The 288,358-nt window shown below is 45.3% G+C and overlaps 6 protein-coding genes and 1 long non-coding RNA gene across 21 annotated transcripts; 5 read left to right on the top strand and 2 right to left on the bottom strand.

Annotated features, from left to right (window-relative positions):
• The first annotated feature begins 5,727 nt into the window (after positions 1-5,727).
• LOC128825031 (uncharacterized) lies at positions 5,728-15,507 on the top strand. The gene is made up of 3 exons (XR_008442576.1): positions 5,728-6,218; positions 8,632-8,907; positions 15,241-15,507. It is a non-coding gene; the product is annotated as an uncharacterized LOC128825031 (long non-coding RNA).
• A 774-nt stretch (positions 15,508-16,281) lies between these two features.
• Positions 16,282-16,813, top strand: LOC128825030 (40S ribosomal protein S11-like). The gene has a single exon (XM_054007035.1). The coding sequence runs from the start codon at positions 16,311-16,313 to the stop codon at positions 16,785-16,787; it is 477 nt and encodes a 158-aa protein (XP_053863010.1). The 5' UTR covers positions 16,282-16,310; the 3' UTR covers positions 16,788-16,813.
• Positions 16,814-30,804: 13,991 nt separating this feature from the next.
• PRRC2B (proline rich coiled-coil 2B) lies at positions 30,805-100,270 on the top strand. 5 transcript variants are annotated; one of them, XM_054007732.1, is made up of 32 exons: positions 30,805-30,950; positions 49,188-49,351; positions 51,277-51,454; positions 51,862-51,964; positions 52,836-52,908; positions 56,088-56,231; positions 56,937-57,178; positions 57,677-57,798; positions 58,322-58,464; positions 59,127-59,217; positions 59,763-59,955; positions 60,621-60,936; positions 63,241-63,434; positions 70,049-70,256; positions 71,390-71,612; positions 72,363-74,426; positions 76,482-76,681; positions 77,691-77,836; positions 80,593-80,734; positions 81,423-81,505; positions 82,221-82,412; positions 82,562-82,756; positions 83,186-83,272; positions 84,297-84,401; positions 84,937-85,129; positions 85,999-86,096; positions 86,876-87,003; positions 89,217-89,457; positions 91,385-91,561; positions 92,261-92,352; positions 92,994-93,075; positions 95,538-100,270. In XM_054007732.1, exons 2-32 carry the CDS (start codon positions 49,237-49,239, stop codon positions 95,676-95,678), a joined length of 6,711 nt encoding a protein of 2,236 aa, XP_053863707.1. In that variant the 5' UTR covers positions 30,805-30,950; positions 49,188-49,236; the 3' UTR covers positions 95,679-100,270. The 5 variants fall into 5 exon arrangements, with proteins under 5 accessions (XP_053863707.1, XP_053863708.1, XP_053863706.1 ...); XM_054007733.1 differs by having other exon boundaries at positions 49,184-49,351; positions 82,224-82,412; XM_054007731.1 differs by having other exon boundaries at positions 49,184-49,351.
• Positions 100,271-101,218: 948 nt separating this feature from the next.
• POMT1 (protein O-mannosyltransferase 1) lies at positions 101,219-121,985 on the top strand. 5 transcript variants are annotated; one of them, XM_054007162.1, is made up of 19 exons: positions 101,219-101,490; positions 102,382-102,528; positions 102,878-102,984; positions 104,499-104,549; positions 105,326-105,472; positions 106,204-106,315; positions 108,104-108,169; positions 108,994-109,087; positions 109,885-110,040; positions 111,343-111,473; positions 114,293-114,388; positions 116,013-116,105; positions 117,154-117,250; positions 117,329-117,439; positions 117,975-118,095; positions 118,495-118,592; positions 119,219-119,332; positions 119,983-120,109; positions 121,205-121,322. In XM_054007162.1, exons 2-19 carry the CDS (start codon positions 102,407-102,409, stop codon positions 121,237-121,239), a joined length of 1,878 nt encoding a protein of 625 aa, XP_053863137.1. In that variant the 5' UTR covers positions 101,219-101,490; positions 102,382-102,406; the 3' UTR covers positions 121,240-121,322. The 5 variants fall into 5 exon arrangements, with proteins under 5 accessions (XP_053863137.1, XP_053863136.1, XP_053863135.1 ...); XM_054007161.1 differs by lacking the exon at positions 121,205-121,322 and adding an exon at positions 120,651-121,198 and having other exon boundaries at positions 101,220-101,490; positions 117,347-117,400; XM_054007160.1 differs by lacking the exon at positions 121,205-121,322 and adding an exon at positions 120,651-121,198 and having other exon boundaries at positions 101,220-101,490; positions 117,329-117,400.
• A 2-nt stretch (positions 121,986-121,987) lies between these two features.
• On the bottom strand, positions 121,988-131,081 carry UCK1 (uridine-cytidine kinase 1). Its single transcript, XM_054007163.1, has 7 exons — positions 130,973-131,081; positions 127,331-127,490; positions 125,449-125,545; positions 125,073-125,215; positions 124,870-124,964; positions 123,515-123,563; positions 121,988-123,183 (listed from the first exon to the last, which is right to left on the bottom strand). The coding sequence occupies exons 1-7, from the start codon at positions 131,069-131,071 to the stop codon at positions 122,996-122,998; spliced, it is 831 nt and encodes a 276-aa protein (XP_053863138.1). The 5' UTR covers positions 131,072-131,081; the 3' UTR covers positions 121,988-122,995.
• A 10,457-nt stretch (positions 131,082-141,538) lies between these two features.
• PRRT1B (proline rich transmembrane protein 1B) lies at positions 141,539-152,064 on the top strand. The gene is made up of 4 exons (XM_054007971.1): positions 141,539-141,736; positions 147,585-148,015; positions 148,694-148,834; positions 149,830-152,064. Exons 1-4 carry the CDS (start codon positions 141,697-141,699, stop codon positions 149,974-149,976), a joined length of 759 nt encoding a protein of 252 aa, XP_053863946.1. The 5' UTR covers positions 141,539-141,696; the 3' UTR covers positions 149,977-152,064.
• A 4,785-nt stretch (positions 152,065-156,849) lies between these two features.
• RAPGEF1 (Rap guanine nucleotide exchange factor 1) lies at positions 156,850-282,879 on the bottom strand. 7 transcript variants are annotated; one of them, XM_054007438.1, is made up of 26 exons: positions 282,684-282,879; positions 230,909-231,048; positions 224,469-224,647; positions 220,558-220,714; positions 213,847-213,935; positions 213,293-213,445; positions 210,930-211,053; positions 209,172-209,355; positions 208,032-208,538; positions 198,720-198,922; positions 195,688-195,846; positions 180,819-181,094; positions 179,021-179,113; positions 177,096-177,184; positions 175,690-175,798; positions 173,437-173,512; positions 169,554-169,638; positions 167,638-167,730; positions 166,454-166,639; positions 165,277-165,361; positions 164,965-165,059; positions 163,842-163,920; positions 163,590-163,691; positions 163,351-163,448; positions 161,762-161,890; positions 156,850-161,164 (listed from the first exon to the last, which is right to left on the bottom strand). In XM_054007438.1, the coding sequence occupies exons 1-26, from the start codon at positions 282,706-282,708 to the stop codon at positions 161,014-161,016; spliced, it is 3,666 nt and encodes a 1,221-aa protein (XP_053863413.1). In that variant the 5' UTR covers positions 282,709-282,879; the 3' UTR covers positions 156,850-161,013. The 7 variants fall into 7 exon arrangements, with proteins under 7 accessions (XP_053863413.1, XP_053863409.1, XP_053863410.1 ...); XM_054007434.1 differs by having other exon boundaries at positions 195,688-195,843; positions 282,684-282,720; XM_054007435.1 differs by lacking the exon at positions 180,819-181,094 and having other exon boundaries at positions 282,684-282,720.
• Positions 282,880-288,358: the final 5,479 nt, after the last annotated feature.

Here is a 288,358-nt window from a genome sequence, read left to right as displayed (position 1 = left end):
AGCAAATCTGGATTATAACCTCAGGCATATGGGGGAATCATAGCTGGGCTGTTTGTCTCTATTCCCCTCCCGCACCCCCTAAGCTTGTGTTTTATTTGAACAAGCTGTTTGGTTTATTTTTGGCCTCTGATGATTGGAACTGTGGGGAAGAAAGCGGGAGACACATCCCTTCTCAGTAGGGCTGTGTGGAGTCTCGCCCCTGGTCTGTGCTTTGCTCCCACTGGCCTCTTTCATCATGTGTCCGTTTCTGTTCTCCCCCAAGGCAGAAGAGGAGAGGAGGAGGGACTGGGACCCCCCACACACACACCAAGACCAGAGAAGGGCATGAGATGGTTTGAGTTTGGTGAGGAGAAGGTCAGGTGTGCAGAATGCTGGAGTGAAATGGCTAAAGCTCACCCCTCTGGAGGGGGCAAAGACCCAGCAGGTGGGTGGGGAGAGGAGGGAAGGTCATTTTCCTTTCGCATGTTGTTAGAGCTGGGTGAAGAACAGACTTTTTTGGTTCACTGGCGGTAGTTCTGAAAAACCAGGGAAAAAACTGTTGGCTTGTATGAGCCGTTTCCTTTCGATTTTGAGCGTTGACTCGCGCGTCTCATTCTTCCAAATAAAATTCAAGGCCATTTCAAAATGAAAAGTCCCTTCAAATCAGAAAATCAAAATGTTTCCTTTCGAAATAGTCCGAACAAAATATTTTGATTTATTTGGGTTTTTTTTGGTTACCAAACCAATTTGGCAAAATCAGCCCCAAGTCGTGAAACATTTCGGTGTGGTCAAATCTGCATTGATCGCCGAAAAAAATGTTTAGGTTGAAAAATGTCACCCAGCACTATCTGCAATGGCCACAGAGGCTTGGAGTGAGCGAAGAGCTGGCAGAGCAATGGGGGTCTTGGTACTCAGAAGTGCGGCACACAACCTCCTACCGCAACTGCTTGTGCTGCAGCCAATTGGGCTTTTGTATCTCAACAGTCACAAAACAGCTTCAGACAAGTGAGGGTGCATGTCATGGGGGTATGTGGGGTTTGAGTGTGGCCTGAACACATGTGCCAAGAGTGTGTGGTGTGTATGCATAAATTGCGTGTCTGTGTGGTGTTTGCATGTGTGTGGCATGTATGCATAAGGGGGAGGGGCTTGTTTTGTGTGTGCGTGCGTGTGTGTTCAAATGGCAGACATCTGATTATACTGTTGAACTGGAGTGTAATTCTGCCTCCCACAGAGACGCCATAATCCCATAGAGCTGTTCTGCGGATTTGAGGACTGGGGGGCGGGGGCGGGGTGTTATTAACACTGTTATGCAAGACTTCATTTTGATAGAGCTTAAGGAAAGGCACCTTTCGGTGCCCCTTTCCCCCGCTGTGTTCAGCTGGAGCTGGTCTCTCTCCGCTATGGAAGGACCAGCTGGCAGGAACGCCAGCAGCAGGAGAGCAGCTACACAGGTCTAGTTCTCGGCGGGATGGCCAGCAATTCCCTTAAATGCCTGTCTCCTAGAGGCAATAAGTGATCTTGGAAGAGTCTTTCCTGGAATGCCGCGATGTGGCTCTAGCCTCTTGTGTATTGGATATCCTTGGAAAAATGCTTCCCCTTTATTAACTCAAGAGGAAGTTTCTAACAAATAAGAAATCCATAGACCAGTTTAAACAGCTTTCAGCAGCTCTCTGAGTCTGGAAGAATCTGTCAAGTGTAGCTGTGTTAAACTACTTAAAACTAAAACTACTTAAACTTAAAACTTAATCTACAGGAGTGTGCTAGAACATCTGTTGCAACAATACACATAATCTTTTTCTATGCTCAGAGACTTCTAGCCCACATGGACAATAGTAGTTCATGTGAACTCCAGTTTAGCCTATGTACATAAATTAGGTGGCGATTAAGCCTTTAGTTAGTGGATTGAAAAAAAGATATATCCGCACAGCACATATATCTAAGATGGCACATCCCCTCTCAGAGACTAGACCAGTTACTGACAACTTGGTGGCAGAGGGAGGCTTGAAATAGGAGATAAATGACCCTTTCCCCTGGACACACAGACCACAATAACTTGGTGTTGCTGGACTGTCAGGGTCACCCAAGAGTGAATGCAATAGATAGTCCTTTGTCCTAAGACCTGCTACTTTGTGGGTGTCAGTATGTCTGGGAGTGTGTCTCTATTCTGCACTAGGCCTGCATCCTTGTCTTAGCTTTGAGGGGAACCAGAAAGTCAGGAGAGTGAGCCTTGACTGACGTCTCTGATATTGCGCTTTCATGCTGAAGGACCGGGGAGGTGTTTTTCCTCCCATGCTGACCTTAGTTACCCAGGAGTCCCCCTTTGACACCCTTTGTCAGAGGTAGGGCTGGCCCACGGATATTTCTCATTAGTGCTATAGGGCAATATTAGGGTATGGGGCATTATTTAACTTGGCATTTCCTCAGCTTTCATCTGAGGATTTCGGAGCACTCTATGAACATACTGATTCCCCCTCTCAACACCCCATCTTTTTAAATGGGTGGGAAACTGAGGCACGCCCCTTTCTCCAAGGTGAATCCGTGGCAGAGCTGGCCATAGAACCCAGGTGTCTTGACTCCCTTTTCACTGATCCAGCCATCAGAATACACTTCCCCTCTGCAGGTTTGAGCATGTTAACCTGGCACTTGGTGGGCCTGGGCCCTCTGCTGGATGGGCTCCTGCCATTGGCTGATCAGAACTCCGAGAGATCTTTGTTGCTTCTGAGTTCATTCCCCAGGATGCAGGAATCAAGTCGGATTAAGAATCCCTTAGCTGATCACATTTATTTCATTATTTGAGTGAAATCCCTCGGTAAATACCTTCTTTCCCCGCTCCTATCCCCTTCGTCAGAATAGAAGACAAAGAAGAATGGCTGAATTAGGAGAAGTTAATCACGAGAGTGGCATTAAAATTACCTAGATGCATCATTAACCTCTCCTGTCCCCGCTGCACAGAGCGGGGAAGGAGGCTTGGCTGTTGCTGGGAGATGCTAAACAGGGACAGGATACCAGCAGATTCTGCCTGCCCGCACGGTCCTCCTGCTTAGTGGGAGAGAGACATCCCAGCAATTCACGAGGGATTTCCCAGCAGCCACTAAGTGGAGCTGCAGCTACTTCCTTTGCAGCAGCATTGCAGCAATGAACCTTTCATGGGGGTGGTCTGACAAATTGGCCCACATGCCATAGCAATTAACAGCAAAGGCCGTGGGTTAGGGCAGCCCCTAGGGCCCTCGGCATTCTGACATGTGTCATATGCCCAGGGCCTGAATAGGAGGCGTTTCCATCCAAAGTTGGGAGTCGAATGCAATTAGAAATGTCATTGCCCCTCGATTTACAATAAGGTCTTGGATCTGCCCTGTGCTCTAGAGAGCATGAACACGAAGGCATTGCTAATACACCTGGTGCTTGGACAGGAACCTCCCTATGGACCTTTGAGATATACAGAGTGGCTTGGCTGCGGGTAGGACTGTGTGCCTTCATTGGGGCATTCTCCCCGGGCCACTTCCAGGCCCCTATATGGCACTGGAGTGAGGGAGGGACAGAAATTGCTCCAGTACATCCACTGGTGCACTGGCTTGCAGTTCGTTCCCGAGGGCAGTTTCAGGCATTGGTTTTCACCGGTACAGCCCCTTATGGTTTAGGCCCTGGCTCCCTTAGAGATGTCCCTCTGCATTTGCGCTGAGGTCTGCGGGTGCACCTGAGCTCACAGCCCACACCCAGGCTTCCTCACTGAAAGGCAGGCCCTGTGCTATGCCCAGCAGCTCCCCACCCCAGCCTGCAGCCCGTGAAGGCAAGCTGCCATGCCCTGCATTGAGAGACGCCTGCCCATGAAAGGAGAGTTGGGGTTGGCAGAGACCCTTTCAGGCCTGGGGATTTTTATAGGGGGTTGACTGAGCTATTTAACTGATGGGGTGTTGCTCTGAGATCCTGTTTAGCGAGATTTAGAAGCAATTTCAGATTAGATGCCCTGATTCACAGAAACTCCCTTGTTCCTCCGGACACCCCCCCCCACACACCCTTCCACACACACAGACAGCACTTGATGGGGGGAGCAGACATGGAGAAACTCCCTCTTTTCATCCTGTTTATCCTCTTCATTAGGTCCTAGTCTGCATTCCTTGCACAACCAAAGAGCCCACTGAAATCAGCAGTGGACAAGGGCTGCAGGGTCAGACCCACAGAGATTAAATCAAATAAAATTGCGGGGAAGAGAAGCTGACATCATTGCAAATAGATGATGGCCGTAAACTAAACGTTCCCCTTGAGACACGGGTGCACTGTCCTTGCTCTGCCTCCACATCCCTGCCTGGCAGAGCAACAGTGAAAGCCTTTCCCTTGACAGTTTGTTTAGGAATTAGCTTCATGCACATCTGGCTGCAGAGGTCAGTTGCAAAGAGACGTGATCCGGTTAGTGCTGATTCCCCAGCCTTGCTGAGATTTTGACCTTGAAGCTCCCAGGCTTGTTATTTTTAAAAGGGGTTTTGCTGTGTGTGTTTTTGTTTTAACTCGATTGCTAAAGACATACAACAGCAGCACATTACCACGTCGGTTTTGTGTCCGGCACACATGGGGGGGTTACATAAAGCAGATTAATGGGATAGCAGGAACAGAAAGAAATACATGGGACCATGTGAGGAGAGCTGCTTAGGAAGGGATGTGGCAGGAGGAGCTGTCAGGTACCAGATCAAAAATAAGGCTGGTCTGATGGTTTGGATGATCTGAGTTGAGCCAGCGCAGTTCCTGGAAGTATTCAGCTACTGCTCTGTATTCCTTGTTTCAGAATGTTTCATATATTCTTTTGTCTTGCTCCTAAATCAGTGTGAGGTCATGTGTGCGTAGCTGATTTCTCTAAGGCCCTGTTCAGAGCTGAATCAGAACCAGGCTAGATGTGAACAGAGAATTTCAGACTGCAGGGACTTCGGCCCAGGAGCATCGAATAGTTCGTTTATTATATACACCTCTACCCCGATATAACGCAATCCGTTAGAACACGAATTTGGATATAACGCGGTAAAGCAGCGCTCCGGGGGGGCGGGGCTGCGCGCTCTGGCAGATCAAAGCAAGTTCGCTATAACGCGGTTTCACCCATAATGCGGTAAGATTTTTTGGCGCCCGAGGACAGCGTTCTATCGGGGTAGAGGCATACTTCAAAAAAGAGAAATAATATGAACGCTTCCATTTGCAACTTCCCTGAGTTTGGTTGGTGGGTGGGGGCAGAATGGGAGGCACAAGCTAGAGAGCGGGCAGGGGAACTTTATATTTTGGATACTGGTGACCCAATCTTTCTACCTCCTATTTCCGCCCTCCCGCTACAACAAGTCACTACAATATGTCTGCCACTCAGAGAGCTCAGCAGCTGTCACCTGGGGTGGTGCCTCTCTACCGCTTTGGGAAGGCACGGCTGGAGCCTGACCCAGAAGTCTCTAGATCAGAAGAGTAATTCGGAGGGGAAAGATTTGTACGGTTCCCAAGATTTCCGGTGTTTGTTTGGGTTTTTTCAGTCTCCTGCAACAACAACGGCAGCCGCTCAGCTTCCTTTCTAGATAACCTTCTTCCTGTTACCCAGCATGCTTATTATCTGCTACAGACAGACTGGCAAGAGTCACCGGAAACCTGATACCTTATCTCTACCTTCAAGGAGCATGTTTAGGAGTTGGAATGTGTTGCAATGGTAATTGACTGTATAAATACAAGTGATATATAGGGACATGAGGCTACTCCTTTGAGAGAGACAGCACCTGCTAGACAGGAACCAGGCTATAGGCACCGGGCTTGTGCCTGCAAAAAAAACCCTCTTTTTACATTTAAAATGTGAGTCAGAAAAGCCGTGGCTCGGGCTCAGCCGCTGATTGGGGGTTGGGAGTCGTGGGTTCTACTCCCAGCTCTGCCACGGCCTTGCTGGGTTGTTAGCCAAGTCATGACCCCTTTGGGCCTGGGTTTCCCCCTCTGCGGGAAAGGGCTCACCCTACATACCTGCCTTGCAAAGAATGTTAGGAGGATGAATCAGTTTGTTTGTGTGGGGGTTTGCCACAAAATGTCCGGAGTCCTTACTTTTTAGTCTGGGCTTGGATTTAGAACCAGGTAATAGGCAAACACAACAATAGGAGTAAATAGGATTTGCAAGTAATAGACTAATTGCAATGAATGGACTCAGCAGTGAAGACAAGCTGAGAGCGCTGAACCAGAACTGATGAGTGACGGGAGTCAAGCAGTGCTGCGGCACTTCACTCATTTCCCTCTCGGTAAGTTACAGACATGCGTGTAGCAATCGCAGTAACCCTGTCTTGGTGGTGATGAAAGAGGAGGGAACAGAACAAGCCAGCTTGGCAGGGGAATGAGGGTAACAGCTGCTGGAGAGGGGCGGGGGTGTGGGTGTCTATTTTGGGCCAGTTCTGGTTGGGGAAAATAGACGAGGCACTTGTGAAATGTCGGCTCTTGGGGCCAGCCTTGAGGAGGAGCCTGATAAATAATCAGCACTTCCACTTGCCTGCAATTTAGGGAGCTGGGGCAGGGGCAGAGACGTAGCCGGGTGAGCCTGGATGCCAGGCAGGGTAATTCCCAATGGTCGAGGGAGCAAGAAGCCCTTTTGCCCTGGTCACTTTCTAGGGCCGTCATTCAGTTGAGCTGCCCAGCTGCAGCTGTTAGGACTGCATTGTCTCTGACCGTACCTGGACCAACTAGTAAGGGGACCTGGACATTGACTGTAACGGTGCTGTCTGACTGTACCTGCTACTGCGTCCCTACCTGTACTAGTAAGTCACCCTGCCTACATTTGCAATATATCAGCACTTGAGACTTCCACCATACTGACTCTAGACTAAGGCCCAGATCTTCAAAGGTCTTTAGGCTCTTAACTTTCACTGGGAGATTAAATGCCTTTGAGGATCTGGATATGTGTCTAGAACTGCTCTTCTGCCTATACTTGCACTCTCGCTGTCGTTGCCAGAGTAACGGTACCTTGAAAAGACACTGCTACTACTGATGACTGGCTCTGCAAAATAATCTATTCCACGGCATTGACAGTACATAGGAATTGCCAAACCAGATCGACTCCGGCTCATATAGTTCAGTAACGTGTCTCTGACAGTGGCCAGCACCAGCAGCTTCAGAGGGAGGTGCAAGAAACCTTGCAGTAAACTGATAGGGGATAATCTACCGCACATGAAGGTCTCATCCTACTGCCTAACAGGGACTGTTTTAAACCCTGAAGCTTGAGGCTTTTTATCTTTTCCAACACTCTTGTTTTGCATTAACAATTAAAACCGTGGATATTCCTGCTATCTCTATGAACATCTAAACCATCTCTGAATCATGCTAAATTCTTGGCCTCAGTGACATCTTGTGGCAATGAGTTCCACAGTCTAATTACATGAGTACTAGACTCCTGACCACTTCTGATGGTGTGTGTGTCACCACAGGGGGATTATGGTCATATGGACCAGGCCTGACAGCTGCTAACACAAACACCTAAAGCCAGCAGCACTTATTTCTGCCCGCCGCTGTAATCTGATCACTCCTGGGATGGGGTTGGAGGATGAAGGTGTTGAGTAGGGGCTAGCTGCCACCAATGATCTCGACCTTGTTGACAGCCTCAGTGGAGTCTAATGATTGAATGGGCCATGGAGGCTGAATTCCTCTTTCCCCCGGAAGAAGATAGAAGCACATTGGCAGGGCAGTGTGCCATACATTGATACCTGTGGATAAAGAGAAGGCTACAGTCTGCAGGGCTGTCCATCCTGCTGCATTTGCCAGCTCTATATTCACTTAAGAGTTGGAAGGGAAAGCAATGCGTTACAGTAATCAATTCGGCAAGCCAGCTTGCCTGTCCCTGGCCCAGCTGTAGCTATATTTGCTTAGCAGTTTTGTTCCTTTATTGGCTATTGTTTTTGGAGGCCTTCCAGTCCACTGGCGATTGGGATAAACCCTTGTGCTGTTTCCAACACTTGTGTTCCCTTAAGCAGACGTCGCTCCCTGGATCAGGACAGAGCAACCTCTGCGCCTGGCTGGCTGGGGAAGGGCACCGTGCCGCCCGGCTCTGGCCAGAGCTCTGGCACAGCATCACAGTTCTCCCCGTCAGTGTTTTAAGAAAAAAAAATGTGAAGGAGTGTAAAAAAAAAAAAAAAAAAAAAAAATCCAACCAATCCACTCGGCATCTGCATCTTGTGATCCTGAAACCCAAGAGCTCCCCTGACTCAGCAGGTTATTAATAACCCCCTGGCTGTCTTCCCAGGGCAGTGACTGCCAGACCCAGCTTCTCCTTCCTCTCCTCTGGGACAAGGCAATGCATACTCCAGGCAAGGTAGAGGTTCCTGCCCACCTCCAGGACCCTGGAGCATTGTAGTGTAGCCAGCAGGCTGCTGGCTTTCCAGCGCTGCACTGGCCGAGCCCTAGGGGATCCGTGTGGTGGCACTAGTTATTGGAGGCTTTGCTAGTCAGGGCTCCAAGAAGATTTGAGGGTCCATCTGTGTCCAGGAGCCCTAATGATGAGTCACTCTTGAAATTCGTAGCACCAGGATCTGTGCTTGTGAGAACACTGTGCAGCCCAGCCCACTGCGTTGGGACCCAAGGGGTTTTGGCTAGTGAGGTCACAGGAGCAGAACAGGGTTCTTAGGCACCTGGGTCTCCCCTCCTCTGTCTCTGTTCATCCTCTTGCAGGGCCTTGCTGTGTTCGTGCCCCTCACGCCCTCCCTTCGTACCTGCAACCAGGAGAACAAGACAGGCAAACCTTAGGCCCTGGTGCAGACGTGACCCTGCTGTTACCCGTATGAACCTGACAGGACGGAGGTTCTTAACAAGACCAACGCAACAAAGACCGAAAAGCCCTGCCTCTGCCTCCCCCGGGCTGTGGGGAGAGGACGTAACCTGGGCTTGGGATAGTCTGGGTCTAACCCTCAGGTGAACACAGTCTACTGAGGCACCTGTATTCCCCAGGTAAGCATTGTACTGGGGGTTGTCACGAACAGCCTCACCAATGTCTTGGCTTATAGACAATATGGCTATATCTTAGGGAAGCCCATTGCCAGCCTGTGCCTCCAATTTGCACCCACACTTTGCCCATTGCCAGGTGACGTGGACTCCACTGAATCAGGTCCCACATACAGAATGGGAAGAGACTGCCTAGGAAGGAGTACGGCAGAAAGGGATCTAGGGGTTATAGTGGACCACAAGCTAAATATGAGTCAACAGTGTGATGCTGTTGCAAAAAAAGCAAACATGATTCTGGGATGTATTAACAGGTATGTTGTGAGCAAGACACGAGAAGTCATTCTTCCGCTCCACTCTGCACTGGTTAGGCCTCAACTGGAGTATTGTGTCCAGTTCTGGGCACCGCATTTCAAGAAAGATGTGGAGAAATTGGAGAGGGTCCAGAGAAGAGCAACAAGAATGATTAAAAGTCTTGAGAACATGACCTATGAAGGAAGGCTGAAAGAATTGGGTTTGTTTAGTTTGGAAAAGAGAAGACTGAGAGGGGACATAGCAGTTTTCAGGTATCTAAAAGGGTGTCATAAGGAGGAGGGAGAAAACTTGTTCATCTTAGCCTCTAAGGATAGAACAAGAAGCAATGGGCTTAAACTGCAGCAAGGGAGATTTAGGTTGGACATTAGGAAAAAGTTCTTAACTGTCAGGGTGGTTAAACACTGGAATAAATTGCCTAGGGAGGTTGTGGAATCTCCATCTCTGGAGATATTTAAGAGTAGGTTAGATAAATGTCTATCAGAAATGGTCTAGACAGTATTTGGTCCTGCCATGAGGGCAGGGGACTGGACTTGATGACCTCTTGAGGTCCCTTCCAGTCCTAGAATCTATGAATCTACAGGGCATAGAGACCCAGTTACCCCATCATCGCATTCATGGGCGGACAGCACCGTTCAGCCTGGCAGTGAAGAGCACATTGTGATCAGGCCCCAGCCCTGTGTTAAGGTCTTCGGCTTTGAAGGACTACAGCATGATTTGATACCGTGGGTCAGGCTGGTCCAGGCCGCAGGAGTGCCCATCCTGTCGGTCCCCAGCTTCCTCGACCCATTGGATTTGAACAGCAAAGAGGAAGCCTGGCTTGCTGGTTACACAACCATCCAGCAGCTAGAGCTCTGATTTCTTTTCTTCCCCTTTTCTGTTTTGCCCTCCCCCCCGGGTTCCTCTTTTCCGCTCTCCCTCTAAGTATTTTACAACATGAGGGCAGGAGAGGGGGGCCAGGAGCTTAGGCTGCAAACCACAAACAGGAAAGGAACAGTAACCTCCACTAAGCCCTTATGCAATGGAGATGAGGTCTGCGCCATCTCCAGTACCTGACGGAGGGCATTATTAATCACACGCGGCTAAGAATAGAGCCCAAATCTCTTCACGCTCTCCCCTCACAGACACAATGTCCTTTCCAGCCCAGCGAGCCCGTGCAGGCTGCTGTACCACTCTGCAATGTTCCGGCGGTTTGCAAGGGGACCTCTTGGCCACAGCAGACGTTCCCAGCAGCCATTGCTCATGGGGATTGTTCAGACTCTCGGTGAGCCTCATGCCCCCTTCTGTTTCCTGACCCTCCCCTGTTCCTTTCCTTTAATTTCTTGAACATTGGGCCTGATTCTCAGTCTGTCCCCCCCATACACACACTTCCCTGTGGTTGGGGCAGGTGCAGGGGAAGAAGGCAAAAGTGGTTTTATGTCCCCTTTGTGCTCTCTGTATTCTGTGGCCTGACCAGCCCCCAATGAAGTTAGAGCAGCTCCAGGGCTGCTCCAACTTATTTCCTGCCTCTGCCCCATAGGCTTGTGAGCAGAGCAGATCCCAAACACAGTGTGTTCTGGCCTCACCCCGACATGGCTGGAGCAGGGCTTACACCAGCTTTACGTTGCCTGTACTGAGGTCATTTCTTCCCCTATAGGGCCTCTTTACAGTAGCAGAGTGGTGTAAGGGGGCCTTACAATAACAGAGAATCAGACCCGATAGCTTAGTCCTTCCCTTCTGCTCCCCTGCTTCTCTTCTGCCTCCCTGTCTTGCCATTCCTGCCACATCTTCTCCAGTCTCTCTCAGCTTCCCTTCCTTTTCCCTCTCGCATCTGTCTGCTCCCAGTTTCCCTTTCCTCCTCCTCCTCCTCCCTACCCCTTGGGCACTGCCCCCGCGCTCTGCCTCGCTGTTCTGCTTTTCTCTCCTTCTCCTGGGCCTCTCTCCTTCTCCTGGGCCTCTCCAGGACAGGATTTCCCAGAATGCTGACTCAGTCCTAAGGTGAACAAAGGGTCTTTGGTCCCCTCACACTTCAACAGCTCCCTCCTCCAAGCCAGAAATCCCTGGAGATACAACTTCACTGATTCATGGGGTATCCCCTCAGGCACTCTGGTATTTGAAGCTGTGGCCAGGTACCTGAGGCTAGCTGAGGTAGGTGCTTTTCAGCAGTGTCTGCTGCTTCCATGCACTGCTGCAGGCCTCCCACAAATGCCCCCGTGCTGATGTTGTTATAGGGAAGCTTCCTCTCAGAAAGGAAGGGCAGGAGGCTGTGCGGCACCATGATGTGAACGTAAAAACCCCCAAGGCAGGCAAGCCCCATAAGGGGCTAGTAGCTGCAGACCAAGGAAAATAGCATGTTGGCTACATTTAGATGATAATGCAACCCCCAGAATGCTCTACAGAGAATGAAGCAGCGGGGGAGGGGGTTACAGTCCAGAGCACCTGCCCCTCCCTTTGAATTTGGCTAGACTTCTGGAAAAACAGGTGCAAGGCATCTCCCAAACCCAGTGGCACTTTGAGAAACACGGTCTTCATTGGCTGTGCTACTGGGTAGTTTTTAACTATGGAGCTGGACATAAAAGCCTTCCCTTCACAGCCACCCTCTGGAAAATCAACGCCCCAGACCAATAGTTTTCAAGCTTTTTTAATTTGCGGACCCCTAACATATTTTGAATGGAGGAGTGGACCCCTTTGGAAATCTTAGACATAGTCTGCAGACCCCCTGGGGTCTGCAGACCCTGGGTTGAAAACGACTGTTCTGTGGTAACGACAACCTTTCACAGATTCCCTAGACGTAGTCCGCGGATGACCACAGGTTGAAAAAAACACTGTGCTAGATCCAACCCTGATGGCTACTGATGCACGCTGAACTGCTAACTTCCTGGGTTTTTTGGTGTGCTCTTAGGATGTGATCCCATCCACCGCTTTACGGATGGTTTTTGTCACACAGTACCCTCTGGTGGGGAAAGTGTGCACATGTCATATAAATAGACACTACGGTAGCCAAATCCCACATCCGTTGATGTGACATCTCTTGGAAACGGTGAGGCCAAATTAAGGTGTATTTATTGATTACTTTAATAATAATAATGTGTACATCATATTGTCTCTTATATACACACATAAATTATATGTATTTGACCGCATCCTCGACCCCCATCTTTCAGACATCACTTGTCCTCATAGAGGGGGGATTCATCCCTGCATTGTTGTCAGAACGTGGCCAGCAGGGAGCCATTGCATCTCTCCACTTCCAAGGCTGGCAGGGGCTAGGTCAGCCTCACGCTCAATTTAAGGCAGTCCTGAACGTTACCCTAAATTGCACTCCGGCTGCAGAGTGCAGAATAGCTAGGGCATAAGCATGCTCTGGCTATTCCACCTAGGGCCCTTATGGCAGAAGAGGGGGTAGAGTTGGCTCTGCAGCTCCTACAGAAGCCCTTTTGTGCCAAAATTATTCCTTGTTGGTCCTAGGCCAGTGCCAAAGGGGCTGCAGGGCAATAGTGAATCGGACCCTTAGATTGTAAGCTCCTTGGGGCAGAGACTGTCTTCGTGGCCATATACAACTGGGAGTTATCAGCAGGCACGATCTTTAGGGATTGCATTAATTAAGGAAACACTGAGTTTGGAACAGAAGCTTACTTCTCACTTTATTAAAAGTCAACAGGTTGTGTGTCATGGTACAAAACTACTCCTTCAAGCATTCCTTTTTAAAACATGGGTACAAAGAATGACTTACAAATCTGAAAGTTCCAAACAAAGATCTTTGCCTTGGGTTTCCTGAAGTGAGTTCTTCTGTACATCAGTCTTGTCCTTGTGTACATGGAAAATCACATGCTGTCTGAGCTGTGATTGCCTACTTGAGGCCATGATTTACTATGATGTAAAACACTGAAATGATGCTCAGCTTCACCTCTTTGGAAAGCAGCCAGCGTTCACGCTGGCTGAGTGAACTGAGATATTTCTGAATGGACTTCAGTGATCTTTCTGTAAGCTGACAACTGGCTCGCAAGAGATGAGGCTGAGTAATCAGTTGATCATGGTTGAACTTGAAAGCCTACACCTGAAGGAAGTCTTGAACTTTTGTTTCTGTTGCATTTGGAGTTATGAGAGTTTCAAGATTTTGAATAATTTTGTAGCCTTTTTGTTCATATCTTGATTGAATACTGGACATTGTAAAATCAATTACTTATAAAATTCCTTTGCTGAATTTGGGAAACTGGGTTCATGTGTCCTTATTTACATTTTCTTGGGAACTTTTCCCTGGAAGCTCAGGCATTCCATCTATCTCCAACTTTACTGGTGGATTTGCTCCCAGAATAAGTCATCGCTTTTATCTGATTGGATGGATTGAACTGAACTAAGTGTTGTTTTCATATTAGATTGGCCTTCTGGTGATTAAATGTCTGACCTTTGCAGAGTTTCAGACAGCTTGTCTATCATGTTTAGGACTTTCTGACCTAGTTCAAATACCAAACAGGTAGCTAAACTTTTCCATTTGAGCTGCTATGCCAATGATTTGAGATCTTATTAAAGTATCTTTTTCGTTGCATCCTTCACAACTTCCCAAGTTGCACACAATCAAGGTAGGTCTCAGAAATTGAAGCCAATGCTTCTTCATGGAGAGCCCATCTTCTTGGATAGAGGACACAGATACCTAAGTGGTGTATTTCAGGGCACCAACTCCGTGGGTGCTCCGGGGGCCGGGGCTGGAGCACCCATGGGGAAAAATTAGTGGGTGGTCTGCACCTACCGGCAGCCAAGCTCCCCTCATCCCCCACCTCCTCCTCCCCCCTTGAGCACACCACGTCCCTGCTCCTTCGCCTACCTCCCAGCCACCGCCACAGCTGTTTGGCAGTGTAGCAAGCTCTGGGAGGGATGGGGAACGTGGTGCACTCAGGAGAGGAGGCGGGGATTTGGGGAAGGAGTTGGAATAGGGGCAGGGAGGGGACTTTGGGGAAGGGGTTGGAATGAAGGCAGGGCAGGGTTTGGAAGAGGTGGGGCAGGGGTGGGGCCTCATGAAAGGGGTGGAGTGGGGGCAGGGACGGGGGCAGAGGGTGGGTCAAGCACCCAGGGAAAAGCGGGAAAGTCGGCGCCTATGGTGTATTTAACACTTCATATTTTGTCCTGAACTATTCCAACTGTTTGGATGATTTTATATTTTTTGTCAGCAGTTCCAAGACTCTCTCTCAGAATAGCATTTTGAATAGTGTCCTGGCATGCCAAATTCAAAGCGTGTCCATAGCAATGAGATATGTAGCTTGTAGCACTCTGCTTGCTACCCTCGATACTCAGCTAAGCTTCGCATCATAGCATTGCCTGTGACAGTTGGTGTTCCCCAGAGTTAGACACAATGATATATAGCAGGGGTGGCCAACCTGTGGCTCCGGAACCACATGCGGCTCTTCAGAAGTTAATATGCGGCTCCCTGTATAGACACCGACTCCGGGGCTGGAGCTACAGGCACCAACTTTCCAATGTGCCGGGGGGTGCTCCCTGCTCAACCCCTGCCCTGCCCCTTCCCCTGAACCTGCCACGCTCTTGCTTTTCCCCCCCCACCCCACCCTCCTGCATGCCATGAAACAGCTGATCGGGAAGTGTGGGGAGGAAGGGGGAGGCACTGATTGGCGGGGCTGCTGGTGGGTGGGAGGCTCTGGGTACGGAGCAGGGGTGCTGATGGGGGGCTGCTGACGTATTCCTGTGGCTCTTTGGAAATGTACATTGGTAAATTCTAGCTCCTTCTCAGGCTCAGGTTGGCCACCGCTGATGTATAGCTAATTACTGGTATGATTACCTCAGTGGATGTACAGGCCATATTGTTTGTGAAGAGTTGATTGTACAAGCCATTCATGTCATCACCCACATAACACAGGCAATTGCAATTGCTTTTTGTTGGAGAAAAATGTTATTTCATTTACCATAATTGTATAGCCTTGATCATTGTATACCACTTCCCAGAAACTCCCTCAGAAATCCCCCTCAGTGCCATTGAGACACAATTTCCATTGTTTCATTTTGAATAACTGGACTTGTGAATTTGTCTTCACTCTTTTTCAGCCTCTTTGAAGTATTGATCGTATTCTGCAGCAAACAAAGCAGATGAATAAAGTTGCAGTCAACCTCTCCACTTACGGGTATATTTTCAGCTTGTTTAGTATAATGGCCTCTCAGTGCAAGACCTTGGCTGGCAAGACATGTACTACTAGAATTTTCATTAGGATCTTCCTGTGCCCTTCTGAGAGAACTGAAAACTTAGCAGGTTACCAGCTTTCTTTGTGGTCATTTGAAGCATTTCAGCTGCTTTGTGGTGACACGAAGAAGCTTGGTGCCTCTCAAATTTGTCTCGAGCCTTTTTCCAATTAGGGAATTCAGACTCTGTGAAAGTTTCACCTGTGCACTTAGTCAAAAGTATTTTGCATCTAAAAGGCTGTACAACAGAAGCAACGAAGTGCTCTGTCACTAACTTCAAAATAATGGAGCCATTGATAGTCATCAACTAGGATGAGCAGGAAGAACAGCCCTTTTTTCTAAAGCAACACAGGAGGAAAGACTTATGTCATGAAGTGGTTGACCAGGTGTCTCAGAAGTACCGACAGTATCAGGTAACTGGCATTTGGTTCTTGTTGAGGGGACGACAGAGAGAGGTCAGTGCTATAACTCCAGGAGTAAATCCAATTGTTGGAAGCCTAGTAGCTTCCTCTTATTTAATCATGTTATTTCATGTTAGCATCTTGAAAATGGACACTTGGGTTTTGTGCTTTGCTCAGTCACTGCTCGCTTAGGAAGAATGATGTGGGGTTTCAGAATTCAAAAACATACTCTGGCAACCTCAAACATTGAGCTGACTTCTTGGTTTTATACAGTCACTACTTTCTTTGTAGGGCAGTCTAGAATGTGGTAGAGTGAAGAAAGGGAACAGCCAACACTTGATCTGTGGATTACACTGGGAAATAATTGCTTTTATGTCTTGCTTTTGTAACTGTAACATGCTGCAGGGGATACGCAGTGTTGGGAACCACTGTGTTACTCTTCTACCTTAGCAAGCATGTGCTTTGCTGGAGATTAGACTGGGTGTTAGCTCCCTGCTATGCCAGTCTGTCTGTCTTGTTGCCTTCCCGCAGTGCAAGATGGCGGACAAGCAGACTGAGAGGGCTTATCAGAAACAGCCTACCATCTTCCAGAACAAGAAGCGTGTGCTTCTGAGAGAGGGAGGCAAGGAGAAACTCCCCCGTTACTACAAGAACATTGGCCTGGGCTTCAAGATCCCCAAAGAGGCCATTGAGGGCACTTACATTGACAAGACATGCCCGTTCACTGGTAATGTCTCTATTCGTGGTTGTATTCTGTCAGGTGTGGTTACCAAGATGAAGATGCAGCGTACCATCGTCATCCGCAGAGATAACTTGCACTATATCCGCAAGTACAACCGTTTTGAGAAACACCCCAAGAATATGTCCGTACATCTCTCCCCCTGCTTCAGGGATGTCCAGATTGGGGATATTGTGACTGTGGGGGAATGCCGTCCCCTCAGCAAGACAGTCCAATTCAACGTCTTCAGGGTCACAAAGGCTGCTGGCACCAAGAAGCAGCTCCAGAAGTTTTAAAGGCGACAAATGGATGATCAGGATGAATAAAACCTTTTGTAAAAATAAAAAAAAAACCCAGACTCCTCAAGCCTCTCACAGCCCAAACCTTGCCTAGCAGATAACAGTTGTGAACTCCAGCCCTGAGCTCCTCAGAGACATTTCTCTGCAATGCACGGCCCCTGTCACTGGTCATTCACAGGCGGTATGGAGTTTGCTGCTCTTTTAAAGAGTCAGTACGTTGCAGCTCATTAACTTAACTGGGGCAAATACACGCTTCTCTTCAAGCACAGCACTGAGTTGGTTTATAGTAAAAAATAAAACAAGTTTATTAACAAAAGGACATAGGCTAAGGCAGTGGTTCTCACCCTTTTTTCATTTGCAGACCCCTAAACATTTTTGAATGGAGGTGCAGACCCCTTTACAAATCTTAGACATAATCTGTGAACCTCCCAGTGGTCTGTGGACCACATCTTGAGAACCACTGGGCTAAGGGATACCAAGTAGCAGGAGTAAAGGTAGAAATAGTTACAAACAAATACAAGTGAAAACACACATCTCACAGACTAAAACAACCTCACAAGATGCAATCTTTGATTAAGTTGGTTTCTCTCCTTTCTCCCAGTCTCCTTTCCAGCCTGTCCAGGATCCATCAAAGATCAGATCACTTGGTTCCTTTGTTTCCTAAGATGAAGCATCAAGATGGAGTCTCTCTCTGTTCCTGATATCCCCAAAGGGAGTGTCTTTGTCTTACAAGTCAGGAAGCCCTCTTGGGTGCTCAGGTTGGCTCTGCATGCTGTGCCCCCAGCGAGCTGATCCCATGTCAATTTTGTATCTCCTGTGATATTACAGTGCGCATGTCCTTCCTACAACCGCCAATACAAATGAATAGTTCATTGTCCATGTCTCTGGTCACATCTGGCTCAGTTAGCCTCCAAGCCAGAGACGTTTGCCTTCCCCTTTGTCTTGGAAAAAAATGATATGCCTCCTTTGTCTGTTTACAGTCTCCAAAACATAATATCAGTGAGTATTAATAATTTCACCTACAGTGTTGTTACAAACATTTCACAAGGATATTAATGACCAGTGTGGTGCTGGTTTTCCAGTGATGTGTTACATGACACCTTTCAGATATAAATTATAACAGGGAGTTGGGGTACACTGAGCTGGTCAGGCCAGCTGAAACTCACTGCTACATACGAGGGAGCCCCTTGCCTTCTGGCATAGGGATGCTCTTCAGGTCACAGTGATCCCCCCCCCCCCCCCCCCAGTTCACCTCTCACCCAGTGGCTTCAGCAAAGAGAAGATTACTAATAAGGTGTCAGCTGGAGGTCCTTTGACTCCCAGACATGATGGGATTGGGGTCAGAGTTTGCCAAAGGACAGCCAAAGAACGCCACTAGCTGTCACCTTCAGCCCCCAACTAAAACTAAAACCTCTCCAGCGCATTGTCATCCAGGATCTACAACCTATCCTGAAGGACGATCCCTCACTCTCACAGATCTTGGGAGACAATCCAGTCCTCGCTTACAGACAGCTCCCCAACCTGAAGCAAATACTCACCAGCAACCACACAACAAAAACACTAACCCAGGAACCTATCCTTGCAACAAAGCCCATTGCCAACTCTGTCCACATATCTATTCAGGGGATACCATCATAAGATCTAACCACATCAGCCACGCCATCAGGAGCTCGTTCACCTGCACATCTACCAATGTGATATATGCCATCATGTGCCAGCAATGCCCCTCTGCCATGTACAATGGCCAAACTGGACAGTCTTTACGCAAAAGAATAAATGGACACAAATCAGACATCAAGAATTATAACATTCAAAAACCAGTTGGAGAACACTTCAACCTCCCTGGACACTCAATTACAGACCTAAAAGTCACAATTCTTCAACAAAAAAAAAATTCAAAAACAGACTCCAATGAGAAACTGCAGAACTGGAATTAATTTGCAAACTGGACACCATTAAATTAGGCTTGAATAAAGACTGGGAGTGGATGGGTCATTACACAAACTAAAAACTATTTTCCCATGCTAATTTTTCCCTACTGTTACTCACACCTTCTTGTCAACTGTTTGAAATGGGCCATCCTGATTATCACTACAATTTTTTTTTCTCCTGCTGATAATAGCCCACCTTAATTGACTAGTCTTGTTACAGTTGGTATGGCAACCCCCATTTTTTCATGTTCTCTGTATATATATACCTACTGTATTTTCCACTGCATGCATCTGATGAAGTGGGTTTTAGCCCACAAAAGCTTATGCCCAAATAAATGTGTTAGTCTCTAAGGTGCCACAAGTTCTCCTCGTTCTTTTTGCTGATACAGACGAACACGGCTACCCCTCTGAAACTAAAGAATTCTGTACTCCATGATGCCTAGCCTCCCCCTCCCCCATGTGAAAAGAGCATATAGAACTTGGGCTCTTTTCTCTTCCCATCCCCTGGCACATCAGAACACCCTGGGAGTCAGCCCCAGAGGAGTGCCAGCTGGCTGGACTCCTCCCAGGTCTCTCTACAGACATGGGATCAGAAGGCCTCCTGCACAGAAAGTGAGAAGGTGGGAAACAACCAGTCTGGCTAAAGAAAGAGCAGGAGAGGCACAGACAGCCGGGCCTCACCCAGGCATGCAGAATTCCCCTTCACGAGAAGAGGAGACCTTGCTTGATGAGTCATTTCCCAGCTAGGGAAGAAAGGAGGCAGAGCCTACTGCAGGGGAGACCTTCAACCCGACACTGGTTACCAAGAGCAGCAGCATGCCATCTATGTATGTAATACATGCACTGCATGCCCCAGAATTCAAAAATGTGGTCTACCTAGTGGCCAATATGCTGGAGCTGGCCCACAGGACAGCGGCATGCGAAAATTTTCAAGTTGCTTGATGTGTCTGCAATAAACTGACCCACACCCATATAAAAGGGATGGTATCACTGCTGCATTGTGTATCATCAGTTTCATTGGTGGTTTGATGGTATGCAGGTTGAGTATCCTATGGTGAAATCACCAAAAGCCTGGGTTGCCTTTCATAATCTGTTTGATATTTTTTGATCCAGGAAACCGTCACTTGAGATGGTACTGTCATGATATGTTAAGTGATTGTTGATCTTTAGTTTATACCATCGATGGTGATGTTGGCTCAGTGGTAATAGTTGATGGGGCTGGTTGGAGGAGGACTTCATTTCCCACCCGCCCCAGGCTGATGGTGAGTCCATTTCTTTCTTTTTGTCTCCATCCATCTTCCTCTCCCTGGGATGGCAAAGTAAACACACTCTCACTCACTTGCCTCTGAGAACCCATGAAGGGTAAGCTCACTTTTACTGAGTAAACAGAGCACAGTCATCTGCAAAAACAGTTTCATGTATGAATTCCTCAAAGACTTTTGTCTTTGCAGCAAGCCTCTTGGACTGAAGAGTTTTTCATCAGTTCTATACCTCGTGTAGCTGCCCCTTTGAAGGTGGTCAGTTGCATTATTCAGAATGGGTGTGCAGAAGAGACCAAAGAGGATCAGTGCCAGCCCGCAGCCTTGTTTCACCCTATTAAATATGGGAGTTGGTTTAGGGAGGCTACCATCTGAGAGTACTTGACCAGTCAAGTCTTTGTGGAATTGATGTATGTGGTGTAGAAGCAGAGGTAGTACCTCTGAAAGTCATGACTGTTGCACTCTTTCGAGTGGTTCTTCCAGTCCTCACTTCACACCCAGCTCTCATCTCACCAATACCACACTGTCTCTGACCACTACATGATAAGAATTAATGGATGAGCAATGAGTTTAAGTGCTGTGGCAGAGCGGGGGACACTATATAAATGAATGTATTATTATCTTTTGCTTGTTTATTTCATCTTCTTGAACTCTACGCTGGGGTTTATTAATTGGCACTTATATTCCCTGGCCTTTAAATGTTTCCTTGGAGATTAACAGTAGACCTTTGGAGAACTGCTTATTATAGCACCAGGTGTGCATGAAACTGAGTGCATTCTAGTGCAGCCCAAGTAAGTCACTCTCCTAAAGTTTGGGTGCTGGTGACTACACTAGTGATCACAGAGTGATGGATCTAAGAGGGACACTGCAGCATCTGATGTTACAAAGTGCAGAGTTGTGGGCTTTGCTTATTTTTTATAATGTGACATCGATATGTTATGACATTTAATAACATGAGATGTTTCATTCCCCTCTTCCTCATCAATCAGCTGATGTTGGCCTTGATTCTGCAAAAGTCCTTGCTCTGTGCACAGCAGGGCATGCAAATGTGAGCAGATGCTACATGTGCCCACACTAAGGCTAAGCACTCTGTACTGAGCATTCGTGAATCTCAAGACCTGACCCTTCCACTCTCTTATTCATAAGAGTCCAGGGTAAAAAGGGCAGGGAACAGATATGGATTTAAGAACAATCCTCATCATATTAAAGAGGTATTTAGTAGAGTTGTTGATTAATCACAGTTAACTCACGCGATTAACTAAAAACAATTAATCACAATTAATCACACTGTTAATAGAATACCAATTGAAATGTATTAAATGTTTTTGGATGTTTTTCTGCATTTTCAAATATATTGATTTCTATTACAACACAGAATACAAAGTGTACAGTGCTCACTTTATATTATTTTTTATTACAAATATTTGCACTGTAATAATGATAAACAAAAGAAATAGCATTTTCAATTCACCTCATACAAGTACTGTAGTGCAATCTCTATCTTGAAAGTGTAACTTACAAATGTAGATTTTTTTGTTACATAACTGCACTCAAAACCAAAACAATGTAAAACTTTAGAGCCTATAAGTCCTACTTCTTGTTCAGCCAATTGCTAAGAAAAACAAGTTTATTTACATTTATGGGAGATAATGCTGCCGGCTTCTTATTCACGTCACCTGAAAGTGAGAACAGGTGTTCACATGGCACTGTTGTAGCCGGCATTGCAAGGTATTTATGTGCTAGATATGCTAAACATCCGTATGCCCCTTCATGCTTCAGCCACCATTCCAGAGGACATGCTTCCATGTTGATGACGCTCGTTAAAATATAATATCTTAATTACATTTGTGATTGAACTCCTTGGGGGAGAATTGTATGTCTCCTGTTCTGTTTTACACGCATTCTGCAATATATATATTTCATGTTATAGCAGTCTCTGATGATGGGCCAGCACATGTTCGTTTTAAGAACACTTTCACAGCAGATTTGACAAAATGCAAAGAAGGTACCAATGTGAGATTTCTAAAAATAGCTATAGCACTTGACCCAAGATTGAAGAATCTGAAGTGCCGTCCAAAATCTGAGAGGAACAAGGTATGGAGCATACTTTCAGAAGTCTTAAAAGAGCAACACTCAGATGCGGAAACTACAGAACCCGAACCACCAAAAAAGAAAATCAGCCTTCTGCTGGTGGCATCTGACTCAGATGATGAAAATGAACATGTCAGTCCACTCTGCTTTGGATCATTATCGAGAAGCATGGGTGCATGTTCTCTGGAATGGTGTATTTTTTAATGCAGTTATTTTTTGTACAGAATTCTACATTTGTAAGTTCAACTTTCATGATAAAGAGATTGCACTACAGTACTTGTATTAGGTGAATTGAAAAATACTATTTCTTTTGTTTTTTACAGTGCAAGTATTTGCAATAAAAATAAATATAAAGCGATCACAGTACACTTTACGTTCTGTGTTAACAGTGCAATTAATCATGATTATTTTTTTAAATCATGGGATTAATCGCGATTCATTTTTTAAAATCACTTTACAGCCCTAGTATTTAGCCTTGTGCTGCTAACAAGGCTGGAGCAACCAGGGGGCAACATGCCCATATATGCTCTCTGCCCTGCTTGGACCTGTACAATATTCTATACCAGTGCTCAGAAGGATCAAGTTCTTTGGGGAAACAAGATAGAAAATATATTCATGTGCAAGTGAGAGAGAGTTTACTTTGCCTGCCCAGGAGGAGGAAAATGTATAGAGACAGACAGAAAGAAAAGCAAATGTACCAGACTGATGCCCAGATTCTCTGAATGAGACTGTGTGAGTGAGAGTGTGCTGACGTCCAGAGGAGGATGAGTTGTTCCACCTGAGCGGCTGTAAGATGAGGAACAGAGAGAATGGCCAACGTTCTCCAGAGAGAAGAGATGAGATCCAGTGACAATGAGACAAGAGAGATACAAGTGGAATATTTTGACTCCAGTAATGGACGGACGCTGACATACAGAATGATTATGGGTTGTTTGTTTTTTGCAGTACTGCTGACTCTCTGGATAATAGGCTCGCAGCACCACTTAGGAACATGGCACATGGACCAAGCATCTGCTCAGGCCTTCCCTCCCGCGGCATACTCCTGGTGACTGGATCTTAGAGTAAACACCTCCAATCTGCAGAAATCCAGGTGATTGGGCCTAGCTGTTTTCTCGTAGCCTAGGGGCTACTACTACTTCTCAGGCATTGATCACTCTCTGAGGAACACTTTTCTATGGGAAAAGCCCAATGGCAATAACAGCACCTTCCACTGGGAGGGAGGGACGGGCATTGAGTGCTCTGATACCTTGTAAACTCTGCTGATCAGCCTGCAACAAGGGGCTGTTCTTCTTTCTGCTACAGAATAGTAAGATCGCTCCTTTTTTATAAAAAAAACAAATTGAGTCCTATTTTTTTCCAATCAGATTATTAAGAACTGGTAGAATTTAGAAACTTCACAGTGGAGCCTTTAGTAAGGAAATTGAGTTTTGCCAAGTGTGACGAACTGGGCCTGTTCTCACGGTGGTCTGTGAATGCTGACAGGGGAGTGTTCTGGGATAGTCTGCATTGCAGGATGGGATCTGCCCGAGGGCGCATACCTGAGTGTGTAACATGAGAACCCAGGAAGGGGTTGAAGGGGAGGCGACTCCTTAGCCCGGGAAACTGAACAAAGGCTGTGGGAGGGGTCGCTGAAGGCAGAGTGCTGGAAGCAGGCAGGGAGAGAGGGCTGGGGGGCATAGATGGCTCTGACCTCCCAAGGGGGGCTGGGCTTGGATGCCCGGGGACCCCAAGATGGACCTAACTGAGGGGGTCCCTGTTGTCTGTGCCTGCAAGACCTGTCTTGGACTGTATTCCTGTCATCCAAATAAACCTTCTGCTTTACTGGCTGGCTGAGAGTCATGGTGAATCGCAGGAAGCCGGGGGTGCAGGGCCCTGAGTCCCCCAATACTCCGTGACAACTGGTGGCAGCGCTGGGATCTACTGCACCCCGTGGACGGCGCTTCCTCGGCGCTTCCTGCAGTAAGTGACTGGGGAGCAGTAAAACGAAGGGGGATTGACGGGGACCAGGCGTGCTGAAGAGTGAGAGAGAGACGGTTATTACCCCTGGGAGTGTGTGACCAGCGAGAAGGACTTTTGCAGTAACAGGGTCCCCCGAGGGGATCGCAGCGAGTGGTCCCAGGGGCGGAGGAGTCTGCAGCTCGACCCTGGCAGAGAGGCGGTGACCTCGAGAAGGGCTGGCACACTAGGGGTCCCCCTGGGAACTGTGGGGAGCTGTGAGCACACAGGCCGGTGAGTGGGCAGCAGGAAGATGTATGCCAAGCGGCTTAAGAGCGACCTGGTGGAGCTGTGCAAGCAGAGGCGGCTGCGCATTGGGAGGCTCACCAAAGAACAGCTCATTGCCCAGCTGGAGGCGGAAGATCGCGCGAATGAACTGATCCCTGTGTCTCAGGGAAGCAGCCTGGCAAATGCAGCGCAGGCACCAGTGTCTGTCCCAGCTGGGAGTGGTCAGCCGGCTGCTGAGGGCTTCCCGAGACCCCTCCTTCCTATGCCTAGGGGAAGGGTGGGGAGGAGCCCAGCAAATACCGAGGGCGCCGTGACCCCCCCGGCCAGCAGGGGATCCCCCCGGCGAAGCCCGCCGGCCAGCAGAGGATCCTCCCGGCGACGTTCGGCATCCGGGGAGCGGAATTGGCTGGAATGGGAGAAAGAGCTAAAACTGAGAGAGCTGGAGGATCGTGAACAACAGAGACAGCATGAACGGGAGGAGAAAGAGAGACAGCATCAGCGTGAACGGGAGGAGAAAGAGAGACAGCGTCAGCGTGAACGGGAGGAGAAAGAGAGACAGCATCAGCGTGAAGAGAGACAGAGACAGCATGAACGGGAGGAGAATGAGAGACAGCGTCAGCATGACCTGGAACTGGCGAGATTGAAGGGCAGCGAACCCCCGGCTGCGGTGAGTGAGGGGGGACCCAGGACTGCACGGAGCTTTGATAAGTGCATCATGGCCCCATACAAGGAGGGGGAGGACATGGATGACTTCCTGGAGGCCTTTGAGACGGCCTGCGAGCTGCACCGTGTGGACCCCGCGGACAGACTCCGGGTCCTTACCCCCTTACTGGACCCCAAATCCGTGGCATTGTACCGCCAACTGGGAGAGGCAGAGAAAGGGGACTACGAACTATTCAAAAGGGCCCTGCTACGAGAGTTTGGGCTGACTCCTGAGATGTACCGGGAAAGGTTCCGGAGTCAGGATAAAACCCCTGAGATCTCATATCTGCAACTAGCCGCCCGCATGGAGAGATACGCCAGCAAGTGGGCTGGTGGGGCCCAGACGAAGGAGGACCTGATTAAACTGCTGGTACTGGAGCAACTGTATGACCGGTGCCCATCCGACCTGAGGCTGTGGTTGGTGGACAGAAAGCCAGAGAACCCGCGACACGCCGGGCAGCTGGCTGATGAGTTTGTAAAGAGCCGGTCAGGAGATAAAAGGGAGGAGTCCCAAAGGAACAGTCCCACCACAACGCAGAGAGAGAGTCACCATGGGACCTCCCCATGGGAAAATACAGAAAAAACCCATCAGAGGGGAGCATCCGGCATCAGGACCATCCGACCTACTCAAGGGGACCCATGGGACATGGGCTGCTACCACTGTGGCCAAAAGGGCCACATACGGGCCCAGTGCCCTAGGCTCAGGGACAGACTGAGCAGACCGAACCCACAGAGGGTTAACTGGGTAGAGACCCAGCCCGGCGAAAGGCAGCATTCCCAGGGAAGAGGGGCTGGCAGAGTACCACCTGCTAAGGAGGGAGGAGAGCTCCAGGCCAGCTCCTCTAGGGGGCTGGATGCTCCAGACTCAGGGTTTTTGGTTTATATGGTAGGCGCGGGGCTGTCCCTCCGGAGAGAGTACCTTGTTCCCCTGGAGGTGGATGGGAGGAAGGTCAGTGGATACTGGGATACGGGCGCAGAGGTGACGCTGGCCCGGCCCGAGGTGGTGGCCCCAGATCAGGTGGTGCCCAACACCTACCTGACCCTGACGGGGGTGGGCGGAACACCAGTCAAAGTACCCGTGGCAAGGGTACACCTGAAGTGGGGGGCCAAGGAGGGCCCCAAGGATGTGGGGGTACACCCGTATTTGCCCACTGAGGTATTGATGGGGGGGGACCTGGAGAACTGGCCAAGCAACCCCCAAAAGGCACTGGTTGTGACCCGCAGTCAGAGCCGGCGAGGGGCACTGGGCCCTGGCCTTGGGGGGGGTGCCTTGCCTGAGGCGCAGGACCCTAACCTGGTGGGGAGGGAACGCCCAGGGACACGGCTCAGGGAGGCTGCAGCTTCAGGCCCAGCGGGCGAGGAAGAGCAGGTGGCCATCCCTGTCCCAGCTGCTGAGTTCCAGGCCGAGTTACAGAGAGACCCCTCCTTGCGGAAGATAAGGGACCTAGCCGACCTCAAGGCGGTACAGACCATGGGACGAGGTGGCCGGAAAAGGTTCCTGTGGGAGAAGGGGTTCCTGTACCGAGAATGGGCTCCCCCAGGGGAAATGGAGTCGGGGGGATCAGGAGGCAGCTGGTGGTACCCCAGAAGTATCGCCGCCAGCTGCTGTGCCGGGCCCATGATATTCCCCTCTCAGGGCACCAGGGAACCTGGCGTACCCAGCAGAGGCTGCTACGGAGCTTTTACTGGCCTGGGGTCTTTGTTACTGTCCGACAGTACTGCGGATCCTGTGACCCCTGTCAGAGGGGGAGGAAGGCCTGGGACAAGGGGAAAACAGCTTTAGGACCCTTGCCCAGCATAAAGGATCCTTTCCAGAGGGTGGCCAAGGTTAAAAGGGCGGCTCTAAACCAAGAGAGCCCAAAGCACAGACCTCCAGACTGGAGCGCTGGGAGAAGACCACAGCCCAGTTGGAACCCCAGAGGTATGGGGGTGGGAAAAGGGCACAGGCCGCATAAACCTTCCCACATGCGAACTGCGAGTGCCATCAAGCACCCCGACCTAAGGGGGGGCGTGAAACTGAAGGGGCCTGGTGTAATTCCCACCAAGGAACTGGAGGGATGCGGGGGCATCCATGGGAACGGGGGTAGGTTCGAACTTCCCCGGGTCACTGGCTAAAGTGACCCTGCTCAGTTCGGTCTCGAAGGGGGGAGAGATGTGACGAACTGGGCCTGTTCTCACGGTGGTCTGTGAATGCTGACAGGGGAGTGTTCTGGGATAGTCTGCATTGCAGGATGGGATCTGCCCGAGGGCGCATACCTGAGTGTGTAACATGAGAACCCAGGAAGGGGTTGAAGGGGAGGCGACTCCTTAGCCCGGGAAACTGAACAAAGGCTGTGGGAGGGGTCGCTGAAGGCAGAGTGCTGGAAGCAGGCAGGGAGAGAGGGCTGGGGGGCATAGATGGCTCTGACCTCCCAAGGGGGGCTGGGCTTGGATGCCCGGGGACCCCAAGATGGACCTAACTGAGGGGGTCCCTGTTGTCTGTGCCTGCAAGACCTGTCTTGGACTGTATTCCTGTCATCCAAATAAACCTTCTGCTTTACTGGCTGGCTGAGAGTCATGGTGAATCGCAGGAAGCCGGGGGTGCAGGGCCCTGAGTCCCCCAATACTCCGTGACACCAAGTCTGAAAAATAAAGAATCAATTATAATAAAATTTTAAGCAATTGAAACACATAACTTCTGAGTGTATGCAGAGATTTCTACCTTACTGGAGCCTTGGTCCTCTTTCCTCTCATGGTGCAACAAAGTTCTCCTTGACTAAGGGTCCTGGTAAGTACAGAGGTTGCTACAGTCAGACTGCCCCTGGGATAACTGGTGGTAGAACCAGGCTGCCAGACCTCACACCCTTTGTTTTTTTTGTCTTTCATTTTTGGCAGCTATGGAGAGGAAGGATGGAGGATATTGTCTGTCCCCTGGCAGAACAGTCACAGACCCAGCCACTCCTTCTGCAGTTAACAGAAGTGGCAAAAATTTCAGTTTGCCATTCAACGGCATGAGGCCCAACCCCAGCACCAAGGGCAAATGTTGAAATGCCTGGAGAACTCCTGGGAGTCTTGCTGGATCTGGAGAGGGCAGCTGAGGCATGCCTGGCCCTGGGTTTGCAAAGCTGTGGCTGGAAGATGACTTTTAAGGCCTTTGAGTGGCCAGTGCTGTCAGCTGGAAAGAGTTGATGTGATTGGCACCATTTCTAATGGGAGAGGGTCAGGCAGGGTACAGAACCTTGAGTGTTGAGCAGTCTGGCTCATAGCCAGAGGTCAAAGCTGACATTTTAAACAGACAGAGACGGACTCTGGAGGCATATTGCCACTGGTTCTGGGTCCAACCATTTCATGGGGAGCACACCAGAATGTAGTGGCCCAGCAGCTACAGGACCTTACTACCCACTGGTTTTATCTTGGCCCAGCTATATAAGGAGGGATTGGACCCAAAGACCGGGACAGCTGGGAAGGTAATGTAACTTAGCAGGGAAGGCTGCAACCCCCAAAGCTTTCTACGAGGCTGCCCTAAGGCTGGAGGGGAGAGATCTAAGGGAAGGAGTTTCCATGGCTGATGAGATGAGATGGAGGTCTCTGCCCACGCTAGCAGTTGACCCTTTCCGATAGCAGAGTCCTTATAGGAGCTGAAAGCGATGTGCTCCTCAAGGGAGAAGGTTTTGATGCTGGAGGAGGAGGTGATGAAGATCTATACTGAAACCTCCTACAACAGCAGTGCATGGCACAGTGATGGGCACCAAATATGAATGTCATAATAAAGGAGAATTAAATAAATTTTCTATTGCCATCATATCATGTATCCCAATGGAAACAGGAGTATGCTAGGCAGAGGGAATTCTCTGCTGGCTGTAGGGATTCCTTGATTGTAAAATTAAAGAAGAATCATAAGTGAGACTTTAAATACAATTGAGATATGAAGAAAAAAGGCTTAGCATTTGACCGGTAGCTGAGAGCCACTGTGAAATGGTCTCAGACAGGTATCCATGCCACAAAACTGCTACTTCAGTGGTTCTTAAACTTTTGTACTGCTGACCCCCTTCACACAGCAAGTCTCTGAGTGCGACCTCCCTCCCCCCCCATTATAAATGAAAAACACTTTTTATATATTTAACACTGTTGTAAATGCTGGAGGCAAAGCAAGGTTTAGGGTGGAGGCTGACACCTCATGACCAGGGCCGGCTCCAGGCACCAGCTTAACAAGCAGGTGCTTGGGGCAGCCAAGGGAAGGGGGCGGCAGGTCCCTCACTCCCTCTAGGAGCGAAGGACCTGCCGCTGAACTGCTGCCGCCGATCGCGGCTTTTTTTTTTTTTTCTTGGGACAGCAGAAATGCTGGAGCCGACCCTGCTCATGACCCCCCATGTAATAACCTTGTGACCCCCTAAGGAATCATAACCCCCAGTTTGAGAACCCCTGTGCTACCACATCTGTCATTAACTGGGCCTCTTTCTGGCAGCCTTAATAAAGAGGTGAACTAACTGGGCTATGGAAAATGATCTCCCATCTCAGTGTTAAAGGTGGTCACTCCTTGGCAGGGCTGCAACACATGTCAGGCAGTCTGTATAGGTAGGTGAAACTTTAATTGATGCTACTTGTGCCATATCTTGTGTGTGACAAAATCTCTTTCCTCCCTGGCCATATCTGTCTCTTGATTTGCTTCTCCCTTTTGTTGTTATTCCAGGGCTGATCCTGCAAGCCCTCTGAATACAGAACTCACAATAACACGGTGGAAGCCCCAGGGCATGGCCCAAATGGTGTCACTTTTGGGGAGATACAGGTTGCTATAGAAAATAAAGCTGTTGGGAGATGGTGGCTCCAGCGATTTGTGGCATTCTTGGGAGGGTCTGAAGCCACATCAAGGTCAGGGAGCTATAGACAAGGATATGACTCCCACAGACACATAGATGAGGCATTTATGGGGGGTTGTATCATTGCTAGATTGGGAACTGATTTAATGTTTAGAGAGAGGGGTGAACGAGAAATTCCCTGGCTTCTCACCTTACTGAGAAACTGCTTCATCCTTTGCACACTCTGGGCCTGATCTAAAGCCCTTGAAGGCAATGGGAAGACTCCTCCTCAACTTTCATCCCATACCTGCCTAAAATGAGAAATGGGAAAGTCTGATATTTCCCTCTTGACTGCTCCTTGACCAAACCTCCTCCTGTTCAGCTCAGGTTTCTCTCTCTGCCGTTTGCATGTACATCTAATCAGCTTGGGTTTATTTTTATTGAAAGCAGGAGAATAATTGCTGCCTGACCATAAAGTAATCCTGACAATGCCAAGGCTCAAAGATCCCACAGCTGTCGCTGCTGGAGCCTGTCTTGGCAGGACCAAGCTCACACTTTCCTCCTGCAATCACTTTCATGTCCCGTTTCATGGCCTGTAACCATGGTGGCACGGACTGTTCTGTCCTCCCCAAAATCCCTGAGGTTTTGGAATCCAACTATAGAGAGCTCCCCAGAGCAGATCCTGGGGTTAGACAGTTGGGTGGGCCCCTCCCCATTTCTCCTCTTTCTCAATTATTCTTTCCCCTTTTTTCTTGTCTTTGACTCTTTAATTCTCTCTTTCTTTCTCAATCTCCTTCTTTCTTCTCCTCCCTGGCACGCTCCCTCCTTTCTTTCCCGCTTTCTCTCCTCTCCTTTTGCTTTCTCCCTCTGTCATGAACCCCTCTGTGCAGCGGAGCGCCTGCCTTTCCCCCGGGGTCCCTGCAGGTGTCGCTGTCCGGTTTGTAGGCCGCTGGCTGCGGGCTGAGTTGCTCACTCCAGGCCGGGGATTGACAGGCCGGGCGGGCAGGACTGGAGGAGGAGGGGCCGCCAGACACAGAGAGGCAGCCAGCGCGAGAGAACCCGCAATCCAGCCAGCGCCGCCTCTGCCTTTTCAATCCGCAGCCATCCGGCTCCCCGAGCCCCCATCTCCCCTCCTGACTCGGCTCCCCAGGCAGACCCGGCTCCCGACAACCACAACCGGTGGGTATTGGGGCCGGCTGGCGGGGCTGGGGGGGTTTATTCGGGGGGGCTGGTGCGGCGGGGGGATGGGACAAGGCTGCCCTAAAATGGAGCCTGAGCCAGAGGCTGCCCGGAGGCAACCAGCCCCCCCCCCCCCCCCCGCTCCTGAACACTGTTCCGTCTCCCCCCAGCCCGGAGCGGGGCCCCCCTGCCCCGAGCCCCGCACCCCAAAGGCCGCTTGGCCGAGGCGGTCAGTGCCCGCTGTTGGCCCAGCCCCGGAACAAAGAATGGGGCTGAGCCCCCTGGGGCTGGGGGGCAGGTCGGGGGGGGGGCGGGCGATTTGCCGCTCGTCTGCCCCGGCCGAGGGGGCTGTTGGATTCTGGCACTAGCCCCCGTGACGGTGGTTCGGCGTCTGCAAAAACCAGTCGGGGATGGAGCCTCCCTCCGTTAATAGCAGATGTGGGGCCTGTTAGGCCACCCCCACGCCTAGCCAGGGGGAGAGGGGCGTAGAGGTGTGGGGGTCGGGTTCAAATGTCCGATCTCTCATCAATGGGGGGGGGCGCTTTGCCCGCTTGGATTTTGTGTGTGGGGGGGGGGGGTTAAAAACCCGTGTTTAGCCCCATTGTTTTGGTTCTGCGCTCCGGTCATGGGAGGCCTGGTGTGGGTGTGTGTGTGTGTTGCTGCTGCTATTAAAACTGCTAAACCCTCCCCCATCTGGGATTATAAAACTATACACGCTACACAGCATCCTGCCCCCCCCCACCCCCGTTGCTCTGCTACGGCACAGGCGATGGTGTATGAAATAGTTATTTCTATTTTCAACCGCCTTTGCAGAAAAGAAAACAAAAATCGACTAGGTAATAAACACACGCTGTTAAATTAAACACTCTTGATTTTACAGTGAAGAGATTCTTGTTGCAATGTCTGTTTCACCACGACATTTCAACAAGACATCTCAGTTTTGCAGCCCCGATTGTTTTATTGTTGTATTTATTGTAGCTGTGCAAAGACCAGACTAAGAGCTGAAATGGAGTTTGTGGAGGAGTGTTTACAATGCAGCTTCTAAGGCTGTGAAATGTAGTGGGGATGTTTCTTGTGTTTTGATGCTGGATCTTGGAAGATGTGGTTTTTAAAAATATATATTTTTATTGTTAGCAAAGAATTTACTTTTTCTTTTTCTGGTTTTTGGGAGGAGATGAAAGTCCTGAAACAGGTCTTGGCTCGATATGTAATGTTTTTTCCATGCGTCTTATTAGAGTTTGTGGATGTTTTGATTAGCAGAACTGTGTGGGCTTTGGTTTGAGTGGTTGCAAACATTCTTTGATCCTGAGTTTTGGGTTTTGTTATGAAATTTTTTCTTCGTAGCTTTGTGTAGAAAAGGCTCTGTATGTAGAAAAGGTGATAGAGGAGCAGAAATTTTGGAGGCAGTGATTGTATTTGATGGATTAATACTTTCATATAATGAAGCATTTTTATTTTAATGGTACTAGTGTTTGGCATAATATAAACAGGCTATGTAAATATTCAAGGCCCTGTGTCTCTTTCTAGAGACTGGGGGGTGGGATGGGCATTGATACTGAAAGCTTCGATTCTCCCTTTTCAGTACTAGCAGAGGATGCCCCTCATCTTGCAGAATTGAGTCCTGATTAAGGATTTGTAAGTTAGTTTAAAACTTTCATTGCAGTGGTGCCTAGATGCCTCAACTAGATCAGGCCCCATTGTGCTAGGCACTGTACAAACATAGAAAATGACAGTCCCTGTCCCCAAAGAGCTTGCATTGGAGTGTTGGGATCTGACAGGTGGATTTGCCAAATATAAATTTAGAGTCAAAATGCCCTGGGGCAGAGAGGTTGAAAGTGGTGGGTGGTGCTGCTCTCATTGTGCTCTGTTAGGCCAAGTCCCTGAGTAGCTAAAACTTTTAACTGCAGTTTTGCTATAGATGAATTGGCCCCGATTCTGTAAGGAACTACAAGTGGATCAAACCTTGGGCCTATGCAGAGCCCCACTGAAGTCAGTGGTGTTCTGGGTGGGTGGAACGGTCATGTTGCTCCTCACAGTACTGAGATTTTTTCCCATTTGTTTTTATATTTTTGAGATGTGAAGGATTAATAACCGATCTTCAGTGTTATTCTCTATTTTCATGATGACCAGTCTGAAATGTGCTTTTTCTTTAAGGCAAATGAAGACGTCAGGTTAAAAATTACATTAAAAAATCCATAGAGGATTGGGAAAATTTGAGGAATTAAAACCAAATGTATCTTTCACCATTGCTTCTGAATTTTTCTTTTTGGACTTGATTTGGCTTGGACATTGAAGATAAGCTGGTCTGTTTCACTTTTTAGTCACTTTCACTGTTTGGTTCTTTACCCTAGTCCAGTGGATGCTGCACAGGTTTCAGGGCAAATTTTAAATGGAAACAAAATTGTTGAAATATATAAAAATATGATTACATAATTTTGTTTTCACTTAAAGCATTGTCCTGAGATGCAGCTGGATGCAGAGTTCATTTTATAAGGAGTTTAGTCTGTAACTTGTGGTTTTATTTATTTACCCTTTCACAGAATCTATTTTGAGTAGAAATGGCTACATTAAATTTTTCTTAATTCACTGAATATTTTGTTTGGTGTTAAATCCACCTTGCAACATTTGCAAATGAAACATCGTACCTTTTTGCTAGTGCCTGAAACCCAGAAAGTGAAATTATTTTGTCCAAGCTGGTTGAAGCACAAAAAGTGTAAAAAAACAAACAAACAAAAAACAAACAAAACAAAAAACAAACAAACAAAAAAAAAAACCAGGGAAAAGTAAATGGAGGTTTTAAAAAAATCTTAGTTTTTAACCTGAATAATTCAGGTAAGGAATTTAAAAAAAAAAAAAAAAAAAAAAAGACTTTTTACGACCCTTTTAGTATTCGATTTTATTAAAGCTTTTTCCAGCACGTAAATTTAGGAACTAACTTCCATTGAACAGTCTGCTAAAATAAATAATACTTATCAAAACATTATGACTTGTCAGACTGGGATAGTATTAGAATCCACGTTTGCACTGTGCCTGCTACCATGGGGCCTGATCTCTGGTTGGAGTATTTGAGTGCTCGTGTAATATAAAAATCTCTAAGATCTCTATAGAGTGCTGGTATTTTTGCATAGCCACCAACAGCATATTAGGTCCTGATCCTGCAAGTTGTCCCAGATGAAGTACAGCTTGCCAGATCAGGGCCATAGTTTTGGGTGTCGCAGTAGGACCTCTTTGAAATACAGTGTGTATTCTATTGTTCCTTTCACAAATAATCAGCTGTTTGGGGTTCACATTTATCAGTTGCCCAAGATTTCCATTGTACTTATCCAGGTAATTTAATGTACTTTAGGACCAGTAGGGTTAGGACTCATGTTGCAGTAGTACTTAAATCATGACAACCTTATTATTTATTTTTTCGCGGTACAAAGAGATCTCACTGTAGCAAGACTTCCTTTTGTGACTGCCCAAATTGAAGTGTGTGGGGGGAGAACTTCTAGGATAGTAAATGTTAATTTGAAATAGGGGAAGGATGAATAGGCTAGTAATCTCACAGCTCCCTAGTTTGACTAGCTTGTCATTGGGAACAGAAAACACATAAATGTGGGTCTTTCAGATATTTGTCACATGGCCCCATAGAAACATTCTGAACAGGTAAAAGCTGGTGAACTGTAAATCTCTTCTTCCTAAGCACAACTTTTTGGATAGCTATTGAAATAAACTGACTTTTCATTACTAAAACAAACATAATCCACTCTCAAAAGTTTCTTCCAGTGGAAGATGTGTGCAGATTTGTGACTGCAACACAAGTTTGTTTGGATAAAAACTTTTTCCAGAGAAGAATAAATGTGGATAAAGCAGAGGGCTATAATATAATGTTATAACTCACTGAAACATGACTTGGTTTCATTATGAGAGATTGTCAGAAACTTCTTATGTAGCATTCAAGAGCTCTGTATGTGGGTGTGTATACATGTAGGTTTAAAGTAGGAAATAGGTTTTGGTCATGTTGGTGCAGAGATGAGGGAGCTGTATGTTTTGGAGCAAAATTGTTAGAAGGTTTGTATGTGTAAAATTTGAATTTGTCAGGAAGCCGTAAGACCACATCTATAGTAGGCCTGAGCCTTTTCCACTAGCAACAGCGCTTTTGTATTTGACTGTGGAACTGGAGGGGATTGGCATCTCTTGAGTTGCTGTGCTAAAAGATCTGTAGGTACAAGACAGCAAGGAAACTAGTGCAATTTTGGAGCTGCAAATGCAGAGGCCTGTGGAGGTGATCATCATCCCCTGTGACTCTGGTGCAACTGCATCTAGAATATATTGTCCAGTTTTGAGCACCTGTATTACCAGGAAAGTGTTGACCAATTAAAGGGAGCAACAAAAACTCCTAGAAGGCAGCAGGCATTGATTTAGGAGGAAAGATTAAAAGGGCCACACCTTGACTGAGTGTGAGAAAAGGTGATTAGAGTTATCAGGAGGATGTAAAAATCAAAGAGAAAAAGGAGTTATTTTGGGTGGTACATAAGGAAATAACTTGGAGTTATGGGATGAAATTAAGGTGGGGGAATCTAGGAAATCTTTCTGATAGTGAGATGAGCTGGCAGCTCTTGACAAATCATCCATTGTCACTAGCAGGAAGACTTACTCTATTGTATACCGATGCTTGACATGAGCACAGGGCTTGTGGTTGGCTGGAATGGAATGTTTGAAGCCTCCCGGGAGTTTCAGATATATAGCAGTAAAGCTAACGGACTGCAGAATTAACACCCCATTGAAACAAACAGTGGTGGAGGGATTTAAGGGAATTCTCCTCCTATGTAGCTGCACAGGACTTTCTTGCAGTGGAGCTGGGATAGATCTACTGCAAGGAGTAGTTGGGAACAGGGTTTAGGAAGCCTGCATTGGATATGTGTGTGTCACATACAGTTCATGAGCGTCCTGCGTGCCTTTCTACAATGGGGATTTAGTGTCAGGGCTGCTGCTATGTAGCTTTGTCAGGTATCTCCACCTACATGTGGTGCAAGGGCAGATGCAAATGTGCAATAGGCTACTCTAGTCTTGAGGCTGGAGTAGCAGTCCTGGAGTGGGCTGAAGGGCAGGGATAAAGAATTTCTCTCCTGCTGTGCCAGCATTTGGGCTTAGGCAGTTCATATGTCTCTGGTTCATTATGTTTTTCTGAATTTACAGAAAAGCAATGCCCCATCAAGTCACATCCTGGAGAGTTTTCTTCATAGCCATAAGGGCGAGAAGCTTAATTTTTGGAAAAACTGAATATCAAGCCCCCAATTAACCAGGGGCAGTTTCTTGCCGGTCATTGATGAGTGCACCCTTGATATTGTGCTAATTGTGGCATTGTTCTGCAATCAAGAGGAATATAGCATTTTATCATGCCACAAGATTATACCAAATACTTAGGGCAGTGTACAGGGTGAGCCATCTAGAATGTTTTCAGTATTCTGCAGACCAGGATACTTGCTGTAGACTATAACTGAATCATGTGCAGGCCGTCCTACAACATTCAGGAAGGCAGTGTAAGACAGTAGAGAGAGGTACACCAGGAGTCAAGAGACATGGGTTTTGTTCCTGGCTTTGCCACTAATCCACAGTCGGCAAGTCACTTAGATCCTCTGTTTTCCTATCTGTAAAGTTGATAGGATGGTTACCCGCCTTTGTAAAGTGTTTTGTAAATCCACACATGAAAAGGCTATGTAAATGAGAAGTATGAATATATGGGTGAGATGTTTCTCACTTCCTATCCCGCAGTGCTCAGTCCAAATGTCCTGCATACAGAACACAGCTGCTTTTCAGAAGACCTAAGCAGAGCTTTTAATTATTCCAAGCATGTTAAAAGTGCTACTCACACTATAATATGAAAACAACAAGGAGTCTGGTGGCACCTTAAAGACTAACAGATTTATTTGGGCATCAGTTTTCGTGGGTAAAAACCTCACTTCCTTGTATCTGTTGCCCTTTCCCTATTAAGCACTTTCTCTAATTCATGGTTGATAAAAAAAAAAATCAGTGATTAATTTTTATTTATTTTTTTTTAATTTAAATTAGTTTATTTTAAATATATTTTTCAAGTTTAAAAAATAAAGTTGAAATTTAAAATTAAATTTGAAATGGACAACTTTTGTTAAGGCTTTACTTTATTATAATCTACTAACATAATTTAAATTAAACAAAAGTATTAAGTAGTACATGTTTGCTGCCAAATTTTAAAGAAAGTCAAACCACTGAACTGGTGGAAGAAGTCACTGGTTAAGTACCCGGAACAGAGAGTTTGTTGAAGTGCTAAACCAGCCTTTGACAGCAGTAGCCTCTTCTGGAGGTGCAGAGAGAATAATTGATTAATTTCAGTTTATGTAACTAGTTCAGCTCAATGTCTAATTCATTCAAAGTTGAGAAACTGGGAGCTGAAAAAGAAAATAAGTTTGTTTTCTCTTCCAACTACGAATAAAAACTAGGCATGAAAGGATGAGATCTACTAGTTCTAAAATCTTGAAGGACATGAACATAAAAATGGCCATACTGGGTCAGACCAGTGGTCCAGCTAGCCCAGTGTCCTGTCTTCCAACAATGGCCAGTGCGAGGTGCTTCAGAGGGAATGAATATAACAGGCGATCGTTAAGTGATCCATCTCCTGTCATCCACTCCAAACTTCAGACAGTCAAAGATTGGGGACACCCAGAGCATGGGGTTGCATCCCTGACCAACTTGGCCAATAGCCATTGATGGACCTGTCCTCCATGAACTTACATAATTCTTTTCAAACCCCATTACAGTTTTGGCCTTCACAACATCCCCTGACAAAAAGTTCCACAGGTTGGCTGTGCATTGCGTACTTCCTTTTGTGTGTTTTAAACCTGCTATTAATTTCATTGGGTGACCCCTGGTGACGTGGTGACCAGAGATAATCAGTTTAGTTCGCTAATTACCAATAATACTTCCTTTGTTTAATAAATTAGTTTTAAATACAAAACATATTTTGGTAAACTTTTGATAAACTATTTTTTGTTATATCCATCCCATTTAATGTACTTTTAGTTAATAAAAACAAATAAATAAATGCTTTTAAAATATATGTTGTTAATCATCATTTAGTAAATAAGAAATGCATCATTCACCATTTTCTAACTATATAAAAATATCTAAAAATTAAGAATCTGAATAAATGTAAGTTAAGCTATATGGTTGCTTACATAAATATATATAAATATAACATGTTCTGTTGGTTAGCAAAAAGCAGCACCAAATTTAGCATGAAGGCTATAATTGCAAATCAATATGTTTTAATGGTTACCAGCCAATGAGAATCCACCTTTCTTCAGGAAAATAACTGAAAGTACAAATTCAAAACACAAAACCAGTGATTGAAATTGAGGTTTCTTACTTGACGATTTAAATCTCGCTAATTTAAATCAATCTGCCCTGCTCTAATTTCCCATGGACCTCAATGTGCATATCCAGTGCAACCAAGTGTTTTGAATAACTGGCTACATGTAAACCAACAGTGGGGTGAAATACGGTATTATAATGGTATTTTTTTTTAAAGGGAAAGGATTGGAAATACTTTTTTAGGAACTTACATCTCAGATACTGTAGTATTTGAACTACAGACTTGCCTGAATTGCTGTGAATTTTATTTGTAGTTTGACCCAACTGTTTCAACAGATTTGATGAATGTGGGAAACCAGAAAAAGTTGAAATAGAGAATGATTTATTCATCTCCTTGCCAGTGCAGTATTGTTCCTTACAGTACACGTACTAGTACTTTGTCCTGTCTAGTTCTAAAGGTGGCAGGCAATGGGACTCTCACCATTTCCTGTGGAGAAGATTTTATATTCAAATCAACAGGGCTTGACAAATCCACTCAGCAATGGCAAGTAAGAAACTTTCCCTTGTATATATTGTGGTGAGGACTTGGCCTTTAATCTCTGTGGATTTGAAACTATTTTTTTGTCTTTAGTCATTATGGTTGTGAAGATAACCAGAGTGTAAACTAATTCAGTGTAGTCAGGAGACACATCCTGAGGGGGTGGAGAGGTATAGGCTACCTAATATCCAAATCTTGTGAAGCTGAGCTCTTTGGTCTATAGGTGTGGTGGGTCATATTCTTGACATGGACTTCCAAAATCCTACCTCAGTTGTGTGCAGAGGAAACAAATTGATTTTGTGTGGCCTCTAATGATCCCTTTCCCATTTGTCCTAACCCCTATGTGTGCTAGTGTCATACACAATAAATTTCCAGGCTTGTCATCTACTGAAAGACTCATCAAGAGTTGTGTTTTATTAGCTTACTACTAGCTAAAAGTTGTACTGTCCCATGGGTGTAGTAATTCATAAAGTTGGGTGGGGGGAGCTGAGAACTTAAAATTTGGACTTAAACTATTCTGAACAAAAAGAGCTGTCAACCTTGCTTGTAGCTGTTTCCATCACTTCACATTGACTTAAGACATTCTAGGCCTCAGAGTGACAGTTCTGGAATCTCATTATATTGGTTTTATTTCTCTCTTTATGCTGTAAGTGCAATTATCGGAGTGTGGCTTGTCTGTCTTCAAAACATGCCCTTCCCTAGGTTAAATGAATGCTTCCTCTTTTCCCATCCACCTCAATTATATTTCAGTACTTACAGACTATACCTCGTACCTCTGGTTTTCAGCGTGTATCAAGATCACCAAGGTGACACAGTGCACATACAAATGAATATCATGGATGCTACATTCAAGGCCTCCATAGGGCTTTAGCTAGTGCATGGTATTTATTTGTATTTTGATGCTGGAGATGTTGTTTTGTGTATTTAGTTACTTAAGTAGATCAGTTTTATCGTAAAGCACCTGGGTTACTTGGCTGGCTAGACTCTCTCTATAATGATTTTCAAGTAGAAGGAAATACGTGGGCTCCATGTGGCACATTGCAAGAATTTATTAGCTTAAATTATTGAATTTTTAAAGTTGACTGGTCAGTCGTGGAAATCACTGTGACTCTGAGTTGCTGATAGGTGTAACAACCTGAGCAGTTGTGCACCTGTTATAACTTGAGATCAGTTCATGCTCACTTGTAGTTATGGGAGCACTCCTGCTGCCTTCAGTGAGCTACTTGCATGGGGAAGAGTAGCTGGCTTTGGCCCATTGTCTCTATTTTAGATTTTCATACAGTGTAATTCTCTTCTGAAGGACATTATTGTCAGATACACAACAGAACTACCATGTCAGTTTTTCTCTCCTCTTCAGTTTTTCTTTACAACCATTGCTCCTTCATGGATTTTTCTACTTTTCTTTCCTACCCAATAGTTCCCATGCTTCTGAGGCTTCAGTAGTGAACAGTTAGTGTGTTGTTATTTATAAAACTATAAGTGTTTAAGGTCCTTTGAAAGGGGCCCCGGAGTGAGAATCAGGAGACCTGAACTCTTCCTTCTGCCACTGAAGTGACTTGCCCAAGATCACACAACACTTCCCTCTGTGCCTGAGTTTCCCTAGCTGTAAAATAGGGATAATGATACTAACCCTCCTCTGTACATCACTTGAGATCCCAATAAGAGCTAAATATTGTTTGTTATTGAAATGTTCAAATACCTAAATACTTAATTAAAAATATTCTGTAGCCCATGTGAAGTCTGGGGTTAAAGTACGGTGAGTCCATCCTAATAGGTTGTGTGGGAGAAGCATATAAATACAGGAGGTGCTCAGTTTGGTTTTAATTTGTTTAATCATGAGAAGTCCTGTTCTTTTGGTGCTGAGGGAGTGAGGATGTTGCATCTCCATGAGCTCTTCTCTGGGTGTTCAGCTCTCACAGGAATTTCAGCAGGGCAAGATGGAAGGTGACTTTTAGAAAATATAGTAGTACATGTGCTGAATCCTCCAGGTGTTCGCTTTGGGAGAGCTCAGAGCATATATACAATTTTAAGTGTAAACATTTGCACTTAAATAACACTCCTCTTCTTTGTGCTTTAAAGACAGCTTCCAAAACCCGAGGTCACTTCCCCAGGTACAAAAGAAAGAGAGGTGATAGGTTTGACTTGTGGAAGTCACAGGTGGTTCTCACTTGACTGAGCTGCTGTGACCTTTTGAGGTTTGGCTTCTGAAGTATGAAATGTGAAATGTGTGCTTGTTGCATTTGTTTCCATTTGGGCCTGGCTAACTTGCACTGATCAAGTGGTTTCAGGAAGTCACAGCTTCTAGCCTAGTAATGTTTGTTATGTGAATAAGATTTGTCAGAAGCTACTGACATTTGCAGATGCTGCTAAATTGGTCCATCTTATCAGACATCCCGCCTCCAGCAGTAGCCAATTCCTGATGCTTCAGAGTAATGTGAAACCCCTGTAATGCATCTGCCTAACTGAAATTAGAGGGCAGGCGTCCCCCTTTCCTGACACTCGGATAACTAGTTCATTCCTTAAAGCATGAAATTCTTAGTGCAGGAGACTAGTTCTTTTTCCCCACAAAACTGAAGGCTGGTCCAGGTCTGCACTTTTGTACCGGCCTGGGTGTGTGGGGGAAAAAACACACCCCTTAGAAACCTAGCTATGTAGACAAAGCTCCCAGTGCCTAAGAGGGCTTCTGTTGGTGTAGTTAACATTGTATGGGGAAGTGATGTTCTTATACTTGGAGAACTCCTTCTCTTGGTGTACGCTCCATCTACACTACAGCACTATGCTGGCATATGCTCAATAGTGTACCATAACCTGAGTTCCTGACTGATGGATTGCTCTCAGGGAAGGAAGGATGGACCTTGAAATATCTCTCTCAGCTGTATGAACCCAGGATCTTGTATGGATCTCTTTCTCTGCATGAGCTGCACACCAATTCACAGGCTGGATTTACCTAGCTTTTCCTCTTCATCTTAGCCCTCAATTCCTGGAGGCCAGGGCCTTCCCGTGTATAACACTGTTTATCTACTCCTTGTGGAGAAGCAGGAGCCACAGAGGTTACTAATGGACCTGCTGTGCTTTTTTGCATAGATACAGGCATGCTCCACTGCCAGACTCTTCAGTCTGCACAAGTGACCCTTTATTACTCAGGTGGAAGGTGGGCTGTGAAGCCATGCACCCAGACTTCTCTTCTCAGTCACAGGTTTGAGACAGTGGCCAGTAATGGATGCTTCAGAGGAAGGTGCAAGAAATCCCATGGTGACCAACTATGAAGTCATTTGGTCATAAGGGAGTTTTGTTCCTGATGCACTCAGTTGTCATGAAACATGAGGATTTACATGCTGCTTTTGTACAAACAAAAAAACCCCAAACAAAACAGATGTTGTTATGAATGTCCTCATTAACAATATCAGTGTCTATCCTTTTTTAATCCCACTAATCTATTAGCTTTATTATTTCATGGCAATGAATTCCAAAGTTAAGTATGCATTGTGTATAAAGGTATTTCCTTTTATCGGTTTTCAGTTAGTTGCTTTTGAGTTTCGTTGGTTGTCCCAAGGCGCTGATGTTATGAGAGAGGGTAATTAGGAGCACCTTATTTACCTTTTCTGTACTGTTTATTTTGTATACCTCTATCCTATCTCCTCTCTGAATTGAACAGTCCCAGTCTTTTCAATCACTCATCATACAGAATTCCCTCCATGCCTCTAAGGGTATATCTACACTACCAGCTGGATCAGTGGGCAGTGATCGAGCCAGCGGGGATCGATTTATCATGTCTAGTCTAGACATGATAAATTGACCCCTGAGCGTTCTCCCGTCGACTCCTGTACTCCACCACCGTGAGAGGTGCAGGCACAGTTAACGGGGGAGTAGCAGCAGTCGACTCACCACGGTGAAGACACCACGGTAAGTCGATCTAAGTACGTCGACTTCAGCTACGTTATTCACGTAGCTGAAGTTGCATAACTTAGATCGATTTCTGCCCCCCCCGGTGTAGACCAGGCCTTAGTCATTTTTACTTGTCATTTTTAACCCGCCTCAATTTCTGCAATATCCTTTTTGAGCTATGGTGACCAGTATTGCAGGCAGTATTTCAAGTCAGGTCGTACAGTTGAGATATATAATGGCATTGATGGCATTGTAATGTTTCCAGTATTATTCTCTATCCCATTCCTTATGCATCCTAACATTTTGTTAGGTTTTATGACCAATGCTATAAACCAACCAGAGTCTTCGTTGAAGTGTCCTGATGTCCAGGTCCTTTTCCTGTGTGATTATACATAGTTTAGAACAGGGGTTCCCACAAGAAATTTTTTGGTGGCCTCGGAGTGCGACCACTAACTCTTGTTAGTGCCCACTTTGACAATTTGTCCTAAAATATTTATTTAACTTCAGGAAAAACAAATATGCACATCCAAGTCATGGTAATTTATTTATGTAGGGTTTTTTGCAGACACAATAATAAAAATAATGTACAGTTGTTTCTATTCTTTACTGGACCTAAACAATAGAAACAAAATAAGGTGCTTTGCACATTCTTGTCTTTTTGTTGTTTCTTTTGCTTTTTTTTGCCCCCCCCCCCCCTTTTTTTTTTTAGACTTGCTAGCTAGTAAGGCTGCTGCTGTGAAAACTGATATTTGTATGTATCACTTTTCATAGCAGACTTACTAGTTAGCTGGGAGGCAGTGAAAAGTGATATTAACAAACATACAAATATCACTTTTCACAGCAGACTTACGCAGCCCCGGGAAGCCAGGGGACAAATTAAGCTGTGCATGGAGAGGTGGGTAGGGAGGCAGTGGGGGTCAGGGGTGATGGGGTGGGGGTGGGCGGGAAGACCCTGGGACTGGAGCCTGAAGCCTGATTCCCTGCGCGGAGCCTGACGCCCACCACCCCAGGTCTGATGCCGGAAGCTTGAGCCCCACCACCCCTTGGAAGGTGGGGAACTTACGCCTGCTCCTCTGGCATTTGTGGCTCCAAATGTTCACATACCAATGTGATATATGCCATCATGTGCCAGCAATGCCCCTCTGCCATGTACATTGGCCAAACCGGACAATCTCTACGCAAAAGAATAAATGGACACAAATCTGACATCAGGAATCATAACATCCCCATACCTGCCGCCCCCCCATTTCCCCTCCCCCCCCGAGTGTGCCGCGTTCCTGCTCCTCTGCCTACCTCCAGGCACTTCCCGCTGCAAACAACTGTTTGGTGGTGCTTTCCAGGAGGGAGGAGCAGGGAGCTGCATACTCAGGGGAAGAGGTGGAGAAGAGGCAGGGCAGGGCCGGGGATTTGAGGTAGGGGTTGGAATAGGGGCAAGGAGGGGGCGGAGTTGGGGTGGGGACTTTGGGGAAGGGTTGGAAGAGAGAGGACGAGGTGGGGCCTCATGGAAGGGATGGAGTGGGGGTGGGGCCGGGGGCAGCGAGGTGTGTGTGTCAGTGATGTGGCCCTTGTGGTCATTTGAGTTTGAGATTCCTGTGTTAGACTGACCTCACACTTAGTAAGGCAACTCACATCTTTTCATGTATTTATACCTGCTCCTCTATTTTCCACTCCATGCATCTGATGAAGTGGGTTCTAGCCCATGAAAGCTTATGCCCAAATAAATTTGTTTGTCTCTAAAGTGCCACAAGGACTCCTCGTTTTTTTTGCTGATACAGACTAACACGGCTACCTCTCTGAAACCTGATTTAGACAGACATCTAGCAGAGTATTCTGTTTCTGCTGTGACACTGGGATTTTGTAGTCTATTATTATCACTTCTTATTTGTATTATAGAAGTGCATAGGATCCAAGCAAAAACAGGGTCCCACTGTGCTAGCCATTGTATAAATACACTAATAGACAGCCCCTGCCCCAAAGATCTTGTGATTTAAATAGACAGAACAGACAGGATAGGATAAAGGAAAGGGATATAACACAGATATAGTTATTTAATTGGCTTCCATAGTCTTTTTGAGCAAGACCATCCAATAAAATGGCTTCCCTCCCTCCCCCCCCCCCAAGATTAAATATTAGAGTAGAGAAATTTGGGTGTTTTGAGATCTTGAGTTCATTGTAATTGCTGTATCCTGCGTTAATGGCCCCAAGCAGAGGCCAAAGAAAAGGGCTACAGTCAGGCCGCCAGCTTTCAGGTGTTGCAATCAGCAGGTGCCAGCTGGCTGCAGTATGTGTTTTAATAACCATACAGGAGGGTAATTCATTTCTTCATGTGTTTGGATTTTATATGGGAGTCACCAGGCTGGGAAATCTTTTAAGATGCCCGTCTGGATCCCAGGTCTGGCTGTCTGACGGGAAAATACAGTTGTCTCAAGGTAGCTTTTGGAGTTCCAGGCAGGTGCACTCTTTCCAAAGTACAGCAGAGGACCCAGCTGGCTGGAGAAGCCAGGAGAACCAGGAGAAGAATTTAGCAGGGTAGGTGGGGAAAATACTGACTTTTGATGGCCTTTGCACAGACTTCGAGGTCTGAGGGTCGGTGTTTTATCTTCAGTCTTAGCTGGAATGCCCGTCAGTTTTGTTCAGATCAGCAGCTGTCCTGTAGCAGGGTCAATTACAGTAAGAGGGGAGGCAGTGTGGTCAGTGGTTACAGCAAAGGTCTGGATGTCAGGAGAATGGGATTCTGATTCCAGTTCTGCTATTAACCAAGATAACACAGTGCGCTAAGACCCTTCACCTCTCTGGGCCCCTATTTTCTTTTCTGGAAAACAGGGTTAATGATACTTAGCACTTTGCAAAGGTTGGTTTGAGATCTCAGCTGAAAGTCGTTACAGTAAGTACAAAGTATTCTGTAAATGTCACTTGTCCAGATTCTGACTGTGGTTGCTCCATAAGGCTTGACAACAGGCTTTTCCTAGCGTGCCCAAGTTCTCTGCTTTGAAGTGGTTGTTTATTCCTCCTTCATCCTTTTTAATGATACGAGATGTGATCAAGAGGCAGCTAAGACTCAGTTACATAACTTGTTGCTAGGGTTTCTCTTTGGCAGCTCTACCCTGATATCTTTCAGGAATGCAGGGTTTTTCTGTTAAGCAGCCAACTCCCAAACCAGCTAACATTCTCTCCCCCTCCCCCCCACTATTTTAAAATTCTAAATGGGTTTGAGAAAAGTTATTACTCTTGTTGAAGTGAAGGATTGATACCTAAACAGCAGAGTGGACAGGTGTTTAGCAGACTTCCACCTCAAAGGGTTCTGGTTTAATACACCTCAATCCTGATCTCCAACACACCTGCTAAAACAGTCCCGGGGTCCCACAAAGGATTGCCAGTGCATCACAGTCCTGATGTACAGCATCACCTCTTATTCTACTCTAGTCATAGGGCTCCCTACAGCTTTGCCAGAGCAAACAGAAAAATTGTCCTCAGTCCAGCACCATATTGCCCTCCACAGTAATCAGGACATAATTCTCCTTTCCTCTTTCATGCCCGTCCTACTAATAATATAGTGTGCAAATAAGGGAGGGACCATTGTTTTCTTTGGCAAAAGATGAACGTCTGAGAAAATATTGAGACAGAGAAGGTGCCAAAGATGTGCCTGTTATGCCAAAGGAGAATGTGTCCCAAGATTGTCTTTAAGCCGCATTGTCTCTGCAAGGCCCCACATTGCAGCCCCATCAGTCTGTCTGTGAGGACTGCATGGGACTCCTGTCAGAGCATGTCATTATTCCTTGATCAGCCAGTGGAAGCTGTTGTTTTGAGTGGTACCAAATTCTTCTCGCCTTCTTGAGACTAAGCATGCTGAATCCAAAGCTCCAGTCCAGGATTTAAACCTGGCAGCGCGGTCATTCAGCCCCGAATGCGTTTTATTGGTCACAAATTTTCTTCCTGACTGCTGCTATTAGATATGCTTTGCTAGCCTGGATGCAGATGGCAGCACAGTATCAAACTGGTTGTGTCCAACATGTGTGGCCTATGCTTATTTTGTATATAATATGTGGTGAATTTATCCTCTTACCTGGAAATCATGTTTGATAAGGGATTACTAGTGGAAGTTGTTGCTTGTGGTCAGAGGCTAGTCTCTTTCAGAACTAGAGATTATTTCCCCCGCCTTGTCTCTCTAATATCCTGGGACCAACCCGGCTACAATAATGAGAAAGTTAACATTTTTATCCAATAGCTGTGCTTATCATCAGCTTTTCCATACTAGCCCAGTCTTCCACCTGAGTTGTTGTTTGCCAGATTTGTTATGTTTTGTGTTTTGGTTCCAAATTGTAATTAACTAGTTTTTAGTGGCAATTATTGCTTTGGAAGAATCAATTTAAGATTACCATAGCTTGGCACCTCTTCAAATTCCCCTGTCTCCATCTGCTGGCAAGGAAGGAGATACTCAGACACCTGGGACTGATATAAAAATGGCTCACTAGAAATGGGTTTTGACTCTTTAAAATGCATATAAAATGACAACTTATCAATTATTCTGTCAGCTCTGAAAGCACATTATAAAAATTGCATTTTCTTTGTTGAGACTTTAGATTATTAGAACAAAATATTAAAATTATATATTTACTTTCCATAATTGATGCTATTTGTTTAATTTGCACTCTGAACTCAGCCTGGACAATGTAACCTAGTATATTTCTGTCAAATCAGCAGTCTCTAATAATTTTCACTTTTTGTCTCTCATGCACTATAACAAAGCTGTAACATTAAGGTTCCAGACACTGTAGAGGAACATTTAAATCCAACAGAAAAGAAACCAAGCCTGTTTTCACTAGATATTTGACTTAGTTTTAGTGTCGGGTTTAAAGGTTACTTCATTGATCTTACATTTTATTAAACCTACGTGTCTAGCCTAACTTTTCAAAATCTGTTTCTTTTTGCAAAACCTCAATTTGCGGCCTAAAATTAGTCTGACAACATCACTAACATCCATTAGGCTGGCTTTCTGGGTACGACATCTTTCCCTGGCAAACGATAGACTTGATTTAATGAACCTTTTCCCTCTCTTATATTTTGATTCTGACTCAGCTAAAACGATATTTCAAATGCAGAGAGAAATATCTTTTATTGGACCAACTTCTGTTGAAAGCTCCTCTCTCTCACCAATAGAAGTTGGTCCAATAAAAGATATTACCTCACCCACCTTGTCTTACTTTTTCGTTGGTTTTCTTTACTAGTTCTGATACATAGGACACTTCTGAAGTAGTAGATTTCATTTTTAAGGGAGGGCTTCACTCCTGATTGTGTCCTCCCATGTTCTCCTACCAATCGTAGTTAATCTCTTTCAGAATGTGACTGTTTAAATAAATGAAGGTACATTGTCAAGGCGTGGTCATTGGTCACATGTGCATTGTAGGAAAAGTGTGTTCCTGGAGTTGTGTATCTTTATCTTAATAATTACTAGTGTGTTTATTTTGATGTAAAAATCCCCTATTTCAAAAAATTTCATGAACTTGAATGTACTTAGTGTTGCTTATAGAGTTTTTTAAATCTTCCATAAAAGCTATCAATTATTTGAACTTCCAGTTATGTTGCTTATTCCTCATGTCCTTTCAGTGATGTTCAACTGGTATCTTTTTGTAATAAATTCTCTTGAATCCCAGAAGCTTGCACTGTATACTCCTGGGGGCATTCTGCGCCAAAACATTTAAAATGCTGTGCACAATATTTTAAAATTCTGAAATTTTAGTTGTCAAAATAACACTACATAATCATGCCAGTTTCAATTATTTTGGTAATTTAGTTCAAAGTACCTGTCCCCAAGTATGTCTGTAACAATACAGACACACACACACAAATTCCCCCAGGAGCAGAGAGTTAAAGAACCCCCTATGACAACCCAGTTCCTGTTTCTCTGCCACCTTCCCCACCCCCTGAGCCCAGCTTGTGGGAGGGGGGGGGAGGGACAGACACCCACAACCCCCCCCCCCCCCCGAGCCACCTACAGGGTCCCCCCCAGCCAATACACCCGAACCCCCTCCTCCCTAGAGCCCAACCACGGGGCCCACCCTTCCCGAGACAAACCCCTTCCCCCCCACCCCAGGGATCCAGAAGGAGAAACAGCCTGATGCTCAATCCCAGGCCTGCATAGAGTTTCCTGTGCGCTGCCCTCTCCTTCCCCCAGAGCATGCTGGGAACTGCAGCTGCCAGGAACCCTCTAGCTCCCTCTCCCTCCCCCCCAGCAGCCCATTTCTGTGGGGAAAAAGGAAATTCTGCGCTTACAACGTTCATTTCTTCAAAATTCTGCATTGCGCACTGGCGCAGAATTCCCCCAGGAGTAACTGTAAAGTGAGAGGTTAAAGTGTCAGAGTTTATCTTGTTTCCCCACTGAGTCCTAGCTACTGTCATGTAGGATATTTTGTACGTTCACTTATCAAAGGATAAATAATTGGTTTGATGCTATTTCCCCGACTCTCTCTCTCATTAAAAGGCAGATCAGAAGCGGCGCACAGAAATTTCCTTACTAGATGACATTTCATCGCAATGTCCGATCGTTTGGGGCAAATAACCAAGGGAAAGGATGGGAAAAGCAAGTACTCGACTCTCAGCCTGTTTGATAAGTATAAAGGAAAGTCAATAGAAGCTATCAGAACTACAGGTAAGTAATGTCAGAGACAAGCTAGTTAAGGTTTCTCTTGCAGGGTATGTCTTTACTGCAGTGTTAACTCAGTTGATTGGCACCTGCGTGTGAGCAGCCACACTACAAAACCAAACTTGAGTTAATATGTCCCCACTGGCGCTACACTCACCTGTGTATGTCGCTAGGACTTCTGAGGATATATCCCATGGCGCTTTGCTACAGTAAGCTGCACTCTGATGGTTGCATGTAAGATACAGGAGGCAATTGTCCCGCTCTGCTCAGCGCTGGTCAGGCCTCAGGTGGTGTATTTTGTCCAGTTTTGTCCACTCTTTAAAAAAGATGTGAACAAAGAGGGAGAGTCCAGAGGAGAGCAACAAAAATGATAAAAGATATAGAAAACCTGACCTATGAGGAAAGCTTTGAAAAAAATCTGGGCCTGTTGAGTCTTGAGTAAAGAAGACTGAAGGGGGACCTGATGATGATCTTCACATACGTTAAGGGCTGTTATAAAGAGGATGGTGATAAATTGCTCTTCATGTCCCCTGAAGGTAGGACAAGAAATAATTGGCTTAATATGCAGCAAGGGAGATTTAAATTGGATATTAGGAAAAACTTTCAAACTCCTAAGGATGGTTAAATACTGGAATAGTTTACCCAGGGAAGTTGTGGAATCCCTGTCATTGGAGGTTTTTAAGAACAGGTTAGACAAACACCTGTCAAGGATGGTCTGGGTATTCTTAATCCTGCCTGAGCACAGGGGACTGGACTAGATGACCTTTCAGGGTCTCATCCAGTCCTATATTTTTATGGTTCTTTCCCAATTAGTTGTGGGAGAACTTGTTGGTTCTTTGGGCACATGGGGGAATTGTTGGAAGGCATTGGAGGACTATCGGCACTCAAGCGGTTTAACCTGTGTCCTCACTGCAAAGTGAACTTGTTACCAGTTCGATTAAAAGCCTCACTCAGGTTTTAGTCTACGCCCCAGGGCAGCTAGCCAGGATGTAAAGCAAACTAAACTCTGGCCAGAGATTTTTGTGTGTGGATTGGAGCTGGGTTAGGAGCCCAGGTGAACTCTGCTGTGAAAATTTACCAGAAGTGGGGATACTGAGGTCAGAAAACTGAAACTAATAGGCTGGGTTTATTCTAAACTCAGTGTGGGATGGAAGAGTAGACAGAAGGAAGATTTTATCTCAATTTAGTAAACTAGGTCTAGTGGTTAGAGCAGAGGGGACTTGGATCCAGGACTGCAGGCTTCTATTTCTAGGGCTACAGATGTGTGGCCTTGGACAAGCCACTCAACTCCTCTGTGCCTTTACTTAGCTCTGAAATGGAGATGATAATTCTATTTACCTACGCGATTATAGGTGATGAGACGTAATGCCCTGTTTGGAAAGCACTGTGAGATCCAACAGAGAGACAGGTTCAGTCCCAGCAAAGTTAACTGAGCCCTTCTTCCTGCTGGAGAAGATAAACTTGATGTTTTATGTGGTTTTCTAGATGAGGCTTTGGGCTAGAGCTTTAAATAAAAACCCACGGCCTTGTCTGATCTGCATAGTTACTAACAATCCCAGGACACTTTCCATAAGAGGAAGGTTTTTGCCTCTGTCCTTGGCCAATATCTCCTGTCTTGTCACTGTTGTGTTTGGGTTATGTGCCAGCTGATTGTCAGTCCACCACAGAGGTGACAGCATTGCAGTGGTTCTTTTGGAGGAGAGAGTCTGTATAAATATGAAGTACTAATGTTATAGAAGTGCATATTAGCATTGCTGTTGCAGTGTGATTCTGCAGGTTAGGGTCAGATTTTGCCACCCTTACTTTCATTAAGTAGTATCTTACTCCTATTTGTCCCATTGAAACAAATGGGACTATTTGAGGGGTAAGGCATATAACTGAGGTAAATGAGGAGAATCTAGCCCTTAGTGACCTGCTGTCCCTGTCACCAGTTATTCCTAGACATGGCTTACAGAGTCTTGGGAAAGTTGCTGCTGCCCGGCGCATGCCACCTCCTGCAAACTTGCCAAGCTTGAAGTCTGAGAACAAAGGAAACGACCCCAACATCATTATAGTACCCAAGGACGGTACAGGATGGGCAAACAAGCAGGATCAGCCAGACCAAAAGAGGCAAGTGGAGCAATTCTTATGTAAACCCTCTCAAACAAGAAACAGAAATTATACTCAGTCATGCTGAGCATTCTCTTTGGGCTTTACTAGTGACTTCTCCCCAGGTGGGATTGGTTACCATGTAGATTTAAGAATACTGTTGGATTACTAGATCCATAGAACCCTGCCTGTATACAAAATTTGTCTCTGAGTCCGATCTGCAAACATAGTCTGCGAATAGAAAGCAGATATCCACAGATTTTGATGGCTCTAAAGATCCAACCTCTCTTTTCATTCCTCTCAGCAGGAAGCACTCTGAATCAGTACTGAGCCAGTGCACAAGCTTCATATGAGGGGTCACTGTATTGCTAGAGTTGATTGTCTCCTTTACCCCACCTAATCTCAGTTGCCCTGTTGTCCTTTCCCAGTTCCAGTGCGACGGCTGCACAGCCGCAGGAGTCGCTGCCGCAGCAGGGTTTGCAGAAATCTGTCTCCAATTTACAGAAGCCGACACAGCCAATCAGTCAAGAGGTAGGTGCAAGTGGCGCTGACGACTGCTACTCAGTTTTCCCCGGGCCCATGCAGCCTAAAGATTGACCGATCATTGATCTCTGGAATGTTCTGCTGCTGTTAAATTATCAAATCTATAGGAAGAGTTCAGCTGAAACCTAGGGAAAATGGCTGAAATATAAGGAACTTGATTTGCATTTGTTAAGGCACTTTATTTTGGTTCTCATTTAAAGGTAGTTGGGTGACATCAGATCCAGTTGCTACTTCTAGCCAAAGGTTTCACTTGATAAGAAGTGATTTGGTTGCGCGTGACAAACAGCGAGTGTCAGGGCCTGAAAAATCCCCTAACAAGTGAGATGTTTCCCCCGCCAGTGAACGTTCAGACCTAACCCCTCTATAAGCTGCAGAATTTAAGCTTCTACTGTAGCTGAAAATTCCAAACCTGTGAGATTTTTGGAAAGTCAGGGCAGAAGAAGGGAGGTTGTTGGGTGTATGACAGAGAGTGAAAGTCTTCCAAGCATAAGATGTGGCGTAGAAGAAGGCTGAAAATTGAGTGGAAGAATGTGTGGGAAAAGTGGCAGAGAAGGGAGACTGTGGCAGAGGAACAGACTGAGAACAGGCAGAGGAAATAGACAGGGAAGCCAGTGAAAGTATCCAAAGCAGGAGAAGTCAGGGTCCGAGCGAGGAAGAGGATTTTAACTGCAGCATTTTGGATAGATTGGAATGGGGGAGGTGCAGAGCGAGGAGGTGGCGATCTCAGTTGGAGGATTGGGGCACTAGCAGGATCCAGTAGCATCTGGATTATACAGTGATCTGACCACGATGGCATTGTCTTGTTTTACTTTCACCCAGAAGGTGAGGAACTTTCACGAGGGTCTTTTTCTTTTTGCAGAGTACAAATTCAGTGCCAGGTGGGCCAAAGTCATGGGCACAGCTGAATGGAAAGCCAGCAGGACAAGAAGGTGGTGAGTATGATTATGAATAATGGAGCAATGTACGTGCACACTGCTTTATAAACACACATGATGAGCTCTCTTCCATGATGCACTCCCAGTCTAAAGTCTTGTCTAGACATAGTTAAACTTGCACTAGTATAACTACAATGAGGTCATTACTGTCTATGCTGTTAATGGCTTCGGCTTGACTGAGGAGCCTGAAACCAAGGTAACATTTTGAGCAGAAAAATTAACTCCTTAAATTGCGATCTGGCTGATTGGGAATATGGCTGTTTTTATACGAGATGTAGGTTCTAGTTGCCATGAATATTGGTATTTAAGGCTCAGAAAGAATATCAGTAGGCCTGTGGCACTGAGCTTTTAACAGACCAGGAGCCACTAGCTCTTCAAATAAAATTGCAGAGTGTCTAAAGAATGAAATAGATTTAGAATGCAAAACGAGATGTAACAAGCTTATGAAAGCTGTCTCAAAGCTCAATCATCAAAGCAGAAGCTTACACTTGCCTGAGGTGACTACCAGCACAAATACATATTTAACCTTTGTATCTTTTTTTTTTTTTTTTTTTAATTGCTGCTTTCTCTGAGATTGTTGCCATATGGACCCCATCTAGGGTAGGTTTTAAATCTGTGGGCCAAATTAGCATCTCCTAGAGAACTGTGGTCAAACATTGCCCTCTAAGAAAGTGCTAATGTGCTTTGAGAACTCAGTATAGATCAGGCCATTGTTAAGATACAGTACTTAAACCTGAGGAAAGAGCTACGTGCAGGGCTAAGAAGAGCTTAATTAGAGGATAATTGAATCAGAGAAATCAGGCTCCAAAGACTTATTAGGTCATCTTGTCCTCTGCACCTGTTCTGCAACTGCTTTGAGCAATTGCATTTACAGTCTAGTTAAAGCAACAGTTTCCAGTATTAACAGCAAGGATTGAGATCTTTGCCCATTTGCTCATTTTTTTTAGTTATTGTGTCTTCCTTAAAGATGTCATTTTTGTTGAAGCGATGGGGGAAAGGGGAGAATTTTGTAAATCTGCTGTACTGTAATACGGTATTTGAGTTATCAATTGGGATGTGAATGCTGAAACTGTATGTATTTCCTGTCCAAAGGAATCTTCAGGGAAGGATGTTTACACTGCATTGCACTTACCCCAGAGCAGTGCATGCTGGGGAATTAGGCTCCATGCCGTTGATACTGGCACACACACAATCCTTCTGTTGTGCAGCATTATCTGTTTGGGAAAAGTTTGCTCTCCCCCCTGCCCCCTTTTGCCGAGTCATAATGTAAATCTGTCTTGAAAGATGCTAGTTAACCTTCGCTGTTCATGCTATTAGAATTCTCACTATTCAGACAGATCAGTGCAATAATGCAGTACAGTTGGGAACTTTGGTACTATAAATGTTTGAGATGTGACCCATCTCATACATTTTAAGAACATAAGAATGGCCATACTGGGTCAGACCAAAGGTCCATCCAGCCCAGTATCCTGTCTGCCGACAGTGGCCAAGGCCAGGTGCCCCAGAGGGAGTGAACCTAACAGGTAATGATCAAGTGATCTCTCTCCTGCCATCCATCTCCACCCTCTGACAAACAGAGGCATGGGACACACCATTCCTTACCCATCCTGGCTAATAGCCATTAATGGACTTAACCTCCATGAATTTATCTAGTTCTCTTTTAAACCCTGTTATAGTCCTAGCCTTCACAACCTCCTCAGGCAAGGAGTTCTTACATTTTAAGACTGATAACTTTTGCCAAATGTTTGTTTGGAAATGCTACATATAGTACTAACTTTTTTAACTGGAAACAATTTTCAACTATGGGATGAAGAACCACGATTTTGACCATGCAAAATCCTATGCTGTGAAACAGCATCTATGAACATGTTACAAAGTAACATTTTTTAAAACCGTCTTTCCAGAATTTAAAGGGACACTGTTAAAATAGGTTATGCTCTAAATTTTGCTAGTCTGTAAATGTTTTTTATGCTTTTACCGAAAGCGATAGAAATATTTTAATTTAAACTAATTTTTAAAGAAATTGTAAAGAAAATGGTAGGGTAGATTTTGTTTTGGCTTTTTTTTATTGGTTGTTTTTTTGTTTTTGATTTTTGGTTTTTTTTTTAGTTGACTAATCCTCTCCCTTATTGGAAACCTGAACACAACAGCACTGACTTAATGTATGAGTTCCAGAAAGTGAAACTGACTAAATAGGCCAATTTTGCTTCACTTTTCAGAGCAGAAATGGCAAAGATCTTCAGGTGTGTTTAATAAACACAGGTGGGGTGTGTAACATACAGTTTTGAAATGGACTTTTTATTTGGACAATGCCCCTTTAGTGCAAGGAAACAGTTATCAAAACAAAGCACACACGACTCAACAGGCTCAGGATTTCTGTGTGTTAGTTACAAAATGACTTTCTGATGAAGTGTTCTTTAATATTGTGTACGGTTGTAATGCTGGCAGTTTTCTTCTACACAGTGTAATCTTGCGAATGGGTTTAGGATGAATTGCGGTTCACTGCTTTCTACTCATCATGGGATCGTTATAACAAACAAAAAGCCACCTTAGAGTTGCATTTTATGATCGCTAGAGACTCAGCAGGGTAACTCTCCAGTAAGAATAACTGAACCTGGGCAGATTTGGTCAGTGATCTGTATCTTAATGCTATAAAGGAAGGCAGTATATGTACCACAGTGTAACACTTGATGCTTATTTATAACTTCTCACAGAGAACATTGCAGGGAGCATAACAACATAATTCTGCAGTGGACAAATAAAAGTTGGAGGAATCTGAATATAAATGTTTAGTGCTTCATAGCATTTCTGAAGTGAGCTTCCTGAATTTTCATTTCCAGTTCAGTGTGAATGAACATATTGTACAAAAACAATCAGGGAGCTGCAGAACTTTAATTAGTTTTGTTGAACACAGGAATTTAAATGAAACCCATGCATTAGTAGTGGCTAGGTACTTCAGTATGGACGTGTGTTGTCATGTTAGCCACAGCCAGGCATGTCAATAACTAGTTAGCAAATGCTGAGGCAGGCAATAATTTGTGTTTGTGCTAGAAACTGAGATTTTTCTCGAGAAAAAATTTTGTCCTATGGTTCCTGGATGATTACAAACAAGGCAGGGCTGTTGCAGGACGGAGCAGCCTTGTCTTATCTGTGTTGTGCTCTTATTTCTTCAACAGGTTCAAGGGCCTCAAGCCGACTGTTATCCTTCTCTCCCGAGGAATTTCCGACGCTGAAAGCAGCTGGCGAGCAGGACAAGGTTGGCAAAGAAAAGGGCGCCTTAGATCTGTCGTATGGGCCAGGACCAAGCCTCCGCCCCCAGAGTAAGTAAATGGCAGCATATTGCTTTCCTGCCAGCCAGCCAGCCACAACCCTTCAGATCATTTTTAAAAAAAGTGGAGAAATGGCCCTCAGGCCAGTCTGCAGTAGTTTCGAATGCTTCCTCTCCCGTGTTGTCTGTCACTCCTACAAGCCTCCATGGTCTGCTTGTCTCCGCAAATAACGACAGAATCTTGGGGCTGAAATTGGGCACTTGAGTTCTGCAGGACAGGCAGCTAAATATTTACTGTCATCTGCCTAATAATTACTTAAAAATTGCCCTTTGTGTGAGGGAAGAAGGTTATGTTGGGCAGTGGGACGCAAATGAAATATTGTATCAGTTCTGTTCCCTAATGAACATTTGTCCGTAGCGCAAACTATCACTTAACTGTAGCAGTACTTTTGATAGGAAATACCCACTCTTGGGATAGCAGAGATGGTGTAGGTCAGTATTTGGGCTCACTGACGGCTAGCTGCATGCGTAAGCTTGCACACTCACTGCTGCAGCAATTCCTTAGTAACAGTTGATGCTATTAGTCTCTTCTATGAAATGTCTGTAAATTTTCCATTGTTCCTTGATTTGGTCTTTCTCTCCTTTGACTTTAATTACGAAGCCACCAGGTTATTCTGAGCCTGGAAACTCTTTGCTTGATGACCTTCGACATGTGCCCTCCCCCCACACACTCACACATGTATTATTTCATTTTCAGATGTCACCAGTTGGAGGGAGGGCGGTGGGAGGAACATTACCTCTGCCACATCTCTGACCGCCTCCCCTCCTGAGCCGGGCAGCAAGACCTCTAGCACAGGAGATGGAGCCCCCTCCTCAGCGAGTGCCAGCGATCCTAAGGAGCCCTCTCTCCGCCCGGCTCAGCCTATCCGTAAAGGGGCTTCGCAGTTCATGGGAAATGCGTACCATCCGCCTACGTACCATGACATGCTACCTGCTTTTGTAAGTCCCTCTGCTCCCACGAGCTGTGTGCGCGCGTCCGTTTCTCCCTGATTGTAGGGTGTCACCGTTCCCACTCAAAGAAATTAATAGTGTGTGAGGGGGAAAAATGTTATGTCTGATTCTTCTAGCAGAGGCACCAAATTTCCAGATCCTCCCCTCCCAGGTATTGCTCTGGGCCGGCTGAGATCTCTTCCCTTATTTGTCTTGCCATTCCCATCTTGTAGATTTCTCTGACATTTGTCCTCAATAGCCAACATAAGTGCAACACTGATCCCCTCCATTCAGAAAGAAATGCCTGCGCCCGCTGAAAAGCCTCATTACCTCTCAACTGGCATGGGAAAGGATGGTGTCCAAGATGACACCATGCCTACCAATCAGATAAATCTGAAATGTTCTCCCTCCCTTCCGAACCCCAGCCCTAAAATGCCCTTGTAATATTAATAAATATATTTTTTTTGGCAAAGAAAAACCAGTATGTTTATCGTTGTTCTGTTTCAGATGTGTCCACAACAGTCATCTGAGGTCCCTGGATCACTGGACCGTGGGTCTTTCCCCCTTCCTCAGCTTCGGCTTGAGCCCCGTGTCCCTTTCAGACAATACCAGATGAATGACCAAGATGGGTAAGGCCTCCAGAACTGACTCACTTGCAGAGGAAAATTAATATAGGATAAGTTCCTTATCTTATGCAAGAATCTTATGAAATGAGCCAGCCTGGTGGATAAAGCTGTATGCCTGGCTTCATTTAAAGCCTCGGTGTTTTGCTTCCTCTGCAGCAGGGTCAGGGAGTGTTACAGAGGCAGGAAGCTGAGCTTCCAGAAGATGAGCGAGTCCTGCACTTTGTTCAAGGAACAGAAGAACCTCAAAAGAAATCCTGTCCAGTCCTAGGTCATAAGGATGGTGTCTGTGACCTATAGGCATCCAGGAGGGGCTATTGGAGGCTCTATAATAAACAATGAGGGGGAGATGAGGGAGGATTTAAAGGGCAATAACAGTTGTTTGTAGGTTTGCTGCGTAAGCATGAGAGACACAATGTAGCTTAAACTGGTGCATTGTTATAAATTGCAGGCATATAGATTCCCTGCGCTTTCCATCCTTCTCTCTTAACTGGTGTTTGCAGCAATATCTTTTTGTCTCACCATATAGAAAAGAGAATAGACCTGGGGTATCTCGCCCAACTCGTCCAGTTCGGCAGCAAGGAGAGCGGGCTCCCCGGCCCACCATTATCAACGCAGAAAACCTGAAGGAGCTGGATGAACTCGACACTGATGCAGATGATGGTTGGGCAGGTAAAGTGCCATTATCTTCTTGCTTCAAGCAAGCGGTAACTACCCAGGGAGTGAAGAGAATGAACTGCTAACCCTGCCATCCCAAAGAAAGACCCTATTCATTCCCATGCTCCACTGCCCTCCACACAAAAGAGGAGGGTGTTCTATGCAACATGGCAGCTGGTGGTGGTGTAAATGATGGTACAATAGATCGTTCAGGTCCTCCCATCATGCTGTACTCAAGGAACTGGATCTGAGGATTCATAAGCTTGATAACACCATGTGGCAGAAAGGGAACCGCTGGAGCTGATCTTCCCTTCTGGGAAGAGATTGAGTCAAAGTTAGCCGCAAATCCTGAGCGTCCCATCGTCTCAGTGCATGCAGCTGAAGTCTAGCTATGTATGATCTCGGGCACAGGATGCTTCATCTTCGTTTTCGTCCTCCCTGTCTGTAATGCATGCTACCAGTCTTCTGAAATCTGCCTGCGATTGAGATGTGTGGTCAAGACCTACACTGCTTGTTTTCGATAGTCCTAATGATAGCGCTGTGCTTGGACACTCAGTTTTTCTAAGTTGTGTCTGGTTTATGCCTATAGAGTGGTGCAGATCAAGATGCTTTTCAGTTTGTTATAGGGCCCTCTTTCTTTCCTTTGATGTATCCTTTCTTCACTCCCGCCACCATAGGCATACATGACGAAGTGGATTACTCCGAGAAACTGAAGTTTAGCGAGGATGAGGAAGAGGAAGAAGCTCTTAAAGACGGAAGACAGAAATGGTAAGAGGTGTCTGTCTGAGATTCCATTGGTGTTGTGTTCATACCTTTGGTTTCTCTTTCAACAAGTGTAAAAATTATCATAGGCTATTTAAAATTTGCTCTAATCATCAAGAGCAAAGGCTTAAACCCCCCCTCAACTTTATGGTATAACCTCATGGATTCCACTTTTCAAAATCTACGTTGAGACAGCTTTGTGGCATAAATAGGATACGTGACTGGGCGCCAGGAGACCTGTGTTCTGTTCCTTGTTATGCCACTGACAAGCCTTGTGACCTTGGGAAAGTTACTTCATCTTTGTGTACCTCATTTCTTCCATCTGTAAAAATGGTGGCGTTAATACTTACACATCTTTACAAAGCGTTTTGAGATCTACGGACGAAAAGCCCAATATACGTGTCAAGTATTTTTGTTTGTTGGATTCTCTAGTCCCTCTTTCCATTGTATTGTAGCTCGTATAACAAGCCTTCTTATGACTTGATGAATGAGTTGACAATGTGTTTTGAGATTATTTGGAAATGGTAATATCTATGGCATTTGTACAACAGGAACAGCTGGGACCCCAGAAGGCAGCGACAGCTGTCCCTGAGCTCTGCAGACAGTGCAGATATTAAACACACCCTGGAAGAAGGAAAGAACTGGGGTGACCCAGTTGGTTTGTCTCGGTCAGTTGTCAAGGTGCAAGGCCCCCAGCAGCCTTCAAGGAAGCTGAATGGCTGGACCCCTGCATCAGAATATCAGGTATGTTGAAGTTGCATAGATTGGCTTGTGCTGACAGGATGCTTAATATAACACATTACTCTGCTTCAGAATCCATGTTGAATTATACAAACGGCGGTCTAGCTCGAAGCACCCATTGTGACAAAATGAAACCTGAGTAAAGCGTGAGTAGTTTAGTGAGCAGCTAATCATAACAGGCAGGAAGACTGGAAGAGGATATTCTTTTGAGCCTACCAACTCTGCTCCTAATCATTTGGAGGGTGGGTGCACTGCTGAATGATACAAAGCACTTCCTTTACTCCCAGCTGTAGAGATTTTCCCGTGCAACACCCCCAGTAGAGAGAGGAGAGTGGGAATTTAAGCTGGGCCAGAATGCTTGGGTTGCCCCAAGATTTGTTTTGTGTGTGTCAATTTAGTAATGCTGTCTTTGGAATTTGTGCCTGGTGGCAATCAGTTTCCATCAGAAAGCAGGGGTCAGGTTTTTTTTTGTTTTTTTGTTTCCAAAAACTTTTTAAGCGTTTAGCAATTTAAGACTGAACCAAATGGGGTCGTGGACATATTCTCAGCTAAGCAGTTCTCTGTAGGTGGAGGGGAGGGGTTTTACCTTGTGTGGGATTAAAAAGGTTAAGTTGCATGAGGCTAGTTTTTTCAGATGATGCTCAGTGGGGTATTCCTTCCTTTGGCAGAAGCCCCCACTGGGATGTATTCTCAGACAGCAGTCCTTGGAGGATAAAGAAGAAAAGGTGCCCCTGAGACAGAAGTTTGTCCACTCTGAGATCTCGGAAGCTGTTGAGCGAGCCAGGAGGCGACGTGAGGAGGAAGAGCGACGAGCCAGAGAGGAACGCCTGGCTGCCTGTGCTGCCAAACTCAAGCAGCTGGATCAGAAATGCAAACTGGCTCAGAAAACAGGAGAGACCCAGAAACATGTGGAGAATGAAGATCTGAAACCCCCGAGTGTGGAAAAGAAGGTGGCTCAGGAGAATGGTCATACGTTCCGTAGAGGTAGGGAGATGTTACTCACCTTGCGTTTATATTATTGCCTTTTAGCTGAGCAAGGATGTAACCGCGCACTGCGGGGGCAAAGAAAGCGGTCGCGGGCTGCTTTGAGTCACATCACAAGGGATCCATTTTTTCTAGTTTTCTAAACGTTTATTTTGGGTCAATAACGTAGGGCCTCCTTTAAAGGGACACAATTGATTAAAAACTGTATTAAAAAGAAAAAAAAAATCTACCACCCCAATTTCCTTATCCAAGTTACAAACAACACCTTACCTGACTAGACAGAATTTTTACAGTCTGATTTACTTATTATGCCCTCTCTTTACTTGTCTCTCAATTTAGATGAGAACAAAGCCTCAAATTCCATTGTTCTTTATATAGTCAATTTCGCTTTCAGGTTTTCATGCTTTAATACAACACTACAATATTTATAATAATAAAAAATAATAATAATAATGGAGATATCCCATCTCCTAGAACTGGAAGGGACCTTGAAAGGTCATCGAGTCCAGCCCCCTGCCTTCACTAGCAGGACCAAGTACTGATTTTGCCCCAGATCCCCAAGTGGCCCCCTCAAGGATTGAACTCACAACCCTGGGTTTAGCAGGCCAATGCTCAAACCACTGAGCTATCCCTCCCCCCGTATTTAGGGTGCAAATACTGTAGAAAATGTTTAGAAAAACTTTCAATTTGGATGGTAGTCTTTTTCAGAGCTTAATTTGAAACAAACTAATTTAAGATGAGATTTGATGCAACCAGTGACACTTAAGTAGGTCCTTAAATACACATGAAGAGCAGCAGTTGGCTCTCAACAAAAGAATGGTGTGTATGTACAGTAACTCCTCACTTAACATTGTAGTTATGTTCCTGAAAAACGCAACTTTAAGCTAATCCAATTTCCCCATAAGAATTAATGTAAAGGGGGAGGGAGGGTTAGGTTCCAGGGAAATTTTTTTCACCAGACAAAAGACCCCCCCACCACACACACACACACACACACACACACACACACACACACACACACACACACTGTAAGTTTTAAACAAACAATTTAATACTGGTACATAGCAATGATGATTGTGAAGCTTGGTTGAGGTAGTGAAGTCAGAGGGTGGGATATTTCCCAGGGAATGCCTTACTGCTAAATGATGATTAGCAATTGGCTGAGCCCTCAAGGGCTCGTTATTAATGTAGCCTTACACTCTACAAGGCAGCACGAATGTAAGCGTGTGCTTCGCAGTATTATGTATATAGTTGGATTCAGTAGTAGTTTAGTTAGTATAGATAGTTTTCTCTCATAAGTTTCCTTTGGGGGTTCCCCCCTCTGCTCCCCCCGCACACATTTTCCCCGGCTCCAGGTATGCCTCGGGCTTTAAGCTGTGCTCAGACTGCGGCAGGTTTATGCCGAGAAGTGACCCGCACACTCGTGCTTGAAGTGTCTTGGGGAGGGTCACCTTAGGGACCGTTGTAAAATCTGTAGAGAGTTTTGCCCCAGGACCCTCAAGGACAGAGAACAGCACCTCCGAGTTTTGCTTATGGAGGCAGCATTTCGGCCTCAGTCAGACCCTGGTGCGGCAGACCCAGCCCCAAGCGCCGCCTCCTCGGTGTGCAGCGCTCTGGCACCATCGACGTATGAGCCGGTGCCGAGGAAGAACTCCTCTAAGGACCCTGGACACCCCCACGGCTCCACGCACAGGTCCAAGGCATTGGTCAGGCACGGGTCTCACTCCCCAGTGCCTCATAAAAGAAAGAAGGCCGACAGAGGGCGCTCCCCGGCCAGCATCAGCATTGACTCCTCATTTAGTTAATGTGGAAAGGCCAACTGGCTGATTAGTGGCCGTGTTCTGTGCGTCCTGCAGGAGATCTGTGCTCTAGAACTCTGCCTCTTGCTCCACCAAGGGTTAAAAAATTCTAAAAAGTGTGTTTGACTCATAAGGGCAGGGGCAAGCGCCTTGTCATTAAAATGACTCTTGTGGTCAATGTGAGGAGTGGCATTGGGCCCAAAATGGATTATTTTTCATTTTTCCTTGGTCAGAAGGATGGTGTAGCATTGGAGGGTTGTGTGAGCAGAGCAAGGAAAATGGAATGATCTTTAGGGCGGTCGAAGGAAGATAGCAGCTGAAATACTGTACATATGGTAGAGTATAATAGAGTGGAATGGCGAGTTCACCTGTGTAATACAATCACAATGTGCTCACAGGTCGTATGTGCAGTGTTCTCACAGGTAGCCTAAGCTAGCAGCTTTATAATGTGGACTATTCTTGTGGGCAGCAGAACTTAATCCAATCTTGTTTTCATCCCCCCCAGCTACTTCTGAATTTCATGCACAGGATGTCTCTGTTGGTTATCTAGAAGAGGAAACCACAGCCACAACAGTAGCTGCCCAAAACAGCACTGAGGAGGAGATTAGAGAAGCCACGTCCCCAGCACAAGAGTTCAATAAATACCAGAAATCACTTCCTCCAAGATTCCAGAGGCAGCAGCAGCAGCAACAGCAGCAGGTAAGAGGTCTGACAGCTCCGCCTTCCCTCCACCAACACACTCACACCTTCTCTCTCTTCACTGCACACCCTCATCAAATGTTGTTGTTTATTTGGGGCCAAATCTTATGCTCAGCACCAAGTAACCAGGCTTTGTGCTAGGGAGGTCCAGGGGGTGGGAAACAGGAATCTTCCTCCTAGCTCCTCTTTCAGCATGCTTGGACACAAGAATCCCCTACGGAGCTGTACTTGGGGATATAGATTTTCTGTGTAGGCTGCACACATCTTACATGCCCTTGTTCATAGCTTCTGAGATTATGAGGCTGGACGAGACCATCGTGATTATCTAGTTCTACTCTAACATCCTGTAGTCCGTGGGACTTTTCCTGATCAGTCTTGATGTAAAATTTCCAGTGATGGAGAGTCCATCACAACCCTTGGAAAATTGTTCCTGTTGTTAATTACCCTCACTGTTTAAAAATAAATAAATTGAGCCTTATTGATAGTTGAATGAGTCTAGCTTCAACTTCCAGCCATTGGATTTTTTTAGACCTTTGTTTGTTAGATTGAAGAGCCCATTATTATCAGATTTCTTCTCCTTGTGTAGGTACTTACAGTCTGTGATCAAATCACCCCGTAACCACCTCTTTGTTAAATTAAATAAAATGAGCTCCTCGAGCCTTTCATTGTAAGACGTGTTTTCCAGTCCTACATCTAGAGGCTTCTGTGGTTGGGGAAGCAATGGGTGGGAGAGCAGGATTTGCCCCTTTGTCTCTGCCATTCACTTTAAAGAATAGTATTAGACCAGTGGTTCCCAAACAAGGTTTGCGGCTTGTTCAGGGTAAGCCCCTGGCGGGCCGTGAGACGCTTTGTTTACCTGAGTGTCCGCAGGTATGGCCGCTCGCAGCTCCCAGTGGCTGCGGTTCGCCGTTCCCAGCCAATGGGAGCTGCAGGAAGCGGTGGCCTGGCCCACACCACTTCCCGCAGCTCCCATTGGCCGGGAACAGCGAGCAGCCTTACCTGCGGACGATCAGGTAAACAAAGTGTGTCGCGGCCTACCAGGGGCTTACCCTGAACAAGCCGCGAACCAAGTTTGGGAGCCACTGTACTAGACAATGATGTGTGAAGTGTTGGCTTCTATGCTAAACTTGTCGTGTTGCCTCCTGGCAGTATCATTTTAGGGTTATGTAGTTTTTAAAACAGAGCTCTGGGTTGTAAGGTTGTTGCCAGGATCATCGGAGTCAAATACACACAGAGGGGTGGATTCCTCTTCCCGTGGCCAAAATTAAAGGTGCAGCAGTGGGGTCTTCTTCCAATGCAGCACTGCCACTGTGGGCCTGATCAGTGGGAGCAAAGTGTTCTTAGCACTTTGCTGGATCAGGCCCCTTGTGATCATGTCCCCTAACTTCCACTGACCAAGACATATGTCAGAAATCTCTCCGCTCCCCAGGGAGTGGGTGGGTGCTAACAGGCCCAGGCATGCATGGAAGGGGAAATAAAGGAGGCTGCAGGAGGCAGTCAAACCCTTGTGCAATAGGTCTATTTTCTTAATAGACTTGGACTCTAATATGAAATACATCTACTGAGAGTTCCTTGCTCTGTACCCATGTTCTGGAATGTGGTCAGCTGTCTGCCTACTAGAAGAGCCCACTGTTGCATCTTCGGTTGGCAGGTGATTATGTCCTGCCTGAAATGGGTCTCAGGGGTGTGAAACTGGAATGTGTCGCAGTCCACCTCCTCCCTGTTCTGTGTAAAGATGGTGTTTGCAGTTTGCCTGCTACTTGCCTTCTATTACTCTGCCCCCCATCTCTTTTGTCCTGTATTGGCTCCTTCAGTTCAGCTTATTTGTTTGAATTTTAAGTGTGTAGTTGGTTTTAAGTTTTTATTTCATTACAGAATGTTCTTCAGTGCCATGCCCAGCCTGGATTGCTCTATAACTATGATTTCCCCACCCCTCCTTTATAGCTGCCACTATCCACTTCTGTGTGAGCAGCACTACAAGAGTGCATCCAGGCTTGGAATGATTAGATGTTCATTGCATAATGACAGGTTTCAGAGTAGCAGCCGTGTTAGTCTGTATCCGCAAAAAGAAGAACAGGAGTACTTGTGACACCTTAGAGACTAACAAATTTATTAGAGCATAAGCTTTCGTGGACTACAGCCCACTATGCATCCGAAGAAGTGGGCTGTAGTCCACGAAAGCTTATGCTCTAATAAATTTGTTAGTCTCTAAGGTACCACAAGTACTCCTGTTCTTCTTTTTGTAGATGTTCATTGTAATCTTTCACAGAGTAGCCATTTGTGCATCAGTCTCACGGGGAGCATCTATGGTTACAAAAAGGGTAATTATATCTAGGCTTGGAAGGATTAGATTTTTTTTTTTATTGGTAAATGGTAAAAATGGATTTCACCGTGCGCACGCGCACACGCACGCACACAAAAACTGGCAAGAAAATATACAATACGTGAAATTTACAGATAGGAAAGGTAAGAAAAATGACTGAGAACCAGCTTAAGGATATTTTAACATGTGATGTTGACAGTTTGTGTTTTGACAGTTATAAAGCTTTTTAACTTTTTGAATCTCATTGTCTGCTGTCATTCAATAATTGTCTGATGCCCTCACAATTTCCTGCAACTATGCAAATTTAATTTGATTAAAAATTGAAAAAATGCTTAATATAAACATGGATGTTTTCCCATCAAAATTATTAAAAAATAAAAATTGAAGTCTGCCAAGCCTAATTATATCGCTAAATTAATATAGCCCGATGTTTAGCTTGGGGTTTTAATAATTACTCTTCAGTGTCATGTTACTCCATAATTATTATTGTGGTTGATAAGTATTTTGGTGACTCAAAGATACAGCACTAACGGTTGCTACAGTTACTTTATATAAAATGGAGGCTGTCAAGCTCAAAATCCAATATTTCTAAATGTCCTCCCTGTCATACTAATAACATCTTGAATTATTACCACAGGAAGAATATTTTTTAGAAAGTCTTGCTTTATTTTTCATCTTTTGTGTGGCTAGTACAGATAGGTTAGTTTCACTTGTGGTTCTCATCTCCTTATACTGCTTGCTATTCCATTAGGGATGTTGCAGACAAAAATGATAATACAACCTGCTGTCATAAACTTTATTTTGTTAATTTTTTCTCCCCCAAGATTCCAGTGCAGTAGATAAATGTAAAGCTAAGAATAGAGTCATCTTTCCTGTTTGGTTACTTCTGCACTATGGCAGGGAGAGAGAAAGCAGCTTTTAAATCTCACCCGGCTTCTCCTGCAAACACTTCATGCTGGGTGTAGTACTTTGCTTACCTCCAGTAGGTGGTCCCCATAGAAGTCAGATATCGGCGTTATTCCTGGTAGGAATCATTCACAGCAGTGACACACTTTTCAACCCCTAACCCCTACCAACAGCAATAACAAATCTTAAAATTCCTACCCCAAGAAGGGATTTTTATTCTGTGAAAAGGGAGAAGTGCCAGTGGTTCCTTGAAGTTCACTGGGCACTTCACTGTTGCTATTGATTTTACATGGAAGTGTTCAAATTCTACTACTATTTATTATTTGTATTACTGGACCCCATTGTACTAGGTTCTATACAAACCACAGAACACAAAGACGGTCCCTGCCCCCGGGGGCTTACAGACTAAATATAAGACAAGAGACAACAGATGGATACAATACCGTGGTGATGGACAGCAGTATAAAGCCCTACAGGCTTGTCTTCACTGCAGATTTGGCTCAGGTTATCTACACTTGGGCTAGCCTAACTCAAGGGAGCGTAACCACACTGTAAAACAGCAACACAGAGTGATCAGATCTGCCACATCCCTTCTGTGTCCCTAGCTCGAGCACTCAAGCTTCCACCTGTACCTCCTGACAGGCAAGCTAGCTCGCTCGAGTGTAAAGCATCACTTAACTCTAGCTAGAGATTCTTGTTTGCGGATGGGAGTCAGATTAGGAGCAACACTTGAAGCTAACGTGTTAGTGAAGACAAGACTAAAGATGGATGGAAATATTTTCAAGATCAAGCCCTTAGGGGGGGTAATATTCATATGGAAAATCAGCACAATAACTGCTCAAATTTACTTATATATAACTGTTAAAATGCCAACACCTATTTTATGTTGATGTTTAAAATATCCTCTGTCTTCTGTTTGGTTCAGTACAACCTTAATCAGGGCCTAACTCCTGGGCGTAAACTATTTGTCTGCCCTCCTTTTTGAATTATAAAAACAATATGAAGAATTAGACCAGAGTTCAAAGGGTATTTAGGCGCAGTCATGTTAAAAGCAGGGCCATGACTACGTAGGTTCCCAGACCATTCCATTCCCTCGCTATATGGAAGTCACAGCGGTTACTGCAGTCCTGCTTTGCTTCATGGGCTGGAAGAAGAGGATTCATTCCTTCTGCAGTCTCCCAATACACAGCTCATTCTGTGAGCTGGAACTGTGATTTACCTCATAACTAGAAGCTGACTCCATTGCAGTGACACTAAGTACCTTTCCCAGATCTGAAGACGAGCTCTGTGTAACGCAAAATCTTCTCTCTTTCACTAACAGAGGCTGGTCCGATGAAAGATATTACCTCACCCACCTTATCTCTCTCTTGCAGTGTGACAGATTTGAATGGTGGGCAAGGGATTCCCTATTGCAGGGGTAGGCAACCTATGGCAGGCGTGCCAAAGGCGGCACGCGAGCTGATTTTCAGTGGCACTCATACTGCCTGGGTCTTGGCCACCGGTTCGGGGGGCTCTGCATTTTAATTTAATTTTAAATGAAGATTCTTAAACATTTTAAAAACCTTATTTACTTTACACACAACAATAGTTTAGTTATATATTATAGACTTATAGAAAGAGGCCTTCTAAAAATGTTAAAATGTATTACTGGCACGTGAAACCTTAAATCAGAGTGAATAAATGAAGCCTCGGCACCCCACTTCTGAAAGGTTGCCGACCCCTGCCTTATTGCCATGGTGTTGTGTCAGGGCCAGAACTTTAGGGCATTGTGACTTGTTCCTTTCTCATCTGGTTGTCTCCATGGAGGAAGTAAAATGCTCTGGCTAGCCTGGAAGGTTGCATCTCTGTCATATAGGCAAAATTTCCAAAGTCCTTTTGTCTTTCTAGTGGATAATTCAGTCATATGCATAGCACATATGGTATTAGTTGTGGCTAGTAATCCCACAGAATGGCTAAATGCTGCTGCTGAAATGGCCTACATGGAAGGTTGGTGGAGTGGCTTAGCTTTTAGGGGTAATAGATTCTCTCTTTTCAAAGGTAACTGTTTCATGCAGCCTGATTTTATTGCAGCTGTTGGATGGGTTACTTCAATCTATTATCCTGACTCAAGAGTTGCCTGGTACTGCTCATTTAGTTTAGAACGAAAGAACTGAAGTCTTCAGTGCCTTTGGTATCAGGGAGTCTGTTTAAGTGAAATGTTAGACTCCCTTTGTTATCCTTGTTGATGGTTTGAGTAGCAAGAAGCAAAGATTCCCAAGATTGTCGTGTTTGGTATCTTTTAAAGGCCTTTCACATCTAAGCATACCTGGAATTGAGAGCACATTGTAGAAAAAACAACTTACTTAGCTAGCCATGTTCCTGATGCTTATTATTAAAGAGATTTGTCTTTTTAAATACATGTTGCTTTTGTTACTGTCCCTCCCAGCTTCTCTCCTAATGCTGGATCCTGAGGGAAGTTGTAATCTTGCTCTGGGATATTGAGCTGTAGTGGAAGCTCTTGTACTGTGACAAATACTCCACGATTATTTCAGCGAGGGGTTCAGCGAGACGAGAAGGGAGTTGACCTTTTAATAAACATTTGCAGCGTCTGGTAACTTTGTAAACATAGTTTTTAAAAAATTGAATCAGGTTTGACCAATAAATATAACTTGTTCTAATTGGTTTTGTTACATTTTGAAGGTTTTCCCCAGAATATAAAATTCCTTCTGTGTGTAGTTTCTACCTGGACTTTTGGCTAAGATCATATGTCAAATCAGATAAATATCTGTTCTATTCCTTTATCAGGGGATTGTATCCTGCCCTGTCAGGGTAGTGGAATGGGATGACCTCATGGTTGCTTCATCTTTTAGAATAATACATAGGAAATACTATAAGATTTTAATGTTCTCTTAACTGAACTTATTTCCTTTTTAATGTAACCTCTCTGGTTAATAAGTTTTAGTAGTAGTATCTATATGCACTAAATATCAAGTGATCAGATTCCCTCCAATGAGAAGCAGCATCTACATTATTTGAACCAGATTAGTAAATTGTGTTTGACAGGAAAGTGCTGTTAAAAATCTCCTGTGTCTCTGATGTGTTGCTGTGAAATGTAATGCTGTGATCTAGCAGCACCAGGAATACTTGGGAGAAGAAGACAGCAATTCAGCGTGAGCTGACGTATGCATCTAAAGAAGCACAGGCTGCTCCCTATCAAACCTGGTAGTGAACTGCCCACATCGGTTGTCATTCCTACCCCAGGTGGAAGGATGCTACATTCTTTGATTCTTTTGAGTTTATAATGCAAGCTGGCCTACGCCAAAGAAAATGCGCTCCTGACTCAGGTCCTGCTATCTACAAATGATTGAGGTCTGTGCTAACCTGTCTCATTGTTCTGCCTACCCAGGAGCAGCTGTATAAGATGCAGCATTGGCAGCAACAGCAGGTCTATCCTCCGCCATCCCATTCCCATCCTCAGCGTACGTTCTACCCACCACACCCGCAGATGCTCGGCTTTGATCCTCGCTGGATGATGATGCCGTCTTACATGGACCCTCGTATGGCTCAGGGCCGTACCCCTGTGGATTTTTACCCTTCGGCCCTTCATCCTTCAGGTAGAATTTTTTTGTTTTGTTTTTTTCTGGGCTTTCTTACTCTCCGATGCTATCCCGACTCAGTTTCTGGACCATATCTGTGGCCTTTTCCCTAGAACTTAGATTCATGAGACTGAGAGTCGATGGGACCTTTACATTCAGTTACCTGTAAAGAATTAACTGCAAAGAGCAAGCGACATTCTTTTGGGTTCTGACTAGTCCCCAGGTGTATAATGCTTTGAGGATTGATCACTTTCCTAAGGCTTCAGGCCACGAGGAGTGCTGTGCCAGACAAGAGGGTGGGTTTTTGGCTGTTGAGATGCAGGTTAGGACCCTTCGAGGGAGGAGCTATCCCAATCGGCTTTGTCTTCCTGAAATCCTGTCTTCTGTCTTGCCAAGGTAAGCTTGGCCCAGACTTCTCATCCTTGCTTTCTGTTGTCGACCCTCTCCAGGGATTGGGAAGAGTCAAAAGGGAGGTGGGGACTGATGAATAGGCAGCACTAGGATGTGTACTTGGAGTTTGGGGTGGCATTGGGAATGCCTAAGAGTACCCCCACACCTAGTCATGTGCTGCCTGGGGGCTCTCATTTCCTAGCAGGGAGAGACCCCCCCGCAGGAATGGAGGGAAGGGGTCTGGTGTGGTAGAGAAGGAAAGAAAGGAGTGGGCTGGAGATGGTTTTACTCTCAAAACCTTATTAGATCCCCTAAGGAAAGGTAGGACAAGCCAAAAAGTCCTGCCTCAGGTTATATGCTCCTAGCACTTATTAATCCCGTATTTAATTTGCCAGAGATGGGCATGTAAACAGTAGGATGAGTAAACCAGTGCCTTATGTTTGTGGTTATTTTGTATTTCTTACCCCCTCCCTCCGCTCCTTGCTCCCAGGCCAGTGAAGTTCTGTATTGCTATGCTTAGGCTTGGCTATGAAAGTCGCTCTAAATAGCGGCTAAGGATCCTTGCTTCCCTTTCATTCTGAGGCAATTGCTTTCCTCTTTATATATCTCTTGATCTCAGTTTTCCTTTTTAAAAGAAGGTTTCCATGGGTGCATTCATCTAACACCCAGGAGGGAGAGGGAGATGACCTGCCCTAAGGCTGTAAAATGCTGCTTGGCTATGCGCCTCTAGTGTTACAGCTTGAATTCTTTCTTCTGTTCAGGAATTATGAAGCCCATGATTCAGCAGGACTCCGTCAATGGGAGTGGCTGCAGGTCTGAAGAGCAAAACTGTCAGCCATCGTTGCAGCAGGAAAGGAAAGCTGCCTCCATGGATCCTGCCCCCGTGTGGGGCCAGGAAAGCTACACATCCCTGCAGAACAAAGGATACCCATTACCACATCAAAAACAGACCGAGAACATGAGCATGGAGGGACTGCACACCAGGTGAGGGCAAAACCATACCATTCTGCCATTCACACTGTACTGGGAGCGCCTCTTCCCTTGAAGAGTGGGTTTGGGGTCTACCCATAAGACTTCTTCAAAGATCAGGAGAAGGTATTTTTGGTCACCTGTGTTCCCTTGAGTGCTGTGTAGTGATAGGCTAAAACACCATTGAGTTCTTGCATATAAGAAGATTAAATCCAGTATGTGTAATCAAAGCTTTATAACTTTAAAAACTAGAGAGACTCTAACTGATTCTCACTGTACCTTACCTTTCTGCCCTGGGGCTTTGCGGGAGCTCCCAAAGTGGGGAGAGGCAGTTTTTGCTTATGTAGACAGCTGTCAAAAATTCTGGCTAACTCATGGGTGTCTTACTTTTATTTTATTTCATTTTTTTAATCAGTGGTCCTTACCACTCTGACTCTGAATCAAGCTGCTAATTTTGAAATCACTACAAAGATTGGAGGCTGACTCCACATTCAGTTCCTGAGTATACCTCCCTTGTTTTTATTTTCTGTGCAGAAACCACTGACTTTTGTTCATCAGCTCTGCCTGACCTTGTATCGCAGACTGGGGCCATGGCAGATCAATAAATCCAGCAGTCAAGTATTTTATAGCTTGATCTGTCATGATTTAAAGTAGATAACTAAACTGCATTTATTTCTTTATTTGTACTGTGTTCAGCCTGGAGACCTGGAGCTGTGCTTCAATCACATTGACTGACTGACTGACTTTGTTCTGGTTCCTTTTCAGGAGTGACAGCTCCTACTCTGCCTCATCTGGAAGGTCAGAGGGCATAAATGCCCAGCGAGATCTCTTTGAGGAGAGAGGGGACGAGTACTTAAACACTTTTGACAAGAAGGCCCAAGCTGACTTTGACAGCAGTATATCTTCTCAAAGAATAGGCCAGGATCTTCTGTTTCAGCACCAGGAGACCGTGCAAGATGCATGCGTTTCTGGTGCCCGCCATGCAAGCTTACGGTGTTCTCCCCTGGAGTCTGACTTTATACAAGTTGATAAAAAACCTGAGTATAATGGTTGGGACATCAACCACCATCAGAAATCCTCGGAAGCTGCAGCAGAGGCAGATGAAGAAGTGCCCAGGGATGAGCAGTCATTTAGTGCTGACCCATGGAAGAAAGAAGGTGCTGCCAGCAAGCAACCTGCTGAAGAGACGGATTGGGCTCCTGAGAACAGAAACACCACCAGTCAGCACCAGGAGCAGATGGGGAGGACCCGGAGATCTGGCCCAATTAAAAAACCAGTCCTGAAAGCCCTCAAGGTTGAGGAGAAGGAGAAAGAGCAGGAGAAGATTAAACTAGAAGGAGAAGAGGTTTCACACCCAGCAAAAGAGAAAGCACCTGTCTATAAGGTGGAGAATGATTCAGAAGATTCATCAACCTTGCTAAACTCCACTCATTACCTGCTGGACGAAAAGGGTTCTTCCCAAGCCAGTTTCACCCAAGATGCTGAGAAATCTCAGGAGGAAGAGGAAGAGGAGGAAGAGGAGGAGAAGACTGAAAGGGCATGGGAGAATAAGCTTTCCAGAGAGTCTAATGACCTCCCTCCCACAAAAAGAAACAACTGGATCTTTATCGATGAGGAACAAGCCTTTGGTGGGAGAGGCCAAGGCCGAGGGAGAGGCAGAGGCTTTAGAGAATTCACTTTCAGAGGCCGTGGCACTGCTGTTAGTGGCAGGGGTGTCTATAACAACCAAAGAAGCAGCAGAGGGCGGGGTCTACGGGAGTTCAATCAGCCGGAAGACTTCCCGAGGGGCAAGCCCAGGCGCAGGATTGCTAGTGAGACACATAGCGAAGGGTCTGAGTACGAGGAGCTCCCCAAGCGGCGCCGGCAGAGAGGTTCTGAAAACAGCAATGAAAACTCCCTCCTAGAGAGGGAGGAGAGCGACCTGAAGAAGGGAGACTTCAAAGATTCTTGGAGGTCCAATAAAATCTACTCTGATGATCACAGCAGCCTTGATGCCAAGGTGAGGGCCCCGAGAGCTTTTGGGAGGTCTCTGCCCCCACGACTGAGCAACTCTGGGTACGGGCGAAGGGGCTTCATGGCGAAGGAGCCTTCCCAGTGGCAGGGCAGAAGCGGGGGAACCACATGGCAGGAGTACAGCCACTGCCCTCCATCAGACACTTTTGGGATTAGGCGACAGTCTGACAGGGACTATATCCAAGACTCTTACAAGCATGCGGACTCCTTCACTGGCAGGGGTTTTGAGGAGAATCACATTGACAACAGAAGGCCCTTGTTCCAGGAGGATTACACTGCAGATCAAGAGAACATAGAAAACAGGCCATTCAGGAGGCGGCGTCCCCCTCGTCAAGACAAGCCCCCCCGATTCAGGCGCCTGAGACAAGAGAGAGAATCTGTCGGCCAGTGGAACCCCGAGGAAGGTGGAACCAGCCTGTTGCCCAGCCAATGGCCCGGGAGACCCAAGCTGACCATGGTGGAGAAGAATGGTGTCTCTGGCAGGAGGTCTCCTGAGCTGTCCTATCAGAACTCGTCAGATCATGCCAATGAGGAGTGGGAGACAGCGTCTGAAAGCAGCGACTTCAGTGAGAGACGGGAGAGACGCGATGGTGTTTTGGAGAGTGAAGCGCAGCTGGATGGCGGCCTTGCCAGTGGCAGCTTGGGAGAGAAGAGAGAGTTGGCAAAGAGGAGTTTCTCGAGCCAGAGGCCCCTAGTGGACAGACAGAGCCGTAAGGCTGAACCAGCAGGGTTTGGGGAGCAATTGATAAGGGCCGGTGGAGGAGCTGCTTCCCGGTTCGAGAGCCAGCAGAATGGGATGCCAATGAAAAGCAAAAGGTAAACTCAAAGTCTGACGTACAACACGTGCTCTGTGTATGCGTGTCACCACATGTGCAGATATCCCTGTGGCAAACTGGACTTGCAGGCGAGAAGGGGTTGACTCATGCAGAGATGTTGGCTGTACTTCCTTTTATCACACACAGATGACTTTTAGCACCAGTTATCCATCTGTGTGTTGTTCACTGGCTTCACAAACATGTATATTCATTTGAGCCTGCTGTACCTCTGATGCCTTCGCTGGAACACTGCTTGTGGTGGGAGTTCCAGCTTGTCTTTGTTTCAGAAGAGTGGTTGGTAATGGCTGGTGCTGCCTGAGCTGCCACCCTTCTTTAACCTCTTTAAATCCTATAATGCAACGGCAGATCACGCTTGTGCATCCCATCAATTCAAGTGCTAGAGAGTTAACAGAGACATCTTGGTCACCGACTCCAAACTCTCCAACCCTCCTCCAGTGAATCCCAGCTGGGGTTTGGCCCTGGCAGTGGTGGAAAGTTTGGAAGGCTCATTTCCTCGGTAATGACCTGATGGGAATGCAGAGGTGAAATGTCATTTATTTAAGTAGATTTCTCTACTTCAAAGCTTTTCTAGATCCACAGCAGTAGCTGTGGCTTGTGCACAGTGTGGGGAGGTCCCGGGTCTAGCCATGCTTGAATAGACTTTTTCAAAACCATTGCTGCTTGGCAATGAATGGAAGGTAGCACTCCTTTCATAGAAACGTGCTGCATGTTACGGACCTGCTGGTAAGAATACTCCTGTGAATACTTCCTTGAGTTTAAACCAAACTCTACTGGGGATTAGGAGGTTCCTTGCACCTTCCTCTGAAACATCTGGTGGTGGCCATTGTTGGAGATTGGATACTGGACAAGGTAGACCTCCAGACTGGCAACTCCTATGTGATTCCTTATTCTTAGCAATAGCTGTTGGAGACACAGGCCTCCTGCAGATTGAACAGATGTTTTGTATTGGAATTAAAGCTTTGAAGTAGACCAGCCGTTCTCAAACTTCATGGCACCGCAACCCCCTTCTGACAACTAAAGTTACTACGTGACCCTAGGAGGGGGGGACGGAAGCTTGAGCCCACCCAGCCACCCCGGGCGGAAGGGCCAAAGCCGAAACCTGAGCCCTGCCACCCAGGGCTTTAACCCTTGGGCTTCAGCTTCGGCTCTGGGCCCCACCAAATCTAGCCCTGGCGACCCCATTAAAATGAGGTTGCAACCCAGTTTGAGAACCCCTGAAGTAGATAATTCTTGCTTTGATGACACTACTTGATTGTTGTCTCCCCCAGCTAATTATTAGCAAGTTGCTCCATAATAACAGAATAATGGTGTATGCTGAGATACCAGTAACTGGGTGTGTGGTGGGAACTGTACTCAGGTGAAGAGAGAAGTGAGGGAAAGGGGGAGGAGGAGACAGATGTGCTGCTAAATATTGCTTCTTTTTAAACCAGATTTTTTTTTCCTATCGTCCTGCTAATCCTCTGCACCTCTTCTCTTCAGCTTCCCAGTGCTCCCTTGTCAGTTAAACTGTAGGGAATGACACGTAGCTGATGGTCAGAGGTGCAAAGAATTGCCAAGAAAAATAATCTGGAAGAGGCATTTTTTGGCTAAGTGTTTGTCTCTTTCTTGCCTCCCTTTCCCTCTCAGCCCCCGAGCTGATCCTGCTGGAAAATATGCATTTATTGTAAAGAGGATTCAGGGCAACTTTAAAGCTTTTGTACAAGGGTAGTAGACATTGGTAGCACCAGCACAGAGAGAGGCCTGTAAATCTCCCTGTGAGACCAGCTAAGAGTACAAACCATGTGCAGTTCATCACTGCAAATGCTGTTGTTTTGTTTCCATCCCATTTCCCACAACAATATCCTCATAATCAGGCTTTTGCTCTGAAGCAGCATCTACATCAATTGAGAGTGGGGGGCGTGGGGAAGGGAAAAGTGCAGGTTGTGCCCAGCTTAGTTTAAAAATGTGGCTAGGAGAAGCTAACCCATTTGTGTTTCTCCCCACCCTCCTTGTCCTTATTGAACCTAACCCCCCCCCTTCTCTCTTTTTCTCTCAGATCTCCAGAAGAAGGTGGGGGTCTGGGTAATGCCAAAAGTGGGAGCAGCCACTCTGTTTACAGCCTAGAGAGATCATCGCGCACCAGCTCAGACAGTGCAGAGGGGCCAGGTAAAAAGCAGGAAAAAGAGCCTAAATCCACAGCCCAGAGACCAAGTGAAAAGGGGGAGACCATGTCACAGTTCGAGTTGAATTATGGAAGTAAGTGTCTAATTTAGTTTGTCTCCTTAAAGGGACGCTATCCAGTTAAACATCACATTAGAATGTCTTCCTTTCTGTTACTGGTAACACCCAGCATGATTCAAACTGAAGTCATTTTAAATGTCAGGTTTATTCTTTTCTCTCTATTTATTTATAACAACAAATTTCCAGTGGAATTGACCAAAAAATATTATGGAAACATTTCTATTCCTCTTAAATATATGCAAAAGCTTTTAATTTTTTCGTTAAGACCCAGTTTTGAGCCAAACTCGATGTTGGTGTGCCTTTAACATTTCTTCTGTGGGAAGAGTTAGGGGAGTGCTTATAGAAATGTCTCTCTCTACACAGCGTTACGGTCTATCTCAAGTCAAGAGTAAAAAATAGTCTGGTTGGTTGGAGAGAAGTTGAGAAACCATAGCCATCTAAAGCAGAGGAGTATGATCTGAGCTCAGGACTGAAAGTCAACTGAGTTCCAACCCTGGTTCTGATACTGGCTCTCTGTGGCCTTAGGCAAGTCACTTCACCTCAGGGTTAATAATCCTTCAGGGGTGGGTTGTAAAGGTTAATCAGTTAATCCTTGTACAGCACTTTAAAGACTGTGGGTTAAATTTTCAAAAGCACTTAAGTCACTTTTGAAAATGGAACTTAGGCTCCTAACTCTTGGGTTCTTTTGAAAATGTTACCCAGTGCTATGTAATTCAGCATTAGGAGGAGTTTCTGGGTTATTCTCTAGAGTTAATGCCCTTGGTGTCATATGGAAAGCCCAGATTTCGGCTGCCAGTCCCACGCTGTGATTCTCGAGGCCAGGGATAGTGTGCTCAGATTCTGTTGGAGAGTAGTGATGCAAGGCACTTCAGAGTAACCCTGCTGGTAGATATCAACAGGCTGCTGTTGCCTAGTTTCCAAAGTAAATTTAAGTTGCTGTTGGCTAAGCGGTTTCACTCCTTAGCTTGGGTCCCTTTTGGAATACATTTTTGAACAACCTTTTTAAACCGTAAATCTTGTTCAGATGCCATCATTGACAGTCGGGTTTCAAGCACAGCAGAGGAGAATGAAGTGGGCTCTATGGCAGGAGAAGGCTTCATTGAGGTCCTCACTAAGAAGCAACGGCGCTTGCTGGAAGAGGAACGTAGGAAGAAAGAACAAGCTGCCCAGGTGAGGAGTGGGAGTTGGGAGTATGGAGCACAGCCTGATCCCACGTAAAGCCTGCAGTGGTCTGAGAAGGAGAGGTGCACAAACACACACACAGAAAATTTTTGAGAAAGTGGCAGCATGTGTGGTTCGACTAACCCTCACAGTATTAGGCATAGAAAATGTGATTTGTAGCTGGGCAGGGGAAGTTGGTCTGTAAGCAACATCCTGTAGCTTTCTGACTGTTGCTATGTTTACTTTGGCTCCCAAAGCTTTTGCTGGCTGTTTCTTTTGTTACTGATGCACAGCTTGGCATGCAAATGAGTGAGCAGACCCAAAGAAGGGATTTTGTAAAACTTCACACAATGCACAGTCAACCGGTGGAACTCATTGCCAGGAGATGTTGTGAGGGCCAAAACTATAGCAGCATTTAAAAAAGAATTAGTTAAGTTTCATGGAGGAGATAGGTGTATTGATGGGCAGTTCGCTAAGATGGTCAGGTATGCAATCCCAGCCTCTGATTGCCAGAAACTAGGAGTGGACCACAAGGGATGGATCATTCAATGATTGCCTGTTCCATTCATTCCCTCCAAAGCTCTTGGCATTGGCCACTGTCAGAAGACAGGATATTGGGCTAGATGGACCATGGGTCTGATTCAGTGTGGCTGTTCTTGCGTCTGGGTGGGTAAATTGAGCATTTCTTCTGCCATTTGGAAATGCTTACAAGGGAATTGTGGGAGTAGGCCAGTTTTCATCTTAGGCTGCCAGTTGAACAGTCTTTCATTAAAGGTAGAGTTCTTAAGTCCAGATCAGAGCTTCTCAGCAAGCATCAATTAACAAAAGTTCACTTTCCCAGATTAAGGCTTTGTACTTCTCTCCTGAACAGTAAGATTTTATCTGGCTAGGAGGCAGCAGAAATACCCATACAGAAGGGTGGTTCCAGGATTAAAATAATAATTTGTAGCCAGACCATTTTTAGGGACTTAAATGTCCCTTTCCTAACTCCTCATTGACCCTTAAACAGTGTTCTGAGACTGGATTGCTGTGGCTGAATTGTTAGTCAGGGTCTTCTGTCAGTGTAAATGATGTTCCAATGGATCCTTCTGACCCTTATACTACTCTGTTCTCGAGGAGTGGAATATGAGGAGACAAATCTAAACTGATACGCTGAAGAAAGGCTCTGATTGCTCCCATCACCATCTCTCCAGTCTCCCATTGTGGAGTGTTAGTACATCTAGAACAGGAAACAAGCACCCAATGAAACTCCTTGGTGACTCTAAATTAGGAGGCGTTGCAAACACTAGTGAGGACAGAAATACAAAGGGGCCTGGAGTTTGTCTATGTTATAAAACGTTATTGTGTGTGACCATGATTGTGAAGAATAATGACATGATGCTAACCACAACTCAATGGTCCATGTGGGCCAGGATAAATTGGGTTCGTTATTGTGTTAGCTAATTGTGATTAAACTCCAGGGTGATGCTGTGCTGAACACAATTTGCTCTGGTCTATACTGGACTACCAACTCGGGCCAACATTGTGTCCTGTGATTTGCTTGTATTACAATATTTTACCACCTTTGAATACTACTCTCCAATCCCTTAAAAGGAGTAGAAAAATGGGTATTAAGCACCAAAATGAAATTCAGCTTGGAAAACAGCAGGCTAATACATGTGATGGGAGAGGGGACTAATCCAAACCACAACTATTCAGTAGAAGGAAGAATCCTGGGAAGCAATAATGCTAAAAGTGAACAACCCAATCCTGGAGTTCTGCAATGGGATATGGCAGCAGAAAAGACAAGTGCGGTTATGGGCTCTGTATGCCTAAGTACCATGTCCTAGGATGGAGAGGTAATGGCTTCCCTGGGGTGCAGCTGTACCTGGAATATTGTGTGCAGTTCTGGGCACCATATTGACCAGAAAGATATTAACAAACTGAAGAGAGTTCTAACAACTTGTTGGTTTTTTAGGTGGCTAGAGGAATTGATTTATGAGGAAAGATTTAGGAGTAAATGTTGTATAGCTTGGCTGAGTGATGACTAAAGGTGTGATGGAGACTAGAATCTACAAGTATTTGAAGACTGCAAATTCTGCTGAGGGGGAGAATTTATTTTAGCATAAATGGGGAAGGATTACATTCAGCAATAAAATGTTATTGGGAAATGCTTTGTGACAGTCAGATCTATTGTGTGGTGGGTTATCAAGAGATGTGATAGAAGCCTAGATCCTTGGCGCATTTAAAATTAGGCTAGAAAGAGTCTGAGTGATTGTGCAATAGGGAACAATCCTGCAGTGGCAAGGAGATGTGCTAGGTAAACTAACAGCTGGTTCTCTCTCTGGTGTCTGAGTCAGTGAATGATTAGTCTCTTTTTTACTGTGAACTAGTGAATTGATCCTGCTGTGTCAACAGGACTGGGGAAGGATTAAGGAAAAATCTGAGTTGGAGTTTTAATCTTTTTTTGCCTGTCCCGCTCCCTGCTGCTGGAGCCAGCCGTTCTTAATAAATACTGAAGAGCTCTGCTTCAGCATTCCTGCTGTGCCACCACTGCGGGCTGTTACAGCCTCCCAGCAGCAGCTGGATACAGGAAATAAACACTGTGGCGGTCTCCTCTTATGGTGGCCCTTGCTGGGATAGTCTTGGTAAAGGCAGTCCCAAGCTTGGATAACTCCGGGGGCACATCTGCTTCAAGAGCCAACTAAAAGCCGGGAAAAGAAGCCTGCCAGCAGCAGGTTAACCCAAATCAATAGCAGGTCTTATAGCCTGAACCTCTCTCTCAGGGACCAACCAAAGGACGTGTCCTTCAGTCTCGTATCCCGCCTCGATTTGCTAAGAAGCAGAACAGTATGTGCCTGGAGCAAGGTGATGTAACTGTGTCCGGAAGCAGCCTGGGCACAGAGATTTGGGAGAGCAATAGTCCAGGTAAGAGAGGGTCTCCATTATTTGCCAACACTGGGACAGTTATGGAACTGGGAATCCTTTTATGTTGAGGGAGGAGGGTGGGTGTGTGCATATGTGCCTGAAGAAGAGGGGCTTCATCTACATTCCACCCTGAATCCAAAGGGGAAAGGGAGGTAGCAGATCTTCTGGGCTCATGTGTACAAAACATTGCTGTTAAGATCATCCTCCTCCCACAGCTCTGGCCGTGTCACCCTCCGATTCAGATCCCTTCCCTGGTTTCTTCTTGTACCATATCAAGTTCTAGCTTCTTGACCTTATCTTCTAGGCTCTGCACAATTCTAGCTGATCTACAGCCTGGTTCTAATTTCTTCCATCTTCTTATCCTCTTGCTCCCTGTGGCCCTGAGCCTTCATCCAAACTGTTTTCTTTGTACCCTTCTCCCACTGTGCGTCTCTGCAAAGCCTCCCCCTTTCATCCTTCCAACTTTCACTTCTCCCAGAAAATCTTTCCACCTCCTCTCTCCCTTCATACTCTGTCCTACCTGCATTGGAGTGCCATGGCTCAGCCGGTCTGTCCTGGAGTGTAAACATTTTGGGGAGGTGAATATGTCTTGCCCTATTTTTGTAAGCAGAATGTGAATTTACAGCACTATATAAATGATGTGCTTGATGCTCCATTTCACGCATCTGAATCTTGTCTGCTTTTCCAGCCCTCTCCGTTCAGTCACCTGGCAGCGATTCCTGGAGTAGGCCTGTAAATGCCTTTAATGGCACCGAATCCAGCTCCACTGAGGTAAGGGGCACCTAATCTACTGTTCAGGTGGTGTGTGTGTGTGTGTGTGTGTGTGTGTGTGTGTGTATTTATATATATATATATATATATAAAAAATATTCATGTTAGGTGGCTCATGCTTCTCATTGCTGCTATTGCGTTTAGCAGGTCTGTCAGCTCTCCTTGTGCAGTTTTAAATTGACTATCCACAATTCTGATTAAGCATGGTGCTGTTCTAAAATGGTGGGACAAATTCTGCTCTGTTACACTTCGGTGTAAATCCAGAGTAACTGCATTGTAAAACTAGCTCAGAATTGCACTCCTAACTGGGAGCAGAGCATGGCCCAGTATGTGGAATCATCTTTGTGTGCCTCACACCTGTGAGATGTGTGTAGCAGTAATGTACAGTGGATATCACTGAATGCTGGAGTGACCTTTCACCTGCAGAGACCGGAGTTCAAATCTGGTTTGGGTCATAAGTGAAATGAGTTCGGCAGTCTCAGCGTAGTAGCCATGTGGGGCATTTTTCATTGTTCTAAAGCTGCAGTGGGATTGGTGACCTGGATGGTTTCTGCTTCAGGGTAGCCTAGAGCTGGAATAGCAAGGGGCACTGCAGGTCAGGACTTGCTCCTTGATAGTTGTACTTGGTAAAGGGGAACATGTTCTCGCTGTTGTTTTTCTCCCTGTGGAGTTGGGTTTGAATCTGGGGCTTTAACACATTTCGTGCTTTGCATAGCAGGGTTTTAAAGGCAGCCAGGGGGATAGTGGCATTGACTTGAGTGCGGAGTCTCGGGAATCTTCCGCTACCTCCTCTCAGCGCAGTTCTCCATATGGCACCCTCAAACCAGAGGAGATGAATGGGGCTGGCCTGGTGGACCCAAAGCCTGACTGCCAGAAGGAGCAAGTTCAGAAGCAATCTGATAAAAAGGTAATCTGGATTTGCAGCCAAGCCAGAGCACGTCGTGACTGGTACCAGAGACCTTGTGAAATTGGGTTTTTGTTTTTTTCGTAGCATTTTTAAGGTAGAGATCGGGTTATTCAGTCTTTGTGTCTCAGCCTCTCTGCTTTCCCATCAAGGATTCAGATCAAGGCTCAGGACAGAACAAGGAACACAAGCCCGGACCAATCGGCAATGAACGCTCCCTGAAAAACAGAAAGGGTTCGGAGGGAACGGAACGGCTGGAAGGGAATATCCCCCCTGTTAATGGGGTGGAAATTCACGTGGACTCAGTTCTTCCTGTGCCACCCATTGAATTTGGAGTAAATCCTAAAGTGAGGATTGAATTTAATTTTATCTTCTTGGTGGTTTGAAATCCCTCTTGTGAGCTTGTAGAGATGCAAAAGGTGGTTTAGCCAGAAGGATTATCTAGGGCAAGCTTCCAGCACGTGCACTGTAGATTTGCCTTATAGATTTCATTACTGACACAAACCAGGTTCTCAAGCTGTCTTGGTAGATATTTATTATCCTGAATGGGGTGGGGACAGTAAGGGAGAAATTAAGGCCTGTCGTCCTGTGTATGCCATCAGGGATGCCTGTCGCTGAGTATGGAGAGCTATTTCGTTCTTGTCTGTCAGTAAATTTTGCTGAAAGAAAATCTTTAGTTTCTATCATCATGATCCAGGTAAATGTTCACTAATCATGAGCAACTTACAGGGGGCTGTTGGGCCTGGATTTGAATGGTGCTTGTTGCCTTTTTTCAGGACTCTGACTTCAGTCTGCCACCTGGCTCTGCCTCTGGTACTGCAGCTAGCCCTGTCACCAAACTGCAGGATGCCTTGGCCAGTAATGTAAGTAAATCTTAATTATTGAAATGGAAAAAAAATATGTATTTGCAATTGATTTGATGTTTAATGCTGTAGTACCCACTTACATGGTTTAAAAACAGCAATGAAAATACAGGCGTTGTCTCTCAAAAAATGTTGATAAAATTTTTGATAAAATCAGTGCCTGGTTAGCTCAGACACACCCAAGCCTTTAAACAGTGACTCAAACACCATTCATCAGCCTGTGTAAAGTAAGAAGGCTTGCATATGTCAGAGGTCACCAAATTCCCTTCTTTGGGGCACCCACGGCGGAGAGGAAGACAGGCAAAGGAGCTTAGAGAGTCCTGTTGCTGGACCTGGAAAGTGGAGTTCTAGCCACTGGCTGCCAGAGTGCTCAGGGTGTTGTCTTTGCCACTGGCTTCTGCTCCCTATGGCTCACTATCAGCCAAGTAGGTCCCATGCGCTTTTAGAGCTCATAATAAAATGTGTAGATGACTGGAGAACAGACTGTTAAAAGAAAATGGATTCAGAGCCCAGTATCTGCTTGTGGTTCAGTTGTGTTCAGTGATTTAAACAAAAACTTCCTCTGAAACATATTAATTTTGTAGCCCCTTGTATTTCTTGGAGGTTTTGTCATTGTTTTTTCCTTACAAGTGTTTTATATAAACAGAGTTATTCTGCCATTTACATAGGTTCACCCACTGTGGAAGGGAAAACACTCTTGACAGCTAGAGCTATTGTGTACCAAATTCAGTTCTGGTGTAAGTACAAGTGCAGCTCCATGGAGATCAGGGGAGTTATTGCCTGCTTACACCCAGGCTGCATTTGGTCCAGCATATCTGTTGTGTTGACTGTTAAGCCAGCTGTACATTTTTACAATGTTGAGGCAACTCCATAGTCCATTTAACAAGCTGAGAAACGACAGAACAGTTTGTGCTGCTGTTACTTAGATCTTCTTGCTGAGGTTCCATTTGACTTGTTGCCTTCCTAAATTCCTGTGTTGTTACAGACATTCTTAGTGTTCGGCATTTTATAAATCTCCTTTCAGGCAGGGTTAACGCAGTCCATTCCCATTCTGCGAAGAGATCACCATCTCCAGCGATGCATCGGTCTGAACCCAATGTCTTTCCCCACTGCAGACCTCACTCTTAAGGTAATCAAGGCATTAGCTCTGCCTGTGTTCGCTTTGGAAGTACAACCCTCTTTGGCCACAGTAGCAAAGGGGGAGAGAATCTTCACAACAGTCCAGACGTTTCACTGGTCAGTTGCAAAGTCTGTAATTGGCCCCTTTAAAAACAATGTGTATATATACCTGAATTCAGCAGAGGGGAGAGGATGCCATTTTGAGGCCCTTGATACTGACATCTTCTCCAGCCATAGAATGAGTAGAGCAAGCTTATCCACCTCAACCCTACCCAGTGCAAGAGAACAATTCAGTATTCCTGGCCTGTTTGATCCTGCGCAGTCTGCTGTGCCTGCCAGCAAACGGGTCAACTAGTGCCAACTGCAGTGGGTTTTTTGTGATTGGGCACTTATCCAACAGCCATTAGGTGGTGATAGTTTTTAGTGACTACCAGCCTGGGCTGGATTTGAACCAATAATCTACAAGTGAGTGGCTCCCTATCCCATTATCGTTTGCTTCTGTTTAAATTGCCTGTAGTAGTTTCTTTCTCTCCTCACTTCTATAGATGGAGTCTGCACGCAAGGCTTGGGAGAATTCCCCTAGTTTACCAGAACAGAACTCTCCAGGAGGTGCTGGCTCAGGCATCCAGCCTCCTTCCAGTGTCGGCGCTTCCAGTGGTGTCAGCTACAGCTCTTTTGGCGGTGTTTCTATGCCTCCTATGCCTGTGGCGTCCGTAGCACCTTCTGCATCTATTCCAGGTACCTGCCTCTGTTTGCCAAAGCTGGGAATGGGCGACTGGGGATGGATCACTTGATGATTCCCTGTTCTGTTCATTCCCTCTGGGCCAGTGTTGGGAAACCTGATTCTGAGCTTAGGTCAGGGGTTCTCAGACTTTTGTACTGGTGACCCCTTTCATAAAGCAAGCCTCTGAGGGCGACCCCCCCATATATATTAAAAACACCTTTTTATATATTTAACACAATTATAAATGCTGGAGGAAAAGCGGGGTTTGGGGTGGAGGCTGACAGCTCATGACCCCCCATGTAATAACCTTGTGACCCCCTGAGGGGTCCCGACCCCCAGTTTGAGAACCCCTGGCTTAGATGGACCTTTGGTCTGACCCAGTCTGGCCGTTCTTATGTTCTTGTTCTAGCTCCAAAGATCTGATGGCAGCAGGGCAAGTTAAGATAACTGCCTTGGCACTTAACAATAGTTTGTAGCTTAGCTCACCTATTCCTGAACTGCCAACCTTTCTGCAGGTGGTATTAACATATACTGCAAAAGGATGGGTGATCATTTAACAGCCCATAATACCTACCTTGGAAAAGTAATACTCACCTAGGGTAAGTGGCTGATGAGTAAAACCTCGTCACTAAGGTGAAGGACAGGCAAGTAGATTTTGTGTATAGTCTGGTAACTTCCCTATTTTGCAATGCGGCATAATAAATCTGTGTAGCATTGCTGAGCCAATTGCTTGCTAAGATACTGATGAATTAACTTGGTAGGTCCGTAGATTTCTATCTATTGTACTGTGCCTGTACCCCTCTGTATCCCTGGGATCTGCTTTTGCTGGAGTGAACAAGGTTAGCTTGTCACATTCTTCGTTCCCTTTTATTTCAAATTCTAGGTAACCACATCCCACCCCTGTATCTGGATGGCCATGTGTTTGCGAGTCAGCCACGCTTGGTCCCTCAGACGATACCTCAGCAGCAGAGCTACCAGCAGGTAAAAGATCAAGGCAGTTAATTCTTTTCTGGATGAGGAGGTCCTCGGAATTTCCCATTTATTCTTTCCTCTAGTAGTGGGCCAACCTACTTCCAGCCAAAGGGAGCTAGATTGTGGCTCCATTCAGAGTCTGTGAAAGCTGCTCCCCAGTGGATACTACAGGGGAACAGGCTGATTGAAGAGGGGAAATACCAGTTTTTGCACCAGTATTTTTTGACTGGGTTTAAGTGGGGTGGGCTCTGTAAAACTTGCCTTTGAGTGACAGAGTGTCTCTTAGTAAATTTCCCAGCACTATTCTTAGCAGAACATGAAAACCAGTTTGAACCTCAGACCAGTTCCCTGTGGATGAATGTCTGGCCCCAAAACCACCAACTAGTCAGTACTAACTGGGAGCTCAGACAGTTTCAGCAAACAGGGTGTTGGCTGAGCCGTGGAGAATCCCTCCAGATCAGAGTTGAGGCACAGTGACAGCGCCCCATGAGAACTAGCATAGTCACTGACGTGATGGGCCCATTCTATATACAGAGAGCTTCAGTCCCCTAAGGGAGTCAGTCGGATCCTTTTTTGAGCATTAAATTCCTATTCTCTCTGAGCCATCATTCACTTCCTATTCAGTCATGTGCTGGCCTGAGAAATGACACTGGGGGCATTTGGGTGGAGTTGCAGCTTGGATAACTTTGGGGTGGAGGGACGAGGTGAAGTACCAGATGGTCTTTTAACATCACAGGAGAGTTTCTGACTGACTTGGTGTCTTTCAATCACCTTAATTTCCTCTGCAGGCTGCTGCTGCTCAGCAGATTCCGATTTCCCTTCACACATCTTTACAGGCCCAAGCTCAGCTTGGGCTGAGGGGAGGCCTGCCTGTCTCCCAGTCCCAAGAGATCTACAGCTCCATACAGCCCTTCAGGTAACAGTTTCTGGGTTTGTTTCCCCATGGCCAGAGCTTTCATGTTTTGATCTGCAGGGGTGTTCTTTCCCCCTCCTTTTCCATTTCTGCTAATGTCCTTCCTTTGCAACTTTCCATCCCCTTTCCTGCCCACACCCACAAGTGTTTGCACAGTACTCTCCCTTCCCCTCCTAACAGATGTAGAGGAGAGAGAGTTCTTGTGTAAATAGGAGAATGCCAAATAGGAAAGCAGGGAAGTTATATTCTTTCCACATATGACATTGGTGAGACCGTTGTTGGAATGCTTTGTCCAGTTACGATGTCCACACTTCAGAAAGGGTGTTGAAATACTGGAAAGGGTTCAAAAAAGAGATACAAGAATGATTCATGGGCTGGAAAATACACCTTCGCATGAGAGACTAAAAGAGCTCGATTTATTTGGCTTACTGAGAAGATTGAGGCAGCTTGATCACGGCCCATCAGTACCTACACAGGGAGTTGATCTCTGATCAGAGGGCTCTTTAATCTAGAAGACAGAACAAAACCTAGTGGTTAGAAGCTGAAGTGAGAAAAATTCAAACTGGAAATAAGATGCAAATTTAAAAGCATAAGTAACTAACCACTGGAACCCGTTACCTAGGGCTGTGGTAAAGTCACCATCATTTGGTGTGTTTTTAAATCAGGACTGGGTCTTTCTGAAAGATATGCTGTAGTTCAGCCACAAGCTATTGGGCTCACAGGAGTTACTATGTGACATTATGTGGGCTGTATTTTGCAGGAGACTAGATGATTGTAATGGTCCCTTTCAGCCTCAAGATATATTAATCTTGATATAAGTGGCTTTCTGTGGTAATGTCAAAGCCAGTCAAATCCTGTGTGAATCACTTTCACTCTTGCCAAACTACTGTGGACTTGTGCGGTATGTCCACACGGTGTTTTAAAACTCCTGGCAGCCAGTCTCAGAGCCCGAGTTTACAGACTGGAGCTCACACTACAGTGTTATAAACAGCTGTGTAGACATTTGGGCTCAGGCTCTGAAGCCTGAAGAGGGGGTTGGGTTTCAGATCCTGAGCTCTGGCCCGAGCCTGAATATCTACTCAGCTGTTTTTAGCACCGGAGCGTGAGCCTGAGTCTGTAGACGCAGTCTCCGAGGCTCACTGCCATGGGTTTTAAAATGCAGTGTAGATGTATCCCTGGTGACCTGGATCCTCCCTTTCCACAAGCATTTCTACAGTTCTGGGCCCCTAACACAGTGCTTTGATTTACACTGTTTGGGTGGGAAATTGCACACCTCTTCCCCCCCCCCAAATACTCATACAAATGTGGGGATGAAGACTTCAGAACTTTCGGGGGTTTTCTGTCTACTAGTCACGTGCAGCTCTCTCTTTACTTTCTGCCGCACTAGAGCACAGTGGCCTTTCCAAGACGTCCATCATCTGTGGATAAATTAACTAGAATTGGTCAATTCTAGTTGATTTCACACTGCTCCTGGTGAGGGACAAGCATCATGGTGCTCGCTCATAATTTTGAAGGAACTTCTCAGTGTGGGTGACTGAGACAATGCAGGATTCCTGCAGTTCCCATGGATGTTTGTCCATATCCCACAGAACACTTGCCCAGTGCATTTGATTGCCAGCCTATGCTAAAAAAGTCCCAGGTTTGGGAAAACAGGCATGTTACAAGAAGGTGCATTTGGCAGAGGGATGCAGGGATGGTGGCTGCATACTGGTCTTCATGTGGTGCCCTTGGCCTGACTTTAGATAAAAGAAACTGATCTGCTGAAAGGTAGAAGCCTGGGTTCTCTCCTGCTGACGGAGATCAATCAAGTGCCCTAGGAAACATTCAGTGAAACAGTTTTTACCATCCAAGGTGGTTTGAGCTACTTACCAATACAGTCACTTCACTGCCACTATATGACTGAACTTCGTAAAGAGAGAAATATTGATTCCATTGAAGTCAGTGACAAAACTCCTATTGACTTCAGTGAGATGGGGACTTAGCCCTAAAAGCTTTAGGATTAGTGTGAAAGGAGCTGTCCAAAATTAAATTCTAGTGCTGAAAAAAAAAGAAAAAAAAAAGTGAAACTACAGGTTTTTATTCCCTAGTTGATCTTTGTAGTAGAGATTACTGTTTAGAATGCTGTTTGCAGCCCACCAGCCAAATGCAGTTTAGGAAGTTGTATGCAGTCTCTAATAGGCTTTATCACTGTGCATTAACCTGTTTCTCTTCTTTAGGTCTCCAGTGTACATGCACCCCAGTCTGTCCCAGCCCAGTACCATGGTCCTGACAGGAGGTGCTGCTCTGAAGCCCCCATATTCTGCCTTCCCAGGCATGCAGCCCTTGGAGATGGTAAAAACACAGTCTGGGTCCCCTTATCAGCCAATGAGTGGAAGCCAGACACTGGTATATGAAGGCCAGATAAACCAAGCAGCCAGTTTGGGAGCCTCACAGATGATGGACTCCCAACTTACACAGGTTAGGAACAAAACTAGCATGCCCCCCCCCCTGTTTTTTTGCATGTGTTCACAGAAGTGCAGTTTCTGAGACTGGGTCTTAGTTGCTGTTTGTGGTGCACCATATACTTTCATCAATAAGGCCTTCATAACGAGACAATAGTGATGTTAGAAGTACAGCACACCAGACTTTGAGGTGCTTTACTTGTTACGTGTACCTCTGTTTAAAACACACAATGGTTAACTTAGTGAAATTAAGTATCCTCCTTCGGCTGATGGCAAAGGCCTGTGATTTGAGTGTCCACTACTGATGTGACTGCTACTTTGCATTTTCTTAAAGCTCTTACTGTGCTTTTGGGATCTGAGGCCATGACATTGCAGTGATTGCTGCCCTAAGAGCCCCAGCTTCAATAGGCCCACACCTCCCCGTATCTTTAGTAGTAACCATTTAAAAATCATCAGTGTTTTCAGGGTAATTTTGTTTGACCTTTAATTAAAGACCCATCTCTTTTTATTTCAACTCGTTGAGTGTTTTGGCCTAATTAACAATTTCTGCTAATCTGTTGGGTGGTATCTTAATAGAAGTTTCACTGTGTTTTCATGTCATCCTCTTGCTTTTTTCTTTATTAAACATAGTTCAGAAAGGCACAATAAATCCTTCTGTCAGGGCAGCTGTGTTTATATGGATACTGAGCACAACTATTGAGTTGCTTCCGTGGAGAAGTATTGTAGTTGGCTGTAAACTTCGCTTATATTGCACAATACAGTAAATGTTTAAAAAATACAATAAAAACCAGAATATTCCTAATCTTTTTATCTTAAAGAGGGACTTTCATGCTGAGGGAGACTCAAGAACAAGGATTGTTAATTACAGAAAGTAACTTAGCTGGGGAAAATGAAGAGGTTACTGGCCAACTAAGTATTTGAAGAAGTGCTTTATCCCTTGTAACCTGGTCTTTCCTTCCTGGATCATGTAATGAAGCCTTAATCCTCTGTCATTACAATGTGGTGTCATGGGAAGTCCCAAATCCAGCAATTATGCGAACTGCCAGATCGAGTAAGAGGGAATGAGAGGCTGCGAGGGAGAGAACTCTTGTTTTAAAGATCTCTGATAACTAGCAAAAGTGGCAAGGAACACAAGGAAAAGCCACATGCAAAGTGAATAGGTTTCTTGGACAGCGTGATAAATATGGGCATCCACTTCATTTAAAAAAAAAAAGAAGGGCAGCACGGCTTGCTAAGGATCATGGCAGTGTATATGAATTGTGCCTGAGTTTGTAAATGGTAGCCTCTTCTTGCCTCTTGTCCTCCCTCCATGTTTTACGAGCCCTTTTGAAAATTTGGTCTTTTTTAATAGCCATTGAGTCCTGAGTTAATTTTTTTAATCACTTTTAACCACCACCATCATCAATTGTTTCAAGAAGGGATTGAAGCCTGTCATGGAACGTAAAGCTGAGGCCAGTGTGAACCTTCCTGATGTTCCAGTCCCTGAAATCACACCAGCAGAGGAGTATAGCAGATTTTTAGATGTGGACATCGAGCTGAAAACAAAAGGTGAGCTGTCTGACGCCATTGTGGCTGCCATCACCACTCAGAGGGCTTGCCATGCAGTGACCACGAGGAAGACTGAAGAAGAACCAATGAAGGCTCCAGGCGATCAGGAAAGCCCTGTGTCTGAGCACAGTCATGCTAGAACAGCACTTTATTAAAAGAACAGATGGTGTGGTTACAGGGTCTGGCAACTCTATCTTAAAATAATTTTCAGTATGAAAGTCCCTCTTTAATGTTCACATCTGCATTTGTTCTATAGCGGTGTGTCAGGTTTAAGATGCTTCTTTTAGGTATGCTTTGAAGCATAAAATGCTGTGCTTTTAAGGTATTAGTAGGGAACATGTTGAGACGGACCATTGTTATTTCCATTAAGTAATCAGATGTAAATTATCATGCAGCTAACAATGCCTATGCCTGGGTCCCAGCTTCCTCTCCCCCGGTATGGTTCTGGCCAGCAGCAACTGATTTTACCACAGTCCATCCAGCTTCCTCAGGGGCAGAATCTGTCTGTAGGAGCTCCCCGCAGGATTCTTCCACCTGGATCTCAGCCTTCTGTCCTCACTACCAGCAGGGAGGTAAGGGCTATGTACTGCATGAACACCTTGGCATTCTTTAAGGAGTCTTGCATTTGGGTTTGGTCCCTCTGTAATTTAAAAAAAAAAAAAAAAAAAGAGGCAGGGGGAAGCCTCTTGTGGGGTACAGTTCGTCATTAATGGGGAATCATGCTTGCTTACTGGGGCCTTATCTTCCAAACCAGTGATAGGAGTGGAAGCAAAGCCCAAGCCACAGTCTCTCCAGTTCTTCTGCTGTTCATGATTCCACTTCCAGGAATCAGAACCTTCTCTGGATCCAGTTTGGAATTTCCATTTAAATTAAATGTAAATTCCAGGTTTTCTTAGAGATCAGATGGGTGATTAACCACAGGCACACCTGGAGCACTGCTCATAAAGTGCAACACAGTTGTAAAATGTCTCCATCTGAGTGGACGTGTCAATGTTGTGTCTGGTTAGATGTATTCTTATAAGGAATGTTTTCTCGTGGAGAGCACATGGGTGGCTAGAAGTCAGGCCTTTGTGTTCTCTTCCTGATTGTCCCTCAAATTGGGGCAAGTCATCCTGCCCGAGTGCCTCAATTTCCCCATCTGTAAAATGGGAATAATGATACCTGCTTCATAGGGGGTGGGGGCGAGGCTAAAGATTGATTGAAGTGTTTGTGAAGTGCTTTGAGATCTTTGGATATACAGAAGATATTTTCTAACTCATTTCCCTTCTTAGTCCTCCCAAATGGAAATGAAAGGGTTTCACTTCACAGATGGTAAACAGAACATGTCCTCCGGAGGATCTGTACCATCACCACATACTTACAGGTAAAGGATCCGGAGCTTAGCCCCATAGCTCTCGAATGAGGTCTTGGTTGAAAAGTGTTGAACGGGAAAGGGTATAGTACTTAGCACTTGCAGAGAAATGGTGTTTGTATCATGCTTTCTTCTGCAGGATCTACTGATGTCTTCAAACGTAGAATCTACATTATTCCAGATACTGATGTAAAAGTGTCATTGGGACAGCTTTGTTGTTTGGGGGAAAAAATCCCCACAAACCACCCTAATTAGCTCCGTGGCACTTCGGCGAAATGCAGAAAGTTACTGGGTTGCATCAGAGCCTTGCGATTCTAAGGGAATTAAATTGGTGTTCTTTGCCGATGTGGAATAAATGTCAGAATTCTAGTTTTGTCCTCACAAGCCCAAGTAGCTGAGGGACTAATGTCCAGAAACTCTAAAACCTCAGACTCTGAGCCTCCTTGATTCTTAGTTGCATTTTCTCCCCCGTCTAGTGAATGTGCTTTCACTTGGGTTGGCATTTTTAAGAGCTCAACTGGCCATATAAGGATGTTCTAATGCACAACTGGCCCTGCTACTTGCGTACTCTAAAGAGATCTTGCTTTCACACTGACCATGTTCCTGTTCCATTGGTAATGGTCCATGTATGCTCTCATCCCTTTGATTTCTAGGCCTAGCTCTGCCAGCCCCAGTGGGAAGCCATCTGGACCAGCAGTCAATATGGGTTCCGTGCAGGGACACTATGTACAACAGGTAGAGTATGTTAATATCTTTTGAGTCTTGTCCTGAGGGTATCTGCTCTTGCATGCTGCCAGATTCATAGAGATCCTATCATTGTGTTTTGAGCTGACAGGCAACCATGCCTGTGCTGTTGGCAGTGCTAGGATGTGGACTTCGCTTCCCCTTGACGTGTGTGTGTGTGTTCGATCGATCGATCTGTGGTGAGCCCATTAGCAACACTGACCTTTTTCCTTGAGTCTCTTAAAGGGCTTTCCCTGTGTTTATGCTGTTTGGTATTTTGATTTGAATAACCATAGCACCTAAGAACCCTAAGTTATTGACCAGGACCCCATTTGCTAGGTGACCTTGCAGTTCTAAGTAATCTGCCCCACGCCAGCCTGTCCCCACTTCTTCTCTATGTTTCAGGTTTCTCATAAGTGTGTACTGTTATGGTAATGTTGGCTCCTTAATTGTTACCGTCCTCCTGACTTGGTTTTATTTATTATACATTTATTGTATTATTATTGAGCACTCTAGTGGAAGATAAGGACATATCAGAAACCAAATATATCTCCCCATCTATTTCTTGGTCTTTATCTACCCACACATGAGACCAAATGACTGAAAACTCCTCCGGGAAAGCAGATGAGAAGTTACCTTGGTTTAGCCGGGAGATTTCTCACTAAAAGTTGAGGATGGCAAATAACGGGGAGATGTGGATACTGTTCCCAGGCCCGCCACAGACTTGCTGTGTGACCTTGGGGAAGTCAGTGTCTTTTTGTTTTCCCTGTCTGTAAAGATTGGGGTGGGGAGATGATGTTGAAGCTAAAATAGCTCATGATTGCAAAGCATTTTGGGATACTTACATGTGAAGTGCTTTAGAAGAGCAAAGTGCCTCAAAAATGGGGAGTACTAGAATTTTGGAGCAAATTTGAGTGACTATCTTAGTAGGGGGAGATACCAGCTTCAATGCACAGCCAACAAATTCACATGCTTGATGGATTTTAGCTATATTGCTGGGTGTGAGGTGCTCGGAACCTATGGTGATGGGCCACACAAGTATCACTGTATATCCATGAAGGGGTAATCCGAAACGAGAGGGAAAAGTAATTGAGCAATCTCTGGCAAAGCAGTAGCCCAAGTAACCTTCTGCAGGTTGCTAGACCTCACTTTAGGGAAGCTGGTGTTAAAATTGCTGCCTGCTTTTATTGCTTTGGGTATAGTTTGGGAGGGAACTGACTAGCAGTGTGCCAAATACTTACCAGTAAGAAGCCTTTACATTGGAGCTGCACGGACAGTTATGCTATACTAGGGTTACCATTCGTCCGGATTTACCCGGACATGTCCTCCTTTTGTGTGCTAAAAATAGCGTCCGGGGGGAATTTGTAAAACACTCAAAATGTCCGGGATTCCCCCCCTCCCCCGGCAGAGCAGAGCGAGTGGCTGGGAGGGCTGCAGGAAAGTCCCGGGCTGGACTCTGGAGCAGCTGTAGAGGAGCCGGATCCGCCCTGCATTCTGAGCCGGCAGCTCTCCCCTGCAGCCCGGTCCAGCAGCACTGTGCAGGGCCAGGGACCGGGTTTTGTTGTGCTGGGGAGCGCAGCCATGTGTCCGGCTCGGCTCGCACAGAGCCCAACACCCTGTTCTGAGCAGCAGGGTAAGGGGGCCAGGGAGGTTCTGGAGGGGGCAGTCAAGAAACGGGGGGGCGGGGGGGCTTTTTGGGGGGAGTGGAGAAAGTTTTGGGCAGTCAGGGTACAGGTAGGGGGTAGGGTCCTGGGGGACAGTTGGGGGGGGTCTTAGGAGGGGGCAGTTAGGGGACAAGGAACAGGGAGTCTTAGGTAGGGGGTGGGGTTCTGGAGGGCAGTTAGGAGCAGGGGTCCCAGGAGGGGGCAGTCAGGGGACAAGGAGCGGGGGGGGGTGGGGAGCTGGGAGTTCTGGGGGGGGGCTGTCAGGGGGCAGGAGTGGGGAGAGGGATCGGAGCAGTCGGGGGACAGGGAGCAGAGGGGTTTAGATGGGTTGGGAGTTCTGGGGGGGGGCTGTCAGGGGGCAGGAGTGCGGAGAGGGATCGGAGCAGTCAGGGGACAGGGAGCAGAGGGGTTTAGATGGGTTGGGAGTTCTGGGGGGGGGCTGTCAGGGGGTGGGGAGTGGTTGGATGGGGCGTGGGAGTCCCAGGGGTCTGTCTGGGGGTGGGGGTGTGGATAAGGGTTGGGGCAGTCAGGGGACAAGAGGCAGGGAGGCTTAGATAGGGAGTGGAGTCCTGGGGGGCAGTTAGGGGCAGGGGTCCCAGGAGGGGGCAGTCAGGGGACAAGGAACAGGGGGAGGGTTGGGGGTTCTGGGGGGGCGGGAAGTGGGAGGGGCAGGGGCGGGGCTAGGGCGGGGCTCCTCCCGTCCTCTTTTTTTGCTTGCTGAAATATGGTAACCCTATGCTATACACCTTTTGTCTTTGTTCATTCCTAGGTCCCCTTGATAGCTAATTCTTTGTTTCTCTATGTCAAAAGGCAAAGCAGCGAGTGGATGAAAATAAAACCAACCTGGGAGCTGTGAAATTGCAAGAACCATCCTCTGCAAACCAGATGAAGCCGGTGCGCACGGGAGCGATCAAACCTCAAGCAGTAAAAGTGGAGGAAAGCAAGGCCTAGGAGAGCCCGTGATCACCCGCTGTCTCTACTGGCTGAGGGAGGCATTGCAGCTCAGCCTGTACCCCACTGGAAGTTCTGAAAATCTGGCCAGATCCACCCCCAACCCAACACTGACTAAAGCAACATAATCCAAGCCCCTCTTCAACAAAGCAGTTTGAAACAATGGATATGACATTGACCTGCTTGCTCAAAAACCAAACCAACCACCTGCTCCCATGTGACTGTTGAGTGGCTCAAGCCATTTTTATTTTCATACCCCCACCCACAGGTAGCCAGGATAGCTCATTTGGCAAAGCCCATCCTTCTCCTTCCCTACTTCTGTCAGCAGAATGGCAACAGGGGGAGAGGGTTAGTTGGAGGTTTTTCATTTTAAAGGCAGCTGAGGTTTTTACAAAAAAAAAAAAAAAAAAAAAAAAAGCTATATCTTTGTTTATTGCAAAACTTTTATATGTTCTCTCATTCCCCCTTCTCTCTGCCCCCTCATTCCTCCCAGAAGATAACTCCTCAAACCAATATCATGTTCTGAGATAGAACCTGCTTAATTTTATATACAGTTCTGTGCTACATTGACAGTTGTGACTCTCTTAAATTGAATTGCTTGGGTGTTCTCCCCCCAGGAGGTTTAACCTTTCACATTATTTGATTAAGAGAAATACAGGACAGTTAAGGCATTCAATAATTTTTCAGTATTTTGGTTTTAAGCTAGAAGCAGTGCTTGCTTTAGAAGTAAACGTGTAACAAAGGTATGTAGTAAATCAATGCATTAATCTTGAAACTCGCACCACTTAACTGTAGCTTTGGGGTGCCCTGTGCACAACAAAATGTGGCGTTTTTGTTTTAAGGAAAGGCACTGAATTTATGTTGCAAGCTCATCTGGATCTAGTTGTTTTTGTCGGTTGGGTTTTGTTTTGGAGACTGCCAAATGCACAGCGAAAGGTAAATCATGGATTTACAACATGTAAAATCTGTTAATGAATCTCCACACGTTGCATGGGTCAGAAGAGTTGGCTAGAGCCAACAGGTCTATTTGGACTACTTTTTGTAGTTGTGATGCTCTCGCTATGCTCCACCCTTGGCCACTCTAATTCTTTATGCCTCCTTGCCTCATGGGCTGCTCTGTTTCCCATGGGGCTGCTCTCTGAGCTTCACTCTACCTTCTTTTTCAGGTCTTGCTCTCTGCTTCTTTCTCGTCTTCATAGCTTTTTGCACAACTCCCATGGACACAAACCAGTGGGAACTCCCCCTCCCCCCCTCTGCATACCAGTCATAGTACACAAATTCAGTTTTGTTTTGTTTTTTGGCATCACAAGCATATGGCTACATAGCGGCAGTTTGGATTCATCCCTGTGTTTCCTCCTTCCCCAGACTAACAAGTGGTTCTCTCCTTTTGGTGCAGTTGCATACAGTGGGTATGCACTTCCTCAAAAGAATTTGGGGGCATATTAAAAAAGGTTCCAATGGGAAGGGTGTCTTTGATTGTGTGTGTGTGTATGTATGTATATACATATATCTATCTTGCAGGAATGACTTGCCAGTTCCTGAAGGTGCTTGGGTCCTAAAGCTGATATTGGTCTTAAGTGAACTGAACCACCTCCAGCTAACTTGTTTGTACTATTTAGCTCTTAAAAAACAAAGAATGGACTCTGTTACTCTGAAATTAGGGAAGGAGAATGTCACTTCTCTGGTAGATGATAGCCTACTGACTGTACCATCTACCTATGCTAGATGGCAGCAGGTAAATTGCTGGTGGTTCCAAAGAAGACATTTTGAACAAAGAATGTAATTGGGAAGTGGTCTGAAAGTGTTTTTGTAGAAGAGCAGGTTCTCCAGGATTTTCTAGAGATGCATGTGAAGTTTTAAGCTAGGTATAAATCAGGTTTATACAATAACATTAGAAAGATCTTAGACACCTGAACTAACTTAGACATAGTAATGTCCCCTCAGATCATGGTAAAGAATCCTGAAGGGATTGGGATAGGTTGGTACTTTTAAAAAAAACAAAAACAGAACTTTCTTTTTAATTTTGTGGATTTTTAATTTTACAGCAGTGTGTCAGCATGTCTCTAGCACTCTACAAAGTACGGACCTTGAGAGTTAATGACACACAGAGCCTTCAGAAATCTCCCAAACTTGTTTTCTCATCTGCTAGTCGTCATTCCTGCTCCCAACATTTTCCGAAGACGACTCCACCAGTGAGTCACCCAGCCCCCTTCTATCCCTGTCTCCCTCCATCTTCACCTTGAAATATTGTGATCAATTGAATTGGCTAAAATTTCTTTATTACATTGTGCGCCCTCTTGATGCCCCCCCACTCCTCCATTCTTTGCCCAGCTGGCCCAAGATAATATCAGACCGGAGTCTAATGGCTAAAGACTTATCCAAGCCTCTCTTCTCTTTCCTTCCACCCCTAGACACACTATTTAGTCTTTTCAAAGACAAAGATCTTTTTCCTTCATCATATACGACTCTTGAATGGTCCTGTGTGTTGGAGAAATCAGGTTATTGCTAGATATGAGATGTTTCAGTCCCTCTGGTGTAAATGCCATCAGAACTATAGTTCTTCCTGTTGAAAAAGGTCATCACTCTTTCTCCTTTACCCGCTTCATCCCCAAACAGAATAAAACACTAAAATTTATTTATATGTATTTGATGTTGTAGGTCTAGGTGAAAAAGTAAATGTTTCACTGCTCTATTTATATATTATGTCTGAATTATTCTGTGCAGGAAAGGCCAAGAAATGCATGAGAGCTTCATTCCATTCATCACCTTTGCGTGACTGTCAGCTGTGGTTTACAAGACTCTTTCACTTAACGGATTTTTGTCTGATGGAAAGCAGTTTTAGAGCCCAAAGTTTTAACTTCTCTGCCATGTTGTTTGTTAGCGCTAGTACAAGGTTAGTGCAGCCTGTGATGCTCTTGAGTCAAATAAATGGAACTGTCTCCAGTCCTCAAGGTGCAGAAATGTAAAGGTCTCTGGGCCCTATACCAATTCATTTTTGGGAGGGAGAGGTTGAAGATGCATGGAATGTTGATGGATTTATAGGTGGTTACTTCTACTTGCCATCTCCACTCCACTGCTGAAAGGTTGGGCTCCGTAATGACTTCTTTGCTACTGAAATTTGCTTTATCTGCAAACTGGCTGCCAAACAGATACAGTATGCAGTGGGAGGGAGAGGTGGGATCCATAAGTATTCAGAGGCTAACTGTGTTCTGCATTTTAACCAGACTGTTTAGTGGAAGGCCTGAAGCATGTATGTGTGTAAATACTATTCTATTATGCACAGTGACTGCTGGCCTGTCAGCTGCATTCAGTGCTGCCTACTTTCCTCTGTGTTCAGTCTGCTTTTAGCTCTCAATTAAAAAAAAATTAACGTGAGTTTTGAAAAAGATGCCCTGTATATTTTAAATAAAAGGTTAAATCAGCACAGTCACCAGTGAAGCAGGTGGTGGTGTTGATCTTTCATAACTCACTGTTGGCTTTCCCATTTGACAGCTGTACAGCATTCAGTAACTCTGAATGTGTTGTCAGCCCATTGAATCTCATATGTGTTTGTGTACATGCAGAGAGGCGCGACATTTAACAGAGTTCCTTGCGAGAATGCTGCAAAGCTACAAGCTACCCTGTGGTTCATGTATATTTATATAGGTATATAAAAATGGAGCTTAGCATTTCTGCTATGTCTCACTTTTTGGCAGGCTACTATATTCACTTTTAAACGAGCACCACTCCATGCTAAGATCTGTTCTGTTGCATTATGTTATCCTTCTTCTGTTTTGCTCCTGACTGGTGAAGCACAGATTAATTTCTTGGAATGTCAACTATTTTTGGCAGACAGCCCCCAGTTTCCTTGTATGAAAGATTTCTCTTAAGAGTAAGAATTACATTTACAATAACAAGCAGAATCCTTGTAATGTAGTTGTGGCCCATCAATAAGAGATGAACAATTACTAAAGCAATGGAACTACTGGCTGTGTGAAGAGGCAGAACCAGTCCAACTATGTATTTTTGGCTTTTTTGGTTTTTAAATCCAAAGGCCACCAAGTGGCATAGACAACCTCTTGGATTTAATGATTTGACCCTAGCACCTCAAGATGTCTGCAGTCTATAGCTAACTGGTAGCCCTGGGAATCACAGCAGCAGCAATGGAGGCACTCACTCTTTAGCATGTCAAGGCATTGTCCTTAGTTGGAATCCTTTCTCTGGTTCTGTATAAATTGCATTCATTGTTTCTAAAGGGGATATTGTACTCCATAAAGCTTACAACCTCATGACCTGTACAGTAAAGTTTTTTTTGGCCTTTCCTCTTTGTCTTTTCACGTAGACCAGATATTTGAAAGGGCAGACGATGGATAAATGTGTAATGTGCAACCTGTTTATATTTTTTGGAAACTTTAACTTGGACCAGAACTCAAATCACGAAATCACCAGGCCAGTGGTGGCACACTCTTTATTGCCCTTTTTCCTTATTTTCCGTACCTATTGTTTCTCCTTTCAAATATGTGATTGTATTAGCTCTTTCCATATGAAAGAATTCTCCTTATTTAAATAAAAAAGTTAAAAAAATAAATAAAGCAGATTATGCTTTTCTCAAATTCCCTGCGTGATTTTGTTTGGTTTATATTTTTAGGAAGAGATTTATGTAGTTAGGTTTTTATATTGTGCCTATTACCATGCTCTCTGAACACTTAATGCTACACTTAGCATTCTCTACCATAACTAAACAGATGTTTTTGCCTTTCCTAATGGCTTACCATACACACAATTCCTATCGTTTACAATAGCTTATTTATATCATTGTGATAGCTAGGGCCCCCTTGTGCTCGGTGTTGTACAGGGTAGTACCAAGGAAGAGAGCGCTTGTTAGCGTTTATAGACTAACTAGAAGATTGAGAGTTCTGCCAGGCAGTTGTAAGCCCTGTTGCAGAACTACTTCGGCCTGTACTGGGCAGAGAACTGTTTTTCTGCAGAGTACAGCTCCGTCAGTGGAAGATGTAAGGTAAACACCACATCCCTCCAGCAGAATGAGCCATGCTGGGGGGAATGCTGATAAAATTTCCTATCATCTCACTCCAGGAAGTAGCTTCACCTCTGTGCCTCAGTTTCTCCCTGTGTAAAACAGACTCCATTCCTGCTTCCCGCGGTGCGGCTTTAATACGTGTCCGAAGGAACCTCCCAGCCATAGCTTAGCTGGTCAAATTTGCATGTGCGACTCCTGCTTTCCTATCGCCGTGAGGCCACGCCCCTCCTCAGGCCCAAGCAGCCAGGAGGTTGCTGCTATGGCAACAGAGCGTTTCCCCTGTGCGTCTGATGTTCGGCCGGGAGTTACGCACGGCAGTTTCCGGATCGCGTGACCCACTGACGGCGGGCGGCCCCGCCCTCTCTCTTGGCCTGGAGCCCCGCCCGGCGCTGTGATTGGTCGGCAGCCGGGGTCCCGGCCGCGCTCCCCGCGTGGGATGAGGCGGACCCGAGCCTGGGGGGCGGGGCGCTGCGCTGCGGCGGGTGACGTGGGCGCGCGCTCCGAGCCGAGCCGGGGTCTTAGCGGGGGACTCTCCTCAGCGCAGCGCAGCGCGCGCGGCCGGGACCGGTGGGGGTGGGGGGCAGCCCCGTGACCCAGATTCCCGCCTGTGGGGTGTCACCGCGAGTCTCGGAGCATCCCGGCCCGCCCCGCGTTAGCATGGGCCTCGGCTCTCCCAGACCCAGGCTGGGGACACAGGACGGGCGGCGCGGCGCGGCCTGGGGGGCTCACGGTTGTTCTCGGGCCTAGTTCATTGCCCCAGGCTGAAGGGACGCGCAAGGCTCTCAGTGTACTGAGGTGAGACTCTACCCCCCCTCCCCGTCTCTCTTGTTCCAGGCACGGCCCCCAGCGCGTAGCAATTCCCGGGCCGCCAGGGCTGCGGTATCGGGGCGTGGGGGTTCTGCACAAGCACTAGGGTTTTTCCTCTCTCGGCCGCAATAAAACCCCTTCATCAGTGTCTCTGACTCGCTAAGAATGGCACCATAAGGTTCATAGTTCGTTGGGTCTCTAGCTCCAGAGCAAATCTACACTTGCAAGTGTCCACACTATTAGGGGGAGAGGGATAGCTCAGTGGTTTGAGCATTGGCCGGCTCAACCCAGGGTTGTGAGGTCAATCCTTGAGGGGGCCACTTAGGGATCTGGGGCAACAATCTGTCTGGGGATTGGTCCTGCTTTGAGCAGGGGGTTGGACTAGATGACCTCCCGAGGTCCCTTCCAACCCTGATAATCTGTGATTTTAATTACCAACACTGCCAACTCAACCTGGGGTCTGAGAGGCTGGCGCACACTTCATCAGCAAGAAAGCATCTGACTATGAAATTTAATTTTACAATTAAACTGCTGATGAGGCACGGAACAGGATAAGTATCCAGAAGTCTCTCCTTGAGCTGAGTTGTGTTGGCTCTGCAGGGCTAACAATTTAAAACAGGGGAAAATGTATGACACTCATAAGGATGGTATGTGTGGAAGCTGATTGAAACCGTATCTGCCATTTTTAGGTAGACACTTATTAGAGTAGAGCAGCATTTTAGGGTTATTGTTGCACAGGTTGCATATAGAAAATATTTCACGTGCAGACTGGAAAAGAGAACACTAGAAATGCTGTTGTCCTAAACTGCTGGTAGTGCATGACTCATTTCTGATCTGAATGGTAACTGCAGCTGTTTTCTTCTCCCGCTTTGCTTTCAGAGGCTGGACCAAACCATTCTGCAGGATGTTGGGATTCCTGAAGCAGCCTGTTGTGGTCACTGCAGAGATCAATGTGAATCTGGTGGCTCTGACTGTGATGGGATTAGTAAACCGGCTCTGGGCACTCTCCTACCCACGGGCTGTGGTGTAAGCAGAGCGCTTCACTTCCCATTTAAAATACCTGGGATTTTTTATTTTTTTTTAAAGTTTGCGAGTGAGAATGTAATGGTGATGAAAGGTTCTGGATTGCTGGCTCAGGATACTTACATCCTAGTGTGGATTCAGCGCACACAGTGGCAATGCAAGCATCCTCATCAGCATGCCTCAACCCTGACCTAGAGGACTGAAAGGGATGCTAAATCTCTATGCTCCATTCAGTCCCTCTGCTGAGATTGCCAAAGGAGGAGTCAGTTAATGTCCCCATCGCTAAGATATGGGCACGTTGTGAGATGTTTCCAGTTAGACTTGACACTTTTCTTTCTCTGTGGTGTTTCAGTTTTGATGAAGTTTACTATGGCCAGTTTGTGTCTTTGTACATGAAGCGGATCTTTTTTGTGGATGACAGTGGCCCGCCATTTGGCCACATGCTGCTAGCTTTTGGAGGTAGGGGCTCCATTGAACTTTAATTTAGGAAGCATTTATTGCTCTTTGCTTTGGAGAAGGAGGAACAGGTTGCAGATATGCTTTCAGTTCTCAAATTCTATCCTTGTGGAGAAGGGATAGGGCAGAATTTCTTCCATGGAGACCTTGCTGATTTCATTTGCTTTAGAATGACCACATGGGCTTTGGGCTAGTGCAGAGGTGGGTAAACTGGCCCGTGGTGGGACTGTCCTGCCTAGCCCTTGAGCTCCTGGCCGTGCGGACTAGCCCCAGCCCTTCTCCTGCAGCCTCAGCTCGCTGTGCTGCCAGCGCTCTGGGTGGCAGGGCTGCGAGCTCCTGCCAGGCAGTGAGGCGGCGAGAGCGGCCGGGGTGTAGTGTATTAAATTGCTCCCCGTAGGAATGTACTACTTATGGTGTGCTACTTACTGCTGCCAGTGCTGGTGCTCTGTAAGTAACACATTCCTACGGGGAGCAATTTAATACACTACACCCGGGTAGGGGAGGCTGTTCCTCCCCAAACAGCCTGCCCCCTGACTGCCCCCCTCAGAACCTCTGACCCATCCAACCCCCCTGCTCTTTGTCCCCTGACTGCCCCCTCCCTGGATCTCCTGCCACTAACCGCCCCCCCCCCCCCCCCCCGGACCCACCCCCTATCCAATCCCCACCACTCCCTGTCCCCTGACTGCCCTGACCCCATCCACACCCCTGCCCTGACAGGCTCCCTGGGACTCCCACACCTATCCAACTGCTCCCTGACTGCCCCCTGAAACTCTTTGCCCCTCCCCACCCCCTTACCATGCCACTCAGAGCACCAGGACTGGCAGCCTTAAGTAGCAGATTCCTATGGGGAGCAATTTAATACACTACACCAGCCCTCCATACAGTTTTAGAACCCTAATGTGACCCTCAGGCCAAAAAGTTTGCCCACCCCTGGGCTAGTGGCTTGGAGTGCAGGAGGGGGGAAAGGGTGTAACTCTGCAAATTTACCATTTGCCATAACCCCTACCCATTTCCCTATTACAATGGAGGTTTCCCCCACACTTTTATTTTTCTCCCAGACAAACAGGAAGACCGAACCAAACTCTACAATGACCTGGAGAGGTTAGAGCATTGGGAATAGAAGGCAACAAAAGAAAATTCAGGCCCCAAAAGTGTGAAGTCAAGGGAGAGGAAAGGGACAATATAAAATGGGGGGGATTAATTAAGCAGTTGCCCTTTTCATGTCAGTGTGTGGTTTATTTTCATATTGTCTCCTGCATACTATCCTAAGGTAACTTTTTCATGTAATAAAGCATTGCTACAAGGGAGATGTGCGTCCGGGAGAGATGGTCCATAAGACTCTCTCTTCAAAAAGTGGTCTGAGTATAAAATACTGAGGAGATACTCATGGGGATGTAGTGGGAGGCTAACTCTGATTAAAAACCAAATCTCTATGGAGAGTAATTAACCTTCAAAATGTTATCACCCATTTCCATGTGCCACTCACTCCAGCCACATCTGCTGCTGTTCTTTTTCAGGTTACTTAGGAGGCTTTGATGGAAACTTCTTGTGGAACAGAATTGGGGCTGGTAAGAGCTGATTTTAACAGTGTCTCATTCTTCCAACAGAATAGAGCTGCATTTCAGAGCTGATTCATGATTTTTTAGTCACTAATAGAAGCAGAGGGGTTTTTGTTTTTGTTTAGTTTGTTTACTTGATCTTGGTGATGTTTCTTCAGAAGAGATGTTAAATCAAAGTCTTCTGTATGACTGCAGTGGATGTTTCAGAAGATGCTAAAGATCCCATAGCACAGAAGAGAGTAGGGAGTAATTATAAAAGGCAGCATAGTCCAGAAGATAGGTTAATGGGACTGAGAATCAAGACACCTCCCAGCTCTCAGATGGACTTGCTGTGACACCTTGTGCAAGTCCCATTTGCTTGGTTTTCAGAGGTGCCGAGTATCCACAGCTCCCAGTGATTTCATTTCGAGTTGTGGATACTCCGTTTTTCTGAACGTCATACTTCACTTTACCCATCTTGAAAAAGGGGAACAATGATACTTGCCCATTTTCTGAAGCCCTTTGAAGATGAAAGCACTGTATAAATGTGAAGGATTATTATTATTAGCCTATGTTACTTCAGATAATTATATTCTAATGTCCCCTAACTGTGAGTAAAAGAAATTGCAGGATCGGGCTACAGCCCCGCATTGCTGATATCTTAGCTCTTTGTTTATAAACAACATGGGGAAATACCTTGAGTCTGAGAAGAGCTGTATGAAACCAAATCCTATTCTTCTTGCAAACACCGATAGAATAAGCAACGGCTTCTAATGCTCTTGTCCTCACGCTGTTTTCTGTTCTAGAGTACAATATGAACGTGCCCATTTGGTCCTTGCGACTGCTGCCAGCACTAACTGGTGCCCTGTGTGTGCCTTTAGCGTACCAGATTTTGGTAGAGCTGCACTTCTCCCATTGTGCTGCGTTTGGAGCTGCCCTCCTGATTCTCTTCGGTAAGGATTGTGTCTTCAGCCTTACTCTCCATACAGAGGGGGAATGATCCGCTTTCCCCTTTGAATTCTTCCACGTTGAATTTTTAGTGCATGTGGCAGTTAGTAAGAGCAGTGCTGAGAGTTAGGGAGGTGGGTGCTGCGGTGCACCAGTCCTGATCAGCATATCCTGCTATTCAGTCCTGAGGCCCACACACAGCTCTTTCCATGCACTTCAATTCTGACCTGCAGCACAGCCTGCGGTTCCAGCCCTGCTCCTACTTGGATGTGACTAGGGCTCTCTATTATTGAACAAAGAGGAAGGTTCAACACGGAACCTCACAGCCATGTGGGCAGCTTTATTTCTTTGCCTTTGAGGAGCCTCTTTAGGCTCTTCCTCAGATTTCTGTAATATACTGGAGATGGGTGTGCATGACAGAAGGGCCATACCTCAGCTTTAGATTTCAGCAAATCTTTTCTTCTTCCCCTCACCCGTCTGCCATTTCCCATGCTTGAAAGGTTTCTCAAACACAGAGCATGGCTCTGTCTCTCATCTCCGGCTTATTATAATACTGTGAAAAGACTTTTGTTTTGCTTTCTTTAGAAATATTTCTTTGATTCTCAATTGATCAGGTCTTTAGAAGTCCTTATGGTTGATGGTATTGTTGCTGCCATGAGTATTGCTTGACAGTTTTCCTACCAATAATTTGTGCCTAATTTGGTGTGTATATATCTTCTCCTTCTGTTTCTAACAGAGAACTCTCTGATCACTCAATCCAGGCTGATGCTCTTGGAATCAGTACTAATCTTTTTTATCCTGCTGGCAATTTTGTCCTACCTGAAGTTCTACAATTTACAGAAGTGCAGGTACAACTGGTTTTCATTCCTGGGCGTTGGATAACCTTCCAGTTAGTTGTAATAAGCCATTCATCATTTAAGTATAAAACATTTGTGCCTCTTGGTTTTTTTTTTAATTGCCATATAAATAAATACATCAAAGGCTGTCTGGCACCAATTATAATAATCGTGTGTGTGGTATACTGCAAACCTTATTTGGGGTGTGGGCTAATGGTCCAAATTCAGGCTGGGGAGGCAAGAATCCTTATCTAATTGTAGTTGTGCCTTGGGCAAGTCACTTCATTTCTCTGAGCCTCAGAATCCCCTCTGTAAAATGGGGATAATGATATTTGACCACTCATAGTGATGTTGGAAGGATTTTGTCTTCCAAGCAATTTGAAAGTTTAAATTTATATTGGAATTGGAAAAGGTTCAGAAAAGGGCAACAAAAATTATTAGGGCTATGGAACGGCTTCCGTATGAGGAGAGATTAATAAGACTGGGACTTTTCAGCTTGGAAAAGAGACGACTAACAGGGGGATATGATTGAGGTTTATAAAATCATGACTGGTAAGGAGAAAGTAAATACGGAAGCGTTATTAACTCCTCATAACACAAGAACTAGGGGGTCACCAAATGAAATTAATAGGCAGCAAGTTTAAAACAAACAAAAGCAAATATTTCTTCACACAACGCACAGTCAATCTGTGGAACTCTTTGCCAGAGAATGATATTGTGAAGGCCAAGACTATAACAGGGTTCAAAAAAGAACTAGATAAATTAATGGAGGATAGGTCCATCAATGGCTATTAGCCAGGATGGGCAGGGATGGTGTCCCTAGCCTCTGTTTGCCAGAAGCTGGGAATGAGCGACAGGGGATGGATCACTTGATGATTACCTGTTCTGTTCATTCCCTCTGGGGCACCTTGTCATTGGCCACTGTCGGAAGACAGGATACTGGGTTAGATGGACCTTTGGTCTGACCCAGTATGGCCGTTCTTATGTTCTAAAGCAGGGGTCCCCAATGTGGTGCCTGCGGGCGCCCTGGCACCCACCGGGGCATCCATGTACACCCGCCTACTGGCCGCTGGAAAAGCAGCCACTGAAATGCCGCCGAGAAGCGGCAATGTCAAGAAGCACGGCGGCATTTCGGCGGCGACGCCTCTTGATGATGCTGCTTCACGAATTTTGGCAGCGATGCCTCTTGATGTTGCCGCTTCACGGCGGCATTTTGGTGGCTGCTTGTCCGGTGGCCACGGTCCTCGGCGGCTAGTCGTCCGGCGCCCGCCCCATGGAAAAGGTTGGGGACCACTGTTCTAAAGAGTTGTTTAAATGATAGTGGGGTTGTCTTGGCTTCCTTATAATTTAAAAAAAAATCCCTTGGCTGTTTCTCCCTCATTGCCAATTCCTGGTCTGGAAAATTTCCCTGTGCATAGAAATAAAGAGGGTGACAAATATCCCTATTAGTCATTTGTTATTGCTTATGGGCGCAGAGTCAACTTAGAAATCTTTGTCTTTTCTCGCGTGGCTTTGTGTGTTCTCTGATTCTTGCAGAGCCCCATTTAAAATAATACCCTTTAAACTTACCCTAGCCTGTGGCCTAGCCCGTTGCTTTATTGCGATATTGGAAGCTGTGCAGACTCTCGGTGCTCAGAATGACTTTTCAGGGTCAGGAGAAGTGTTTAACATCCACACCTAGACCAAGGATAACAATCGCTGTCCTGGGAGGCCTGATATAAACTACTATTAGCATAATAGAATTCTAGTTGGGTGCCTGTATCTTACTGTGTTTTCTCTCCTTTTGTCCTTTTATCTAAGCCCCTTCACTGCCGGCTGGTGGTTTTGGCTTTTATTGACTGGAGTTGCTTGTTCCTGTGCAGTTGGGTAAGTACTGACTTCTCCTGTCATGCTGTTTTACTAAACTCCCGGATTGCTTTAGTGTTCACCATCTCAGCCTTTGCTTTGCTGTGTTATCAAGAGCTCAGCTTTCCAGACTCGCTCTTGATGCTGCAGCTAGTTGTGGCACATCTGTCTGTAGCGCGCTTCTCCAGGTTTTATTCTTCATTGAATACCCCTGAAATAATCAATGAGCCGATGACATCAATCCACATAAAGCAGTGAAACACAAACTGATGGGGGTTGTACTGAAAAGAATGAAATACACCTCTACCCCGATATAACGCGACCCTATATAACACGAATTCGGATATAACATGGTAAAGCAGTGCTCCGGGGGGGCGGGGCTGCACACTTCAGGGATCAAAGCAAGTTCGATATAACGCGGTTTCACCTATAATGCGGTAAGATTTTTTGGCTCCGGAGGTCAGCGTTATATCGGGGTAGAGGTGTACATATATTGGTACAAGCCTCCCTCAGAGATGGACCTTCTAAAAACTGAGACCTGGATTTCAACTCCTACTCCCAACTTTGTGTTTGTCTGAGTTCAGGGACCCTCCATACTCTACCTTGTGATAGGCTGCCTTGTTATCAACAGCCTCTCTGCCTTTATCACTAGCAAGCAAATAGCCACTTCAGAGACCAAGCCACAAAGCATCTTATTCAGTCAGCATACAGAACTGGAGCACCAATGTTGCTGGGCTTGGGAACTCCTTGCTCAAGAGAGTTTGAATACGTACACCTTGCATTAAATCCTGTCTATAGTCTGGGTATGTTTAACTCTGTTTGATCTTTGTGTGCTGTCTTCTCAGGGTAAAATACATGGGGCTTTTCACCTACATGCTGCTCTTGGCCATCGCTGGAGTCCACTCCTGGCACTTGATAGGAGACCAGACCTTATCAAATGTAGGTAGCCTAATGTACTCGATAAATAGCATGTAATTACATTCACAGCGTGCATCCAGAGAAGGAGGCGCAAGCTAAAAGCCTTCTAAACCATCAGCTAATAATTCAACACTTGAAGAAATCCTAGGCATGTGTTGCAATTAAGCCTACTGTTATGGTCTGGAAGCCCTCTGCTTGCAGAGCTATGGCCCAGCTATGTTATAGGAAAAAAGCAGGGTCAAGTTTGAGAGAAAGTGTACGTGTGTAGCTTTTCTGGTGCCGAACTGTATTTCTGAACGGGAAGTGGCTTGCCCTCCTGCCCCTGCTGCTACCCATCTTTAATATGGTCTGACAGGGTCTGCAGGTTAAAACCTATCCCATTTCAGTGTATCCTGTGCACCCCAGTCTGACCTTGTACGAGAAGTGATTAAAGTGTCCACAGTGGTAACTCCACAGGGAAGTTGGGGATTTTTTTTTTCCTTTTCCTTTTTAAAAATAACCAGGTACCTGGTTATCATCAATAGCTGGGAAAGGGGTGGGGGAGCAGGGAAATAAACAGATCTGCTTACTTTTTCCCAGCTCTGCTGCATGACCTTGGGCAAGTTGCTTCATCTGTCTGTGCCTCGGTTTCCCCATCTGTTAAATGGGAATACCCTTCCATATTTCACATAAATGTTGTGAAGCATGATTAAATAACACTGTAAAGTGCTTTGAGATCCTGAGCTGTATTAGCCTTATTACCTATCAGTGGGGGAGAGCTGCACAAAGCTGAGACTTACCAGAAAGGATGTAACAGTGAGTTCTTTGTATTCTGCCAGGTTTCTGTGTTGTGCCATTTGCTGGCGAGGGGACTAGCTCTAGTAGTCGTCCCAGTAGCAATGTACCTGTTTTTCTTCTACGTTCACTTGACTTTGCTCTACCGCTCAGGACCTCATGACCAGATTATGACCAGTGCTTTCCAGGCCAGCTTGGAGGTAAGGAAAACGGGAGTGAAGGAAAGGAGATGTTGGAAATGGGTCGTGCACATACCCTCTGTTGTGGAAATGGACTAAATTAGCACTATGAAATACTTGCTCCTTTGTCCTCATCTTGCTGCTATTGTGCTATAAAATGGCTTTAAGCTGAAATAGTGAGGAAGTGCTGAATCCTAATAGTAAGTGAAAGCTCTGTCCCCATCTCTATCCTGGGGCTTTCCTTTGTACCAAAGCAATGTTTGGTGTCACACACACAATATGCCCACTCTTCTACATAAGAGCACAGATAGAGCTAAATTCTCGGGTTGGGTTATGCCGGTGGAACACTACTGAAGTCAATGGAATTAGTCTCACAAGTAAATGATATAATGAAATCACAAGGGGGTTTTAAAAATACCAAAACCCAGAATTGGAGGGAAACTATCTAGTCAGGGCTAGAAGATCAGTAACATGTCCCTAACACAGCGGGTCATCTATAGATAGAGCTCTGTTTTATTTGCAAATGCAAACCAACATGAAATAAAATGAAAAACTCGCCCTCTAGTGGCAGCTCCTGTCCCGCCACTCACTCAGATTTGGCCCCTGTCATCATGATGGCAGGATGGATGGGTCAAACATGAGTGGAACTGAGACCCCATGCGTCAGTTTGCAGTGCCCAGAGCGGGGAGCCAGGCCCACCCCCAAGGGATAGGAGCTGCTGCGTGAGTGTGGGGCAGGCTTGCTCAGTAATACCTGTCTCCCCCAGGCTTCTCTCCCTCCTCAGGCAGGACCCAGCCCTCCCCCTGTGCCTCCCACTCCCCCTGCATGACTTAACCATCCTCCAATACCTGTGGGGGGCAGGACCAGCCCCACTGTGGATGGGAGAATTGATAAAATGAAATAACAAGAAATTCCCCTCCAAACACCCCAAAATTATAAAAAAATATTTTATGGGGCTCTACCTACAGATTCAGTAGAGACAGATGTTAGTCACATTGCTTAATCCTCAGACTGCGGTACTGAGATCAGTGTAAGGACCTACATAGACTAGAACAGGGCCCATATAGAATAGTCCCTTAGTTTATTGTTGGTGCAGGATTGCTGTGGGGATGTTCCCTGAGACCCTGAAATTCTGCAGGCTTCATTCTGTAACCAGATTACCTCTGAACATAATGTTGCAGGATCGGAATTTTATAGCTATAACGAGGACAGCAAGCCTTATACTAACATGTTATATTACACGTTAAAGCTGTGACTGACTCTCTTCAGAGTCAAACAGCTTCTGAGTTTTTTTCCTCTGGTTTATTATCTTATGCTTTTTAGGGCGGGCTAGCTCGGATCACACACGGCCAGCCCCTTGAGGTAGCCTATGGCTCCCAGATTACCCTGCGGAATGTTTTAGGCAAACCCATGCCATGCTGGCTCCATTCTCACAAGAGCACTTATCCCATCAGGTGAGGAATCCGTTTTGTTCTGTAACACTAGAGTGTAAGGGGCGGGGGTTAACTGTGCTCCTGTTCTTGAGCTGACAGTTCAGATCTCACTGTCTGTGTCTGTGCAGCATCATAGCCTCTCTTTCCATCAAGCTTTCAGGGTATGTTAACTACTGCATGTCATACAAAACCTTGTTATTACTCCACGAAGGGCTTTGGAGCCCATTAATATTCCTATTGAAGCGTCGGGGGGTAAACTTCCATTGAGCAGTTCGTAGTTATAATACTGATTAGGATAATGTGTGATTCATCCTTAAAAGAATTTTGTAATCAGCTTGCCAAACCACTGGCAATTAATTTCAACGTCCTTGAGAAGTGGGAAGGTACCAGGACTTGCAGGGGAAATAAAACGTAGGGCGGGGAAGGGAAAATCCTAGTATTTACCTTAGATTCAGTCTCACTTCAATCCCTAGTACAATATTAGACCAGATTATGAAAGAGAGAATTTGTAAGTACCTACAGGGTAACAGAACACCAAACTGCATGGGCTTAAAAAGAACAGATCAGAGCAAGAAAAGGGCTTGCTTTTCACAATCCAATTCCAAAATGAGAGGATGAATGGAATGTGGTAATGATGCAAGGGCTCTAGATTTCAGTAGCGTATTCAGTGTTATTTGATGTGACTAAATTAAATTTTAGATTAAATCTCAGGAAAAACTTCATTTTTGTAAGAACAGTAGGACAATGGAACAGACTCCCTAGGGAGGTTGGGGAAGCTCCTTCACTGGAGGTTTTCAGAAGGAGGCTGGAGCCATCTGTCTTGGATGGTTTAGACAACAAATCCTGCATCTTGGCGGTAGGTTTGACGAGATCAGTGGCTCTCAACCTTTCCAGACTTCTGTACCCCTTTCAAGAGTCTGATTTGTCTTGTTTCACCTCACTTAAAAACTACTTGCTTACAAAATCAGACATAAAAATACAAAAGTGTCACAGCCACACTATTACTGAAAAATTGCTGACTTTCTCATTTTTACCATATAATTATAAAATAAATCAATTGGAATACAAATATTATATTTACATGTCAGTATATAGTATAGAGCAGTATAAACAAGTCATTGTATGAAATTTTAGTTTGTACTGATGTCACTAGTGTTTTTTATATAGCCTGTTGTAAAACTAGGCAAATATCTAGATGAGCTGATGTACCCCCGGAAGACCTCTGAATAACCCCTAGTTGAGAACCACTCGACTAGGTGACCCTTGTGGTCCCTTCTAACCCTATGATTCTGTGATTCTAATTGTCCTTGGAAATATAAATTGGTAGGAATTTGAGCACTGTTACATGGCCTGGAAATTGGTTAAAAGGATCAGGAAAACCGGTATTGTATTGAGATGTAAAAGGCATCCAGTGGGATGCAATTGAGATCAGTGATACTACCATATTCCTTAGCAATTGGGACATGTTGGAAATGCCAAATGAGTACAGAGGAAAAAAAACAGAGTTTAAAAGCTGGGCAGGGAGATAAAATCACGTTGACTTGGTCAAATGGAAGCTAATATATATGGGGGGAAATAATCTGAAATGCAGATATTCAGCTCACAGGGTGGGGGAATGGTATCTCGAAAGCTGTAATTTACAAAAGAAATCTTGGTTGGTAATGGAGAGAAAACTGAATGAATGAGTGTTTCCCATCAGCTGCTGCAGCCAGTAGACCAATGCAATGTTTTGGCTACCTATACAGAGAATGTTACTTTTCCCCAGAGTAAGGAGGTGACAGTCCCTTTTCATACAGCTTCTTTGGCATGGTAGCTATAATACTGCATATGATACTGGGCATCACAATACCAAACTGATGCTGGCAAACTAAGATCAGAGCGAAATGAGTCTAGATTGACTAAGGCCAGGCCTTCACTGCGCACTTACTTTGGTATAACCATCACTACAGACCCCTGAGTGTTGTAGTTACGTCAACCTAACCTCCGGTGCAGACAGCGCTGTGTCTCCCACTGACATAGCTTCTCCCTCTCACGGAGCTGGAGTTACTAAGCCGACAGGAGAGTGTCTTCATCAGAAGTGGTGCAGATATGCCAATGCAAGTTTGTAGTGTAGACTTGCCCTAAACAATGACTGTCGGGATGAGAGAACCATCGAAACACCAAGGAAGGAGGGGAATGGTTTATGGTGCATGATGGGGGTATATGTAAAGAAAATTAAGAAATATTACCTCCATTGATTTCCTGCATTGTTGGATAGTGGTCTCAAGGAAAACAGTGGAAGCGCCGTTGTTTCTGGCGTTTCAGATTAGACAGGGTAAACCTCTGGGGAATATACAGCAGGGATGCATCCTCCATTAGCCTGGAGGACTGGAAAAGAGAAGCTAGTAGGTCTTTTCCCTATTCAAGTCTCATGCTTTAATCTTTCCACCTTCATTTACCCAAGCACTGGCCAAAGCCATTGATAGCCCAACCCACTCCATCCCTTCATGGATATTACAGCACAGTTCACTGCATGGAAGAGAGGGTCTGAGCATTGGCTTGTCAGGCACCCCTTGGAATGGAAAACAAGAAAACACGGTGAGTGCTGGGTGCACTCTGCTCCTCGGAAGCCTTGGCCTCAGCACATGTATTACATTACACCTGATGTGCTGTGACTCCTGTGCTGTGCTCTGTATATTGTGTCTTTTCAGCTGTCTTCAAAAGAACAAAGCCAGTGGTGTAGTGCCGATTCAGGTCACTGAGTGAGACTTGCTAGTTTAATCTGAGGCTACTCTCTGTTCCACACAGTCACAGGGAACAGAGCTGTACTCAGAGTTCTGTCCTCTTACCTACCCATATAGGTACGAGAATGGCCGAGGCAGCTCCCACCAACAGCAGGTGACTTGTTACCCCTTCAAGGATGTCAATAACTGGTGGATTGTTAAGGATCCTGGGATGTGAGTATACAGGAAACATGCTTAAATGCCATACCATGAGCTCTGCTGATGAAAACGGATCCCAAAAGCTAAGCAGGTGGTTAGTACAGGGACTGGACACCAGCTGGGAATACTGGGTTCCATAGGCTTAGAGAAGTAACTATGGTCTAGTGGATTGAGCATGGGTCTGGGAGTCAGGACTCCCAGTCTCAAGTTGTGTTCCCCACACTGCCGCTGACTCATTGCATGTCCTGGGGTAAGTCACTGCACTACTTCATCTTCATTCCCCCATCTGTCGAATGGAAATGATAGTGTTATTGGATCTCCTGGGTGCTGGAAGGATTTAATTAATATTTGCAAATGCTTTGAGATTCTGGGATGGAAAGTATTATACAAGGGTGAATAATTTGTATACAGCAAGAGAGAAATAGAAACGTCACCATAAGTTTAATTCCAGAAAAATATCTCCTACCACCAGATAGTGACTAGAACTGGGCTTCAGTTAAATCTTTTGCACAGGCAGGAGGGGGCACTCAGCTGTAGGGAGATGCTGGCTGTCCCGATCATCCTGCTGGCTGACTTAGGAGCAGCACTGAGGTGCTCCAAAAAAAAAGAGTTGCTCCTGCCAGAGGCATGGGACCTGGGGGTACAAAGGGAATTGTAAAGAGAAATGAAACTGATGGGAAAGTCTTTGAATTCCATTTCGCATGTGAAAAAAACAAAATACTGCTTCTAAAGTCTGTGTGCAGGTCTCAGTGAGTAGGGCTGACCCTGGCTGTACTTGAGTAGGCCTCAGGAAATAATAGAATTCACTTTGAGGGCAAGTAACTGTTTGTGTTTGAAGTTAGGAATGAGATATAGATCCTCCCAAATTAGAGAGAATCCCGTGTGTGTGTATCCTGCTCTTAAGTTTTGTCAATTAGGGGTTATGCCAGCCAAAGCCCTAGTGTAGACAGGTAAACTGGCAAAAGATTGCTTTTGTTGGGGGAACTGATATAAGCTGTACCAACTAAAGGATGTTTTGCTGGTATAAACTGCATCCAAACTAGGAGGGTTTGCCAATATCACTGTGCAGGAATGGCGCTGAAGTGTAGACCTGTACAGAAAACTGCTGGATCGACAGCCCTGGGGAGTGAAGTTTTCTCTTTATCCACAGAGCAGCTAAGTACAGGGAAGGCTGGGGAAGCTTCAGTGCCCCACCCCTGCCAGTGTGCATTGTATCTGTCTAGGGTCTCCATGACCCACACAGGCTTCGGAGACTGCCCAGTGACGGCGTCCGTTGTGATAAGGATACGTGTCAGACCTGACTCATTTCATATAAGCCATCAGTCAGCTGTTAAATGGAAATAAATTTTGGTGACCAGTGGCTGACCTGGATTCAGATCAGCCACCAAGAGGCTAAAAGCTCTGTTTCCCATTACTGATTCCCTGAGTCAGCCTGTCCCTCTCTCTCTGCTTAGTGTCCAATAACTTTCTCTGCATCCAGCTGTAATCCATAAGGGGCTCAGATTTCTCATCTGACCGTCCAAATGTTTCTCCTCCTTCCTTTTGTCCTGGTCTCCAGGCTTTTCAAGCTAATGGTCACTAGTTGGCACTAGCTGTGATGGGGAATTGAAACATTTCTTTTGGTTTGTCATCCTGGCAGGCAGCAGCTGGTGGTGAGTAACCCACCACGTCCCGTCCGACATGGGCATATTGTGCAACTGGTCCACGGCATCACAACTCGTTACCTCAACACGTATGTGCCTCTCCCAGCCTGCTGGCTCATTCTGTTTTGTTGCTTCTCTAAGTGTCTGTGTAGGGATGGGGGGACACTGGGGAGTGCTGGTGCTCTCCCTAAGACACCTCTAGGCTCTCACAGTATACTCAGACATAGGCCTGGATACAACTGGTCCAGTCACTAAACGGTTTCTGGTTAGTATCACAAATTGCTCTTCTACTGCCAGACCAACTGCAAAAGGCAAATGACAGACCATTTATGGGGTATTTAGAAGTGTTAGAGACCTCTTAGGTCCCAGCTAGTCCAATATACATTGTGACAGCATTGCACATTTCTACATGCTCACTCGTCTGGGTAATTTTTCCCCCCCCAACAGGCAGGACTTCTTAGTTTTTGCATCAGCACCCACCCACACCATTATGGTAAGGGTGGGTGAGTAGACTTTGGGTGGGATTTTCAGAAGCGCCTAATTGACTTAGCAGCACGTCCCATTGAATTTCATGGCATGTGGCTTTCAGCTGACTTGGTGCTCCCAATCATGTAGGCACTTGAAAAGTGCACCCCATGTGCCTGGCTGTTGTGTGTTTATGACAGTTTTGTAAGGCTGCATTATTATAAAAATGGTCTTTTAAGAGTCCACATGGACTTCAGTCACCTAGATTAGGAGGCGGGGCATTTGAACCTGAATGTTGGTTCTCTTTGTGCTCATTCCAGGCCCAAGCGGATCAGGAATGCCAGTTGGTCCATTCTCAGAAACCCCATTGAAGACCGTTACTATTCCAGCTACCCTTCTGTTTGAGGTGTTTGTGCTTTACCAAGGATGGTAGCTGGCAAAATCAGCTTCCTCCAATGCTGTTTTATGGCCCTTTATAACAAGGAGCTCCCTCCCTTTCTTTGACCCCCCACCCCCAAATATGCCGCTTGATTTGTGCCAATACGTTGTTTGGCTTTTTGCTTGCTGAATTTCTGTACCCCCCTGAGTAGCTTTGTGGGGTTTGATTATTAAATAACCCTGTGAAATGAACAGAGAATTTAGCGCAGAACACTTACTTTATGGATCTTGCAGACATGATGTTGCTGCACCTCTGAGCCCACACTCCCAGGAAATCTCCTGTTACATTGATTATAACATCTCCATGCCAGCACAGAACCTCTGGAGAGTGGTGAGTGGAAACTTGGGTGAGGGGCAGGGAGGTTTTTCTCCTATTGGGAAACATCTAAGACAAAGTAAAGATCAAAAGACCATCCCTCTCTTGCAGGAAATTGTAAATCGGGAATTGGACACAGACGTGTGGAAGACCATTTTATCTGAAGTAAGGTTTGTCCATGTGAATACCTCAGCAGTGCTGAAGGTAAGTGGGTTTATGTACATCAGGCTTCTCCTGTTCCCTTGAAATCATCCCGAGGGTCCATGCAATCTGTGTCCAAAACTAATCCTCCTTACAGTGAAAAAGCCCTGTATTTTTATCAGCTTGGTCTGACATCAGTCTGGTGAAAGGACTGTTTCTGATGGCAATGAAGCACTGTAATGGCATGATCTGTTAGACTGAACACTGCATAATTCCATTGGATGTTGCAAGTGCTCAGCTCATTTGAGGATCAGCCTGTGGGTCAGAAGTAGAGGCTACATCATTAACAGCGGGGGGTGGACAGGCCTGCTTAAGAATTCCTCTTCACAGGTAACATTAAGGCAGGTGTCTGAGACAGTATCCACTTTACTAGTTGATCTAAGCTCTTTTACCACGTTCATCACTGTCACTACTGAGCACTCACTCCATTGCTATCCTATTAAGGTGGGGTCTGTTTAGCTCTAGCAATAGGTCTGAAATTCAGGAACAGCTTGGCAGGATTGTGCCTTTTCTTTAAGCCTTCATTTTTATTTTTCAGCTCAGTGGTGCATCTCTACCTGAGTGGGGCTACCGGCAGCTGGAGATCATTGGGGAGAAGTTGTCCAAAGGGTATCACCAGAGCATGCTGTGGAATGTGGAGGAGCACAGATACGGGAAAAGTAAGTCTCAGTAGAGTTCTATAGATTATAATGTGTGGGCTTCCTCTTCAGGGGAAAGGGGCTAGATATAGTACAGAAAGGCATTTATTGGTGGTGCTAGGGCCATAGAACCTACGCCAGCCTGTAGGTTGGAGTAACAGCTGTAGGACAGTTCTGCCATCACTCCCACAGCCGCGAGGGTTGAGTTACTTGGGCTGGACATGGAGATGAAGGATTTGTCCCCAAGTGACTGGGACTGTTTATATGAACATTAGGAACACATAGCCTTTGAGCAGACGGTGTCCCTCCTTCCTTGCACATGGAATCACACCGGTTTCATTGCAGAAGGGCCCCTCTGAGCAAAGGAGAGGGAGGGTTATGGAATGTTGCACGTTTCTGAGCCATGTGATGCACTTTCAGGCCAAGAGCAGAAGGAGCGGGAAGTGGAGCTGCACTCACCCACACAGGCTGACATCAGCAAAAACCTCAGTTTCATGGCCAGATTCACAGAACTGCAGGTGACTGGGCCAAGGGAACAGGGAGGAGGGTGGGATGTGATTCCTCACTGCATGCTAGGCAGCGGTTCTGTGCAGCATTTCTGTGAAGGGTGCCTCGGATTGATAACAGACGTTGCTTCGTCATTAGGGGGAGAGTTGTTTTCTCACCTTCCCCATCAAAAAAGACACATGTGAACAAAACTACCTGTTGAAACAGCTGTAGGGGGCACTGCAGTGTTTTCTATGGGCCGTTTCTGGAGGTAGGACATGTGTTGCCGTGAAAGATTGTGAAGTTCTGAAAACATACGTTGCAAAATGTTGTTTTTAGTTTATCCAGCACGCTGATCTATGGCATGTGCTTAAAGTACCTCCAGCTGTATAACTCAACTGTTCAGTAATAGGGCACTCCAAGACTCAGCCTTAACATGGATTTTTAATGGGTGTTAGCACTGCACTTGATATCCCTTACTAACCTTCAAAAATTCAATAAGGAACCAGTATTCATTTAAAATTATAATCAAATACAGTAATGACAACCTCCTCTGGCTCAGAAACTTGCCTGGCCAGTGTAGGTGTGGGATTGCTCATCCATGCCAGGTGTCTTCATTGCAGTTCCAAATCTGAAAGTCCTGATTGCTTTGTTCTAGTGGAAGATACTAACATTGAAAAATGAAGACACAGAACATAAGTACAGCTCTTCCCCCCTAGACTGGATCACTATGGATACAAACATCGCTTACTGGTTCCACCCTATCTCTGGTGTAAGTATCTGTGTCATGTATTCAGTCTGGTTTTGCTCATTTGGATTATGTGAAGTCTGAAATGGAAGATATGAAAGGGGTGAGAATGTTTGAAAGAGATCAGGCTCAATTCTCCTGGTGTCTTTCTAGGATGTCTCTTACAGATGGAGTGGGTAGGAACCTGTTGTGAGTTTCAAAGCAAATAATTTTCTCCTCTGGTAAAACAAACACTTCACATTTTAATTTAATAGAAGCTTTCCTTTCCCTTACAATGCCAGATAGAACAGTTGGTATAACCCGCTGCCCAACAGTAGAAAAGTAAACTGGAGAGTTCTGCAGGCAGTCGATACAGTTTTTGACAGATTTGTTCTTTAAATTGCAATTTTCCCTTAAAGTGATGGCAGAAGAGAGTTGTTTACTTAATATTCACTTGATCCAGTGTAGAACATCAGTCCACCACTGACAGCTTCTTTCAAATGCCATATATAAAAATGAATGATGAAATAATACGGCCACCCCACTGTCAATAGCCAGATGGACAGGGGATTGCTACAGCTTGTTAGGTAAATTCTGAGTTTTTGGATTGGGGTGTATACAGCTATGTAATACTTAATTTTTGGCTTCTCTCTGTAGTAAAAAATCACTGCTGTTTTCCACCTCTTATCCTACAGGCTCAGATCCACCTCATTGGGAACGTTCTCACCTGGGCTTCAGCTAATGTTGCAACTCTTGTATACGTGTGTCTGTTCCTGTGGTATTTGCTTCGACGACGGAGGAAGATTTGTGACATCCCTGAAGGTCTGATCCCTTACCCACAGAAGTAGCCTTGTACAGAGCAGTTTGACACCTTGCTGCACAGAAGCTGTGAGAATTCTAACTGGGGTTCAGATACTCTTGTCTATGGACAAAGAACTACAGATCTCCCCTGGTTAGCTTGACGAGCTGTGCACTCTCCTGATAGAAATTTTTATTGCAGGGCACCATCCTTTCTTTGGGAGATTACACTGAATATAGTATCAATGCATTTCCTGGATGCTTTAATGCTCAAAGGATCAGATTTGGAATCCATCAGCACTGACCTGCCCTGGGTATTTTAGAGGTGCCCTTATACATACAGGTCCTGTTTGCTCTGCATGACCACTAAAGATCCTATTCCCAGTTTTACACAGCATAACCTTTGGCCAAAGGGGCTAGGGAAATGTTATCTAGCCATTCCCACATGTGCAACATTAAGAACTTTTGAAAAATTGCCTGTTCTTGCAGTTGCTAGTTTCCAGGGTGTTTGGTAGCAGACCCTCTCAGGAGTCCTGATTAGTGTGTTGCCCTTTCTGTCTTGTAGATGCATGGAGGCTCTGGGTATCAGCTGGAGGATTCTGTGTGGGAGGCTGGGCTGTGAATTACCTCCCCTTTTTCATGATGGAGAAGACACTTTTCCTGTACCACTACCTGCCTGCTCTCACTTTTCAAATTCTCCTGATTCCTGTTGTACTGCAGCATCTGACCGATCACCTCTGCAGGTACCCAGGACACCCTACAGGGTGTTCTGCAGTTCTAATTAGTGGGGATGGAGGTAGTGAAATGATGGGGTTCATAGTCCCAGCTGCAGCACTGCCTTCAGGCACGTTGCATTATGTCCCATCTGTAGTAACGCTGCCCTGCCTCCCAGAGGGGCATGGGGAGAATTACTCAGTTAATGCTTCTACAGAGCCAGGCAAGGTAAATTGCAGCCCTGTTTAGCAGTTCATTTCTTTGGAGGCGAGAAGACACAACCTGTTTCCTGGGGTCTCCATGTCTAACAGGTAGCAGAGTGCAAAGTTCCAAATTGCTACACTAGACTCTTGCTATTAGACTATGGAGGTAGCTTTGCTTTAACTTCATTTCTCTCTCTCTCAGATCCCAACTCCCTAAGAACGCGTTCAGTGCCTTGATGGTAGCCTGGTTCTCCTCCATTTACCTGGTCTATCGCACCTTCAGCCCACTGACATATGGGGAGCCTACCCTCTCAGCAGCTGAACTCAGGGCCCTGCGCTGGAAGGACAGCTGGGACATCTTGATCCGCAAACACTAGTGGAGCCAGTCAAGATAGAACTGATCATGCTTACAAGTAACTCTGCTCTCATTTCTTAATAGGGGCTCAGGGTAAAAAGCCTTGTAATTTACGTTGGTAAGAAATGCATCCCCATGGGGCAGATGATGTAATGGGAAGACTCAGTTTCTGTTCTGCTCTATAGCCTGAGTTAGTCTCATTGCAAATCTACAGTATTATGTCTCAAACTACCCTTGATATTTAGTGTAGAACAGATGCCTAGAGTGTTTACTGTAGTGCTTCCTCATGGTCTAATCACCAGCCTGTTGTTCAAGGCTGCCTCCTTTTGGAGAGAGGAGACTCATATTTGACTAGATGCATTCAGAGGAGACCCTAGTGACACTTCACTGAAGCTTTAATTAACTTAACCTCAACACAGTAGAGCTCACTAGTGCCCAAGGCCAGAGGGTTGAGAGGAGATTGAAAGCACTACACAGGGATTTGTTTGTTCATTCCTGCTCCCCTTGCTGTTTAGATACCCGTTTGGGGCTCTTCTTTGAAGCTCCTAGTGAGAATGTTCCTTTGGGAATGTCTGTGCTGGTGGGGTTGGGGGTGTGAAAATACTTTTATATAAAATGGTTACATCCATGTGGCTGTTGTTTCTTCATTGGTTTATTAGTCAAAGCAGCACAACCACTCGAGCCAGGCTTTGCTTTTATAAGAGATTATCTTCAACAATAACCAATTCTTCCTGCTAGGCTTAAGCCTGCATTTACAGACTATACCTGAGAGACAGGAGGTACCAATTGGTGTTTGTTTTAAAATGTCACTAGTGGACTGAGAGAGGGAGCACTAAGCTAGAGCCTGGGATTTCACATTAAGTTTGTGGCTTTTCTTCTGCTCATTTTAGGATGTGCCAGAGCCCTCTGAGCTGAATGCCTGAGCTTTAACACTGCTTTGGGGAAGAAATGAGAACTATAAACCATGTCTGCAAATGAATTCGGCCCAGCAGACTCTGCACCCAATTAGTACTGAAGTGTTCTCCAAGGTCAGCCTTCCTGACATGGGGCACAAAAACTGAAGCCTCTGCTACATAGCGTGTAGTTAGGCTCAGCAACTAGTGACAAAACACCTCAACTAGAAGGCGGAGCCCCACCGCTCCTTTGTCTGACTGTAAGTTGCCAGTTGCCCAAGAGAAGCCTAATTTTCCTCAGCCCTGAGTAAAATAGACTTCTCATTATTGGCACAACTGCAGAGGTCAGTCCTTTTCCCCACAGAGAAGGGTGAACTGTCCATGGCAGTGCCAGATCTCAGGGGGCAGCTGGGGACCTGTACCTGCTTGTTTAAAAACAAGGCTCTTCGCTGCGTCTCACTTGGAGCAAAGAGCTGTTTTCCTGGCAGCCAACCTTGCTGCTAAGGAAAAGCACCATGAGGGGAGATTATTAATCTTGTATCCCACTGGGTTTAATTCCTAGGGGGATTTCAGCACACAATGCCATCTAACACCAGGTCCTGGATCAATAATCCAGCTCCTTCCGTGAGAAGACACACACACAACCCTCTTGAATCTGCCCCTAAGTTGCTATGGGCATGTCACAAACCAGTTTGTTAAAAAAGTTGGTCTGGAACAGAAGCAACTTCTTCAGCCCCCCACCTGGTTAGTGGGGACGGCTGCTGGACTCCAGATGAGATCGTTTGCCAGCTGCCAGCACGGTGCTGCCCTCTGCTTGCTCAGGGAACGATCGCTTGTATGTCCGACCATGCCCATTCATCGCCCCTCTCTGCCACTTGCAGATGTCGCCATTCAAAATGTCCTGGATATGCTGCACAATGAGGTTTATAGCAACTGCAAAAAGAAAAGTAAGTATCTGACACATGCATGTGGTTGGGCGAGCTCTTTGTCACAGCCACCTGCTCAAAAAAATAGTGGAACAAACAGCCCAGTCTGAGTCAATGTGTGAACCAGCTACTCTTCATTGCAATGGTGCTGCTTGCATTTGGGGTCAGAGCCCAACAACATAATGCTAAAACCTATAGTCCTGATTCAAACAAAGTCAGGGATAATCCATGTCAGTTTCTAAGCACTGCCCCCTCCACTTTACAACAGTGTTCAGTAGGAGAATGTGGGGCTCTGATTTCATGTGCAGAGTTCAATTAAAGCAGTAAACATCCCTTACCCATATTGTCGACTCCACGAGGAATAATCACATCAGCATACTTCTTTGTCTGCAAATCAGAAACAATAGTAGGGCTTGGCTTTTCACAGTGATGATTACCAACAGCCCCAGATCTGAAAAAGTGGGTCACTGCGATGGTAGCAGTATCGAAAAGTCTGTGTGGTCAACTGAACGTTACTATCTCCTGAATTCTGTAGCTGTGACGGGACAGCTTAAAAGGTGGGGGACAGTTGCCTCTATACTAAAAGCGCTCAAGATATTCCTCTCCTCTCCTACTACTACAGTGACCTGAAGCTGATGTTCAGCATAGCCTGACTCACTGCAACAAGAGCCGGTCAATCTCATTAGAATTGGTTCCAATCAGAACACCACATGCTGCTTGTAAATCTGTCTGTGTGCTGAACTGCTGCCTGTCTCTGCTTTTTATAAAAAGGCAGTTCCTAGCAGGGATGCTGATCTTGCTACTGCACTTATAGGATTTAACTTAAAGACCACCACCGACCTCCTGCTAGAGCAAAGTAAAAATTGTTGTTTTGCATTCTTCAAGCACTAACAAGTTAATTTATTTATATGGTCACCGAACTGGCAGCCGCTTCCTCTCCTGTAGAATCACATGCAGGAGGGAAGGGGAGCATTGCCCCCAGGTCATACTGCAGTGTTCCAAGTCAACTGACACTCTATTACATACATGAAAGGCTAGGCATAGGCTGGGCATGTCAGCAATCAGTGAGAAAAGAAACCACTTATAGCACTATAAATACCCACTGCTTGTAAAGCCGCCTGGAAAACAACCATGACATGGCAGCTCCGGTGAGAAGCAGGGAGGAGAGATGGCACACAGCCAAAGAGGACATCCCAGGTGCAACAGACCTGTTTTTATCTCCTAAACCATTCCCATGGAGTCGCTCAGCATAGCCCCTTTTTACAAAGATGTATAAATAGCACAACAGTGGCCACACTTTGGGAAGGTTCCAACACTCCAATTCATGGCATGCTGAGTAGGACCTCACATCTGAGCCAAACTCAGCTACACCAAATTGTTGTGTTGTCTGCAATGAAAGGGAGACCGGCTGGATGGCTCAATAGTTTCTTTAATATCTAGGACTAACAGTGGCTAACTGCCAGGGGTTAAACTACTGGGAATTTTACTCAATGCAAAGATTAAATCTGAACAATAGGATCTTCACTAAATGTTACTTTTTGCTCCAAACAGCTATGATTTGGGTGTTTTATACCAATCAAAGGGCCCTAGTCCCACTTCTTCAGCTACAGTATAAATAACCATCACTCAGCCTCCACTGCCTCTCCAGTCCCTTAAAACATGTCTGATTTTAAAGAAGTGAAAAGCTTGGTACCGGCAAGCAGAACTCCTCAAAGGCAGGTTTGACGAAGGTTGTGTACTGAGTCAGGATCTGCTCTAGGTCCCTCCCGCGCTTCATATCTCGAAGAACTGGGGCAGGGGGAAAAACAAGGGGCAGTGAGTTTTATCGTATGCATAGAGACGATTGCCACAAGGCAAGCAGGTGGCCGATAATGGAGCAGAAGCCCAGGGTATTACCTCTGCGGGACAGCCGAACATCAGAGTCTGTGTCAACGAAGAGTCGGAGATGGAACATGTCCCGAATGTCTTGGTTATAGAATACCAGGATCCCCTCAAAAAGAACCACGTCTGCAGGATAGACCACTGTTGTCTCTGCCAACCTGCCAAGGGTATATGGACAAAGTCTCAAACAAAGTGGCTTTCAACACTGAATGCTAACATGCAGTTCCATTCCATTAAACACGGCTAACCCAGTCCCAGCTCTTCTTGCTCCCTCCAGCCCTCTGCAACAAGACCACACACATTCAGCTAGGGTGGGCCAGGGAGATAGGGCAGCTCATGCTAACTCTGCCCAGCACTGTGTGGAAGACGTTTGTTAAGAACTGAGACTTACCTGGAATGGGTTACAAAATCATAGGTCGGCACCTCTACAGTTTTTCCCTCCACAATATTTTTCAGGGTTGTGTGCATCAAATCGTTATCAAAAGCACCTGCAAAATGAAGGAATAAAGAAACAAGGCCCAGGTGCTGTTATGACCAAAATATTGCCAGTCTTTCCTGGGACTGAAGGATTTAAGTCTACTAACATTCCTCTGTCTGACGTTACCAGACCCAGGAAGGGGGGGTATTCCTGGCTTATTCCTTTCTAGCTACAGCAATCCAATCCCTAAGTCATGTTAAAGGAAAACTGTAGCATAACCCCAAAGAGAATGTAATCACTGCATCCAGGTACAAAGTGTCTTTGACACAGAAATGAAGACTAATCCAAACAGACATGAAAGCTGCCATCTAGACGGCCTGGTAGCTTACAGATGGACATGGCAACCACAGCTCAGCAAGGGAAAGGACCAAGAAAAGCCAAATCTTAACATTTTTTGCATTAGCTTGAAATAAAATGCAAAAAATGTTAAGTTAACATAAACCAAAACAGAATTACAGTGTGGGAAGCCTTATCCACTTGTCCTGCCTTTGAAAAGAGTGAGCAGTGCTGCTTAACCTACAGCAGGTGTTCTTCCACTTTTGTCCAGGATGGACTGCAGGGAATGGCTCCCATTTGCAATCATGTAACATTTCTGGGGCAAGGACAGCTGTTGCTTACACAGAAAAGAAGTATATTAGGAAAGTATCTGATGTGTTTTTAGTTTCTTTTAATGCATTTTAGCAGCTGGAAACCAGCAGGTGATCGAGCATCATGTGAGCGTTAATGTTCCGCAGACCTACAGCATTAGACTAACTCCCACTGCAAAGCAACAGTACGATGGCATCTAGCTCCAGCAACAACACAGGCACCAATCACAACATGAAGCTACTGTACAGTTTTTCTAAGAACTCAGTCAGAAACGAATTAATTTTGTTCTTTCTTCCCTATTAACTGCCACTGCAATTCTCCCTGCCTTTCACTTGGGCAGGGTTGAGGTACAGGAACCCATATACCCAGATTTGGGGGTGTTCAATACTTTCCATTCTGCCTGTTCAAAGCCCTTTACAAACAATAATTAAACCGTGCACCAAGTCAGGCTTATGCCCCTTTTCAGATAACTGAAGCACGTAAACTCTTCGGGGCAGGGACGGTCCATTCCACATTTGTACAGCACCTAGCACAATAGGGTCCTGGTCCATGACGGGCTGAGAGGTGCCACAGTAATAAGAGGAGAGTAGTAACTTGCCCAAAGTCACCCAGAAATGCAGTGGTAGAGCTAGGAACAGGCTCTTTTGAGTCCTAGTGCTGTGCTCTATGCACTGAACCCTCTCAGGAAGGCCACCCCCAGGAACGCTGAGATTTCCCATGGGAGTAAGTGGGAGGGGTCTTCGCATTATGCTTAACTGAAGCATCAGTTTCTGCTGGCTCTTATAACTAATGTGCCCAGAGGAAACACTTTCCTTGTATTCCTTTAGAATTGGCTCCCTCCCCGCACAGCAAATGTCTCGCAATAGGTTGCGGGAAGCTCTGATTCCTGGCACTAGCAGAGTTTGGAAAGACCAAACAGCACTCTGACATCAGCACACATAGTAGAGCTGTGGCAGAACAGCAGGTGATGGTTAATGGCACTGTAAGCGCGCAGAGGCAGGGACCGGTCTTTTTATTTACATAGAAAGCACCATGCACACCCGCTATGGTGCTCACAGTGAGTAGCTTTGAGGTATTTACTGTAGCTAAGAGCAGTAGCTATTTTGCCCTTCCATGACAGTCTCCTATCAATGTCCTTTCCCATACACACTTCCTCCTTCCCCAAAGGCAAACATGAAGTGGGGCGGGGAGATCTTTAAAACTTTACCTGGGTGATCAAAGTTGTACTGTCCCTTCAATGCCTTGGCTTTCTGGTCCGCAGTGAGGACCTTGTAGAACCTATCCTGGCTCAGAATGATGAGCTTTCGTTGGTGATGATCCACCTCATTTTGTCCCAGGAGCTCCATGATTTTCTCACATACTGTGGACTGAGGAACAACAAGCAGCCAGTCACAAACCACCACCCTCTGCAGCACCGTCCATCAGGGCTTCACCAACATTCAACTTCACAGCAGTCTTGGGAGGTGGTGGGTAAGAACCATCCTTATTTTATAGTGGACAAAACAAGGCAGAGGTTAAGTGGCCCCCCAACACATGTCAGAGCCAGGGACAGAACCCACTCCTGTGCTTTAAGCACTTCATTATACCTCCTCTCCTGCCTAATTCAAAACCCATCCACCAGGCTGTAGGGAGCTTTAAAGAGGGGAGATGTGGATACAAGAAGCAGTCGGGGACATGGGGCAGAAGAATGGGTTCATGGGGGCACAGAGATTATCGAGTGGAACTGACCTAAGATACAGTGTTAGGTGAGTGGAGCCATGGCAGCCATCTCAAGGCAGGTTCTGTTCACAAATCTAATTCCAACCCTGTCACTCACTGTGCTGGGAAGGCTCAATTTAGGTTTTGCGATAGAGAAGTTCAGACTTAGAGGCTAAGTCTCCTATCACTAGTATTCCAGGTTCCCTAGGTATCTGATACACAAGGCTACTTTGTAATGCTACAGCGCCTTCTCTCCAGAAATGCTGTACAAACATTTGTTCATCACATCTGCCTACCTGAGGGCTGGGGGAAGGTTTGTGAGATATTCCCATTTTACAAACGGCAAACCTGAGGCACAGAGAGATTAAGTAACCAACCAAGTAAACCAGCAACAGAACATGGACTAGAACCAAGGTTCAATTTAAAAACGTAAGAATGGCCACAGACCAATGGTCCATCTAGCTCAGTAGCCCGTCTTCTGACAGCGGTCAGTGCCAGGTGTTTCAGAAGGGCTAGATGGGGGGAGGGATAGCTCAGTGGTTTGAGCATTGGCCTGCTAAACCCAGGGTTATGAGTTCAATCCTTGAGGGGGTCTGGGGCAAAAATCAGTACTTGGTTCTGCTAGTGAAGGCAGGGGGCTGGACTCAATGACCTTTTGGGGTCCCTTCCAGCTCTATGAGATAGGTATATCTCCATATATAAATTATATAGAAGTGTGGACAGAGGAGTGATCCATCCCATTGTCCAATCCCAGCTTCTAGCAGTCAGAGGTTTAGGGACACCCAAAGCATGAGGTTGTGTCCCTCACCATTTGGACTAATAGCCGTTGATGAACTTTTCTTTTTTGAACCCAGTAATACTTTTGGCTTGTACAACATCCCCTGGCAACAAGTGCCACAGATTGACTGTGCACTGTGTAAAGAAGTACTTCCTTACATTTGTTTTAAACCTGCTGCCTATTAGTTTAATTGGATAACCCCTGGTTCCTCTGTTATGTGAAGTGGTAAATAACACTTCCCTATTCACTTTTTCTCCACCATTCATGATGTATTAGACCTCATATCCCCTCTTAACGTCTCTTTTCCAAGCTGAACAGGCCGAGTTTTTAAATCTCTCCTGGTATGGAAGCTGTGCCACACCCTTAATAATTTTTGTTGCCCTTCAGGTGCTTTTTCCAATTCTAATATATCTTTTTTGAGATGCGGCAGCCAGAACTGCACACAGTATTCAAGGTGTAGGCGTACCATGGATTTATACAGTGGCAATTTTCCATCTTATTATCTAGCCCTTTCCTCATGGTTCCTAACATTCTGTTAGCTTTTTTGACTGCTGTTGCACATTGAGCCAATGTTTTCAGAGAACTAGCCGCGAGGTGGTTGTTTCTAGCTTCCAAGGCCCTTACGCCAACCACTCGATCATTCTGCCTCTCCATTAAAGTCGACATTCCCTCCTTGGCAACTTAGTTTCTCTGCAGAACTTAGTCTCTGCTGACAGCCCATCAAAAAAGAGCCTTGAATAGGTTGTGTACATTGAAAAGAGCTGAGAAAAGGGTTCCCAGACATAACATTTATCACTGGATCTTGCCCTAACTAAAACACCATTTCTCAGAGAGTGGGACGCACCACCCAGAGTAGGGCTGAACTGCAGCTGGGAGCAAGCTTCCCAGCCTGGGGCGACAGACTCATGCTACGTCTGCTCACGCTAGTTGCTAACAAAAGCGGTGTGGACATGGCAGCTCAAGCTAGTGACCTGAGCTCAGACCCCCCCTCGTTGGGGGTCTGATTGGTGGGGCTTGGACTCGGGTGGCTAGCCTAAGCCACCATGCTAAGTTGGGAGCTAAGTTGCTCCCAGCTGCAGTGTAGACATACCCACAGAGCCCAAACAAAGCCACTGGCTTTTCCTCAGCTCCATCCATCTCCCTAGATCAAAGTGGGGTCAGCTCTGGAGTTGGGCTGGGTCAATATTTGTGTTGAGAGCAAAGTGCAGGTTCCTTCCGCATCTCCTGTTAGGCAAACCTCTACCTTTTACACAAACCATCCTCCCCCCAGGCTCCCCAACAAACATCTCTTCTCCCAGGACAAGGTTACTGCAAAATAAAGATTACGCATGGACAAGCAATCAGAGTGAGAGATTGGTGGGTGTGTGGGAGGCTCATGCTCTAAGGCTTCTGGTTCCAACCCCCTTGGGAGTTTGCTGGTCTTGCTCGGAGAACGGCACTTCATTTTAGATCCCTGTTTACCTCCAGGTTTGGTGTGTGCTCACTTTTATCATGGTAAATCACTGATGTCAGAAATGTTGCCTCATGCAACTGTGGCAAGAGAGAAGAAAACTGCTGCTGACCTATGGAAGCCTGTGTCCTTTAAATCACCTGCCCTTTTCTCGTGTCTCATTTTGGGTCTTTGTCCCACGTTTTGCCACATGTGTTTGAGCCCAGGAGCTTGAGCGGTTTGTGCTAGCCAGGATCTCTCAGCTGGTGAAGGAAAGTAGGGGTGATGTTCTGGTCCCTAATAATAATAATAATACTGATGATACTTTGGAGCAAATGTACTTTACAAATATCAGGTCAGTCTCCCAGCGAGGCAGGTCAGTATCCTGCTAACCTGGCAGACCGGGGAACAGAGATGGGTGAAGTGACTTGCCCAAAGTCACACACGTTGGGGACTGAGGGTGCTGGGGATAGACCCCAGGAGGCCTGGTTCCCTGCTGCCGCCTCTCGAGGCTGATCTATACGCAAGCAGAGACGAGACCGAACAAACTCCTTTCCCTTGGGAGTCTGGGAACCGGAATGAGACACACGAATGGCACCCAAACCCTCCCCCCCACAAAACCATCACAGCGGGGTACCCGCTCCGTAGACAGGGACCCACCGGGCTGCAAAGCGGATGTGGGGCTCCCTATAGCCACAGCCCAAAACACCTGGCGCTGGCTCCTCCCCCTCCACAGGTGTCCCCAGCACCTGGACAGTGCGCCGGGGGGTGGGGACGGCAGCACCCCGGAGGGCGCCCCCCCGGCGGGGGCACAAGGAGCTCTGTGGGCTGGAGGCTGAGCCCCCCTGCAGCGCTGTATGGACCGGGGCTGAGCTGAGACCGGCCAGACTCGTCTCACCCATGCCCCCCCCCCGGCCCGGCGCAGCCCCGGGGGCGGCTCCTACCTTGCCGCTGGCGGTGCCGCCGCTCACCCCGATCAGGAAGGGCCTGGGGTGCGGTCGCTCGGCCTCCCCCCCGCCGAGGCTGCTGCCCGCCGAAGCCATGACTCGCCAGTCGCCACTGCCGCAGGGGGACTACAACTCCCAGCAGCCACTGCGCCGCGCTGCCCGCTAGGAGAGCCGCCGGGCAGCCGTGAGGCAGCCTGGGAGCTGTAGTCCCTGCAGCTGCAGCGTTTAGAGCCTGCGCAGTCGGCTCTGCGGCCCCTGTGATAAGAGACCAGCTGGACAGGGGTGTGACAGGAGTGAGAGACTTGGGGTGCGTGTGTGGGGGTGATATTTTAACAGGGGGAGAGTTACAAACCAGGGGTGGATGGATCATCACTGCAGCTGGCTGGGAGCAGGCCATGGCAATGGTTGTTCAGATGGAAACCGCCCCTTTCCTAACCTGGGTTTCCATGGGAAACCTGCAATTTTGCCAACACCCCTCCCACCCCCCAAACCCAACCCCTAATTTTCTGTCAGGAAAATCACAATGACAACTCCCCAGTGCTCAGCCTCCCCTCCTGCCCTAGGGTGACCAGATTGCAAGTGTGAACAATCAGGGGGGGGGGGGGGGGGGAAATAGCAGGGCCGGCTTTAGGAAATGCAGGGCCAAATTCGAACATTTTCGGCGGGGCCCCAGCAGGGATGACTATAAAAAAAAAATGTCAAAAAAGCCTTTCATTACTTAGCAACCGGTTCCCCATAAAAAGTTCTGATTTAAGGGCTGTGCCACAGTATGTATTTTTTGTACCAACAGGGTTACCATACGTCCGTATTTCCTCCCGGACGGCGATTTACGAACCAAAAAGCCTGACATGTCCGGGAAAATATGGATGTATGTTAACCCTACCTAAAGTTTTTTAAAACGATGGGCCTGAACTAGAAATGAGCTCCGTTTCACATGTGTGGGTCATCCACCACTCCCTGGGGGGGTGTGCACATGTGTGGGTCCTAGCTGCCCCCCTCATTGAAGCAGGTGTGCAGGGTTATGCCCTGGGAACTGCAGGGCACCACTGGACATGGGGCTGGCTGGAGGCAGGGCAGGGCTGACTGGAGGTAGGGTCTGGCTGCAGGCAGGGCAAGGGGTGCGAGTCTGACTGGAGACAGAGGAGTGCGGGACTGGCTGGCTTCAGGCAGGGGGGTGCGGGCAGGGGTTGGCTGGAGACAGGGCAGGGGGTGCGGGGCTGGCTACAGGCAGGGCAGGGGGTGCAGGGCTGGTGCGGGAAGGGGTGTGTGCGGGGCTGGCTGGCTTTGGGCAGGGCCGCAGGGGGGGTGCGGCAGGGGTTGGCTGGAGACAGGGCCGGGGGTGCGGCAGGGGCTGGCTGCGGGCAGCGGCAGGGCAGGGGGTGCGAGGCTGCTGCAGGCAAGACGGGGGTGCAGGGCAGGGGGTGTGGCAGGGGCTGGCTGCGGGCAGGGGGTGCAGGGCTGGCTGGAGACAGGGCAGGGGGTGCGGGGCTGGCTGGAGACGGGCTGGCTGCGGGTAGGGGATGCGGGGCTGGCTGGAGGCAGGGCAGGGGGTGCAGGGCTGGCTGGAGACAGGGCAGGGGGTGCGGGGCTGGCTGGAGACGGGCTGGCTGCGGGTAGGGGATGCGGGGCTGGCTGGAGGCAGGGCAGGAGGTGCGGGGCTGGCTGGAGACAGGCTGGTGCAGGCAGGGCAGGGGGTGTGGAGCTGGAGACAGGGCAGGGGGTGTGAGTCTGGCTGGAGACAGGGGCTGGCTGCGGGTAGGGGATGCGGGGCTGGCTGGAGGCAGGGCAGGGGGTGTGAGTCTGGCTGGAGACAGGGGCTGGCTGCAGGCAGGGCAAGGGATGCGGGGCTGGTGCGGGCAGAGGGTGCGGGTACAGCCCACCCTGTACGGTAAGTGCCCCCTCCTCCTCCCTACCCCACCGGGGTAGCAGCAGCAGCAGCCCGGTGCTCGGGGGCTATTTAAAGGGCCCGGGAATCCCCTGCTTCCACCGCCCCAACCCTTTCAATAGCCGCGGGAGCCCTGGGGAAGCGGCGGGGCTCCAGTGGCTATTTAAAGGGCCAGGGCGGTAGAAGCAATGGGAGCCCCGGACTTTTTAAATAGCCCCCAGAGCCCCGCAGCCCTACCCCAGGGCTCCAGCAGTGGGGCTCTGGTGGCAATTTAAAGGGCCTGGGGCTCCCTGGGGAAGCCGGGCCACCCGAGTACAGCACACTGGCTCTTGCCGGTACACTGTACCTGGGCTTGGGTGCGGGGCCCTGTTAGGGGCAGGGCCCAATTCAGGGGAATTGGTTGAATTGGCCTAAAGCCGGCCCTGGGTAACAGGCTCTTCTATAAGACAACACCCCTAATATTGGGACTCCTGGTCACCCTACTCCCTCCGCTCCAGCAGCCAGACAGGCAAAGCCTAGGGGACATAGGGTGGAAGGCTCTTGTCAATTGCAGTTTCTCACTGAGAGGGGGCAGGGGCAGCTAGAAAGCTGGAAAATTCCATTTCAATCTTCCTGAAAAGGATTTTTTCTAGATATTTCTTTCTGCAAAAAAATGTTGCATTTTTGACTTTTCATCCTAATTCAAGAGAAAACATTTTCAAAAAGATGAAATGTTTCCCGGGAAGCTCTAATCAGTCCACCAGCATTTAAAGACCAAGGGATCCCCACTGGATTTACCAGGGAAAGGGATTCCATCAGGTATATTATATTAAAAGGTGGAAGCAGCTGGGAGCTCCCTCAGGGGTGGTCTTGAAGGGTTGCACATATGTATCATGCCGCTCACTCCCTATGCAAACGACTGTACCTTTAACACTGCCTCTCGCCCGCCTCACACAGAATTATGACAACACCCTACTGCACTTTCAGCAAACGTACAATGAGATCCAAGCACAATGCACTATAACAAAAGTGCAATGCATTACTGTTATACACGTCCTACTTGCATAGCCTACATTTCACCAATGGGCAAAGTATAACTAAAGTCAACTCTTGGAAAGAGGCAATGTAGAAGAGCAAAAAGTGTTAAGTGCACAGCAGCATTGTTTTCTTTTATTACAATAAGCTGCTTTTATATACACCTCTAACCCGATATAACGCTGTCCTCAGGAGCCCAAAAATCTTACTGCGTTATAGGTGAAACCGCGTTATATAGAACTTGCTTTGATCCACCGGAGTGCGCAGCCCTCTCCCCCCCGCAGCACTGCTTTACCGCGTTCTATCCGAATTCGCGTTATATTGGGGTAGAGGTGTATTGCATATTTCATCCAAAATGCTATTCAGCACACGTAATGCTTTGCACTTTGGATGAAAGATTGCCCAACAAATGCAACGTGGTGTAAAAAAGGCATGATACTTTGACTTTAACGAAGAAATGCGAATGTAGAAATTTTTCCTGACCCTCTTTCTTTGGCTGACTTTCCCTTCCGTGGGCTGGTCAACATTAGAAAATTTGGCAGCAATAAAATACAGTGATGTACTTTAAGGGGCTGTATCAGCTGGGTAATCCAGGTAGTACACTGATACAAAGTGCAGAGGAAGACACACAGGCTGCACTGATGCAAAGCAGGGTTTAACTCCACAAATTTTCCAGTAAATAACTGGTGTAAGCCCCATTTTATACAAATGCAGCAGGTCTATATTCAATTTACCAATTTACTATCGGGCCTAGAAACCCCCGTTATGGACCAGGACCCCCCTGCCCCAGAGAGCTTACCATCTAAGGGGAGGGATAGCTCAGTGGTTTGAGCATTGGCCTGCTAAACCCCGCGTTGTTAGTTCAATCCTTGAGGGGGCCACTTAGGGATCTGGGGCAAAATCAGTACTTGGTCCTGCTAGTGAAGGCAGGGGGCTGGACTTGATGACCTTTTGGGGTCCTTTCCAGTTCTGAGAGAGAGGTATATCTCCATATATATATATATATATATATATATACATATATATATATATATATTATTAAGACAAGAGACTACAGACAAAGGGGGAGCATCAATGCAGTTATGCTGTTGTGAATTACATTAAGATAAAGAGGGCTGTAGTTACACCGGTAAACATTTTCAGCAATTCTCCATACGTAGACAAGAGCCCTTATTTTCTTTCTGATTTTGGGGGAAGGAAGTTACAAAAGTCAGAAGCCCACAGCAATTTCCCAGGCAGCAGTTCACAAGAGTGGCGCGAGGGTTTTTGCCACCCTCGGCGGCAGCACTCTTCCTCTGAGCATTCGGCGGCGGGGGTCCTTCCGCTCCGCGTCTTCGGGGCGCTTCAGTGGCGGGTCCCAGAGCGAGTGACGGACCTGCTGCCAAAGAGCCCCGAAGATGCGGAGCGGAAGGACCCCCGCCGCCGAATTGCCATTGAGGACGGCAAAATGCCGCCCCCCAAATCCTGCCACCCTAGGCAACCGCCTAGGGTCACCTAGTGGAAGCGTCGGCCCTGGCAGTTCAGTTTTACTTTCAGCCTAAAAAAGTCTGCACGGCCTCTCCTTTATGTTGACAGGTTTCAGGGTAGCAGCCGTGTTAGTCTGTATCCGCAAAAAGAACAGGAGTACTTGTGGCACCTTAGAGACTAACACATTTATTAGAGCATGCATCTGAAGAAGTGGGCTGTAGTCCACGAAAGCTTATGCTCTAATAAATGTGTTAGTCTCTAAGGTGCCACAAGTACTCCTGTTCTTTTTATGTTGACAATTTCACTTGTGAAAGAAGCTGGCAGATTCCTTTTCCAATCTGTCTGGTTGCACCTTTCAGAAGCACTTAGCAAAGGCCAAACAGTTTCCAGAGTCTCCTGTTTGTCTCCAAAAAGTGAAACTTGGAAGAATTAATGTTAATTCACATTTTCTTTTGTTTTGTTTTTTAAAAAAGAAATTCCCTGAGTAAGTGGTGGCAGAGTGGGACTCTAGAAGACACACCTCAGGGGCAGGTTCAGGGTAGCCGGTCGCAAGGGAAGCAGGCTTTCTAATTTCTTAACCGAGGTAATTTTTTTGGTGAAGGTTTCCAGCCTCTCTCCTCATGTTTTACGCACCCCGCAGTGATTTGAAAATTAAAGTTACCAGCTCATGCTGCTTGTAATGGTTCTTAGCAGCAGCTGCTCTGGCTTTTAGCTTTGGGAGCTTGCTGTTCAATTTTCTCCCTTTTAAATTGTTTTTCTCTAAGGCCTTACCCAAAGCCCACTGAAGTCAACTGACAGACTCCCGTTGATTTCAGTGGGCTTTGGCTCAGGCCCTACGTGAGAACAGAGCTGCTAAAAGATGCCAGCTTGTCACTACTGGAGAGTAAAGGCCTCTTTCCCCTAGAGCAGATGTCGCATGGGTGGAATCTAGAGGGACAATCACTCTCCATAGTGCTTTCCAGTCGCTGTCCTCTCTGCTGAGGCTCCCAACAAAGGGGTCAACATGCCAATTGTAAGTATTGCTATTTTTTTTATACCTGCCTACCAGAAACAAGGCCGAGACCCTTCAAAACTCACTGGCCAGACATCTGTCAGAGGGTCTCTCCCCTCCCCCAACTCACGTAGACATAAGAGGATTGTTAAACTCTTGAGTAAGCTTTATAATAATTTCTGATAGTAGAGACCTCAGTAATTTAGCAGACAAAGGCATAGCAAGATTCAATGGCTGGAAGCAAGAAAAACTCAGACTAGAAATAAGGTATAAGTTTTTAACAGTGAGGGTCATTAAGCACTGGAACAACCATGGGTCGTGGTGGATTCTTTGTTACTTGAAGTCTTTACGTCACGATACTGCAGCTCAACCAGAAGTTGCAGTCTTGATGCAAGCATCAACTAATGAAATTATCTGGCCTGTGTTATGCAGGTCATACTAGATGGTCCTAATGGTCCCCTCTGGAATCTGACTATCAATCTACAATATTACCAGGCTATCTACAATGCACGAGTGTTATCTACATAGTAGAAACAGACAACAGATTCTAAGGAAACCAGTATCAGAAGATAAACACTATCAGAGAACTAGAAAATAGATGGCCAACAGGAACAGAGCAGTCGTGGGAGGAATTTTTAGACAAAATCACGTGTGACAGAGAAAGGCAGGGAGTTGGCGTTCACTATAAGGATAAGGAGAAAGAATAGTCTGTTTGCCATGTAAAATCAAAGTCCTGAAAACTCCAAAGGACTTTTTTAAGCTAGGCAAATATTACTTTCCATGCTGGCCGTTTCCCTGAAGTGGTACGGATTTGTCTCAAAGCAAAAAAACTGGAAGGGAATATCTTGGAAGGCAGCTGGGTCAGTACCCCATTCCCCTCAGAACATCATCCAGGCAATTTCACAGGAACCTGCCTCTAAAGACAGACTCAAAACCCAAAGATTTTATTAACTATGTAATGGAACAAATGCATCACAGAGACCCAGAAAGACCAGGTTCAAGTATGGGCCACATTTATATATGAGAAGTGCAAGCAAGGGACAGCTTAGCAAAAATCACCAATTATATGAACAAATTGGGGTGGACGAGGCAAGAAGTGGATTAGGAATCATGAGAAATGTAAATGAAATTGCAGTGTAATAACACAGTTCTGCCCCTCAGTGGGACTAGTGTTAATGGTCTACCATAAACCCAGTAGGAAAGTTGGAATCAAGGTCTATATTACTCTCTAAAACCTTTCCCACAGGAACTGGAGGCAGGGCACATACTCTAATCACTACAAAGAGAAATAAATCAGTCAAACTTAAAAATGTGTCGGATGTAATCATTAAACTATTTACACCCAGAGAAAAAAGTTAACAATCCAGTAACGGGGTGATATGGGAAACGCAGTCGCCATTGGAATTAATAGGAAATCAGAGATTTTCAAATCCGACACAAGGTAAATTCTGCTGAAGATTTTGCTTAGCTGGGAAACTGTTTTAATTGCTCTTAAATTAACACAGACCATTTAACTGATAACTGTGGAGCTCTTTGATTGTTTGGCCATCACAAAAGGGAGCTGCATTTCCTGGGTCCTCATTAATTCTTTGCAGTCTGATGAAATCTCAGGAAAAAAGGCCACATCCCCTTTGAATCAGACAGCGGCACCCTTTGCAGCCACAGAAATAAAGAAACAGCTACAAGTGTTTATAGAAACTGCCATGGAAATCCCCTTTCATGGATATATTCTAGTCTAATAAAGACCTTTTTATCATGCTAAGGTATTTTAACCAAGCAATGCCTCCACATCTGGGATTCTCACTCCTGGGGCTCTGTTTCGGGACTACATGAGGTCTCTATTTTTCAGAGGAAAGAGAGGGAGGTTTAATACTGCACTGCACATCACCTTCAGCTTGACCCACTCACATTACACAGTAAGGGACGTGCTCATGTAACATGGTGGCTCTGTCCCTGGATATGCCCCTGTGTCACAGCACACTACCATCTAGCGGCTGCCCAATAGCCCAGGATCATCTAGGTTAGCTGTCAGCAAGACAAGGGTGTCTGTAAAAAACAGCCACACTACGACAAACCTCGGAGAACAAAGAGAACCCAGATGAGAGCGTAAAACACAATCCAAACTCAAAGCAAAACCACAGAGTGGCTGCTGGCCTGTCCCAGACACAACTGACCCTTACGTGGAAGTACCCGTGACTCTGACGCAGCCCTGACTTTAAAGTGAAAATTAATAATCCACAGAACTCAATTCCTAAAGAGCAGATTAGGAAATAATCATCAGAGCAAGTGAATCAGCTGCACTGAGACTGCTACTGGAAAAACAAACATACATTCAACTTTCCGTGGAAGTTGTGGAGCTGCCAGTGGCTACTACATCTTTGGCCACCCCAGCCCTGTCTCGCACCCCCACATCATGTCTTGTTCCTGATCTTCAGCACTTCCTGATATCCTGGTCCTGCCCCTACTTCAGCACCTCTTGCAAATCCAGTCCTAGGTCTCTCTGTAAAGACATCTTCATCTCGACCCCGGAGTTAGCAGGGTGGCAGCACAGACAAGCCAGGGGAAGTGTTTGAAAGGCAAATGGGGCGAGGAGGAGGGATTTAGGGCTGATTGGTGCCCCTGCTGCACCAAAGACAGAGCCAGCAGCAAGTACATGAGGGTAGGAGGCATCAGGAACATGGAAAGGAATTTGATTTTAGACCAGGCCTGATGCACCTGACACAGGTACCTGGGCTACCCTCCTGGCCTGTCCTAGTTCCAAAGAGACCGTTGCTAATGAACAACCATCATTTGGAGTTAATGATTCCCAGGAGAGAGGGGTACAGACTGAAGCCAGCACTGCAATTGTGCCACAGCCCAAGTATAGCAGCAGAAATAACTGCCCAACAAAGCAGACTGGGGGAGGGAAAGCCAGACTTCTGCTGGCACAGCTATGTTGGCCAGCGGCATGAGGAGGTGCGATTCCTGACCGACATAGCCGAGGTGACAGAAATCTGGAGTGTGGACATAGTTACGCTGGCAAAACTGCTCACTCCTGTTACTATACTAGTGCAAAATGCTGGTGTAGCTGTGTCCAGCTAGAAGCGCTTTGGTGGTGCAAAAAACAGTATTCCTAGTGCTCCTAGTGTAAACACAGCCTCAGATTCCCGAGAGCTCAGCTACTCGAGTGCCCAAGTTGTACTGCTTTCCACACCAGAGCCTGTACCAATAGACCTATATCCATAACAAATCACACAAAAACTGTGTGGAGACCAGGACCCGAGCCTCCTGTCCCCCTGAGGGAGGCAATATAATGACCGCTGCTGCTTAGAGCTGGACAAGAAATTTTCACGAGAAGTGACAAAGTTGTTTTAACTTCAAAGGGCTTGAAACAGATCCAGTTTGAGTCTCCCTCCCCCTTTTACAATTTCGCAAGTTTTGCTCTTTTACTGAAGACGTCACCGAAACTTTAGAGAACGCCAGGTTTTGGTAAAATGTTTTAATGGATGAAATGTTGCGGGGAAGGCATGATTCCCTTCCCCCCCCCAATAAAATAACAGGCAACTTTTCACACACACACAAAAATATTTTTGCAACAAAAAAGCCATTTCTGACCAAATGAACTTCATTTGAAAAAGTTCAAGCATCGCTACTTGTCTGGGGTTGGAAGAGGAGCTCCTCCAACTCTACACAGGCCCCAAATTGGTGTCCACCCATGCCAGCTCGGCCACAACTGCCATCCATGTAGCATTGCTGTGCTTTGTTAAAAAAAAATAGCTGTATTCCACCCCAGAGGTGGCTGCAGTTCAGTGAGGGCTGCCTGGAAATGAAAGATGGTGGCTCCTAGAAGCCACGTGATCCCCCAGTACTCTAGGGCGCTTAGTGAAGAGAGAAGACAAGTTCATCTCACGTTTGTTCATTGACTGAGTGGCAGCAGCTGCCACTTGGAAACTAACAGATTCTCCCCAGTGCACTCCCCAAATATTTACTAGTTGTGGGGATCTGTATCGTGATGTTATACAGGGCTTCACGCCAGGCGAGCACTTTACAAAGGTAAAGGACAGGGTCCTGTCCCAAAGAGATTACAGTCCTGCAAACATACACGTGAGTAACTTTACTTTGGTGAGTAGTCCCATTGGAGTCACTGGGATTGACTATGTCAGTAAAGTTACTGATTTGCAGGATCGAGCCCATGACAGACAATAGTCCCCTCCCCCGAGAGCAGGGAGAGGCTACAACACAAGATATTCGGTCTGTCTTTTTTCTTTGGCTCTTGTCTTGCTGAATCTATTCATTTGTTAATATTCTCTTATGGCTGATTTTTTTTTTAATTATCATCTATTTCTCCAATTTATTGTTTTTCATTAAACGGCTAATGGGAAACACAAAATTAACGACAACAGGCTCTACTGCTCCAATGGCTTTCACCCAGACAGTTCTAAGAGCATTTTATAAACTGTATATAAAAGGGCTCACTTCACACACCATGGAAACACAGCCATCTCTGGGGTGGAACATAGTGGCAGTTTAACAGCTCACAGCAACACTGCTCAATGTTCTCACCACCAGTTCACTTCTTAGTAAAGACGAAGAGAGTGGCCTGCTTCTTGACTGAATAGGGAACATACCAACCTGCATTGTGTAAAAAGCCCCCTTTCCCAGACACATTTCACACTAATGCAAGGGGCTGATTTAAGGTGATTCTTTTGTCCAAATGGGGGAGATTGGGTTTTTTAAAAGATAGTCCCTCCTTTGAAGTGCCCTCAGGCAGAAGCCCCCCTTCCCTTCCTCAAGGCAGCGACACCAGCCCATTCCAGGTCTAAAAGCCAAGGAAACCCCAGCCCTGGCTCCCAGTCACAGTTATTTAGTATGATTTGGCTCCAACAGGTATTTACAGTTCAAAGGGCTTCGTGGCCTGTTTGGGGGGTGTCCCTCCCCCTCTATTGTATCCCCTTATCTGGAGCAGGCTCTGACAGGCTTATGCTCACTCTGCCAGGGTAGATAGGGAAGGCCCGTCTCACTGCATCTGGCCTTCATCCCCCCCTCTCCACCCCGCCCTCAGGAGCAGGGAGATACTGGTACAGCCTGGCCTGGCTGGGAACACCATGGCACGGGAGCTGCCGCTGCCCTTGTGTACACAGTCATCTGCAAACAAGCTCGTCAATTATTAATAAAGCTCAGCTCAGCCCCAGGAAACTGAATCCGAGCAGGGAAGGAGGCACACGGCTTAGTTCTCGGGACAGTCACTCCCCAGAGAAATGCAGGAAGAGGACTCTCTCTCTAGATCAAGAGCGTAGATAGCTCAGTAGAGTTTCCTAAGAACAGCTGATCCCACTGAACGGGAATCTTTGTTCTGCTTTGGGTCGCTCACCAGCATGGTCTGGAATGAAACCGACTAAGAAGAGAGGCACGACCACTGATTCAGGTAACGTGAACTTTCCTTTCTTTTGGGCGGAGTAAATGATGCCTGGACATTGCTCTTCGTACACTGGGTTGGCTCTAAGGCGAGTGCTCAGCTCTGTAAGGTCCCGTTCAACTGTATTTGGTTGTGTCTCGAGGTGGGAGACCCCTGTAGTCTGTGCAGTCTGTAGCAAACTAGGGTCTACCAAGAGTTATACAAATTTAATCCCCTCCATGAGCCAAGAAAATACCCTATCTCCCTGCCACAGATGGGGAAACTGAGGCACGGGAGGAGTTTGGTGACTAACTCAAGGTCAGACAGCAAGTCAGCATCAGAGCCAGGATTGAAACTCAGGAATTCCACGTTCCCAGACGGGGCTCAGAGCATGTTATCTCTGAGCATTATTAATTAATGTAAAGAGAAACCCCCTCTGGAGATTAGCACATTAGAGCCTGCTACCAGCTGCCAGAGCTCTTTTCTGATTCACTGATTCACTGATTCACAGTGTTTTGGGGGGAAGGAGGAAGTCTGCGTGTTTGGGAGAGTTTCCATGTGGCTGGGAGCTCCCAGTCACCAAAGAGGGGGAGTGAATTCTCACACTGTCAAGCTGCAGCAGATATCAGGGCATTGCCAGTCAGTTTCCTAACAGAAGAAACCAGTGGCATGGAATCTGGGTATTTACACTACATACACCAGTCCTTGGACAAAGGTGGTCACAAACAGCATGCAGGCAATTCACTCCTTCAGGAATTGCAGCCAAAACCCAATGCCAGTTTCCAAGAGGAAAGTCTGCCCCAAGAATTGATGCTAGATAGGAGAGCAACTCAAACAGGTTCTTTCTCCCCCTTGCCTATATGGAGCCTCAAGGCACTGCAGTTTCAAGCACAGGCTGTTTGTAGATGGCTCTTCAGCCACCTGGTGGGTCGTGGGCACGGGGAAACGTGAGCAGGTGTATCCATGAGGTAGCTGGTAAGCCGGGTGGGAATCAGGCAGAGGTCTAGCTGGTTTGGAGCATATGGAGTCTTCCCCCCCCCCCCCCCCCCCCCGAGTTTTGCTTTGAGTTCCGGGTTTGAACAAATGTCACAACCTCAGAGCAAAACTCAGTTGAGACAGCTGGGTTCCAGCTGCTCTCCTGGGGAACCCCTGAATTTCACTGGATTTCATTGACTCCATCCCTGTGTGGCGCTGAACATCAATATTAAGGCCAGCTGCCGAGGGGCAGGCCCAGGGACATCCCAATGCCAGGATCACAGTGCAGCCACGTACACAGGTGCAGCCTCCACAGTAGCCAGACTGCTGTAAGGTGTGCATAGGACACGGATGCCGTGTCTCCCTGCCGTACCATCCGAGGATTGCCCTATATACAGCTGTTCTGCGGCTTGGACCAGCCCTCTTGCCATGAGGGATGCACATGGGCTTGCTGCCAGAGCATCACGCTTCCCACAGAGGGCCTGAATGGAGAAGTCAGCATAAGCGACCGATTCCTTCCCTGGCACAGCTGGGTGTTGGGGGCGCTCTACTGCTGGGTCTCATTGAGGGAGGGTCCCAGGAGCTCACTCAAAGACCAGAGGACACACACAGATTGAGCAAAATATAACTTTTTTCCCTCTGGGAGGCGGGGAGAGATTCAAGTCAATTGACACATTTCACAAATTCATGTTGATGTTGGCAAATTATTTTAGCTGATAAAAAAACATCTGCAAAAGTCAAAACATTTTTTGTCAATTTTGAAACAAAACATTTTGACTTTTTGATTGGAAACACCTTCTTTTTAAAATTACCATTATTTCTTTAATTTAAAAAGGGGAGGGGGAGCTCAAAATTGAAACAAAACATTTAGCTCGACTCCAACTGAGCTAAATTTATTTATTTACTTTTCGATTTGCTGAACTGAAAAATTTCACTTTTGGGTTGACCCAAAATGATTTTTTTCTCTGATTTTTCAAAACTGCCTGTGAACCAAAAAATCCATTTTCCCCACAGTTCTAGTTCCAGAGAAGAGCGGGAGTGGGTGGCTGGCAGGCAGGCGTGTATGTATCCGTGTCTCATTTTGGCATTGTTTGTTTTCAATTAATAGTCTGACTCCTGAGGGCTAGTCCTAACTTTGACACTGACTCAAGCACTGACCTTGGGCAAGTCATGTAGCCTCCTTGTTTCGGTATCTCCATGTAGGAAGGAGAGTCATTGCTACCTTAGGTCGCAGAGGTCTGGACGAGGGGGAATATTCACACACAAACCTAGCAATATAAACCACTAATGAAGGGCTGGATGTTACTTGGATTTCTTTGCAGTTGCTCTTCTCCTTCAGAGGGGAGAGTCAAACGCCCTGGAGTAGGTTCTCTCTTAGCAAAGGAATTTAAGATAGAAGCTACATCTGGGCGGGCCTAGCAGCCATCCAGGGGTGCTCCCTACTCTGCCGTGCTCAGGCAACTGACCTGTCACTCTGCAGAACTCACCCAGCCTTGGGATATTCCCCCTTCAGGAGGAGCCATGGATGTTTGTTGGCCTCTGGTACCGACACCAAATCTGGTGAGCGCCTACACTTTGGCCTAGTAACAGCTACTCCACGGGGCTCTGACAAACCTCCCCCGTCAGGCCAGATGTTAGCCTACCTCAGCTCTTTTATTTATTTCCCCTTATCGGCCCAGCACGTGGTGTTTACAGTGGCTGAGCCGCAGGAAGGCTGTGGTTTATGTTATGGGAGATACCGAGCATGAAATACCCCGACGGAGAGCCGAGCGTGCGTGGGGAGGTCCAGTCAGCTGGGACAAGGGTTTATCCTGCTTGACCAGGCCACAGAAATTGGGCAAGGCCTAAAAAAATTCTGCGTGCTATGAAGGGCGGTTTTAGGCCCTCTAGGGCTTTAATATTCAGTGTAGAATTTCTTACAGGGTCAGGGCCATTTTCAAGACATTTCACTGCACTCGCAGGACCCTGGGGCAGGAAGGGTCATTTCTGTCTTGACTCAAAGCAATGAAGGTGGATGGTTCTGTCCAGGTCCCTCCTGCTGAAGTGCAGCCAGAGCAGACGCTCACTCTCAGCACAAACCAGCAACCAACTTTAAAGCCTGGAACCTGAGCCAAGGCCCAGTTAGGATTTCACAGTGGGGAGGTGGCCCAATTTGGACAGGTGCTGGGCCTCTCGCTCCCCTTGGCAGGTCCCAGCTTCAGGTGAGAGAGCCCATTTAGACATGCTCCAGCGGCTGCACGTCCTGCTAAGAGTGGAAGCCGGGTTTGGAATTGACGCCCTGCATTACAACCTGTCAAGAGGCTGCTGTATTATGCTGGCAGCCTCTAGGGAGGGAGGGAGGGAGGCAGGCAGCAGCCTTAGGGTATGTGCCTGCCTTGGTTTGGTTTAATTCTCATTATGTTGTCTGGAATCCCAGGCATCCAAGATGGGACTCTAGGGGCTTCCAGCTGATGGAGAATTTCCTGCAGGGGATTATTCAGACAGTGATGGTATTTTGTACACATATAGCACCCTTCTTCCAGAGATCTCAAAGTGTGTCACCAACCCGTCACCTCCCTGGACTCCCAGCCAAGTAAGAGATCATTCCCCCCATTTTAAGAATGGAGAAACCAAGGCACGGAGAGGATGCAACTTGCCCAGTGTCACACGGGATGAGTTCATGTCTTCTCTCTTTGAGAACACAATGCCAGACATGGCCTTAGTATAGACCTTCCCTTAGCAGCAGCAGTGACATACTGGCCAGCAAGTTTTCTTCCTTCTCTAGATCCCTTCCCACACCCCTGGAAGATCAGTGGCATACAAACCCGCTCACCTGAGACTCAGCCCGCCCACAGCAAAACTCAAACTTAATTCTTGTCTTGAGATACCAAAGGCCATGAAGACTAGAAACCCACAGAGTCGCAGCAAAGTCAGTCGCAGAGCAGGGAATAGAATCCAGGAGTCCCAGATTCCCTTCAACAACAACAGGCTCATTTTAAAGTGTCACATGCCCAGCTATGCTCTCAGAAACCACCAGCTGCAGCTGGGCCCACAGCGACATTTCAATAGTCCAACGCATTGTACCTTGGACCATTGCATTCCAGAGCAGCCGGTGAGAAGGTTTTTGCTCTGTCAGGTCTTCCTTTTTCAGGCATTTGCTTATGGGGAGGAGCATTATTATTGCTAGAATGGGGGAAAGGAGATTTACAGATTCTAATCAGCAAGCCCCAAATTGTAGTGATCTTACTGGATATGTGACTGACTCACCACGTGGCCTTGCATAAGCTACCTCGCCTTGCTGTAACAGCTTCCCCACCTATAAAATGAAGATAAAGAATACTTATCTACCCACAGCATAGGGGCATTATGGGAATTATTTAACTGTGCAGGGCATTCCATTTATAAAAGCGCTTAGATATGGTAAGCGTTAGCAATTAATGTGGATGCGAAGTACAATAATTTATGTCCATTTAAAGAAAAACAACAGGTACAAAGGCAAACACTGCAGGAGAGAGCACAGTGTGTGAGTCTCCTGTGCAACAAGCTGCAGCCCCTCAGAGTCAAAGGACAGCTGTCTTTGTACGTAGGCAGAGTCCTTCCAAATCAAAAAGGTGCACTACACTGAGAAAGTGGCCATGGCAGTTGCATAGCTACAGAGCACCACTCTGCTTCTGCTGGCTTGAAAAATCACCATGAATGGAGATTTGGTGCACAATGGCAGCTGATGGAGTTGTCCAGGATGGTATGGACACATTGAAATTTTTTGGTACAATATATTAATTGGATTCTCTCCCTCTCCCCCAGTAGTATTACAAACAACCATAACATGTTGTCCCCATGTATGTAGATCAGATACATGAAGTCATGCAAGTTTCTGTGCTGAGACACATGTAAATAACCCCATCATGTTTTCAACAGCACTTTTAATGTCACATATCAACATGCTATGATAACAGTTTCCAAAAAGACACAGATTTTTTTTGTTTCGTGAACTCCCTTCTTCTCCCTTCTCCAAGAAGAGCCTGGGTTTATTTCCTATTAAAAAGCAAATATCCCCTAGTATGCAGAGCCAGGCAGCCGTTAGCAAGCCTTCAACAAAAAAACAGGGCAGAGGAAAAAAGGCAGTAAGGCCACCAAGCAGTGATTAAACAACAGATCTGATATGAAATAAACTCTATATCAGCAGAGCCCTTGGAAACAACAGGCCGATGCTCAGTTCAAGGAGCGAATGAGGTGTAATTACATTGAAATTCTTCTGTTCTTGTCAATCAGATCTGGATTAAAGTACATAGAGATTTACAGCGTTGTAACAGCCACCTCTGTCTTAGCTATTCACTTGGCCTGTGAGACAGGTACACAAACACCATGTTGACTGGAATTCTAATGCTTTGGGCTGATTCATGAGTACTGGGTAAAAGCAGAAGTCATTGTGCCCAGCCAGGTCTCTAGAGGTTCTGAGATTTGAATAAGCCCCTCTCCTGGGCCAATAGATTGAGCTGGAAACCTCCAGAGAACAACAGGTCATGAGATTTCTGGGGCTTGCTGCTTCTGGTCTCCCAGCGCCCCCACAATATCTCAGCATAGCTGCTTGTGGCACAGGAGAAAAACAAAGCTAATGGGGGAAAAAGCTGGCTGCCCTTTGTCCCGCTGCAAACTAACAGTCTGGGTCAGTTCAAGGGTGGCTCTTATTTGGCTGAGCCTGTCTGTGGAAAGGATCCAGGAAGCCCACAGCATGGAAGTGAGGATGAGCTGTCTTGGCTGCCCAGCTCCATGTAGAGCCGTTCTTCGTGTGAGTCACATTAGTTTGCAGAGGCATTTCCAGTTTGTCTGAGCACTTTGGAATGAGGAATCTTCACTTCCTCAAAGCAACAATATCAGCAAGTGCCTGTCACCCACTTTAACCTTTGCTGCAATTTCTTCAAAGGGCCAGAGATGGAAGGTGACCTCTCCCGCACCTCGACCGAGGGACTGAGGAGCTGCGAGCCCCCGGAGGGAGGCAATGCCAGCCTGGAAGGAGCGATGGGGCCAGCCTGGGGTGCCACTCCAGACCACAGCGGAGGAGGGATTACAGGCCTGGAGCAGCAGGGCTGCACTGGAAGTACATCGTCTCCTGGACTCACAAGCACCGTGGTTGAGCCCAACCTCCCTGCACGTGATGGGCAAGAACCCAAGTGCACTTCGGGAGTCACCAACACAAGCTTTGTTGGGGATCCCCCACCCTATTCTCCTCCAGACCCAAAGACTGCTCACTTGATGTACCCACCTTTCCAGGCCATCTCAGGACAAGTGCCCATCATGTACCAGCCAGGACCTTCGCAGCAGAATTTTCCTCCTGGCTCCTTCCCATACACTATTGTATGTAACCACGGTAGCACATCTCATTACTGTTGAGTGTAATGTTCATCCCTATCCTGCAGTCCCCCCCCATTCTCTCTCACCGGTTACCAGCGACACTACAGATTAGTTACTTAGGCTGTCGCATCTCATGCATGAGCCTCCTGCCTGGGGCCAATCTTTCACCCATGCGTGGGGGGGAGGAGAAGGCAGAGACGCCATATACTGCCCATATACTGCCCAAGGCAGACAGCTGGGCCAGCCTTGAGCACAGGCAGTGCAAAGCGACTGCATGGACTCAGCAACTTGTAGGCTAGTCCCAGCTCAGCCTCCAGCAGGGCTCAGAAGGGGAAGCCAGCAGATGGCAAGGGTCTGTAAACAGGCAGGTCTGTACATTGCGCAGAGAGTCCTAGAAAGGGACGGTGCAGAATTGCCTCCCAAAGAAAATGGTGGAAGCCCCAAGGCGTGAGACCTGGAACTCCAGAGTGGACAATGCACTGGTAGACAGAGAAATAAATTAGCATAAGGAGCAATCCCTCAGAGGGGATGGGTTGACCTACGTGGGTCCTCTCCTATCAGCAACTCCAGCAATTCCACGGCAGAGAGATACCCAAGGCAGTGAGACCCTTTGTCCTGGGATCCCTCTCTCCATGTTGCAGGTGTCCAAAAATTACCAGAACCCTTTGCTCTGTGTTGCAGTACAACGGGCTTCCTGCCAACAGGCTTCCAGGAGCGGCAGACAGGAGGCGCCCGCCCAAAGATTATATGGTGGAGTCGGTGCTGGTGACGATTTTCTGCTGCTTATTGACAGGGGTGATCGCCCTTGTCTACTCCCATGAGGTAGGACATGCCCTTTCCTTCCTGTGGCCTGGGCTCTCTGAACTTGGTTGGAGGAGGGATGAGGGGTCCCTGTGCTTAATATAGTTTATTCACCTAGTTAGGGACGTGGTTGGTTACACTGAACAACTGGCAGCACTGATAGAAGCACTCCAGTTGCATGTTCATTTCAGTGGGATACTTTCCCCATGTCCCCACTTTATACAAGGGACATTCTCAGCTGTAAGGATACACTCACATGATCCTAAGAAAGCTCTGCTTAACGCCCTAAAGGACGGGTCAATGAGGCCCCTGTCACCACGTACTTGGAATAAGGGAAGGCAGGAAGAATTCCCTTCCTCTCCAGATCTGGTGATCAGTTCAGCATAGTGCATGTGACCACCCAGCTCCATCGTTAAACTTCCAATTCCCATTTATACTGGGAGTCCCAACTAATTGTCTATTTCCTCCTTGAATCCTAGTAATGTGGATTCTGCAAGTACCTCATGGGGCAGAGAATTCCCAATGCTGATTGCAGTCTATGAAGTAAAGCTCTGGACTTAGCCCAGAGCTCTGGAAATAAGATAATGCCCTGGTCATCCTATGGCTGCTTAGTTCATACACATCTGTACATGGGTCACTATGGCCAGACAATGTACTCCTGTGTGTCTGACAGGGTGAATAAGCTGGTGGTTGAAAGACAGCCTGGTGCATATTGCTGCACTTTCTGGATAGATGACCAATGCTCTTTCTGATCAACAAAAGGGCTTTTGCGAAGGGTGCTGACCGTGCTTGCTGGTTTTCTGCATGGATCCATAGTCAGAGCCTTAGATGGTCTGAAATTTCATCCCTTTTCCTCTTCATTAGTCACAGTTAGTGCCTTTGGTTTTTATCAGATATGCTTAAAGCTCTTTACAGGGACACAGGGCCCTCTGTTTGGGAGGCCTCAGAACTGTCTTTGAAGTGCAAGGAACTTGCATATCTCTTCTCATTGTTCACATTCTCTCCCCCAACCCTAGACACGAGCAGCCCTGAACAGAGGAGACCTGATCCAAGCCAAGTTAGCATCCAAAAAAGCCCGATCCCTGGTTCTCTTCAGCCTGCTCTTTGGAGTGTTCGTGTGCATCAGCTGGGTCATCTATGTAGTGGTGGTCCTTTATCTATGATAGAGCACCCCACAGACAACAGGCTGCATCACGTTAACAGCTCACCACCACCGTCAGCAGCACCTGGGGCAGCAGGGCAAGCACCTAGTCGTGGGCTAAGAGAAGTGCCGTGATACTGCAACATGGCATGGAAATCAGAGGGTGTCTGAGCTGCCATGTTTTCTGCCATCAGATACTGTGCAGCACAGGTGTATGCTTGTCCAGCCCCTGGGAATATATTTCATTCTCTTCCTCGAGTGCAGCGATTGCGGGGTATTGTGCCAGGCCCAGCCAACCAGCAGCACCACTGCAACCACTTAGATGCTGCCCCAAAGTCAGCACGGAAGCAACCCACCTGCCTCATCCAGCCCCAGGGGACTGCGAGACAAGTGAGCAAGCTCCACAAGGCTGACCGCTGCGTTGCTTCAATAACTTGGGGCAATCCAAGAGCTGAACGTCAGCTCCACAAAACACTGCGTGTCCCAGGGCATCTCCCATGATTTACCAACATCCGCCGCCTCGTTCACAGCTAGTGGCCTCCATTCCCAGAACAGCATCTTGGTGGGAAGAAAACTTGCAACGTTGGCTGGCTGAAGGCAAGGAAGCTGCCAGCACAAGAACCCTCTCCCCTCTGCTAGGATATCCCAGTTTAGCTGGAATTCCTTTGTGGCTTGTGCTGAACAATGATCTATCTAGAAAAGGCAGAATCACGTCAATCAGTGGAAAAAAACAACCCAGACACCTGCAGGAGCTGTCAGATGTTCCCCGATGGCAACACATTTTGTGATTGTGTTTTAGGCACACAAAATCTGGAGGTATCACTCCAATTCATGGGACTTGAATAAGAGGAAACACACCTTCCTGATGGCCTGAATATCGCAAGTGTTTAACATCCTGAATCTATGTTCGAAACGGCCAGCAAGGAATGCAAAGGCTGTGTTATTTCAGGATTTCATAGGAGCAATTTAACCCGTTCTGGGGATTGTGGCCCAAGAAAGCTCAATATGAAAACACATTTTTTTTTTTTTTTAGAAACCCATATATCCCCCATTGCTTCTTCTAGATTTCAATATAAAAACCAGGTTTGTTAAAACTGCACGTTTCCATATGTAACTATACCCACATAACAGACCCCCACCGACCCATTTTAAAATCAACCACTCTCTTATGGGCAGGTCTTCCATAATCGTTCACTATGGCATTTCCTGTGTCTTCTCCTGAAGCGACTGGTTCTGGCCACTGTCAGAGACAAGATCTTGACAAGATGGACCTCGGGTCTGATCCAGCCTATACTCTTCAGCCCGAGAAGGGGGCCCTTTAGGCTGAGGCGGGAACACATGGATGGGGGCCCTCCCAGAGCTGGGGATATGCTGCCGGTCCCCAGAGCTGTCAATCCCCTCGCCATGTTCACATGAAACATTGTTTAAATAAACTCCTTGCATGTGACTTGTAGGAGGACGGATGGCTCCTAGGGTGTGGGTAGGCCCGAGTGCAGGCTCGGGATAAACAGCTGGCAGTAAGCCAGGGCCTAAACTCCGACTCACCCATGCCGCCTGCTGCCCTGCCAGCCTTAAGGGGAAAAGCCTGTTTGTTATTCTAAATGACCACATGCTCAGCTCCCTAATGCAGGGGCCGAGTTTGCTCCCTCCCCTAGGGTCGCCTGGCTGTTTACTGAAGCGTCTGCACATGGCGTGCGCATGCAGAGGCAGATGGACTGGCAGTGAGGTCTGTCCCCACACGTGCCTCCCAGTGATTTGCCACTGTGTCATCACAGATGTCAAGAGACTGGAATGAACCAGAGGGATGCACGTTGGGCTGTCTGGTTTGGTGACCACGACTGAGCATGATGAAAAGAAACAGCATCGGCCACTCATTGGACTTTATAGGCCTTAGCCCTTCTGCAAACTTCGACAGAACCTTCCTCCCGCAGCATGACGGGCCCCATCCACAGAGCCCCATCCCAAACGCTGTAGTCTCAGGATTTCTGCTGCTACATTTGCACTTGTACTGCGTGACAGGGGTGTGAATTCTGATGGAATAAGTGGGTCCAGAGAGTCAACGGTGTTAACATGACCCTGACGCTGTACAACATTAAACAGTTAAATATGGTTTGGGGGTTTGAGTACAGAGACCTTGGCCTGCTTAACCCCATGGCAACAACCACAACTAAAAATATTTGTAACCTTTCATTAAAGAGACAGAACAAGAAGAAAAAAAAACATTTAAAGCATTTGAAATGTGAAGTATTAAGTAAGGCTGTAAGTATGCCTTAAACCAGTAGGTCTCAAACTTTTTTACTGGCGACCCCTTTCACATCTCAAGCCTCTGAGTGTGACTCCCCCCCTAATAAATTAAACACACTGTTTAATATATTTAACACCATTATAAATGCTGGAAGCAAGCGGAGTTTGGGGTGGAGGTTGACAGCTCGCAACCCCCCATGTAATGATCTCATGACCTCCTGTGGGATCCCGACTCCCAGTTTGAGAACCCCTGTCTTAAACCCTTTCCTTTTAGCTGGCGAAGAGTTTTCATAGGGACACCCCTGTCTGATGGTCTATTAGAGGGTATTAAAGACGGTAACTGTCTTTTTTGGGGGAAAAGAAAAATAGTTGAGATGGGCTGGAGCGCTGGTTGATAAAGTCCAGTCAACTCCTTGCTGTGATACAAAACTCGACAAACGCATACAAGGGGACAGAAAAAAACAGCAGAGAGAGAACATGCAGCTTCTGTCTCTGATGCGGACTTCCACTTGTGAGCAGGCTGCTGGTCTTCTTAGCCTCGCTCAAAACTGGGCCAATTTGTTCAGGTTGTTCGAGGCATTTCTTTTAGCTGCTGTTTCTGATCGTGGGCTCCTGGCAGTTTTGCAAGGGGCAGAGCTGTCTTGGCCAGCTAAGCCAGACACTTGCTAGATAGAAGCAAAGAGAGGCAGGAAAGAGAAGAAATAAAGTGGGGAAGGAAAAGGACATGAGGGAGGGGTGACAGCAGGAACCCACGTCTCATGCCAGGTGCTGTTCAGGATTTAGCTGAAGCCAGTGGAGTGGGAATGTTATCTGGGACCCCCCTCTCTGGCCTCATCTGAGCAGGACATCTTGGGATCAGGACAGTGAAGGCCCAACAGTGTCATGGTGAATCCCAGGGGGGCACTTATTCCTTTCAATCTACACCTGCTGTTTTGACATGCCCCTCTGAATCTCTTTAAGGCTCCCAAAAAGGGAGTGACGGGCAGCATTGCCCATCCCCTCATTATTTTGTTCACCAGCTAAGCCGAATTCCCAACATCAATGTGTTGGTTCATTCATTTCCAATTCCATTGTCCTTGGTTTACCAGTCATGTCTTAACGCAGTCCTTGGGTGGTCTCAGTAGACTCGGTGTTCGGACTAATCCAGTCTAACATGTTTGTAAAATTGCAAGCAGTTTTATGTAACGGCCCGAGCTGGACTTTTACCACCTTGGCGAAGTTAGGGTACAGGCCTCCACACAAGACAGGTGTGCCCCCCACTGAATACCCTCCCAGCTAGCTTGTTGGAGCAGGGAGCATGCCAGTAAGAAGCACACTTGAATTTCAGTGAGAGTGCAATGGGGTCACTATCCTGGAAGTCAGTGATCATAGCAAGAGACCTTCCTTATAATACAGAGAAGCCTTGAAACTAGACAAATAAATGACATTGCTGGTTACTGTAGCAGTGACCTAGCCAAGCTGGCCAGGGTGGGTCCACTTGCAAAACCAAGTGGTTTGCAATTGACATGCAGTTTTCTGGCCAGCAGAGGGCAGTTTTGTTTTTCAGAGCTAGCCTGTTACAAAGTACTTACAGGAAAAAAGGGGAAGACAGTGTTCAGTGGCAGCAGGTCGCAAGCATCTTTTCGGCAATTTCTCCAAAGAGCTTAATGCAGGTAAAGCAGGACTGTCCGCATCACTCGCAACAAACATTTCCCTGTAAATCAAGGTAATTCTAACTCCGCTGACCTGAACCGTCCAGGAGGCAAAACTCTCCAGGCCATTGCTAGGAGTCTTTGCATCCCAGGCCTTGCACAGCTGCATATTAGGCAGCCACCCAAGTCACCACCCCATAGTCCTGCGGTCCAGGCTTTACATAGAAACAGAACAGGAACTTCCTCTCATTACTCAGAATCTGCAAACCACCGGGGCCCAGCCTGTATGCAGCAGAGCTACCCCCTGAACCATCCCCAGTGGCTTCTCTTTGCCAGCAGGAATAAAGCACCTATCCTCTCTGGCTAGGCTCCTTATTTAAACCACCTGTGTGTAGGAAGGTGGGAGACAAAGGCTATTAATCACCATGGAAACAGCAGTCCCCTTAGGTGTGTGTGTTCCTCTCCTCTCCCAGCGAGTTTAAAGCAGCAGTTTTCAGAGATGTGCTTGGAAGGAGGTTATTTCCTTGAGTTTAACGCAGGTGGGAAACACAAACGACTCCATTATCTGACAGATGTGGCCGTGGCTGCCCCCATCCACTTTTTGCAGCACTTATTTTAAACTACATTTATTACAAGTGTCTCGCCCAAACTCTGGGAGCCTCTAGATTATTACAATAAAAAAACACACACACACACACACACACTTCTAATGTCTCAATACATCCCTTAAAGCTCCCACACTGCCATAATCATCCTGCCCCACACCTGCGTTGGCAGGCAGGACTCCTGGGTTCTCTTTCCAGCTGTCCCGTGCTTGCTGTGACACTGGGCAATTCACTACAACTCTCAGAGGTTGTTTCCCCATCTGTGGAAGAGGTGCTGTAAGGCTTAATTGTCTGGAGAGCACCTTGAGATCCTTAGCAGAGACTTAAAAAAAGTTCCAAAGGTGACACAGTCGTTATGTGGCCCTAGACCTAGAAATTGAGACCAGTCAATTCCTTGCAGGTCCTGCCCTTGTCGTTTGTTAATATCGCCTGTATCCCCTTTCAATTCCACTTTGGGCATTAAGGTGTAGGAGGACTCAGAGAAACTGGCAACAATGACATGCCTGCACTGAGTAATCGCTCAGCCATCACCACCCATGGAGTTTGCCGCTGTGCTGACACCACTAATTGGTAGGCCAACCAATATCATCTCATTGTTTCCTTGTACGCCGCATCTGTCTATATCTACCTGTTGTCTCTTATACTTACATGTTAAGCGCTTTGGGAGGTGGGGGGACTGGCTTTGCTCTGTTTGTACAGCACCTAGCAGAATGGGATCCTGGTCCAGGCAGCAGCTTTATGTCAGAGTGAACCTAACTGCTAACAACTGAAAGCGAAGAGGGAAACACCTGAAAGAGAAATAAGAGCACGTTTCAGCCCCTAGGCAAGCACTACTGCTATGCACTTCTACAGCATGGTTCATCACAAGATTTCGCATCACCTCTCAATGCTGCCATGTGTTACCCTCAGCTCCCATGAAGTGGCAGTGAGGGATTAGAATACTTGGCCCCTTGCAGGATTGAGCCCTTAAAAGGTCAATGAGCTCTCAACAGGGGTAGCCGTGTGAGTCTGTATCAGCAAAAACAATGAGGAGTCCTTGTGGCACCTTAGAGACTAACACATTTATTTGGGCATAAGCTTTCGTGGGCTAGAACCTGCTTCATCAGATGCATGGAGTGAAAAAAAGTAGGCAGGTATAAATATAGAGCACATGAAAAGATGGGAGTTGCCTTACCAAGTGGAAGATCAGTGCTAACGTGGCGAATTCAATTAGGGTGGATGTGGCCCATTCCCAACAGTTGACAAGAAGGTGTGAGTATCAATATTTCTGTGATGCAGTTAAGGGATAAGACAGAGATCCCCTTTGCCCATCACTGAAACGTGGCCACTTCTGCAGTGGAACATGACAACGGCTTAAGTGCTGAGCTCATGTTACACAGCCATTTGGGCATGAAATACATACATGGGCTAAGCGAACTCTGAGAAGCAAAAATTATTACATGTTGTCTGAAAAACACAACTTCTAAACAGAAAAACGAGGCACGTGCTGTGACTCGGATTAGGACAGATAATGCTTGGCACTCCTTTAGCACTTTCCATCAGAGGATCTCCAAATGATTCATGAATTAAGCCTAACACCTTCCCTCTAGAGAAGACATTTTAGATGGGGGCAATGAGACACAGCCACGTGAAATGACTTGCAGAAGGTCAGAATGAAATAGCGACACAACTGGAAATAGAACCCAGGAGAGCTCACTCCCAGGCCTGTACTTCAAAACATTAGGCCTTCCTTTGCCTTACAGGGAGGGTAAAATGAACACACACACTATACTGACTATGGTGCAAACACAGACACAGTTTGTGTGTGCAGGGTCTCTCTCTCCTCCCCCAAAGCGGCAACTCTTGACTGCCAGAGGGAGTGGTTTTTTCCAGCCAGCTCTGATGTGGCATACCATGTGTCACGCCCTGCAAGACCATCTGTCTTTAGCGTTGCTTTTGGTATGCGACTCGGTCAGTGTCTGAGCATCCTACACTCCAATCTGGCAGATGCAGATTATTTCCAGTGGAATTTTGAAACTTATCCAGGACTGAAATAGACCAGGAGCACCACATTATCAGCAATCCATGCCTCGGGAGCAATTATGTATAGGCTTGTGTGTAGTGTCACAATGCCACTTTCATAGATACACTGCAACATACACACATCCTTCTTCACACATGTTATATCCTAGATCCCCTCCTCCTATTGGCTATGTGAATATGGATGTTCAGGGGGTAAGTGGCACCTCATGAAGGGCTCCTTGGAAAGCACCCCTAATTCTGTGCCAATGAATAAGCTTGTGCTGGGGAGGGGGGGGGAAGAAAAATGTTCTGGCTCTGAGATGTGTATGTGTTTTACCAGGAGAAAATGAAAGCTCAACTGAAAAATGAGACCCAGAGAGGAAAAACACAGAAAATATGAGGCCACACCAGCAGTTGAAGTGGATTCGATTGTCACTTTAATCCGCAGACTGCTGCATGCACTGTAAACATGATCGTTAGGCTGGATTCTTTATCGGTATTTATTTTGCTTTAATATAAAAGTTACAGGTTTGAAATGTTTGCAGGAAGATGTCACTACCAGGACTGGCTTAGTGATAAATAGATAATACAATGTAACATTCTGGGATGGCAGGAGAGACTTGGGGTCAGCACGGCTGGCAGGTGGCTCAGCAGAGTTCAGGTAACTCAGGGCTTCCTTCCACTTCTACTCCCCTCCACAATTCCAGATAGAGCTGCTGTCATCGCAGTGGTAATGTACAAACTGGCGTCCTCTCTTACTTGGCCTCCGTCTGAATATTCAGTCAATGCGTTAAAATCCCCCACTCCTCCCAGAGGGGAAATGGTCTATGGACTCTATCTGCAAGAAGCACGACTGACCATTACATTTGCAGTCCTGCAGATAGCTGAAGTGTCTGGCTTCCGATCCCAGGGAAGCATTGGAGCAGAGGAGTGAACCTTTCACACCCATGGAGCTGCTAGGCCTGCTGCTGACAGGGAACCAATACGTGGTATAACGTTACTGAAGCTCGTTTGTACTTGTGAGGAGAACGTTCTGGCGCCCCTCCCCAACAGCACTGCTCATTCTGCTGCTCCAGTGCCTGTCCATAAAGTGAGTCACCCCAGTTCTGCCAAGGTAGCCCCACTACTCATCAAAACCACATGCACCAACTTAAAATTGAGAGGAGCACTCTGCAAATCACCCAGGGATGTCCCCAAAGAACCATCAGAATGACCGTACTGGGTTAGACCAATGGCCCATCTAGATCAGTATCCTGTTTTCTGACAGTGGCCAGTGCCAGGTGCTTCAGAGGGAATGAACAGAACAGGGCAATTATCAAGTGATCAATCCCGTGGCCCAGTCCGTTTTTTCCTCTCCAGAGTTGTCTTTGCCCGGGGCACTGTGTTGATGGGATTTGGGTCACAGCAGCAGCTGTCAATCAACTGCCCTCTCCCAGGTGGTTATTTGCACAGCCAGCACTCAGCCATGATCTCACAGGAGCCATGTGGCCAGCAGCAAACACACCAGTGACTTGCTTTCACTAGGAGCTGGCTGTGTGTGGATGGGCAGTCTCATCTCCGTCTGCGCTCCTTTTAGAGGGGTCTTGTCTGCAGTTTAGTTGCGAGGCAGGGACTTGAAACAGTTACACAGAAAGACCAGAAAAGACGTGAGCATCTGTGGGGCAGCTTTTAGGACCAGGTGCATTTCCACTGAGGTGCATCTGCCTGCTGAGGTCTCTTCCCACCCCACCCCCCCCGCCCCTTCCCAACAGGTGGCCAGTGCCAGTCTCTGACTTTAACCCACAAGAGGCACAATACACACACACACACGAGGAATCAAGCTGGAACACACTGAAATGAAAGGACAATTTTAGCAACACGACCACACACAATACTGCTATAAATCACCTGTGCTACAACACACACCTTAAATAATAAAGTGACATGTTCAGAACCAAACAGCAGAGGGTCCTGCACAAGAGGTGGATTGCATTTGCTGCTTCACAGATCGCGAAGGCTTTACAGTGCAAAGTAGCCAGCTCGATAACCCACACAGATTAGCTACATAAACAAATCTGGCTTTCTAAACTCGTTAAATTTCCCTCTCTTTCAGATTCAGGGTCTTCAGTATTGAGAGGCTTCTCCTCTCGGACTGTTCGGACTACCCTTTCTAGGGGCTGCATGGATCCAGCCAGGAATAGTCTGTTGGCCTCTGGGCCTCCCTTATACTCCCTTGATATGAAATACAGCTGCCCTGACAGAATAATAATTTCATGCATTCTCCCTAGCTAGCCATTCGTGTTCGGAATGGTTTGGCCTGTAACATGGCAAAGACAAGTAGAGGTATGTCAGGGGCAAGCAAGAATGCTGCATATGCACAGAACAGTAATTCTGCGTCTGGGAGACTGTGGGCTTGTCTACCTGAGAAAGTTTACACCACTTTAAAAATGGATTTAGTTAAACTGGAGCAATAGTTTGTGTAGAGACTCTTATTTCAGGTTAGCTTAAGTCAGGAAAGAATTTACTTAAGCTAAATTGACATGAGTCACTCAAACTGAAATAGAAGTGTCTACCCAACCTGGTTTAAAAACATACCTTCAGTTAAACAGGTGCAAGTTTGGTGTGGAGACAAGCCCATTATCTTCTGCTTAGAGCATCCTTTAAAAAAGATGTATAGCTTTAAATAATACTATAAACCAAACAATATAGGTTGTCACTCCAACTGGTGTCACACAGGTTGTTAGTCAAAACTGCTGTTTAACAAAAGGGAGGAGGAAAGACTCTGCAATGAGTGTGAAGAAGGAAGGGTTTTGTAACTCTGATTCACTCAGAACAAGGTAGGCTTAGCAAACACTGAACGGCTCTTAATAAGGAAGTTAAGGGTGCTGCTGGGAGAAGCTCCTGTGTACAGTCCCTAAGACTTACATCCCTAAAAGCTGCAAGCGTTTTGTTAGAGTTCGCTATAAAACACAGTGATTCACTTTCAGGCAAACTACACAAAGTAGTTCCAAAATAGGCCTTGCAAGGCTGATTAAAATCTACAACATATTCCTGAAAACATGACCAGCACTGTAAACAGTTGATGAAGGACAGAAAGGTCGTGGGTGTGAATCACCCAGTCCTAGCTGTGCTGGGGGAAAGGACTGCTCATCAGAGGGCACAACCATAGGGGAAAGGGGTAGAGAAACTGAATAAGGCACACGGACCAGATCAGGGTTAACATGGTACATGACATGCTAACTCCCTATGACGTGCCAGGCTGCCTGTGTCCCCTGAATCTTGACTTGACTATACTGGGGACAGAGCTTTGCCAGTTCCAAATCTGTCTTCTGGCTTTTCCAACGCTAAGATCACAAAACGCAGCACCAACGGTTATGCAAAGGGGGTTCCATAAACAGTCCTGGCAACAACCTCAAGTGAAGTGGGTGAGGGAGAGAGGATGACCAGTCTTAGCACTGAACACATGCCCTTTTCTTTGCACCTCAGCATTTAAAATCCTGGAAATATTCCTCCTGGCTCCAAACGTCCCCTCTGTACTCCGCTCCAGACACGGCTGCCCCAAGTCTCCTTTATTCCAGCACTCGGAAAGACATTTTCACTAGTTGTGGATTTATACACATAGTTTTGCACTTGTTTTCCTTTAAAGCCACTGGCATTTTGACATGCATCAGTCCCTGCCCTCCGTGGAATCTAAATACTAGTATTTACAAACAGACAGTCTTATATACTACAGTATTTACTGTGCAGTAGCTAGTACCATCACTAAGGGATACGGGCTCACGGGACACTTGAGCCACAGTACCTTGGCTAGTCAACCTCCCCAGAGTTGGGAGACTGACCAGCTTTTTAAATAATGAGATTTGGGGGGAGAAGGGGGATGCAATGACTGGAGACCACAGTCCTTGCCCATGTTTTCAGTGCCTCTTCCATATCTGTGGTGGTTGCCTTCCTCCCATTAAGGTCAGAGAGATCTGGGGCAATTAGATTCAATAACCCTGTAAACACACACAAACGCTTCCACAATAAAGCTTCTCTGGCAGAGAGAGTGCCTGCCACTCCATCCTCCTTGGGGAAAAAGTGATTCATGACCACATTGCACAGGAGGCAAGAAGGTAACAGGAAACAATCCAGGGCTTCCATGGTTTTTGTCTGCTGCATAGGTGCCCTGCGATCCACAGACATGCAGCTCATGGCTGCTGCCCCCTGCTGCTTGAAGACAAAAGCAAGAGTATTTCAGAATACATGGAAAACATCAATTGGCAAACCAGTAACACGCCTACAGGGGATCCTCCTTCCACTGCACTCTCTTCCCAGGTTTAAAGCTGGTTCATGGCATGGAGAGACGGGAGGTGGAGGAAGAAGAGTGGAATGAGCATTGGCTGATCTCTTTCCTTGGCTGTTGCTGTCTTATGACACACACACATTCACAGTTCTTCTGCTGAGCGAATCCAATATTCACAGACCCAGGAAGCAAGCGACTGCTGCCAACTGGGCAGGAAGAGTGCGTCATCCAGTAACAGGTACAAGTATTTACTCCAGTCTCATAGCTGCCCTCGGTGCATCCGCAGAGCGATTCTCCTCGCTCACATCCCCCTCCTCCTAGGTTTTTTCTTCCCTGTCTGTTTTTCGCCTCGTTATGTTTCGAGGTTTGATTTTGAGAGACAGTTCCCACAAGGCCTCCTCAGCCAAATGGTCGCTGAAGTCATTGAAGAATGAGACTATATCGTCATTTCTTCTGATGTCATAATGTCTATAAAACCAAAGAGAACACTACAATTAACATTGCAGCTAGTTTACCCCGAGAACCACCCCTTAAATTAGGGCAATCCCAGACTATACAGTCTGAAATACATTCAACATTCCAATTCTTGAAATTTATGCAACAGGACCATCTGCTTGAAGATACCAGTGTATTGGTAGAAGAGAGGCAAATGTTGTACTGATCTTTACAAATGGAAAGAACAATCCTGGCAATTACCATCCACCCAATAAAGAATAAATCACAGCAGACAAGAGAAGAGAGGGAAGGCTCCCTGAACGGGACATTTAAAACAAGGCTGGATAATGTACTAGGCAAACATACTGTAGGGATCATAGCTGAATTCAAAAGAATGAGAGACTAAAAGCAATCCAACAGTTCTTCTGTCATCTCTAGGATTCTCAAAGCCTGTCCTATAAACCCTGCCTTTATAACACCTACATTCTCCTAGCCAGGTTTCCTCTTTGCTGCAGCAGCACCGCACCGTTTGCATCCCCTGTGCCTAGTCCCAAAGTGGTGTTAGAACACCGCAAAGGCAGCGCCGAGTCCCTGCTCACTGCCGTAGGCCAGGCAGATGGCTGTACTTACATTTGTTGGAAGCACCTCATGCTGTCCAGGATGTTAAACTGTTGCCAGCGTTTGGAAAAGTTCACTTTGCTATCAATGTAATCGGGGTTTCCCAGGTGAACAAAGGTCAAGTCCTGCAGAATCAGGCCTCTGGAAGAGAGAAGGGTGGAGCATGCAGGGAGGAGGGAAGACAAGCACAGAGCTCCAGGTTAGTCACAAGCACTTCAGAGCCACCTGAAAGGCAAGTAAAAATCAACCCAAATGCTCAGTGCTGCTGCCATGCTCCTGCATTTGAAATCAGAGGAAGTCAGTCTTTTCAAAGGTGCACTGGGGCTCAAAGCTCCTGGCATCATGGGTCCAGAGGTAGGATCCTACAGATGAAGCATTAATGCTTAAACCAGTGATACTGGGGGCCAGTTTCTACACCCGAGAAAAATTATTTACTTCAATGCATCTGAAAGCTGGGAGCAGACTAGATAAAGTTGGCACAAGAAGTGTTGGCTGGCATCATCCCTGGAAGAGGGGACAGAGCGTAGCAGTTACAGACTCCCTCAAGTTTTCTGAAAAGGATGAGAGCTTTCCATTTCGCTGGGTGCCCTGCGGGCAAGAGCCACCCAGGGGAAGGCACTGAATCACGTTTTCCATCCACCTTTTGTGGCGGTCTCATTCTCCAACGGTCCTGAACAGATTGGCTACTTTGTGCCTCCGCACTCTCTTCTCCAACAAGCTTTTCACCACGGGGGACGTAGGCAGGCTGAGCTTATGCTGGTAAAGCCTATATAAACCCCTGGTGAATCTGGCATCCAGACTACAGGATCCCTGCAGTGAAAGATGAGAACTTGAATCCCACCTTTGAAAAAAGACATGCATGTTTGCAAAGAGGATTTCTAATTTACCAACACTTCCAGGATGCAGTGACAGGTCTGGCACATGGGCAGCTCTGAATCAGCTTAGCCTCATGAGATGGGAATTGCACGAACTTCTAACATCTCATGGAGAAACTCCTCTTGTTCTACACACAACCTTGAAGGGAAGTCTAGTCTAGTGGTCTGTTCTGAGAGTTCAAACTCCTTGATTTCCACTTGCCTTCACTGATTTGCCTTTGTGCCTCACTTTCCCCATTTGCCGAAAGCGCAGGGAGTTGAGAGATTTTGTTAATTAATGTTTGTAAAGTACTTTGGGATCTTCAGATAACAGTGGCTAAGGAAATCCAAAGCCATGTTACATTGGGAGTGTACAGGCACAGGGCCGGCGGGAAAACTGTACTAGGACAAGGCATCCTTGCCATTTCCAACAAAGCGATGAACTGCTCCAATACTGGCACTGCAGTCCCAACAGAAATCCAGAGCCTAAAGTGCCCAGGTACAAAGTGATGCACATTTGAGAAAGCTGTGGGATTGCAAAGCAGGGAACGTCACAGGGGACTGGTACAGAATCACTCTGGCTCCCAGCAGTGTAGCTTGAACCCAAGTTATTGGATGCCTAGGAATGGGAAGCATTTTTCTCCTCGAATTTTAGAACATGGAAGGCTTGCAACAAGGGTCATATCCTGCACCCTTCATGTCAGGTTGTCCCACACTCTAGTGACCCCCAAGAGGACAGCTACTCACAGGTAAGGTATGCAGGGAGGCTCTACCTCTGCCAGAGCTGCTCGGTAAGCCCGGAAGGACGAGGAGCTGTCGATGAGTGTGCAGTACTCTGCCAGGCCCTAGTGGGACATAAACACAGACATGGAGTTCCTGGTGCAAAGAAGCCATCTCTGTAATAGGCTGCATGGACTTAAATCGCATCCCCAAACAGACCAGACATAACAGACCAGAGCTAGGGCTCAATCTCTTGTTTTCCTCACCTCCGATGTCTGTTTCTGCCACTCCAGCCTTCGGATGGGTGCTGAATCCAGTGCAGAAAGAATGGCCAGATAGGAGTTAAAATTATTCAGCTTTCGTAAGTGCTGTAAAGAGGGAGAAGACCAGTGACTCTAGAGATGTGGAAGACACTCTGGAAACCAACAGTGTTGCCCCTAATGGAATGTCCCACATTCCAACAAATAAGCTCATTGAACAGCATGTGTGAGAATTGCAAGCAATGAATGAGCGGTTACCTTCATAATCTTTATAAATTTAAGGAGCAGCCTCTCTCTGTCTTGCGGTTTCTCTTGTAGCATAATTATCGAACGGACCCTGTGAAGATGGACAAAAAAAAAACAGGAAGAGTGACTGAACCCTTGAGCTGGATTCTGATCTGGCAATACCTGCTGCTTCGCTTGAGTGGCTACTATCTATCAGGGACCCATCAATGAGGCTGAAAAGTTCACGCTTTCCTGTCCTGTTTCTTCTCTACAGAGCATAAGGAAATACACCTCTACCCCGATATAAGGTTGTCCTCAGGAGCCAAAAAATCTTACCGTTATAGGTGAAACCGCGTTATATCAAACTTGCTTTGATCTGCCGGAGCACTGCTTTACCGCGTTATATCTGAATTTGTGTTGTATTGGGTCACGTTATATCGGGGTAGAGGTGTAGTTAAATTCACAAAAACACCAGAGTTTGAAGTTACCCAAACTAGAAGGAAGCTCTCATGCACACACAGAGAGAGAGAGAGAGAGAGAGAGAGAGCTTAGTTCCCATAGTGAATGTTATTGGGCTGGCATCTCTCCTGTTGCTGTTGAAATGGACAGGTGTGGAAGAATTCCATCATTCCTGGATGCAAAGTGGATCTGCTTAACATCCTAATAGATTTAATTGCACTTAAAGGAGGCGCCATTCTCTTTTGGTTTGTTTCACAGGACATGTGAACAACTAAGTGATCAATTTACTCAAGAGGCTGGTTTTCAGCTGCAGTTTTCATCCTTTACCAGATTGTTTATTTGAAATGGCCCCTTCCTTTCTATACTGACTTTGGTTTGAGGCAGGGAAGATGCACATGTGCACAGATGTATCAAGGTGGTTGTCTGAAGGGTCTTGGTGTTATTTGCGATAAAGCCTGGAGATGCAGCTGTCTCCAGAAGACCACAAGGTTTCATTTTTCTGTCACTCGGGATTCTTTGCAGAATGCCCTGGGTCTAGTCCCAGGAGGAAGTGAAACTGCGTCGCAATACACCACAAGACAAAACCATCGAAACAAGCAGCCCCAGCCTGGTAGCACAGCTCAAGGAAAGCTTTCCTGGGCTCCAGGGACCTTAGAGGTTAAGTTCTGTACAGTAGCTGTTGCTCTAATCTCCTTACCAGTAGGACATGTTATTAAAGTGCTCAGTGAACTGTGTCAGGTTGGGACTCTTCTCCTCATTTTGCTCTTTTGCCCAAAGCAAAACTTCTGGGATCTGGCGGGAAAGAGAAGAACAAATCATGAGCTAAAATAAAACATCTGTCATTGGACTCCCTGTCATCCCCATGATTTATAGCCCTCCCCTGACACAAACCTGGCTTTCTTCTACGACGATAATAGGTGTATGCCTGAGAGCTGTTAGAGAACAGCATCAGAGCATTTCTCAAAACCTCTCCCCCCCGCTGCCCCAGCCCCTGACCTTGTGTCTGTACCTCTATCTTATAGAAGAGCTCGGCATCTAAGAGGGTCAGCTGCTCAGCTATTTCATGACTATGGAAATCATGCAAGGTCCCCGGCCTGTGAGAGACAAGGAGGGAAAGGAAAAGGCTAATGAAACCATGACTGACTTTCTTTCCTTTAGAACACTGACCGTGAAGAACGATGGAAGAGAGAACTAGAGGCCCAGTTCTTCACCTCTACATCAGCTGTGCTGCACCATAACTCGATTGGAGTCACACTACCATCAAACGAGTGTAATAGAGAGGAGAATCAGCACCAGCAGTTTTTTAAAATAAGATTTGCCGGCAGAGGAAAAGAAAACACTCCACGCCCAAATCACTTGTGGCATTAGCACCATTTCGATAGCAGGCTCCCATGTCAACCACTTGACCTTTTCCTCTCGATTTTTCTTTATCTTGCATATGTAATGATCTTGATAAAAATATCAATTGGGGGAGCTCTGCACACCAATTCCTAAGTCTAAACAACATGCCACTTTCTCCTCTCCTGATCTAGAAGTGACGAGTGCTGCTCTCCAGCATTTTGTGCTGGGAGATCATTTATACAAGATGATAGGGGATCAAAGTCAGAATGACAGATCTCTGCCCTGAGAAGCTTACCAGAGTGTCATCAGGCTCAGGATGGGTGCTTGGAGTGTCCTATGCCCGAGACAGCCAAATTCTATGTTTTGCCTCATAGCCTTTGCTACAAGGATTTTTAAAATCTGTTTCTCATGCTTCATTCCACGAGTTTGCCAATGACTTCTCCTTGTGTCTCTTCCTTTGCATAACTAAGGGATGGATGTCATTGGCTGAAGTCTCAGTGTATGTCAGCGCTGTGCAGGAGCATTCACAGGGCTCCTGGAGATGAGGAGCTCTGCAGAGGTTACTGCTTTGCCCATGGGGCATAGCCCCTGTGTATATGCCTCACCAGCATACAGGGGTAACTCGTGGAGCTGTATGAAACACGTGCCTTAGAAAGCAAGACTTGACAGAGAAGAGCCCTCGTGTGATGGGTAGGGACAGATAAATAAAGAAGGGTCAGGAAAAGCATTCCCCTGCAAAACCAGAGGACAAAGCAAACTGACACTGTGCTGCTCAGCGTGCATTAACAGGCAGATGCACGTCCCTCAAACAGGACCAAAGTTTGATTAGGTGCAGGCTGCCTCACCTGGCTGCCACCCCTCGGGCCGCTAGAGGTTTGATTGAGTTGGCATATCTCAGCATTTTCTTCTGATCCACTTTATCCAGAATATTTTTGCGTAGCACTCTAGCGAGGCTGAGCTCTCCATTGCAGACTAGCCGGAACACCAGGTCCATTAACAGCTTTAGAATCTCATCCGTCAACTCCACTAAGCTGAGACATGGACGGAAAACCCAGAGCACATGTCAGAGACGAGACATTAAAGATGACATTCCCCATTTACCTAGAGCCTGTATTAAGGACTTCCCCTCTTTTATCATGAAAAATTAGGGTGAGCTTCCCCCATGGAACTGAGCAGTGAAAAAATTTATTTTGTAGCTCTTCCAGGCACCTGTGTAAGGTTATCTTCACCCCCGTGTCCAGAAAAGGACATCATCCCTCAATTAGAATGGCCCGCCTCTCAACACAGCACCCTAAACTTCCCCAATCTGGCAGTTCTGGGTAGCTATTCCTGATGTGCTATCTCAACAGCTCTTGGCACAATGGGCTAGTCTTCTCATCTACACACTCACTCAGTTGCAGCTGCTGCTATGACAACCAGCCTCTCTGGGGAGACTGAAGCACCTACAGCTGGCTATTGGGAACTGCTCAATAGCATCTCATGCTGCACTCCTCCCTGGAGTACACTGTGGGTCACCTCAGTAATCTTTCCCGCCTCCCCCATCTCCCTAAGGGACCAAAGTCCTGAGTCACTCTCAAACCAGGGACTCTTGCATGGAAGCAAAACAAGGCCCCAGCTGAGACCCGAAGGCAGCTGAGATAACTGCAGTGACTTGTCATTGGGGATGTCCCTAGAAATGAATGCATTTAGTGTTCTGCCTCAGACTCAGATCTAGGAGAGTTAGCTCAGCACACAATCCAATTCCTTTCCCCACAAGCATAACTGAATCCAGGCCATTCCAGTTCACCCTCTGGCCAACTTTTCCTCTCTTTCAAAGATTCCCCTTCAGATTGTTTATTTTTGAAGTCATAAGGAAGACCCAGAGAAGGCACCCTGAAAACTTGCATTTCCCAGCCAAGACCCCAAGTGTTCAGCCCTGCAGCAGTCTCTCTGATCTGGGGAAGGAAGTTTCAGGTCTCCCCCACAGATATGGTTTACATTTTTATTACCTCCCACCCAGGCCCCCAAACAAAGCAGGAGGGACGCTCACCACAGCTCGTCCACCACTCTCACCAGCACGAAGAATGTGTTCTTGCTGACTCGCTTCTTAAACGTGTCTGGGAAGTGACAGAACTTCTCATACGTTGGCCACAAGTTAAAGAATTAACTCAATCCAGCCAGGCCAATGTTAGTTTGTCTGAGGAGTGCCCCAGTAGGTTTCCCAACAGGATCACTGCTTTTTGCCATGACTGAGACCAGCACTCAATTTCTAAGAGGGACATGAAATACTAAAGGCGGTGGACTGAGCAGTATAGGCTGCATGTAGCAGGGAGGGGTTCACACCACTCGGTGGGTGCATTAACAGAGGGGGGAGGTGGTGTACCCTGAAACCATCATCTCTAAGGTGACAACTGAGTCAACTGCCAGTCCAACAAGTTACTGTCACTCCCCTTGGTCTCACTGTGGCATCTGGTCTCTCTTGTAACAGCACAGAGCTCAAGGCCCAACCCAGTCTCTCATTCTGTTAGCAGGCAAATGTCAGAGGTGTTTCCGGTCACTTGCAGACAACACTGGTTGTTGAGGAGAGTTGATTGACCTAAAGAGTCGTGCCCAGTTCAAAGCCGGCAGGGTGATGGCTGCAGTGGTTACTGGGGGGGAACGTATGGAGGACCAACATGGATTGAGAAGACTACTTCAACCAGAAGGCTGGGCTGGGCAGGAAGGGGTGAGAGGAGAAGACAATAACCAATTAAGATGAATTTAAAACAACAACAATAAAAAGTGTAGATCTCCAAATTGTGGTTCTGAATTTCCAGCACCTCCTAAAAGTGAGTATTTCACTGCTGACCTCAACACGAGAGGTTCTGTGTCCAGTGTCCATTAGCCAAAGCAGTAGCAGCGGGACCAGCATCTCTGCTAAAGATGGCAGTGATGAGCTGCGACGCTGGACAGCATGACACCAGGCCCCGATGTGCAGCCGCAGCACTAAAACCCATGAGGCATTTACACTGTGTGTCTTTAAAGTGCAGCACCTCAGTGTCAGTAGCAACGGAGGGAGTTACGGGACGGGATCCAAGGGAAGGGAATTCTAGATGTAATATTCAAGGAACAACCTCTGTACATCATTACAGATGCTCCTGTCAGCAGGTAAAGGGCCATACAGAACCATAGTGTGAAGACGACATTCTGTGATGTGCTGCATTATTGGTGGCAGAAGGGAGGTCTAAATACTGACAGAGTTTAACTCTCACAGTAACCGCACAATCATCAATCCACACACCACCTCTCTGGGTACAGCTGAGAAGCAGCTGTGAGGGGTGATTCCCAGCTCAGGTCAACATAAACATGCTAGATCTGCTCAAGCTAGCATGCTAAATACAGCTGTATGGCTGCAGTAGTGACTCGGGCTAGCCATCTGAGTAAGTACCCAGGGGGGTCAGGCGGATTTGCACTCAGGTGGCTAGCCCAAGCCCCTGCCTGCGTGACCACAGCCACACTGCTACATGTAGCACACTAGCTTGTGTCTGTTTACCCATGCTGGGAATTGCATCTCTCAATGCTGTCCGGACATACCCTAAGAGGTCGGTAAATTTACAGATGGGGAAGCTGCGGCACAGACAGGTGACGGACTTGCGCAAAGCCAAGCAGTGATTCAGAGCTGGGTTTAGAACCCGGGCATTCCTGGCCCTCTCTCTTGTGCTCAAGACCAATAAACCATGTTTGCCTTGATTTGTCCCATGGAGTGTGCTATTTGATTTGCACTGAAGTGAAGAGATTGTGCTGTAAACTATGAATGCCTGCCCAGGAGCTAATAGGGCGTGTGCCACCCATGTGGGCTTGAATATATTGCGGACTGCTTTGCCAGCATGCTTTGGATTAGGTCATTTCCCACCCTGCCTATGAAGTGTTGAGTACAGTGCTCCGAGCCTTGGCAGGGTCAAGAGTGTCACACTTTTGGAAGGATATCTGTACTGCAGCTTCTTGATGAGCTCTTCAGGGGTAATGAATGTTCTGTACGTTGTCAAAAAGGCTTCACAGTACAGCACCAGATCTAAAGAGGAAGGCAATAAAACCTCAGTCAATTGTGTCTTCAGAAGGAAGCATGCTCTATACTGAATCCTACCTTTATTGTGTCTTTACAAAAGGAAAAAAAAAAAGGTAATATGGAGGCAAACTTCTGCAAGAACAAATTAATATCCAGCTTTGCAGAAACACTGAAGTATTATTTCTTGCCAGAAGGTGGACCTAATGCACAAGAGCAATAGCAAAGTTCCCTCTACTCAGGGGTGAGCAAACTTTTTGGCCCGAGGGCCACATCTGGGTGGGAAAATTGCATGCAGGGTCATGAATGTAGGGCTGGGGCAGTGGGTTGGGGTGCAGGAGGGAGTGCGGGGTGTGGGAGGGTTGTGATGTGCAGGAAGGGGCTCAGGGCAAGGGGTTGGGGCGCAGGAGGGGTGCGGGGTGTACGAAGGGGCTCAGGGCAGGGAGTTGGTGTGCAGGAGGGGTGCGGCAAGGAGCTCGGGGCAGGGGGTTGGGGTGCAGGAGGGGGCTCGGGGCAGGGGGTTGGGGTGTGGGGTGCAGGAGGTGTTCGGGGTCTGGGCTTTGGCCCAGTGCCACTTATCTTGAGCGGTTTCAGGGTGGCAGCGGCGCACAACGGGGCTAAGGGAAACTCCCTCCCTGTCCTGGCTCCGTGCTGCTCCTGGAAGGGGCCAGCACCACGTCCTTGGGGGAGGGCCTGTGGGTATCTCCCCCGAAGCTCTCATTGGCCACAGTTCCCCGTTCCTGGCCAATGGGAGCTGCGGGGGGTGGTGTCTGCTGGCAAGGGCAGAGGAGCTCTCTGTCCCCCCTTCTCCAGGGGTTGCAGGGACGTGGTGCCAGCCGCTTCCGGGAGTGGCACAGAGACAGGGCAGGCAGGGAGCATGGGGGTGGCAATCCCGCAGGCCAGATCCAAAGCCCTGACAGGCCATAGTTTGCCCACCCCTGCTCTACCCTGTTGGTCTGACTCCTGGCTGTAACACACTGAGATTTGCTTAGAGCAACCACCTAGAGGATCAGCAAAGATCATCTCTCTCGGAGAAGAGGGTCTTTAATAGTAGGTCAAGCAAAAGTACAATAAGGCCCCTGGCGATGGGTCCTTAGGGCCACTTTCTCGGCATTACTGCTGATTTTGCAGAGTGTGCAAAAAGTAAAACTATTTCCAACGAGGGAAAGAGTTAATACCACTGCAAATATTGGCCAGTAAGGGGTGCTAGAGAGCATACAATATGCTGCTATGCCATGCCATCTCCACAACTGGATACCAATGGCTTTGTCTACAGTCATGGGATCAGGAGATGGAATTTGAACATGAGAGTGAGAGATGCATCTATAAAGTTAAGTATGGAATGATGGTGTCACTTCATCTGGGAGAAAGCGGTAAGAGTGGAGGCTTGTCGTCCTGTGAACACAGGTGAAATGAGTTTGGCAGTCTCAGCCCAAACCCTTGCATTCTGGCCTGACTGATCACTTCTGTTGCAGAGAAGCTGTGACAGGAAAAGGAGGTTGCACGTTAGGACTGAAATACATTGGCAGATCTAGGGGAGAAGGGCTTGTCATTACAGGTGGAGGTTCATTAGGGGTTTTAGGCCAGGGTGGAGGTGTATTAGCAGAGATGCGTGAGAAAACTTCCACAGCACCTGCACATGCCAAGTTTCCCTCAAACCAGGCACGTCACCTCCAAAGTTCCTGAGCACTAATGTTAATCCATTGCTTTGTTACAAGGGTTGGGGGGAGTGGAAGCATGACAATCACTCCTATCGGTCTGCAGCGTTTCACTTGGCAGTAACCTGACACAGAAAGCTCCTTACTGCTGCTCCTAAATCAGTGGAGAGCTGCTGTCTTTTAGTTAAAGATGATCAGATATAATCTCTAAAGCAGGGCGGATGGGTGGTCATGTCAGAGGTGAGCTCTGTGCCTTGTTCAGCTGTAATCCTGCATTTGGAGCGGGCGTGCACAGCCATGGGCACTTAGCTGGCCCCAGGTTTTATTCCTAAAGACCACAAGTCTTCTTTTATCCCTTATTCCACTTAAATCTGCTACTCAAACCTAAATGGACAAGGAGCAGCAACCGGGAGTGGAGTTATATTTATTTGGGGTTCCCATCCGTCCAAAAGGCATTGTGAGGTAATACAGCCGGTGTACTCTGGCACCCAGACCTGCCAGGAAATTCATCTTTAAAGGAAAGTCTCTTAACCATACCTCTCTCTGGAGTTCAGGTGATAGATTTACAAGCCCTGAATTCTTCTTATCGTAAACTTAATTCATTACCCTCTCAGCCTCCTAAACACTGGGTTAGCATAGCATAAATTCCTCTGTTTTAACTTGCATCAACAACTTGGCACAGCATGCAGGGGTGAGTTTGCCCACTATTATAAGAAATATACTACACACCTCTCTCCTCCTCCCACTTCTCCCTATTGATGCAGGGATAACTGTTAACAGGAGAGACTACTGCATATCTAAAACACACAGCGATCTGCGTCCATGAGAAGCGTACTAGGCTCCTCACAGCCTTTCCTCAATGCATACAGTCTCTTCAGATTTCATCATTTTCACACAAGTTGTCCAACGTGTATCCCTCTAGCAATTAGCTCTCCAAAAACAGAAACATGGTGGAAGAGGCTATTTCTAAGAGGCTGCTGCGCCAAGGAAGGGGTGTGCTAATAAGAAATCCATTCCACCTTCACCGTTTTCTCCTATGCTTCAGGAAAGGTCAGGAATATTTCTGTAGGGGTAAGTATGTCCTGGCTGGCTGCAGGGTGCTGGCTAGCAGTCTCAAATGCCTAATGCTACAGAACAAAACAGGGTTCATTTAAAAATGAAATAAATTCCTCTTTAAAATGATCAAATGCACTGAGTGGCTCAGTGGTTGGCAATCCAGGAGAACTTCCTTGGTTTAGGCCAGTGCAAATGTCTCACTTTCACTCTTTGGAAATGCTGCAAAGCTCATCTTTATTCACAAGGCTTGGGGAGGGAGGGTTGATGTTTGGGGAGTTGGATTTGGGGGTTTAACTGGATAGTTCAATTAATATATCATTATAATTAGAGTAGCGAATAGAATGGTTAAAATTTGAGTGCTCGGTGCTTAAAAATATGCCAAGTGTTAACATTATGCGATTCTGTGCTGAAAAATCCAAATAAATGAAAGAACCTCTCCACCCACCTCCCACTTTTATACATGATGACAAATCACCACTCAAGTTGGCATGATTGGTTGCCCATGCATAAGAGGATCAGGGCTGGACCAGGAAGGATGCTCCAGGCGAATTTGAGATGCACTGGTAGAACAATGCTGGGACAGCTCACCCAGTGAGTTCGGCTCAGTCCGGTGATATTACTCACATCAATGCTAAGTTCACTCAAGCCATTCCCACCCCAACATTAAACTGAAGTCAATAAGTTACAGAGCACAAGTGTCACTTTGAAAATTGAATCAATGGCACAAGGTGCCATTCACAATTATTCTTCCCCAACCCAACGACATTTGTTTGCAGGTAGAGTGATGCCAAGGCCATGGTGGCGCTCGTTTGCATTGGTATGCCTCGCTCTGCAGAGCTAGACTCTGGACACGGAAGAGTTAAAAAAATCATTGCTGTTGAATTGAACGGTACAAGAGCTTATGCAGCTTAGCTCTGTTTCACCCAAGATCAACACAATCCCCTCTGCGACATTCATGCAGTCCTCCCCATTTTGTCCACGTCTGCATATGGGAACACAGTTGACAGGCAACACTACAGAGGTTTGTAGCATAACCAGAAAAAAGCTACACCAAGCTGCAGACTCCCGGCTTGCTCCATTCCATTCACTGTACCTTTCCTGTCAGTCTCAGTTGCGTGGACTAGCAAGATATCCCCCGATCCACCACGAACATCTGGCCCATCATCGCCCTGCAATGAGAAAAGAAACATGTTACGCACAGGAGACCGAGCCCCCTCTCAGCATGGCCTAATTCCTTAGTGCCTAAAATGCAGCGCTAACTTGTACATTTCTTGCAACTCACGCAGCAAAGCGTGAGCTGGGACAAGGTGTCGAGTACCAGGCCAATCCTGTGATTTAGTGGGAGTGCTGTTTTGACTTGCAGTCTGGGTCTCTCACTCCTTCGGCCAGGCTGGGAAGTGCAGCGAAAGCTAAACGCTTTGCCTGTGAGCAGACGGAAGAGAAATATTTTATGCTGCTCACCGGTGATCATTCCAGTGGTTATTAAGGAGCAGCAATAGCACGTGATCATACATCAGAGGCAGTTTGTATGCATGATGATGAAAAGGGCGTAGAGTGAAAGCTGCACATTCAACCTTAACTTGAGCATTTCCTTTCATTTGAATATTTAACTGTGCAAATGGATGCTGTATTAATAATTTGGGGTGTTTAATTTCCCAGGTGTGCGTGGTGGGGAATGGGATGATAAAGGAAAGAGAAAAAGAGGGGGGAAACACATCTCCAAACTTAAAAGAAGGTGCTTCAGGTCTCTAGAATGTCAAAGCTCATGTAGTTTGAAAAACTGCAAATAGAGCATACAAATCCTGTAATCTGGAACTATTTGGCTAGATGTCACCTGACTGCTGCTATCCTCAACCAAGTTCATGTGCTGGGAACAGAACTCAGGTGTCCTAGCTTCCAGTCCCCCGCCTCACCACCATACCAAACAGCCTCTCCCTCTGTCGTACATCCAGGAGCAGCACACTACTAACATTATATAAAACTCCATCATTCTTAAGGGCTTTACATGAAATATTTCTGCAGGGAAGAGACTGGAATACTACCTGGCTCCTTTGGGCTATTTCTTTGCTACTCCAGTATACGAAGTACTGGAAATACTCCTGATTTACAGACATGGAGCAACTGTGCCTAAGATGTGATTTTTCAGGTGAAACTCTGGCAAGGCTTATGAAATACCACTTAAAGAATGAATAATAGCTTCCGGCTCTCCTGCAGATCTTGGCTGTCCAAAGAACACTCCCGTAAGTGCCAGTAAATGATATATTGTTTCTGTTTTCCAGAACGGCCCCTTGACAGTCTGAAAGCTTCAAAGGCCTTGTATATTCCCTCGAGCCCTGCATCAGAAACAGCTTTGTTCGGAATATCAGCAAGCAAGTGTAGATGTCTGTCAGTGCACCCAGAACCAAGTTGTTTCTCAAGTGCAAGAACAGCTATTTTGCTGAGTAGTTTGTTTGCACTTCTGAAGCCATTTAGCAATTCAGAAACTAAATACACTTAGTGCAACTTCTTGCTGGAGACTAATCCATATGCTAAACCTTCATTCACACTTAGCAATACAGCAGCTAAGCAGCCTGACTACACACCCATGTTCAATTACTGTATTTATCATAGGCTATGTCTACACTGAGATGCACTGCAGGCTATAGAGTTATGAATTGCAGAGCGCACCAAAATGTTGCACTCTAACTGCCCCACGTGAATGCTGCTGGCGTGAATGAAAAGGTACCTAGTTCGCATTAATATGGTACCTAGTTCATGAATTCTTCCAGGAGTGGGTGGGTCAGCTTTTGTGGCCCGCATCATGCGGGAGGTCAGACTAGATGAGCATAATGGTCCCTTCTGACCTTAGAGTCTATGAGTCTATAAACACAGTCCTTTGTCAAACAGAACTATGTTAATGCGAACTAGGTACCTTTCCATTCATGCCAGCAGCATCCACATGGGGCAGCTAGAGTGCAACATTTTGGTGCGCTCTGCAATTCATACCGTACAGTCTGCACTGGGGCCCAGCATAGACAAGCCCTTGGAATCTCAGCTGTTGCATTTCGGATGCTGGTACAGGCTGAAGAGGTGGAAGACACAAGAATGTGCTGGTGTTCAATGAGACAGCCCGTGCTTTGTTAATGAACTCATGGTCTGATGCCGATGCTTCCTTTCCAGGCTGGTGTCTCATCTGATTTCAGCACAATTTACACACAAAAAGCTGCAATGCATTGCTTCTGCAAACCAGTTTTTCCTATTAGCTTGCACAGAGTCTGTTTGATTCTCTTTCTCTACACTCATGGTCAACCAGGTTTCATTAAAGCACAAACCAAGAAGCATGAAAGTGACTCTTGCAGGCACCTACCTCCTGCTTCAGTGTCAGCCGAGCCATAATTTCACTGTGGTCAATCAGGGTCAGCTCATCTACCTCCTCCTCTAGCGATGATTCCAAAGCATCCGGTGACTTTTGCTGCCTGGAAGAGAAGCAAAAGACCATCAAGATCATTAATCATATAGATGGAGAAGCAGAGAGCCAGGTCACATTGAGCGCACAGTGTCCAGGCCTTCATTAAATGGCCCAGATACTACAGGAAGTCTGACACTCTCAAAGTCAGGGAACCCCCCTGCAAACAAATCTGAGTGTCTGGTACTAATACTACAGCTTTTTGCATCCCTGGGAAAGGAGGAAGACTGAGGCTGATAAATGAAACCTTCAGGAACAGAGCACTTGTCCAGCCAGATTTCTGGCTATTCAATAGAATTTAACTACAGCATGCATGACTGCACACTTTAGCGTCTCCATTGCACTGTCTGCAACATCATCCCTCATCATCCCAAGTGATTCTGCAAATGTATGGATGTCGGAAAATAGACCGTCCATGGCTGGAGTATCTCTTTAAGTTAGTTCATAATCTGTTTTGCTGGCAGAGGGCTGAGACAAGATCTCTCTCTGTTGGAAGACATGACAGAAATTCTGTTTCTCTTCCTGCGTTATACAGCTACTCCTCTAGCTCCAAGGGGAGGTGCTCTTGTTGTGTCTTGTACAGATTCCCCCTGCCTGGCTTCCTATAATACTATGTGCGAATTCTCCAAAGACACCTCTACCCCAGTGTCTGACCATCATGGAGCAGTCTATATTTTCATCAGACACTAAGCTTAGTAGGAGAGTTGTGTTGCTTCCTTCATTGCAATGATTAAAACCCTTAAAGCAAGTGTCAACTTCTTTGGGACAGAGACAAAAGTTAGTGTGTGCGCGTGTGTTGTACCAACATGCATTGCCTCTTTGTTTATTTAGAATGAGGATTTCAAAATAATGCAGAGCCTGGAAGGGATATAAACCCTCCTGCTTCTGGGTATGAGCTAATCTCTAACTAACAAGGTCAGGAAGAAACTTCCTTTGGGTAGGTAATTCTGTAACTGCCTAATACAGGATTTCTCGTACCTTTCCTCAGAAGTAGCTGGGACTGGGCACTGTAAGAGACAGGAGACAGGATTGGGCTGATTGTCTGATCTAGCACAGCTGCTCCTACATAGTGGCTGCATCAAGCACTGTGGGTTTGTTAAATCACCCTGCACAGCCTGGATTTTCCTTCTTAGGTGGGATTTCATTTCTCATGAGACCGTCTAATTTAATGGGCTAAAAATCTCGACACTCTCAAGGCAGAACATGAAACACGTGGCTTGTTTGGCAGTGGGTAGAACTAAAATAGCACTGTTCGGGCATTGCTGTTTTGTGGGGCAGGGGGAGCTGCAAGTTCAGGTCAGGCCCACCTCTCACCACCATCTCTGCTTTCCTTCCCAGTGGTGCTGCTATGCGAAGTGGAGTCTTTGGGGTGGCCGTCTTTGATGGCAGGAGATTCCTAGAAGAGAAAGAAGCTTTTGATCATGACATGGGATCTTGCAATCACTGGTCATCCCACACTCACAAAGCTTGCTACCTCTAAATGGCCCTATACTGTAAATTCCTATGGAGGGATTAAAGATTGATGCAAGTGAATGCCAAATGCCAGGAAAACACAGACGTTAATTAGACGGGAAATTTGGGAGCCTCTCTGGAGACTTTAATGTAGCTATTTTGGTTTGCTTTTAAGGTTGTGAAATTATGCGGATAGTCACAAAACACAAGTCAGCTGTTGACCTGGATCTTAACCTTCCCCCCAGACTTTTTCATCAGCCCTTGCAGTTGAAATGTACTTCCCTTCTGCTGAATGAAATGCCCTCTGCAAGACGGCGCTAAACTTTCCACTGCAACGCCTCTTCCTCTTCCAATTCCTTCCTAGTTACAGCCCCCCAAAATCCCACTTGTCATAATGTGTGGATGTAAACTACCTTCCCTCCCTCACCTCGCCCATCAGAGGAGGTTATGCAATGATGATCAACTGCTGTGGAAATGATGCTAACGTTAAAAAAAAAAAAAAAAAAAAAGAGCAAGCTGAACATAAGGCATATAATAGCAGGAATGCCGTTCAAAGCAAATAAAGATACACCTTAAACTAGCCATTTATTAAGGAGGAAAATAGCTATGAGAGGTAAATGGGATTATTAAGTTTACAGTGCTGTAGTCGAGAGCTATTTAGCACTATGCGGAGTGATCCTTGGAGGTTCAACAGATCAACCTGAGAGGATTCAAACCACCTTTCTAAAAATCAGAATCACCCTAGAAATTTTACTGTCAAGCCTGGGATTTTTATGTATCTGCAAAGTTGTGCTAAGTTACGTATAGCGAGAAATGTTATAAAGTCTTATTTCACTGTTAAGAACTAGCTGAATGAGATGAATGACGAAGGGGAATTGCCTGATTGTCAGAGGTGTAGATAGAAGGGAAATGGTAGGAGCCTCATTACTTGAGATGTTTAAAACTAGACAGGGAACAATCGTATAGTCCAGGGAACAATCCCACCTGGGCAGAGGAGTGGACAAGACAGAACTTCACAGATCTTTGCCTTCGCTATTTTCTACAGTATAACAGGAAGATGATCAGTGGCACTGAAACGCTTTTTATAATGTGGGTGCTGCGTCCCCCCCTTACCCGTCCATGCCCCTAGAACCGACTCCGGGAATGGGGGGATATGGGCAAGGGTAAGGGGCCTGAGGCTGGCAGCCAGGACCCTATGAAGATGATCCCCTCTGTGATGTGATTTACCCTGTCTCTTGTAGGAAACAGCTAAGATGAGCCCTGTGCAGAGGAGGAGGAAAGGGTTAATAGACTATATCAATCACTTACTTTGTGTCCCAACGTTGATGAAAAAGGATGGTATTTTATAAACACAAAATGGATTTTAAAAAGCCAAAGCAGTTAAGAGTATTAGTAAAGAACTGGCACTGCCAAAGATGCTGCACAAGTCAAGGCTTGTACCTTTCCAGAAAACAAAAAAACAAAAACCCCAACCCTCGTGCACACAGCCCTAAACAAACTGCAGAGCACGCTGAAGCAGCTTTAAAGGAAAAGCAACCACTATGTTCTTAAAAACGTTCACCCAAAATCTCTGAAGCCAAGCAAGCATCATCTGCTCTCCATCCAAATTGAGATTCCCCTCTAGAGAGAACCAAAACAGACAAGCAGAATGGCCCACCATCAAAGCATTGCATTCAGCAAAACACAGAAGCACCACAATATGCAGGAGAGACTTATAAAAAGCATGTTATGCGCTGCATGAACTCAGCATGCACCAAGCAGCCCCTTCCAGTTTACTTACTCCTTCAGAGTGAGGGAGTTCCCCGTTGCTTTGGCCAGAGGAATACAGATTGACGTATTCACCCTCACCAGCCTCCTCACTGGCGTTTTCACTCTATGGGAGACAGGATGAAAGGAAATGTGTCACGGTGCCCCTGCGCCCAGCACTTAACCCTAACAACGTGTGCAAGTGAACATGTCTGGCCCATGCCCTGGCAAGAAACGATCTCTCCCCACCCACTGGCACTTGGGCTGGGAACCTTTCCTCTGGCGCCAATGGAAGACTGCCACCACTGTCTTATGGCTCTGTACTTTCACCAAGATAATCGCTATTTCCCAATTCGCAAGGACTATCCAGGAGGCCAAAAGGTACGGCAATCAGCAGCAGGAGAGCAGCATGGATTGGTTTGTGAGAGCTACCACGGAAGCCAACTGTTGGATATCACAGTGTAGCCAAATGCAGACTTCAAAGTTACAGATGCTGAACATTTATAGTTTAAAACCAAAACACCACAATGGGACCTAGCTACATACTCTATGCCCGCCACAGTAATCATGGCTTGATCTTGCAGTGTAGATAAGACCAGACTGCATTCCCAAAGCATTCCATATAGCACAGGATTTTAGCATAGCTTGGAAATGTCATTGGAAACACAGCTCAGACCATACCTACGAATGCAAGACAAAACCACTTTGGGGGTGCGGCGGGGGGGAACAGACTGTGTTGTAGGAAGGTCCCACAGCAAGGAAAATGCAACAGTGTAGTTAGTTAGGACTGAAGAATCCGAAAATCAATTTCTCCTTTGCTTACTTGACAAGCCCTGAATTTAGGAAGGTGCTCCCCCTACAGTCACAACCACCAAACCAGTAAACAGGTTTCAAAGGGGTAGCCGTGTTAGTTTGTATCAGCAAAAACAACAAGGAGTACTTGTGGCACCTTAAAGACTAAGCCCACGAAAGCTTATGCCCAAATAAATTCGTTAGTCTCTAAGGTGCCACAAGTACTCCTTGTTGTTTTGTCAAACCAGTAAAGTGCCTGATCTCAGCGTTTTTGGGGGAAACAGAGACTCTTGAATTTTAATCTTTACAGGCAAGTGAAAGAGGAACTGCTTCGTTTAAAAATGTAGCTGCCACGCACAAGCCTCCGCATCTGTTTTCTTAACAGATCTGGAACCTTAAACTAGTGTTGCCCAAACTGATACCGTTCTCCAAACAGATCATCAGACTAATACCTCTGGCTGAGCCAACCAGTGCCTGATGCTGCCCATTCAACAGCGTGCATGCTAATCAGCAATGGAGCTCAGGCTGTTTGCAGTCAGAAAGGGGTTTGGAGAAGCCCCCAAATCGGTTTCAGATTAGAGAGGACAGTAAGCAGTTATAACGCACTGAGGCCCAGTCCAGAGGCTCATCATTAAGGCAGGGGTGGGGAGCCTAGAGTAGCAGTCACAAAAGCCCGAAGTTCTAGTAACCAGAGTGCGTATGAACCAGGGGTCAAGAACTACTGTCTTCAACAGATTTTTGTTAAAAAGCTTTGCCTCTCCTTTCTTCAAACTCACACCACGATGCTCCTAGGCAGCTACAACTATTTCTTTACCTCTCTCTTCCACCACCAGTTTAATATTTAGGGAGAGTTTCCAACCTGCCTGTTTCTCTCACTACTTGTGACCTTCACTTTTATATTAAACGATCTCTCTGTCCACACAGACAGAAATCACTTTAGCTCACACCTGGGTTAAGTGAAAATGTGTATTAAAACAAGTGATAGTTCTTTAAAAACACATCCTTGGGTTAAGGTGCATTATCTCTTTGGATATTCTCACCGAAGATGTCTGGAGAGAATCAGTGAAAGAAGTTTCAGAAGGAAGGCAGACAGGAGCATTCCCATTAAAGCTGCTCTCCTGAGAAGAGGAGTTTGGCACATCCACAGTGCTTGGTGACTGGCTGGCTGTGGTTGGCACCGCTAGGTCAGAGCTCTGAGACTGATGGACAGGTGGAAAAGGCGGGGTGGAAGAGGAGGTAGAAGAAAGAAAAGGAGGAATGGAAGCTTGGTTGTGAGGCACAAAGTCCTGTGAGTAGGACCTAAACACAGATTTGTACTACAGGATGCAAAATGAACAACGCAAAAACATGGAGGATGGGAAAAATAAAGAGACAGACAAAAGAAAAAGTAATTAGATTAATAGTAGTTTAGCAGTGACAGCACAAGGTATTTCTAACAAAGGCACCTCTTTGTTGAGAGGCAAAACTAAACGGAGACAGCATTATTTTATCATCTACATACGAGAGCTGGAATCATAACTGGGACATCTGCCAGGTTTTCTCTAGGTAAGGCATGTTCATTTTAGATTAGCAGGCTGCCCATCTTACTGAAGACAGGGAAAGGGGACAAATGGAGGTCTTTGGTCATTGGTGGAAAGAGAGATTCTGGCTATTTTTGTACAAATAATGACAAAAGCTGCACCCTGCCAATCATGTGAGCCGGTGAAGACACACAGATACCATGATGATGAGAGAGGTATAAATACCTAGGCAGAGAGAAGTATTCTGTGTGTATATTACTTTTTCAATGGGTTTCCATGGGACATATACTTAAGAGGCTGTTTGCTGCAACCATATAATTTAACAGCTATTGTGAAAATTCTGCTCCGTAGATCTAGAACCATGCAGAACACAGAGGAGAATGTCTAAATATTGTCTTCAAAGTTATGCTGAAAGATAGGTTAAGTTACAATCACAGAAGCCATTATTCCTTTCCACTTGAGAAGTGCTAATTGCCCTGAGGAGCAATGAACTCTACATTAAAACCAACCTCTCATTCAGTGGCTCTCAGAGAGTCTACTGGAGACGAGATGAAAGGAAATACACAGTCTATATGAAACTCTGTTGTGCCACACGTCCTTGCTTTCTAGGGTGACCAGATGTCCTGATTTTACAGGAACAGTCCCGATATTTGGGGCTTTTTCCTATATAAGCTCCTAGTACCCTCCACCCCCTGTCCCGATTTTTCACACTTGCTATCTGGTCACGCTATTGCTTTCAGACTCTTACCCAGACAGTACTGAATGGGAGTAAGGTGGAGGGAGTACACCATGCCAAGAGAGATACAAGAAAACCCTCACATATCACTGCATTTGTTACTGGTGAGGAGTGCAGTCAGGATGATTCAAAAGCAGGAATTTAAATAATGAGGCAAATGAGGCTAAATCTGATGGTTACTGGTGTATTTTAAAATATGCACAGGAATGTAGGCAGGAAGCCTGAAGGAAGAATCAAGTCATCCAATAAGCTTGGGAGAAGCTGTTGTACATCTTGCTGACGATGGATTTGAATGCACTGCATAAGCAGAGTACTTTGCTATGATTTTCTAGAAGTGCAAATGCAGGTTGCTGAAACCATACTGGATAGAAATGCTGCTACATTACGAGAAAGGGGCGGGGGGGGAGCGATCTCTCAGAAATTTAAACCAAGCTGTTTCACTATCAGAATTTCAACAGCTCACCTCAGTGCTTAATAGATGAGGCGTGCACAGATCGTAAAAACGAAGTCCGTCACCTGAAGCAGAGTGAGAGCATTTGGAGGTGTATGTTTCAGTCCTTAGCTTTATTTTTCATCTTGGAAACATTTAAAATGTACAATGGCAGTAAAATCTACACCAAGGAGAAATCAAGACATGCCTCAGGCCAGGGTCTGAGTATTAAAGCTTTACCACTACAAAGTGATCACGAAACAAAATGAAAAGGTCAGTAGCTAGATTTTACCTTACTCCTTGAGTAGTTTCCCCTTCTTGTGCTGTGTGTGGAGCCTGAGCTAGTTTCTCTCTGTGTTTCCAGAGCCTAGACTGAATCGCAAGACAGGAATAGAGGGGGGTGCTTTGGAAACAGAGCTAAAAAGACTAGACCAAAAAAAAAAATAGAAAAGCAAATCCTTCCCACATGCATGTAGCTAAGAGGAGTCCAGCTCCAGGGCCTGCTATTCTCCCTTCCTGCCCCTTTCTTTACAGATGAGCAGGGCTGGCTCTGGGGAGACTGTCAACTTTTGGTGTGGCCTTAGTAATGCTGACAGGTCTAATCTCCATATTTACTTTCAACTGTTTGCATAAAGGCTCCACTTTTATTCGTTTTCACTTGCCCGGCACAAAACACTAAATCCCTAGGAAGACTCCAGGCTCATGACATCATTCTGGCTCAGCAGATTGATTCTGCCTGCCCTGTCTCCCCTGATATTTCATGATCTCACTGGTGTATTCTGATAATGCCACATGCTCCAGGCTAGTCCTCAATTAGGAAGGGGAGCAATGTGAATGGGGAACGTGGACTAGCTACCAAATACCCACAATAAAAGGCAGCTCAACTGCACTTTTAACGTTGTGGTCATAACAATGGAATTTCTCTGCTCCAATTAGAGCAAATCTTCATCCCAAACATGACCTGGGTCCCTACTAACCTATCTTTATCCTCCTAGGGAGCGTTCTGCAGGATGGACTTCCTGCTGCTACAGGGGACAAGAGACATATACACAATACAATATATATAACTTTGCACTTACATAGTACATTTCATCTGAGGATCTCAAAGTGCTTTGCAAACGGCAGCTATTATCTCTCATTAAACAGACTGGGAAACAGAGCACAAAAAGGACCTAAATGGCTTGACCAAGCTCGCAGGGAAAGTTAGCGGTAGGGTTGGGAATAGAAGCCAGGCCTCCTGACCTTCAATAGCCCTGCTCTAATGACTAGACAACGCTGAACTCAAAATCAGATTCATTTGTTTCTACAGCAGAGGGGGTTTATGAACTAGTATTTCATCTTTGGAGATGAGCTTCAGAGCTGATTTAGGTCGCAAGCGTAAGGAAATTGGTAGCATAAATCTAATCCATTCTGGACAGAGCAAAACTTTCATAGTACAGTAAAAGCTGTTTTATCTGGCATGTTGGGGGAATGGGGGGTGCCGGTAAGTGAAAAATGCCGGTTAACTAAGAGGGAGGGAGTTTGGGTGCGGGAGGGGGCTTGGAGCAGCAGGCTGGGGTGCAGGAGGGAGTGCGGGGTGTTGGATTCGGGGGCTGCTCACCTCAGCTGGCTCCCTGCAAGCAGTGACCTCTCCCGGCTGCTTGTCAGACAGCTCTGTGTGCTGCCTCCACCCGCAGGTGCCGCCCCCACAGCTCCCACTGGCTGTGGTTCCCAGCCAATGGGAGCTGTGGAGCTAGAACTTGGGGCGGGACGGGGTCAGCATGCAGAGCCACCTGCGGCGCATCTGCCTAGGAGCAGCCGGGACAGATTGCCACTTGTGGGGGGCCGCCCGAGGTGAACAGCCCCCAGATCCGGCACCCCAAGTCTCCTCCTGCACCCAAACTCTCTCTCATAGCCCACACTCTACACCCCCTCCTGCACCCCAAACCCCTGCCAGCCCCACGCCAATCGGACTATAAACTGGAATTTAAACCAAGATCAGAAATGCCGGTCTACAGAGCTTTCCGACTGGTGAAGTGCCGGATAAAACAGCTTTTACTGTACTTGACAAAACTGGCAGGTTTAGCTCAGGCCTGGTCTATGTCTACAACAGTGTTTCTCAACCTTTTTGATATGAGGGATCGGCTTGCTGCCTTCCTAAACAGCGTCAGGGAGCTCTCAGGGACCAGTGCTGGTCCACGGACTGGTCGTGAGAACCACTGCTCTAGAGGATCAGTGGGTGATGATACAAGTTGCTGCACTGAGGCAGGCTGAACTGGTAGATGTTTCAGGTTGAGACTGAGGCATACTACAAGGGCTTGTGAAGGAAGCTTGCACAGTGTCTGTCTCAACCAGTTTAAGACAGATCTTAGGCTAGGTCTACACTACCCGCCTGAATCGGCGGGTAGAAATCGACCTCTCGGGGAGCGATTTATCGCGTCCCAATCGATCGCCTAATCGACGCTCTTACTCCACCAGCGGAGGTGGGAGTAAGCGCCGTCGACAGGAAGCCGCGGAGGTCGATTTTGCCGCGGTCCTCACAGTGGGGTAAGTCGGCTGCGATACGTCGAATTCAGCTACGCTATTCACGTAGCTGAATTTGCGTATCTTAAATCGACTCCCCCCTGTAGTGTAGATGTAGCCTAAGTCTCAATTCAAAAGCACTTTAGTGTCCAAATATACCATAACATTAGATTCAAAAAGTTGGGATGGATATGGGTTAATTAATACAGACAAAGTTCTGTACTTAATGGGTCTCTCTTCTCTGTCCTCAATAGTCCCTCAAAATGTAATCTCAAAATCTATTATTACATGATCTTTACAGGATACAAACAAGAACTCAGCTTGCTGCTGTGAAGGAAGCATTGCAGGGGATGCTCTGTAGGCTGCTATTAATTAACCTTGCTGCTCTTGCCTAACAATTTTGGGATATTGGGTCTTTTACAAAACAAGCCAGCAAGGCCCCTCCTTTCTGCTACATTTCAGTGAGCAGCTCTGGAATTCAAACTATGCAGTCGTGCTGGGACAAGAGCCAAGCATGAAGCATACTTTTAAAGGGGGAAAACACAGTGTGTTTGAAATACTGTCCCATATGGTTCCCATTTCTGCTAATCTCCATCCTCGCACACAGCTGCAGCATGGGCTGCTACAATGACTTCAACAGGGTCTGAGCTCAGGAGATTTCTCCTAGAAACACTGCTGCTCATTTAAAACCATATTGACTTGGAATGGGGGGAGAGGAGAGTCCATTCACTCAACGGAATTGCAGCAACAACAACAACAACAATCACAGCTAAGAGTTCATCTTGGAAACTGGTTAGGGCTTGTTGTTCTTCCCATTTCTGAGAGGCTTCTGCAGGGTCAGCAAGTCTTTGGCTCTGGCTGCATCGGGACAGACTCAAACTCCACAGCTTTGCTTGTTTGTAAGCTGAATGCTTCCAAACTAACTTCAGGGAAGCCAGAAAGCATGCAGTGTGCAACCTGAGCCTTTGGGAAAGAGCATTTAACTCTCCCCAAACTCATGCCATGCAAATGCCAGGCTGCCTGAGACTAGTACTGCTCTAGCACAGCCTCCCAAGAGGTGCTGCCAACTACCAGCACTAGAAAAGTTAGCACCAGTGTGCAACTCTGCTGTTATTCCCTAAAATGAAGTTCCGGACGCAGGTTTATTTGCGTCTCTCTCCTCACTAGGCATGGATGGGTGGCTAAAGAAAGCCAACACAAGTGAAGTCCTACATACATTCACATGTATATTCAGAAATTGTTTTGGGGAGGCAGTTAAATATTTCTGCGGTCCTCAATTAAATTAGGCCAGAGGAGACTATGACGTGTGCTGTGCATAACACAGGTATAAGGAATCCCTTCTCCCCCACCTGTCAGTGCATTCATGTATCATCTGCCATTCTGGAGGCACTATAATGAGCAAACCCAGGAATGGTCTTATCTCACAAGGACAGTAGGAAGGCAAGCTTGCCCACACCTGAAAGCTTACCTGACACTAAAATCATTTCGACTCAGTGTCTCGTTCTCTGTGACAGGACTTCAGGAACTGCATCACTGAATATTTCCAACTGTTTGCATCGAGGACAACACTAATCTCCTCAGTGTCTCAGGATGTCCCAGCGGTCAGTGTTGCTATAAACACTACCTTGGATTAGCTGGCAGCAGATGAACCCACTATGCGGTTATTGCAGATGTGATGTTGCTCTACTCCTATCGGGGAGGTGTGACTACACACAGCAGCCAGGACAGGGTGTTTACAGGTCGATGTTAATTGATTCTGAGACGTAGTCATCTACATCATAAATACAGAGCTGGACTCAATTAAACGGCTGACAGAGCATTTATAGCATCAGTAGTCACACACCTTCTCGGCAACAGCCTAGTTAATAACCAAGTTGAGTTCCCTTGTCAAGTTTATCCCGACTCCACTCTACACCCACCAGGTCAGCCAGAGCACGGTATTTTTAAAATATGAAGCTGTTACTGATCTTCTGATCCTCTCTGCTACTGCTAATTCCAGACTGCACGGACAACTAGCTAGAACTGGACACCCAGCTTCCAACAGCAGCGTCCCGTGTTTAAAGAATACTGGGCGTTATACAAGGCTGCTGTACCCTAGATTGTAAACGCTCAGAGAAATACTGAAAGAACTTCTTATCTCATGCTGCAATACTGGACCTCTAGTTACTCTTGCTAATGAGGAAGGAAATGCTCGGACAGTGAATGGCTCCAGACTGCCACAAGAAAGGCAGTGGCCACTTCTGCTTGAACAGCCTCTGCCCTGGCCACACGACTCACCTCACTCTTTTTCAGTGCTGGGCAGTGTAGCAGATGAATGGCTCAAGTTTTCTATTCCCCTGTGTGGGTGGCCTCCATGCTAAGTTGAGAGAGAACACACAAAAGCAAAGCTCTACTTATCTAGCTGGGTTTCTAATATCTCCGCAAGGAAAATACTGGATAAATACAAATGTTTATAGGCCCCACTGACACTGCTACACTCCTGGCTTCTCTTTGTAAGCCACATCAGCAGTGCTGTGGTGCTGGTTTCTCTTTGCAAACTCCATCAGCAGTGCTACGGTGCTGATTTCACTTTCTTTTGAAGCTATGAGAACACAATCTGATGCACAGACACAGCACTAATGACTGCACTGTAAATACCACCACCAAACACAGCACGTAGCTCTTGAGAAGGCAGAGCTTGAGGCCCCTGCACAGGAGAGGAAGAAATAAGATTTCTAGAGTGGAATGGAGTTTATATAGCAAAAGAGGAATGCACTTAGCTAGATCTGCTGAGCAAGAGGTATGGTTCCAATTTTATGCACAAAACTAAGCCACTAGAGGAAGTGGTTTTCACAGGCAAGACTCAGTGATGCCAGCATGTCACAGCACTATTAATACCACCATGCAATCCTGCTGTGGGTAGTGGAAATATATATAAAAGCAGAAGGAAAACAAAACAGGAAAAGCAAAACAATGCTGAGAGATTGACAGCTGATTATATGCATGCAAATCTTTTTTCAAAGTAATGAGTCAAATCCCGTTTAAGTCACAAGTGAATTGAACATGATCTAATTCTAGTCCCCAACAGATAATTTTTTGCATCACTGAACCATCATATCACTCTACACAACTGGCAGTCTCTGCTCAGGACTTGAGTAGCAGGGAGTGTTGTAGGTCAGAACGGAGCTCTCTGAGCAGCAGCAGTGGGAGGAGCAGGGGGGAAATGTACACTGCGTATGCCTAACTCTACACACGGGTAGCTGAGCATTCAATAACACGAAAGGGAAAAAAAAAGAAAATCAGCTGTTGAGAATTTTCCATGATCTTGTTCAATTCACGGAAGAAGTTCTAGAAGTAGTCACAGCTGAGTACTGAACTGCAGTGTTTCCCTAGGGAAACAATTTGCACCATCTGCAAGAGTTGAGAAGCCAGTTCAGTTTCTAGAAAGATACTTGCAACTTTTCACACTTTTTAAAACAATTAGAGAGAAGCATGTCATTTCTGCATAGTCAAGGATGAAGACAGTTTTCCATTAGCTGTACCTACAAGTACAAGTCTGCTGAACATGCTGCAATTGCAAACAGACATTTGAGTAAGGAAAAACTACCAAGTGGTAATTGGATTTGTTTTAAGTCTTCCTGCACTGTTCAATGGAAAACGTGCTGAGACACAGTGGTGTATCTTGTGTCTCTGTGGATTTCAGATATGCTCACCATTACTGCTCCTATGCATCATTCTCCAGCTGCCAGGAAGTAACAAGGCTTGAAGTCTGCTATTCGAGACACCAGCCCACCCACTTCCAGAATCAACCAGAGAGATGCTGAAACAAAGGACAATACCCATCTCCACAAGAGTGAAGGAGGGTGAACTGCAGGAGGAAGGAAGACTACAGCAATTACCAATTTCCTATTGTACACCTCCTTTTCTACCATCTCACAACAGAAAACAGCCCAAAAACAAGAGATGGGATTCCTTAACAAGACATTAACCATACAATCTAGTTGCGACTAGTCCCAACAATGCGACTTGTAAACGTGACTCTCCAAAGCGTGGGTAAGACTGTGCAGCAATCCTTACGATATCAACCCATATTACAAACACCACCTCTGTGGGTGGAAGGTCAGACCTGAACCAGAATTGGTGGAAAACAGACTTGAGCCACTCAAGATCTGCCTCTATACAATAAGAGCCATTACCTCTGCCACAAGTTCCTGCAAAGAGGGGCAAAAGCAATGTTAGTGGTTGACAAAGGCAGATTTTAACCCAACCATGGAAAAATCAGGCCTCTGGAAAATTGTTTCCCTTTGGATACATTACAAAGTGTAACAGAAAGGGAGAAAAACCCTCAAATTCAGAGGCCCCAACTAACGTGACGGCTGGAACTGAAGGGAATTCTTCTCTCCCCTAGCAATGCTTCAAAATGGGGAACCCTTGGCCAGTTCAAACATACAGCTTCGGTGCTGCTCAGGTAAAAGGGAACTAACTCTCATCCCGGTCACCACAAAACCTTCATGAGTCTGGCTGTAAAAGAAAAAGCCCCTACAAGCTGTAGCCTCCGCATGGTTCCCAGACAGCCAGAATACTGGTTAGCAAAGGGCTCACAGGCTGATCTGCACACCTCCAATGAAAAACAAAATCCAAACTCTAACAGAAGTTAGGAGAGGTCCAGCAGGTTCCATCAAACACTATAAAACCACCAAAGAAAAGGCAGCTCTTCCTACAAATATGCAGACCACCACTTCCTGCAAGAGAAAGGTCAGCATTCTCATGACTTATGGTCTTGGCCCTGCTCTGGGGACTGAGAAATAGACCAGAGTAAAGGCTGGGTCTTAGCCTCTAGGTGAAAAAGCAATGCAAAAAATGCCAGCGTCAGTCAGTCAGTCACAGCATGCTCCTCAAGGAAGTCCTCTCTCTCCACCAAACACCCAGGGCTCTACTGGAGAGGTATTTGTCAGTGGTCCAGGATGCCCCCTGCAAAAGTGTTGGGGCAGGCACAAAGATGTTGGGACAGAAAAAAATCTCCAGACACAGAAGAGATGGCTTCCCTTTCTTGTGAACAAAGTCCTAGCTCTAAATGGTACTGTTTTGGGAGGCTGCAGGCAAGCAAGCATTGGTACAATGAACAGGCATATCATGAGGCGGAGATGAAGCAGGAGAGATCCAGAAGGCAATCTGCTGTGAAACTTACTAAGGGGAAGGGCTAATGAAACCCCAAAGTCTCTGTATGGAGGAAGGGAAAAGGGAGACCACAGCACAGCATTCCTCACAACCACAACCAACCTGACCCTGAAACAGCGGGACATCCCAACCTGCCTAAAGTGCTTACCTGAAGGGTCTGTGTTTGCAAGCCAACTTTCCTTACCATGTTGGGACCCCAAATCATGCAGCCCTGGTGAAAGTGGGAGGAGAACAGGAAGGGGGGGAGGCAGGAAAGACAGCCATCACAGAGGAAAGAAGAAAAAGGTTACATGGTCTGCCCAACAGGTAGAGTACCACTCTCTCCATCAGCAGCTACGGCTGATCCTGACTAGGGTCAGAACAGAAGCTCAGACAGAGACACATCAATGAGAGCCTGTGGCTCAGATGTGACCCCTCCCTGTACAGCTGAGAAAGGGTTTCAGAAGCTTTGTCCATTTTCCCCTAATGCACTTCAGCATCTGCTCCATCTGCAATCAAATGCTGATATGGAACCAGGTCCAGGAGCAGAGAAGACAGCTGGCTAGATGCACTCTTCATGTGTGACTCGGACACCTGCTTGGGTGTCCATTGCTTTCTCCTCCTTTTCTGTTTATCAGATGAGAAACAGCAGTGAACAAAGAGGAGGGAGATTAGAGCTAGGGAGTCCAAGTGCACTCCTTGTTTCCAGGTTAAGGCGCCTCAGACACAGGAGGAAGTGGATAGGTGCTGATGCCTTTATACTGGCCATGAATAAGGATTCTGCTCTGTCAAGACATTGTCTCTGTAGGTTTTAGGATGAAGCGAAGTCCCACAAGGGGGAATTATGCAGGCAAATTCCACAAATTCCTGAAGGAGACTCTACAGGGATCCACTTTTCTTTAGTAACAGAGGATGAATTTAGACAGGGTTAGCAGTGAGACAGCACCATTGGCGAAGAGACTGAAGCACTGCACAGGAACACTGTGTGAAGTCAAACCTTCACTTGCCTGAAGGCTTGAAATGTCTGACATCTGTTCTTCTGAACTCACGGGGAATCAGGCTGCTCACCCAAAGGAACTGAGTGAAAGAGAAACAGGGGCAGCAGTGGCCCTCAGACATACCCTGTCTCTTGGCTGACACCACCACTGTCCTCACTTTCCTAAAACAAAGATTCAATCTGGGTGGTAGGTCAGTTCATGGGCTCTTACGGTTCTTGTCTAGCCTCCTATTCTGGAATGTCATTTTCGCCGTACAGTGTCCACTCTTCTTCAGTGCACTTGCACAATCGTGTTGAAGGCAAACAGCCTTTTATGCCACATAGTTCATAAGGACAATACAAACAGAACCCACATCCACGTAATGCTACCAGGGCTGCAAGTCCTAAGGGCAGCCTTCCACTTGCACAGATGGGCATTGGTTTGTCTCTCCAAGATGGAATAAAAAGCCCAAAACCTATTATCCAAACTCTCTGAAAAGCACACTCGTAGAAAAGCTCACAGTAGAAAATGCTCCCCTTATGAGATTAAGTGGGGAGGATTAGGCCCAGCCAGAAGCAGTGCAAGAGATTCAGCCATCCAGAATGGAAAAGAAGCACCATTAGAGGTGTTTGTACAGCAGGGTAGCAGGGATAGAACAAAGAATGGCTGGTTGAAGAGAAGTGGTGAGTGCACATGTGACTGGTTACAGAGCAGACAATGTGGATTTCAAATCGGGAATCTACGTTAAGAGGAAAAGTCCGCTATTAACTAAAAAAAGAGGATTTTCATAAAGAAAATGGCTGAAAGAGGTATTTTTAGACTGGGAAAAGGACTAATGGACAGGATTGCTATCCTCAGAGGAGTTGGTACAGTGATGCCAAGCCTTTATTTAGCAAGAGACCAAGCTATTCAAAGCCAGTTAGGCAGCACATAAAAGCAATTCCTTCATGTGGAGCTCCAAGACCCATGAACTCAAGGTGTAGCTAACTCCTTGGGTAGCGAATGATGAGCTCTGCAGCTTTCGTGCGGCCTTGCAGCTGAACCTTACAGATTTGTAGAGGGATGTGTATTCCCTTTGGATATGCATCCTCCCTTCCTTTCCCAGGCACAGACACATGAAGAGAAAAACTGCTAACCAAGGCAACTCTTAGAGGATGGCCTGGGCAGGGAGACTGTGATGAATTGCTCATACACTGCTAACGGGCAACTGTTTCATTTCTTTATTAGGTTTGACATCCTGGTATTGATTTAAGAAGGCTCTGCTTCATGTATAGAACAGATAAAGATTAATGTAGGGGATGGATCATTTTAAGAGACTTGATAATCAGCATTGACTATTTGGTACATAGGAAGCGGATTCTTTAGTTGTCCTGTGTGTGAAAGGATTGCTGTCCCAAGCATTAAATCTCCACTGAGACTGGTGGGCAGACAAGGCTTAATCCTTTAACAGGTTTATTGTTCTTCCAAGTGTTCATTTAAGTGGACTTGCTGTGGCTAAAAAGAGGAAGAAGGAGGGCAAAAGGATGGCAGAGTGAGCAGAACATGGCAATTCACTTGAAAATATTATTACCACAGTTCACTACATTCCTCACAGGAAAATGCATAGAAAGGAAGGACTGTAGAAGTCCCCTTAGTCAATGTCCATAAACAGATTCACAGAAGATTTCTAGCACTTCTGTGTCCCCAGCAAAGGGTGTTATCCTGGTAATGATCCAATTCTCTACAGCTGTTTCACCTCTTCTCTTTTATTAAGGGCAGGAAAATCCATGAATGTGAAAATCTGTGCATTGGTGTAAACCACCCTTACGATATTCACGTGGGTCTGCTGCGAAGCACGTAAAGACATTGATTTTGCAGCTCAGAGACAAAGGGGCACTCAAAATTAAAATCTCATTTCTCCCTGAAAACTTTGTACCTTCTACAGCCACGAGCAACAACTAAGGGTACATCTACACTACAGGGGGGAGTCAATTTAAGATACGCAAATTCAGCTACGTGAATAGCGTAGCTGAATTCGACGTATCGCAGCCGACTTACCCCGCTGTGAGGACGGCGGCAAAATCGACTTCTGCGGCTTTCTGTCGACGGCGCTTACTCCCACCTCCGCTGGTGGAGTAAGAGCGTCGATTCGGGGATCGATTGTCGCGTCCCAACGGGACGCGATAAATCGATCCCAGAGAGGTCGATTTCTACCCGCCGATTCAGGCGGGTAGTGTAGACCTAGCCTAAGATTACTACAATTCACATGCACTAGTGAGAAAAAAGGCTACATTCTGCCTTTGACAGCACTTTGTGTAGTCAGTTTCACTGTTTCCCCTGCTCTAGCTAGTTAGTTTCTCTTCCTTACTGGAAAAAACCCTTAAAATCACCAACAGGGGAGTAGAAAAACACTTAAAATTAACATCAAGTTAACAGTGTCCATTTAAGGTCAACTAAGATGGTTTTAAAACTAAAACAAACTGTTTATATTTTTAAAATCATTAACCAATCATATGTATAGCCTTAAAATTGTTAAAAAGAAGTTTATTTTAAAAGTAAACTGTAAGGATTTTTACCTGCCAAGATCAGATCTTACAGTGCTGTGTTTTGCCTACAAGAGTCAATTCAAACAGAAAGCAGTGCAGGAGTTAAAACAAAGGACTACAAGTCAGAACTTGTAGGTTCTGTTCCTGGCTCTGCCGCTTGCTCAGTGTGTGACTTGAGAACGTAAGAATGGCCCTACTGGGTCAGACCAAGGGTCCATCTAGCCCAGTGTCCGGTCTTCCGACAGTGGCCAGTGTCAGGTGCCCCAGAGGGAATGAACAGAACAGGGAATCATCAAGTGATCCATTCCCTGTCACTCATTCCCAGCTTCTGGCAAACAGAGGCTAGCAACACCATCCCTGCCCATCCTGGCTAATAGCCATTGATGGACCTATCCTCCATGAATTTATCTAGTTCTTTTTTGAACCCTGTTATGGTCTTGGCCTTCACAACAGCCTCTGGCAAGGAGTTCCACAGGTTGACTGTGCATTGTGTGAAGAAATACTTCCTTTTATTTGTTTTAAACCTGCTGCCTATTAATTTCATTTTGTGACCCCTAGTTCTTGTGTTATGAGAAGTAGTAAACAACACTTCCTTACCTACTTTCTTTACACCAGTCATGTTTTTATAGACCTCAATCATATCTCCCCTTAGCTGTCTCTTTTCTAAGTTGAAAAGTCCCAGTCTTATTAATCTCTTCTTACACGGAAGTCATTCCATACCCCTAATCATTTTTGTTGTCCTTTTCGGAACCTTTTCCAATTCCAATATATCTTTTTTGAGATGGGGCAACCACATCTACACATAGTATTCAAGGTGTGGGTGTACCATGGATTTATATAGAGGCAAGTCACTTCACCACTCTCTCACTAAGTTTCTTCCTCTATTATAAGAGGATTCTGATATTTCCCTATCTCATGAGTATAGATATTGGGAGTTTTAATACACGGTTTGTGAAATGCTTTGACACCCATAAGCATAGGGTATAGTGTCATCAACAACTTTTGCAGAAGTGCAGAACACTAAAGTCGGGTCCTAGTAGGTAAGAAGATAAAACAAACTATTTGAAAATTGTAACAATTTTAAGACATATTGTCTAAGCATTTTGAACCTCCAAGAGTAGTCTGTAACTTAGAATACATCTAGATCACCTTTAACAATAGCCTATTTTCAGTTGTTAGTTATAATTTTCATAGTTGTGCAGACAATAGATCACAACGACATAATTTTGCATACATGAAACCTCAATACTGATGAACCATTTGTTGGAATCCCACTGTCAGACTGAGGGGAAACATTAACTTCATTAAAATTAATGTTTCTTTATTATTGCTGCTACCTAATTTAAGCAGTTTATCACAATTTTAAACAGTGCCCTACAGATGGCCCTTATTTTGATTTAAATCATTCCCTGCTTGCTTCGAGGTCCTCCACCCAAATTGCTTGTGAGGTGCTGTAAAGTATATTCACGCCCCCTTCACTCTTCAGGGCACCGGGTATATTTACTGAAGCAAACACATATCGATCTTGTCTGTGACTACGGATATTTGATGGGAATTAGACAAGGAGAAATGGGAAGGGAGACTGGCTAGAGGCCACTTCCTGGAAAAGAGCAAAGAGCCAGGAGCTGCAGATGCTGTTCGATGCACTTGAATGGATCAAACTCAAGAAAGAGACAGCCTCTCATTATCTCTCCAAAGGCCAGATGCACGAAGCAGTATTTAATTAACTAGTCCTCATCACTGCATTTATCCGGAGAGGTCAGAGTACTTCACAGTGCCACTGTGCATTGCTATGAGGGATGCACAGCTGAAGGAGTGCGCCATTATCACAGAAGCCTGGTCTTCTTCCCTCTTCCCCCACCCTAGCCATAAATACACACAAGACACTCAAAGGCCAACCTGCCCCCAAGGCCATTTAATTAGATTCAACTGGGATTTTTCTGACTATTACCGAACGCATTCAAAAGCCCAAATGAGAGCCTCCCAATTTACCTGGCCCTGGGTCGGTAAGCACAGAATGTGTGCAGGAGCATTTTACCAGCACAAACACACACGCGGTAAAGAAGTGCAGTTAGTGACTCACCGAATGCACAGGAAAGGAGCTGTGCCGGTTCAGAAAGGAGTTAGAGACGGACATACTGAGGCCCTGAGTGGCACTGGTGTCCTCGGAGGTGAAGGGCACTTTAGTTTGCTGGACACAGTAGGAGACAGAAGAGAAGGAAGAGGCAGCATAGGAGGCCTGCTGAACAGGAGAGAGAAAGCAAGAGAGGAAACAAAGAAAGCAAGCACAGAACAGGCTATGAATAAAGGGTGAGAAATGCTATTTTTAAAACAATGCATTCAAAGTTGCTTACTACACAAATAGCTACTTGGGCAGTTCATAGGACTCCAAACCCTCATTCTGAGCCAGTCACACTGATGCGTGCTTCTGAGCTCCAAGAGACACTGCAAAAACAATTAAAATCCTCCTCATTTAACACGTCTCTTAAGAACAATTCCCCCTCCCAGCTCACTCATGCTTGGCTGCTGCTTAGGTGCACAAGTGAGCTCTTCTCTACTGCCTCTCCCTGCACAGCACAGGCCAGAGGAGCTCAAAGAAGTGGGCACCCAGTAGCAGCCACTGCCAAGCAGTGGAATTGGCCCTTACTTCCAGGTGTTAGACAGGCTGTTTCTGTGGACTGTTTACTTTGCCAGCCAGCAGCCTGGGAACTTGGGTCTCTCCAGCCTGAGAGATGAGTCTTCTCTGGCACCGTGGGGGATCCCGGGTCAGGCATAACTTTCAGTGTTTTAAGATTTTCATTCAAAACCAAAATTAGATCCCAGTTTCACAAGAGGGAGATACTGTAACTTTACGTATCAAAACATACCACGCTCACAATTCTAGTGTACTTGTATGGGGGAGAGTCAGTCATTAAAGATCTGGAGGCCGCTAAGCACAATGGCTATTTCTGGCCCTTCTGCACTCCTCAGCTCAGACTCTCTGATTTTAAGTACGAATGTGTCAGTGATCACATTTGAAGCTCACAAAGAAAGGATTTTTTCAATTTTATACAGAGGCGTTCATCCAGCAAAACTTGCCTGTGGCTAGAAAGTACCCTGCATCCACACAATTTGCTTTGGCTGAATCTCTCTGGGCAGCCAGAGCACATCCACAGCAATGGGTTTTAGAGTCCTTGTTGAATGAGCCATATCTGCTTGGAGAGTTCAACATCACCATTTCCCACATGGGTTTATGTGAGCCTGCTTCAGGAAACCTCTGCTTCAGGCAAACCTCAAGCAACACCTTGATAGTATCATCTTGCAAGGATTAAAAAAATGCCCAGAAGGCAGAACCATGATCTCTTTGCCAGCCAGATAATTATTAAAGGGCAGTACAGGTGTAGTAGAGCCTAAAGGAAATGCTTTCTTTCTACTGACTTTAATTAGGAAAAGGGGCAGAATTCCCCTACTCTAACTACTAGAGTGTTAAATAGCTCTTACACCCTGGCTAGAGATCAATATTTTGCATAGCACCTCTCATACCAAAGAATCGCAGTGTAACTTCATAATCCGTCACTGAAATAGGGAGCTGGTGGGATGATGAGTAAACGGGATATGACAGCGACTGAGGAGAAATTCTGACCACATATAAAGGGTCATCCCTCAGCTTAGTGTCCTTGCAAAACAGACAGGACTTTGGGTTTTAAGGTCTTGGTCAAGGAGCCCCACACACAGTAAAACTTCATTGCACTCAATTTGTCTACCTTGGAAGGTCAAATTCACCCTGCTAGAATTTAAGCTTATGGTTCCAGGGAATCTAGATGCTCTGAACCTGCAGCGTGGAACTCTCAGCTTTCCCTTTGATGGACAAAAATGCACTGGGATAGTCAGAAGTCAACACAGATAAGAGGTGAGGAAATATGCCAACATGGACCAAAATGAATGATTCTTTCATGCAACATGGGAGGCAAGCATCACCTCTTGAAGGCCTGAAGTAAACTTGTCAAGTTAAGCAATAGCACTATGGCCCATTCTTTACAATTCCTCCAGGCCTGCTACTAACGCTGCAGCAACAGGAATTAGCTACTAGGGCCCAGGAGCTGTTTTTTCCCCCATACTAGTTTGTTAGTTTTATTTTTTTTTAAATCCCTGAAGTGAGAAGGCTGAAGTAAAAAGAGGGCACTATGAAAAACATTTTGAGAATGTCCCCCCCAAAAAAATCCTGGGTAAAATCCTGGCTCCACTGAAGTCAATGGCAAAAGTCCCACTGACTTAAATGAGGCCATGATTTCATCCACAGTGCTCAAAACTGGCATTCAAGCCCCCACGGCTCCCACACAAACATGCTCAAAGTGCACTGGCTGTGTGCTGGGGACTGAAAGGGCAAGATGAATGTGGTGGGATTTTCTTTCTAGATGGGCAAGTAGAATTCCTGTTCTGAAGCAGCAAAAGCCTCAAGTCAGATTCGACCAGAAAAAGGACAAGTCCTGTTTTAAAGAAAGCCAAAATGGCAAAGCTGGCACCGGAATGGCTCCCCAGCTCCTTGTGAATATGGAACAGCAGGAGACTGTGGGGAGCACACATGTTTGTTATCGGCCACATTAGGGCTCTTTGGTACAATCTTTGTTACGACAGACTATACAAGGAGCAACTAAGTGTAAATGGTTGCTCCTAGCCAGTTTTCTGACCACTGGCTGAGAAGTTTTATCCAAGAATGTGCGGTCTGTAGCACGGTTTAGCTATCATAGACGTCAGGAAAAGTTATTGTCCGGACTGGCCACTGGGTTAGTAGCAAATGTGATTAGAGAGGACAGGAGCCAACACAGTTTCAGCCACAGTGTAGGCAAGGCCTTTGATTCTCAATTTTGGTTTTTCAAAGCTCCTGAGGAGTGCTCTGAATTTGAGGTTGGAATGGAGAATGGTGGTTAAACTAGGTCATGCAAGATGTCTGAAAAACACGTTAACTTTAGGTTTCAGGGAGTGTAACCCAGGTAATGTAAACATAAAGACATTGATCCAGACCTGCAGTCTTCCAGGAACAGAAGCAGCAGAGAATGAAAAGAAGGTCACTTCCCCAAAGCTGTTCCTAGAAGTCAAACTGCCTTTGTTCGGCAGAATACGGAGGGTGTCACTCACCAGCTGTCGTTGTTTTGGCGGAAGGGCAGGGGGTGGTGCCAGCTCTTGCGATGAGTCTGTGCTGCTGAACGAGTCGTTGAACCCATAGACTTCCATGAGGTGCTTGTTTTTCTGCTGGTAGATGTGTTCGTTCTGAGGTGTCTGGTAGAACATGGATGGCTGCGGCTCTGAGTAGTCTTCCATAAACTGCAAATACGCCAGCACTGTAATACAAATCAGGACCACACTCATTGCTGTTGACCAGTCCACTAAAGCCTTTTCAGTAACAGAGGTAACAAGCGAGCAGGATCCTCCTCCATAAAAAAGCAAAACCAAAACACAAATGGACACACTGAACCCGTTATTGGACTTTGCTTCAGGAGGGAGAACAGAGCCAGTTTGTCAGGTTTTCCCATACTAGGCCACATCCACACTATGGGGAGTATAGCAACATGGCTACCATACCTTAGCTCTGAGGCGGTAAGCCTATAGTGTAGATTAGGGTTACCATATTTAAAAGTTAAAAAAAGAGAACACTCCACGGGGCCCTGACCCTGCCCCTTCCCCGCCCCAACTCCGCCCCCTCCCCTGAGCGCCCTGCATTCCCCCTCCTCTCTCCCAGCCACGCAAAACAGCTGCCCGAGCGCTACCGGCTTCACGGTTTGCCGGGCAGCCCCCAGACCCTGTGCTTCCCCAGCACAGCTGGAGCCCAGGAGGGGAAGCGCCCGGCCGGGGGCACAGGGTCTGGGGGCTGCCCGGCAAACCGCGAAGCCGGCAGCGTTCAGGCAGCTCGGCTCTTCAGCTACACAAAGCTGAGGTGTCTGGGAGGAACAGCAGCAGCTGCTGCCGCGGGGGAATCCACCCGCAGCTCGCAGCCTGCCGGAGCCGCTCTAAGGTAAGAAGGGGACTAGTATTTTCCTGGACATGTTCGGCTTTTTGGCAATTCCCCCGGGACGGGGATTTGAGGACCAAAAAGCCGGACATGTCTGGGAAAATCCGACGTATGGTAACCCTAATGTAGATGCAGATTACAGCAATGTAAGGGGTTTTTCCATCACTGTAGTAACTTCACCTCCTCAAGCAATGGTAGCTAGGTTGACAGAAGCATTCTGGGGCTCAGGAATGTGTATTTTTAAGCACAGACCAGGCCTAATACAGTGATTTGTTCACACTGGCTGAAAGCAGCTGCAAACATCATCATACCTCAAGAGGGGGCATCAGTTCACACTTCATTAGTATTCACTGGAGGGCCAGCCCATCCAATTGTCTGATCAGCTGTCTCCCTTAAAGCTGGCCAAGGCCCAGTTTTGAGTTTGCTTCTAAGCAACCATGCTCCAAAAAGTTGTGCTAGTCTAACACTAACCTATGCCAACTTGCTCCAAATCTCAGGCCAATGGATATAAATATTTCTAGAACACTGAGACTTAGGTCTCTGTCTATACTGTTACCAGGTGCCAACACCACAAAACAAGCTACCGTGAGATTCAGAATTATACAGAGGAAAGGGGAACCAGACAGCCTGATAACAGGAAAAGAAGAGGTAGATAACAGGGTCCGGACTACTACATGAACTTGCCAAGCAAAGCTGGCTGGTGAGAGACTGGTGTTTTACTCACATTCATTTTTTATTCTGGGCCTTTTCAATGGCACTGGCAGGTATCAAGGAAAGCATTTTGGATATTTATTATGGGGCATGGTTTCAAGTGAGATGATTATTCACTATCACTTTCTTCACTGGAATTGCCTCCGAAGCGAAGTGCGTCTTCAAAGGACAACGTCCACTTGCAGCATCAAATAAGAAATATTTTCATGAATTGGTTTTTAAATGCAGTAAAAATATTTTATTTGGGCTTAAATGATGCCAGCATCGCAGCACTGTGCTGCTGCATGAGAAACAGACAGTGAAACCAAGTAGAAATCAAACCAGCTAACAAGGCAGTTTTTGTCTTCCCAGCTGAGTGAAGGGCAGGTAGTTAAAAAAAACCTGTGTAAACAGTGAAAAGTAAATTGGATTTTAAAAAACTCCTTCAGGTTGAATAATCCGGGGTACTTTTAGAAGCAGGAAGTGACATTTTGTTTAAAACAAATCTTTTTAACCTTTCAGTGTCCCTGATCACTGTCCCTTTCATCCTGCCACCCTCAGTACTGCCATTGCCTCTACACTTCATAGCTGTCCACAGTCACTCACACACAGCACGTGGCTCCCTTGTTTCCACCAGACAAAGCAGCGTGTCCACAGCACCCATCCTCAAACCTCTCAACTGACTCTCCCCCCTTTGCCGGATGAAATTCAAAATTGCTTCATTTTGAATAGACACGATGGCCTTCCTCATGGACTTGTCTCTTCAAACTCATCCAGCAGGTCTTCTCCCAGGCTACTGCCAGTGCTAGTGGGAAAGCCTTCTCATTTAGCACTCCAGCCATCTGGAACAGGGTCTTTCCACTTCACTGAGTCATCTCAAATTTCTGCTGCAAACCTCTCTCTCTCTCTCCCCCGCCCCTTTCCTAAACGTCTGAATGTGTCTCTAATTATGCAACAGAATCCAAATGCTGTAAAGCATTTTTGGATTGCAGCTTGTATGGAAGATGCTAGACACAATAAGGCCCCAATCCCACAACAGGATCCTCATGAGTGGACCTTTGTACCTGTATAGTGCCCCACTGAAGTCAGTGGGACTCAGTACAGGCACAAGGTCTATCTGTGCAGTTCTGATCGCAGGACTAGGGCCTTAGTTGTATTTTACTGTACAGGCAAGACACCCACTTTAGTACTTTTCCAACTGCTACAAAAAACAAGGGTGATTAAGGATGGAACATAACTTTGTAAAATCAGAGGAGAGGAGCAGAGGGCAGAGTAGAGAGCACACTACCATTCAAGCACTTTAAAAAGGCTGATCAGCATCTTTTTCAGAACCACCTTGTCATTCACAAAGTGTTCTACTTATTATTAGTGACCTATTATTTTTCCCTCATGTAAGTTTTTAAGTTTGGTCATTAAGCGGCAATCATTCAGCCTTTGTTGGTGTTCCAGCTGCAACAAACCAATGTCAATAATAAAAGCTTTATGTGCAGTCATCAGAATGCACATGAACCCTTTATGCAAAACGCAGAGGCCAGATCCCACCACATGAGGTCTGCAACCCAAAAGTACAGCACTCTGTGCTGCTCCAGCCAACGGCAGCGTACAAGCTGTCCAATTTCAAAAAGGATGCAGCCTCATACACGTGTCAGCAGGAAGGACTGCTCGGCACTTGTCGCCTACACCTTTTTTGAGACTTCCTCTGATATTTTTAAACTTTACTTAGAAGAGGAGACGAAAAGCTGTCCAAAAAGTACAGCTCTCTCTATCTAAATAAAAAGGAGCTATGGCAGCCAAAGTGCAGAAAAACCACTGTGTAGCACAACACTGTTGCTGCACCTCAATCTTGAGCAGTACCGCCTGATACTATTCCAGTCGTAGGACCCCACACAGTTCTGCCAATGTTCATCACACTGCTGTCCTGCAGCATCCCTTCAGATCCCACGCAGCTCTGCCTGTGCCCCTCAATCCCGATCTTCAGTACCTTTCCTGGGCACCCAACACAGCTCTACCAAAGAGCCTCACAACCTCTGCTGTTTCAGACTTTGTCCTTCCCAAAGCCAGGAGCGATCAGTGTACTGAAGTGTGTGTCTCTCTGTGGGGATAGGTTTGCATTTCTACTGGTGTGGACAAATGACCATTAGGGTTAGGGCTGAGACCACCAAATTTATTCCACTGGTGATGTCATTTGTATTTGAACATAACTCTCTAAAGGTGAAAAGTGAGGGGATTAAGGCACTGATCCACCACGGCCCTCTTATTTTACATCACTGCCATGTGTGTTTCCAAATACCAGCAAGTCTCAGCAGCCCTAGCTATTCCCTTCATTGTGTCTGTACAGCGAAATGTACACCCAGTACACCATGAAGCCACAGGGCATACAAAAATTCCAGTTCATGATGCATCTGTATAGAGCACCTATGGCCCACTGTGCCTCTCCTGGGTGGAGGAATGGAGGCCAAGAGGCGGAGACAGAAGGGCATATTCTGGGATGGGAGAGAAGCCAACGAGTCAGAGCCTGGACTTGGTGATCTCAACGTTACATAGCCAACATTGGCATGCTCACACTAAGCCTTAATGAGGATTCAGCTACAAAACCATTTAACGTGCTACATTTAGCATACAGAGCTGAAGTACCAGCCAATACCAAAGGATCTACCGGGTTTAAAGGCTGCATTACAGCAGTAATGAGAAGTGTCGGTGAAAAAGGTGACACATTAGCTTCTTGTGGAAAATTAAATTACAGTCCATGCCTTAACTCAAGGCAGAGCGTCTGAATGCAGTTGGCAGCCTTAACTTAATCTGTAAGGGAATAATGAAGAGCTCTTTTATCTCGGCTGTTTATGGCACTAATGCTTCCCATTGCCATGGCAGCTACTGCCCCCCTTGTTAGAACCAGTGCAGGGAAGGTGAGAGCTTCTACTCTGACTTCATCTATAATTTTAGGTTAAGGAAAAACCATATGTAACAGTGAAATACAATCCCTGAATTCAATGTTGCGGGGAGGGGCAGGGGGACAGAATACAAATTAAAGGGGCACACTGGCTCTTCAAAGGCCTCTGATCTTTAGCAGAAGGTTGAGAAAATGGAAACATTCCTGAGAGTGCTCTTTGCATAGGTTCCCACCCATCTCCTGCCCTCCCCTCTGTGCTGCAGTTTTTAATGAGGCAGACATTCAAAAAGCAGATGGGGAAATTACATCACTGGCTCATAGCAAGCTGCACATCCTGCAGTTTATTCCATACACTTAAGGGTGGAACAGGGGCTGCAGCCTCCTCAATGAACAGCAGAGATGTAAAGACAAAGTCTGAGGGAGTACATTTGGAGAAGCATCTCCCTCCAGAAAGTTCCAAAATGCCCAGCTTATGTCAACTCAAAATCTAGAGAGAAAACACTTGAATAGCCAGACTGCGGCTGGTATCACCTTACTGGGACCAAGAATGTGCGGTGGTCCTCTTACTTTCTGCTCTGAGTAGAAATCCCCCATCTACACAGTGTAGAATGCTCTCACTGTTGAAGGAATGAAATTTATTTGGGCAACCGAGTAGGTTGTTGCACTCCACATGGCAACTGCCTCCTAGACAAATTCACAGACCCTGCTAGCTTCACACCAGAGAGCCATCAGTACTTTGGTGTTGGCCTCTGGCTTGCTGCCACCAGGCTGACATGATCTCTTCTTGGGCTCCATTCTCAAAAACACACAGCTGTGTACTGGAGATGGAGGATTGCAGTTGCTGGTACCGGAAGCAGCATGAGGCTGGGGGGGGACAAAAGGCCAACCAGGCCTTTATGTGGTGGCAGTTGACTTCTAGTCAAGGAACAGGAAAAGGCGAGAAAAAGCCATAATGCAGGTGCCTGATGGATTGTGTGAAGGCACTGGAGGACTAGCAGCCCCTGATGTTGTGTCATGGCGCTAACCTGCACCTACCACTGTGGACAGGTTGTATTAGCAGCTGATGAGATAAATTTGCTGAAGGCTCTGCCCTGTATTTGTAGTCATGTCAGCCAACTCAGGTTCGTGCCACTACTGGGCACGAGTGATGGTTTATGTGTGTGGACAGGGGTTGAGTTAATGGGAACACTCAAGCTACACCTCATATTGACCCACTAGTGAAGACAAGCTCAAAGAAGCTTTGCCACTACCTCTGGGGATGACACCTGCTTTTCAAATAGTTTATATCATCCTGGATAAGACCAGCAACTGTCCTCAGCATAGCTACAGCAATTAGAAACCAGCTGCTCAGATGGCACCATTCTGCACTTACTTCCTACTGACAGGGGGGGAAAAAAGGGATGAAGATAGAGAGAAAAATGAACAAATGACTCCTCTCCAGATTCTAAGCTGTTTGGGGGCAGGATCCCGTTGTTTTAGACCATGAGCTCTTTGTGGTTAAAACTGTTCTATATTCATGCTTTGTACAGAATGAGAACATTGCTAGCTCTTAATAATAGTCTAGAACAGTTCACCACTAGCACAGTAACATGTACTCTTACAGCACTAAATAAATAATAATTCAGGCCAGACTGAAAGGCAGATCTCTTACCCTGTCGGTGTTAGACAGAAGGCTGCTGTTTGAAGTCTCTCTGGGCACAGCTCACAGTAATACATATGGTAAATTTAGACAGGACTTGCTGTACATTATTAATTAAAAGTCCACCTTTGTCTTTACTGTAACATTTCCTGCCAATAAATAAGTTGCCAGAAGATGTCCCAGAACAGTGAGACCACAATGAAGTTGCAGCTGTGACAGTTCTAGATCTTTTTAACAAATGCATGTATTGTCAGTACCCCAGGAGTGTGTCATGCACATATTGTGTAGATAGGTGAGCAATGTCTCTCAATGTATGTAATTATACCAGGATATCTGCATGCATCAGTTCACTGTAAGATACAGCAGGTAGGCTACCATAAAATCTTATTTCTGGCAATGTTTTACAGAAATTTGTTATGAGCAACAACAAGGTAAAGCTAACAACCACAGAACTGTAGCATGCTTACATGTAGGGTATGGACATATACATATGTATATATATAGCAATCTCTCAGTGTCACATGAATGCAATTAAGGTGTCTGCTGCAATGTATGAAGTCAGGTTACACCCCAAATACTTCAGCCAGCTTTGCACCAAGGATGTCTTAACAAACCAAGGGGACAGACTACATGCTGGATAACAACATCTCCCTCCCTAACAATACAATCTAATCAATGCTTCAGAGCCTTCCGATAGCTTCAGATTACAGAAGGCAGCTAATTCTAAAAGCCCAGCTAAACATCAAAGATGACTCACTTGCAGGCCTTGTTCCTGGGGTTAACAGTGTACACAGGCAGTAAAGAAAAGATAACCGTTTACATTGTTTTTAAGTAACTCTCCTTGACTTCAGGAAGAGCCTCACAGGATAACAGAAAAGAATGAAGAGGGGCTCACAGAGCCAAGCAAATAGCCCAAGCGACTCTTTTCATTATGAATGGGGTCACCAAATTGCCTTTAGCCCAAACATCTCCAGTCACGCACCTCCCAAGTAAAGGCATGCAGGTGCCCACAGAGAGTTGAGTCTTCGCCCCCATGCACCAGATTGCAAGGAATGAATCTGGGCTTGGATGAAGCCCTTACTAAAAAGAAGAGTCAATATGTAGAGATGAGCTGTGTGCCTGATCCTGTGACCGGCAATGAGGATTTGCACCAATTCCGTTAGTGCTGCACACAAGAGATATGGCTGTTACCACTAAATTGTTTGGGACAGCTTCAATTATTGACTCTTGACTCTAAGTAACGTACTAGCCTGTATTTCCTTTGTGATGTCTACAAGCCAGCACTGTAGCTCCCTGCTATTCACTCTAGGTACCTTTAAACATTTTGCCTTACCTTGCTCACAAGAGACAGATATATGTTATTGTCCATATCACATATTATATATGTGGATAGTGTACTGAAGTACTGCAATAGAGTGGCCTCTCAGGACTGGGTCCAGGTCAGGCTCTGCTCGCAGAGTGCAAGCAGTACAGGTTGCAAGTGTGGCTTGGACAATTTGGGCACTGTCCTTACCAATGGAGATGCTGCTTTTTGATGATGAACTTTTATTTTTTTAACATGGTCATGTAAGAAAGGAATTGGCTGAGGTCTGATATAACAGCGACCAGCTAAGCAAGCCAGGCAAGTTTCAAACCCAGCCTCTTCCCATGAGAAGATTGCAAACGACAAACCCAGGTCAGAAGGCCAGCTTGGCATTTTTCAAACCTCCTCTTGGCTGGGCTGAGAGTCACATTATAAAATACGGTTGATGCTGAATGATGAGACCGTGCACACAAACTATTTAAATGAAGAACTGGAAAGCTAACCAGTGGCTGATCACTCGCTGGATCTTATCACACATTCCAGTGCTCAGTTCATTCCCTGGTGAATCAGTATAGCTGCTCCCTTTCAATGGGACCTCCATGTTTTAAGCAAGGGATCTACTGTTTTGTGAAAATTAAGGTAATCAGAATACAGTCATGACGTCTAGTCCTCAAAGCCACTGCTTGAGGAGCTGGGAGTATGGCTGACGATGGAAAGACCTGGGATTCAGACAGTGCTCATTTTAATAATGTATCTTCTTATGCTTAAAATGAAGACAGTAGCCCAAGCAAAATGGCAGCACTGGACACCCTCATGAAAGGCTAGTCCTGTGCTGCCATGCCGGTGATCACAATCTGGATGATAAACTGCTGGGCTGGCAGCACTTAGCCTTAAGAGGGGAGAAGGACCAGGAAAGAACCCCTCTCTCTGGGCTCTTGGAGATAGTCCAGCTCTCCTCTGTGGTGAGAAAGCAGCCATAACAACTTTGAGATGATCCTGTGGGAATAAAATAGAGTGATCCAAAAGACAGGGCCACTCTGGCTTGAGACTGGTATGGAGAGAGAAAGAAACCATCCTTAAAGGCAGTGATAAGCTGTCAAATCTAACGGCTCCCTTGTAGTGAATCTACAACTAAAACTTACATTGGCATAGCTCTGTTGGTCAGGGGTGTGAAAAAACCCACCTCCCAACACAGCTATGTTGACAAAGCCCTGAGTGGAGACACACCTACACTGACAGAAGAGCACTGCATTGTTCGGGAGGCAGTGTTCCCACAATGACAGAACAACTCCTGTTGGTATAGGCAAGGTCTACACTAGGGGGCTATGCCAAAATAGGCGCTGTAGTGTAGACATAGCCTAGGACAGAGTTAGAGCCTTTCACTCCCAGGGCTGGTCTACACTGAAAATTTACATCAGCACAGCTGTCTCTCTCAGTGGTGTGAAAAATCCACATCCCTAAGAGATGTCGTTAAGCCGACCTAAACCCTGGTGTGGATAGTGGTCGGTGGACAGGAGAATTTATCTGTCGATATAGCTACTGCCTTTTGGGGAGGTGGATTAACTACCGCGGTGAAAGAACCCCTCCCATTACTGAAGTGAGTGTCACACTTAAAATGCTGCAGTGGCACAACTGTGCCACCGTAGTATTTTAAGGGTAGACAGTCACAGTCCTAGATTTCAATGGGAGTTAGGTGCGTAGGCACTTTTGAAAAATCCCACAGGTGCTTAAAGATGCAGATTGGCTTCTGAAGTACCTTTAAAAATCTGGCTCTTATGCTGCCCACCCACACGTTTTAGGTTGACCATTGTGACACTTGGCCCTAAGGGAATAGGACATTATCACCTGTAGGACACTGGGGAGGTGAAGGATTTGAGGAAGGGAAAGAAAGAGAAATACCAATGCAAGCACTTGCTTACTGTGTTTGTTTTTCTTCTCTGGCAGAGGAGGGGGGTTCTCTGGGTCACCCGTAGAATCAGGAGCAGCAAACTCAGTAATGAATTCCACCGGCACTGAAGAATTGCCCTGCTGGAAGGGCAAGACAGCAGCAAATGACGTGAAGGGTACTGACGAGAGAGCCCCTGGGTTCTGCAGATCATCCTCTGAGATGTTATCATATTGCGAGGGGTGCCGCTCATAGGAGACCCTGCAGCCTGCGTTATCCGAAGTCTGAGAGGCTGCACTCCTCCTCTTCTTCTCTGGCAAAGCTGGAGGAGTCTCCGTAGACTGTGTTCCTGTCAACGGGCTGCAGTATTGCGGCTGGGGGGAGCTGCCCGGGGGGAGCTGGAAAACATGTCCATGAAATGGGGAGCCACACTCGCCCAAAGACTCTGGCAATGGGCTGAGGATACTTGGCACCTGCTGAGGTATCTGGTCAGCATTAGAGAGGTCCTGCTGCAGAAATTCATAGTCCGGATCATAGTGATCTGTGTACAACAAAGAGGATAAGAACATTATGCTTTATTCATGCCTAAACTGAGTTACTGCATTACTGTCTATGTGATCCTTGTTCTTCTGTATCCCACCCAGCCCTGTCAGTCACCTCTGTGATAAGATCTCTTCAATTTAGAGCACAAGCTCTTTGCACCAGAGACTGTTCTTCTACATCTTCTGGAAAGTGCCCAGCACACGTTTAGTAATAAGTGATTGGTAACAATAGCTCAACCCGCGAATCATTAGAGAGATATCGTGTCTCTAGTGAATGCATTTTATTTGTTCCTCTTCATTGTTACATCTCCCTCAAAAATTTGAAAATAAAATAGCTTTAAGCTAACGGAGCTGCCCTTTTCGACTGATGGGCAGAAAAGGGGTTGAAACCAACAAGCATTTTAGCTTGTGACCCAAGTTGAGTCTGAACTCAGACTTCTATAGCTGAAAGATTTCTGAACTAACCCACTTCATGCCTTTCCTCACCCCAACAGAATATAACTGACCACAGAGCCACCAGCAGCAGTTACACTGGCAGGGCCCCATTATAATCCTGCCTCATGGCTCGGAAACGATACAACATGAGAGTGACTTGGAACTCCCCAATGGCTCTGAAGAGATCGTCTCCTTACCTAATGTTTCACAGCTTGTGTTGCGGGAGCACTGCCCGCTGTCCCGGCCCAGCGAGGAGAGCTGCTCATCAGACTTGCTGAGCTTGCCTATGCTACTGCATGGTGAGAGGTGAGGGGATTCCCCTCCATAGGAGTGGCTGCCGCCTGACAGCCTCCTCTGTGCGTAACAGTCAGCATCAAAATCCTGAGGCAGAAACAAAGAAAAATTCTCATCAGCTTGCCAGTGAACAGGAGAAATACTAAGAGAAAAAGGCACCCACTGGTGGTGTGCAGAAAGGGGAGTGTACACAGTACACCTCACTTAGAACAGGCTTGCCCAGGCTCCCAAACTATGTTTATTTGCGGAAAGGTGGAAGAGAAAGATCATAGAACATCAGGGTTGGAAGGGACCTCAGGAGGTCATCTAGTCCAACCCCCTGCTCAAAGCAGGGCCAATCCCGACAGATTTTTACCCCAGATCCCTAGATGGCTCCCTCAAGGATTGAACTCACAATCCTGGGTTTAGCAGGCCAATACTCAAACCACTGAGCTATCCCTCCCCCCAAAGGAAGCAACTGACTCAAACGTGCAGCTGGCATTTCAGACAGCTCGTACTGAGATCCAGGAACGCATGTCACATGCTGTCAAAGAGAAGGCTGAGCTCTTCACTAAAACACACACCTGTTCACTACTTTGTACTGGAGCATCTTGAAGGCAACCGCACTGGGAGAGTCCCCATTAAACAGCTGTGGGTTTGCTGAGTATCTGGTTAACTAAGGCATGTACATGGGAGGGGGCGCGGGGCAGGCGGGGGCAGCTAATGTTAAATTATAGCTTCTTTTTTAGACTGTCAGCTGTGTGTGTCTATGGTTATATCTTCACCACAGTTAACTCGAGTTATTCTTCTTGAGCTAGTCTAGCTCAAGTGAGAGCAGCCCCACTGAGAAATAACACTCGAGCGGCACAGCCTGACTGGATTAGCAGCACAGAGTGGTCGTATTAGCAGCTGACAAGTTGAGCTAACCTGAGCTGCAGCCCGTACCCCCGATGGACCAGCCAGCTTGAGTTAAAAGCACCACCACACTGGAGTTAAGTGTTCTGGTGCGTGGAAGGGACCCGAGTTATAAATCAAGTTAACTCTGCAATGAGGACAAGTCCTTAGTTCTGTAAATCAGCACGTATATTTATAGCACTGTACCAATGACAAATAATGGCAGAGGAAAGGCAAACAACCCCCGTAGAGCCATCATTTCCTTAATTCCTCTACTACTCAGCCATTTTACCCATTACAAGCCCATTAGTGGACAGAAAACAGCTGCTCAAACCAGTCTCTTTAGGTTAACAGCTATTTTAAGATGCAAGTGCCTGCATATGAAGTTTTGAGCTCCCCACTGTACTATATGAATCATGCCACACACAGAAACTTGGGTCTTGCTAAGTTCAGCCAATCATTCTGCATACTATGTTCTGTTACAGACAGGCACGCTTGTTCTTTCAGATCACTGAAGTCCACCACAGCTCAGAACAACAGAGTTTGTAGCAATTTACTATTTAAATGGAACAGAAGCCTTAAAAAAAATAAAACTATGCACATTATTGTATGATGTTTTAGGTAGCTGAATCTCCTCTCCAAGGAAAATGTGTCCATTCCAGTTCAATTCTTTAAAACAAGGGTTCTTTGTCAAGAGAGGAGATGGGCTGGGTGTTGCAGGAATGAAGACAGCAGCTTCTTTTTTTCCAGAACATGATTCCAATGTTTTTAGAGGGTTATGCCATTACCTGTCTGTTGATTCCAATAGGTAAACTAGATCCACTGGTGGCTCGACTCATAGGTGCCACTACTGCCACTCTGGTAGGAGAAGGCGCTGACTGCCTTTTTTTAGGGGGCAATGCTGGAGGAGGGCTGCAAGACAAAAAAAAGTTCAGCTACTTCAAATACTTGATTATCAAAATGTTGCTTTGAGGCTCTAGGAGCCAGGATTCTATCCGCCTCACCACATTAGGGATTCTTGACCAATTTATGCACCATCTCTCAATAGAGGAGAAGGTCATCCACACTCTTTCATGGTCTGTACTAGAAGGGTCTATATTCTGGCACTAGGATATAGCTGGGAAATGCCTACCTCTTATTACACGAAGGTGGTTTTATCACAGTACATGGGACAGATCTCTCTGTATGTTCAGATGTTGCTTCTAATACCACAGATAAGCTCAAGCTCTCTGGTGCCAATGAGCATGCACACATTCTCTTTCCGGAATATGCCAGGACCTTTCACACAGAACATTCAAATTCAGAAACTACACAGAAATGTGATGGTCACTGCCAACCGCAGACCTCAACAGCCGAAGACCCTGCATGTTTCTAAATAACCACATGAGGTACATTTTCACACCACCAACTAGCATCGGTGTTATAGGGGTAAAACCTGTAACATGCACACAGCTTATGCACATGCTGAAGCCTAGCAGTTTTTCCTGCTTCTCAGAATAGAGCGCAGAAACTTTCTTGTGGTTACTTTTTAGAAAGGGTAAGGACACCACAGTTAAAAATGATTTTTTCACACAGTTTGAATCCCTTTCACCAGTTTCTTAATGTGCCGAACAACACACAACTAATTGCATGCAGATTCTTCTTCTTATGTGGTATCTCCATTACTGGCGGTTTGCAACAAAGGTAGCCCATACTGTATGATCCTCTGCTAATATTTGTGGATGAACAGTTCCCTCATTCCTTTCGGTCCAACCAAGTTTACACATCATCCATCCAAGATCTTCTTTTTCTGCCTTGTGATCTCCTGCCACCTACGTTCCCTCCAGTGCCCATAAACATGCATTACCTACGGAACCCCTTAAAACGTGTCCTGCAAATCAAATCTTTCTTTTCATGAGATCTCAGATTAGCGTGTGGTGAGTTCCAATCATCTACAATACTTTTGTAATGGTCACACCCATGATATTTTCAGAATACTTCTATAACACACTCATACAGAGTATGGGCTGCTAAAATGCCCACTGAAATGAACAGAAAGACTCCCTTTGGTTTCAATGAGAATTGATCAAGACTCATATGGATATAACTAACACAGCACAGGAAAATGTCATCCTCCAAGGCATTCATGTACTTTTAAATAAGAATGCTTTGCACCTACATAGTGTACACTTTCATCAAAAGATCTCAAAGTGCTTTCAAAAGGAAGTGTTAGCCTAAAATTACACATGGGGAAAGAAAAGTACAGACAAGCAAAGGGACTTGCTCAAAACAGGAATCAAGCCAGTGGCAGAGTTGGAAATAGATCCCAGGAATCCTGACTCTCAGACTCCTGTTCTTCCAATAGGCAATTCTGGATTCGCTTATTAGATGAAGACCTATTAAGCTTTCTTTATCCACAGCAGCTGCCAGATTTCCCTTCGGAAAATGTAAGCCATATGAAGTACACCGAGATACCATGGAGATAGGGGCACTATAAATACTAATAATGATAATAAAGATAGAACTATGGCTTCCTAGTACAAGGACCTGTCACCAAACACACCCTTCAGACCTAAAGATGATTTGCATGTGGATTTTAAAACTCCATTAACTTTAAAAATGTGTTGAATGGCCCAGACAAACAAGTGAAGAGGGGCATAAATTACTTCATTTATGGTTTGCTTCCTGTGATAGGACTCCTGACATTGACCTCCCCTAGATCCAAATCATGCCCCATTATGCACTGTGCTGGAAAAGTCCAATCTCCCACAGGAGCCTGCTAAAGCCAGCCTAGAGGGGGCAGTAAGGCCTGTCTCAAACACAATACAGCATTGGTCTTGCAAAGTTTCTTTAAATGTCAATTTATATTCAAATAAACCTTTAAAAAACCCAAGCCCAAAGTCCTGGATTTTTAAAATCCTTCCTGTCCTGCAAGGAGAGACATTTTCCAGGGACTCAATGTTATTCGGAGAATTCACCCTGGAGGGCAGGAAATGCAACACAGCAGAGAAAGGGTTTACAATGGCGAGGGTTGTATTTACAACAAGGGGACATCTATAACCAACAGAAGGATTTCTCTCATGTATAAGTTACATTGGGAAGGGCTAATGTAATAAGGTTGTATACGATAGCGACCAGCATACAAGAGAGGCAGACTGCATGTCAGGGTTACCTGTTTTCTGCCACGCGAATGCAAGGTAGAGGGGGTTTGGGAGGGGCAATCTCTTCGTCCATGGAGTCAGTCAGTATCTCAGCAGACTGAGTCATACTAGTTGTCTTGTTGAGAATCTCCATCTCTCTGTCTGTCAGGGGAAGCTCGGAGGGGCTGCAAAGCACAAAGCACAATTTGTAGAATGCTGTCTGCATGTGATTTATACATATACTTTAAAATACATATTTAAAAGAAATAACAGTGAAATACAAAAAATACTATCTCCAAGCAAAACTCCATATGTATCCACAATGTAAAATGCAAGTGATTTCTTGTTGCCGGATTTCAGCATCCTTCCTCATACTGAGTAGCACCTTACTCCTCAAGTAGCCCCACTGTAATCAATAGGACTCCCTGAGGAGTATGGTGCTTCCCTGAGTGAGGAAGTGCGCCAGATCCTGGTCCTAAAGTATTCAGCTACCAGGGGCAAGAAGTCAACCCACACGCAGACATCAAGATACGTGACTGTCTGTTTATATATAAACACCCCAATCAAACATTTGTTGGTGACCCACCTGTCAGATTTACATGCTGGTAAACTGGGTTTAACTGGGCTTGTGGGAGACGGATGTTCCTGCTTCTCTATTGTGAGTCTGACCAGCTCCTATATAAAGGCAAAAAACAGCAAAAGATAACTACCATGGACCTTTGCTAAAATGTAACACGGTAATAGTAATCTTTCTGCTCTTCTCAGGAAGCAACCTATAGCAAGGTGTCATAGCACCAAATCTCCTCCATATTCCAATGCTAGCATACTATGAAATATTATAAGTAGCTAAAAGAAATGGCAGTGCTCCAAAGAAAAGAACACAACACATTCTGTAATGCACAAGCCTGCTTTTGTGTTTACTTACCTTGCTAATTTGCAAAATGTTGGAATTCACGATGGATCTCACTAGGCAGCAGCAGCACTTAGCAAGGACCTTCTGGACCTAGTTTCTAAACAGACAGCTTTCTCCTAATCACTGCGACTCTTCACAACCAGAGTTGCTAGTGGGATTCCTGGCTTGGATGTGCCATCTTCCCTGCCTCCTACTTTTACTACTTCTCATCTTTTCACTTGAAATGGGCTTTACTAGCAACATCATTCACTCCATCAACACTGGAGACCAAGACATGGAAGAACGAGACAGTGGCACACATCTTCTTACCATGTATTTCTGCATGGATTTAAATTTCCAGTTGCAAATGAAAACACATCCAAAATAAGAAAGTTGAGCCAAAAAGACTACATGTCCATTTTGTCCCAGGCCAGAGGAAAACGAGCCACGCTACTGTCTCCAAAAAAACAGACATGTCAAATGGGTTCACTAGTAACTGGAGGTCGTGGACAACATCTCCTGTAGAGCTCCCAAATTGGGCCTTCTTATGCCCACCTCTGTATGGGCGTCAGAGCCTTTAGATAGTGAAGCTTAAAGTGGCATGGAGGCAGCCAGCAGCCTTGCACTATGCACAATCCCCTCCATCATAGAGGATTTTAAAATCAAGATTGGATGTTTTTCTAAACAATATGTGCTAGCAATTATTTTGGGGAAGTTCTCTGGGCTGTGTTACACAGAAGGTCAGACTAGATGATCACAATGGTTCCTTCTGGCCTTGGGATCTATGAATCTACTAAAAACACTTAACCCAGAAGGAGCAATCTGTTCACATATAGTGAAGGAAACTTCAAAGAACTCCATTTAGTGAGAAATAAGCTAACCTCCTTCCTAAGCTCTCTGAATCATACTTCAGAGACTGGCTAATAGCACCTCAAAGGAGATGAGCCAATAACTCTGTTGAGATAAGACTATAAGGCAACCTCACTTACACTAGTGACTAATCCAGCCTCCAAATACAGGTGTTCACTAAGCCACGTTATCAATTTTACGTGAAATGCAAGTAAGCCGTCAAATAACAGAATATGAATAAAGTTGAGTGCAGGACCTCACTTTGGTCAACCAATAAAAGAATGAAATTGTTTTAAGTTTTATAAATAAAGTATAGATATGTAAATATCAGAAAGTATGATTTAGTTTTCAATAGGATTCCCTTCAGCTGTCTGAGTTAAATGTACAGTTAAATTTTTTAAAAGCCCTGCCTCCTTTAATACTGTAGTTATGGAAGTTTCATGATCATATAGAGAACTTCTGTACTGTCTATCTGGCTATAACAGATAAGACTGTGGATAAAGAGATAAGGGCATGATAATCCTGAACTACAAGTCTGCTAGCAGTCAAAACAATAACTCATGCTCCAACAATGCCATTGTAGTGGAGAGCACATTTTATGGTGGTTAGAGGCAGACAAACAGATCTGTTGCTCAAAGCTATAAACATGTGCCCTGGTCCAATCAGACTGGATAACTACCAGTGCTATCAGATCATATTGGCTCCCCTGCACGTTAGTCAAAGGAAGTTGCAAAGGACTAATTTTTTTAAAGCAACCTGAAATTCAGCTAACATCTGCACATCCCAATCTGATGAGTTAGAAAACAACTGTCAGTGCTTCATAAAACATGAGTAAACATGATTACAACGTCATCACCATCATCCTACTGAGGAAAAGAGTCAATTCAAGTGACTCTACAAAACCTAAACTTCCAAGGGACAACACGTATAAACAGCAATGCACTATACATGTAATGAACATGCATCAACAAGACGATGAGCCCATTACAGACTGTTTTGGTACTGGGAGTTATGTTTACATAACTGGTTTGCGCTCAAAATCAATCTACCTTATGTAAGGCTGGACACCTATCAAGAGCAGAGCAAAACACCCAGCTTTCGAGATGTCAGCCCTGGAGAGACCACATATGATGAATAAAACCGGATGCAGGAGCAGACAGAGCATGCGTGTCTGATATGACTGGTGCTACAAAGCTGCTCCTATCTAGGACAGATGGAAGAAGAGCCCCTGTAGTGAGTAGAGTTCAGTGGAAAGTGCAAGGCTCATGTCTGCCAAGGATGAAAGAAAGTCCGGATTAAGGAAAACACTTTGGCCATAGTTAACCCCTTCTCTAACAGGCCCCTGCCCTCACCCAGGGCAGGCCATGTCTGTCTAAGTGTTAATAATTTGAACTGGGTAGCAACAGAGCTTCAGGACTTATGACTGTATCTATAAATTACACTGTGCTGATGTACAGTGGAAACACTGCACGAAAACTGTAGTACCCAAACACCCTCAGTTAAAGAGGAACTGCAAAGTTGCGAACATTGAGTTAATCTCCGATTTCTCTGCTGAATGTCCCCTCTGCTAAGGGGGCACACAGCACAAGTTTTAACTAACCTTCTAAAAATCTGATTCCCCTCAGGCTCTGAAATCCTGCTAGCAATTCTCTTAAGAAAGTGTCATTCTGGGACATCCCAGACAAATACCACAAATCTAAAGTACAAGAGGGAATCTTACCAAGGAGGAAAAGAATTAAAAACATATTAGTTAAAATTTATTTCTGTGTTGAGTGCCTGAATGCAACCAGGGTACTGAGGATTATTAGAGAAATATAGAATGAACTCCATTTTCATTTTAGCTTTGCAGTTCCCTTTACCATTTGTACAGAAGCACAAGGAAAAGCATCAGTGGGATTTTGGAAACTGGGATCCCAAAAGGATTTTCAGTTCCCAAATTCTAGTTTTTTTGGCAACCATGCAGTGACATCATCACATCCACTACACCTACTAGCACAGAGCTGCAAAAGGGTTGTGCTGCAGCTGGCATTTCATGTACCAAGTTACGATCAAGATTGAGCGGTGACTCACTTGATTGCTGCCTTTGTGCATTCTGGACCAGATCCAATTGCTGATGAAGTCACTGGAAAGACTCCAACAGACTTCAAAGTGCTTTGGATCAGGCCCTTTATCAGGCATTTATGAGCAAGATCAATGAACACATAATGCATAAAAGAAAACTAAATGAAATGAATGGTAGTTAAACCAAAAGCTGAAATATGCCTGAGAGGCTCTTGGAACAGCGAAGGCAAGTCTGCTGATGAATTTCCTCTTTTCTCCTCCTCCATTGTGTTTAATAAACCTAACCAATTCGAGTTGAATGATGATGAGGTTTGTCTCACTGGCAACTGTTGCCACAATGCTGACAATCTCTGGAGGCTGAAAGTTAACATGCTTAGCCAATTTTCCCCTTTCACTGCTTTATAACAAGAGACAAGCCTCTTTTGCATATGGGAATTTAGAGATCATATCAGGGGAAAACAATCTAAATTGAGGCTTTAAAGCACTGCTAAGAATATTTCAGACCATTACTGTGGAAATTAAATACCTCTCATCACATGCACTGACATGGCATAAGAGTGACAACACTTTGGAGTAGCCCATAATTCCGTTGCTCTGTTATTTCCCAGTCCCTTCAAGTCCCAAATGAACGCATATCTGAGTAGAGCTGTGTGAAGTTTTCCAGACAGATTATTCGAAGAAAAACACAGTTTTGGTTGACCCAAAACTAGTCACAATTTGACACAAATACTTTCAGACATTCACAAAATGGCCAGAAGAGAAGGAGAGCAATGACATGGTGATGGCACTGCCGCTACTGCTACGCCTCATAACCTTTAGCCGAGTGATAAGAGCACACCCTGAGATGTCGGAGACCCATGATCAAATCCCCACTTTGGACAAACTTTTTCAAGTCACCAAAAATTCTGAAAAATTTCAGAGTCAGTTCAACCCAAACTGAAATGTTTCCCCAATTTTTTTGGAATTGTGACCAAAGCGAAAAATCAGTTATTCACCCAGCTCTAAGCTTGAGGATCCCTCCATCTCCCATGTCCTTACCACAAAACTCCAGCCAAGCATTAAAAGCCGTCCCTTTGAAACCAGTCAATGGTGCTTCAAATTTTGAAAACATTACCAAACACCACCAGGTTTTCCATACCCCTACTTTCTCCCTCCCCCGTATCCGTTAACCCAGGAGTCAGAGGCCTGAGAGTCACTCCCAGGTCTTTAGTCCATCACACAGAGGGTTAAGCAACTGGGCCAGATGTGCATCAAGCTACTCCTTATCAGAACTGTAAAAAGGCTCCTGTCAGTTTTAATCATGTGTAATTACTGCTATCTCTGCACTCCCTGCTACTTCAGCAAACTGGAAATTCCAAAATGAGATGGATTTTTTTTTTAAATGGTGTAATCATAAAAGGGAATTTTGCTTGTTATAAATAACCAAACCTGAGATGAATACAGCAAATAACAATAAAAGGAGCAGGCTGTCCCAAGCACGATACTGAGAATGAAGAGGGAAGTAAGCACTAAAATGTAGAACTGGGATTTGGTGGAGATTTTACTAATGTTACAGAAATTGCTCCAGGCAGTAGAGAAGTGTCCAATTTCTCACTTCCTGCTTCCAGATATCATGGTCAGCTTGGCTCTTCTAAAATAACTCCCCACTTCCCACACAGTAAAAGATGCTTTCACGTCTCTTACACGCACTTACACTGAAACTCTGTCTTCTTTCTAGCCAAGAGTACAGATACCAGATATTTAAGGTAATGGTTTAAATTAAAACCAAATTGGTATTTCTATTTCTAGGCAGTGCGTCTGCACACACAACTCTTATCTATACCTGTGCAGTGACACAGGTCTGCACAGGACGAGTCTCGCCACACACACAAGTCTACACACACACACACACACACACACACGTACGTCAAAGGCTGCACAGGACTAGATAGATCTGAACAAGGTCACAGCCAGTGTTTCGCTGCCTCCCCTATTTGTTGGGCTGTTTGGAACCTGTGGGGCAGATCCTTAGGAGGTGAAAATTGCCCCAGTGCCATTGAAGTCCAGGGAGCTCCGACAATTTACATCTGCTGAGGCTCTGACCATACAGTTCTACACCCAACCTTTTCCCCTCCCATCCCACTCTGAGAATTAAACACCCATTTTAGGTGATATTTGGTGCCTAAGTTTAAGGGGCATACCATGCAGAACAATGCTGGAAATGTGACTTCTCTGGATGATGGGAATATTTTGTTTCAAATAAATAACTTTAAAAGCCTTCAGAACTAATAGGATTATTTTTACTAACTAAAGTGCATGACATAAAAGATGGATGCTCAGAGCAGCACGCCAACACTTCTGGCGATGACCAAAGCCCAAGAGATGCGATTCACTTTCACACAGAGTTCCAAGCAACAGAAACTAAGCCAAGTTTGAGTACAATAAAAAGATGGTAGCGTGACCCAATCGACAGAGCACCGGATGGGGACTCAGGATGGGTTCTATTCCTGGCTCTGCGACTGGCCTGCTGGGTGACATGCACAAGTTACTGCCACTCTCTGTTCCTCAGTTTCCCCATCTGTAAAATGGGGATGATGATACTGATCTCTTTTGTAAAGTGCTTTGAGATCTACTGATGAAAAGTGCTATATCAGAGCTACATATTCATTAATTATTACTATATGCTTTTCTAAGGAAATAAGAATGAGTTAAGTGGATCAGCTGGAATAAGAACCTACCCCAACTGTACCTCAGTCCTTGATCCTTTAAACAGACCTTTAGAGGTCTGATTCAGTTTGGCATAAGAGGCTTAATTCCCTCTTTCTGCACTTAAGATGTCCCTGCCTTTCAAAATACAGTTCCAACACATATGACAACCTCTTTGCTAGTGCCCGGGGGCCTCTGACAAGAGACCCTGAACATAAAGTATTCAATTAAGAAAAGCTCCAGGGGGTTCAAACATCTAATTCAAGGGTGGTAGGACCCAACAGAGAGGCTGCTAGAGTGTTGGGCTGCACAACATCAGAAAGGTGGGGAAAGACCTGGGACATGGTAAGGAGAAACATGGAAACAGCAGCATCATACTACTGATTCAGACTTTTTCATTAATGTAAAAGGTGGAGGTTGGCATCTTTGATTCTCTCTGAGCATTAACGGGAAACATTTCCATTACCCTTTGTCTAGACAGAAAATATGTGAACTACAACCTGTAAGCAGCATGCGGAATGGGGAAGGCTCACTAAAAATTTAATACAATAAAGGTTCATTGCTTCTGGCAGTCCATCAGCATGCATTGTTGCGCTAACCATTTGTGCTGATCCTTAAGGAATGCATCAGATAAGGCAATCTCATTTACGCTGTAGTAGATATCTGAGATAAGAATTTATTTATGTCAAGAACAGGATTTTTATGTTTTACATGCTCCTAAAAACTGTTGTCTTTATCCTCCAAATAAATCTTTTAGAAAAGATGAATACCTTATACTATCTATAGCATGAAGTATCTAGCATATCATACCTTGACTCCGTCCAGAACAGCTTTTATGACACCCTTCACTGTGGTCACCATCTCCTTGTCTTCTGAGTTCACCCCCTCCAGCATCACCTGATCAGACCAACGAATCAGATTTCCCAGACTCTGGTACACACGGCTATAGCAGGAAGAGATGGCAGAACTGGAGGGGAAAAAATGAGTTCAAGAGATAATAAAATGAAAATATGGCACAATGATCTTAATAGAGAAATTACTGCCAATCCCACAATTTATTTTTAAACAAATGTTGTGTGTTAGCAAAAGGTAAAAATTCCACTGTGCCCCATTTCAATTTCTCTTCTGTTAACTCCCTCTTCTGGAATTTGTGTTTACGTAGGACCAAGATGACGCATGGATTTCACGTCTTTTCCAGTCACGCTACTAGTTCTCAAGTAGCTGTTGAAACAATGGTATTAAGGTATGTTTTCATAATTCTGAGAATAAGTTTCTCACTGTTCTTAATCCTTGGAAATGTGGAACTAAACTTGCGTTCCTTGTGAAAAGTTTTCTTCCGATACTGTGTGCGCACAACAGTTTGGTTCTGAATGCTCTGAGTGAATGAATTTCAGTTTTGGCTTTTTTAAAGGTAGAATAGCACTAAAGCCATTTTTGTGAAGAAAAAAACGATTACTGGAAAAAGGAAGAACTAAATACAATTGTAACAAAACTACTTACAAGGTTTTGCTCTACCAGCCCTGAAAATGTCCATTTCACTAATAAACAAGGTGTGCTGACACTTTCTGATATTCCAATAAAGACCTAATAGTCATTTTTAACAAACATGTTAATTTGAAACTTCATCACAAACAGGAAAGATGTTTTCAAGATACATCAGGACAACAGAGGGATGTGGTCCTGCAACCCCAACTCACATAAGTATTCCCAATTGCCTGATTCTGCTGGTGTCTCTCCAGTGATTTAATGATTGGTGTTATTGAGAGGAGAATCAAGCCCATAAACTTCAATGAGATTCCTTGCGTGAATGAGGTTTGCAGAATCAAGCCCTAGGTGGGTAATGAACTATTCTAAAACTTCAAAGGGAGGACTGCAAAGAATGGAGAGTACATTTTTCAGAACTATGGTGCTTGTCAGTATTCTGTCTTGTTTCAAGAGAAGTTAGCTGGGAAGTAGATGTTTTCTAAATAGGTCCCTCCCCTGACTCTTTCCAAGGCTTTGATTTCTTTACCATTAATCTTCAATCCACTTCCTTCTAAGAAGGCAGTAATTGAAAAGCCCACTTTGTACTAGATGTAATTTTTTTTCCCTTGATGCAAACGCTTCCCTGAAAGCCAAAAAAGGAATTCAACAACAATTGGATGGCTTTCTTGCACAACAACCCACCCTCGCACATTTTTCTTGAGGGGGATTGAACATCAAAATCTCCCTTTGTGCCTTGCCACTACTTGAAAGGAGTAAGATACGTAGGTACAGCATGAAAGGGCACTGCTTAATGAGATTGCCAAATCCTCACTTACTGAATGGGGCTAAACTCGCTAGAACATGCCTACAGGATTCCTGCCCTAACACACTGTCTACTGGAGGAGGTCATTACTCAGGGCTGGTCCACACTAACCCCCCACTTCGAACTAAGATACGCAACTTCAGCTACGTTATTCACGTAGCTGAAGTCGAACTATCTTAGTTCGAACTTACCGCGGGTCCAGACGCGGCAGGCAGGCTCCCTCATCGACTCCGCGTACTCCTCTCACCGAGCAGGAGTACCGGCGTCGACGGCGAGCACTTCCGGGATCGATTTATTGCATCTAGACAAGACGCGATAAATCAATCCCAGAAGATCGACTGCTTACTGCCGGACCCGGAGGTAAGTATAGACGTGTCTCCTGTGAAAAAGACCACATAACTATAGCCCATATTGATCATGGAAGCTCCCTGCTGAAAGGCTAGATTCCAACATCCAGCTCCCAGATCTCCTCATCTAACTGTCTGGGGTTGAGAGGGCAGCTCAGAGGATATTTGTGTTCCTAGACATATTCTGTATTTCAATCTCCCCAGTAAGGTAAACTAATTCAACACATGTCCTGTGGAGACATGAATCAGAAAATGATTGACTACACAAAGATGACATTTTCTATCCTAAAGATACTCACTGACATTTTACATGATCTCTTGACACAAGTTAGGGAACTTTTTATTTGATTAAGTGAAAGCAGGTGCTTGTCAGGAATTTAATGGCTGTGGGAAACTTGATAGCAGCCAAAGGAACTCTGGGTCTCAAAAAACCTGAACAATATTCTAATTTCAACAGCTACTGCTCTCTGTAACTCTGCAAACTAAACCTAAAATGGTACTCCTTTACCTCAGCTGCCACTCTGATCTTTATCCATTTTCTCCCGACCCGTCGTAATGGCCAGGTACAGTAGGAACACATTTGTCTACAGGCTGGCTCCACTCCTACCAGTGTCCTTTTCCTTTCACAAGACCTTACTGTGCCTGATTTATGCAAATAAGGACAGGTTTAGTCCATGTTCTTTCATACAGGAGTGATACCTCTCCTAAACTAGCGAAAGTTAATAACCAAGTGCCAAATTCAGTTTTGCTCTAACTCCAATTAAGTTAATTCTGTCCCAGATGTTCCCTCACTAAACCCAGTTAAACCCTAGACTCTGAAAGCTCTCAGCAGAGTAGGTAGTAACACCCTACTGTGGCTGGCTTTAGAGTGTGGTGCTGTAAGGGATACGGTCATTTCTTCATCACTGAAGATCACACCACCTCTTTTTCCTGCCAGCCTCTGAGACTCATCAGTAACTGAGGTTTCACAGGGGGTAGCAGCAATAGTTAACCAGACAGCTTTTCAAAAATGCACTTGAAAATAAAACCAAAGAGGCATTCTATATGAAAACATAGCTGCATTTGGAGATATTCAGTGGGAAAATACACAAGAATAGCATGAAATCTCTCAGGATTGCAGGACTCACACATCTGCATTTTCCAATATATTTTTGTGCTGATTTGTTTATACAACATTATTTAATGGTGGGTTTTGTTGCAGTTTGTTTTCTAAGCAGCTGCTCCAGAAGTCTGGACAATTATGTGATCTAGCAGATATAGCTCTGGCCTGTGGCTTGAAGAGTCCACAGTTCTTATAATCCAAGCTGAGGTAGTGGCCTTGGCAAGTCACTAGATTTCTTCTGGCCTCAAACTCACTGTACAACTGCATAAGATTTAATGCGGAATTGAGTCACAGATAATCTACTAAAGAGGAATGCACACCCTGGAATGAATTCAGACCATGTATTGTTCTGAAGTCAACAGAGTTGCATCTGCTTACACCAGGTCTGAATTTGACTCAACAACGTCCAAATAGGCAATTTACAATACATGTCGAAGACTTCTCTAATGCAGAGGTGGAAGAATTTCACCCATAAAGGAAATACCTTGTGGATGTGCTCACTTGCAGCCAAAAGCTGTCTGCCCTCATTGCTTTCGGCTTGCTAACGACACCAGCCCCAGTGAGAGCACAGCATCCGATGCAGAATCTCTGTGAATGTCAGCTGCCTGCTACCACGCAATGAACTTTCTTCCACTAAAAATCTCTGCTGTTTGGAACCATGCCCCACATCCCTGTCCTCTCCCATTTCAAATTCACTTCTAGGAATCAATCATTCCTTCTTCTCACAAACCAACTCTTTTTGCTCTCTCTTTCCTAATCTGCAGTCCAATATCTGGTTTGTCTTATCTACTGTATGTTGTAGTCTCTTTGCAGCAGAGAATTTGCCTTTAGACTTATGTTTGAAAGGTGCCTTGTAAATCAGCCACTGTTTTTTACTAATAATTAGCAAGAGCAGCATTTCATGCCACTTGTGTGCCATGATTTTTCAAAAAAATACAAATTGCCTGGCGTTCCCCCATCACAATCCCCCCAAAAGGAAACTCACCTTTGCTGAATCCGTGGGTCTACTTGGACCAGCGGTAAGATGGCCTCCAGCACTTTACTTGCTGAACCTGGCAGCATCTCCAGTACTTTCTTGTCAATTGCCATTTTGTCCACAATGGTTTTAAAATAGCGCAATGCACTTACAACCTCCTTTTCCTTCTCCTCAAGCCAAGTTAAATTCTAAAGGAAAAAGGTTGGGGATAGAGGGGAAGAAGAGATTACAGAATGTCTTTTTTTTTTTTTAAGTTATTTTAATTCACCTGGTATACAGTGAAACCAACAATGCGCAATGATGTAACTTCTGCGTTAAGAGGCACACATGGGCTTTTCCTCTCCACAAACTTTTCCAAGTTTAATCCTCTTAGGAAAATAATCAGTATCTCATTTATTCACAGCAAAGATTTTGACTTTTTATTTTAATGGCCAAGTTCTGAGAAAGATTTTGGGTACAAACTGAAATTCAGCTCAGTCATTTTTAAGCAAAGCTCTCACCTTATTGATGACTTATCACACTGCTTTGGAGTCAGCAGAGACAAAGAGAGCCTGTGCTTTCCAGGTGAGACATGCACACATGCTAAGAGCAGATTGCAAGAATGATTCAAGGAAGGGGAGATGGCAACAGCTGGTTTCAGTACAGTAGGGATTTTTCCAATCTGATCACAACTCTATTTACTTGAATTAAGTAAGGGAATGGAAACAGTGTGTGCCCCATTTTTAAATCATAAAACAAAAATTATTTTCAAGTGGCCAATGGTTAGGAAACAACTCTGCTCTTTGAACCTTGCTGATCTTCCCTTTTGTGGGGGTTTAATAATAGAAAAAGATGCAATGCAGTGTAAACACATTCAGGGTAAAATTTTAAAACCTAAGTGATTTAGGAGCCCAAGCCCCATTGGGTTTCATTGGAAGTTGGGGGCCAGAATGATTTAGTTGCTTTTGACAATGGGTCTTAGGCGCTTTTGAAAAATGTTACTTTGAGTCATTTTAGTGCAAGCCGTCATCCAACGAAAAAAGCGAGAGAATTAGATAACAGAACAGATCAGATCATAGAATATCAGGGTTGGAAGGGACCTTAGGAATTCATTTAGTCCCTCCCCTGATTAATTTCATAATCAGGCAAACCCCCAAAACAAATAAGATCAAAACCAAACTCCTATATTTTCACTTCCATCACTGATATTTACAATGATAAATATGTGTCCAGTCTTATCCCAAGTAATCCTACTAACTTCAATAGGGCTACTCATGTGAGTAAGGGCTCCAGTCTCAGACCTTCCATTCATAAATAAAAAGTCCTATTCACTTAGCAATGCTGCTGGAATGAAGGAAATCATTCATTTTCCCATGGGGATGAACTGTCACACCACAAATGAGAGATTTTGGCATCAGTGAATGAATTGGGCAGGAATGAAGGGGTCAACTGGAAAAAGCTTAGAGAATGCCTCCAACATCCTGGCACTCAGCAATTTTGGAAAAGGAAATTCAGAAGTGGCATATGACAGTTTAATGGAGTTCTGGTAAAGGATATTTTTTAAAGTTTGCCAGAGCGTGCCTAAGGGTCTATTACTGCTGGCAGTAAATTCCTGAGGGGGAGATCTAAATTAACTACTAAACATTGCTAGTAAAGGAGCAGAGAGCTTAACAGAGTCAGGTTTCATCCATTATCCCTTCAGCAAATTCAGCTTCAAGAATTAATGACCTATGGGCATTGTGTCCTCCCCATGTCCCTTCAGCTGTTAAACTGCAGCTTTCCTGAAAAACGGGGCCAGCAGACCAAACTACTTCGGATGAGACATTCGTAAGCAGCACTGGCTAGTAACATGAACTTGGTCCCTTAGCTTTATTTCAGCTGCTATTCCAACTGACCTGACCTTACAGAAGGCAAGCTTAAATTTCCATGCATGTTGTAGCATCATTAGGCAAGTTCTAACACAAACTTTTATTATTATTTAATACCTCTTATATAGCAACTTTTAATCAGTTGATCTTAAAGGGCTGTGCTAAGGAGGTCAGTACCATTATCCCCATTTTACCGATGGGGAACCTGAGGCACAGAGGTGAAATGACTTGTCTAATGTCTACCAAAAGGCCAATGGCAAAACTGGGAATAGAACTTATGTTCCCTTAGGCCCAGTCCAGTCCTCTATCCCCTTAGCAACTCTGCCTCCTTTTCTTCTTTATCCTCTTGCACCACCAGGTGCATAGGGTGTCCACCAGTTTCCAGAGCTACCAAGCACATCCCTCCCAGTTGGCAGATGAGGAAGTGTCCACAGCGCGGAAAAATGAATAAGGAACTGTGGACCGAAGGTTGTGCATGGGGCTGATAACCCTATCACATAAAACAAACTTACCACAGAAACAAACACCAGGTGTCATATTGGTATGCAGCAGGCTCGAACAAGAGATCAACTTCATGTGAAGAATATGAAGCCAAATCCATCAACATGACACTCAGAAGCCTGAACAGACCAGCACAAGCCCAAAACAAATGGTGGAAACTCTGTCTCCCCTGGGGTTAATTATAAATCTAGAGACGAGGAATAATGGGCAATGATGTGTATAGAGAGAGCTGGTGGGATGGATATTGATTAATGCTCCTAAAATGTCTAAATGCTCCAAGGCATTATGAGCTATAGCTTAGGCTCATCCACCAAATATCCCTACAGTCACGGTGGGTGAGTCGGGGTTCCCATCCTTCTCGCTGCAGGGCACTTGAACTAAGCTCTTATTTCAAATTCCACTTGTGGTGGACCTGCCCCATAAGTGAACTTATACTGGCAAGAGAGCAGATAGATCTACAATGGCTGCAATTACTAAAACAGCAGTTCCACGAGCTCCACCAATTTCCATTTGGGGCATTAAATTGGATGGATTTACTACTCAGCCAAACCAATAAGTCCCTTCACCCCCGCACTTGACTGACACATGCAGATATATCATTGCATGATTTTGGAAGGTTTCCCTTAAATAATCATTACAAATGCATTATGTATGAGCTACAGCTGACCTAGAAAGGGTTAGGCACTCAGATATTTTGGTGATGAGCACAGTGTAAGAACCTATATAGAACTGAATAGGCTACAGTGACAGCATACATTTGACTATTATATCTGGAATAAACCATCCTTTTAATACTTGGATAGGTTTTTGCTATATTCTTGAATTTACACTTAATCTTTTGGTACTGTTGCTTCGACTCTAGCTAGATTATCTACTGTAAGTGTGTAGGAGACTTAGCCGCAGGATTTAAAGAAACAGAGTACATGCATAGATATGAAATCTACTCAGTCAGATCTGTCTTTTGACATCATGTATCTTAGAAAAATCTCTCATTTGTCAGCTTCTCCTTATATTTCATCTAGACTCTGTAATAATGACCCAGGGCACCCTTTCCTCCCCCCACAAAGCTAATCAGTTGGCTACCATCAAACTAATCAATTAGCTGGAGACAGTCATTAAAATGGATTAGGACTGAGCCAGAGATCAACATTTCACAAGTCACAAGGTTTACAGTTTAAATGCAGACCAACAATAGCCAATTTACCCAACATGAACAGCAACTCAGCTATCTTTCCTATTGAGCAATTACTGCAAGTGAGATTTATTTTCCCCATAATGCAATTCCAGCACCTAGATTTGTAACAAATATTTTCACATGTTCAGCAGATTCCTGGTCAGTCATTCCCCAATATTGCTCTCTCAGCTCTTTGGGGGAAATAATGCAGAAGAAACTTGCCTTTCATTCATATGCAAATATATATATTTTTTCTATTTCGAATATGTTTTAATCTGTTTGTGGTCAGATATCAATTAAAAGGAAAGGCTATGACACTGTTTTACATGCATGTCACTGAATCAGTCAATACAAATAAAATAGCGCAAATTCTCCCCAGTAAATAGCCCACTGGATTGTACACAGAGCTCAAAAATGCTCTGCATAATAACCCTTTGAACTAGTCACTATGTATTAACTTTTTTATAATCTCCTTGGAATAAATAATATAATCTCTAAGGAGGATTCGACAATTAAAAAAAACAAAACAACCATTGTGGAATAGACCATATTCTCTTATTAGTCATACTCTGCTCTCTAGATATCAGATTTACTTTCAGTACAACTTATTCTGCTTGTCAGTCTTCTCTCTCTTATCTCCTAGCCCCCTCTGTTCTGTCCACCAATGGAAAGGCTCAGTTGAGAAAAAAATTACAGAGATTTTTGGAAAGCAATTTTTTCCCCATTTACAGAATGGTTACTGCTCTAATGAACACCTAAAGTAAAAAGTTATATCATAGAATTCAATGGCAGAGCTCCAATATGAGTAGGACCTGGTAGAATCACCACAGTGGGGGCCCAGATGAGTCCCCATAATAAACCTCCATTTGCCATGGCCATTACATTCTTTCAAACCTGAAACTTGGCAGATGGTTGCTTTTTTAAGACAACTATTAGGACTGGTTTGGATTTTTCTGTGCTGGTGTCACAAAGATTTCTTTGGTTTCTGTACAATTTGGGACCTGCATGAAAATTTGCACTTTCTTGGCTGCAGGGCACCACATAAGTACCAATACATTTTCATCTTAGCAAGGCAGCTCTCAAGGATGATTGTAAACAAGCTGCCCCCATCTCTCTCTCTCTCTCAAGGAATAGATTGTACCCTTTTCTCAACAAGAGGGCTGCTACAGGCCCATACCTTCCTTCTTTCACTCTGAGGATGAGTGAGAACCCTGAAGACCCTCATAATTTCCCCTGCTTTACAACTCCTCTCCTCAATAGTGGACATATCTCCCTTTTAAGCCAGTGACCCTCTCTCAACAGTCTGCTGTGAATGCTCTAGCACAGGGGTGGGCAAACTTTTTGGCCTGAGGGCCACATTGGGGTTCCGAAACTGTGTGAGGGCTGGGTAGGGAAGCCTGTACCTCCCCAAACAGCCTGGCCCCCACTCCCTATCCGCCCCCTCCCACTTTCTGCCCCCGACTGCTCCCCTCAGAACCCCCAACCCTTCCAACCCTGCTCCTTGTCCCCTGACTGCCCCCTCCCAGGTCCTCCCGCCCCCACCCCCTATACAATGCCCCCCTGCTCCTTGTCACAACTGCCCCAACCCCTATCCACAACCCCGCCCCCTGAGAGGCCCCCCCCCGGGACTCCCACACCTATCCAACTGCCCCCTGCTCCCTGTCTGCCCCCCGGGAACCCCTGCCCCGATCCAACCCCCCTGCTCTCCGCCCCCTTACCATGCCGCTCAGAGCACCAGGACTGGCAGCCGCGCTGCCCAGCCGGAGCCAGCCACACCACCGTGCTGCCGGCAGGAGCTCGCAGCCCTGCCGCCCAGAGCGCTGGCGGCAGGGCAAGCTGAGGCTGCAGGGGCAGGGGGACAGCAGGGGAGGGGCCAGTGGCTAGCCTCCTGGCCAGGAGCTCAAGAGCCGGGCAGGAGGGTCGCGGGCCGCAGTTTGCCCGCCTCTAATCTAGCACATCTTCCCAAGATGCAGACACCCTGCCTCCACTGCAAAATCCAGCCCAGAGAATGAAAACCCATCTTCCACATGGTGATGAAAAGTACTAGGATACAATTACCTTATCTCATTTTTAGACACCACTCAACCCCACTGTATAAATCCTACTGTACCTCACTAGGAATAAACCAAACAAGTTAGTAAAGGTGGTATGGTACACTGAATTGGTCTCTCAACAGCAACTGTGGGGCTTGCAAGTTACCACAAGTAATCCCAGTTGTTCTTAATAACCTGGGACTGAATTCTACACCTGAAACCTGGAAATCTCAGCAATACTAGAGCTAAATTCTTCTGTCTGCTCAACCAGGTGAGAATGAGAGAGGAGGCAATACTTTGGTAGCCAACTGACTATTGCCTCCTGAAAGAAAGGCAATCTCAGTTCTTATAAGGCTTGAAATAGCTAGCTTAGGTTTGAGGAAGGGTGGGCTGAAAGTCAGCAGCTGTTTGAATACATCTGTTTGACTCACTCTGTTGAGGTCACCAGAGATTGAGGACATCTTTGGACAGGCTTCAAGGATCTGCCTGCATTTTAATGGAACACACCCTGAAGTCAGGCAGTGTTTTGGAAGTTGTAAGCATAACTATAGGGTGTGTGTGTATGGGGAGGGAATGTCAGGCCATAAACTGCATTCCATAACGAGTCATTTCAATGCTCATGGAAGAAACATTCATCAAGATCTCAAAAGGAAAGTTATGTGTGTCTCTAGTCAGCTAGATACACTACATACAAAGGACTATCTATATGGTTATTCTGGAAAGGAGCTCTGAAGAGTACCTCAGGAAACTAAAATTCTTTGAAGGAAAAACAGCCCCATGCACTGAGAGCAACATTGCCAGAGCAGCAGATTTCAGTATAGTTACAGTACAGACTATTCAACAGGCAGGGAATTGGCAAGACTGTAACCAAGACAGTACCATTCAGCTGCTTACTTTGTTCACTGGCTTCTCTGGGGTTTTCACTGTCAGGTCAGCCTGTTTTCCTTTCTTTGATGGCGTTCGCTTTATTTTTGGTGAATGAAACTTGTCCATCAACTTCATGGTGAAAGAGGAGAGATGGGAGCGCTGAGAATCTGGAAAGAAGCACACGCAGATGCATTATTAGGCTGGAGTAGATTTTTTTGGGAACAGGCAGGTTGTGCTACAAAATTATCTAGAAGAGCAGACTGTGAATACAAAAACAGCACTGATAAATGTATAGAGTGATGTGAATTCTAACTATATTTCCAAGTGTAATAACCACCACCATTCTCTGTTTCGCCCCAGACACAGCTATTCTAAAATGCAGAGAAAAAGACATTGGGGCTGCTTTTCCTCTTTTACATCAGGATCAGAGTAATAATGATAGCTACTTCTTATACAGCGCATTTTTATCAGTAGATCTTAAAGTGCTTTACAAAGAATGGCAATACCATTACCCCAATTTTACAGATGGGGAAACTGAGGCACAGGAAGTGACTTGCCCAATGTCACCCAGCAGGCCCGGGGCAATGCTGGGAACAGAAGCAAGGTCCCTTGAGTTCCAGTCCATTTGTCTATCCCCTAGGACACATGGCCTTTGAATGGTTTTGTATGAATAGTTTGTCCAGAAACCTGGATCTTCATATCTCCAAAGGGTTTCAGTTCAAACAGTGGCCTACATGTCAGGGTGGACCATTAGAACACAAGGAGTAGATTGCTTCCAGACATGTACACCCTAAAGCAGTTTAATTAGAGGACTGAGTAAAGTAGTTTCCTCATAGGAGGACACATTTTTCATTGGGGAAATCAACTTTTTTTCAGGTTTGTGAATGTCTGAAAAATGGAAGGCTCAAAGATCTATGATGCTGTCACACAGATTTTCTGATGAGAGTTTTTTTTAAACTGTTTAGCTGTGCTGCTAAATAGAACAGTGTTTATAAGCTGCCTTCCTGGCAGTGAGCAACTTGGATTGTACTTTGAGCAAACAGCATTTTAATAGGAAAGGTATGAATTGCTCTTGAAATGAGCCAGACAACTCAGACAGCAAACAGTAAACTTGCCTTCAAGTACATTATCTGCAAAAGTAAACCCTTTCCCAAGCCCTTTTGGCTTATCTGGGAACTGACTGCATTGATCGTAATGAAGAACAGCGACATCTCCCACGTGTGTAGTGCTGCACCTTCTCGTTAGCGTGGAGACTACAAATAGACTAGGCTGCTGAGTCAAATCTAGCATTCAGCAGCTAAATACCACAGAGCTGCATTAGCACTGCTGCTACATTCAGAAAGCACTAACCACAACTCAGGGGAAAGAACCTGGGCTTACCACCTCCCTTTAAAGAGAATTAAGCATTACTAACTATCATCAGGAAGGCAGATTTTAGTCTCTTCTGTTCCCACCATCACCAGAGCAAAAACTCCAACTAATGAAGTCATGTGTCACAATTTTACAGGCACCCTGTTAGCTGATGCTCAGTGGTCCCTGGTTACCATCTATTCTAGTAGAGTAACTGGATCTCTAGTAGCTGCCTCCGGTCAGTACTTAAGTCTGAACACAAATGTGCCACTCCACACAGCATTCTAGGGACACTATCAGGCCACAAATACATGCTCTGTAGAAATAAGCTTTTACAAAACCTCAGACCAAGAGAAATATTTCAATCAAATTTATCTTAAAAACCTCAGTAAAAATTGGGTCCCCCCAACATACAGACACACACACACTCTGTAGTGTGTGCAACCTAAACATTACAGCATGCTTGCTAGTGCAGGAGAAACTGAAATTGACTAGACAAAGTAGGCGAGAAAAGTGAGAAATTGACCAGTCTATGCTCCTTGTCCAAGTTCATAAAGTTGCAAAATATAAAGCAGCATATATGGTGAAAAATAAAATTTAGCATCAGAACATTGCAGGAATTTTTTTAAACTTAAGGCTCTTCCTATTTTTCAAATTTAGGTACTTAGTACAGGCATCCAAACCCAGATTAAGCAGTTTAAATAAAAGTGGACTAATTATCAAAGTTGCTGAGTCCACTCAGCTCCCATTAATTTCAGTGGGTCATCAGCATCTCTGACAATCAAGCCACTTATTTAGGTGCCTAATCTTAACTAATTAAATTTGAAAATTTGGACCTAAGTTATTAGGATTTTAAAATGTCCAGTGTGTCTTTGAATGGTCCATAAAAACATCTTTCAACTTTCCAGCCTCATTTTCATATACCAATTAATTCAATCAATAAATGCAAAGTAATGCATGTTGGAAAACATAATCCCAACTATACATATAAAATGATGGGGTCTAAATTAGCTGTTACCACTAAAGAGAGAGATCTTGGAGTCATTGTGGATAGTTCTCTGAAAACATCCAATGTGCAGCGGCAGTCACAAAAGTGAACAGAATGTTGGGGATCATTAAGAAAGGGATAAATAATAAGACAGAAAATATTATATTGCCTCTATATAAATCTACGGTATGCCCACATCTTGAATACTGCATGCAGATGTGGTTGCCCCATCTCAAAAAAGATGTATTGGAATTAGAAAAAGTTCAGAAAAGGGCAACAAAAATGATTGGGGTATGGAATGGCTTCCGTATGAGGAGAGATTAATAAAATTGGGACATTTTAGCTTGGAAAAGAGATGACTAAGGGAGAGTATGATTGAGGTCTATAAAATCATGACTGGTAAGAAGAAAGTAAATAAGGAAGTGTTATTTACTCCTCCTTATAACACAAGAACTAGGGGTCACCAAATGAAATTAATAGGCAGCAGGTTTAAAACAAATAAAAGGAAGTATTTCTTCATAGAACGCACAGTCAACCTGTGGAACTCTTTGCCAGAGCCTGTTGTGAAGGCCAAGACTATAACAGGGTTCAATAAAAGAACTAGATAAATTCATGGAAGATAAGTCCTTCCATGGCTATTAGCCAGAATGGGCAGGGATGGTGTCCCTAGCCTCTGTTTGCCAGAAGCTGGGTATGAGAGACAGGGAATGGATCACTTGATCCATTAACAGAAAGAGCTGGACGTTTTCTTGTTATATCTTCTAAGTTAAGGCTCATGATATCTTAAAGACACCTATAAACATTTAAGTATTTAAAGACTTGGTGCCTGTGGGAAAATATTTTGTTAATACAGTTAGTTGCATAAAAACTGTATATTTTTAAAAATAATTCATTTGCTTTTGCTGTAGTATTTTATGGCAACACAACTGGTTGCTGTGGAAACAATTAGGATGTTACCAACAGGTCAGAACTTCAGACTGGAAGTTGGCATTGGAATAAGAGGAACTCCTCTTTAAAACAAAGACACATGACAACTGGATGAGGTCCTATGTGGGGAGAGGGGAATATTCTGAAGAGAAAGAAAAATTCCTAAGGGTATGGTAGGTTGGCAGAACTGTTCTCCAATCAGGTGTTTTTCAAAGCGTATCCCATGCCACCAGCTGCTGTTTAATTTCTGTTTTTTAAATCCACCGAGGAACACAATGATCCCTGGCTGTTGCAGGCAAACCCAGACATACATCAATCGACCTGAAATATCGCTCAGAGCAGCTGGCATCCTGACTTAGCAACAATTTACGTCACTGCTTTACATCCACGGGGGTCTCCCAACTCTTAAACACTCCCAGCCCCCACAGAGTGCTCAAGGTCGCTGTGGGCAGCAATTCCCAACCGCTTCAAGAATGCTTTTGTTCTTTACTTTTGCAAAGACACCAGTGGTATCTAATTTGCACAGCATGTCAGGGTTTTACACACATTCACATGTGGCAGGAGAAGGCATGGATCACAGTCCTTTAAATATTCAGGCAAACACTGCAATTAGAATAATTAATCTAGAGGGAAAAGAATGGTAGTGGCAAGAGAATGCATCTCTGACTCCTCCACCATTGAGAGGCAAGGATCCTATTTAAATGAGTATCCGAGGGGGAGCCGTGTTAGTCTGGATCTGTAAAAAGCGACAAAGAGTCCTTTGCTCCAATACATCTGTTAGTCTATAAGGTGCCACATGACTCTTTGTCACTATTTAAATGACCTAAATCAGCGGTTTTGTTAGCTTAAGTCAGATGATATTCAGCAGCTACAGGCCCTTATGATGCCCTACTTTGAAGATCGTAAACAATGCAACTTTTATTTCCTACCTGGTCTTTTTGTCTACAATGAGCATGTTTCCTAACTCACCTGGTCGCAAGATTTTGCTGCATTTATGTTTAAGTGAATGGCTCACACACCAACCCCCAATACTCTCTTACAATCACTTTTTATGTTCAAAACACTTTACAAACGTATCTAATTTATCTTCGAATATCTATTTTATCCCCATTTCATAGATGGGAAACTTGGGCATGAGATGGTCAAGTGACTTGCCCAATCAAAGCCACACTCTCGTAAGTCCAATTGAGGTTATTCATACACTGAACAGCGATAAATGTTTACTGTCTCTCAGGAGCTGTCACTTTTCAAATAGACATATTGGTCAAGTATTATTTGTACAGTCTACATTTTCTCAATGAGTTGCATATGTGTGGAGTGTCAAAAGAGAAATTATGCTTAAGTAGCAAGAAATAGGAATGCACTGGCTCAGAAGGATGTAAGTTAACAAGGCTTTTACAAATGCAGGCAAAAACGCCAAAGAAAAAAAGCACAGTTGTGTAGGACTTACTAGATCTGCTATCGTGGAACTGATCTGCTTTGAAAAATCCTTTTACTTTTACTCACTTCAGTACTAAAATGTCTAACATGTCATATGGCTCTCTAGCAAATAGCTGAAAGAGAAGAGCATATTACATGGTTTGAAAATGTACACGGGAGAACAGGAAATGATCATGGCAGTGAGCGGATGAAACACTGTCCTCCTGTACTTGGTTCACCTACCTACAATATTAAACTACTTAATACATAAGTACCTGAGCTCCGGTGCCACTTCTTTGAACTATTTGCTGAAGTGCCACAGGATTTGCTAGATGTTTCATCCATTTAAAATGACTCTAGGATATTGCACTCACCCCTATTAAGCACCTGCAATACCAGCACTGAACTTTTGAACCTCTCTTCCCCTTTTGGTGCAGAGGAGTGGGGTATTCTGTACTACTTGATATGGCGCATTCAAATGGCTTCAACGCTAATGGGAAAAAGTCAGGGTAAGAAAGCTGGATGGAACTATTACAACTGGAGGGGAAAAATACAATCAAATCAGAGGAACTGCTGGTTTTCCATCCTCTCCCATTTCATCTGTCTGGAGAGTTCGCTGCTGCTGCTCAGGTCTTAAACCAAAGGAAAAATAAACCTTCAAAATTATTTTGCTGTGGATTCATGTGTCTCGACTTCTGACTGGCCGTTTTAAAACATCAATCCTTTCATTGCTAATTCCATCTTCCTAGTAAAGAGAAACCTTGCTCTGTTGGGTTTGAACACGCGCCAGCTGTTGAGTCATGGCCTTGCCGCAGTTTTAAAGCCAGTCTCCCCCACGTCGGCACGTGTCTGGGTTCTGACCACACAGAAAATCTTAGAAAGCTCACGCGATATGAGTGTGCTCGAAGTGTCTTTGGAGCCAGGTGCAAATGGAACATCTCACAAATCCCCACCCTTTAAATTTTCATCTGATGCCTTAACACAGGGACCCTAGGTAGGAAGGTTGGTCTGTCTAGGAGACTGTCTTGTTGTGTGGGCTGAGAAAGGCAACACCGTCAGCTTGAACAAACTTGTGATGCTTGCCAGTCTGCTGACAGAATGGTACATCTCATGAGGAAAGAACTGCTGATTTTAAACTAGAGGATTAAGAGGTGCAGGAAAAGACAGAGATGAATCAATCTATGTGCTGAATGTAGCTGTGACCAAACTAGACTGTGCTGATGGGGAGATTACTAGTCAAAGCCCTAGTTCTGTAACATCACTAGAATGGAAAGATGAAGACATTCCACTTGGGCTCAAATGAATGGTAGAAATTAGGGCTGTCAAGCGATTAAAAAAAATAATCGTGCTGTTAAACAATACTAGAATACCGTTTATTTAAATATTTTTGGACATTTTCTACATTTTCAAATATATTGATTTCAATTACAACACAGAATACCAAGTGTACAGTGCTCAATTTATTTTTGATTACAAATACTTGCACTGTAAAAAACAAAATAAACAGTATTTTTCAATTCACCTAATACAAGTACTGTAGTGCAATCTCTTTATCACGAAAGTTGAACTTACAAATGTAGAATTATGTACAAAAAAAACCTGCATTCAAAAACAAAACAATGTAAAACTTTAGAGCCTACAAGTCCAATCAGTTCTACTACTTGTTCAGCCAATCGCTCCGACAAACATTTGTAGAAGATAATGCTGCCTGCTTCTTGTTTACAATGTCACCTGAAAGTGAGAACAGGCGTTTGCATGGCACTGTTGTAGATAGTGTCGCAAGATATTTACATGCCAGATGCACTGAAGATTCACGTCTCTTCATGCTTCAACCATTCCAGGGGACATGCGTCCATGCTGATCATGGGTTCTGCTTGATAACCATCCAAAGCAGTGTAGATTTTCTTTTTTGGTGGTTTGGGTTCTGTAGTTTCAGCATCAGAGTGTTGCTCTTTTAAGACTTCTGAACGCATGCTCCACACTTCATCCCTCTCAGATTTTGGAAGGCATTTCAGATTCTTAAATCTTGGGTCGAGTGCTGTAGCTATCTTTAGAATTTTCACATTGGTATCTTCTTTACATTTTGTCAAATTTGCTGTGAAAGTGTTCTTAAAACGAACATGTGCTGGGTCATCATCCGAGACTGCTATAACATGAAATATACAGCAGTATGTGGGTAAAACAGTAGGAGACATACAATTCTCCCCCAAGGAGTTCAGTCACAAATTTAATTAACACATTTTTTTTTAACAAGCGTCATCAGCATGGAAGCATGTCCTCTGGAATGATGGCCGAAGCATGAAGAGGCATATGAATCTTTAGCGCATTTGGCACATAAATATGTTGCGACACCAGCTACAATGGTGCCATGCAAATGCCTGTTCTCACTTTCAGATGACATTGTAATTAAGAAGTGGGCAGCATTATCACCCGTAAATGTAAACAAACATCTTTCTCTTAGCGATTGGCTGAACAAGAAGTAGGACTGAGTGGACTCGTGAGCTCTAAAGTTTTACATTGTTTTGTTTTTGAATGCAGGGTTTTTTTGTACATAATTCTACATTTGTAAGTTCAACTTTCATGATAAAGAGAGTGCACTACAGTACTTGTAATAGGTGAATGGAAAAATACTGTTTCTTTTGTTTATCATTTTTACAATGTAAATATTTGTAATAAAAAATAATACAAAGTGAGCACTGTACACTTTGTATTCTGTGTTGTAACTGAAATAGATATATTTGAAAATGTAGAAATACATTCAAAATACCTACTGAATTTCAGTTGGTATTCTATTTTTTAACAGTGCGATTAATCGCGATTAATTTTTTGAATCACGATTAATTTTTTGGAGTTAATCATGAGTTAACGACGATAATCACCAGTCCTAGTAGAACTAAAGCCAAACATTTAAGGTGCTGGTGAATTCCACCAACTTAACTCAGCTGCGTGTGACTTACCCTAAAGTCAAAGTGAAAGTTCTAGCACTCTACAGATCAGTCACTACAGTCCTTCCAGCCTCCCTTATATCCTTCACTCACACACAGTATGAGTAAGGCACTGTTAGGAGTCTGATTTGTCAGAGCATTTCAGAGAACAGTTACAGATATTTCAAAAACAGGTGTGGGATTTTTTTATTTTTTTTTTTAAAGGCACTTTACTGTGGCATAGATCAATCATCAAGACAACTATGTTGGACTCGCAGGGACTTGCAATTAAAATGTTCAGCTTATTTAGCATCTGAATCATATCATGCAAACAGATAATATGGTTGTTTTTAAAAAAAAAGAACCCTCCCCCCGAGTTTTAGAATAGACAAAGCCTTTAAAAAAGGTTAAAGTTCAGTCTTCAATTTCAGATTCAAAGCAGTCCTTAAAACTCAGAACTTTATAAAGAATGAAGATGTCCCTACAATCTTATTCCACTCAGGTCTTTTCTGGGAGGACATACTTAAAAGCCACCAGATAAAACCAGAGGGTCTCTATCCCCGTGTCGTAATGAAGCTGTTGCACACATTTCTAACTGTTTCTGCCATTTATGCCAGGGGTCCTTCAAACACAGAAGTGACTTGTGTCATGAATTATGCAATGATGCCCATTAAAATAGCATTTTTCTCCCTGGGCACAGCTCAATCATTTGCAAAAGGCAAAGACACGTAGCATGGCTTCAAGTTAACTCTGACTCATAGGGACTTTGTGGGTATGTTTATACTGCAAAACACCGCACATTGCGTCTCAGAGCCTGAGTCAATTGACTTGGGCTCATGGGGCTTGCAGTGAGGGACTAAAATAGCCATGTAGATGTTCCCACTTGGTCTGGAGCCCAGGCTCTGAAACCCACCCTCTGAGCCTCACTGCTCTGAAACCCACCCTCTGAGCCTCACTGCTCTGAAACCCCACCCTCTGAGCCTCACCAGGCGCTGAGACTCACTGCCATGGAGGTTTTGCTGGTTTGTTTTTGCAGTGTAGACATACCCTAAGAGTTCTGAAGCAAAAAAATAATTAGGCAGACACTTCAAAATGCCTGTCCAGTTGGCACTGTAATGCACTGTCATATTAGAGACAATGGTGGTTGGGAGCCCTCTCTGGATTAGACTTTCCTAGAAGAGTAAACCCACTTGACCCTCTCTTCTCTAGATCCATCTCTGCTGTCACCACTACAAGAAATCAGCCAATTTAGGATGGCTAGACTCAGGGGCAGGTAAAAAGATTTGGAACTTTACCCATCTATAATAAGGAAAAAATTGCAAAATTTATGGGTGTATCAACATTATCTATATTTGATTATCATTGCCCACAACCCTTAATGGGTCACTTATCTTTTTAGATTATAAACTCTTTGCCAGGGGGAACTGTGTCCATATATATTCGTAAAGTATATAGTGTAATGTAACACTATATACTTTGAAAGGCTCTGAAACAAGGCCTCTTTGGTCCTTGAGCAGAAGACTATATATTTTCACAGCCTTGATGATAGAGAGGAAGAACTGAAGAGCTACAGGATGCACATGACTTGCAAGGAAGAAAAAAAACAACAACAGTTGAAGATGATGAACATAAACATGGACCGGACTAACATCTGTTCTCCATTCTTTCAATAGGGCCATTCATCACTTCATTCTGATATTGTGGGGGAGACTGTTTTTACAGTTATGGTTCACATCCCCCATCCCTGTCAGTCTCCCAGGGATGTTCAGGAATGTAATAATTATTATCACGTCATGCCTGTATGGTGCCTTACATTTTCAAAGGCCATCAGACGAGGTGTCGATTGCTGTGGAACTAGGACTAGGATGTACATTTTGAATCTGAGCACATTTCACCGCTCTCTCATTGACTCATCACAGCAGCCTGGTCTCATAGCAGTTATAAGCTAGTCTCTCCTTCCCCTGGTGTTTGCCGCCGGGCCGAGGGACTGAGGCAGAGTATTCTTAAATGAAAGGGGGGCCCAGCAGATTTGAAAAAAGCAGGGAGGGTCCTACATAAACCAGGAAGTTTGCCCACCCTAACCTTTGTACCTTAGGTGGAGCTGTTTGTAAGCTGCCATAAGTCTCTCTCCAGGGAAATTCTGTGTTAGGAGAGCTGCCAAGGCTCAGAGGAAAAGGTGGAGGAGAAGCTGCTTTAGAATTCAAACAACACTGATGGAGTGTTAAAGGAACTTTTCCTTGAACATCACGTCACCTTCTAAGCAGCCAGCATTTCGAAGCAGAAAGACCAACTGCCCTTTTTCTTTCTTGGCAATGTTACAGTGAGCAGCCATAAACCAGTGAGCATTAATGATGTGCAGTGACAGCACACAAACTTCTATGGAAAAGGGAGGCTCCGGTCCTCAGCTGGCCAGGCAGTGTTCAGTGACTCACAGGCTTCGTTATTTTTTATGCCGCCCTCTAGGGCCTCCAGAGGAAGTGAAACATTTTTATTGGTCAGGGAACACACTTTGATTTTGATTTTTTTCCTAAGCCACCATGAATGAGACATCTCCAGCTGCATGCACCTCCTGGGGAAAGACCTCACAGGGCATGCAAGGGGACTGGCGAGGCAGACAGAGCAACCCATCGGCTCAGCCACATCTCGACTGCAGTGAAAGAAACTGGATCATAATCAACATCATTCATTTTACAGCACAACCCTTCTTCCATTCAGATTTCTATTTCCCTCACTCAGTAGCAACTCAGCAGGTTGGTAGGAGGAGATGATCCAAACCAAGTAGCAGGTTAGGAGTCTGATTAACTATCTCATCTTTACTGAAAAGTCATCTTTTAGCCTGAAGGATCTCAACAGAGACCACTTTACCCACCTCTGAAATGCAGACACACAGGGTGGGGCATAATAGCAATACTACTCAACAGGTTAAGTCAGGAAATGAAGAAGAAAGCTATCCATCTGAAAATGCAGAGGGAATTCAGATAGGCAGAATGTAACTACTCAAGTTTGAATTTATCCAGCACACCAGGACTAGCCCGACTTCTCTTTCAGAAAAGTTACATGGGCTTTTTATCGATAAAAAGTGGTTAGGACATTAGCTTTACCTTGAGTCAGAAAAACAGCACCTCCAGCAGATTGGTTTGATACTGACTCATAAGGAAAGATATCATCTATTGAATCAGTAGCAACTCTTTCTGCAGTATTTGATCATTCCCTGGCCACTTCCCAGACACTTACTGAATCTGCATAACCCCCCCAAGGCTGTGAGAACAAATGGGATCACAACATTGGTAATGTGGTCCATAACATCCCCTGTGCCAGCAACACTTGAAATACAACACGAACGTGAGTCAAGTGCCCTACAATACCAGCACCACTGCTGTTGTTCAAGCCGTCCTTGGTCAATAGATAAAAACTTCTAGTGCTGCCTATTTACTAAGCACGACAGCCAATTTTACATTTAGAAAATCCAACATTAATGCAGAGATCATGCCAAATTGTGTATTGAGAAGGCGGATTCAAACATTACAATGGCCGAGGAGCCCATTGCTTTGCTGTGTGCAAACAGGGCTTAAAATGGACCCGTTAACACTCCCCCTTGCACTCCAGCAGCTTTAAGAGAATATTTTCAAAATGACATGACAACAATTCAAACATTTAAAAAGAGAGCTGGGTAGGTTCAGATTTGCACGTACACTATCAGAGTCGCACTCGTCCAAAAGGGGAAGGTTGTGAGCCACAGCTAAAACATCTCATTCAGATTAACGCCGGGACCAAAGAAAGGGCCACACCACAGAGCTCAAGTTAAAATTTCTCTTCCCCGTTTCGTCTCATACACATTTGTAGCCTTTACATCTTTGTTAGATTTTGGTTTCAGCCAGGTGGCTGTCTGGATGGAAGCTCAGAGCTGAAAGAAGAAGAACAGGAGTACTTGTGGCACCTTAGAGACTAACAAATTTATTAGAGCATAAGCTTTCGTGGACTACAGCCCACTTCTTCGGATGCATATAGAATGGAACATATAATGAGGAGATATATATACACACATACAGAGAGAAGTGGGCTGTAGTCCACGAAAGCTTATGCTCTAATAAATTTGTTAGTCTCTAAGGTGCCACAAGTACTCCTGTTCTTCTTTTTGCGGATACAGACTAACACGGCTGTTACTCTGAAACTTGTCAGAGCTGAAAGATTATATAAGCTGATGTTGCTGGAGCTGTTTATCTGTCTCCAAGGTTATGGAATGATGTCATTGGTGTTTCTCTACACCAGCAAGCAGAGCTGCATTATTTCAGATGCTTTGGGAATAGCATAATTGCTAACAACCTGCCCAGAGGTTCAGCCGCTCAGATGCAAGGTAGCAAAGGTGAATCCTTCAGCTCACAGATGCCCTGAAGCATCAAATGTATACAATTCAACTCAGCCTGGTGGGTAACCTCAAGTCTCATTCACTAGGCGATGGGAACGTGGAGAGTTGAAGCATATTTTAGTTATGTATATGGCACCAACCTGATATTTTTAATATTAAAGGGACACAAGAAAAGTCCTTCTAATAATGCCCATCTGAAAATTAAATGTCTATTTTCAAGACACAGTGGTGATGGTTTAAGCCAGTGGTTCTCAACTTTTCCAGACTACTGTGCCCCTTTCAGGAATCAGATTTGTTTTGCATACCCCCAAAGTTTCACCTCACTTAAAAACTACTTGCTTACAAAATCAGACATAAAAATACAAAAGTGTCACAGCCACACTGTTACTGAAAAACTGCTTACTTTCTCATTTTGTCTGTATGAAATGTTAGTTTGTACTGACTTTGCTAGTGCTTTTTACATAGCCTATTGTAAAACTAGGCAAATATCTAGTTTCAGAGTAGCAGCCGTGTTAGTCTGTATCCGCAAAAAGAATGGGAGTACTTGTGGCACCTTAGAGACTAACAAATTTATTAGAGCATAAGCTTATGCTCTAATAAATTTGTTAGTCTCTAAGGTGCCACAAGTACTCCCGTTCTTTTTGCAAATATCTAGATGAGCTGATGTACCCCCTGGAAGACCTCAGTCTACCCACAGGGGTACACATACCCCTGGTTGAGAACCACTGGTTTAGGCCTTGTCTAGACCAGCATTTAAAGGTCAGACCACTGCTCTTCTGCTAAATCTCCACTTGATATTATCTTGTCACTTAATACATACAAGTGACCAAAGATAGATCAGGAAAATTAACTCCTCTTTTGCTGTTGTCATGGTTCATGGATCAAGCAGCCATAGATTCTGGACAAGTAAGAACAAAACAGAAACATCTTTTTTATAATGGGACATGATGTGTCTGTTCAGTAGGAGAGACAAGTATAGTTCATCTTTGGTGTTGTGCTTTATTATTTTACCCAGATATATCCTTTAGAAAAGTCAAACAACCAAACCCCTTATGTTCTTGAGGAAAGGAACTATGCACCAAGAAACTCCAGGGAATATGACTGGGTGAGAGGATGGGGAACCTGTGGAAAATCTCCTCCATGATTAAATCTTACAACTACTTTCATTACTAAAAAAAGAAAAAAGAGTGAGTTCTGATTATAAGCCCTACATTGACAGGTGTGGGGCTCTGTGACTTTTCAAAGTGGTAGTGGTGACTGAGTGATAAACTTAAAACCTATTATAGCTCCAAGCGACCTCTCTCAAAAAACTGTAGATGCCTATAATAGCCAAAACGTCAGATCAGCTCCTCACTTTGTTCTGCCCCTGCCAAGTGACGCAAGTGAGTCTAAGGATGCTTCCAAAGAGGCATGGGACCAGGGAAGTCTCTTTTTTGCCTTTCATAGGTAATTGGGTTCTTAATGAAAATGTTTCCCATTAAGGGGTCCTCCAAAGTCTCCACACTGCAGTGGGCTCAATTTAACACTGCGTATGCTGTATGCAAAATCTTCTCTGATGAACCATTAGTGGATGCTTCAAGCAAACACTAGTGAGGCTGATGTGAGATTAAGGAAATACTCTCTTAGGATATGTCTACACTGCAAAGTTGTCGATAAAACTTTTGTCTTTCACGGGTACTTAAAAAAGTGCCCCTCCCACGAAAGACAAAAGTTTTGCTGAGGCAAGTGGCAGTGTGAACAAGGCTTTGTTGGCAGGAGCACTCTCCTGCCGACAAAGTTAACGCTGCTCGCGGGGCCGGAAGTATTTTGTCGACAAAAGTGCCAACAAAAAGCGTTTACACACCCTGACTTTTAACGACAAGGCTGTGTCGACACATCCTTGTCGCTGAAAGCTGCGTGGTGTAGACAAGCCCTTATTTGAAAAGTCACCTAGTCTGTAGGTACCTTTTCTCTCTCCAGTTCCTGCAGGGCTCCAGGTCCCTATTATTGTACCAGAGTTTTCCCACAGCAAGCAGTTTGTGCAACTGGATGTAGGGTATTTTAAACCGATGCCTTTCTAGGGCAGATGCAGGCTCTGCAACAGCCACGTGGTTAATTGTCAGGCGTGTGAGGTGTGAATGTGTATTAAGTGTGAATGAGGTCTTCCTGACCATTAGGCATCCAAAAATGGAGTTGAAAAGAATCAAATTGGCTGCAGCACCTTCCAACCTTCCTACCCTCTCAGAAACCAACAATATAAAAGTGTGAAATGTAAATAATGGTTTGACTCAGCTGAGACTGTATCCTGAAAGTATCTGCTGTGCTTTAAACTGGAGTTAGTCTGTATGTGGAACAGGAGGGGAAAAACACAGTTCCCTTTGTTAAAAAGTGTGAAATAAAGAAATTAGTTTAATAAATCTGTAGAGAAGGCAGAAAAGAAGGAGTTCCCCAAAAATAAATAAATGTTTAAAATACCATCTGAGCTCTGATGTGAAATCTCCTTTCGATGTTGAGCATAACATAGCGGAAATGTTCTCCTGTGGTGAGTAGCTGATTTGCTGAGATTTCACCATCAATGACTGAAGTGTTTGGTTCCAGTCAAACCCTCTCTTTACCAGATTGCTGTTTCTACTAAAACTGCATTTTTTCCACCGTGAATGACTCTTTACATAGGAACATAGATGAGGCGAAGGTCTGAGAACCACAGATTCTGCCCCCTCCCATCTTGCAGGGATTCTGCCACGGCTACTATCTTGGACACAGTATTTTTCAGCTGATATGTGATTAGATAGTTACCCTAAAACTGTGGCTTTTAAACTTCACTGGGCTACCACTCACTTCTAACAAAGCTTATTTCAGGACCTCCCTGACTTATGCCATTGCACAATATTCCAAAAATCACTTCTGCCCCTTGCTGCACAGAATGTAGTAAAATTACAGCTGCATGTTAATTACTTTCAATTATACTTACACTGAACACATAATTTTTTGTTACAATATTGAAATGGAAAATTTGTGACTCACTGACTAGTCACTGTGAAGACTCTCACCTTACACACAAGCATGGATGAAATTTACCATTTACCAATATGAGGTGGCCACTTGTGAGGGGTTAACCCGAATTATCAAATGCAGAGAATATTAAAATCATTCTCTATTTTTTAACTAGGAGATGCAGGATTTTGGCCTTGTAAGAGTGAAGTTGAGGGTACGTTTCTAAACAAACATACTCATGTTTTTTGAGCATTTGTGTGCTGGAAGAGCAAAAAAGTTAATTACATTAAGCTTTGAACAATCACCAGTTTTAATCTGACATAAATGGAATTGCTCTCTGGATGTGATGGAGGATAACGTGACCTCCCCTGACCTTTAACCCTCCATGCGCTGTGGTATCCTGCTAGCCACATGCTTGAAACCTTATCCTCTTGGCCTCCTATTAAATTCTATTTGTTGTTTTCTAAATGGAACTCCTTAGCTCCCAAAGAAAGCACTACCCAATGCACCACTAGCTAAAATTAGTATTGATCCACCCTTCAAGGTCTGGACCACAGAATTGCAACACAATTGTGTTTTGCATTTTTTAGGCATAAATAGCATAGACAATGAAGTGACAGTTACTATATTTCTTGCTGCTTTAGCAAAATCAAGTTTAAAGAAAAGCTCAGCACGGAAGGATTTCTTAATTTATTTATAGCTGTGTGAAGGGCCCTTTGCCATAGGGTCTGGGTACAGTCTTTAACACACTCTCTCAATGGGCAGATGGCATACTCTGCAGCCACCCTCACTACCACAAGGACACCCAGGCTGCAGCACTGATTCAGGCAGATGTCTGACTAAATAAATACATCTTCTGCCATGCTCTGAAGACTGCCACACTCTGGCTCTTGAAGAAGAATCAAGGATCTGACAGCAAGAATGTTTATTTTTAAAAGGTGGCAAGTGGCTGCTTCTCATAACCATTTATTAAACCTTTAACTGAAATTCTAGTGGCTGCTTCTCTAGTAGCCACCCTGAAGTCTTCACAGGTTTGGCTCTTGACTCTTGTATGATCAATATTTATGTACCCAGATTTTCCATGTATTTCTGCTGAGATCAGTCTGTCTCCATAATGGTATGTTCCTTTGTTTCTGCAAAGTTCCAGGACACACAATGCTATATCATATTCCTAGAGATCTGAGAAAATGCTTGATTTGGGCAGGAAACGGGAAAATTGCATGTGATTATCTGGGGCTTCTTTCATTTACTCACACACTTGCAACTCAACCATAGCCAGAGATACCCATGGCAATTCCAGTTCAGTGGTGAGATACGATAAAATAGAAACTTTTCACAAATAATGGATTACTGCTGCTAGTTAAATCTCAACCCATAATTCTCTGTGAAGTGGCATGAAGATACATAACTTAGACTCCATGAAATGCACTGAAATAGCCATAAAGTTAATATTGTTTCTAAAGTAAACCTGATATATGACTCCTGCCATGATGGCCTAGGACAGGCACTGCCACTCCTACAGCTAACAAAGATGCAGGCTAGTATTTCCTCTCCACTCTAGTCTGTTCTGTTCTATTGACATCTCTGCTTCCCATTGCTCGAGGCATTGATGCTTCAAATTGTGCTGATACAGGAAAAGGATTTCCTAGTGTTCATAGGCAGGCAATAAAACTGTGGGGTTGGTTGCAGATACCATCAGATGTTGGAGGGCACAGAATTGTGGAAACTGCCTTCAGCTTTTTACTTTGCTTAGGCGAAGGTTAATAAGGGTGTTAAAGACAGTTCCTAGACTGATTATATCAGAAATATCACACCTACTCTATTACAGTATCATCTTACACTTGTGCTGGTGTCTGTGTACACAGAAATGTATAGCTGATCCGGTGGGCAAGCAGTTTAGCAGTACTTAAAGCCAGCTTTCAGAGTGGTTTGCATAACCCTCCCACAATACTTTGCCTTGTTGCCTTCCCTCTGTAAGTGAATGTCATAAAAGAAGTTGGTATTCAGATTGTACTACCACCTGAGGGGATGATGCAGGTCTTGGTTACTGACTTTTCCCCCCCCCCCTTCTAATGTGAGCCTGCAGTTTGATGCATTAGAATTGCACAGACAAGTGGAGGATTTAATCCTGTAGACAGAATATCAATTCTTCAGCATCTCAGCCCAGAGAATACACTACTAGTCAGAACAATGTGGATCCTTTTCAGAACAGTCAGCTTATCTTTTAACAAAATGCTTGGAAACAGTTTTACCTTTTGATGCAACAGCCTTTAAGACGGGGTAGTCAATTACTTTTTGTCAAGGTCCAAATTTCTTGGTCTAGGTATAGTCAAGGACCAGACTCCAGAGAAAATAATATCAAAAAATAACAATGCAATGATAATAATAAGTACATAAAAAGATTTCGGGATCCATTCAAAAGCATCTGGCGGTCCAGATTTGGCCTGCGGTCTGCCTACGACTCCCTCTGCTTAAGAGTTAAAGTCAGACTCTCCTCTGGACTTCACCCCTTATTCTGCAAGCACTCCCCGTGAGACTCAAAAACACAAGGAGATGGAGTGGGGGATGGAACACCACATGTTGGAGAAAAGGTTTTCCAAGCTTTGGATTGATTTCGGGGAAAGCTATGAAGTGTAGTTTTATCAAAAATACCCAGACCCAGGAGAGGAGAGAGGTTTGGTTTTGCTATTCAAACTAAACATGTAAAGAGGCTGTAATTAGAGAAATAAAGATGCCTTGAATTACTACTGCCTTTTCCAAAGCAACTGGTACATGTACTGGATTGTCACTTTACACACATGCAACTTTTGGATATGAATGGATGAGAAGTATATATTCAAAGAACTGACTTATGGTGAACCAGATGATGGAAAATGGACAAAAAATGGGTTTGGAAACATTTCAGAGTTGACGATGGACCTATCTATGAATGGTGCTGTCTCAATTCTTGTATTCAGCACATAAACTTCATGGCAACTGGAATATTCAAGATGTACATATTGATCACAAGACCTTAAAACCATGTAGCATTGTTACAGAATGTTGGACACACACAGCTGCCAATCAAACGAGCAACAACCATATAGTAAATTATTTTAATGAAACAGTCAGAAAATAATAACCATGTTTCAAGTTGCCAACTACATTGACGCCAACAAACCAGCCAATCAGCCTCACCACCTGTAGCACATTGCTTGAGCAGCAATTTGGATGTTGTCGGAATCTCAAGTCATAAAACCACATTCTCAGATTATGAAGTAACAAGCAGAGTAAGAAAAAGACTCAGATTGGAATGTCCACAAGTTCTCTTTGGTACAAAAGTAATCCATTAATTTTCTACCACCATTCAATCTACAAGGCCCATTTCATAGCATTACAAGCCAATAGAAGATTTTAATGATTATATGAACAATTTAGTTACAAATATTTTTTGGAGGGGGAGAAAACAAAAACATCAGTTTTATTAAGACGTCCATGAGTTCCTTCTGGGCCTACAGATTCCTTCTAGGGATCGTAGTTCCTCTGCTGCCTTTTCCAAATGTTCTGGATAAACCCCGTAAAAGGATTTCTCTTCCTTTTGCATCATAAAAACATGTCCATTATTCACATGAAAATGACAAGCAGCCCAAGGACATTACAGCACTTTCACACATTGAACCACCCATATCCTGAAAAGCTTGTCTAGTTCCATTAGCTGTAACCATGTTAATTTCTGTGGTCCCTACCATTTGCAGGACTAAATGCGTTCATCTGAATGCACTAAAATGCTGCCAGCTACAGTAGCTCTTGTTGAATTTTAAACAAATAACTATTTTAAAAATAACTTCAAGTGCTTCAAGACTTAATTCAGAGGGTGATCATCAAGCAGAATTTTAATGTCAACTACGGACACGCTATGTACACACCAATAAATATAGTTCAAGTTACGCATTCTTCTCTCTAGATATATTGTACCATTAGTTTACACAGTAGTTGACATAATTTGCTACATGAATTTCACACTCTTAAGTAGCTGAATCTCCAAGTGATTTATTTACATTTTACTCTTACATTTAATTGGTGCTTTTTATCTGGAAAGATTCCAATATGCTCTTCTACTATATACATGCTGCACCTCTGGGATGCAAGGTAGAAACCAAGTGAAAATCATAACAGGAGGGGAAATTATGGTCAAGGTATGAGGGCAAACCTCCAGCTCTTACAAAATATGCTAGGGGATTTTTAATATCCACATACAAGACAAGACTTCAGATTCAGTTTTAAGGATTTTAGCTAAAATACACACAGTAAGATGTATAGTGTTTCCGGGGGCGGGGGAGAGACAGGACTGAATCTATGACTCCACTGAGTACCAGTGTTTCTAACTGAAGCCATCACCGCTGACTTGAAAATAGCTATTCCGTGTTTGCAAATGGGCCACTGTTTGTATCACTTTAATGTCAGTTTCATCATTCTACCATCACAGACATAAATATGTGGCCACATTACACAAACAGAACATCAGTTAGGGCCTGATCGAAAGACCTGCCAGAAAAATATATAATTCATTTTAGGTCATCTGGATGTGTATTTCATCTGAATGGATCAATTAATATGCAGTTGTTTAGATTTTTCAACTAAAATTTAGCATTTTTGAAAAAACCTTATTTTTAAAAATCTAACCAAACGTGACATTTGAATTTTTACATCTGCGTAGATTTGCATGACACTTTTCATGCTGAACGGTATTAGGCCAGTGAGAGTGGCTTTGCAGCCTCCCATTTAAATGGCAGACCTACGTTCTGACATTCTGAATTGATACAGGACCTGAAAACAACAGTGATTATTATTGAAAATGTAACGTGCAAAATGCTTTAGACATAAGTTTTTATAGCCAGTCATCTTCCTACAGGTACAGGCTTTAGAAAAAAATAGCTGACCTCTTGCTTGCAAGATCTTTTCAATAAGGTCAAATCAGGTTACTCCAGGGAGGGAGGTTCAACCTCTTCAATCCATATACCTGTTTCTCATGCTGCTTTCCTAATTAGAAGCAAGTGGACAACAGCTGTCCATAGCTCAGAGGCCAGAAAGTTATCAGCAGAAAGAGAAGCATGGTAAGGAGAGAACCATGCAGGACATGCTTGTCAAATGCAATGGGTGATCAATACATGCAACAGATTGGCCACAATGTTGAAATGCATGCCGAGACACGCCCTTTAAACTGATACCAAGAGGATACTCTTCATATAGGTCTTATTCTGTAGGCTTCTACATATGACTAATTTGCAACTCCATTGTTTTAGTATTCCCATAACTGCAAAAGTTAAGGAAGCAAGAATAGAAGGAAACAGGAAGGCCATCCCAACATCTTGGTGGATCCTGGTGGGATCAATTAGCACACTCAATAATGGAAAAAAAACAAACTTAGTAATTAACTCTTCCTCTTCAGTATTTCTGCAATTTCGTGTCCATAGGTCATAATACAGAGAAAATGTTTCATATAAACCCAAAAACAAAGAGAAAAACCCAGCCGGAGGTGCCAAGTGGCCCTGTGACAACTGATGGCCAGATCCTCAGCTCCTGTAAATAAGAGTAATGCCATTAAAATAATTATTTATGATTGGTATTACCATATTACCAAAGCCTCCTAGGGCACTCTCTTTGGGTTTTTTTCCCTGATAGGGCAACGTAATTAAATTAAATTAATTAACAAAAATTTTAATTAATTAAAAATTAAGATAAGACAGTTATTGAAGTATAACAACATCTGTAGGGGTAAGTTTTCCTTAACAATATCTCTCAAAAATTGTTGAATTTAAAGATGCTCTGTGTTTCACCTTTAAGGAAAGAGCTTTGAACTTCTATGGTCCCATCATGTTCCCACTGAAGTAAACAAAAGTTTTGCCACTGACCAATGATAGCAGGATGGGGTTCTTAAAGAATCAAGCCATGACATGCTTTCCAGGGGTCAGAGGTGTGAAGGGGACGGGAGACGGTCCCTCATCATTCTGGAAATAGTTTACTGTTAAAAATGCCACTGGATACTCTTCCTGATTTTCCAAATCACTTTGTTCCTGTGTAAAGTCACTCCTAGGAAGGAACCATTTCCAAACAAAATCTTTACCACTTCTGTTTCATGCACACTAGTTTGTTACTGTAGGGTTGTTCATAAATGCTGGGCTTTTGCCATTGATTTTTTTCCATTAGACTAAATAGCAATGAAGTGTGCGTTTGAAAGAAAAATGTGTTTAAAGAGTCACATAACTTTACAAACCACTAGAAGCATAAAGCCAGATAAGTCAAACAGTAAATCTCCTGATATTAACAACAATTATTTGTATTGCTGTAGAAACTTGGACCAGGACTCCATTGTGCAAGACACTGAACAAACACAGAAGAAACAGACAGTTCCTGCCCCAAACAGCTTACAATCTAAGTATGAGGCAACAGATGGATGGAGACAGACAGAGAGGGGAGTACAAGGAAACACTGAAACAGTACTGGTCAGCATGATGGGCAGTAGTCTCAGTGCACAAGCAGCCCGACCAATCTGTCACGTTTTTTGTAGCCATTCTGGAAAAGGAAAGATTTGGAGGAGGATAATGAGGTAGCTTTGTGGACATTTAGGCACTTGTTTGAAAATGTAACAAATGGACAGTGGAAGCTGGCATCGTGGACCAATCGGGAGGAAGGAGTCAACCTCTTATAGTGAATGGGAGAGGACAGGTAGGGGAGGATATGCCTTGAAAGTGAACAAGCAGCTTATGTTTGATGCTAAAGAGAAGGGGAAGCTAGTGCAGGGATTCAAAGAGAGGGATGACATGATCAAAGTGATGGGGCCAGGAAAATGATCTTTGTAGCAGAATTTTGAATGGGTATGAACGGTGCAAATTGCCTTTGCCAAGGCCAGAGAAAAGGATGCTGCAGTAATCAAGACACAAGATGGTGAGAACCTAGATGAGAATGACAGCTGTGTAGATGGATTGGAAAGGCCATATCCTAAAAATGTTATAACAAAGAATCCGCAAGATTTAGACCTAGACTGGATATGAGGACTTTGATAGGTCTGAGTCAAAGATGACATCCACAATACTGGCCTTAATGACAGAGAGGATGGTGGTATTGTGTGTGATTGAGAAAGGAAGTAGCAGGGAGGTCTTGCGGGGGATCGAGGGGGTGATTAAGAGCTCTGTTTTAGCCACATAAGAGTTTAAGATGATGGCTACAAAATGGACTACACCAATTTCCACTGGCTGAGGATCTGGCCCTGCATGTGATGTGATTTGCTTTCTCAAAGACCTGGACCGTTTCCCATTATAAAGTTTTTATGGAGTTTCCTATATTCCTTCTGAGTACCTGATTGGTCCCTCAGTTCCCAGCTTCATGTCATTACTCCACCCTAAATACCTGTGTGAGAATGTGAACAGCAGCTTAACTCCATGTTTGCCTTTGGCCCATCACACTTGAGAGCTATGGTCAAAGTTGGGTCAGACATGAGTTACACAAGACAAAAGGAAACAAGACAAAAGGAAAGGCAAAAACAAAAGGGCCAGAGCTGTCAAGACTCTCTCTGTCCTAAGAAAGAGGTCTGAAGAAAAGAGAAGGAGAGATGATTTCTGCTACACCTTACTGTCCAAGCAAAGTGATGGTACTTCTTGTTTGTCCATCTGTAGCACAATAAGTTTTGAACTTCACATTGGATCAATTCCAAAATTTCAAGGAATGTTCTACACATCCACAGACAGAATCCTATTGATTTTGGTGAAAATAAGAAAGCAGAAAAGCCATATGCACTTAAAATATTGCTCTACGGACTCCAGAGGGTGCTCCAGCATGGAGCAGCAGCTTCCTAGAGCCTCCAGCACCATCTGCTAATATCCATTTGTACCCAAAGTCCAGGGCCATTGAATGATCCCCAAAATAAAGGAACAGATACCCCCAAATCCCTGGAATGTCAGCAGGAAAAGATTTATCTACTGGGCATTCTAGAAATAGCTGAAAAACAAGGAGAACAGAGGTCCCCCTTCCCCCCGAACAAGAGGCACTGTGTCCATCACCGCCCTGTTGGAGAAAGTTGCGGCAGATACAGTAGATATCAAAGGCCACAATACAGCTGGCTGTTACCTCAATTAACTCCTTTCTGCAAGTGCCGATAGGATGGGTGAATGATACAGAAGGAAGAATATCATCGGTGGAAGATCAGGTGCAAGGGCTCTCTGCCCGTGGGCAGAGGAGCCTCAGATTTATCTTAAATCTAAAGTGGCAGACCTTAAGGGAAGCCTTCACTGCAATAATCTGAGAATTACAGGAGTACCTGAAGGAGCAGAGAAACGTAACCCCTTAGACTTCATTCCCCTGCACTTTCAGTAGTGCACAACCTGCCTGTGGACATTAAAGTTGATATACAGAGAGCACATAGGTCCCTGGCTCCTAAGTCAGCCTCAAATGCCAAACCTCGTGCATTGATGATCAAATTTCTCAGCTATACTGTAAAAAATATAGTGCAGCTAGCTTGTGGAAACAGAATTGTTTTGGCAGATGCCACAAAATAAGATAATGATTTTTCAAAAGATGTTGTGAATCAGCCTTTAGAAAAGCAAGGGAATAGCAGCAAGGGTTTAAATATTTTAAGAAGTTTCCAGCTCACTTTCAGGGTTGGTGAGGAAGTGCTGTTGCAAAAAAAGACAGCTCTCCTCCCTGAAAGACGTCATGGAAAGCTGTACAGGAGCTGAGGAAAGTAGCTGTACCTGCTATGGGCCAACAGAGAAGAGAAGACCAATGAGGGTTGTTGAGCTACATGGACAGTGATTCTGTCATCCCCATCACTTCCTAGTTCCTCTCCCTACCCCTGCTTGCCCCTTTCCCCACTTGTGGCCTTCCTTTCCCCCTCATGCCCTCCCTCCATCCCCCATTTCCCCAATCTCTTTCCCCTTGTTGCCCTATCCCCCTCACTCCGAACCCCTCCTCAACTTCTTCAGCCTCTTCCCGGACCCTAACACCTTCTATAAGCGCCAACCCCAAGTATGTGAACAAGAAATATGAAGTTAATACAGAAAAGTCACTTGTTCAATTGGATTGTTTGTTCCGTTCTTTGGTACAGTAATTTACATTTTGTGAGAGCAGTCAGATTTCTCCCATTAGCTATATGTTTGTTTAATATTGGGAAGGGAAACTGAATTTTTGATGGTAAACTAAAAGGGGAAGAAGTGGTTATGTGGCCCTGGGAAAGTAATCCCCACAACATACTTTCAGTTCGTGCACCAAGCTGTATTACCAATACTCTGGTGTTTGGTTTGGTCAACTGAAAAAATTACAAATGAGGGAACAATACACAGGTATATCCTTGACATACCAGGTTAAGAAACAGCATATGCTCTTCCATTTGCTCTCTTTACAATGTAGTTTCTACTTTGTGGTATGGAAAAATAGGATGTCTGTTAAAAACCCAATAATAATTTAAATAATGGATATTGGCTGAGCTCCCAGCCTGAATGGTGTCTCTCCTTGCCCCCCCCCCCCCCCCCCCCCGAACTTACCATCAGTTTAGTTTTGTTTATAATTTTAAGTGTTTGATAACTGTTGCCTTGTCACTGAGATCTACTATGCCTGGTAATAAGTTATGTTATTATATGTACGTTACATGTTTTTATGTTTGTGATTTAACTTGTCTTTTTGTGCTCTTCCCTCTCCAGAGCCCTCTTCTCCCTAGTCCCGGAAGTCTGGCAAGCACATGGCAAGGCAATCCCAAAATCTGCAGAATAGGTGTCCGAGACATTTCAGCTCTAGACTCCCCCTCTCATGGGTTTCTGCATGGGCCGTAGGATAAGATGTAATAGAGCAAATGACACAAACACGCTATATCACCTTTGGTTGTAAAGCTACACAAACAAAAATAATTCTTACCATAGCCAAATGGCCCTGAATCTTAATTTTATTTCCTGGAATATAAAGGGTCTCAACAGTCCAATTAAAAGGAAAAAGTGTACTCATTATTAAAGATCACAAAGGCAGATGTAACATTTTGCGGAAGATGCACTTGACTACAGATGAAGCTGCTAAATTGGAACGTGACTGGATAAGTATGAGAAGCAACAAGACAATGCTTTTCCTACCCAGAGTGTTAGCCATCTTGTCCATAAAGCTGTGGTAGTAACAGTCTCTGAGTCAATTTCAGATGATCAGGGCAGATTTTTAAACCTTAAAGCCATCATAAATGGACCTGATCTAATCACTGCTAATATGTATGGGCCTAATCTTTATTATGATCCTGAAACCTTTCATAACTCTTTCACTAAATTATATGAAGAACCCCATATCCCTACTATGATTGCTGGGGATTTTAAAGAGGTGTTTTATCCTTTTGTGGACAAATGCTGGCCTCAGAGCCATAAGCCAACCAAAACTAGAAAGGCTCTGGAGTTGCACATTAAAGATCCTGGATTCTAGGATATCTGGTGTCTTATATATCCAACAGATAAGCACACAATTCATACTTTTCTGTGGTACATGGGTCCTATTCCTGTATAGATTTCTTTTTGATCTCCAGGGACTTGGTTAATTCTATGACTGACTCTCCACTAATACAACTGCTGTCTCTTATGATGCCCCTATAAACTCTTCAAATAGCAACACATCTGGGTGAGAAACAGCCATGTAGATTGAAATTTAATTATTCACTTTTGATAGATCCCCATTCAAAATTTTTAGTTAAAAAGAAATTGGACTGTTCCTCGATACAAATGAACCCTCAACATCTTGTAGCAGGATATTGTGCGAGACACTCAAGGCCTATTTGAAGAGCAGAATTACAAGTTTTGCATCTGCCAAGAAGAGGAAATGTGGAGAAAATATGCTACGCCTTAAGAAAAAAAGTAAAAGAGCTTGATTTGTCCTTTGCCACAGCCCCAGCCCCAGATTCCTGATTAATTTATGGATATGAACTTAAACTGCATTCAGTGCAGGCTGAATTCACCCTATTGCAACTCAGGCAGGACTTCTGGGAACTGGGCGAAAAAGCTGGCAAGATACTCACATACCACCTAAGACAAAAGACCTTTGCATGTAGAATCCCAGCATCCGGGATTAACATGGTAAATTATATACATCATCTAATAAAGAGTTCCTTAATGTACAAATTAGACACAACCACCTCCACAGATGTTTTGGACTAATTTTGGCACAAAGAGGCTCCAAGGTCACAACTTCCTTGACCTCCTGTCTGACAAGGTGCTTAAAATGTTAAATGAGTCACTCCTAGAGGGCACCCTTCCCCCTAGGCTGAGGGAAGCCCTAATATCAGTTATTTTTAATCCAGGAAGAAATGTCACACTATGTTACAATTATAGGCCAATTTCATTTATTAACAGTGATATCAAAACATTGGCAAAAATTCTGGCGATGAGATCGGGAAGGTTTGGGGATCTATCAAACTCAAATCAAGTCAGATTTGTCAGAGGCCACCATGGATTTGATAATCTTTGACAAGCTTATTGATATCACGGCAATGAAATACGATGACCTGCACCACAACCTGTGTTAGCCTTAGATGCAGAAAAGGCTTTTGATAGAACAGTCTGGAGATAAATGTTTTATATCTTACAAAAACTTGTATTTGGACCCATATTTAGGTCCTGGATACAGCTGTTATATTCTCCCCCAACCTCTCACACCATAAACTCCCCAGGCCCATGTCCAAAGGCACCCTGATGCATATGCTAAGGGACTGCCCAATAGTCAAGCAGCTGTGGCAAGAGGCGGACACAAGAGCGAAAATGGTGCTTGGCTTCAGCAACCAAACCTCAGCTGAAAACTATATCCTAAATTACATACTCCCTGGGTTTAACTCCACCACAAAGACTTTCGTCCTTGAGGGCCGCAATGATTACTAAGCCCATGACTTTACAAAAATGGAGGAACAGGTTTATGCCCAGAGTAGAGCAGATCTGCCTGAGTTAGCGACAAAACAAAGGTTAGCTTATCGGCATACAAAGCAATTATGAATTCAAAGAAATATGGACCCTGTTTCTTGATACACTTGGATAAAGAACACTGAGAACCCAAATAATGCCAGATGTCCATTCCATCTGACCTCTCTGCTTTTTCCCTACCTCTTCCCACCCCGGTCCCCTTTTTTACCCACGTATATCTTTTTTTTATTGCATAATTTTATTAGCTGTCATGTGCAATGAGTGATATTTGGTGACATATACAAGCTGCAAGTCACCTGCCTTTTTGTATTTTTATTGTTTGTTTCTTTATGAAAATTAATTTAAAAATTGATCACAAAAAAGTTGCTCTTTGCTGTCCCTGCTGAGAGCTTCCCAATAACAGCCATAGGCGCCCAGGAGGAAGAGAAGAGTGAAGGAGGCTTCATTCCTTCCCTCCCTCCCGCCTAGTGCACTGCCTGCCCAAAGCCTGCTCCACGGTAAGGGAGAGACAGAAAGAGAGGGGCCATGAACTGTCCACGCAACCCTTGGAAAGAAGAGGGGCATACAGAGTTCTGGGCAAGCGTGGAACGGGAGACCCCGGTATGTGGGGAATGAGAAATGGAGGACACATATCTGGTTAGCACACCCACCAGCTTTAACCAGGACTGTGACTGATGGTAACCATTAACACATTCCAGTATAACATCCCCATCTCATCTCTGCTCATTGTCCCGTGGATAACATACAGAGCTTGGCCTACATGAGCAACAAGATGTGCCACTCTGTAGTTATTTATACTGTGATAACACTCAAAGGTCTCAATCAGTACTAACGCTCCATTGTGCTAGGCACTGAACATATAGGAAGACACAGTCTTTGCACCAAGGAGCTCACAGTTTAATGTAAGAATGCTGGCAAACAAAATCCACTCCTGGACGAGCTGTAGAACTTCATAATAGAAGGAATAAATTTCTACATTACATGTCTTTTGAAGTCTCCACTGGATTGCCTCTAAGCAGATGCACCACCTGGTTTACAAATAAATCTTAGGGGCAAGGATAAGTACTATACAGAATCATACATGTTTAAAACAATCATAAGAATGATTTAATTATCCATAAGGATCATCATTTCTAAGAGTTGCATGGCTCATTCAAAAATGAAACCAGCTAGAACTAAAACACACTGCATTTCTCAAGATCATAGGAAACTGAAAGAAATTATCAGTCATAATATGAAGAAACCTAGACATGCACATATGTAGAGGTCTGTTGAGAGGTGGGAGGAAAAAGACTGAAGCAAAAATCTGTATCTATATAAATCCCAGACACCTGAAAATACACTAATTTCCTAAAGAGCACAGTAAGTTCTACCTATGCGGAAGCCTTTTTTTAATCATAAGCAGAAAAAAAATATTAAAAGAACTTGAAGTTTCTGATGCACAAAAGCCAGGAAATTCACAATCAGCGGGAGGGGAGTGATAACATACCATCCACGTCCCAGCATCTAGGCACAGGAAGGCCTATCAGTGCAGTTCAGAAGCTGCCCTGCTCTGCTGAAGTGCTTGCTCGACAGGCTTTAAAACACAGCTAAGTTGGACCTTTTCTGCCTCTCATTGACCTCCCTTATTATCCCATTGAAACTATGCAGTTCAGGCTGCAAGAACAATGTGAGCCAGTGTCACTTCCCAGCTTTAAGCAATATGCCAATATGCCCAATGCATGAGATCTGTGGCATGGAAGCCATTGCATACAAAGCCCCACACGGTAGGGCTAACAACGGGTGAAAGACCATGAAACTGCTTCCACGCGAGAAAGGACAACATCTCTGCTAACAGCGGACACTGTGCTCTCAGAGCTGCAGCCTGGCTAGTACGGGAAGCAAGTCTTCTCTGGCTTTGCTTACAAGTTACACAGAAGAGTAAACAATAAACTAACAGAGAAACAGTTCCACTATTTCAGAGACATAAAATAGCAGCTTTCCCTGCTGGAAATGCTGATTACTGTAATCTGAAGCAACACAGGAACAGAGTGCAAATTGTAAGCAATGGACACTGGCCATTGCCCACTAACTATGAGAAATTGATGAGTTACGATCTCATTTTCAACAACTTTTTTTCTGGCAACCCAGTTGAAGAAAACTGTTGATGCCCACGACCCAATGGAGCTGGGAATGAGGGGTTTGGGAGGGGCTCAGGGCAGAGGGTTGGGGTGAGGGCTGCAGAGTGGGACCGGGAATGAGGGGTTCAGGGTGTGGGAGGGGGCGCTGGGCTGGGGGTTGGGGTGCGGGAAGGGGTCAGAGCTCTGGGCTAGGGGTGCGGGCTCTGGGGTGGGGCCGGGGAGGAGAGGTTTGGGGTGTAAGAAGAGGCTCTGGCTTTGGGGGGGCTCAGGGCTGAGGCAGGGGATTGGGGCGTGGGGTTGGGGTATGGGTTTACCTCAGGTGGCTCCTGGTCAGCAGTGCAGAGGCAGGTTTTCTGCCTGTCCTGGCACTGCAGACCACACTGTGCCCCGTAAGTGGCCAGCAGCAGGTCTGGCTCCTAGGCGGAAGCGCGCAAGTGGCTCCGCGCGGCTCTCACCCACAGGCACCGCCCCCGCATCTCCCATTGGCCAGTTCCTGGGAGTGTGGAGCCGGTGCTCAGGGCAGCGTGCGGAGCCCCATGGGCCCCATGCCTAGGAGCCGGACCTGCTGCTGGCTGCTTACAGGGCGCAACGCAGTGTCAGAACAGGTAGGGACTAGCCTGCCTTAACCGGGCAGCACCGCCGACGGGACTTTTAATGGCCCGGTCAGCGGTGCTGCCTAGAGCCGCCGTGACCCAGTGCCTTACATTGACGACCCAGTACTGGGTCGCAACCTGCAGTTTGAAAACCACTGCATTAGAAAACAACCCAAGCTACTACAAACGAGGTAGCCTTCCATACAAGCTCAACTATCATCTACTTAGAAAGAGCTTTTGGGTGGTTATTCAGTAAGCTGAAGTTCTGGAGACTGAAAAATATATATATCAGCATTGTAATAATGGGTGTGAATGTAAAACTGTACTGTACAGTAGGGACTGGGTGGGTGAAGGAAAGTTCCCCAGACAGAAGGCGGTGTGGCAGCTCATTTACAAACTGTTTCGTCAAAAGAAAGTGTTTAATTGCAAATCATAGACTGAGAAATGAGAAAGATCTTTAGAGAAATTTACTGGAGTCTTCTCCAAAAGAATTAAACACAAATGCCAACAAAGCGCGTTGCCTGCTGGAGCCTGCTGCCACATCAAGTCACCAGACCAAATCAGGTCTCATGCAGGACCCAGAACCCTAATTTTAGGTCAACATTTACGCTGACATCCTCACCACTGTTTCAACCCCTTTATGCCAGGTAAAAAGGCTAGAGTGGTGTGAAGGGGCTCTGAAAGCCCCCAATGTGCCTATAAAAGGATGACCTGGTACAGGAAATGCAGAAGACAGCTGGACAACTACCTTCCAATGACCTTCTCCCAAGCTCTGGCCAAGGGGGATATACTAGGAGTAGGGCTGCAGCATGCACGTCTGCAGAGATTTTGGGCAGCACCGCAGCCTATAGTGTAGTTAGGGGAGGCTGCCATAACTTAGACAGGCTCCTGATCTGTCTAAATTTTGGGCCCATGGAGCAGCCCAGAATCAGAATGACACAAAGGTGTCAAAGCCATTTTAGCCCACCCCTCTCTTGTGGGCTGCAAGCCCAGTGCTGTGCCCCTAAGAGAGACAGGCCAGAATAACATCCTGAATGTCTCATGCAAGGGCAGGTTTATACTGGATAGGCAGATACTACTACCGCTTAGTTTAATTGGCACTTTTACAGTTCCCATCTGTTGATCTCAAGTGCTATACAAACATGAATTAAGAGCCTCACAACTCCCCTGTGGGATACATATCTCCATTTCATGAACTGAAATGCATGGAACAGTTTGTGTGAGAAGCAGATACCATTCCACCCAAGTAACAAGTTATGCCATAAAAACAATAAAAGTGAACAAAACGAGGGCAGAACTTTAACCCGCAGTCCATTTTAATTCTCACTTTAAAGAGCCAGCACTTTCCACCATGCAGAATAGGGCAGAATAAATCTTTGCATCATAAATCTAGCTCTACATAAGTGCTAAGCAGTAGATTTTTAATTAATTTATTTATTTGCATCCTGCTTTAGGAAATGAACTGTATTAAAGGAAACTGGATCTGTTTCTTTAAATAAGTATTTCACTAGGACTACAAAACATATATATCTACCGAACATACCTGCATTCATAGCCATATGATACAAGTTCTTATTCAACATCCTTTACACACAGTATCAGAGAAAGCCTTAAATTAATAAAGAAAAAAGGCAAGTGCTAAGTGTGATTTACAAAGACTGGAAAATCACTCCATGATTCAGAAGAAGATAGGGAGCAATACAAGGGTAAAAACAACCCACTTCTGTAGAGAACTGCAGGATGGAAATAACTCAAAAGCACAGTTAGGAAAGTATTACATTGGGCACCTGAATACACCAAGTACAAGTGAAACTGTTTCTGTTGTAACCACCTATTTTTGCATACTCAGCTTCCTGACATTCATCTTTTGGAGCAATATTTTCTATTTGTTGTTTCTTTGGACAAATTTCCATTCTTGGTCTCTTACGGTTAGGCAAAGTGAAAGTACAGACCGACTGGCAGCGCGTTCACCACTTTGTCACCTAGATGGGGAAGTGGGTCCTGCTGCTCCACTGCTGCTCACAACTCCCCAAGCATAAGCATGAAATGTACACCATTCTCATGGGTTTCACAACTGCCCAGGGAGACGTGAATTGCAACAGTGAAACTGAACAAAATAATGCTGTGACCAGCATCCTAAGCAGTGGAGCTTTCTGCCTACACACTCAGGAGGAAAGTGCTACATTGGCTCTTCCTAGCGTAGAGCCAACAGGTTTGTACCCTAGAATGAGCCCAGGGAGTGTCCAGACTAGCCTTTACAACAGTTAACTACCTTGAGGTAAAACACATCAGTGTAGACAATCCCTTAGGAGGTTTTCTTTGCAATCATAAAGACTAGAAACTTTTATTTAAAAATGAAAGCTAAATTTCTGGGGGAAAATCAATGTCTTTATACTTGCCTCAGCCGAGTATATTTTTCCAATTTCTACCTAAAATGCTACCATTAGTTTAAGTTAAAAGGCAGAGACAGGCCTATCATAATTCTGTACCCATTGTGTAGAATTACAACTGTTATTTTATATTTCACTAGCATAACATCATATCTTTCAATAAAAACTTACAAACAAATAAAATGTGAAAGCAGTTACAGATGAAGCAGTTCAATCATATTTTGTTGCTGATCAGCTAAGGTGGTATCACTTCCTATTGATATTCAGGCTTTCCCGGGGTTTTTCATATGGTTTACTCATAACAAACAGCTGCTTGGCAACTGTTGGAGTTAGTGAGTAGCTTCCTGCCTTAAAAATAATCTACATATTTCAGTGCAGAAGAGAATTTGGAAACCAAACTCTCTTTAAACAATTTGTGATAGGTTTTAAGATATAAACTGGCCACTTGCCAGTGGCACTCCCTTAAACAATGGTTACACCCTCTATACAGCTGAAAAAGAAATAGCTGAAAGGGAATACACTTTATACAAGTTCCCAGGGTAGAAAACATCCTACAGGTGCTGGCCTGGGATTGATATTGTTCCAAATATAAGACTAATATCTGACTCTAAAAGAAAATTTCCTTCCCTGCCCCCAACAAATTCACATGAGAAAAATTCCTCCACTCTAAGCTCTCCCTTTATCCATCTGATGTTTTATAAAGAGAAAGAAATTCTAGCATTTTATATATTAAAAAAAATACAAAATACAATTGCTGCAGACCAATTTTAAAGCTTTGGTTGCAACTGCTAGTAACATGCAATAAAGACTGTCTACCAGCTGTGGACAGTTGTGAAACTCTCAATGCTGATTTTACACTAAACACAAATGTTTTGCAATTTGTGCATCCTAGCAAGTCCCTGTACACAAAGGCCTTCTTGTGTAGCAGTGCAGCTTACAATGCAGCCACAGTAGGACAGACTATCAGTACCAACATTATTGTTTTACTTTCATCTCTTGATTTACCCATTCTAACAACAGACTCTTTTCAGTAATAAGCATTATAATACAGTATTGAAGTATTATTAGAAGTGTTATGATGGGTGAGTCAACAGATACAATACAGAAGCATTTCTAAGGACACAGTCACACTGGTTATTTTGTAAGGGGCTCTGTTACACAAAATGATGGCCTTCATGGACATGCGCTTACTCATTCATTCCTTAACAATTCCTTTCTATATTTCAGTCTTGCCCTTTGCTGACCACACAGCCAAATCTAAGCAAACACTTGTGTGTTGATATTTGTGTACAGATGGAAGACTAGTTAAAGGGGGCACAGTCAACTTGATATTAGTCATTTAAAAAGAAAAAAAAGTAAGTTAGTTTCAGGCACTGCATCTAATCCTGTGCCCCTCTGCCAACTGCTGTGGTTTCACACTCTCAATTTCCTATTTTTGGAATGTTCTTTCTCCCATGGTGCTGTGTGAAAGACCCACACAAAACAACAGAGGAAAGTGAGTCACTAAACAAGGGGAAGATGAGAATGACTATACACAAAGTACTGTCAAATACATTAAGCAAAAATGTATTTCCCTCTATTCTCCATCAACTCTAGTAATCTCAGGCGTTACATGTAAGAACAGTAAGTGAACATTTCTCAGGGAAGCGTATTTTTAAGTTGCTGTTATCCCTTTAATTCAAAACCACACAAAATTAATCTTTTAAGCATGAAATTACCCCATTCTGGGATTATCTGCTAATCAGTTTTAATCTCAAAACAGGTGCCCCATAGTTATAGCTAATTAAGAGTTCAATCCTGCAAAACTTTCAGCGCCCACAGCTTTCAGTGAAGCCAACGAAATCTGGCAGTGCTCAGCACCTTGTAGAATTAGGCCCTAAGGTTCATTTGACTGAAGCTCTTTCAGGAGAGCCCTGTCTGTGTTAATGAATTGGCACCTGTGTACCTACAAATACCTAAAGTAGACAAGTTGCACTGGCATGAGGCACCTGTCTGATATAGGTGCTGATCTGTACATGGATGATCTTGGTATTGGGTTGGCTGAACTCCTAAGTAGCCCATGTGGAGTAAGGTGGAAGCACTAAGCTGATACTGGCACCACCTTGTGGCAGGTGCCCAGTGCAAGAACTTGCTCATTTAGGCTCCAAAACCAAAAAGGTAATTAATTAAGTGGCATCCCAAGGGCATCTCCTTGCGAGATTGAGGCATCGTTTGTAACCCCCTGGGATAAATGCAAACCAGAGGCTGGGGCACTACTCCGGGGGCGCTGCCCCTCCAATAAACTTGATGTTGGTGCTGGCTGGGGGGGGTCGAGGTCCTCAAAAAGAAGAGGGATGCTAGCGGACAAATGGAGGGGCCCAGAGACTTTCCTAGTGTAATGACTGGCTCCTGCTGCAGTGGGAGCCCCCAAGAATTTGCAAAGGATCACTTGAGTGACTGCACTTGGCTGTTCCCTGGAGGAGAACCTTGGATATAATTTGACTAATAGAGATGTGGCCTGGTTAAAACCCATACCATGTGTCCTTGCCTTTTTCCACACAGTGAGCACACCAAACACTCGACATAGAGAAGCTGCACTCACATGAGGCAGGGTTTACACCAATGCCACTTAGGCCTGGTCTACACTGGGGAGAGAGAGGGAGGAGGGGGAAATCGATCTTAGTTACGCAATTTCCGCTATGTGAATAACGTAGCTGAAGTCGATGTACTTCGATCTACTTACTGCGGTGTCTTCACTGCGGTAAGTCGACGGCTGACACTCTCCCGTCGACTCTGCCTGTGCCTCTTGCCCTGGTGGAGTACCAGAGTCAACGGGAGAGCACTCGGCGGTCGATTTATGGCATCTAGTCTAGACGCCATAAATCGACCCCCGCTGGATCGATCGCTGCCCGTCAATCAAGCAGGTAATGTAGACAAGCCCTGACACTCGTAAACTGCCAAATTAAGCGTCACCCTGTAAGTCCTGCTTTATGCTAAATGCAGCATGTCTACATTAGGGTTTGTGCAGTGCACATTTCCTTAATACCCACTGGATGTTAAGTCAAAGGGGGGTGGGGGAATGCCTCACAAATTACTATGCTGATCATTTTTCACACCATGATCATACAAAGCAAGATGGATAAAGCCCAGAAAGTATGAGAGAAAGAAAGACTAGATGCCAATATTTCCCACAAAATACACATCTAGAAGGTGGTTGGCATTTCTCTTAAACAAAAATGCTTGGTCACAATTGTGACTACAATTCTACAAATGTATCTGTCACAGAGAAGCGTGAAATGTGTGATCAAGTGAATCAAATTTCTAACCATTGCAAGTCTTTCCCCTCCTACCTATTGCATCTCATTTTTCCGCCACAACACTGCCTCATCTAGGAAAGCATTTTGTTGTCTGTAATCCTCTCATTTGCTATGAAAGGTATTAGTTTCATTCACTCACCCACGCTGTGTACAAACATGTAAATCATTAACATTCCCATCTCGCAGAGCAGACATCCCCTCTCTGTAGGGATTTCAGAATGAGACGTGCACTCCATTTGTAATTATCACTTAAAAAAAATATCCAGGCAGACAAACTGCCGCCCCCGTTTGGTCCAAGAGCCAAGACAATTACTGCAAGCCTGTGACTTGCTTCAGTAAACAGATGTGATGCTTCCAAACTGATTTGTCTTATTTTCAGTGTCAAGGACTATGTAAAAATGACAAAAATATTAAAAACCTCAACTGTCTTTCCTCTGCCAAGCAAACTCTTGGAAGCTCTGGCTCACTTTTTCATTGATCACATGGGTTGATTTTCCGGAGATTCTTCAGCTGGCAAGATCCCAACAGGGTGAAATTCAAACTCTATCGGGTTAAACCCGTTCGGAAGCACAGGTCTTTTAAGTTCCTTCTGGGTTTTTTAGGAGAGTCTAAGCATTAGTCTTGACAGACAGAGAGACAAGGCAGGTGGGTTCGTCTTCTCTTTCCCTAGCCAGCAAAGTGGCACCTTGTCTTCTCTAACAACTTGTCCCAGTCAATAGCACAGTCACAAACACCCTGCCAGAGGGCATGAAATAGTGAGACTGTGGGGGAGGGAGCACAAGAAACCGCACTGTGTACATTTAAAAAGAAAGCAGAAACTTTTCTATCGGGTTTAATTTGTTTTAGTCTGACAGTATTGACAAATGAGTAATGAAAACCTTGCTGCAGTCAAAGGCTCTTCTTCACAGCAGCACCAGTTAACAAAACGCAACTGCAGCTACATCAATCCCCAGGAATTTAGGTCACTAAGAGGGTTGGAGGGAAAGAGGTGAAACAGGAGTTTAACACTTTGTCCTCACCTCAAAACAAAGATCTTCCTGTGCAGCACCAACACAAAACAGCTCTTCCAGTTTAACGCAGAAAACAAATCCATGACATTTATACCAGGGAGCACTGGCATTTCCATCACAGCTTCACATGATTATAGTGGTGGCTGAAACTTGGCAGATTAGGCTGTCAAAAGCTTTCAGACATCACATACCTAATTTGAGAAGTATTCAATGAAAAAAGCAAATAAAAGTAAATAAAGGTCAAGTTTGTTAGCTCTACACACTGGAATGCTGGTAGCCCAGGGGTGAATCTCATTTTGCCATTATTCTCCATGGGCACCAGACTCTGCAACATCCTTGTAGAAATTCTGATGTAATTACTGTTTTTCAGCAGCAATATTAACAAGATTTGGGCACAGACGCTAGTTTCTCCTAGAACACAGTTTCATTTGATGCAGGAAATTTTTTGAAGCTCAATAGTGGAATTCTGACTGTCTGGGTGACCAAACATTAGTAATCTTGGATCATGTCATTTATAATGGCCATAAATACTCAGACAACTCAAGCAGTATTAAAACCACCATACTAGCAGTCAACATAGCTTTTATTACTATTATGCACCTCTGTACCCAGAGAACCTCAAGGTTTATAGACAAGCTAATTTGCTCAACTGTCAGAAACAATTCTCTTGAACCTTCAAACAGAACAGAAAGAAGTATCAAATATATATTCAGGTCACTACTGTGAACATGGGCAAGGAGGTGGTAATGCTGGAGAATTGTCAGGTAAATCTATTTTTCCTGTGTGGCTAATCTAGTAAAGAGCCACTAAGATCTAGACGGCTTATGCCAAGGATGCAAGTTATACCAGACCAGTCTTTGGTCAGAATGATGAGTTTTAATCCTTAACATCCTGGCATTTCCCAGGCTTCCAGCCAAATGAAAACTTAGAGAAACTTGTACATACATATCACTCATTGTACATCTGCTGTCTCCAAGGAGGTAGTAAGTATTACTATGAAATAGTCACATAAGAGTTGAGGTCTGGTGAACAAGGATGTAGAGCAGGACAAAATCTAAGTGAAAGAGCTGCCAATATACACATACAGAATGTGTATAATTGGTTCTACCGGAGTCCAAGTTTAGAAGAAAAAACATTCACCTAAATGCTTATTTTTTTCTTGTATATTTTACTGCAGATTTTAAACAAGCTCCCTTCTTAAAGAACTATTCAGAGAGCATTGGCCTGGCAGGCTTTTCCAAGGTACTCCAGCTCTATATTTTAAGTGCCTCAATTTCTTAGAGCAGAGGTTCTCAAACTTTTTCTTTCTGAGCCCCTCCCCCCCCTCCCCGCCCTCCTCCCAGCATGAAACTTCATGGCCCACCTATGCCACAATAACTGGCTTTCTGCATATAAAAGCTAGGACCAGCATTAGGGGCTAGCAAGCAGGGCAACTGCCTGCGGCCCCACGCCACAGGGGCCCCCATGAACTACATTGCTCAGGCTTCAGCTTCAGCCCCAGGTGGCAATGCTCATGGACCTGGGCTTCAACCCCATGCGGTAGGGCTTCGTCTTTCTGCCCTGGGCCCCAGAGAGTCTAATGCTGACCCAACTTGGAGGCTCCTCTGAAACCCGCTCAAGGCCCCCTAGGGGGCCCCAGACCCCTGGTTGAGAACTACTGTCTTAGAGGACATGGATGAGACAGATGACACACACGCACTATTTGCCAGTAATATAGTCACCTTTCAGTCTGGTGTTGAGTCATCCCTTGCTGATGGAGGGGGATGTTTTGTTTCTCCTTAGTCTGAACAGCACAAGGGAGATGACAGTTTGTGTAAATATTAACCACACTGACATTAAGCGAACGCTTTGCTGCCCATAGGTTTTTCTTTAGCTCTCTCTCTAGCAATTTGCATATAACACAGTTTTGTTTGGGGTTCTTTTTGGTCTTCTCCACTCTTTTTTCTCCCCTAGAGAGTCCGGTAACAACACTTACAGTGGCCGCTACACTCAAGCAGCATCATGTTTTTCTTTGTGCCAAAAGAAATATAATGCAAGCCAAACTGTGAGAGGCAAAAATAGAGGAATGTCCTGACCAGTTCCGGTTTAGCCTGACGTGTGTAGCAAGTGGTTTGCTAAATCAACTTGTTCACACTAAACTAATTATTACTATGTTAGTAAGAAACCATAGCCCCAAGGAATCATTAAAATCTACAACTACACCTACAACCCACAGGACACCAAGGACAGAAATAGGTGACTAATGAAGACTAAACCCTCAAGTTACACAGCTCAAAAGCTTCCCCACCTCCACGTACTCTATTCAGGTTCTTATACTGGGCCAGTCAATATAGTATCTGAGCCCTACTTAACCCAGTTTCATTGAAACAATATTGAATCCTCATTTCAGACTGCCTTCCTGGCCAATCTGTTTGAAAACGTTTCAACATAGGAAAAAAAGTGTTGTAGCTGTATAGCTAAATACCCAGAGAAACAGAGGTCTTATTCAACCAATTTAAGTCAGAAGAAAACATAATTGGCCAAATCCTACAAGCCTTAGAGGGCAAAGCACTCATTGATCTTAATGGGCATTTTGCCTGAGCAAGAACTGCAAGATTTGGCCCAATAGCTCAAAGGTACATCAGCCCTCAATTGCTCTTTGTTATTATTGACATTTTCCATCTCACTCCTTGTAAGTATTATTAAACTCAATCTCAGTAAGCTACTGTTTCTTAACTTACGTTTCTGTTAGTTTGTTTTATTTATTTTGGATTCCATGATATTTCTAAACAGAAGTTACTGGAAAGTTTCCAAAGAATCTCAAATGTGATCCAATCACTTGGAAAATGTTTCTGCTAGTGGCCCATCTGTTGGACAGTTGGGTCAAGTGTGGAATTTTGCTGCTGTAGGAGCATTTGATGACCGTCCCCTCAGGGAAAAATTCCAACAACTCTAGGAATCTGACAGGCTCTGGGAATTTTTAGACTGAAGACCCTGCATATTTATACATAGATATAAAAAAGGATATTTCAGACCTGGTCTACACACAAAGTTGCACCAGTCTAACTAAGGCTATGTACACATTACGGTTTAGGTCAATAATTTATGTCACCCAGGGATGTGAATACGCCACCCCCCGAGCAATGTAAGTTACACCCATCTAAGCATCAATTTGGACAGTGCTTGCCAGCGGGAGAGCTTCTCCCATCGGCTTAGATTAAAAATTGTGCACTAGCAGTGGTATAGCGGCGCAGTTGAATTGCTATAGGCTCTGTAGTGTAGCCATAGCCTAAAGGTGGGATTTTACACCCATTTAGTTAAATTGGTGCAATTTTGTCCATGGACCCTGTTGAATCAATTTAAACCTGGTTTACATCAGTTCACCTTGTGTCAGTAAATTTACAGGCACAAGCTAAATCAATAGAACCAATTTGAAACTGATGTAAGTGTGTCCACACAGGAATGACTTTACCTGGGGAATAAGGAGGAGCTGATGAGCTTCCAAGTAACAAAGAACCTATATCCACCCAAATCTTCCTAGGGCTTGTCTACATACAGAAATTGCACCAGTTTAAAAAACAATTTAAGTTAAAGCAGTGCAACCCCGTGTGGACATTCTCATATTTGCTTAAAACTGGTTATGACTGGGGCTATTTCACACCTGTGAATTGACCAATGCAAGGTAAACTGATATAAACCAGGTTTAACCTGATTTAAGAGTGTTCACACAAAGCTGCACCACTTTAACTAGTATAAAAATCACACCTTTAGTTAAACTGGTGCAGCTGTGTGTGTAGTCCAGGCCTTCACAAACAAAGACATAGGAGGAAAATATTTGAAACATATTACATATAAGCAGGCTTCTCTCTGAACACACAGGATGAAAGTTTCCCACAAGGAGTCAGTGGTTCTTTAAAGGGGCACTGTCAGCTTGACTATTTTGAAATTGACTAATGAAAAAAAAACATTCTGATAGATAATCCATTTTAAACAGTGCTTCTTGAAATGTTTCTTAAATTCCTTTAAAATACTTTATAAGGGTTCTTCAGTTTCCCTAGGCATCATCAATGCATTTTTTTCAGGAAGCTGAAAACTTAAGACTGATAAAACATGGGGGGGGAGAGGAAGAGGAGGGGGATCTTTACGTGTAAACAGTCTGGCACAATGAAATCCATGGAACCTGTGAGAACTCAGCCCTTCCAGGGATCAAAACCAAAGTGTGCAAACTACATGAAGATGTAGAGGAAGCTGTCTGCATCATGTCCCACCACATACTCCATAATCCATTCCATTTATCTGCACAGTAGCTCTGTTAAGTCCACAAAGTCCCCCAAATGACAAACTTTGGCTAATGTAGGTGTAACTCCAATAAAAAGGCACAGCCATCACTTCGGCAGACTTTTGTGTTTCAAATAGTATTGTGCTACTACAGTGGTTCTCAAACTTTTGTACAGGTGACCCCTTTCATATAGCAAGCCTCTGAGTGCAACCCCCCCTTATAAATTAAAAACACTTTTATATATTTAACACCATTATAAATGCTGTCTGCAAAGCAGGGTTTGGGGTGGAGGCTGACAGCTCGCGACCCCCCCATGTAATAACCTCGTAACCCCCTGAGGGGTCCCGACCCCCAGTTTGAGAACCCCTGTGCTACTAGCCAAAGTCCACATTTAAGAACACTGAAAGGATTCAAAGAACACTATCATCTGGACTTGGTAGAAATGCACTATAAAACCAGAGCTAAAATATTGATCTTGCCCTAAGCCCTTTATTGCATGACATTTATGTTCAGGAAACTTTCTAAATATGGAGTACATTCCTCAGGCTATTTTAACAGCACTTGTACAGGAGGGACTGGGTGGTTTGGTAAATTAGAAGATGCATCAGAAAACAGTCCCAAAAGATTGGAGGATAAAACCACATACGCCACACAATGTAAAGGCAGTATTAAGAATCAGGCTGATGAGTAAATAAGATGATATTGTCTGAAAACTAGAGGTTAACAGCCGTAAAACCACACATTAAGTGCGTTGGTCAAATTCTATAATGATACACTCTACTTTCGCAAACATTCAAGACTGCAGCATCCAGTCACTAACTTTAAAGCTACGTGTGTTATGCATGTTTCAGAAATACATTCACATGACAAAAACTCAAGATACAAATTTAACCCCCTGCATACACGTACGAAATAAGTTTAAAATCTCTCCACTGTGGAGAAATTCGAATCCCTTATATATTGTTTGACACTAGGCCCAAGAGTCCCTATATTTAAAACTAACCTTTGATTTTTAAGTTTCTCCTGGGGGAATTCTGCACCACTATGCAAGGCAGAATTTGCGCAAAATTCCATGTTCCCCCTGCAGAATTGGGGCTGCAGAGCTGCTGGCCGCCACTAGACTCTGCCGAGCCCAGCTCGCAGGGAGCAGAGTGCCCAGCCCACCAGGGATGGCGGCTCCTCACTCTCTGGCTGCCCAGCTTGAGGATGGGAGAGGGCACAAGGGACCCCGCTCTGGCAAAGGGTGAGGAAGGGCAGGACCGCACAGCACCACATCCCCCAAAGGGACAGTAAAGAAGCTGGACGGAGGCAGCTGGCTCTGGGTGTCCAGGCTGGGGACTGCCTCACAGCTGGGCTCCTGGGGGGGGGGGAAGGGGAGGGTGTGAGTGCCCAGGCTCTGAAGGTGCCCATGGCTGGGCTTTGGGAGGAGAGGGGTGCGGGTGTCTGGGTTCTGGGGGTGTCCCAGTGCTGGCTCTGGGGGAAGGGGGCTGCAGATGTCTGGGTCGAGGGGGTGCCCTGTGGCTGGGTTCTGGAGGGTGCAGGTGTCTGGGCCCGGGGGTGCCATGACAATGGGCTCTGAGGGGAAGGGAGTGCAGGAATCTGGGTTCTGGGGGCCCCATGCAGCCCTCTCCAGCATCCCCCAACTGGAACTGGGTTGTTGTAGGGGTTTCTTTAACTCTTTAATCTTTTGTTGTTCTTGTCTGTATTGTTGACACACTTGCTGACCGGTATTTTGAAATAAATTACCAAAATAATTGAAATAGGATAATTATATTGTGTTATTTTGACAAAGAAAATATGCAGAAGTTTGCAGAATTTTTACGCACAGAATTCCCCAGGAGTATGAAATCCACTCACTGCAGGACTTGAGTTCCATTTCTATCTGGAGACATGAGGAGTATCTAAAGGTCCTCTCTACAATACAAAATGGAATGCGCTTTCCCATGTTGGGGTACAATCATATTGTAACATGGTCTCCTTTCACGGGAGTACTTTGTAGAGAAGACAGGCCCTTAGTATTTCTCCCTAAACATAATAATGCACTAGTGTTTCATCAGTGGCACCTGCAGCACTACCGGAGCCCTGACCTGAATCACATAATGTATGACAGTCTCAGAGCATTGGGAAAGCCCTAACGTGCATGAGCACAGATCCTATTCCTGGGAAAATAAAGCAAGATGCTGGAAAATGTTGGATTGCTAGAATATCATGAGTCGAAACCCCTGCACCATGCCCTCTCCTCTGCCAGCTCACTCACAACGAACTGACCATGCTCCTTGGTAGTTAAGGGGAAATAAAAAGGTGAAAGAAGCATGCAAGTAGGAAGCTGCCCAGGACAGAGACAATTCTGACAGTTTAGCTACTTATAGGTCAGATACCATAATACTTGAAGTCACTTTGCTAGATTTGACATAACATGAAGTGACAATGTAAAACTGATTCTCACACACATATTGTATGTCAGAGTTCCCATGATATTAGAGTCAATGAATGTTCAGATACAGACTATTAATGCTCCCTTTCCTGAACATCTGTTACACTTCCCTGTTACATCCGTTACACTTCCCTGTCCCCATCCACTTCTGCCTGGAAACACTACCTCCCAAGGTCCAGCAAAGAACAGTGGTAGCAGTGGCAACAACCACGAATGGATTTAACATTAAGGGATAATGTTAACGAGGGGCTGTATGCATGAACTACAATACAATATAAAGGAACTGGAATTCAGCTGCTCTGTGTGCTGTGTGAGGACAGTACTGCTCTCTCAAGTAAATGAAATCTTGTGTAGAAGCATTTTTCTATAGGCACAAACTACACATAGTGTTCAAAAATATCTTTAAGAGTACAGACTGCAGCACTGGTATTTCAGGAGCAAAGTTGCCAGGCAGTAGTGAAGTGGCAGTTTGTATGGCAGTGTTGGAGAATGTTCCTGGGGCAGCATGCTCCAACCTGTGAAAATCCCATTTTACCTATAACAGCTGACACAGAAAACTTATATTTAGATGTAAATAAAGATACATGAACTCCTGACAGAATGTATACTCGATTCATCCCAGCAGTTCTGACCAGATCCACTATCACAGCACCAGACTGAAAGAAAATTCAAATTAATGGAACAGTCAGGGCAATTGATGCCCCCAAATTAGGTTCTGTAAAATCAAGATTTTACACCAACTAGCATGAACAGAAACATTTCCATCAGGTTTTTGACATTTATTTTGTCCGCAATGGAAGCTGTTCATATTTTTTAAAGGAAATAACATTCCTACAATATTTCCAACCCAAATGTTGAAAGATCCTGCTAATATACAGAAACTAGAAAGTGAGAGTGTGACTAGAAGCTGATTAGTCTATTATTTTCATTGTCTGAGGTGAAGTTCAAAAAATAGTGAAGCATCAATAGTTACAGTCAATGTTTGAAACAGAACAGAGAGGAAAACGAAGGACCATCATATCCAATATGGAAAGCTGTATAAATGGTGTGTGTCTTTTTATCAGAAGTAGGCTCTGCTGGAACTGGTCTGGAAGACCAGACTCTGTGTAATATGTCTCTCTATGAGCTGAGGGGTGAAAACATTATCTACATAGCTGGCTACTCACCTTAGAGTCTCAGCTACACAGACACTGGTGGGGAGTGTCAATGCCACCATTTTTGGATGACTGTCAAATACTGTTACTATGTCACACAAACTACAATTGTTGCGATGGCTGAATCATGGTATTGTTTACTGATGTAAATAGAGCAACCTGAGCTGAACAGACCAACCAGATTTGAGACTGAAAACTCACTGCTGACACTAGAACAGCTGGCCTGATTTAACCAACCAGAAGCTAAGAAAGAGTCCTCAGAAAAATCTAATCACAGACAAAAGGGAGGAGGGTGTCCTAAAGCACTAGGTGGGATGACACTATTGTGGTATTACATTATTGCCCAGAGTCCCAATCAGAACTGCAGCCTATTGTGCTAGCCACCGTGTAAACACAAGGTAGGAGACCACAGTCCCTGTCTTGAAAAGCTTAGGACTGGTCTATGCACAGTTTTTACTCCTGGTGTAACTATTTCTGCCAGGCATGCAATTTTGTACAGAAACAGTTATATCAATACAGCGCCAGCACAGTAGGGTTCTGGTCCATGACTAGGGCTCTTGGGGCTACAGTAATACAAGTAACAACAACAACATGGATGCAATTATACTGGTATAAAGGTGCTTTATCCCACTATAGCTTATTCCCCTTCCTGCCTAGGAATAAGTTATACCAATAGAAGTACCTTTACATTGGTATAACTACGTCCACACTTGCGGGGGTTGTACCAGTCCAACTATATCAGTACAGTTAAAGCGGTGCAACTTTTGTGTGTAAGGCTACGTCCTCACTATGGGGGGGGGGGTCAATTTAAGATACGCAAATTCAGCTACGCGAATAGCGTAGCCGAATTCAACGTATCAGAGCTGATTTACCCCGCAGTGAGGACGATGGCAAATCGACCTCCATGGCTCCCCCTTCGACGGTGCTTGCTCCTACCTCCCCTGGTGGCGTACAAGCGTCCATTCGGGGATCGAATGTCATGTCCCGACGAGATGCGATAATTCGATCCCCGAGAGATCAATTTCTACCCACCGATTCAGGCTGGTAGTGTAGACGTAGCCTAAACAAGGCCTTAAGAGTCTGAATTTCACAGGACAGATATAAAACAATCAAAAGTTGCCAATGTTCAAAAGGTAAAGGATAATATAAAAGTATCGAATTACGAACTAAACTACTTTCAGTAGGAAAACCAGTTGCTGCACATGTTTCAGAAGCTGAGAAATCCCTTTGCTTGCATGTTTGTAGAGGTTTTTTGTAGTTAATGCAAAGTCGGCATAGAAGTACACTGGCTATTTAAATGAAAAGATTCCTTCCAGTACTAGGCAACAGTGCACATAAGAGGTCAATGGGATTTAACTTCTTTGCAAATTGGCACTGCCTCTACTACTGCTGAAACCCCTGAGCATTAGCTTCTGAAAAAAACCCTATGGATAATTGGCTAGGGGGAAATGGAACAAATTAGGGCCTCTGAATTTATCCTAACTATGTAAGATAGTCAACGGGGGGGAGAATGAAGGCTATTAAGTCACCTTGCCTGTGGCTATCACATGTAATTTATTAGCTTCTCATGTACATGGAAACTGCATGGTTTCTGGTGTTTTATCTGGCACAGAACAACAGTGATGTGTTCCATCATTTCACCTTCATTGCTGTACAAGGATGTTTTAATTAGTTCCGTCTGCCACCTTTCAATAGCAGTAGAGGGGAACATCGATGAATCCGCTGCAACATGAATAGGCAATGAGAGCTTTGGATTCAGTCTGATCAGCCACTGGATGCCATTCCTACCGCCAGGTAATAAAACACAAAGACATTTCCCGGGCTAGGAATCAAGAGCTCCTTTAAAACAAATTTCAGAAATGGATCAGGTTTTACACTGACCTCTGCTTTACAAAACCACCATTAGCTCAGCTGCAGGTAAGATGCCGTGAGAGTCTCCGTAAGCCCTCATTTTTAGCCGTTTATAACAACTGTAAAAACTCATTTTGCCACTTTGTATACAGATTCTCAGCTCAGAAGCAAATGTTACACATTAAAGAGATGATACACAGGGCAAGTTCTCTCTTCCTCTCCGTCTTTTGGGGCTTTCCTAACTTCCATATACAAAGATGATCCAGTACCACTGGAAATAGCACGAGATACACCTACTAATGCAATAGACAGAGTAGTCATTGGTGTACTGGTGAAAGTATCAACTGCAACTCAAAGCTTTTAAATGCAAAACTGAAGCCCCAAGGAAACCGATAGCATAGCCACACCTTGAATCCATAGCACCGGAGCAAATGTCTTCTTTCACTCATGCAATAGATTGTGACAACTCAAGCTGGTGCTGATAAATTACAGGCCTATTATAAATGGGGCATGTTTTTGCAAATGAAGCTGTGAGCCTAGATGAGACAGATTTGTGCCGTGTTCTTGATCAAAAGTAAACTTTCCATATTCTCTCTACTTGCCAGGAGGAGGTGAACAAGAGCCAGTGAGAGCTCCTGCAAGCACCTGTGGGATTACACCAAAAGATATTTTTGGATTCACTGAAATTCAGTCTCACTTTGTTAGAGAACACAAAATGACTGCCCACACCCAGAAAATAAATTTAGCCATTGTTTCCAATTTCAATTTTTTAGTTGACTAAGTCACAATCCAGCTGCCTCGCATTCCACTGGACTTCAGCTGTCTTTTTCCCCCACCCACTCCTTTCTTATAACCATTATGAGCATCTCAACCTTGCTCCTGTGAGCCCGCAGGCTACATTTTTTAACAGTGTGGTTTTGAAGCCAAGCTGTTTTCAAAACCCATCAAGCTTACACCCAACATCTTTTAAAAATGTGAAACACTCTTTGTACCAAGCTCTCTGGGAAGTGTCAAGTCATGATCTTTGCCTTGTATCTCTACATCCTGACTCTACACACAACTAGGCAAGACTTTTTAACACAAACTTAATTTTCAGTAAAATGTCTGTATGATGACAACATGGGAATGGAATTCAATGAAGAATGCAGGAGATGCTGGAAGTGTGAGTACTGAAAGATACCAACTGATCAGCCTTCCTGACGATGAACTGAGTCCATACAAGGATGCAGGCAGTGGAGAGCGTTTAATCTCCAGTTTCCAGGTCAAGACATTTCACCAGAAGATTATTACTTTGTTTGAAAGGCACTAAGCTGGAAAAGGGGCATTATGTTGGTCAAATGCAGAACTTCTAATTAACTTGAAAGTCTTCCTTCATATCTAAGAACTTGGTACAGTGGTGGAAACAGAGAGACACATCTCCCCAGTAAATCTGCCTAAATACAATTCAGTCCAATGTGGAAGGGACTGTGGAAGACTATATTGATATGAAAATAAGGAGTCAACATGGGATAATTTCCAGATTGAGCAAATGATGAAGAGGTGATGAAAGGTAGAAGAGTCCTTGATAGTTATGAATTTACTTTTCAAATGATCCAACAGACAAAAAAACTAATGTACTGATAAATTTCATCTCAATACTCCACCATTCAAATATGCACAATTCAACACGGCATAAGTCAACGTGAAAGACTCTGGCTGAACAATAAAGTTCCCATCAGGACGTATAAATTCTTGCCAGTTGCATTGTGTTGTGTCTTTTTATTTCCCATAAGAAAAGTTATCTTGGGATTTCCTGTAGAAGTTTATGCTGACAGCTTAAAAAGCAGGAGATTTTACAACTTTACTGAACTACTTAAACATATAAGAAAGAGCTGAAGACAACGATGTTTGATGCCTTCGTCTGCTGTGAAAAAAAATACCTGCAGTCGGCCACTGAGCTGAGCAAAAATTTTCATGCCCACCAGATAACACAATCGCCACAAAGCAACTTGTACCTATACCCCAACAACCTGCTTCTGAAAAGACAAATGTATAGAGGTGTTAAAGAGCTTCCTAAACACTGTTAAGGTTAAGAATGTAAGTATGCATGGAAGATAACAGCAACCTGGCATAAAGTTTCATTCAATCTACTGAAATCCATGTTTTCTAAGAGACTATCAAATGGACCCTGTTCACAGGGGAATTTTTGATTTCTAGGCCAAGGTTTGATTGCATTTTATTGCTCTCTCTTTTCCCATAGATTTGAAGGATGCAGGATAATTCAGCTCCCTGGAGTCTGTGATCCACCAGATAAGTTAATGAATTCATCCCTGGTAATAAACAAATCAAGCAAAGTCTGCAGCTTTCTCTGCTCTTTCACAGCAACCCCATTCTGGATTTTAGCTCAAAATTGCAACATTGACTAGATCAATTGGGTGAATGGCACAGGTCTGGAATGGTGGTGTTATATCTGGGATACTGGAAACAGACTTCATACAAACAAAAACTAAGGCAACCCTGAGAATTACTGTAACTATTCACTGAAAGTCAAGGTTAAAAGCTGCAAACACAGAACTGGAGAAAGGAAGAGAAGATAATCTAATATGTATTTCCTACCTGAAATGGAGAACATAGAGGATTTGCTTTAAGGAAGTATTGAAGAGTCACCTGACTTGAGCCTAAGGGATGTGGAAAATCTAATGCCAATAAATTGAATGTATCATCATGTGCCGCATTGCCACATGGAACCCCATGTCGCCAAAACAGTGCTCTGAACTGCTCTATAGTGACCCTGTTTTATTCACTAGTGGTACTGACAGACTCCAAAGGGAGCCTTGTCCACTCTTCCTTGGCCAACAGGATGGCAGCTATTATTTATTATTGTGTCTTACTAGCTTTTATTAAATGCTATAGCTTAACGGTTTTTGGGATAGTTAATATCCTCTTATATCAGACAGAAGCAGGACCCCCACATACTGCAAAAGGTAAGATATGCTCTCTTTTTTTCAGCCAGACTGGACATATGTTCTCTCCCTCCCACTCAGTATGGATAATTAGAAAAAAAGTCATTCAAAGCCTAAGCCAGCTTTGAAGATATCCAGTATCACTCCTTATCACTGGCAACTTCATATTTAATTTGCAACATAAATGGATCTACCGTATATTGGCACTCTCATAAGAATGTCTACAGTGAAAGATGTATACAAAGTGCAGGCTTTAGCCCCTTGGCACCTGCTATATGGTTCTGTATTTCAGTGCATCTTTAATCTGCTATTGTACACTTTGCAATAGGATAGGGATAAAATTTCTCTCCAATGTCACAGACTATGTTTATTAGGTGACACTAGTGATTAAACTTATGCTGATTATAATACGTACCCTCCTCACCCTCAGTACCATGAGTATATATTACTGAAGTGGCTGGCCCCTAAGTCTCCTGGTTTGACTTAGAAGTGGATTTTCTATCAAAGATTCTTTCCTTTGAGAAATAGAACTACAAACAGTTGAAGGACAATTTCCCTTACAGAGCGAACTGCCACAACAATGTGTGTCTGCTACAGACAATCTCCTGAACGTTTCTGCACAAAGGCTTCACCCACTGCATCCTCACAATTGTACATTTTACAGTATTTGCACAGGGCCAGGATCCTGCAAGATGCTCCAAGCTCTTCAATGGATTCTCAGCACACTGAAAAGTCAGGCTCATAGCTTGCCTGGCATCTGCGTTTTATACAATATGGATGGCCTCTCTGTTTATTGTTTACAGAGCAGCACTGCACTCGCCCCTCTCTGCAGACTGATTCATCTTCCTTCTTTGTACTTCTCTTTACTTTTGTTGCTGTTGGGTTATATTAACTATTCTGACAGTGTTATTTACTGCACACGAGTAAATAAAATGGGATCACTTGCTTATACAACTGCAGTTACTGCCTATGTTACTATCTATAATTATGAAGATCACAATCAAAATTCACCACTGCAGGTGCCAATTCCTTTGGAGCTGACCACACATCTATGCATGCTAACGCTTTCAAATCTTACCTAGTTTATCTGGGATGAACAACAATGATATACTAATAAACATTTAAAAAGTATATGCAGGATCCCAGAGTGTAGCATTTTGCTATGATGCTATGGGAGAAATCCTAGGGAAATCATGCATGGATTAACATATGGTATTTCTGGAATCACACTTGTCCTATGATGCGATGCACACTAGTTAGACAGTAACTTAGTGCTGAGGCATGTCTCCAACCCTATGTACTGTACTTACAAGATGGCTAGCAGGCAACTACATTCACCTATTCCTTGGGGCCGCTCCAGAACCATAGCACAGGAAAATGCATTCTGATGCAAGACAGCTCAGAAGCCAGAACAAAATGAATCTGAATGATCAAAAACCAAAAACACTGCCACCAACGTTAGCACCTTTGCTAAAAAGATACGGCCTAACCAAAGGCTACTGAACGTGAATACTATACTCCTCACACTCCCCTGCTGTACCTGCCCCACAGGAAACTGTCTGTTCCTTGAAAGGAAAACCACAACTCTGATTTTTCTTGCTAATTAAATGCAGCATAATTAAACTAAATAAATTCACTGTTTAATTTGCAATACACTAATTGAATCTTTAAATATACCACTTACGCTACATGGAGAAGCAGGGGGCATTCAGCCATATCAAATGATAACTGAGAACCTGACATGATTTCCAGGAGTACGGAGACAATCTGATTCATGTGTAAGTATTTTTCAATTATGTATCCAGGTTTAGAACAGGAAGAGCACCCTGCTAACTGCTCGTTGTACTGCAGTCACCCCAGCCTGACTCCAGAGCTTTGCAAGGAGGATAGGAAAAAGTGAGCAAGTTCTCTCTGAAATATGCCTACAGACTCATCTTTTCTCATCTGATTACCAACAACAGAAAAGTTTAGTAACTTACAATTAATCATCATGTGCAGGCCACAAACTTCACAGTGCCACAGGTTTACAGACTGTTAAATTCAAATGACTGTCAACGTGCTGGGGTGTGCAAAACAACACAGAGAGAGAGAAATAGATAAGATATTTATGAAATAGTCCTGACCTTCTCACCAGTAAGGGTGTGTGTGTGTGTGTGAGTATAGTATTCAGGTTCAGTAGCCTTTTCTGGGACAGCCCTATCCCAACAGTACAGAAAAGAGATCTAGAGAGAGAGAAGGTAAATATCTTGCCAGGAGGATGCTTTCAAAGGCACAAGTCACTCGGAGTGATCCAATACACAAAGGTAACAGAAGCAAGACGCAGACCCGGGCAGTTAACCCAGGAAACCGCCGAGGGAGAGAAGTAGCGTTGGGACAACCTCTCCGTCCCCTGAGAACGGAAGGCAGCGGGCAGGCAGGGCTAAGCGCACCGAGATCTGACTCCTGACAGGAGACTTCCCACCGCCAGCTCTTCCCCCTGCCGACGTGCGCTGCGAACACCCAGCCCGCAGAAACACGAGCCCCAGCCCCAGCCCACCGCACTGCAACCCCCGGCCCCTCGGATGGGGGGTCCCCAGCCCAGCACCTCCCCCCGCTCTCTCTCCCTTCCCCCCATGTGTCCTACTCCCCGCGGGCTCCACATCCCCCGCTGCCCCCCAGGGCCCGTCCCCCCTCACGGGAGAGTCCCCCCAGCCTAGGACAGCCGGCCCGGCCTCCATCCCTTCCCGGCAGGCCCCGGGCCGCCTCAGGCGGGCTCTGCGCCCCCGAGCCCGGCCGGCGATGGGGAGCAGCAGCGTCCGGGCCCGGTGGAAGCCGCCCGGCTGGCCCCAGGGTAGGGGGAGCAGCGCCCGGCCTCCCCCGCCGCGGCCCCGGCCTTTCCTGCGCGCCCGCCCGCCCGCTCACCTGCTTTCTCGATCCTGCCGGACATGTCGGGGCCGGGGCCGGGCTCCGCGCTCCGACCCCAGGGCTCAGGCCCAGCCCAGCAGGAGCGAGCGGCCGGGGCGCCCTGCTCCGACCCGCCGCCTCCTGCTGCTGCCGCCGGGCTGGATCCGGCAGAGACACTGCGGCGGCGGCCTGTAGGCTCCGCGGTGGTGGCGGCGGCGGCGCAGCCACCCCCCGCCCTCCGCCGGGCCGGGAAGAGACGGCCAGGCAGCCGCTCACAGCGCGCCCTGCCGCCCGCCCGGGGCACGGCAGCGCCGGGGAGAGCCCCTGACACCCAGGGCCAGACCGCCTGACACCTGGGGGGGAACTAACCAGGGGTGAGCCCCTAACACCCAGGGACAGACCCCCTGACACCTGGGGGGGGCACTAACCAGGGGTGAGCCCCTAACACCCAGGGACAGACCCCCTGACACCTGGGGGGGGGGCACTAACCAGGGGTGAGCCCCTAACACCCAGGGACAGACCCCCTGACACCTGGGGGGGGGCACTAACCAGGGGTGAGCCCCTAACACCCAGGGACAGACCCCCTGACACCTGGGGGGGGGGCACTAACCAGGGGTGAGCCCGACACCCAGGGAGACCCCCTGACACCTGGGGGGGGGCACTAACCAGGGGTGAGCCCCTCACACCCAGGGACAGACCCCCTGACACCTGGGGGGGGCACGAACCAGGGGTGAGCCCCTCACACCCAGGGACAGACCCCCTGACACCTGGGGGGGGCACGAACCAGGGGTGAGCCCCTCACACCCAGGGACAGACCCCCTGACACCTGGGGGGGGGCACGAACCAGGGGTGAGCCCCTGACACCTGAGGGGGCACGAACCAGGGACAGACCCCTTGACACCTGAGGGGGCACTAACCAGGGACAGACCCCCTGACACCTAGGGGGGGCACTAACCAGGGGTGAGCCCCTGATACCCAGGGACAGACCCCCTGACACCTAGGGAGAGATCCCTGATACCCAGAGGCACTAACTCACTGAAAGCCCCTGAGACCTAAGGACAGACCCCCTGACAGCTGCTGGGGTAGGGGGTCACTAAGCCAGGATGAACCCCTGACACCTGGCAAGAGACCCCCAATACCCCAAGGACATTAGCCTGGGGAAAGCCCCTGACACCCGCAGGGCACTAACCTAGGGAGAGACCCCTAATACCCAGCGGGCACTAACCCTTGACACCACGGAGAGCACCCCTAACACCCAGAGAGAGTACCCCTGACACCAGGGGGATACTAACCTGGGGAAAGCCCCCCCCTCCCCCCCAACATCTGGGCACAGTGGACATTAACCTCAGGAGAGACCTTTTGAGAACCAGGCAATAACTGCAGCAAGAGGCCCTCTGACATCCAGAGGCCATTAACCTCAGGGAGAGACCCCTTGAGAACCAGGCCCGGGGGTGGGGGTGGGGGGGCGGAATTACCGCTGGGGAGAGACCCCTTGACAGCCAGGCACTAACCCCAGGGAGAGACCCCCTGACAATGGGTCAGGGAGGGATTAAACCCAGTAGAGACCCCCAAACACAGCTGTATGCAGTATTGCCAGTCTCAATCATTCAAAAATCCTGAGGCCGGCCCTCAAAATTCATGAGATTTTAAACAAACGTTGGGTTCTTTTTAGTTACCTTCTGGTTTCTGAGCCTTTAGGATGCACACGCTTCACGTTTTCCAGCTTTTCTCTCCAACCATGAGGGCTAGGTCGATTTACACCCACTAAGGGGCTGGGCAGTGACATCTAGGATATTCTGAAAAGTGAGATGTAATTTATTTTAAAAGAAACAGCCATGGCCCCATACATGGTGCCTTATACATAATAAATGGGGGGATGGGGTGCTCTTTACATTCCATTTAAAATGTTTTATTCTTCATTCTGTCCAATGTTATTGCTTATGGGCTAATTCCACTCTCAGTTTCAGCAGTGTAAATGCAGAGTAATTCCACTGGCTTTGATAGTTACTCCAGATTTTTTTACTCCCCCAAGAATGGAACTTCACATTGTCTCAAGAACACAATAAGGAGCTCTATAAAGCAGGTGTAGCTGCTCCAAACCTGCAAAGCGCTGAACACCTCCTGCAAAATGCTGAATCCCTCAGTTCCTGAGAGATTCGGTGGGAGTTGAGGATACCCTGCATCTTCCAGGCTTAGGCTCGTAAGGCTCAATTCTGCTGTCATTGAAGTCAATGGAAAAATTCCAGTTAACTACAATGGGAGCAGGTCTGTAGTTTATGCAACTTCCTGCATATTTTAAGCTTTAATTGGGCAGTTGCACTGCCAGGAAACACCACAGAGCATCCAAATAACAGGTCACGCAGGCCTAAACCTTAACACATGTTGCACTCTCAGCTATGCCAGTGTCAATTCAGAACAACTTCCCTGGATGTCAATGGAGTTTCTCTGAATTTACACGGATGCAAATGAGATCAGAATCTGCCTCTTTTTCCTCATGAGCAATAAGACCCCTTTGCTAGAACTGGATCTGCAATATCAACAGAAAACTAACTTGCCATAACACTCAGCTAGACATTTCTTTACCAAATATCGTCATGCATGCACTCATTTTAATTTCTGTTCCAGAACCATAGTGACATCAATAAGCCCTAAGGATACAATCTTGACATGGAAGGAGAGAAACTCTGGTGTCCTCTAGTGGCAGTAACAGGATACTGTCACTGCGTTCAAGGGAGGATGGCACCAGTTTGCACTGAAATTAATAGAATCCTATTTGAAGATTAACTTGTCTATGAGACGTGGGTAGAGACACGCATTACACAAGCACCTCCAACTTGTTGATGATGCCAGGTATTAGCAGTAAATAAATCTGTTGTGTTTTTAGCCCATAGATGGTACTTACTACTCACATATCAACTCAGGTATTTGGTACCTAGATATTTTTCTAGGCATTGGTCACTTTTTAAAGGGACACAGCCAAGTTGTTTAGGCTCCACATTTTATGCACCTTGGTACAGTATATAGGAGGCACATGCCCTGACTTTACTGCTTTTTAAAAAACTGACCATGTGACAATTACACTTTGTTTAAATTGCTGTAAGTTCCATAAACAAAGCCAGCCTGAGCTTTGTGTTTGTATAAGATCTACATCAGTGGAGATATGATGTGTTTCATGCCCGCTACTGCTCAGAATGAGACTTCTATGCCTGCTCCGTGAGGAGACTCAACCCCTGAGTGGTTTTTTTTTTGGTTTTGTTTGTTCTTTGTTTAAAAATCAGAAATGATATTGGGACAGATTCTCTCCTTGTTTACATTGGTGTAAACATAGAGCAACTCTATTGCTTTCAGTGAAGTTATACTGCAATTACACTGGTCACTAATAACAGAGCCCAGTCATGACCCCAAGATCCATGCACAGAGTTTGGCAGGGGTGGGGGAGAACTGTGTCTTTAGCAGCTTTCCCCCTGGATCACAGTGGGTGCTTCTCTGGGCCTGACTCCTTCCCAGCAGCCCTACAGAGCGCAGGGTGGAAGGGTAACAAATCCTGTAACGTATTATATTTTTATAGCCTCCTCTCACTGGTGAAGATTCTCCCCACATAAAGAGCCTTGGGCAGCTGCCAGCTGGGGGAACCTTGTCATTAGCCCTGCTGAGCTGTATTGACTCTGCAGGGCTATAGGAATAAGAAATAGTGAACACATATTGTAGTCAGTACTGTAAGCAGATCTGACAGTGAATACACAGAGGAAGCAGCCCTATTGAGTATGAAGAGGCTATTCTGATATGGTCACTTTTCAGAGTAGGGTAAGGTGAGAGATAGAGTGATATTGGGTAATACAGGAACAGAGCAGTTACTACATAGGGTGTTTTTCATTAAGTATCAGTAACTCTCTTTGATGTAAAAGGACCTGTTCTGCCCTGGATAGACATGTGCAGATCCCACTGCCTTCAATGCAAGCTACTGTCTGTGTTGTGCATACCAGGGCGGAATGTGACTCACAGGAGAAAGCTATGCAGAAGGTTGAGGAGAGGAAATGGGGATGACAGATCCCATTCAGACTTGCACTTGTTGAGGCAATGCCAGAGCCCCCCTCCATTTGGTCAATCCAAGGATTTAAATATGCTGCCTTCTGAGGCAGTGAGGATCCCTCAGGAAGAGGAAGGAGAATAAGGAGCGTGTCCCAGAGGGCTCATGGAGCGGACGCCAGTGTCATGCTGTGCTACTATCCAGAATAGCGTATTGACTCAATTCATTTATGTATCAGAGACTTGTAATAGAGACTAAGCATCAGTTCATAAAACAACCTGGGGCTGGTCTCTCTGGAGATCTCTTCTTCATTGGGAGAAGCACACAGGAAGCAACCCTTCAGGAACACTTTGCCAGCTGTCATAGGCCTTCAGAGCCGCCCCAATTGAATCTGCTTCATGCTTGTCTCTCTATAATGACAACCACTAAGGAAAGTTAATAGACAATAAAGTGTACCCCCTCAAGGTCATTTCCTGAAACGATTCATTTAACTTTACATCTGACCCACTGAGCAAGGGAAATTGCACAAGAAATATGAAAGCGCTGAGAAATTAGAAAGAGCACTGCTGCCCTCTAGTGAGCATTCAGTGTACTAATGCTTAAAGTATTAATTGACAATTGTCACACACTCATCTGTGTCTGCTGTTCAGTCTTGCATTCTAGAATAATGCTGCCTCTCCTCGTGCCTGCTGAAAGGTATTGAGAACACCTTAGGGAGACCAGACAGCAAATGTGAAAAATTGGGACTGGGGGGGGGGGGGGGGCAATAGGAGTCTATATAAAAAAAAAGACCCAAAAATCAGGACTGTCCCTATAAAATCGGGACATCTGGTCACCCTAGAACACCTGCTAATCTGCTGTGGAAAGGACAATGTGGGGAGGAGGGCTCCCTGAAGGCAGCTGCCCAAATTGGTCATAGCAGGAGCACTAGAGTATAGTAACTGGAATTGTACAGTCAAATACAATCCTAGGCAGACTTAGGTAGCTGCAATGTTCCCAGCCTCTCATGATTACTGCAGAAGCAAGGACTCTCACCAGAGGGCCCACAGGAGCAGGCCAGCCACAGAGAAAGGACTGGCAGAATCTGCAAAGAACAAATTACCAGTAGCTGTAATCACAACTTGATTAGGAAACAAACAGATCCATACAATCCATACAAAGACCTTATATGGTGGGCAAAAGCACCCAAGAGCCCAATTACCACTAGCTGGCATGATATCTCCTTGTACCATGCCCAGCAATACCATTTACAAGATACAAAGCTTCCCAGCCAGTATGAAATGGAAAACTTTCATTAGCTGAAAAGAAGACTAAAGACAAGAGGCCAAATCCTCCTCTAATGTTAATCAGCATAGCTCCTTTGACTTCATTGAAGGTACGCCAATTTACACTCACAATGGATCTGGCTAGAAATGTTAGACCATTATAGTGGGTTCATCTGCTTATCGGTTACTTTTTTATACTTCATAAGTTAAGGATTGATCTGAGCAGCCTCCCCCGTTGGATTGTTTTATCTGAATGATCCATAATACAACTACCTTCCAAATCAGACACCCAGAGAAGCAAAATCTACACCTTGTGAGGAGAGAGTGGATTCTACTAGACATGTGGGACCCAGAGTTGAACGGTCACTATGTGCCATGTTCACTAGAACTAAATTCTTCTG

Source organism: Malaclemys terrapin, chromosome 17 (assembly GCF_027887155.1).
Source record: "Malaclemys terrapin pileata isolate rMalTer1 chromosome 17, rMalTer1.hap1, whole genome shotgun sequence".
NCBI lineage: Eukaryota > Metazoa > Chordata > Testudines > Emydidae > Malaclemys > Malaclemys terrapin.
The sequence above is the reverse complement of the archived record's forward strand: the minus strand, read 5'-3'. Positions and strand labels throughout refer to the sequence as shown.

Coding starts and splice junctions, on each gene's coding strand:
- LOC128825030 (XM_054007035.1), top strand. CDS start 16,311: ATGGCGGACAAGCAGACTGAGAGGGCTTATCAGAAACAGCCTACCATC.
- PRRC2B (XM_054007732.1), top strand. CDS start 49,237: ATGTCCGATCGTTTGGGGCAAATAACCAAGGGAAAGGATGGGAAAAGC. Junction 87,004..89,216: donor AGCTCCATACAGCCCTTCAG/GTAACAGTTTCT, acceptor TCTCTTCTTTAG/GTCTCCAGTGTACATGCACC. Junction 89,458..91,384: donor TGGACTCCCAACTTACACAG/GTTAGGAACAAA, acceptor ATTATCATGCAG/CTAACAATGCCTATGCCTGG.
- POMT1 (XM_054007159.1), top strand. CDS start 102,407: ATGTTGGGATTCCTGAAGCAGCCTGTTGTGGTCACTGCAGAGATCAAT. Junction 110,041..111,342: donor CTTTCCAGGCCAGCTTGGAG/GTAAGGAAAACG, acceptor TATGCTTTTTAG/GGCGGGCTAGCTCGGATCAC. Junction 111,474..114,292: donor AAGAGCACTTATCCCATCAG/GTGAGGAATCCG, acceptor CTACCCATATAG/GTACGAGAATGGCCGAGGCA.
- UCK1 (XM_054007163.1), bottom strand. CDS start 131,071: ATGGCTTCGGCGGGCAGCAGCCTCGGCGGGGGGGAGGCCGAGCGACCG. Junction 127,491..130,972: donor GCGGCACCGCCAGCGGCAAG/GTAGGAGCCGCC, acceptor GTTGTTCCTCAG/TCCACAGTATGTGAGAAAAT. Junction 124,965..125,072: donor TGTTCGGCTGTCCCGCAGAG/GTAATACCCTGG, acceptor CCCCTGCCCCAG/TTCTTCGAGATATGAAGCGC.
- PRRT1B (XM_054007971.1), top strand. CDS start 141,697: ATGAAACCGACTAAGAAGAGAGGCACGACCACTGATTCAG. Junction 141,737..147,584: donor AGGCACGACCACTGATTCAG/GTAACGTGAACT, acceptor ATTTCTTCAAAG/GGCCAGAGATGGAAGGTGAC. Junction 148,835..149,829: donor CCCTTGTCTACTCCCATGAG/GTAGGACATGCC, acceptor CCCCAACCCTAG/ACACGAGCAGCCCTGAACAG.
- RAPGEF1 (XM_054007438.1), bottom strand. CDS start 282,708: ATGTCCGGCAGGATCGAGAAAGCAG. Junction 231,049..282,683: donor CGGCAGGATCGAGAAAGCAG/GTGAGCGGGCGG, acceptor GCTTCTTTCCAG/ATTCTCAGCGCTCCCATCTC. Junction 167,731..169,553: donor ATCAAGAAGCTGCAGTACAG/ATATCCTTCCAA, acceptor CTTGTGGCCAAC/GTATGAGAAGTTCTGTCACT.